This window comes from Lepisma saccharinum, chromosome 2 (assembly GCF_977018435.1).
Source record: "Lepisma saccharinum chromosome 2, izLepSacc3.1, whole genome shotgun sequence".
Lineage (NCBI taxonomy): Eukaryota > Metazoa > Arthropoda > Insecta > Zygentoma > Lepismatidae > Lepisma > Lepisma saccharinum.
In genome coordinates, this window is record NC_139230.1 from 94,376,890 (window position 1) to 94,665,247 (window position 288,358).

The following is a 288,358-nucleotide window of genomic DNA, read 5'->3' on the forward strand; positions in this document are numbered from 1 at the left end:
TTTTTTCCAGGAAGGGACAAGCAAGATATTTGTCCAAGGGAGGGGGGCAGAATGAGGCAGAATTTCCCCAAAATAGTATTACTCCCATTAAAAATATTCTACAGTTTGAAGTTATCATGTTCCTGCAACGCCCTTGCAAAAATTAACATATATTACTGTGACTGAAATGAAATTATATGCGTGAAATATGTACTTCTTGATTACCTTTAATTTCCGGGTGGCGTGGCCCCCTCCATTTCCGGACGTCCATGCGAATGGAGAAATCATTCCAACCAGTATCGTTTAATAGAATAATAAGGTGACTAGATTTGTTAAATCAATATAAAAGAACAAAAAAGAACGAAAAAAATCCGTAATTGTTAATTCTATGCATCATAAGCCAAGAGAATCATGGAAGATCTATACTGTAATAATGAATTGAAGGAAACCATGCAGAGTTTTTATTTATAGTCTACATATTCAAGTAGGAATGGAATGGTGCACAAAACGAATTAGAAATATGTATGTAAAAGAAAACCAAGTATTTCGATAAAGTTATTTCTATAATTGTAATCAACAATAACCAATTGTCCTTTCAACTAAGTATAAGTTTCAATTTGTTTTTTCCGGACTTTACCTTGCCTTTAATCGTACATTTCTCATGATCCGTAATTTTAAACAAATCCTAGATAAGATAAATCCTAAAAATCCTAAAAAAATAGGACCCCGAAACTATGGAAAAGAATTATACTGTGATAGAGAAACAAACACAAAGGAAACACCAATGACATTAACGCGGGTCAAACCAACACCATTTGTCGTTGAGACCTGAACTCAAATCCACGAACTCGCTGAAATATTCCCATGGAATTCATTATTCGTCTGATATTGAATACCCAATTATGCTTTCTGTTATGTAATAGACATTTATGAAGTGAATACATTATTAGAACTTTGCCAGATTTCAGAAAAAAAAAACACACACACACACATACGTAAAAGATATGCATAAGAGGTTGTTCATTTGGAAATGAATTTCCGAGTTGTATTTTTATGATTTTGTGAATAGATTTAAAGGAAAGTGACATCTCTTATTGTTAAAGAGAATTACAAATATATATTTGCTTAAGGATTAATTTATCACAATATACATTGCAATTATACATTCAACATACGTTGAAACAATGCCTTTTGTTATGGACTTTTGGTGGATTTAAGACTCAACAATACGCTATCGAGAATAGACCTACAGTTTAAATCCTACCTAAAGTGGGATTCGAGCCACTATGTCCCTCCACCGGGTATCGATCCCAGTGCCCCTTCATTACAAGGAGACGTTGTTACCACTATGTTATCGGGGTACAGGGCGCTACTTTCTTTTTCAGTACACATTTATCAATTCTCTCATTATCATCGTCGCGATTAGCAAAAATTCAAAGCTAAGTTACAAAAATCAAATCAAATGCCATCAGTGAGGAAGGCACGTATTGCTCGCAGCCCTGTTTTTCAAAATGAAACCATAAAATTCAGGACATGACCCTATCTAAGTAGATAATATTACATTTTGTGTTTATCACGGTTATTAAGGTTTATACATCTTGTTTCGACTTATCTGCTGACTACACATTGTTCATTACTAAAAACTTCCTTTCGGTTTGCTGTGTACAACGTACTTAATACAAAAAAAATATTAATCTTATACGTATACGTTTTCTGGCTTTCTAGACTCAGAAAGTTAAATATAGCAACATTCCATTCGTCGTTCTTCCAAAATTTTTGCAATTTTCTTATAACCACCATGCCTATTTCCAGGTTACTGCTTACAAACTTGAAATGTTAGATATGGCAACCAGACATTTTGTAATTTTTGCAGTAGTATACGTATGTAACCATTAAATACCTATTTCAACTTCCTGCCTTTAAATTTGGGAAAAATAATCGATATGACAACCCTGTATTTCATACTATTTAAATTCCCCTGTTCTGCTCTATACAAACAGCATTCCGATTTTCGACTTTATACCTTCATAAAAGTAAACCAAATGTGGCAACTTACATTTTTGGTTAAGCCGGTTTTCAACTTCCCAGTGTCAGAATTTTTAAAAAGTTAGATATGAAAACTCTGTATTTCAAATTAAAACGTTTCCTTATTGGCCGACGGTAACATTAATAAGCATGATTCCGATTTTCAACTTCATACATTCAAAAATCGAAAAGTTAAAATTAGCAAACTGAATTTCCAATTACTTTAAACTTTTCCTTTCGCTACATTCAAGGTATCATACATAACCAGGGTAAAAGAAAGTAAGATATGGCAATCATGCACCAGCGAGTGTTTTGCATGAACACCTGTCTGCCTTTATCTTCCTCCGTACAAGTTGCTTCGCCTTTCCTCTGGCCTTTTAGAAGATCGAATGGATTCTCTGCAGTAATTTCGCCAGCGTTACTCGAACCAATATTCCGGAATAACTCACTTCTCCCGCGGCGTGGACTGTAACGTCGGGCCGATATGCCGAAGTGCTTAGCCCGAACCAGAAGTTGAACCGAAATGAGTTTCAGTCGCGATCCCTGGTGGCAGGAAATGAGAGTGGTTTCATTCTCTCAACTTATAAAACCACAGGTGGCATACCTGCTATTGAAATATATTGTCCCCAGAAGTAGTAGTAGAGTAGTAAAAGTGATAATGAAAATGTAATAATAATAATAATAATATCGCTCTCTTCACGAAAACAGTCCAGTGAAGATCGAAGCTTCCCCTTGCCTCCTCCACACCCCTGGCCCTCCAGGTTTGCCACACTTCTTCTACGCTTCACAGTTGACACATTGCGCGTTGTACAGTCACGGACAGTACGTATGCGGTTGATTGTGCCTTCCTTGGTGTATTGTGTAAGGATTATTCCTTGCTTATTGGCAACACTGTAGGTGAGTGACGTAATCTTTTCTGGACTGTTTCCGTGGCGTTAGGTTTAGTAATAATCAGTTTTATAACAACAATAACGGGCGATTTTCAAATGCGGTACAAATTTCACAAACAAAATTACTAATGTACTCGGAACCTTTGATCGTTAGTTTTCTGTATACACTCGTATTATCCAACCCCGGAGCGCTCCGGAGTCGCTCCGGAGCGGAGTGGGCAAGTTCTTAGAATATCGCTCCTCGCTCCGGAGCGGAGCGTCACAAGGTATCGCTCCGCTCCGGAGCGGAGTGAACCGTTTCCTAAAATTTCGCTCCTCGCTCCGGAGCGGAGCGAGAAATTTTCCAACTTCCTCTGCTCCGATCCGGAGCGGAGCGTGTCATGGTAGCGCTCCGCTCCGGAGCGGAGTGAACCATTTTCTAAAATTTCGCTCCTCGCTCCGGAGCGGAGCGGAGCGAGAAATTTTCCGATTCCCGGTGCTCTGCTCCGGAGCGGAGCGGGATAAAACATCGCTCCGCTCCGGAGCGGAGCGAACCATTTCTTAGAATCTCGCTCCTCGCTCCGGAGCGTTGGCAACAGTCGGAGCGTTGATCCGCTCCGCTCCGAAACCCTGTCCAGAGAGAGTTGGGATAGGGTACAGAATATGTTTTATACTACCTGTCACTGGAACGATACGAGAAAAAGCATTCACCTTTGTAATTGACCTTCATGATTCCAGTCTCGTGCTCTTCTGAGTTACTGGTTCCAGTTCGCTGTGCACCCCAAGTTCCCGCGGTTTTGTAATCTTCGTTGAATCAGAGAGTTATGGCTCGTAAATTGTCAATCAGGTCGAAACATGACCACTAACATGCACTGATTTTGTCATTGTGTGTGACGCACATCACGCACACGAAGCTGTTTGGATCAGCTTTACGTGGGTGATTCTTCTACGCGTACTTATGTCAAATGTGATGCTAACCCGACGAAAGTGCATTTACTTGGTCTTGTGCCGAAGTATAACTTTACAAGGCGGAAACTTTAATAAGATAATAACATGCTCAACGTTAAAAACATGACGAAAAATGTCTCTCCTGCGCACGAATCTCGCCAATATTTTTTTGAGCCTCAGCAGAATGGTTCAAAATCTAGAGAAGTACTACAAAAAAATCAGTTCAATTTAAGAATTAGGTTAGGTTATTTGGGGCTTCATGAACTATAATATTAAGAAATTTTAAAAGTTATTATTTTACCCTAAGCATAATTTGGATTGCACGTCAAAAATATAAATTTGGATCAAAATACCGACAATATTAAGCAAGATACCATAAATAAAATAAACGGAACAAATTGTTTCAACAGTTCTTAGTAATATGCGAACAAAGTAAATAATTAATAAAAAGGACTTGTGCTAGACTAATGCAGGAACAAAATTACCAATGATTTTACTTCGTTTACTATGATTGTAAAAATTATCTTATAATAGAAAATTTAAACAAAAAATACTGTTTGAGATTCAACATTATGCACAGATACTCTAAACGACATTCGATAATTATCTAACCAGGTACCTCTTGATTAAAATACGATGACCCACTACGCCATCTGAGAAGCCTAACGAATATGTTGTATGAGATCAGTTTTTCTGATAATAAGGAATGCTTCAGGTAAAAGCATCTCACGTGTATAGATAGTACTCATACGGGAACGTGATAATGCTTGGCATATTTGTTACGGTAATAACAAAATTGTGAGATCAAATTGCAATGATTTTGCGACCATTAGAAAAAATGGAATTTTCTTTTCTATTTTTTTAGTAAAATATTTGCAATTTGAAGGAGTTGGAGCGAGATAGTGTCAAGTCACATATATTTTCGCCACGAATTTACAAAACATTTAAAATGAAATTACATTAAATTCAGATAATGACATTTCGATTGGTTAGACAAGAAAAGTAAGAAGTGACCGAAGAAATTTCGAGCGTAAACACAGATTTGTGGATATATTTACATGAACATCGAACATTAAACCACCAAAAATACAGCACTTAAACCACCAGGAAAAACGGAACATTTTGACGTTGAAGAAGTAGGACTGATCAACGTGTAAGAATAAATTCACAGAGAACAGCCGCAGGGCAGAAATTTAGAAATTTGGAAATTATGAAAGTTAAAAAGTTCTGTCGTCTGAGTGACCCATTCAAGATCTTAGCGCCCAAAGTTCCAGGTTCAAGTATTGGCCTGGGAATAGCCATCATCAATTTAATCTAATCGTCATTCATCCTCATAGTCGCGGTTAGTCAAAAGTGACAGAAAAGCAACGTGAAATGAGAGAAATACAGAAAATAGGATAAAAGCTCCAAAAATGGCTGAGTTGGGGGATACTTTATGCAGCACTGAATTTATATCGGGGTTCAAGAATGGACAATTCTTCTGCTGGCACCCTCTTGAGCTGCCCTATTTTACGTCATGAATCCAAAGAGGACAGCGAGAAGAAGACAGGGGGAAATGAAGATAGGAGAGAAAAGTGAAGAGTGAACCAGTGTGTGTGTGTGAGAGAGAGAGAGAGAGAGAGAGAGAGAGATGGATAGAGAGAGAAAGAGTACAATTCTGAAACAATAACAACAAACAACAACAAAAAAAATGCTAACTGGACCATGTACTAAGTTTCAACACCAGCTACAACATCACGGCAACACCAAATTAAAGGGCATGTTTAGGGATGTTAGAAACAAGAGAAGAGTATTATACGTGCCTGGAAAATCAAGAACTACAAGGACATCTTGAAGAAAGTTGCATCACGAACACAAGGTACTCACGCACTGCTGCGGAAAAGTGATGATTTTGAGGCACAGTCTTCATTACTTGCTCGTCTTGTATTGGTCATGTATTCCGTTGTGTCAAATGGAATATTTTATACAGAAGAGATATTACATATTTCAACACTTTCAAACATATCTGTTATCTCGTTTGATTTTAAGATGTCGCGAATGCATACGTGTAACCTGGGAAGTCGAGCGCGCACCAGCCCCTTAATTTTCAGGTTTATTAAAATTTACAAGTTATGGGTATTTTTGTTAATATTCTGGAATCTGAAGTTCATGTTCTGCTCTCCCGCCCTTCCTTGAATCCCGCAAAGTAAGGCCGCAAGTTACACTGCTGCCTAAATGGGTGCTTCTTCGGCAGATTTTGTTTGGCTTCTGCAGGAATACCGAGTGACGCTTTCCATGGTCTTTCTTTATTGCATGTAGAAAGCAAGCCATTGGTTTAGATTCGAATCCTGGGTAACACATGGATATTTCATTTTGTTTGTTCCTTCATCTATTTCATAAATCTCCATTCATTGTGAACATCGCAATTAACTTACAGTGGTAGAAAATCGAGTAAATTGTCCCAAATACAATATTGTTTATACGACAAGTGTAATAGTATAGTACCAATGACCTCATCTGATTCTGTTGTCTTATAACGCATCTGAAATATACACTTGCAACAATAATATATTTATTTATGTGTAGAGCTGAATACAGGATGAGTCAAAATATAGTACTGTAGTAGTAGAGCAGATTGTTTTAAAAATCCAAATAATTCAACTCATAAAAAGTTACCTTTAAGAGTAACACACATATACATTGTAAGTAAGTCATACCTAATAAAAAATAAATTTAATTAATTCATTGTTATCTGCCCGGGTTCTACGATCTTGCACTGTACGCTTCATATCAGCATAGGATCCACTTAATTCAATAAAATCTATTCGTGATTGCGATGTGGCATCTGGTGAGATTTTTTTGGAACTTGTGTACTGTGCTGTGTTGAAGCCGTTCAAAACATGTGGAAGATGCGTAAGAGTAACGTCTGCTGCTGTTCATTTTCTGGTTGTAAATCAGAACATGTGAAAGGTTTTCGTGCTTTTCGACACCGAGGAATCAACAAAGTGAAATTTGCAAATAAATCAGGGAGAGCAGAATCGATTGGCAGATGACAGCCAGTCATATAATGCTGAAATATGGCAAGAAAATTACGAAGAATGCACGAGTCTGTTCACTTCATTTTTAGAAAGAAGATTAGCTACAGATTACCTGGGAAGTAAAGTTTGAAATTATACTTTATTAGTAAAACTTTTTTATCGAAAACCCATGAAGTGTCTTGCCCAATGCATCCAGGTAAATAATGCATTATGTATGAAATTTGGAACAAATTCAAGTTGTTTAGCTGTGTAGATGAAAATAGTTTTAGAATGAATTAATCATTAATTAATAGTAAAAGGAAAAATAATTAGTAAAAAGTAAAAAATTACAGCGCCTAAAAGTTGCACGATGCGTACATGTACATACATTGTTAGCTTACAAGTCACACTAGTCACCAATTACTTAAATACAGAAGAACGGAAACGATATGTTTGCATTGTTCTCTTGTCCCAACTTTGCAAGTACAGGTGATTTGCTTTAATTTCGAATGATCTCTGAGAGCCCCAGTTACAACATGATATAGATGACACAGCACTGCCTTGGAGGACCAGTGCGTAAATATTAGTTTCGTTTGCGTTTGCATTTTCTGTGTTCTCTTTGCCATTCATAATTAAATTATTCGGTCTGAGCACAGCTTCACCTTCGTTATAGGTTCCGGAATTCACAATGCATTCCCAATATTTAAAAATATAGCGTAACTTCAACATTTCTTCCATAAGAGCCATGACACACGTTACTACCAGTGACGTGCACTGAGGATTAGCTAGTCTAGCAGAGATAGATCAATCAATCTCACATCTATATTTTTTTTTCAAATCACAATATTTATTGTCTTGTTAAAGCCACAGTTCATATGCAATACATTTTTTTCACGCGCTTCTCGTCCCTCGGTGCGATCCGCAGGCAAAGCTGGCCTAGCTCGCTCTTCCTCCGCCTCACCAGTTTCAGGCAAGGAGTTTCAGGTATAGAGCCGCCCGAAGGAAAATGGAAGATTTCTGCCTCTACCTCCCTTTCCCCTTCGCCCCCACTGCAATGGTTGAAAGCCCGTGCTTTCAGGTCCGCCAGTCTATCTCCTATAGGACAGATAGGGGATTGGTTTCCCTTCGATTTCTTTGTAAATCCTCTAAAGAACTCAGGGGAAAATTTTCTGCAGTACTTCTGTTCTCTATATTTGCACAACCTTTTACACGTTGTACAATATGTATGTAAAATATGAGATCTAGTTTTATTATTTATGAAATGGGAACGTGTTATGTGCAAACAATAATGTTATGCTTTGTTTCTTATCTTTCTTTCTTTTTTTTTCAAATATGGATTATATAATGATTAAATTACAAATAAGTGCTCAGGCTCTCTCTCACTCTCGTTTTAGTAGTGTTTTATTTAATATACTAATATCTTGGCCCCTAACAGTCACAAATATGGATGTATTTATTTAGCCAAGAGAACGCGCGTTCATATTGTTGGTTTGGTTTATTTTACTTCGCTTTTCTGCCACATTTGGTTATCGCGAAAATGAGGATGACTGATGATATGATGAAATTGACGAAGGGACCTCATATTAACAATCCAGGCCAGAATTCGAACCCGTGATGAGCGCGCATTCTTGTTTCTATGTGTTGTACTCTGCAGTGAATAATGAAATAATTTGGAATGAAAAATGTATCTCAGAACTCAAAAAGCCAAATGAATATTATTGAAGAAACTACAAAGAATTGTGTTTTGTTACCTGTTTTGGTTCTGTGCATAAAGTGGACTTAAAACACAAATTAGCCAACCGTGGGGGAGTGGTTATCACAGCGCGCTACGACACCAGGAGTTCCGTGTTCGAACCCCGACCTAGGCATTGGTATTCTTTGTGTTTGTCCCTTCATTAATTTTATCGTATCATCTTCGCAGTTAACCAAATGTGCCAAAAAGCGACGCTAAGTAACAAAATTGAAATCAAATCATTGATTGGTCGCTTTTCCGCCACTTTTGGCTAATCGCGAAGATGACACAATAAAATTGATGAAGGGACACACACAAAGAATACCCATGGCAAAGCCGAGATTCGAACCCAGGATTTCTCGCTTAGTAGTCAAATCAAATCTTTTTTTATTTTCGAGTGGGGTCGGGGTACTTTTCTTTTAGTACTTAATCATTATTTTGCAATCTTTTCCTGTTATTGACATTCTTTTTTTTAGGAATACTGTGCTCTAAAGGGGGAGGGGTATGACCCACACCAATCCCCCCCTTGAGCACGCCACTGATTGCTACCCCAAGTGTCGACGTCACCGCACGTCACTGGCTACTACTACCTACTACTAAGTGAACGTAAATAAATGACGTATTCTACATTCAGCGGCCATTTTGGGAGCGACACTAGCGCTCAGGTGGTAATTTTAATAGCCTGATATAGTCTTCCCCGGGTCTATTTCCCTCTAATCACTCCTTCCAGCGCATTTTTTAGCAGCCAGTGCTGCAATATGTTCTGAAGTTTCCAACTAGTTTGCAAACGAATTCATCTACTGATCCCTTTGATGTGAAGTTTGAATTCTTTCTTGTTTTCTGTAAGGGTACATTTATTAACACTCTTTTTAAATGACGACGTGCAGTCATATTTACCACACATAATTATTGTTTGCTAACATTAATCATTCTGGTCTACAGGGCTCGTTATGTTATGATATTCGTGAAACAAGTGTCTCGTTGTAGAATTGAATTTAAAATGTAAAAATGACATGAAAATAGTTTTTACTTTTTATATCTCTCCGACCAGGTTCGAAGGCAGGAAGCATATTCTAAAAGTGGAAGGACTGTAAATCAGAAATAGTTCCTCAAAGTTTATTTTAAGTCCACTTTATGCTAGATAGGCTGATCAGGACTGGACCTACAGATTAAAGTGAAATCCAAGCCGCTGTGCAATGTGCCTCCACCACGGATCAAACTCGGTTCCCCTTGATTTTAAGGCGACAGAATTACCTCCATGTAATCGGGAAGCCCCGTGTAAATCAAAGTAGTGGAAGCTGAGAAAATATCCGAGAGTGATAAAACAGAGCTCCCTGTGTATTTTCTGCTCTAGAAATAAAAATAACACTGGTTTACACATCAAGGATCACGATTGTTCTATCACAGATAAACTTATTATACGTTATAACAAGTTTATCTGTGGTTTTATTATCTCATTTGGCTTTTCATTCTACATTTCATCCCTCTTCTTGCGAATAGAGACACGCGACCTTAATAATCAGGCCATAGTTCATGAATATAGCTGAGTACTTTGAAAGTATGTCACTTGCATTTAAGAAGTTAAAGGAAAGGAATAGAGTCCATTAGGCAGCGCTTGTGTCCTTGAGGAGATGACAATTTACAGCGCCAGACGCAGAATATTTCATGCTTTATGTACTCGCGCATGATGTTACTGGATAGCCACTCCTACCCTATTTAGGCTCACAGGGTTTGCATCGAACTCACTTTCAGCAGAGGAAAGCGAATTTCCGAACTTCCTAATTTACTTTCGCTCACTTTCCATTTAGACCGAAAGCAGTTATACGTGGCGCAGGAACGGGGGTGGAGGGGGTACAGGGGTACGTTGTACCCCCTTAAATTTTTTGAGGGGGTACAGTACCCCCCTAAATTCGTAGATCAAGTTGTACCCCCTGTACCCCCCTAAAATAATTTGACAGGCGCAAGTTGCTGCTGACAAAATAACCTACGTTCTAATAGCTCAACACAAAAATAGTATATTGTTTACAATCATTATCTTCCTTTCCAATAAAATTCAAACCACTTTAAACTTATTATACTACATTGTGGTACTAGTACGCTTCATTTGTGCTCTTGGAAACCTCTTTAAAGGGATGGAAATTGTTTAAAAAAGAGTGTAAAACGATGGAATAAGATAAAGTTTAGTTTCACGCTGCAGGCAAACTCCCCGCTTGTGTAGGGCAGGGGGGGGGTACAGTTTTCTAAAGAGGTAGTTGATTGATTAATAAGATATAAACCTGTGTCGGAATAATGCAGGATGACCTTCTTTCCATTCGATTTTTCAAATACGGTTTTCCTAAAGTAAATATTTTCACAATTGTCAGAAACGAAATTGTGGGAATTTTTACGACCTATGAAATTACGTAAACTTTTCATATTCCATCACTGTAAACAGAATTTATAATTTTGCTAGTTTATGCATACATATATGCGTTGAAAATTCTACATAATTTTATCAATTGAATTATTTGTAAGGTACTTCTATTTCTATTTAGACTGTAGATCCAGTCCCGTACCCTATCTAAGCATAAAGTGAATGTAAAACAAGTTTTGACAAACTTCTGAATCGAGACCAAAACGAGAACAAGCACAAACAAGAACGAGAAGGACCTCTTCATACAGGAGACAAGCTGAGAATATGGAAACCTGTGTTTCTGGTGAACTATTGTCACACATCTATAATCTTATTGATATAGGAAACGCACTAAGTCTATCACTCCCTCTGACAAAATCATAAGTCACGCCCTGTTTTAATGCCTAGAAAATATAATTGTTCCATTTCAACTAAGAACGACATCGAGATGAGTCAAGTTAATTAATAAAATCAAACTATAAGAAAATTATATAAATCAAGTGAATACACAAGATGTTCCTGTAGGTTCGAAGCTTTGCCCGTAGCTTTGTCAAGGGCACTGTGGTGTTTAGATTTGATCCTAATGTTGCGATTTTTTTTCTGCATAAAAGCAATGCACTGGAGGTCCCTTAATTGAAAGGAAAAGCAAGTTTAAAAGTATTTCAAGTTCTAAATAATTTCTATGATCACTTAAGGATCGATTTATAGTACTGAATTCGCTTTCACATTGAGCTGTAGATATTGGTATAATTTCGATTGTATACATAAGGTCTTTGAGTGAGGTGGCAATGTGTTAGAGGTGTTTACCCCGCCACATGGCAAGTAACAGAAATCGAAGCAGAACGGGCTGCTTATACACTGAGTCCTCTGGATTTTATTTTATTAACATTCATCTTTCCATCGCCATTAGCCAATGTTGGCATTAAAGCGAAGAAAAATAATTCAATGAAATATACTTGCGGACGTGGAGCATAGAGTACAGGTCATTCCATTATAAATAACTACTATGTCAAATGTTTTATCAGTCTTTTAAACTTGGACCTCTCACGAGTCGATTGGGGAACAATCACGACTCAGTTTCTAAAGCGATACAACAAACACAACAGCTCTCAACAAGTGCTGAAAGAGCATTAAAGGAAAGCTGCCCAACAAGGCACAGTTTTTAGTTTTCGATAGATAACTACTTTGCAGAACACGCTTTAGAAGTCTGAAAAAATAATGAATATATCTAAAAGAGACTAGATATGATATGGGTCACATCCGCCACAAATTGCTTACGATATTTTTATGGGACTAAAATTAACTGAAATGAACTGGAACTCTATAAGTACCAGGTGGTTATAATTAAAGTGACGGTGTTCAGAGTGGTACAGCACGAGCTGTAATGAGAGTAGCAGTCTGAAACTTCGTAGATATGATAATGAAGCAATGCGCTCGCGAATTAAAAAAAAAAAAAAAAAAAAAAAAAAAAAAAAAAAAAAAAAAAAAAGTTCCAATTCTCGCCACCAGGGTAAAAAATGGCGCTGTAAGCAGTCAAAAAGTGGAATTTTCCGTAACTCTGACGTCAAAGTCGGTGACATTGCCTAACCATTGTATGAGCTCCCTGGTTGTTGTTGGTGACGCTTGTTGCTTTTTTTTCCTTTAGTGATGTGAATGTTCGCCGAACATTAAAAGTTTGATTTTTCCCGTGTAAAAAGCAATGGCTATTGCGAAGAAAGAGCGTGCACTGCTAGTTAAGTTGTTTTACCAGAATGGGAGCAATAGTAACGCTGCACTGCGGAAATATCGCCAACAGAAAGGGCTGAGAAGAGGGCCCATGTCAATTAATGGGCAGAAGAAGATGATGAAGAAATTCGAGGAAACAGGTGAATTTTGTGTTGCACCAGGGAGAGGAAGGCGGCCCATCCCCGTGGAAGTTGTGGACGAAGTTGCTGTAGCTGTAGCTGACCGTGCAGCACATGCCTCAACTTCTGCAACCAGTGCTAGAGCTGTGGCACGTGAATTGTCACTCCCCTGGTCAACAGTTCGCAAGGTATTGCGGTGCATTTTACACTGGTATCCCTACAAGATTCAAATTGTGCACCAATTGAAACCCCAAGATATTCCACAACGCCGTGAATTTGCCCATCGGTTTTTGGCACGCATGGAAGTGGATGACATGTGGCCGGGGAATATTCTGTGGACTGACGAGGCGCATTTTACTCTGGTCGGTACAGTGAATACTCAGAACTGTCGCATATGGGGTTCCACTCGTCGACATGTTGTGCAGGAACAACCATTGCACTCAGTTTACGTGACTGCATGGTGTGGGTTCACTAGCTCCTTCATTCTTGGTCCGTTTTTCTTTGAGGAGATGACACCTCGAGGGCCTGTTAGGTGTACAGTGACATCTCCACGTTATAGGGACCTCCTTGTGCAACACGTGATTCCAGCTTTGCAAGAACGGAACTGTGAACACACCACCATTTTCATGCAAGATGGGGCAACACCACATGTCGCTCGCCACGTGAAAGATTTGCTGCGAGAAACCTTCACTAATGACCGCATCATCTCTAGGCAGTTTCCAGATGATTGGCCTTCCAGATCCCCCGACCTTAATCCATGTGACTTCTGGCTGTGGGGATATTTAAAAGATCGTGTCTATCAGGGACATGTCCGGTGTCTGCCTGATCTGAAGGCTAGCATACAACGACATGTCGCTCAGATTTCACCAGACATGCTGCGAGCAACCGTCGACCATGCCGTGTTACGAATGCAGCATGTTGCTGAATTGGGAGGCCATACTGAACAGTTCTTGTAACCATAGTTCCTAATAAACATGCCAGAGCCATTGTTCTCATGTGTTTGATCTTTCCTGCCTTTTTCCTGTAACTATACCACGTTTTGACTGCTTACAGCGCCATTTTTTACCCTGGTGGCGAGAATTGGAACTATTTTTTTTTTTTTTTCATAATTCGCGAGCGCATTGCTTTATTAGCATATCTACGAAGTTTCAGACTGCTACTCTCATTACAGCCCGTGCTGTACCACTCTGAACACCGTCACTTTAATTATAACCACCTTGTATATTATATTTAATAATACCGTTTACATATCCAGTGAGTCCCTGGTTGGGATTTGTCGTGCATAAGCAGAGGTTGAGATTACTCAAGGCAGAGGATGGGGAAATTTCTCCCATCCCCCTACAAATCGCATTCTGCATTAAAATGAATAGATGTGTGCTTGTTCTCGAGTTTCATATCACAAACTTCTGATTTTCCGTTCCATTAAATTACAAATGAACCAAGAGCGAGGTCTAGAACTTTATATGTTCTGAAATTATTATTTGTTTTTCAAAGCTGTTTTTAAAAATAGCTGTAGATTCTAAAAAAATAAAGAAATAAAAAGTATTTATCAAAACTTTCTACTAAAAAACAAAAAAAAAAAAAACAGAAATTCGTGTGAGCTGTTCTAAAATTGAATTTTCCATGCTCCCTATATAAATATATAGGTGCATGAGAAATTCAATTTCAGAAATATGTATGTGTGGAGGTTGAATTTTGTATTCCCCTCAAATGAAAAACGTTCCTGCGCCACTGGCAGTTATGCCCGTTGAGAATTCGCATCAGACAATTTGGTGCCGAGAGTGAATATTTCGCTCACTGAACCTCCACTTCCAAGCAATGGAAATTAAAGATGATTTTGAATTGCCACGTTAGAATATTTGTTCATGTAGTATCATACATTATTTTTAATATTCCATTTGTGCTACGCATCTGTTCATTTGTTTCATTATGGATCGGTCCTGGTAATGGAATAATATATACTACTATAGCAAAAATATAAACTTTTTGAATAATGTGATACGTTTACATTAAAAGAGGATTTTGAGTTTTTTAGTTTGAGTTTTAAGTTCACTTAAACTAAGACACTGGACCTACAGTTTAAAGTGGGATCCGATCCACTATGTGCCTCCACCGAGCATCGAACCCAGGACCCCTTGATTACAAGGAGACGACGCTACCACTGTGTGAAGGCCCTTAAAAAAGGATAGGATTGCCAAATAACTGTAACGTAAAAGTATGACATGCTGTTCCATTATGTAGGTCTTTAAGTCAAAGTGTAGGACACAAAACATTCGCAGTAAATAATACACATTACTAGAACAAGTTAGCATATGAAATGTACAATTGACTCATTTTGTTTTTTTAAAAAATATATTTTTTAATGATTTCTTAAATACAAAATCCCCAAACTTGAAAGCAGTATTAAACAATACACTTCTTACTACACGTGTTTTCAGTTCTCAGAGAAGCCAACTTTTCTGAAAAAATTGAGGTTTAGTCAAAATACGGTGTGACACACACACACACACACACACACACACAGAAAAAAACGGGATTGATTGCATAAGTGAAAAACAAAAAGGAGTTGGCAACAACAGTTTTGGTGACGTCATGCGACACCCCTAGTCTATCTGTGCTGCAAGTTTGGACTCACCCGGTCTCGCCAGTTGGGAGTATTGCGTCATTGAGTGAACACCTGCAACCGTGTTCTGCCGAAAAATGTCTCGTGTGAAAAGTGAACAAAGAATCAACATCAAATTCCTTGTGAAACTTAGGAAATCGGCAACAGAAACATTCCAAATTGTTAAGTGAGGCTTATGGGGATGATACTTTGTCTAGGACACTCGTGTTTGAATGGCATAAACGGTTTTCGAAGGGAAGGGATAGTGTGGATGACAATGAACGTACGGGGCAGGGCGCCCACGAACTGCGATTACGGAACAAAACATTGCAAGAGTTCGTGAAGTGATACGAGGTGACCGAAGATTGAGTGTTCGTGCAGTGGCTGAGTTAGTTAACTTGGATAGGGAAGCTGTTCGACGCATTTTAAAAGAGGAAACTTCGTGAAAAAATTAGGAAAAAAGGCCCCAGTTGTGGAGTGATGAACATTACTGTGATGGAGCAACCTCCTTATTCCCCAGACTTAGCCCCATGTGACTTTTTTTATTTCCTAGTGTTAAATCTGGCATTAAGGGAACTCATTTTTCCTCAGTTGAAGACGTTAAGGCAAAAACGGAAAAGCTCCTGAAGGACCTTACTGAAACTGACTTTCAAAAATGGTACCAACAATGGCAGCATCGAATGCAGAAGTGTGTGAATGCCGAAGGGGACTACTTTGAAGGCGATAACATCGCGGAGAACTAATTCTGCTAGTAGACTGAATTATATGTACAATCCCGTTTTTTTGTGTCACACCTCGTATACTTATGAAACTCTGAACAGTCAAACTGTTTGAAATTATACTGAACCACTACCAAAGACTTAAACACTCTCTGAAAATTAATTTATCTCATCAGAAAACAAATATTCAGCAATTAACATAACTTAATAATATGACACATAATATCCTTAAAGTAACTTGAAATTATTCCAGAAGTACATCATTTGGAGTGTTTTTTTCCAGTAATTTTATTCTGCATTACAATCCAAATATTGGATAAGAATGGGAAACACCGTGTAGGATCCATTATCACCATATTTCCATACATCATTGCCCCCATCCCCCTTCTGATTTATAAATATCAATTTTTCGTCAGTCTACCAGATCCAGATTCAATAAAACTCATGCTTCACCAACTTTCTTTATTGACACTGAACTACAAATATAGGCCCACATAATGTATATGACAAAACTTTATGGGGTGGAAGGGACAGACATCTTCTCTTTTTCAAATGAGGTCCATTTACAAGTTACACAAGCCTTCTTAGCTTTTTTTCTTTTACATGAACTTTTCACTTTAATTGCACTGATGACTAGCTACCATTTCTTCTATTTCGATAACCTGTTGTAGGCGTAAGTGAGTACCCTTCCAGGAGTGAAAAAAGACCTCTAAGGCTCCTGACGTTCACTGGAACGGCGAAGTTTATCCTTCATCTTTCGCATTCAGCTTCCTCTCAGAAATCTACAAGTCATTTGTCGTGTGGAAGACATTGTCCCAAACATCGACTTTCCCTTCTGAAAATAAATAATTATCATTAGTTTCAGACGAGACTTGCATCATTATGTGGTTCATGTGCTGGATACAATAATTAGAATAAATAATATAAATAATTATATTTTCTTGTACTTATCAAATATAAATGTAGAGAAATAAAACAAGCAATACTAGAGCAGCTTTTCTATCTAGTGCACATACTAACATTTTCTATTTTTCAAGAAAAATTGAAACCTCTTCAACTCACACGAATTTAAAGTCTTGTGTGGATAGTATAGCTATAATATGTGGCAAGATATTTTTATCTCAGTTTCAAAGTTCTAATGACACCCACCGAAAACAAAAATAGCATTGCTGTTTTTGAACATTTCTATTACAATTCAACAAGTTAATTGTGTTGAATTTGTGAGTAGTTAAGTTTTCTTCGTTAAACAGTGTTAATTCTTAATTGCACGTTGTAATTAAGAAGTTGAAATATGAGATGCATCCATCAATACGATATTTCTGAACTTTGAAGTGTTTGTTGTTTCACAATACTTAGAAGACTATTAAATATTATAATGAAAAATTGCCTACAAAAAAGTATTTTGTATCGCTGAGCAAAATAACTTATTAAATAGTTATGTGTGTGCGTGCGTGTTTATGTGTGTACAAATAAATGAATTATTGTAAGATATATGTCGCAATTACAAGGGAAGAAATTGAGGGGGAATGAAAAGCAAGCAAGCATAAGAGCTGCATGCCACAACTGCGGATACTGCTTAAAAGTAGGCTTCGTATGTTGGCATATATATGTACATGTGTATATATATATATATATAGTATATATATATTTGTGTGTGTGTATGTGCTGTGCGGAACCATTTCTAATTCAAAATACATACGAGAATCAAAACGAAACAGGAGACGTGGAGGGTTTTCTTGTATAAAATATCGGACACACAGGATAATATAGAGGCATATCCCTTTTCGATATAATTCGAAATGAAGTATGTTACAAAAAATAGTGGATACTATGTTGTGTTTTGGGAACGTGAAAGAAATACGCATTCTTTGTTTTAACTGTTTTATTAAAAGGAATTATGAATATTCAGTGACGACATTGTCATCATGTCACAGCACAAGAAGAAGAGTATCTAATATTTCGTACATATTTCATTAAGGTTTGTTAAACCTACTAATTTTTAAAATACAATATTGACATTTTTGACTGCGTCATTATCAAAGTAACTCGTCTGTTAAAAATATCTATAATAGTATAATGAATATTCCTTTGAAAATTTTGAATCCTTCAACAAAATGAACAATTAATTTGTTAACAAAGATGAACTTAATATTCTCCTATAATCTTACCCCTTGCCATTCCCGCCGCTCTATGTAAAGAAAAGAAACAATTTTGTCCCATCAATGTGCCAACACAAACAAGATGGAAGACCTTTCTCTGGCAAGAAACAAAGTGAAAGATTTCGGGTAAACGAATATAATCAAATATGTTTCATTTACTTTCAATGCATGGATTTGCAATGCTATACGTGCAATAATAGTTCCATCGTTCGTCAAAGATATTTATCATCTGACGTTATTGTATTATTACTTCAAGGAAAAGTACCGGCTTCCGGGTGGTTAGCACAGCGTGGTACGACGCAAGGGGTGCTGGGTTCGAATCCCTGCCTGGGCGTAGGTGTTATTTGTGAGTGTCCCTTCATTAATTGAATCATATCATCATTCATCCTCCTCATCTTCGCGATTAGCCAAAAGTGGTAGAAAAGCGAAGTAAAATAAACCAAATCAATCAAGAAAAATGTGAATTCAGGTGAAATGTTTCTTAGATTCCAATTCTAAGTCTTTTTTCATAATGTTGATTCATGCAGTTCACTAGATCATTTACTCGATTCATGAATTTCAGGAATTTTACAGGAATATTTGGTGCATGAAAATGTATTGCGTTTATAATATCTACATGTAAATACTTGAAAGCAGGTTGTAAGGTTCGTCGGACCTAACAAGCAAAAATGTATATTAAATTTTGAAAATATTAAATGTTGCGACACTCCTTGAAGTATTGGTGCCCTATAAAATTAATAATATTATCAATTTGCAAGTTAACATATCTGTAACATTTTCTTGTTAATTTCGGTCACAGTGCTGCCGTTTCTGTGAAAGTCGCATCAAGATTATATTCTATAGTATAATATTTGTTTGTGATGATGAGATATACAAATTACAGAGTAATAAAGGGACGTTTTAAAATTCGGATGCTGTCAAAATCGTCACATCACGTTTGGCATTTTGCTGAAATGATTATGATTATATTCATGAAAAATGTTCCAAATATTGATTAATAACGTCAGTTATAAAATAATTCTTCATGTTCTATTATATTTAAAGCATGTGCATAATTTTTTTCACTGTTTCTCTAATATTGAAATATTATTGTACTGACGATTCTTTAATGTGCTGTATACAGTATAGTGCATAGAAACGCACTGCAAATTACTTAACATAATAGAGAAATAAATAATGCTATACGCATTTCGAACTTTTTGTAGCAGGACGATTGTCTTGGTAAGTAAACTTTGCTGCGGTTAAGATACAAAAAGAGCTTTGTTGAGATAATATTGTAATTTCTGCAGAAATGCCGAAAATATAAAATGTCCATAGGAGAATGTATTTGATTTGATATAGGTCAATATAAATTGATATAAAATCAATCATTTTTTTGTTTCAAATCTTAGATCGATGAAGTTGAATTTGATGTGTTCATGGTAAACATAGAGGCTTCCATAGCGAGACTATTTGGATTTCCAAAATTGTGCCATCCTCATAACTTGATATATTTAAAAATTGTTTTCTCAAGTGATAAACTTCCATTGAGACTACGTGCGTATGCAGCGGACCTCCCTTAGATAAATTTTCAAAGCTCTTACTTCTATTGTAGTTACAATTTAAAATTTGAAACCCTGTGATTCATGCTTAGTAGAAAGAAATTAAGACAGATTAATTTCAGAACCAAACAATTCCTTGACCTATTTTTGTGGCACATAATGTAATAATTTAAAAACTTGAGTTCAAAAATATCTTGTTTGAATTTAAGGTTTGTTGTTTTGAATCACACCAATTAATTATTGTATTAATTGGCTCTCTGCACCACTAACAACAGTGTCACTTTACATGTTTGGTTATTTTGTCTTTGTTTTGTTTTACCAGCTATCGCCTGGTTTTGTTTGCAGTTTACGTTTTAACTGTTTATGCATTTACCTTGTGTCATGAAAGGAGCAGTGTAGATTTTATGGTTTATAAAACAAATACATTAAAAGTTCATGATATATTTTCTGACAAGCCTGAGATAAAAACGAAGAAGTTTAATTATCATTATTATTAGTAGTATTTACTACAGTTCCGCCGCTCTTATATATCTGGCGCGGGAACCGCCTTTATGGCAGTGACTCTCTGTTGCCGCGTTTACCTGCGAGGGAACTCGCGGTCAAACAGCCAATTAAGCCCACCGCTTGGGAAATAAATGACAACGTTATAAATCCCCCTCCCAAAAGCAGCCATTAGGATAACAGGATTTTGTCAAAATACTAGTTCTGTGCTGTGATTGCACACCGGTTAGTACAGCGACTCCACTGTAACTACTAACAAACTCTCTAGCCTTCTCAAACCCGAAGGTTTATGGCTGCAGCAACACAGACGTCCATCTTTCCCTGTCCTGGGCAAGATCTATCCACTCTTTTCCATTCCTGCCGATTTCCTTTAGGTCCATCTCAAAGTTATCTCTCCATCTTCGTCTTGGTCTTTCTACTGGTCTCTTACCATCAGGTTTCCCAAGAAGGATCTTGTAAAATCTTCTTCCCTCTCCCATTTGTGCCACATGGCCTGCCTCCCTAAGTTTTCTTGATTTAATCATTCAAATAATATCTGGACATGAATACAAATTATGTAGTTCTCCACTCGCCTGTCTCCTCATCTCTTTCAGGTCCAAATATTTTTAATTTTCAAATACTCTTAATTTATGTTCCTCTTCCAATGTAGGAGTAGTATTATTATGTTAATTTGATATTCCTTTCTACCACTTTGGATAATCGTGAAGATGAGGATGAATGATGATATGATGAAATTGATGAAGGAACACCCAAGAAGAATACTCTTGCCAGGTCGGGATTCGAACCCGGAAACTTCAGTGGAGAGTCGACCACTTAATTGAATTCTGTACCTTGAAGCTTTTATCAATATCCTATCAACAGTCCAACTACAAAAATTCAAAATAACATTGCATTTGTATTCCCCGCCTAACAAAAATTCTGCATAGAGTAGACAGAAATTAACTGTCTTACTTCGACAAAACAATGAACTATTAAACAAATTACTGTACATTTTCAAAGGGTGGGAGAAGACGAGTTATGCTTTCCTTCCGCCCTAAGACGCATCCAGGAACCTTCTGTGCAAAAGAGGAATTTCAGGCGTCCTTCGTTCCGGACGACCTTCGGTAGAGGCAGAGGAAGAAGACAGCAGGCATTCCAGACAAGGCCACTCTTGCTCACTTGTAATGACTACAATGATGAGCTTCCGAGTAAATCTTCTATCAGCAGTACAGAACAATAGAGGAGACAGGTACTTTTAACACGTCACTTGTTTCCAGCAGTATATATATATATATATATATTATATACGTGCATATTGTACATATTGCAGGAGATGGAACAATGAACGGAAGGAATGGAATACAAAATTCATAATGGCAAGAAGAACATGCCGCTGTCTTGCTGCGATTACCGATACGTGCTGGAAAACCACGGTTCTATGTTTGGATATAGAACACTAAAAGAGAGTGTATTAAATTTAAATAATCTTGTGTGAGATGAACTCCTTATCCAGAAGAAGTAGATACCAGCAAGGACGGGGGGGGGCGGTGAGCAGTGCTCAAAGTGGGAGGAACCTGGGCATATTATTCCCCTAGCTAAAAAAATCTCATAAAGCATCGCCCCCCACTAGGATAATTTGCATAGGCATCCTCCGACACACTCCGTGCTGATCCATGCAAGCCCAAATTAGGTAAAGCATCCTCTCAGCTAGAAATTTCCACTTCGAGTATTGGGGGCAAAGTTAGATTTCATATCTTGCCCTTCTGTCATAATAATCTCATGTTTCACTCATTACTATTATTATTATATAAATCATAAATTGAAACTGTATTGAAAATCCCTTGGCATTGTCGTCAAGTACAGAATTGAGTCCACTATCTAAGTAGAAACGGGATTCAACTCGCTTCGTTTCAATAATCTACAACTTTGTTAATGAACAGTTATTTGACTTTTTGTACGTACCTTTTCACGGTGCACAGATATGAAACAGACACAACTTAAATTACTGTCTTTCATGTCTGAATCCAGGTACCAGAGCCTGGCTAGCTTGCAAGCGTGCGGTTTCTAAAATGTACGAATTGGCATTTCAAACTTTTGTGAAAACGGTTACCCCTCACACCCTGAATCTTAATTAATTTATGCATCTACTTCATCACTTCATCATCCATTTCCGTTGTTGCGATTAACCTAAATAGATTAAAATACTATATAAGTAATGAAAACATCATGAAATGTGAGCACACGTGGACATTGAAAATACATGTATGGCGTCGTATGGTTCCAAAAATACACATGGTGAGTCACTCATTCCCCACGACTCGGTACTATTAAATACATAGTGGTGAATTCTGTGAAAAATATGTGTGCTGTAACTTGAACAATGGTGTTATAAACCTATATTTGGGATGCAATTATAGCTGTTTGTTAATTTTTTAGTCAATATATATATATATATATATATATATATATATATATATACACACACACCACACACACACACATATATATATATACACACAGACAGTGCGTGTGTTTTATGTTAACGAAATGTAAAGTTACTCCATACAGACACACAGACACGCCCAGCACTTATCTTTTGTGTTAATTTCATTATGCAATGGCACTTTAAATATGTTATTATTCAACTTAGTTCTCCAAACTTTTAAGATATGTTTATTTAACAACATCCGCCAAACAAGGTGTAATTAGTTTGTCTTTGCATTATGTCGGGATCATTTATTGTTTGTGCTCCTAGAGAAATAATAAAACGTTAATTTCAGTCAAGTCTGAATGTGTGTAGGAAGTACTATTGATAACTGAGCAGAGTAAATATTTGCTTCTAGTTAAACGAGACGTTTCTGTCCTAAGCTATTGCACAACATGAACTGCTATGCTTTGTGTTAAACGGATAAGTATGTTAATAAACATCAGGAACACGGAATATCTTGAAAGTCAAGAACTCTATAGCATCAGACACCACTGCCTCCTCCATTCCAAAGAACCCAAATCTGCTTTCTAACTTCTGAGATGATACCAATATATCTAAAATGAGATCCCGCCTAACCGAATGGTTAGTGCTCTAGTCCTTGTGAGAACTCAGATCTAGAAAGCCAGATAACAGAACTGATGGGAATTGATACGTTATCGATCCTTATAGTCTAGTTTTTATTATCTTGGATGCAGTACATTGGGACAGAAACATCGTACCGTGTAGATTCTACTACATGTAAAAGATAATGTGTTAAAGTAAGTTCTCAAACACAACATTCGGCTAAATTTGAGATTCCGTTTCTCAGGAATAAATTTTGCCAGTTTCAAATTTTGAATACATTAAACAACGTGTGGCATTGGCGATCTCCAGTTTCCAAATTTACGAACGTCTTTTACGTTTTCCCGAATATCTTAACGCAGTGGTCTAATTCATCTCACCATGAAGTTTGTGGTTCGAACCATCAGCAGAATATTCATTCATTCTATTTAGAGATGTGAAGAGATGGGCCAAAAATACATGCTGAAGTTAAACAAATTTTCCATAAAACAACATGTTAAGGATGATAGTGGTCTATCCACAACAAAAAATAAGAGATAATGGTTAATATCGTGTGATTTTTCAAGGAAGGGAAGAACGATATGTGAGCAGAAATTGATGACAGTAACACTAAGATTTGCCAGGAACAAGATGGTGCTCTAAGAGAGCGGTTTAAGAATAGAAAACTGCAACAGGACAAGGCTGGAAAGGTACATGATAATCTAGCTTTATGTATGTGTGTGTGCGTGTATTTAAAATACAATAGTCGTAACAAAATTGCTATAAATGTTATTCAGAATATTTTTTTTTACTTCACATATCCTCCGTAAGTGGAGTGTTTTAAAAAGGCAATGGTGTACTTACGTTTATGCGTTTAGCCAGAAAATGCTACAATTCCTCATGGGACTGATATCATAATACTATGTAAACTTAATCATATGTTTAATCGATAGATTTTTTTACTGGATGTATTAAGAGGTGGAACACAAATATGTCAAACCATTTCAAGCCACACTTTTGACAAGAATTGATTTTCCTGTCAAAGAGATGCTTAAATGCAGTATCTAGCCCTTCCTTCACTTCCCTAGATTTCTGAGAGATTGGAGCACCATGCATTCATTCGTGCTGTTGCCAAAATTGATTTTATTTTTCGTGTGAATAACATGGCAATTCACTATCTAAGATGATGTCATGCAGCGATGAGTTCCCCTCCACAAGGACAAAAGTGTTTCATCATGATACCTCATTACGTAATTCTCCTGAATATTCCAGAAGTTGTAGTACATAGATGATACTGATAATATTGACAATCGACCATTGGTCGTCTACAAGCCAAGACAAGACAATGAATCATTTGTGGCTTGTTAGAATGAATGAATGCGAGAGAGGAGCAGTTGAGGAAAACTCATTAAAGCCACACAATTAAGTTCTAGACCATAATGGATCCAAATTCTACTAAACAAGGAAATAAATAATAATAATACAAAATAATAATAACAATAATAAATAAAAAAAAAACAAATTTCAGACATCATCCTCCGTTCCCTACCACCCATTATTACCGTTATCACTTTTTCCTTCACGGTCCTAAAAAAACTTGCTTAGAATATTAATTATTACAGAGTTTACTTTTACGTGTTGTATATTTTTATACTTACACATAGAAATAATATCCGATTGTATCTTTACCGTAATCACTTCTACCACTCCTAGAGAGAACTGCTCATTCATTTTTGTACAATACCCTTATGTCTATTTAATGTACGCACTTAAAACAATAGGGCATATTTTTTCCTTATTATACACCGCGAGGAATGACATCAAGCACACAATTAGTGACTTTTATAATTTACAGACAGATTTTCAATTTCTGGTTGGTGTCATTGCACATCACTTGGGATCTTGCTTTCCAATTCAAGTACGAGCCTCCGTTTCAAATAAGGGTGATATCTCTTGACAGCAGAGCTGACGGTTTTATCCCAGAAATTCGAATCTAAACATAGATGCATGAGGCTTACTTCTTACTTCTGTTGGAAAATTCAAAGAATGGTAATTAACACATCGAAGGTAAAAAAGGTAAAAAAGGTAAAGTGTTCCCCTGTGCATAGCACCACGCCATGAAGGCGTATAGGGGGTGTAGGGGTAACGCCCCACACTTTCTTGATCCGGTCGTGAGTGGGGGTGATGTGATCAGCATCACGCCCCTGACCGCCTTTACCCCCCAGGGTTTCCCCCAGGTACCCATGTTATTCGACGCTGGGTGGGCGCCGGGGCCGCTTCCACCGTTAGAAAAGTTCCCGGATTTGAACCGGCCGGGGATCGAACCCGGGACCTTGAGCATGGTAGTCAGACGCGTTACCGACTGAGCCACCGCGGCCACCAAAGAAATAAACTTTAAATGCCAATTTTATGCATTTGATGATAAAGAAACCTTTTACACACACATGTATCTATTGGTAGATTTAGTGGGAGGGACTCACGCGCACGTACCCCTCCCAAAAGGGGTGACTATCTATTATAAAATCTATAGATAACGTCATATTACAATGAACAAAAAATGTTGGAGCAATTCTTTTCCAGATGTTAAATGAATAAGCAGAGTTCAGCACAAATTCATAATCGGGACTAGATGTAGCTCATTTGTTTTTTGCTGTAATCATTGTTAATGTAAGTTAATGTAGAACTATTTCCATTTCACAAAAATAGACTAATGTTATCATCTTATGATCAAAGAGGGCTGGGTTAATTTCCTAGTGGAGTTACATTGCACGATGGTTCGGATTCTAGTTTGAAGGTACAGTCCCGATTAGTTCGTATGACTACAAACTGGACCTAAAACTAATCCTTGTTGTTTATATTACGAGTATATATATTTTTCATATCTAGAAAAATCTGAACATTGTATTTCCATATGCTTAAAACAAATTGTGTGCCCCTCCCAGGAAAAATTCTAGGTCCTATGCATACATCCATACAACCGTGGAAAAATAATGTCTCCAAAATGTCTCTCATATGCGAACATATGGGCAAGAATGTGTACAAGTAGTGTCAGGCTACAACTACAGAAAAGAGTTGAATAAGTAGTGACCAGCAGTAACAATGATAACAATGAGAAGGAGAAAGTCCAGTTTTAAATGTAATTACAGGAAGGACGAGTGGAAAGTGTTTAAAAAGTGTTCTGTGAGGAATGTAATATTTTACTGAGATTACTTGCTACTGCTTTGCTGTCCCTTAATTACGTCCATCCTTTTAACGTGTAATTTTGACTGTCAGTCAGTTAGAACGTTTTTTCGATCTTATGTGTAAATGAACATTTTCATAAGTGGAATTTGGCTTTAATATATTGCTTCTATTCACTCAGTATACAGGGGTGTATTTTCTCAGCATTCTCTTTCTTGTACTTGTGGCACAGAAAACTTATTGGGAAAAATGAATTCCTAATTACCCTTACTAGCAATTGGAATCGAAAAGAAGATGAAGGATCTGTAGAATATAAAGTGTCAGAATTAGGAATTATGAACATGTTTTGATTTTTACGTGCCTTAATTGTTTTACTTAATATATTATAACAAGGTTTAGAAGTTCTAATGTTAACTTCATATCCATTGGTATCTATTATTTCTTTGTTTGTATGCACTAACAAGATATAAATGCCCAGTATAACGAAATTGTGGTGTTGGTGATAGGCACTTACTTGACTGTTGTTCAAATGGCATACACGATTTTATTTTCACGATGAAGAAGAATTTTATTCAGTAATCAATTTCGATATATACTGGTATATTCCAAATTAGCTACCTAAAAGTAATATTTAATAACTCCGAAGATACGTAGAAGTCACGTAATCTTCTAATATACCATAAAACTCGCATGGAATCGTAAGTTTTAAATCTAGGCAGCCAGGTGTCACTCCACTCCTCTTAGTTCGACTGAATTAATAGAATCTGCACTTGATATGGAGAATGCCAGTGGTGCCAGTGGTACAGTGGTGGAAAAAAGTTCTTCCCCATAAGACTTTAATGGCAGTAAATAATGCCAGAAGGGTAGGCAACACACATTGCACCATTAGGTGATCGGGTGATTCTGTCTGTCTCAAGAGCAACTCGTCTTTCATGCAAAAGCCAACAGGCACAGGAAATGTAGGAAAGTCACGTGACTTGTTAGGTGGAATGTTGTTCTTCGTCAGAAAATCGCCTTTTCTCAACCCAGGTCGCAGAATCGACAAGAGCTACCCGTTATATCTCCGAAAATGATTCCCCTAAAAACGTTGAACGAAACGCTAAAACAATTCTTGCCTTAATTACTGTATGTGCCGCAGTAGCACAGTCGTTAGGGCGTTTTATTACCATGCGAGAGATCTGGGTTCGATCCTCGACGGGGGATAATCGGGATTTTGTCCACCTGTTCAATCTGCTTCGGTGCCCACCCAGCGTCGTATAAAGTCGGTACCTGGAGGAAACTCTGGGGAAGGGGGGGGGGGGTATGTCGGCCAGGGGCGTGGTGCTGATCACATCATTCCCACCTTCCGCCTGATGAAGAAAGCGTGGGGCCCTAACTCCACTAACTCCACACCCCCTATACGCCTTCATGGCTTGGTGCAAAGCACAAGGTAGGACTTTGCTTTTTAATTTACTATACATCCCAATTTTGTCGTAACAAAACTTCCCAATCTCTACGTGGGCTTTCTTCCAAGTTCCGTAGGGATGTGAATAGGCTCCAATATTTCTTGAGACAATTCATACATGTTATATTTCCTTGTAAGAACAACAGCCGATATATATTTTGTGTCTTTTTTTGGCGGGGAGGTATAATCCAAACATGTGAGGTGATCCTTTTCCCACTACTCACTCCATTCTCAGAAATAAATCGCAATTCCAAACACTGAAAATGCAGCACTTTCTACATCTTAGCATGCAAATATCTACATAGTAGCAAAGTAATGTGTGGAAAGAGAAAAATTAACGATTTGTAACGGCACTCTGGAAATCTTTTACAAGTAGTTTATTTTTTTCAATTTGAACTGACATTCATAACATTCATTAACGATTCCAATATTGACAAAAGAATAGCTTAGGCGTTCTGCTACTTTCAATTCTTCATTATCGTAGTCACAGTAACTCTCTCTCTCTCTCATCCTTCCCGATGGCACTGTAGTAGAGGAGTCGCATTGTAATCAAGGAGTCCCCTGTTCGATACCCGGTGGAGACACAGTGGTTAGGATCCCACTTTAAACTGTAGATGCAGTCTCGATTAGCCTTTGTGTGCATAAAGTGGACTTAAAATACCAAATGAAAATAAAAATCAAAATCACCGTAACTCTCTACAAAGCCAGAGGATCCATTTTTGAAACCTGTTGAGGCTTAGATGTAGCATTGCATTCGTATCATTACCCATCATCTTCGTCGTCGCGATTATCGCAAGAGGTGAAAATGCGACACAAAATAACCCAAACAGAAGCTTGGAATCAATCTGAATATTGGTTACGTTGGATACGTGGTAGAATTGTTTTAAATATCACTTCCTGTGATGTAATAGGGTTTTTGATTAAGGACCATTTGTATAATGCATATCGTTGATGCGAACAATAAGTAGTTTCACGTTCACCACACTCTTCGGTTGTTTAGAAATCGTAAGGAAGAAGGATCTCTAAATTTCCGCTTTCACATGTCAATGAAACTTTAAATAAGTTCAGTGTAGGTCACAAAAGAGATTTACATATTGTTATGATATCTTTTAAACACCACGAAATCTAATTCCAATAGAATACGATACTACTCCTTACGTTCCTGTAAATGTTCACCATTAGTCTAGCGAAGGAAAGTAACTAAGATTTCCGTGTTTCCTTGAGGAAAGATAAGGCGCCTGCTTGTAGTAAGCAAGCACCAATTGCTTCGATCAGTGACCTTCACTGCCAGAGTGACTCACAGCAGGCCTGCGCTCGTTCCAGTATGCGTATAAAACAGGTATTTTATTTCGTTCGTTCCAATCCACAGTTATATCAAGCTAACATTCTAATATTTTCGTAAAATATGTAGTAAACAAGTTGTATACATTATGGTCTCCCAGAGTGTTGTTGCCTGCTATTTACACGCGGGAGATGGGAGTGTTGTAAACATTTCTGAATCCAAAGGTCGAGCACGAAGGAAAAGTTGTGTAAGCATTGGAGGTAATAACAAGGTAATAGAAGTTTAAGGAAATGCTGGAATAAATTATATCAGAAATTGAGTAAAAACAGTTCTCATCACACATAGGGCTATCAGATCACTCGTCAGCGGAAAGTAGGACAAATTGTCTCAAAATGTTGAACACGATCGTATTTGCAGTAACTATAATAGGTTACTAGGATATCTTAGCATATAACGAGAATATGACACATCTTCAGCTGAAAAATTAATGTTGAAGTGAACGATTGAGTTCAAAATTCCTCAACTGCTAATTAATAGCACGGCTGTATGTGATTTCAACTTGTGTATGTAAGACAGAACGTTGTTCGTCGATGTGGGGCCAGGAAGAGAAAACAATCCATGAATTCGGGAAGGAAAAAATTCACAATTTCATAAACAAAGTCTGGAAGTTCTTGTTTATTAATATGTAAAAAAAACTACTATACACTGGGGAAAAACAGAATTGTGTGCCTTATTTCTCCAATAACGGGAAAAATTACTTGTTACTTCGAACAAATTACCGACACTTATATCGATAAAACTTCACAAAGTAAGCATTTTTATACATATATCCGGACTTTTTCGGATCTAGAAAATCGTGAAGTAATTTCTGAGCTGGGATTGTAATTGTTTTTCCGAACATCCAGTAGCAACCATGCACACTCTTTGATTTAAGCATACTTCTCCAAGGAACCACGTTATCTTAGACTTCCCTAAGTTTTTCTGTTTCTCCATCTAATTTGAAGTTACGTGATGCTCAAAATACGTATAAGACATTTGAGATTTCTTTCAAATTCCTTCCGGAGGCCAGACACAACCATAAAATGTAGGACACGTCCGGAAATAAGATTGATTCTTATAAGTCTTTTTATTTTCTTATTTAGCGTCGTTTTTCTTTCACCTCTTGCTAATCGCGACGACGAGGATGAGTGATATGATGAAATTGATGAAGGGGCACTCACAAAGAGCACCCATACGCACGACGGGATTCGAACCCAGGACATCAGACATCGTAGCGCACTGTGCTAACCACTCCGTCACGGACGGAATTCTTATAGCCCTAATCGTTCCTCAAGCATATTTCCTATCTTTAACTACACACGAAACATAATGAACAATGTAAATAAACACGTGACAGTTCACACTCTAACCGTAAAAAAACATGCATGTGAAAATGCAAAATAATATTTATTTTTAGGTAGTTGTGACTTATTATTGTATATTAAAGAAATATATTAGTGATAAAATGACGGAAGTAGAGGAACATCTCCAATGAAACACTCATGCCTTATGGATATTTTTATTTCTTGCCGAACAAGGTTCCGAGTTCGAGTTCCGACCAAAATGGATTCATTGTGTATGTTCATTCATGTCTTTAATGTAATCATAAATCGTCGTCATGAATAATTTAACTTCAGAGGAAGAAAACTGAGGTAATTACTAATAAAAACAATAACAAAACAAATTTGATCTTAAAGCCCTGGCTTTGCGCTACATATTCCATCACGGGGATCATAGGCGTGCGCCCATGGGGCCAGGGGGAGGGCAAATGCACCCCTAATCATGGACGTCTGCAGATTTTTTTCACGAAGAGACAAGCAAGGTATTTTTCCATGGGGCATATTACCCCGATAATAGTGTTGCATTATCGCATTCCTGCATCCTCATTACAATAATTAATGTAAATTATTATGACTGTACATGTGAAAACGTACTTTTTGGTTGACATTTGTTTTCTAAGGGGAAGATGTGGCAATCCTTGCCTCCCTTTCAGACATCTATGCCCCTATATTATTATATTTTCACCTAGAAATTTAGGATAGATTATTAAACTATATTATACTCTTATAGAAAAATAAGTATTTTCAAGCCGATGAAAGTTCAAGGCAACTAGTGTTGCCCACGAGACGAGACGAGACAGGCTTTTAAAAATTCCAGACGAGACGAGATTTATCATGTGTCCCGAGACAAACGAATATTTTCGAGACGAGACAGCATTTCACAGCATTTCCACGAGACGAGACAGGCCAAAGTCTCGTCTCGTGGGCAACACTAAAGGCAACTACGGGGGAAGGGGGTGCAGTGGCGAAACCACAGCCCCCCACAACCTTGAACGGAAATCAATTTTAGGGGGTAAACATAGAAGTAAAAGAAAGCAAGAGTAGCAGAAGAGTAACAGGACAAAAGGATACTCAAGATGGATTTTGTTTTCACGTCTTTCTTGCATTATTTCTTCCTGACTGCCAAGAGCACCTGCGGGGGGGGGGGGGACAGAACTGCAATTGCCCCCTTGATTTCAAATTTTATACAAATATAAATACCTTTTGTAAAATGTTCTTGTTCGCTTCGCTCTCAATGTCTGCTTTTCTTGCAGTCTAGTCAATTTCAGAGCCGTAGATAGGGGTCGACGGGAGTTAACCCTGGACGCCAAACGATCTACGTAAATGAAAAAAATTGCAAAAGAGAATAATATGGCGCTCCATGAATTGTTTTCCCATATTAAATCGACATTGTTTTCATTTTGCAAAAATTTGGATCTGAAAATTTATTGGTCGCTTTGCTCGCAATTTGTTTTCTGTAATGCATTTTATATTACCGAGGAGAGAAGTAAAAAAAAAGTAAAGTGCTCCCCGGTGCATAGCACCACGCCATGAAGGCGTATAGGGGGTGTGGGGGTAACGCCCCACACTTTCTTGATCCGGTCGTGAATGGGGGTGATGTGAAGTACTGCTGCTAAAAGGTTTTTTCTTAAGTGCATGAACAATTGTTTGGAGGAAAAGGAACGCGCAGATTTGAGAGACAATTTATATGATTTTTACTGTTGGTATATATATATATATATATATGTGTGTGTGTGTGTGTGTGTGTTGTATATATATATATATATGTATGTATGTATTTATATGTGTGTGTGGGGCGGGGGGAGGGGTGTATATATAAACACACCCATCCATGCAATAAAATTTAAACAAGTGAGATGAAATTACGTTATTCTTTTCCGGCCTGAAATATAATCAAGGCTATCCCTCTCTAATCAGAGGGTCTGCGCACGCCTATGACGGGGACTGACACTTTACGTAGGTGTAGACACGCTTCGTACAATTTGATGATATCGCGATTACGTAATGGATGTGCAGCCACTTAACTGAAACCCCCCAATTCACATTTTATTACTAAATTGTAAATTAGCATAATATCACATAGTTTACCTATTCATAATATGCGCCGCTTTGGTGCACTTTGTGGATTGTGCATTAATCAACATCAGGTTAATCGCGGCAGGCAAAGTGGAGGGAAAATGACAATGAAGCACAACGAGGGGGCCCTTGGTTCCCGATTAATGAAACTTTGTCTACAAGCAACTGAGTCGCTGCGTGAAATCGCTGAAAATGTCATTTATTAATTTCTTAATTTTGCTTATTTTATATTGTTTTTATAGCACTTGGCGTCAACAAAGGCGATGAGGATAATTAATGAAGTTATGAAATGGATGATAGGACATGATGATCCATGTCTTACACAAAATTCTAAGTTGGGACTAATTAATATCGATTAGTCTTATCATTTGTCAAGTAGTTGTTTTTAACTCCAATCTTTTTCAAGGACTTCTGGGTTGACAGCATATGTTGCGCGATGATGATTCGACGAAAACCACCATTTCAGTGAACTTTCTTGACAATGACTCTAATATCAGTAAAGAGAACATTTTCTTACGAATAGCTGTTGTTAAGAAACCAATTCCTGAAACTTTTTCTGGTGGTCTCACGGCACCCAGCTGTTGTTTGTTATGGCTGGGCCTGGGAGTATGACTCACGCTGCTGTCAATACTCAATCATTCCCGAGAATCCAGGTCCGCCAGGCAAACCCAAGCGACAATTTTGTTATTTGGGTTGCATAGACAACAGGCTTTAAGATGTTACGATATCGTAGGTCTCGTGGCCCAAGAACTATTTTCCATGACTGTACACAACCGACAACGGTCGTGCCAAATCGATTCAGAACAGCGTCAAAGTAAAACTGTTTCTCAATAAAAAAAATAAAAAGCAAAATTCCTAATAAAAGGTAAAGTTTAATTTGCAAGTAATTAATTGATTGAGTTAATTCTATTTAGATTTTCTGTCACTTTTGTCTAACCGCGAAGATGAGGATGAGTGATGATATGATGAAATTGATGAAAGGACACTCACAAGGAATACTCATGTTCAGGTCAGGATTCGTCAAGCTGTGCTAACCACTTCGCCACGGAGGTCGACTTGAATGTCATTGTTGTTGAGGAAAATACAGAGCATTTTCACTATGGCCCTTCTCTGAAACTACAAATCGCAAAACGGAAGTCGCTAAATTTACCAAGAGGCAAGAAAATGCAGCTCTAAAATTCAAAGGTGAAGACAATGTTGTTGTTTTTTGACAGCAAATGTATTATTCATCGTGTATTTGTTCCAGAGGGTGAAACTGTAATTGGCTATTACTATTTTAGTGTTCTGAATGATTATGAAACATAACTGACCATGTCCGACATTAGTAACCTGAACGGGGTAGTTGGTTCCTACTCCACGATAATGCTTCCTTCCAGGAAGAAACATCACAGATCCGATTAAATGCTAGTTAGGTTGCAAGCACAAAGGTGGAAAAACGACTTTTTTCAACGTTCGTCGAGCCTAAAGGGCACACCAACGACAAGAATGTTACTGAGATAGGTTGTTTGTTTTGATGTTCTCTATACGTTTATGTGGCCTGTGAGTGGGTTCAATGCCCGGTGGAGGCACATTTCACAGTTGTTTGGATCCCATTTTAAACTGTAGGCCCAGTCCCGATTAGCCTTTCTGTACATAAAATCGAATTAAAACAACAAATCTGCATCACAGTTATATTACCATTATTCAATAATTTTCAATTAGAAATTAGAAATTGCCAACCTCCGTGGCGGAGTGGTTAGTACAGCACGATTAGCTAAAAGTGGCAGAAATGCGAAGTAAAATCAATCAATCAATCAATCAATTAGAAAATCAATTTAAGATAAGAAAGTTATAATTCTCCTATTAGTATGTTAAATGTTTGTACAAAGGGTGGAACTCCTGAAATGTATAAGTTGTACAAAATTGTATTTTTTTATAAATTAAATTTGTTTAATTACACATTAAATACTATATTTTTTATTTTTATTTTAGAGCACACACAAAATGGTATAAGCATGTAGTGAACAGGTAAACCTATGTAGTGATTTTGCTTTTTTGCTACACATAAATACACAGCAGCTCTTATAACTTTTTTGTTACAACATCCTTACAAGATTAAACTGTTATTTATATATTTACTTTCCAATTAAAACAAATTAAAACATTTTTACGGGTTTAAGGCAAAACGGAAAATGGGAAAGGGGACTTCCGTTTTCACCTTAATATGACCACTATAGATCAATCAGTTTTTATGTACTGATACGCATAAGGTGGGCCTCCCCGATGGCGTAGTGGTAGCGTCGTCGCCTTGTAATCAAGTGGTCACGGGTTCGGTCCCGAGTTCGATACCCGGTGGAGGCACATAGTGGTTCGAATTGCACTTTAAACTGTAGGTCCAGTACCGATTAGCCTTACTGTGCATAAAGTGGACTTAAAACACCAACTAAATCAATCAATCAATGATACGCATAAGGCGAAACTGGAAGGCATGAAAGAAAGATCAATATAGTTTACACTTCTTTGAATAAAATATAGTATATCATTATATTACACTGCTATCCCTGAGCTATAGGTAACTAAATGAATGGGAATAGCAGACAATGAATACGTATTCTAGGTGGGAACAATATCAAGCATAGTTATCTTTATTTTATATTTGCGAGCTGATCTATACATATTAAAGGAATAATTTAAGTAATTTGCATGTACGTTTTCACTTTAATTTTAGGTTGCTATAATACACAGTGGGTGTGGTCGTCTAAGGCATCATGCTTTGAGCTCCGACTGCGGGACGCACGCAGGTTTGAGTCTCTTTTGGGAAAGCGTTAACAACTTTTCTGCTCAGATTTCGGCCTGTGTATGAGACCGGTGGCCACTCACCATCGTAAGGGAATTCAGGAGCTACGAATGAGTAGTGTAACCCGGTCATGGAAATATACAATGACTGGGAGTTCGTCGTGCTGAACTTACGTCACCCCGTAACTGGTTGGATAATTGCCCACATCTACTGAGGCAGGTGGGGGGCGGCAGTCGGTAAGTATGCCCTGATCCTCACGGCCTGTTGTGCCAATGTTATACACTGTACAACAAGGCGGTTATCGATCATTAGGGCCACAGTTTCGTGTGTTACGAAGGAAAATGCATAGAGAATAAATAAAGGGATATTCAAACTTCCCTGATTCTTGCAACATGCACTGCTGTGAAAAAATTTGCAAATTCAGACAAATGCCCGAAGTGTACTATTAGAAGCTGATTTACTCCAGGCGTATGTCGATAAGGTCTCCTGTCGAGGTAACATAAAAGGAATGTTGTAGGGGGTGGGGTGAAGCAGCCAATAGAACGATGACGACGAGCACTCGATATTGAGCGCCGTCACTAATCAATGAACGTGTAGGGGAGAAATGGTATCAGCACAATGTAAACACCCTCCGACGGCTACCTGAAAAATACACCTCACTGGATAATGTAGGATTTGACAATAATTTAAAACTCGCTATATAAACTGTGTGTTGAGTGTCCACAAGCGGCCAGCGGACGCTGTCACAATCTTCAACATTTATGAAAGTGCTGTAGATTTTCAACTTTAACGTAAGTGCCTGCAGTGGTTTCACTCACTCTCGTACAAAGTTTATTGATGTGGTGGCTGTCTGTAAGCCTCGAACTGTCAAATTCGGAGGGATAGATGGAGAAGCAGTGGGACAATCTGCATGAAAATATTCAACAGTAGCCATTATGCCACTGAATTCCGAATGAGGAACAAGCTGTTTCGAGCAGCTCTAACAGCTATCCAGATTTTACTAATCAAAACTAATTTATCTCATTCTAATTATGCAAAATAATTTTTCAGTAGACAGAGAATTTATGAGATGTCTTAGTTTCCGTTTGAAATATCATTAAAAGAATTACAAATTAGTTTGTTTTGTGTATATTATCCTAATTCTAGTTTACTTCACTAGTTTCCATTTTAAAGAAATGTCTTCTACAAAATTAATTTTAACTTGAGCAATATATTGAAGTTTTCCTGGAGCGATAGGATATTTCAGCGATCCTAACCATGGGGGAGACTTTACCTCTACAAACCTCGCGGGAGTCGTTTCAGAACTCACATTATCGGTATCCGGAGAATATATCTTGATCGTAGTAAAGGATTTAAAATAATAATAATAATAAAGTTCGTATTTTAACTGTAGCACCCTTCCTGAACATTCTACATATATTGGTCAAGCACATCAGTAATAAGTTATTGTGTTTTGTCGTCCAGTGATTCTTAAGCATAACTTAAAATAGCCATTTGGGTTGCCTCTATATTAAAGTTTTTTTCAAAACTGCTGGTTTAGTAATAAAACTTAGAAGTAATAAATAGGTAAAATTCTATAGAAAAATCTAAAGGTATAGCTAATCACCACTTTGAAAATTTCTAACCAAGCTCTAGGGAACCCTATAGATATTCCAGATAGATAGATATTATGTGTAAATTCATACGTTTTCAGAAACTCTATTTGCTACTACTCTTTTACAATCCTTTTTTTTCAACTACTAGTATTTTGAAAACATTTTCTTACACTACCGACTGGTTGTCTTGTTTCTATACCTCGCTTCTATGCGGCAGGAGAGACCAAAAAATGGAGTGACAAGATTCTCCTCTCTTGGCATAGAAACTTACTCTTGTGCAGCTCTGAACTCTCTTAGCTTGGATCTGGAGAAATGGAGGGAAGATGTCTTAAGATGCCACAAAATCGCATTGCGTCCCTTGTGAGCGAAAGATGAACGAAAGACCCGCTATAAGATAAAGATGGAAAGAAAAACAATGCACACATTATATATATTCATACCTTCTATCAAAAATTTACTCTAGAAAGCTCTATGTGTTGAGGTGAAGCACTACAAGAGGGGACTAAAGCGAAAACCTGAGTTGAAACACAAGTAGATGGTCGTTTATAACATATGGTAACATACATCTATGATAATTTTTTTCTTCTAATGTTTATTTAATCAGCACTTGCGACGGTATTGCGTGCAGTTTTCTGCATTTTTATTCTCGCCAATAATTTGTACGTGAATGTTGTTTTGGTGAAACTTTTTTTTCCCATATTACTACTCCTGTCTTTCTTAGCATAGGCCTAACTATATGATAGTACTTCTGTAACTACTTTATGTAGAAAGAATAATTTTTGCCAGAACTATGTACAATTTTTCTTTGCTTTTCAACTAATTATTTTTGATAGTCTGATAATTATATGATCTTTGTTACAGTCAAGTTTAAATACCATGAAATCAAGTACAGGTTCAGTTTAAACGACTTAGATTCCACTTCAAACGGTTAGTCCAGTCCCAGCTGGTCATCATCCGTACCACGTGTTTTAGCGATATGATGCTACCATCTCTGTTGGAAAACACACATTTTTGGAAATCAACATTCACATTTGATAAAGTAATAATCAAATTCAGTATAAATTTAGTATAAAAACTTATGTTACATACTAGCAATCTCAGACGGGCAGAGAGCGGTAAATGACGGTATAGCAGTTAGGCGAAGGAAGGTAAAAAAAAATAGGCGAATCTCTTCCTTCTCCTCAGCAATGTTGGATGAAGCTACATACGGATGTTGAATTAAGATTCTACAAACTCTCAACCTTGAACGTAGATGGGAGTCGTGCAATGAAATCAAGCTCCAGGCGTCTGTACTACAACAATTGCCCTACGTACACATTTACCATGGAAACAGTCTAGAGAAACATTCAGAGAATCGAAACTTGGTTACCCAGGTGGACGTTCGAAACATCATGCAGAAAATAACAAAATTAATGTCTAATGGCAACCCACCCGGAGACAGGAAGCACTGAAGAATGATTTTGGTTTGAGTAAAGTCCACTTTATGCACAGTAAGACTAATCGGGACTGGACCTACGGTTTAAAGTGGGATCCGAACCACTGTGCCATGTGCCTCCACCGGTATCGAACCCGGGACCCCTTGACTACAAGGCGACGACGCTACCGCTGCGCCATCGGGGAGGCCCCTGAAGAATGATGATGAATAGCAGTATATTCATTGAGGTAACGAAAATGGACTTAATAAGAACAATCACCACGTGTCTAGATGTTAAGATACCAAGTTGAAAATCCTGGAATCCTCGGTTGCACGCGTATTCGTTAGATTAATCACAACGATTAGACTAAATGATTATTTAATGAAATGAACAAACAAGAGAACAACCACGAAATGGCTTTTGAAAAGTATTAGACAATACATAGATGAGTATCTGTATTGTACGTAGTTTAGTATCGTATTCAATTGTAGATGAACTGATTTATTCATGAAAGTAAATATATTTTGAACCGGTCACACGAACAAAATTGTAACCAATGTTTTTGTCGAAAATGGTGTGAAGATGGAAAAAATGTATTAAGCATGATGAAAGCGGAAGCGATATTAGTTTTAACTTTGCTATACAAATGAGACCCACTGCCCCACTCAACGTCTGTTTGCAAGAAGAACGTTGTAACAGACCTCAATATGACTGACTGTAAAAAGCCTTCAGGGACAGTAGAAACCCCCATGTATCCAAGAGAAAGAAGCCAGTTTCTGGAAATTACCCTAAAAAGTGTTGAGTAGAACAACGTTGTATCTTGGTTACATCTCACATTGCCTTGAACATCTCACAGTACGGCAAAGAAGAGCTAGGATCTGGAAACATGTGCCGAACTTAATCAACGCATACAACGGGTCCATATCTCTCAAGAAAGTTAAGAAATGGCATCTGCATGTGTCGTTACATTCCAGGTCGATGTAGAGTAAATAAGTTTAGAATTGTTTTAATCAATTTCAGTAAGATGCTAAAGTGCGTCCATTTTATTTGTTTTTTTTTGTTTCTGTGCACGCAAAACTGAAAGTACAGATGAGCGACAAGCTAAAAATAGGATGCTAAAGCTTTCCCTGTGTTTATTCAGTACATTTTGCTTTCAACTTACTTTGTGTGTTTTCTGTAATCTTAAATACAAAAAAGATGTACCTTTACAAAATTTTCTTTATCCTTTTTGCTGTATCAAGAACAACGTTGTGACCAACACTCTGGCAGCTGGTTAAAACGTTGTTCTCTCTGTAAATAAAAACTTTTCACTATTTTTTTAAAAAATACCACCCCAATAACAAGAAAAATTGTTTTGGTCAGTCTACGACAGTGTCAATAACAGAGAATTAAAATATTTTATTCAAAATAATATTAAATACGTGTCCCGCACAGTGGTAGTGCGGCCTAAGGATATACCTAATCTGTGGTCTAAGGCTTTGGGTTTCGACTCCGGGACGTGCAGATTCGGGTCTCCTGCGGGTGAAGCATAACAACTTTCCTGCTGAGATTTTGGCCTGTGCATGGGACCGGTGGCCAAACACCATTGTGAGGAAATTGGGTAGCTACGAATAAGTAGCATAACCCGGTCACGGAAACCTACAGCAACGACTGGAGGTTCGTCGTGCTGACCACACGTAACCGCTTGGATGATCTCCCACCTCGGCAGGTGGGAGTGAGGCCGGCAGCCGGTAGGTAGGCCCTGGCCCTCACCGGCTGTTGCGCCACGGTTATTAGCATTAAATGCGTATTTGACAAATTATTTTTGTCTCCTGAAAAAATTTGTTTATGCTGGTTACAATGTTCTTCGTGTGAGCGATTCATTTATTGCCAATATTCTTGTAGGCAATCCAAATTAAAGAAATAAGAAAGGAGTATTAAAACTTTCTGAGCGATGGAAGCAAGGAGCAATCGAAATATGGTTCCAACATATATAAAAAGACACATTGAAATGAGAGATATAAAAAGTAGTATATCACTAATATATATATATATACACACCTATATATACGTACCTATATATGTATGTATGTATGTGTGTGTGTATTATATATATACACGTATGTGTAGGGCCTCCCCGATGGCGCAGTGGTAGCGTCGTCACCTTGTAATCAAGGGGTCCCGGGTTCGATACCCGGTGGAGGTACATAGTGGCTCGGATCCCACTTTAAGACTGTAGGACCAGTCCCGATTAGCTTTACTATGCATAAAGTGGACATAATACACCAACCCAAACAAACAAACAAACGTATATGTATGTGTGTAAATACAAAGAAGAAATTAGCAACAAATCTAAATGTCAGACTTACTTACTTCAAAGCGTTAAGAAACATTGATTTGCAAAAGTTTGGAAGGTATTTTTATCAACATTGTAAATGGAAATTATTAGGTGGGAGAATGTTTGCTCGTGCCTTCTGGTAGGTGGTGGGATGAGAGTATGAGTTAGCATAGGAACCTTGAATGAGGTTGGGGGAAGGGGTGCTTTATGGAGATTTTCCTAGCTTCAGGGATAGCACTCCTTCATCTAGAGCAATTTGCATGAAAGAATAGGAAACGCTCGTTCTTGGTATTACTGATTTGAGGATGCTGCACACAAGTACCATTTATAGGGCCTCCCCGATGGCGCAGTGGTAGCGTCGTCGCCTTGCAATGGAGGGGTCCCGGGTTCGATACCCGGTGGAGGCTCATAGTGGTTCGGATCCCACTTTAAACTGTAGGTCCAGTCCCGATTAGCCTTAATGTGCATAAAGTGGACTTAAAAACACCAACTCAATCAAGTACCATTTATAAAGGCTTGGAATGGTTCGTGTTAATGCCTATAGTCTCTTCCATAGGTTGATCATATGCTCGTAAATGTGGTTAATCTAATAATGTACATATGTACACATACAAAAGTTTAAGTTAAAGAAACAGCAGAAAAGTTTTATAAATTTTAGAGGAAAATTCATAGCGAAACATGAAAAATTATTTCTTACGAAAACGTATTTGCAACATTTAAATGAAGTCGAATATATTTTCCGGCCTTCCGGGTATCGAACCCGGGACCCCTGAGTATACACAGTGAAGTGACAGTTAAAATGTCCGTGGATCACAATATCATTTATTTTCTAATATACTATATTGTATTACCGCAGCCAGATATAATATGTTCATGTTTGTTATAAACCTAACATGCATCTGCCTAGATATTTCAATTACCGAGAGCAAAGTTTTTACCTTACAATACGACATGCTCCCTAATATATAATCACCCTCTCCCCTCAAAAATAAAATAAACATTAATATTTTCCTGCCTACATTTACTTTGGCATCTATACAGTAATTGTCAGAAAAATAAATGCCACAAATAATTAGACACCCTTCTTTATTGGTCTTGAAACTTTCACTTTTTAACAATCGCAAATAAGAGCAAAGTTCTTTTTTTATAGATTCTAATCGTTTCTGGCTAAGAGAAACGTAGAGCATTCTGCAGGGGGCGATCCCAGGACTCCTTCTTTACAAGCGATAGCCTTATCCACTCCACGGGGATGACCCAGATTTACACGCTATCGTCATAACCATGTCACGTGTGAATAAGAAAAAGGCAGGGTTGTCGTAAACAATTCAGGTTTTATGATATTAACAAGCGGATGCCTATTTGACAATGATATATGTAGATCATTATAACAAAAAAAGGTTATTCTGAATTATTGTTTATAGGTTCGGAACTAAAAATAGATTGTAACTGAGAGTTTCATCAGGAATGTGTAAATTCAGGGTAGATCCAAACCATCTTGTACTTGTATGTAAGATGAATCAACGGAAAATTTCTGATCATAAACTTTCCAATTATGCAATCAAAATAATCAAAGTGTTTATAAAATGCTCAAAATTAAATATATTTTATGTTGTTTTGTTTTCTGCTCTTCACTGCAAGACTACGGCAGGAGGAATTTGAATTTCCAAATTGTAATGAGGAGTGGAACTTGATATTTCTTAATATCAAAAGTGTGTGTGATTGAGGATAAGAAATCCTGATACGTTTGTTACTTGTGCGATAAGAAAAATGAAACCTGAAAAACATTTGGTTTGGTGAACGACATTTCAAGACGTTCCTTAGTTTAGGGATGCATAAACTTTTTGTTTGCAAAAAACACTTCAGCAATTTGTCGGGGGCTATATTATATTCTTCAAATTAAATTGTAAGTATTTTATCAATATTAAGCCCGGCCACAAGAGAAAACCTTGGCTGGTTGGATGTGATCCGCGGGCCGTGGTTTGGACGGTCCAGCCTTATATCCTTCTTTGAGATATCAGAGATTTAATGATTGTGTTCTGCTTTGTATTGAGGGGGAAGGGGAGGTTAAGAACAAACTATGCCAGGATGACTTCAATTCCTTTGCTCACCAGAATGTCAGCAAAAAGGCTCTAGCGTGAGTCTCAAATATGAGTACATTTGATTTTGATTTGATTTTGAATTTAAAATTTTGGGAGCGTCAGCACTTAGGCTATTTTGCTCCCGTCACATTATACGGGGGCCAGCCCCTTATCATTACAAATAACAACTCTAGCGTTGCATAACTAAAAATGTTAAAATGTTCTGACTTCTGTTAAAAGCTGAGGCCGTAAACGGGCACTCAGCACACACAAGAACAACAAACAGGACAACACACACAAAATTATACTGGCCATAGTGCCAGTCGCCAGAGCCTCGTTAGTCTTTAGTCCAGGGTGCACTACGTGGAAGTGAGGTTGACTTTTGGGCGCCTACGTGGAAGGTCACCCCTTACACCCCAAATATGAGTACATGCTACAACTAATAAGTGTTAAACGTTTTCGGGGGAGATTATCTAGTTATACCGGTATACAAAAAGAAATTGCAATACAATTCAGATTAGTTGTAACAAAATTGCTTTTATTTCACTTTATATTCTAACAGTAACGGAAATTGTAAAATTTTTATGCCTGTAAACTATACTTGAACTTCCAGTGTTTGTTGTTATGGCAGTGTTAATCTTTTCTCGAACGGATAATATAGCACATCCACAATCCTGACAAATCTTCACAAAAAACTGTGTGGAAGTTTGCACTGGCCTAGGGGCGGCAACACCTTTAATCCGGCTCTGGTGTATACATGTAACTAGTTTTTGACTCAGTGGTATTAGGAGCCACTCTTCGAGCAAACAATTGAGTAACCGGATTTACAAATTATTCATCCGTTGTTAATGTAAATCCTTACAAGTACTTCAATAAATAACAATATAGTAATAACAATAACGTAATAGAAATTATCATAACTTACTAAGTTTACAGGAGAGATTATTTTATTACATCCCGTACTATAATTTACACCTTTTTATGTAATTTATTTTTAATTACTTAAATGGATATGTAACATGAGTTATGGTGATAATAGAAACTTGAATATCAAAAATAATGTTAATATGTAGACTATTATAACAAAAAGACGTTGTTCTGAAGTATTGTTTATAGGTTCGGATTTAAAAATAGGTTGCAATAAAATATTGATGCATTAAAGTTTTTCAGATTTCTTCAAGCGGGCAGTGACGAAGCGTTCCATGAGCCTCGGAAACGGGCCCCACTCTAATAGATTTGTCTACTTACGGATTTTAACACTTGTAATTTCATTAAAGGACATTTATTTCAAGAAAACCGAAATTTTAGGAAATAAATTTTCAGGGGCAGGCGTACCTATAATATACAAGATGATCTAGTACTCACGGTGCTTCCTAGGGCAAATAGTCTTCCCACAACGTTCATTTCCAGACAGGGATGGCAACTCATTGCGAAATATCATAAAACGTTGTTAGTTTGGTCTTAACCATAGATTTTAAGATAATGATAAACGTTTTATGGCTAAAGATATTACTGCGCCATTGTATATTCTTGTTTCTTCAGTATGACTGACTTTTTGTAAATTTTTTCTCCCGTAACCAGGAATAGAAGTAGACTGGAGGAGATTTCACTGATGTGCATAGCTCATTCAGGTCTTGAGTTATCTCCACTGCAGTGACAATAAAACATACGATATCTGAATACGTTTTGACAGGGGGTTCATTTTAATGGGGGTTAAATGAAATGCAATGCCTCTTAAGATCACACTGTAAACTACTTTGCTTCCATCTTAAAAGGAAGGTATTCGAACTCAATGCTCATATATGTTGAGTCGACCGTTGCTGAATAAACTTGGACGGAGGAATTACGTTCAATTACTTGCTCTGTAGTTGGTGTAGGGGTGCGAACAGTGGCAGCTGGTGGTCTGGCTGTATGAGTGTGCACTTCAGTCTCGCGCCCAGAAGAAGTGTTTTATCACCCCTCTCAAATACTCTCATCCGGCATGGCAACCTAAGTTTTGATACCTTTCACTGATAAATGAGGCTCTGATAGTTATATTTCATGATTGTTTATAAAACTGATTTTTTACAAATTTCAAATATTTTTGGAAATTATCCAGCCAATCACGAGAAGAGCGATGTCATTGTGCAATATGTAATTTAGCATTCGATAATCTGACAAAATAACTCGATACATAGAAATACCGATCTACAATATCAATACTATTGTCGATTTGCAAAATATATTTCATAAAAATTTCCTCCTCCGCTCCGCTGATATTAATGAACGAGGAGAATAATAACATTGGCGTACACCAAAGAAGCCGATCCAACTACCACATAGAGGAAATCAATTGTACTCTATCTAGCTCTTGTTTATTTTTAATGACAGACTGATCGAACCAAGGAAATCAAGCGAAATCAACAGAATAATAAATCTTAAAAATAATAAATTACATTACTCATTCAGTTCACACTGCCCTGCTTCGTGCTTCAGAATTTTTCTTCCCTTCCGCCGTATCTATATATTGCTGGAGTTGCTACAGGCTTTGTAGCTAACTTCCCTCCAAAAATTCAACAACGTTAAATATTAAATCTCTGCTTTCTGTACAGTGTCCCTATTTATCATGAAGTCAAACAGTTTGCACTGAAACAGGAACGACATTTTGACAGTGCTAAACAATTTTGAAACGCAGTAACAGGCACACACAATGCAAAATAGCTGACTGATTGAAGTACGCTCCCTCCGCGTGGGTTGATAATTCGGCTACCGTTTAATTTGTCCAAGATGCAGTAAGCAAAGGCAATACCATGCATGTTTAAAACACCCTTTTCGCTTTCAGTTGCCCTCCTCCCCTTCCCCTTCCCCTTCTCTCTTGCCCCTGTCATGCTCGGGACAAAATAAAGGGACAATATACCATCGAAATTTCCCTTTTCTAAAACAAATCCCTCAATTAGCAATGATGTATGGGTTGCCTCGACTTTGTCAAACGATCTCCAAAGGAATGGGTTTGCAACACTAATTTGGTAACACACCGACCGCTGGGTTCATGTGTTTCCTAAATGATGCAAAATCCCCAGCCACGGCGCCCAAGCCATAAGACCCAATCAACGTCCTCTACGACAGCGCCAGAGGGAACGAAACTCGCATTGTGCGAGCGTACCTCAGTCGACGCGGGTTGATATCACTGATCGCACGCTTCTCCACCACCTCCCTTGGTGAAGCGGAGTGTGAACACTTGATTTTGATTTGATTTCATTTGCTTTATTTTACTTCGCCGTCTGTGCCACTTTTGGCAAATTTGCGAAGATGGGGATGAGTGATGATATGATGAAATTGATGAATGGACACTCACAAACATCCATGTCCAGGCCAGGATTCGAACCCGGGACCCCTGGCGTCGTAGCGCGATGTGCGAACCGGGAACACTTGATGTTTCGAAGGAGATAGACTTCAATAAAAAAAAGTATAATAATGATGATTTGCATTACAGATTTATTTTGATGTGCACTTGCGAATGTGAGAATAAGCAGAAACCGCTACTGGGTGCGAACAATGCTTGATATGGTTTTACTTTATATGCTCGCGATTGAAAGAAATATGAAGCTTTATTGTGTTTCCACAGTCAAAGTAATTTTTAGTGTCCAATGAGACACTTGTTAACAAGATAGATATTTCAGTCTGTACTACAACGAAGGCAGACGAAGGTAAGAAGTATTTTATTTATTGATACGTGAAACGTAATTGGCCGATTAGCACAAATGTAATATTTTGTGTGGATCTCATTTTGTGTTAGGCAATGAAGCAAGCCAGCGAGTTTTCTATGGGGTCGTTATCACCTTTGTCCGTGATAGAAACGCCCACGCCGCCGTCAGCTGTCGAACTTGACCGAGTAAGTTGTGAAGACGTGGGGAATGGGGGCACCTCATTTTTCCTGAGGAAACTGTTTTATTTGTCTAGCCTCCGTTTCAGAAAGAAAGAGCACCAAGTATATCAACTTATGCATTAGTAGCGCATGAAATGTGTTAAAAAAAAAGGACGGCTCTTGTTCATCAAATGAGTTGGTGTTTTAAGTCCACTTTGTGCACAGTAAGGTTAATCGGGTCTGGACCTACAGTTTAAAGTGGGATCCGAACCACTATGTGTCTCCACTGGGTATCGAACCCGGGGCCCCTTGATTATAAGACGACGACTCTACCACTGTGCCATCGGGGAGGCCCAAATGATCTCAAAGGCGTGCAAAAGTGGCTTTTTTGAAGGCAAATACATTTGTAATTATGCCCCAAGACATAGTTTTCACATGTAGATTATATTGGATGTGGAAACCATTTTCAGAATATCTTGTGAATTTTTACTTCAATTAATTTTATGTGTAAATATTTTTATGGGTATAAATAGGTAGAGTCGGGAAACTTTTGCACTTCTTTTAAATATTTGTTTACATATCTAATAAGTTTTATAACGAGTTGAAGCAACATAGTAGCAGTTTTTTTCTTTAAAACATTTTTCCATATTTTAGCGTAACATGCCTGTGCTTACCCTACCAATGACACCACACTTCGCAACTGCAAGCGGGTCTGTATTTAACATTTTTAGAACGAATGAATCAGCTGAGACATAAATATACTGTGTACAATTATATACACGTACATTTAAAAAAAATACACTAATTATGATCAAGACAAAAAAAAATCATGAAATGAACCTAATTTTTCATCAAGAATTTGACAGTGCTTGGGTAACCAAAATTATTTCATCCGGAAAATGTAAAATAATTCGAAATATTTACATGTTAAAATCCTTCTCTTCACATATTTATTAAGAAGTAATCAATATTCGAATAGAGTCATCGAAATCAAAATAATTTTTATTCCATTTCTTTATGATAAACTAAATATGCTGACCAAGGCAGTAATTTATTTTATTAAAAACATAAACTAAACGTAACGTTTCAACCTTCTATCAAGGTCTTCTTCAGACTCTGTATCAAGTACAAAAGTACTTTTGTACTTGATACAGAGTCTGAAGAAGACCTTGATAGAAGGTTGAAACGTTACGTTTAGTTTATGTTTTTAATAAAATAAATTACTGCCTTGGTCAGCATATTTGGTTTATCATAATCATGGAAACAAGGCTTAATGGTGTTATAATCCATTTCTTTATATGAAATACTGTTCAAAATCATCTCTCCTTTTCTCTTGTGCATATCAACAAGTGAACAATTGGAAATGGTGAAAAAAAATGTAAAACAGCTTGTAAGAATCAATAATTTAAAACATTATTGTTAATCTCGTTAATTAATTTCTTTGTTAATTTTGCATATCATTCCACATAACATAAAGATACGATATAAAAACACATATAGTTTCAACTTTAATACTATGAATTCTAAGCAACAAGAGTATAGACGCAACTCACAGCGGAAAGCCTATCAAAAAATCTAACTTGGCAGCACAACTATTTAATCACGCAAGGAAACATTATAAGCACCCACATGTTTTGTAAAAAAGACAGAATTATATAAAGATAGAAAATGTACACATAATGTAGATAACGAAGTCCCATTGTGTTATGAGCTCACATTCTTTTAAGGACTTTACATAGACTCGTTTCATATTCCAGTAAACTTTTATACTCACGTAAATCCACAAAGCACGTAGATAATCTCAAGCAAAGAACCACATTGACGCAATATATATACATGATTGATTGATTTGTTGTTTTAAGTCCACTTTATGCACAGTAAGGCTAATCGGGACTGGACCTACAGTTTAAAGTGGGATCCGAACCACTTGTGCCTCCACCGGGTATCGAATCCGGGACCCCTTGATTACAAGGCGACGACGCTACCACTGCGCCATCGGGGAGGCCCAATATATATACATATATATGCATATATATATAGGCGTATATATTTCTGTCTGTATCTAAATAATTAGTAGACAAAATAAAAAATAAATGTACAGGTTAACAACATGTTTATTTAGCATTTATTAATATTACAGAAATATCCAGAAAAATATTATTGTTTAAAGAAATCCCTCCATTTTGGTGCTTTTAAAATTATTTTAGAGTTTAACTGTAGCGCTGCATGATCAAAGGTGTTAATCTTTTCGTGTAATCAATAGTTAATAGTTTTTTACAATATTCAAACATAAAAAATTAAGTGCAAACTTTTGAAATGTAGTAATATATCGGACGAATATACCTAGTTCATACTTTACGTAATGCTACAATGAACCATTTTTACATGTTGTCTAACTATTATATTCTCAGATGAAATATTTTATATTTGATTAAATAAAATAAATTATTTAAACCAATAAGTTAGTAAAAGAGTACGGTAGAAATATCTCGTTTTTTCTAAAATTATAGCATGTTTAAAAACTATTCATTTGTCAAATGTTTGTTTATTGCTGAATATAGTATTCATTATAGCTGAAAATCTTTTATTGTTATGAACAACTGCATTCTTGACATGCTCTACTGTTAGCTAACAAACTGTCTGAATATGTGATTATGTTTACTATGGTGGTATATCCCCTTTATACCAGGTGAAATGGAGAAATCCAGGGCTTACAGAAATTATTGATTTTGCTACAATTAATCATATTAAGCTGAATCTCCATTGCGTCAGCTTTTTGCAATTTGTAAGCATCAAACTTCCATGCTTTACATTACGGTATGTAATTATTAGGGGCTCCTGCATTGTCAAATGGTTAGCGCCCCCACCATTGGTGCGAATGGACATTGGTTCGATTCCCGTTGAGAGCCAACACAATTTCGGCGTTGACCTAGCGTCTTTGGACAATCGGGGAGCTACTTGACAAGCTAAAGTAGAGGGCTCCGAAGTCGAAAGCCAGAAGACAGCGACAATGGAACTCGATGCGCTGACCACCTGTCACCCAATGAAAAAGCCCTTCTGGCAGGCCCTGGCCCTTAGAGAGCTGTTGCACAATGGCGTTTAGTTTAATTTTATATAATTATTAGCCACAACTTTACGTTCACATAACATGTACAGTCATGGACACTTCTGGCTTGTAACAACCTCATTGACTTTTAATGGTATCATTACGTTCTTACCTGAAACAGTCAGCTACAATTTTTGCTTAGAGGTGGTAACAGTAGTCGTGTGCAACGTAATGGTAACAATTAGACATAAAATATTTAATGTGATTATTGTATAATTGTAGTTATTAATGATAAATTCCATTCAAAATGTAGGTAATTAAGTAGTCGAAAGTAGCAATCATATTCTTACAAAAGGACAATTTTAAAGTGTGAAAGGAAATTAAAAGGTAATCATAGCCAGAGACTTTCATTTCTTTTGGTGATATACAGAAAAATGAAGAAATTCGATTAGAAAATTAGTAATTGCACACCAGACTCATCTGGAAAAAATCATTAAAGGACAATAAATTCGATTTAAGATTTCCAATAACATTTTGTTGGCCATTAGTTATCTGACGTGTACAGAGCAATATTTAACTTCCAGTGTTTAACAATTCATTCCTTTGTACTATGAACTTGTTACTTGTTAAAGCCCCTTTCTGAAGTTCACCTTCAATCCAATGCATTATCAAATTTGCGTATATTTCAGCAGACACTCTATGAGTACTCCAGCCTCTTTAACATCCAAAACCATCCATTTTTTTCTTGAACCAGAAAAAAAATCTCAAGTTATTTGACAAAAACGATTGCAATATAAGTAAATAATTTTAGCTTGTATTGGATAAGGTAGAAAGGAAAACGTTACGCTGAGTACGGCTGGTGTAGCACTAGCACTAGCACTAGACGTCCTCTAAAACATATTTTGTGGTTTCAACTCAAGTTGTCCGCGATAAGAAAGCAACATGGAAAATTCTAATATAGAATGAAAACTATGAGAAGAAATAGTCTCATAGAAGCATCGATGCATAATTTAATATGGAATTACTGCGTTTATTTATCTGAGAGATAGACATAAACAATGACTACGTTTATCATGACAAGGGCAGATGAAGAGGAAAATATATGCATATCAAATATAAATAATGTTATTTTATATATCATACTATGCAACTACATTTTTGTACAGAAATTAAGAACGATTGTTAACAACTTCGTAATTTCATGACAAAGTGCACACTTATTTCTGTCAAAGGATTGTTAAGAAATTGGGTGCAAATGGATGAAATTAAGCCTGTAAATACAGCAAACTGAAAACAGCATCAAATCCAAATTCGCAGCAACGAAAAGTATAGGTATATGCAGGGACGTCTCATCCCCCATAAATATATATATACCGCGTGAGGCACCTAAAAGTACCACCTGAAATAGCGAAGAAACCAGAAACAGTAGCGATGTGAGGTTTGCGGGAAACAATAATATCAAATGGGGCTCGTAAATCGGAGGTATGGTGTGGGTCGAAAAATATCGACAAATGGGGCATCTGGAGCAAAGTCATATTTTTTTTAATGGAACGATATACAATAACATGCATAATATAAAAGAGCACACGCAGAGAAACACAACGCCGTTGGTCTCATGCATCTCATGCATCTAGGCCCAGAGACCTCTATTACGGAATATTTTAAGCGCCATTCAACGGCGCTTAATACATGAAAGCTGAAATTTTAGGTCTTACGATAATTACCGCAAATTTCCACCCCTGCCTGGTACTCGATCTTTGCATACAGTGAAGCATGATGGTATTGAGCCATTCCTTTAATGATTAGGCCTAGTAACTGAAAACGCACTACTTTTAAAAGGGTGCGAAGTACACGTGCAAACATATTGAGAAATCCAATATTTCTGAAGTTTTTAGATCGATGTGTTAAAAGGAAAGTTGCCCGTGGCCGTGTTCTCATTTACCATTTCATTATTTTATAAATCTTAGTATAATTTTAACAAAAATGTCGCATACTAAAGAAGAATTACACGAATGAAAGAGTTAAAAGGAAATAATTCAATGATAGATTTAGTTTATTTTACTTCACTATTCTACGATTTTTGGCTGATTGCGAAGGTAGTCGATGAGATTGGGGCAATGTGGTATATTTTATTTGGTAAGCTCTATATTTTTCATATATCAACATATAAAAATATTCTGATTCTAAAATGGCGTAACAAAACGATTCTTTCACCTTTTACAGATATTTTCAAATCCCAGACTGCTATTCTGGGATTAAGATTAAGAAATGAAACTATCAGTAATTTTAGACTATTTCTAGGCTATAGTTTTGCAACGAAGGCTTTCAAATATAGTGCATGGTTGGAGAGGGCCGAGGTGTCAAATATGGGGCAAGTCGCCACGCTAGGCCAACAGCTTTCAAATTAGATATTTTAATATGTAATTATCATAGCAGCTTGGTACTTGGAATTGCGTTTGAATTAAATCATTTTGAGCTTTAAATGTCTTTTCAGATCAATGTCCCCTCTTAGATGTTTCAGATTTGAGAGAAGAACCTAAGACTGAAGGCGACCCCCCCCCCCACTAACCCCCAACCCCGGGAAGTTTAAAATATCGATCATGCCTCGACCTTGCCACCTCAAACTAACCTCCCAACGTAAAAATAAATCACCCTTGAACATAAGAATGAACGGTGTTATCTCTCTCTGAGGTCTAAAACTAATCCATCAGCCCTAAACATGACGTTTAAAATAAAACAGTAAACTTTTAATAAATCTATTGGGGGGAACTTACTTGCCAACCCAATAAATGGCCAAGAAATAAAAGTTCTCCCTTCCCACGAGAGGAGGTGGTTCATACACTCCAAAGTTTGCAGCGTTAAAGCCCGAAAGGGCAGAGAACTGATGGTGTATCGGAACGATACTTGTTTGTCTCTAGTCTCGTCTTTTTATGTCCTTTTACACACAAAATATAAATTAGTAAAGAAAACGTAAGGAGAGAAATAAAACTTACCAATCTCTTGATTCTATATCAGGCGACTAATTCCAGTGCACTGATGCGCGATCTTGCAGTCAGTCTACTTTCTGCAAATGATTTAAATGTATATAAACTATACATGCACAGTTATATCGCTTGGTGTGGAAGGAAATCCAAACTTATCACTACAATTTGCAGAGTAAATGCCGAAACACGCCTTCTGCAGTTATTCTACTCTGAACAATGACCGGGTCGTCTGACCAAGTCTAAATTTGGAAACGAAAGGGGAGATTAGCCTAGACTTGAATTTCCAAGAACTTACTAGGTGCACCTATTCTCATGGCCGATGACCTTATTGACAGCAAGGGGTCCCTAAATAAAGCTCGTGTTCGGAAAGTGCTCGGGAAGATTTAAAGTTAGCTGTGCTCTGTGTCCCTTCCTGGCATTGTTATATGCGAGCACACTTGTAGGCAGTGTTGCCAAGTTGGCCCTTTTGGGGCCAGAACTGGCCCTTTTGAGTACGTACTCAGCCCCAAAATTCAGCTAAAGCCCCAAGGGGCTTTTTAGCCCTACAGGGAGAAATCTTGCTACAAATCTAGCCCTTTCAGTAATGAAATTTTTTTTTTTGGTATTTCAGTAAACTTCAAAGAAAAAGAAGAATTCACTTAACCGACCCTCCTCTGCACCTGCAAGCTCGTCCTGCGACCCCTCCTGGGGAGCAGGTAGCAAGTGTACATTGTCTCTTTATCCCCTTCTTTCTGGTTTTGGTATGCTGTGTAGCCCGAGGCGGATTACGGATAACGTCGATTCCAGAAAATGCGAATCTTTGAACAGTTGCATTGCATCTGGTCCTTGAAAGTTCACAGAAGTGCGGTGCGGAATCGACGAACCGTTCGTAACAGTGAGGCTCACCCAGAGACTGATACGGTTCGTGCGTGCGGCCGTGTGTTTGTGTGTGAGTGTACGTGTGCATATATATGAAGGAGGAATATGCCGAAAATGTGTAATGCTTTTGTGTAATCTACTGCACCACAATTTAAGGGGAAAATAAATTATTTAAGTTAAGAAAATTGAATTTAATTGAGCGTATGCCCCTCATCTTGACAGTTGATTAGTTGTGGTTCTTGAGTTTCAGAAATTTTGCACCAAAACACCCAAGAATTAAGAACCAGATTTTTTTTCAGTGCGGAGCCGCACCTTTGTAAATCTAGCCCCTTGGATGTGAATTTTAGCTCCATTTTGGGTGCGATTTAGTCCGTTTTTCTCTCGTGCTGTTGGCAACACTGCTTGTAGGTACAAAACCTGACAGGCTTCAAAGCAAAACTGAAAACAGAAGCAGCGAATTCCTACGGAGATATTTGATTTGCAAAGACCTGACTGCGATGTATCGTGCTTCTTGTTGTGTTCTGTCACCCCTGCTCTTCACTCTATATATAAATGATATAGTGGAGTATATAGAGGGTGAACAAGCCGACATCCCTAAGGTCGCGACGACAAGGGTACCGGCGCTCCTGTTCGCAGATGACGTGGTTCTGATCTCAGAGACAAATGCCGGCCTACAAAGGGCTCTGAACGGGTTGGAAAGATACAGCAGAGAATCCAAACTGCAAGTAAATCTCACAAATACAAAAATTATGGTGTTCAAAAACGAATATGTATATGGAAAAGACGAGAGATGGACTTTCAGAGGGCAAGAATTAGAAAGGGTAAAAAGAATAAAATACTTGGGATTAGTTCTCACTATGGCAGGGACGTGGATAAGACATATGCAAACGGTACAAGGCAAGGCTGGGGCAATAACAAATGAAATAATGCGGACAGTATGGTTATTGGAGAAATACGATATACATTTTTTGGAAAAACTGTATCGTACATTATTAATATGGTCAATAGGGTACGGAAGGGAGATATGGGGAGCAAAGGGCGGCCATGCACTAAACAGAATCCAATGCACTTTTTTCAAGAGGGCTTTGCATATCAGCATGGGCACTGCAAACTGCGGAGTACTACGGGAACTGGGACTGGTAAGGGAGAATACGTGGGGTATGTTGAGAAGGGTTAAATACTGAGCGACATTAATATCGAGAAGGGAGAACTCGGTAAAAGGGCAAGCGCTGATGCAAAACAGTACAAGGGGAGGAAATGGGAACATGGGCGAAAGAGATCAGAGGTAAACTATACGAAATTGGACTGGGATGGATCTGGGAGAGGGAACACGTCGACCAGGGGACATTGCAATTAGTGAAACAAAGATTAGAGGATATAGATAGGCAGGAAATAATAGCGGAATGTGAAACTAAGAGATCGCTCGAACTCCAAAGAAGGGGACCGCTGGAATGGGGACAAGTAGCGTACATCAAGAAGGTGAGCATGGTGGCAAGAAAGGGGTTGGCCTGGATGAGGAAGGGAGATATAAATGCATATTATGCAATGGTGATGATGGGACAGAACATTTATTCTTATGTCAGGACACGCGCGTTCTGCAGGAGGAGAAGCTACGCAACATAAGCTTGGAAAGTGTGTTCAAATCAATCGTAGTGCAAAGGAACATGGAACTATTGGAAAAAGTGGGGGTATATTTACAAACAGTTAGGGGGAAAAAAAGTGTTGCACAGAGACGGGATAAGGAAGAGGAATAAGTGTTAGTTTAAGTGAGAACAGTTAAAACTACCAGAACTGCTATTTAACACCTATACGGAATGTAATGGAAAATGTAGTCTGTAAGGAAAATCATAGTTGTGTAATACGAGTAGATGTAGTGCGCACAGCCGATGGCTCGCACGAGATGAGCAATAAATACTTACTTACTTACTTACTTACTTATTTCTTGTTGTTGACGGAAACGTGAGTGCACGTTCACAAATCTAGTGCAAAAATATTTTTCCAAATATTCTTCACAACCAAGATAAATTGAAATATATGTAGTCTCATTTTTAGAGCGTGACTGGGGGAGGGGAAACAAAAAGACAATCTTGCTCCTCCTCTGTGGTTTCTTAACATCAGGCAATACTGAAAACACTTGTGGGTAGAGGCGGAACAATCAAGGGAGGAACTTTCATTTCTTGGCCATTTAGATTAATTAAAAGTTTACGGTTTGTTTTAAACGTCATGTTCAGGGCTGATGGCTTAGTTTTAGACCTCAGAGAGGTAACACCATTCATCCTTATGTTCACATGTGATTTTGTTTCTTAACCCGTGCCATGTAGGCACATTTAAGGGATGTGGCGGTAGGGTCCTCACATTTTCGATCTCGGACATTTTGGAGGTGATGTGATCAGCCCCATGCTCCGGCCGCATTTACCCTCCAGTGTTGCCCTCAGGTACCCATTCATTTTAGGCTGGGTGAGCCCGGGAGCAGCTTTTTGCTGGGATTTTTCCGACCTTAGATCACCCACCACGGAAATCGAACCCGAGTCTCCGCGTGGCAGTCAGACGCCCTACCCACTAGACCACCGCGTCGTCTCGCATTCGTCTCGAATTTCTCCCACCTTCACCTTTTTACCTAGAAGGCTCAAGCTACACCTTTTCCCCTGCTTCGGAGCCCTTGCATCCATGGAATGTAGTTGCAGACGGAAGAGAAGAGATTTAAAATTAGGCTGCTCTCTGCCCCCTTCCCATCGGGGTACGCGGGGTTCATTCTTTCACACCGACAGCATTTGTCCGTAAAATTGAAGCGGCGAATTTCTAAGGGGATAATTCCACCTACTTGATTTGCGGAGACGTGGCTGCGATTCTTATCTGCACATGGATCTGTCTGTCACGTACTTCTTGCTGGTATCGAAACTTGAGTCCACGTTCATTTAACTAGTGTAAAAATATTTTTCCAATTTTTTCAAAACGAAACACAAGTTGGAAAAAAATATAGTCTCATTTTTTGCACGCGACTGGGGGGGGGGCAAAAATACAATTTCCCCCCCTCGATAATGAGTGAGGGGGCAAGTCGCCACACCCTGCCCCCCGGTTCCGACGTCCCTGGGTATATCATATATTTTGCAATACTACGCTCATGGCTACCGTCTTTACAACATATAAAAACTTTTGTGCGATGGAAACACAGACATTACTGATGTAAACTTTTTTTTCGGGTAGCTTTCCAAACGCACTAATAACATAAAACTTTACACATTAAAAACCCATCTTGCAGGTTTTTTGCACAGGTTATAACATAGTAACAGTTCATTTTGCGCCTTCTTCTTTTAGAAGGCAGCACTACAAAAGCGTATCAAATAAAGCTTGTGTGCTGAATATGTCCGTCATGATTAAGTAAAATACGGCAAAGAATTGACTGCTACTTGTAGAATGTTTCTCCCACAAACTGAGTGCATGACTCTGTACCTTTCTTGTATTGAATAGCAATAAATGGATCTCAACATGTGATTTTAAAATATGCACAGTTCAAAGTAATTCAAGCTCTGGACACCCAGATCTGTGCGATTTGTCGCAGTCACACGACGGTTTAATGGAACAGTTAATTCTGTTGTCATACGAAGTTCCAATCATTAGTTACAATGATGTTTCTTTCTACTTCTCATTTCAATATAATACGAGAGGAGTCTTGCCAGTTATCGTACGTACACAACATTTGAATTATTAATCTTAGAAATTATAGTTAACATTTTATCTGATTATGCTTTGAATTAAATATTCCCCTTTCTTCTTTAAGAAGCTTGTTTTTCATGTACAGCACAGAAATATGAGTAACACGTGAACAAGACTGCATGAAATGAACAGGAGTTACAAAATATTGAAAGAATATGAAAATAACTTAAAGAATGGACTTCCCATGATTTATTTTCTTTGTGGGTATAAGAATAGACGTTGCTTAAGTTAAAGATAAACTTGTTGCATCTAAATCTATTCTTAGACACTGAATTTACATTGCATACAATGCATGTTTGATTAAAGTGTTATCGCATTAAATTATATTTGACAAAAATATTCATTGCAATAATTTAGTACAAATTAATATGTTAAGAACAGATCCACCGGATATGTACTATTGACGTGATATATGGTATTTCATAACTGCTACCACCCTTGTGTTGAAGTTTTTGTGGATCAGTCAAAAATTAATTTTATATTGTAACGAAGAGAGATAACCTAAAACTCTGCGGAGTTACGAGTTAATGTTTCTTTCTGTATGTTCCCTCGTCTAGTTCACGAACTCATCATTCTTTACAATTGTCATGATTACAAAAATGAGGTCACGATTACATTTTTCTATGCCTCTGTGGACAAGGTAGGCGTTAATAAATAAACGCGGTGAAATTACACAGCTTAGTTTGACTGTAGTAATCTGTAGGCCTCACTTGATTGTTTTCATTGCATTCCAATCTATCTTTAGAGTCTGTCTGACAACAAACCCCATTCTATCAACCTGCACTCGCCATACTTGTCAAACAGACTACATACTACACTTTCACTTATTGTTTCAGGACTGATTGCCCCCTTGCTGGTGATGTGTGAGGTTTCAATAATGATCCAGATAATTTCGCGACGCTTATATTCACGTATTGTAAATGCAAGAATAGTTTCACCGGCATTATTCCTTCGTACAAAATACATCTGTAAAGTAAGCTACTTGAAATCGAAGTTCGTCTTATGTTCACTTTATGCTCAGATAGCCAATCTTTTAAACCTATTTTTCGAGCAGGCCTCATTTCCAGGAAGGTATCAACTCGGGGCAAGCCCCGGCACCTACCGACCTGTTGGGTGAGAATGAGTCAAGACAAGGACTTTATAAACCTTTTCCTTCTCCCCCCAAAATATGCAATAATTGGACTGGAGAGTTCGATGAACCAACCCCATCTCTAACTTCGCACTGGTAATAGTTATGCTGGAGAGTTCATATGCACAACGATGATCTCTTCAGATAGGCTAATCGGGACAAGATTAGATTTGAAGTTTAAAGTTCCTACACCGGAGAGCAAACTCGGGACAACCTTAACTACAAGACGGGAGTGTTGCCATTACGACATGAATGAGTTTCCGCTCTTTGGATTCGTATAATGAAAATAATGCAAATACTGTGTGTGTTGAGTTTCTTTGTTTGGATAGCCCCGTTCTTTTCTTTTTCTTCAGAATAGGTTGAAGAGTCAACGCACCGTACAGCACCCAATATAACACAGCAAAATATGAGAAAACAAAATTAAAAAATCTAGTTTTGATGTTAATGATCACGATGATCATAAAAACAGTTTACAAGAGAAATAAATAACTAATAAGTAATAAATAACTACCCATTTTCGCTCTCTATTTATAATAAACAAAAATTGTATAAAACTAACCAACATATAATACTTAATACCGTCCTGGTTACCCAGAATAGTTGATTAATTGATTTGGTGTCTTAAGTCCACTTTATGCACAGTAAGGCTAATCGGGACTGGACCTACAGTTTAAAGTGGGATCCGAACCACTATGTGCCTCCATCGGGTATCGAGCCCGGGACCCCTTGATTACAAGGCGACGACGCTACCACTGCGCCATCAGGGAGGCCGCAGAATGGATTTTATAGTACAAACCAACAATACTTCAATAACATCATTGTACTGTATACTGTATTTTATTTTCTAATATATTATGTATATTGTAATTAATAAATGAAAAGAAAGAAGATAACTGACGTACTGGCTTATTTAAAGGCACCAGGACATTAAGCGCATACCCTCGAAAGTATGCTGGTGGAGGAGGGCTTACTTCTGCCGCCCTCCCCCCTATTCCCTGTTGAGCTTGTTTAAATTTTATTTATGCAGAGAAAGGTTAATCGGTACTGTACTTGCAGTTTAAAGTGGGATTCGAATCACTATGTGCTTCCATACGCACATAACACCCCCTTTGTCCCCACAAAACTTTTACAACGTGTAGAGGATATCAATTGGAAAAACTTTTCTGAAAAAAAAAATGTTCATTCAAAAACAGCAGTTGTATATTTTGTGTGCATGCAACCGTGCAGTACAGATTTATGGTTGAAATAGTACTGGAAATACTAGAAAATAGTACTTAAAATCTATTGTGCTTTAAGGATAGACTAAATATATTCTTACAGGCTGAAACCAAGTGTTAGGTAATAATCAAAATATAATTATTGATAACAACTCGTTTGAATCAGTTTCCAAATTCAAGTACTTAGGAGTAATACTAACAAATGAAAATGATATTAAAGAAGAAATAAAAAGCAGACTTAATTAAAGAAATGCATGTTACTTTTCTCTTCATAAACTTGTATCTTCTTGTATAATATCTAAGAAACTAAAAGTTAAAAATATACAAAACAATAATTTTGCCTGTAGTATTATATGGATGTGAAACTTGATCCTTTACATTAAAATGGCCTCCCCGATGACGCAGTGGTAGCGTCGTTGCCTTGTAATCTAGGGGTCCCGGGTTCGATTCCCGGTGGAGGCACATAGTGGTTCGGATCCCACTACAAACTGTAGGTCCAGTCCCGATTAGCCTTACTGTGCACAAAGTGGACTTAAAACACCAATTCAAACCTTTCCAATTAAAAGAGAAACATAAATTGAGAGTATTTGAAAATAGAATCCTTAGAAAAATATTTGGCCCTAAAAGAAATGAGGAGACAGGTGAGTGGGGAAGGCTACATAATTTTGAACTATATAATTTGTATTCATGTCCAGATATTATTAGAATAAGAAGACTTAGGTGGTCAATTCCTTGTGGCACAAATGGGAGAGGAAAGAAGAGTTTACAGGATTCTTGCTGGGAAGGAAGATGGAGGGCATTGAGATGGATGGGAATCGGTAAGGAGGGAAAATACTTGATTGATCGCGCCAAGGATAGTGACAGATGGAAGGCTTGTGTTTGCTGTAGCCATAAACCTTCGGATTTAAGAAGACTAGAGAGTTAGTTAGTTAGTTTAAGGATAGCATATATTTAAGACTAGAGTCACCCTCTGAAAGAAATTTATTTGTATCGATGGTAATGTATGTATAATTTGAGGGAAAAATATAAGTCTAGAGACTTGTCATTGACGACATTTCTGCTGGCATGATAACAGTATCAAATCCATGATCCATCGTGTACAGTGTAGCTTTCGATCGTCTCCGACAGAAAAGATACAAAGTTATAAAGAAAATATATTCTCCTTGAAATCCTCTAAGTGCTATAGAAGTTTGCTGGTGTTACACGGTGACACCCTGAATTAATAGTAAAAGGAAACATTTTCTCTAATATCTATTGTAATTTAGAGTTACGGTTTCGATTTCTGGTCGAGTCATAATTGAAGGATTCGGATTCCACTTTAAATTAGCATGCGAATTGAGTAAGCGAATTTCACAAAAAATTTGAAAATATTGTTGTTTCTTTAATTTATTTCCTTTGTGTTTTGAAATTTATTTTTGCACTTAATACCTACTTTGGCTTCAAAACATTTCCCAAAATTATGGAAAATGTTTTCAAAAATTTTAAGCAAACATGGGCATCGAAGAATTTGCAGCTTAACCAAACTTGAAACAAGCATTGGATTAATGAAGGGTTTGGTGGTACAATCCAAACCACTGAAGAGAGCAAGTCACTGCAAAACGACTCTGATTTGATTAGCCGGTGTCCATTGCAAAGATCATGCTACGCGACATGCACGAGCAACAGGATTATTTTCCTCTGGAAGGTTGATGACCACCTGTGCCCCTAATAGCCAGATTAATGATCCTCAACTCCAGAAAACAAATGCTATTGGCATTTTGTTTGCACACAAACTTTACGAGAATGACACGAACTTTGCCTGAATTTTCCTGTAGAGATAGAAGAAATCATATCGTCTTTGCATATTCTCTGTAATTAAATCTGTGTTTTAAATCTCTTGCTTAATTACTAATTAAAATGTATTAACTAATTGAAAAATTTATCTCATCTCTACCCTTTTTATTTTTATGAAATGCCTCCATTTATACAGGTCAAAACTAGTTTGAAACTTTTAAACAACAGTTATGGATCGTGCAAGGCAAAATTGATCATGATAGAAACACAGGGGCTACCATTTTTGTGTGTGACAATGGGCGACTGATATCATAAATTCGACTGCAAATTTTTAAATAGGAATAGAATCATGTGGCATGCAAGACTAGAATTTAACAAAGAATACAACGGTACACTTGGAATTTTGCACAATTTTGTCCTGTAAAATGTTATGAAGAAATTGATTTTTAAATATTTTTTTCCTAGGTGCAAGAAAACAACACTAGATTGCTTCTAGCGTCTGAGGAACGAATCCAGATTATTACATTGCAAATAATTTTAATCAAAGGTATTATCCCCACAGTGACTCTGTGTCACATGTGACAGTTGAACAGTGACTGCAAATGTTCCGAGAAACTGGATCAGCTGGCCGTAAGTCACAATTTGGACCTCCTAGAGGTGGCACTATGATGTATATTTGAAGGATATACCCCACGGATCTGTAACTTCAGAATATACCAATACACGTACTATTATTTTGAAGCTAATACACACACACACACACACACACACACACACACACACACACATTGAGTCTCACGTACCTGGGTTATTCATACTGTGATAATATATATACACAAATCGTCTGACTCAGTGAATATGGAACTGGTCATTCGAAAATTACTGTCCTGATCAAAACATTTATCTTTTTAAAAATATGTTTGAAATTTAGAAACCTATCAAAGTGGGTTTCGTTTTATACCTTTCCAATTTTAAATTTCCAAGGAACTTCCGTGGTCCCATTTCCATATCTCTATTAAAGAAGTGCACCTAGAATAGAATAATAATTGTGATGGACTACCAAACAGCAGCAGGAGAATCGGTCTCTGAAAACTAACATTTTCAGTTTTGTATTTCGGGGAGTACTTGTACGTACATGTTAATACAATAGATCATCCAAGAAACAACTTATTTTTAAATATAGCATTTACCATACGTCGCTCTAAAAATAAGCGCATCAGATACTCACGTCTGCCATCCCGATGCCGTCCTTCCCTGGAGAAGGTGTGGACTCTGGACACAGTGGCGGTTGCCCTGCTGTCGGGGCTCGTGCTTGTCAACGAGTGGATCGGCTCCAAGTCAACCAAAAGATGAGATCCCCCTGTTTCAATGGGCGTTGTGGCGAGACTATTTTGATTTGAGAAAGAGTACATGTTGGCGACGCCACTGGCTGTGGACGAACAATGCATGCGATACAGTGGACCTGCAAAAGTAATAATACAGGTACGTATAAGTCAATTGTGATTTTAATTACACGAAACTTGATAATTCAACCAAATATGAAAAATGAAATAATTTTATTTATTGACTGGTTTCTCGTTTCCATTGCATTGACAAGAGTAAACCTACCGTAAATTTATTGTAAAATTGTTTTCAATGTCATAGCAAAGGAATCAAATTCATAGATAAAGGTTGTTAAGTATAGAACAAATAACGATCAGATATTTTTATTTTAATTTCATGAAATCGAAATACATTTCTACATAAACAAATATATGCTAACTAGCTACTGAGAGAGAAGGATGGGAGACACAATGGAATTCAAATGTTCTCATAAAGGGTGGCGCAAAAGTCATCATCCTATTTGAACTGACCTTTATTTTGACATCTTGTTGCTTATATTAATAGTGTTTTGTCAGTTAAATAGAAGATACTCACGAAATTTATTGTGTGCGAAAATGAATAAGTATACCCCACAAGAACGTAGAAAAATTGTGACAATTTTGCGTGACACTTTTCCGGGCAGAGTAATATCACGTTTTGGTGATTTTCCATGGCCGGCCAGGTCCTCCGATTTGTCCGCTCCAGATTTTTTTCTTTGGAGATATTTGAAGTCATTGGCTTTTTGAATAAGCCAGAGAAGTTACAGCAACTAAAGGACAATATTCAGCATGAAATTGAAAACATTTCCCCGCAGATTTCCAACACCATGGAAAACGCAATAAAAAGAGCCCAAATTTGCATCAATTCGAATGGTGATCATTTATTGGATGTTATCTTTAAAAATTGAGGACATAAAACTTACAAGTATTAATAAAAGTTTAACACAAAAAAAACTACTTGTTATATTTAAAATCCAAGCAATAGGCTAAGAAAACCAGGTGGTGACTTTTGCGACACCTTGTATAAGTACAATACATTACAAATCACTAAACATATTTACAGTTGTTATAAAACAGTAAAAGTTACAAAGAATCATAATCACTGTCATTTAGGTAATAACTTGAAAGGAAAGAAAGGAGAAAACAGTGATTGTGTTTACATAGACTTACAGTGGAAAAAAAATCCTATTCGCGGGAAGAACATGTTATTGGTATTTCTCGCGCTAAGGATCGCTTCACATTTTCTGTGCCAATCGAAAAGGTAGAAAATATCTGCCGGCAGCGAAGGAAGAGTGGAAAACGTATCGCGTGATGTTGCCACTTTATAGTTTAATCCTCACATCCTTGTGTTTAAAGAAGTTCGTTTTGAACAATTATCGTGATAGCGTTTAGTGTGCTGTTGACACTGGCGTACGCAGGGGGATCTGATGTGGCTAGAGCCCCTCCCTCACATGAAAGCAGTAATGAACTCGGGGAAAGCCAAAATGGTGAATGCAAACTCTCATTAAAATGACCTCCTATTACCATTTTTAAAGTTAAAAATGGTAATTACGAAATATAATATTTTATATTGTATCCTGCCCCTACCTAGAACCCAGGTATTTGACATCCATTTTTTGTACACTAATTCCAGCCCCATCTGAAGAAATCCTGCGTACGCTAGTGGCTGTAGGTACGGACAGTCACGGACACTGCTGGGTTGTAACGATTCCATTGAAAGTCAATGCATTCATTACAATCCAGCCGGACCCTGTGGCCGAGTGGTGTCGACCTCCGTGGCGGAGTGGTTAGCAGAGCGCGCTACAACGCCAGGGTTTCCGGGAGTCCTGGGTAAGGCATGGGCATTTGTGTTTGTCTGTCCTGAGAAAAATCGAGAAAATAGTCCAATTGATATGACTTCCCAACATACCAATGGTCCTGGGTTCGCCTCTCGTCAAAGGCAGATTTTTTTACAGTGCAGTGCCAACTAGTGTATACCTAGGATGTAATGAATTAGACATATCGGCACGATTGTTATTTTTTAATAAAAATGTAATGGGTTTGAGAGTAGCTAGTTGATATTAAACGTCTTTAAAAATGTGGAAAGACATGTGAACGAGACATACAGTTTTTGCTTTGCATATCACGCAAGGTCAAGAAACAGAGGAACGTTAATGTGGAAATTCTTAGTAGCCACGTCAAAAATTCGAGCTTTTATTGAAAAAAAAATATTGGTTGAGTTATGAAAAGAATTTCAATTCTTAAAACGAAAAGTAACTAAGAACATATTAGGTTATATGAGTCGACAGATTTAGTCCAGATCTTAACATTATAATTGTGTTGTAAAATCTGTAGCTGTATTACAGTGCCTTGAATAATGTAGTGTGGAAAACGGACGGTTTTGGCCTCTCTGGCAAGTTCCACTCAGAAAGGATGCCGCTAGAGGCGCTGGTGTCGGTACAGGTGCATGGCATTCGTCTGCTTATAATGGAAGTAAATGGAGTTTTCGCTACAACGTCTGATTCTTTTACATGAAGCATTTCTATGAATGTGATAATTGCTATGATATTTGATACAGTGGTCGCGAAGATATTAACGAACATTCTAGACCACGTCCTGTTATCGTCATACTTTCGTTAATAATACGGGATAAAAATTCGCGTGGAATGCTCTTGGCAACTAAATTTTTGGGTATGAATTAGGTTCATTATTATTATCATCATCATCATTATCATCATTTCTTTTAAAGATATACACACTGAAGCATTTATATTTTTTATATTTACTGTCTCTTTTCTTCCGCTTTAAACTAATCGCGGCGATGATGACAATGATGATTGCATGAAACGACAAGGGGAACCCCACAAAACTTTCTTAGTGCCTTCGACATGAGTGTAAGGAAACTTTCAAACCAATGGGACAAGCGACAAGGGATGTTCACACTGTCACACTAGTGACACACACTTCCAGACTGTAAAATAGCATTCATTGCACATGGAGGTCAAAACAGCAAACGATACGTTCATATGGTGTATTCACGTGCTACTTGTTACTTCGGGCGGAAAGCTCCTTAAAGGAAGGGTGCTCAGACCGATGCGACGCGCTACAGGGGGAGTTCCCAACTAAGTGACAGGCAACATAGTGCCTTCAGTCTATTAGCAAGTGTTCGCTGCTAATTGTGCGAACATCAGATAGGCGACACGATAAACCGCACATTACAACAGCAGATCTAGGCGACACGATAAGTCACACGTGTCGCTTTGTCGCTTGTGCGTCGCTCAAACTGGGTCATTTCCTCAATAGCTTGCAACATGTTGCCGTGGTTTGTTGTTCGCGCATGCGCGATGCAATGAGTGTTTTGCTTTGGGGAGATTGCGCACCAAAGCGACAAGCGGCACGCGCCACTTATCGCTTGAGGATTTCACCAACCGAACGCTGGCCTGTGCTTCCCGTCATGGCGCTACGATGTGAAATGTTGCTCTTGATTGGCTCGTTTCCAAGCAACATGTGTCGCTTCGGTGTGAAAGTTGCCTTGGACCGAAGGACCCGTGTCGCTTTGGTGTGAAATCCTCGTATCGTTTGTCGCGTGTCGCTTTGGTGTAAAATCTCCTTGAGGAAACGGTGCAGTCAGAGCTTGTGCCCCTACGGTTGGAAAGGCTGCATTGATTACGGACTGCTCGCTTCCAAGCATCACTTGTGGTTTGTCGCCTCGGTATGAAATATCTCTCAGGATACTATTTATTTTCTAATAACATAGAAAAATAAAACTCTAGTACACAGTCCAACACCTGCCGTCCGGAATAATTTTGCGATGTTTCTTCTTGTGTTACGCATGATATTTATTTATTAATTTTATTTTACTTTTCTTTCCAAATTAATGCCATTTCGTGACTGCAAATCACTCCACAAATATAACTGTTTCAATCAATTCACGCACCGCATTTCAAGACAAACAAATCTACACAATATATTCCAAAAATTAACTAAGCCGCATTACCTTCATAAGAAAATTAGCACTGATCACGCTGCCATCTATGTTTCTCATCTGTCTGGGGAACCAGTTTCTTGGGTCGTTTTCCACACTACGTTATTCAAGGCGCTGTAGCTGTATATAAGAATCCAACTGAGGGACGGCATGGCTTCGAGTCCTGGGTTCTCGGCCTGTGTATAGGACCAATGGCAACCCACCATCGTGAGGAAATTGGGGAGCTACGAGTAAGTAGCGTAACCCGGTTTCGGAAAGCTCCTTAACGGCTGAGGGTACGACGTGCTGACCCCATGTCACCCCATTATCGGTTGAAGTTCTCCACACCTCTATGTAGGATTGTTGGATGGAGGCTGGCAGTCGGAAGATAGGCCAAGGACCTTCGAGGTCTGTCGGACTAAGGGTTATTTATTATTTATTTATTTAAGAAGGAAAACTCTAAGGTGCTTTTCGAAATTAGCAGGTGAAATCATGGATTAAAAATGCATGTGCTGTGGTTACAGACTTAAAAAAAAAAACACTTTCTAAATGCGGATTCGAACACACACATGTTGGGGCCTCATTGGCAACAAAAAAAATCTGTAACCGCGCTCGAACACGCATCCTTCAGAGCGTGAAGTCGTAACACTAACCACTTTTTTTTTTTTAAAAGGAAATACCCCCTACACGGAGCTATCCCCCACCATTCACACTTTTTCTCACTTTTACACTTTTCGATTGTTACAGTTTCTAAGTTTCTTATCATCTAGACAAACACAAATACCCATGCCTTACCCAGGACTCCCTGAACCCCTGCTAACCACTCCGCCACGGAGGTCGACGTCACTCACCTACACCTTCTACTGGTAGCTATTTATTTACTTATCATGTAAGTTCTCGAATTGTTTCACTACTGGCGACGTGAATTTCTTTCCCCTTATTTTCTTTCAGATGTAGTTGTTTTTCCAGACCGATACATTTTTTTACCTTTTGCCACCCATGGAGATCCTTATGGAATACATTATTAGGACGCAACACCCAGAAAAGAGAATATCTTAGTTTCAAAAACTTGGAGTGGGAATGGTGTGTTCAGCCACACATTTGGCCTTAAAATTTTTCATATTTGAAGTTTTGCTTGCAACGCCACCATCAACCGAGCATTTATTTTCTGGACATATAGTACATATGTGCATTCCTTTGTAGCTTAGTAGCTTATTGGCAGCCTTAACCCAACTGAAGGGCCGACAGTAGACGGCGACGACGACGCGCGTTTCTGCTAGAGAGGTCAACGTTCGGCGAGCTTATGCCAAACGCGGTTTAATCATGGAGCCTGTGAATCAATTCCCAGTGGTAGTACATTTCAGTGGTTTGGATCTCACTTCAAACTGTAGGTCACAGATAAGCATATACATACATAAGCGTAAGGTGAACTTCAACAAATTTTGTCCTTTGGCTACACAAAACTAGTACCGGTACCTTCGTATATGCCTTCATATCGATTTTGGTAGTCAATATCCATGCAACGTGAATATGTAGAGCCTGCGGCTGTTTGATAGTCTTAATTGAATGGTATTTTCTAGAACTGTTTCAAATAAGGTTTCTTGGACAAAAATCTTGAGAAGCGAGAATGTCGTAATGTTTGATGTCGCTTCAGTTCAAATTGTTCCTAAATCCAATAATTTAAGGTCTCTTGGATGATTTATGATCGGTGCTACATGATTCAGTCGAAATACTGAAGTGATCCTACCATTCAGTACCAAAACTCTTTTTATTATCATGTATCTTTCCACTTATCTCCAGTTGTGTTCATTGTACAGGGTGACCACAAAGTCCCGTTACCCCTATGTAAAGTATAATAAAAGTATATATTTGTTTCCGTTTTAGACCGTACTGTACCACTGACGAACTGAAAGATATTGTGAGGCGAGCTTTCACTCGTGTTTCGCCAGCATTGCTCCGCAAAATGTCGCACAGAACCTGGCTGCGTATTATGCTTTGCCATGAGAATGATGGTGCACAGACTGATCCCTTGGATAATTAATGGTTCATATCACAGAGGTGTTTAGTAAATTCATTGTCTGTTATCAATAAAAACTACTCAATAGAATAATCGTTCATTTTGTTTGCGTATTATAGGGGTAACGGGACTTTGTGGCCACCCTGTACGATTAAGCACCTTATTTTCTGTTTCCGATTCTTTCCAACACGAAACAATTACAAAGCAGAATTTCAGAAATGTTTCTACGTTCCGGAAGTCGAACTAGTGATTCTTTGATCAATACCAAGAACCATGTGACCCGGCGTCGAGCTGTCAAGAGAAGAAGAGCTGCTCCCTTGGCATTCCCCTAGGGAACGGATTTGCTTCCGTCACAGAGACGCGGGAACTGCCATTCTCATAAATCATTCATTCACTGCAAAAATAAATGCCTAGAAAAAGGCAACGGAATGTTTAAGGGAGAAGAAATATATGTACATAGATGCGTAACAGATGCATCTATTATGCACGGTAAAATGAATTGACGGTCATGTTCAGAGGGGAAAGGCGAGTTATGAGGATAACATTTAATAAGTGAAGTATAAAAAGAACATCACGTTCAAAATAATCAGAAAGATTTACCAGCGTTATCGAGAGAGGTTTTGTGTTGCATTTATGAAACGTTTGGTTATTTTATTTTTTAACGACACTTACAGTATTTGTACCGTTACTTTAACCGTGATGAAAAAGATGAACGGGGCAAGGAGTTAGACGCGTTCGTGACCTTCAGTATAAGTATCACGCCAGCATTCACTAGGAGTGCCTGACGAGCATCGGATAGAAAGCATACCGCGAATTTATTTTTAAAAAAATATTGTCCTTTTTCGTTTTCTTTGTGTTTGTACGTGTTAGGTAAATTAGAGACATAAGGATGGAGTATGAATTTGAAGATCAAAATGTGGCCAAAAATACATCAGATCAGGATGTGGAAAATACTGTTGTAATGAAGAAGAAACAAATTATGTGTCGGTGAGAAAAAGCCAAGTGCAAGTTTAATGGCAGAAGCTGGTGATATTGAACATCCGAAGGGAGATTGATTGGAGCAGTTGGAAGTTGGTCTTCCAGTTTATTTTCTAATTGTTTTCATTATTGTTTTGACCATTATCGACTGGCTGTTGTTGTTGCCCACTTACTCAATATCCTTTACTTGTTAAGGACAATGCGATAGTTGGGGACAAAGCAGTACAAGTTGTGTTAAATGTGCGGTTGGTGCAAAAAGTGTCGTAGTTCATTTCATTAAAGAGGTCTCCCCTCTCGCCTTCGCCACCCTTGCAGAGATACAGCTAAACTAGCGCAACAGATGTATAAAAGACTATTCAAAATGATTGTTGGGGTTTTACAAAGTTATTACTGATACTGTGTTAATAAAAAAAAACTAACGTTGCCGCTCCAATCTATTCAGAAACTGACCAAATACTTGTGTACTTATTCTTAACGTCCATCAGGAGGCAGTGTCATCAAACATCGACAATAATTTAGAAGCCCTGTGTGTGTGTGTGTGAGAGAGAGAGAGTTTGTATGTCTGTGTATGCTATTGTGAGTTATCTTATTCCACTACAGTCACTTTCTGCCCCGACTCTTCTACCTTCTCAGCACCCGTCTGAAGTGACAGTAAAACTCAGAAGTTTGAATCAGCGACCACCTGAATACGAGGTCGACATCGTCACCGCCCATTTATCTCTGTCGATTGAATAAAAGCAACACAATATTTCCTCATATTCTACAGTTATTCCATTCAAGATTTAATACATTCATTTAAATCTAGAATTCCGCACACAATTCTTGTACCGTAATTAATACATTAAAGCAAATGAAGACACAACATTTGTGGCTACGGATATTCGAAATACTTGCTGTTTCCCTATCTAGCACCTGATCCTTGCCAGAGATGGCTGTCAGTTACGAACACGAGCAAAATTGATGCAGGAAAGCAGCACTGGAGTTAATTGCTTTAATCACTTCCAAGCAGCGGAGATAAGTTCGGAAACAAGTTTCGAAAACTCTGTTAATTGCAGAGAAGCACCAGAAACGTCGGAAACAGCTCTCTTCCACCATGTTCGCCTCTACACTAATAAACAGTTTCAATGATATAATCGCAGGGATGACATGCAACTCTTACGGAAGCTTGGAAATTTTGAAGTTTTGGTGTATAAAAGGAATATCTAAATCCAGGTGGTCTTAAATACAAATTTAGATAAAAGGTAGTCACTGTTTTGTTCTACGTGCATCTTTTATAAACATAACATATATATTACAGTTACTGTTTATGTCACGAACGCTTCTCATACTACAATAATTTACTTACTAGAAATGGAAAGTAAATATGTTATTAATCTCTGTTTCTAAAGTAGAAGAACATGGCAAACTTTGGGATTCAAAAAGGTACTGTAAAATTTTGATAAATTATAGCTCAAATATCTGTAACTATTGCTGTGTCTGTAATAGGAGGGAAAGCATAGTCAATAGATGATTCCGTCTCTGTGCTGTAGACATTGGAATTTTCAGTATATGGAGAGTAAGATGAAACGAGGTTATATACTAGTGAAATGCAATTTATTGTTTCGAAAACAAGAAACACGGCAAAGAGTTACTTTCGTGAAAAGCAAATCGTAACTTCCGCGTAATAGAGATGTTCAATTGTTTAATTATTTCATTGTGTATGGAAGGTCAAGTTAATTTGCCTATGATGGCTCTCTTCAGTGAGCAATTGGGAATTACTGGATTTTCGTTCTTTTCTTGAAAAGTTTGTTTCAAGGTTAGCTGTCGTCGCTCCAAATTGCACTCTACTTGTCAATTATTCACAACCAATTTCTTTGGTATTTAGCTCCACCTACAAGTCGCCTGGTATAGGATGCGATTATTTGACTAAAAAATAAGAACTGAATATTACTTCCTTGGCCCTACGTAGCAGAAAGTTTTATCTTTAGATTTTTATTTGTTCATTCATTATTTTTTTTTAAAAAAATACGGTATGAACGCCGTGACCCCCCTCCGCAAAATAGGATATCTCAAGCAAATCAAAGTTTATCATCATCCCTGATAGGGATGCATTTCATCTTCCCCTTAACATCATAATATTTGTGTACAAAAAAATTATTGGGTTTTTCAAAATTTGAAATTGTGCATGAAACTTTTCGTGCTTCGAATATCATATTGCTTACCATTAAGTTGCCTAATATTACATCTGCATATTTGACTTAAAAAATGTGATATGCTGATAAATGCATACTGCAAATATTTCGTAGAATGAAAAATCAACTGCATTGCAAAGTGTCCTTCACAAATATAGAGTCCAGGAGAAAATCTTGATGAGTAATATTTTACTGTTTTCACAAGAGAACAAATTCAAAATTTCGAGACTCATTATTAGGGGGGGATTTATATGCATTAAAAAAGCCAAAATATGGATGCAAACATGCACTAAAAAAGGGCAAAATATGCACTTAAAATATGCACTAAAATTTTCAAATAATTCACTGAACGCAATTATAGAAATGGAAGTGTGATAAATTGGGCTTTTTAGGATCACCAAAAATACTAATTTAGAAATGTTTTTAGTTTCATGTAAAAAAAAATATTATATTACAAGCATTCCTTTGTCTGGAGGCTTGCTCTAAAAACTGCAATATTGCAATTATAATAACATAAATATCTTGTTGGAAACACTATGTTCTTTTCGTTGCATTAATCAATATCTTATTCTTTTACATTAGCATTTCAATACACTAGACGTTATTTATCGATGTTTTCAGGTAGCAGACTGTTGCGATTGTCAGAAAGTAAGTCTTTGTATTTTGAAAATGTTCTTTCCATTTCACAAGATGCCACTGGACAGTATTTGATCGTTTCATGAATTGCATTGAATTGTTGTTTTAAGTCCAGTTTGGGCACAGAAAGGCTAATCGGGACTGAACCTGCAATTTAAAGTGGGATCCGAACCACTGTGCCATGTGCTCCACCGGGTATCGAAACCGGGACCCCTTGATTTATTTGTTCGTTTCATTTCTTGTGTTGATATCCTGATGTAAAATTCAAATAAATTTCAGTTGTGGAATACCCAGGCAAATCCTGGACAGGTTTCCCCTTTAACACCGAATTCACCCGTCGCAGGAACTGCAAAGTTGGGTTTCTGAAAGCTATTGCTAGCTAACTGCTTCCCCAAATTCAGCTTTCTCAACTTATCGTGCTACTATTTTATTTTGAGCAATATCAAAAAGAGATTGAATGGAAAAAGGAAGAAAAAAAATTAATCTTTGTACGTTCAAAACTATCAACGAAATTTTAACATATTTTTAATACTTCATTTTGTATTCAGATTAAATACATTTTGATTCAAATTAACAACACAATCATAAATTGCACATGGTACAACCAGAGCGGAGAAGAGAAAGTGTGTGCACTTAGTTTTCTTCCCGTAAGCCAAGTGAATAGAGCGGTGCCCCACCGAAACACTGGCAGCACCTTCGCTTGCGAGAGTCTTCTGCTTGCAGTGCGGCCGCGCTTTACGTAGAGGGTTGTGTTTTGTTGTGCTAGAATAACATTGTGTACTTTTATTAATGACAACGTTGTTACGTTATTGAGTTTAGTGTCGTTAGATTTGTGATTGATCCGGTGTGACTAGTTTGTGTTGTGTTCAACGCATTATTATTGTGTTTGAGACAGCAGCGAGAAAAACCTACAAGATGCCTACGTGTTTCGTACCCGGCTGTAGATCTGGATATGACCGCTGTTCTTCAGGCAGTAGACATTTTCTTAGGCCACCTAAAGACAGTAATGGTCTCTCAAAATGGGAGAGTGCCATCCCTAGAAAAGATAAAAAACTAAGTCATAATTGCTATGTGTGTGATATTCATTTTTCCACTGACCTTTTAGAAAAGTGGATTCGTTCATAGTGGATGGCGATACAGTAGAAATTCCACGACAAAGGTGGAAATTAAAACCAGAAGCAATTCCTCATATATTTCCTAATCTGCCCCTAATACCTCTCTAAGACAGTTAAGAAGCGAAAATCTCTCATGAAAAGGCAATCCTTGCGGACAGGTGATAATAAAGTGAGTACTCGTCGCAATGTATCATTAAGCTTATCAGTAGATGATGACTTACTTCACACTGCGGATGCTAGCAATACAATAGCATTGCTAAAGAAAAAACTAAAGAATCAGAAACGCAATTTAATTAAACGCAGAATAAACTAAAGGTCGCATAGGCTAAAATAAATTTGCTTGAAAAAAGCGTTAAAGATGCTAAATTAAAGACAACGGTCACACAATCAAAACAGTTTGCGTATCTTAGCAAAAATCAAAAAATTGTAATTGATACAATCTTAAAGAAATGCCAACTGAAAAGTAAGACAGGAATGAGATACAGTTCTGGGTTTATACTGGATTCTCTTCTATTAAAAATAAAGTCCCCCAAGGGGTATAGACACTGTTTGCATCACGATTTGCTACCTTTGCCTTCTGAAGCTCACTTGAGAAAATTGATGAAGGGTCTTAAATGTCCTTACGGCGTAAATTCCCATGTCATCGACGCTATAACACATTTTTTAGTGAAAAGAATGAGAATGAGCGTAGCGGAATGCTGATTTTTGATGAAGTTAAACTTAGGGAAGCAATTCAGTTTAACTCGAATTCCTAAAAAATAGACGGCTTTGTTGATTTGGGAAATCTTACTCCAGACGAAATCAAGAATCAATTAACAAATTATTCTCTAGTTTTTATGTTTGTTCCTTTTCTGTATAATTGGATTCAACCCATAGCAGTATATACTAGCAGCAATGCCACCCCTGAAGACATTCTCACAAAAATACTTATCCAGGTTATCATACATTTGGAAAAAGCAGGGGTCAGAATTATTGGTTTTACATCTGACGGTAGCCAATGTAACAAAAAGTTATGGAAATGCTTTGGAATTTCCGGAAACAGAAACAATCTTAAGTGCTCTATATCCAATCCAGCTGACTCTAGTAGAAAGCTTTGGGCATTTTCAGACGAACCACATATACGAGGCGCATCCAGAAAGTAAGTTTCCCTATCTTTTTAAAAAAAAACCAACACAGTTTCAGGAAACCATTTATTGGCAACAGGTACAGCAAAGGTTCAGCTATTTTTCAACATAGCAACCACCAGAATTGAGACACTTGTCGTATCGTGGTATCAACTTTTGGAACCCACTGTCGTAGAACTCTGCCGCCTGTGAATGGAACCAGCGTGTGACAGACGTCTTCAGCTCTTCGTCGTTGCCAAAACGCTCACCGGAGGACAGGAATTTCTTGAGGTGCAAGAAAACGTGAAAATCGCTGGGAGCCAGATCAGGACTGTAAGGTGGATGATCAAACAACTCCCAGCCAAATTCCGTCAAAACAGCTGCTGTGCGCCGAGCCGTATGTGGACGAGCATTGTCATGGAGGAGCACAACACCTGCAGTAAGCATGCCACGCCTCTTGTTTTGAATGACACGTCGCAATTTCCTTGGTGTTTCACAGTAATGGTCAGCGTTCACCGTTTCACCTCTCGGGAGGAAGTCAATGAGCAAAATGCCCTTCCTGTCCCAAAACACGGTGCACATCACTTTCTGTACCGAGAGCGTCTGTTTGAATTTCTTCTTGACCGGAGATCCACTATGCCGCCAATGCATTGACTACTGCTTGGTTTCCGGGGTGAAGTGCGAAATCCACGTCTCATCGCCCGTGACGATCCTGTCGAGGAAATCATCGCCGTCATCATGGTACCGTTGCAGGAATGTCAGTGCTGCTCATGAACGTTTCATTTTGTGTTCGGGTGTCAGGTTTTTCGGCACAAACCTGGCACACAATTTTTTGAGCAGCAGGCGCTGCGTGACAATCTCATGCAACACGGATCGCGATATCTGCTTAAAAAGGCTACTCAACTCCGTAATCGTGAAGCGACGGTTCTCTACGATGCGCTGCCGCACCAGGTCAACCAGATCATCAGTGATGAGGGACGGACGCCCACTGCGCTCTTCATCATGGACACTTTGACGACCTTCCGAAAACTGCCGACACCAGCGACGCACCATCTGCTTAGTCATAATGTTCCGCCCATAGACCTCACAGACCTGACAATGAATGTCAATTGGCGCAATGCTTTGTGCATTCAGGAACTTTATCACCGACCGAACCTCGCATGCGGCGAGAGAAGGAATACGAGCTTCCACTTCGGACCACTGCTGCCTCGCTACTGGCGCCGGGCGGGATCTGTCCGCCTGGCATATGATTGATACGTCTGCTGCGCATGCGCAATTTACACGGCTCATTATGTTTACTTTCACGGGAAAAAATAGGGAAACTTACTTTCTGGATGCGCCTCATATTTAAATGCATAAGGAATAACTTCCATGATAAAGTGCAGGTGTACTATAATGGTGATATTGTTGATTATTCATTTTACAGAAAAGTGTATGAACGTGATTCATCTACTGAACTTGCCGGTATGAAAGCTTGCTACAAAGTGACCTCTGCTCATTTGGATCCTAATTCATTCCAACGAATGAATGTAACACTCGCAATGCAGCTGTTCAGCAGATCTGTGGCTAATGGAATAATATTTTATCGGAGTATTAATGCAGAGGGGTTAGAAGGCAGTGAAACAACGGAAAATTTCACAAGGGACCTAAACTGCCTATTTGACACATTAAATTCATTCACTCCTGCACAGGCACTATATAAAGGATCAGAAGCACATACAACTTTAATAAAATGGAATGCTGTCCTTAGAGATAATCGAAATTCCTTCGCTTCAGAAAAAACTCTAAGAATCCTTAAGAGTGACTTTTGAAAGTACTTCAGAAGTGTCCGAATATTTGTGGAAGAACAATTACAAGTAGGTTTTGACAGGAAAATTTAATCAAGATCCCCTAGAACGCCATTTTGGTATATTGCGGTCGTTCACTTGTGATGATAATCCCTCCACTGTAGATTTTCTGCACTTACATATGCTGCAATCAATGTACGTACCAGCAAAAACTTGCTTTATTTTCGGGCGGAAACTGTGAATACAGGACTGAATCTCCTCTGACGTCTTTTGTTAATCAAATGCAAACTCTGGGAAGAGCAACCGAAAATAAAAATCTTTCGGTGAAGAAGCAAGCTGAAAATAAAATAAGGGAAAACATTTCCATTGTTGAAGATGAAATTCAAATACCGGACTGGGAAAACAACATACCGAACTTAAGTTAACAAAGTGTTGGTAAAGAATACTTGGTGTATCATTTGGCAGGATACATAGTGCGGTATATTTCAAAAGTGACGGGTTGTAAACTGTGTACAACTTTTCTGCACGGGGAACCAACTAATGTACCTGCCTCACTTACGCTAATCCAAGACTATGGTTCGGGCGACGGCTGTAAATACTTTACCTATGCATCGAAAAGTGTTTATGATGTGCTGTTACGAGTGGAAGAAGTTGTTGCAGAAAAAATGTCATGTGCTAATAGTTTATGGGGTGATATATTTTTTGAGTGTTTGGACAATTTAAATATAATTGCTGTAAAAACTTCGCAATTAGGATGCTGTGAAGATCATGTGCTGCGTACGCTACCTAAACTCGTATTTCACAATGTGAAATGTCGATTTTTCTGCCGCACCAAGGAGATAAGAAAGGATTAAAGTGCCTCGAAGACAGCAAAATCATCTCGGAATTTCTCCAAACTATTCAGCTGCTGAGCTTTTCTTCAAACGTAAGTAACATACATTTTTGTATCTTATGTAGTTAGTTATGTAAGCAACGCGAGCATCTTCCGCGCCGTCTCAAACGTCACCACTGACATCTAGGCGGTGGACCACGGCAACTCAGGGAGTGCGCACACTATTTCTTCTATACGCTCTGGTACAACTACATACAAACCACAATGGTCTGGATGGCCTGGTGCAGAGATTCAACCTGCAAACACTCCGAATGTGAAACCATCATCTTAACAGTCAATTCAAAGGAAGCAATGCTGGATCATGCACTTCACTACGGCAGAATTGTTTCAGGCCTCGCAAATTATTTTATTTGTCAGTATAAGTTTTCATATATCATCATAAAATATAAAATATGTATATATATATATATATATATATATATATATATATATACACACACACACACACATAAAATATAGAAAAGATTAGAACATATTAGAGAATGGAGAACATAGCGGATCATTACCACACTATAACTAAATTAGAAAAATGAAATACAGCTGCTCGTAAGTGAATTAAGAAACACAATGGCGTCTATTATAATTGTAATTATGAGTACCGTTGAAATGAACGAATTTCAATGAATGCAGTATTTAAATGTGTTCCTTCCCAAATTTGTTGTTGTCATTATTATTATTGTTATTATTATTATTATTGTTAAGATAAGAGATACTGTGCCTTCATACCGAACTGTTGGGAGATACTTTACATTCGTATCGAACTGTTGGGAGAATAAACTCGCTGGCTCGCAAATTGTGTGTTCCCAAATTCACCCGTTTGATCTTCGGAAGATTTAATGACTCTTCCTCGTAGGCTCCGTTGTAGCTTGCTGGGAACAGCACCAGGGCTGGCTGGATGGTCGCGTGGCATATTTCGCACTTAGGTCTATACTCCATCCCCGGAATCTGCGGAGCAAGACCACGCATTAAGACAGAGTAGGAGAGAAAGCGAGTGAGCCTAGCGAAGCAGTACACGCTGCTGCAAATGGCTGTTTGCTGCAGTGACTTTTCCCCATCCACACATTTCCGTTCCCTCACACGCGTCCTCTGGAGTCACTACTTGCTTTAGTTCGCTCGCTCCAGAGATTCCCGGGACGGAGTATAAGTGCGAAACGGAAATATGCGGTCGTGTGTGACTTACTGCTCCCGTATCGGCCGCGACTGCAATAGACATTATCCAGATGACTGTCCATCGCTTGATGACTTCTGGGTTCTCCTCGACATCTTTAACAACAAAGGGCGAGGGAAGGTGCCTGCATACCGGAAACCTTGACACGAATCCTTGGATAGTCGACATTCTTGATATACCTATATTTTTATCACACCCTTGTCCTTTTGGGAACAATCATTTTCACATAAAGCAGGTGCTACTAGGTGGTGGAGAAATCTGAACGTACAGTAATAGCATTGTTCTGCCCACTACAGGATTCACAGAAAATCTCCAGGTATCGGATTGCTGGGTCCAGAAAGTTATGTACAAAATGATGCAGGAATGAGCAGACTTCATCAGCTCCCTTTCGCCCTCGTTCTGGGTGCACGTGAAAATAACTGTCTTAACTGTGGCAAGAATGTAAACATTGAATGTTTGAGTTGGGGTTTTAAGTCCACTTTATGCACATTAAGGCTAATCGGGACTGGACCTACGGTTTAAAGTGGGATCCGAACCACTGTGCCATGTGCCTCCAACGGGTATCGAACCCGGCACCCCTTGATTAAAGATGACGACGCCATCGGGGAGGCATGTAAACATTGAAGGCAAAAAAAGATAACTGTCTCTTATAACATACGTCGTTTGCCTTTATACAGTGCGATTCAAAAGTACCCGAATTCTCATTTTAAAAATTCATTGCCGTAAAACTAGAACATATTTCGGAGTATTGTTACTTGTGGTGATATGTGGGTGACCTTGGAAATGTGCACAGCGCGCGCGCGGTGGAGTTGGTAAGAATTAAAATCCCGTGCAGCATGAGTAGACCTCGGATTTTAGATTCTTAACCTATTTTTTTCCTTCACAGGTATGGCAGACATAATAAGTTATGTCAACGTTTCGTTTAAAAACGCAACAACTGATGAAGTTTTATAATGCCTAAAAAAAACTATTTTGATTGTTAGAACCTATTTTAGGTTTATGCGCCTAAATCAAGCCATTTTTTAGGTTTTTATATATTTTTTAAGGGTTTGAAGGATTTTTATGTCACACAGAGGCATTTGCTTTGTTTGGTCACGGAAAAAATCAATGAAGAATGTGTTTACTCTGTCGATTTCCCTTCCTCCAAGTCCATGGTGATTTTTCAAAGCTCAAAACAAAGCTAAATGTCTGATGCTACTGTTACCTGTACAATCCAAGGTGGTCTGATCTGTGTGATCTTGCACACTTTCACGTCATTTCGGTGTTTTTTGGCATTCACGCCTTGCAAACTAACATTTCAGCATTGAAGTTTGCACCACTGGCTATGTTTTGGTTGAAAGATTATTTTCAGCACATAAGATGATCCTCACAGACAAAATTGCGGAGTTTGACTGTGAATAACATGAAGAAAGATTGTTGCATAACTATACGGCGAAGAATGGATTTTAATAGCAAATTTCCAATGGTAAGTTCTACCATCGCCGTAGGGTTAGGCAACACACATAACGTTATGCAAGATAGTGCGTATTTCAGTATATAGGTATCCAATTTTCATTGCTGGTGACTATATCTAATCAGCATTTTTCAGGAATGTTGAACTATTTTAAGTTTCTTTGACCTGCTTCAAGATTTTTCGAGCCTAACTTAAGATTTTTAGGATTTTTAGAAGCTATTCTAGGGTTTTTCGAACCTATTTTAGGATTTTTAGAGACTATTTTAGTAACCTAAAAGCACTCTTTTTAGAACCTAAAAATCCGAGGTCTAACCATGAGTCTCGGGCAAGAACAGAGAGTTTCTATGTTGGAAGCTTATTTTGTGATGTTATAGATCCTGGTTTCATTTGGACGGGTATGTTAACAGTCAAACACTCGCCTCTGGGCTGAAGACCCACTTCAGTCTCAAAAAGTTGGAGTGTGGTGTACAATTTCCAGGTGGCAAATTGTGTGACCATTAAATAAAAATAAAAAAAACCTGTTAATTCAGCTGTGTACTCATGGAGATATTATCCATAGATTATGAAATTTTTATACTATTTTAAAGTGTTCACTTTATGTTGTTATTATTACTATTATTATTTCTATTATTGTTATTATTATTATTATTAATATAATCATTATTACTATTCCATAACATTATGTATCAACTTTCCCCCAAAATTATTTACTTTATAAAATTTATGTAATATATGGCATACCACCCAAAGGAAAAAGTTCAGTTTACACATATCCTACAAAGTTGGTGTAACTTAAATTGAAAGTCTGCATTATATGTAAGCACTGTACAAAATAACACAATATGACATGGCTATCAGAGCCAAAGTGGCTTTGCCATATTTAGTTTAAAAATTTAATGCTACATTATAACATGAATATACAAAATAACAGCAGGAAATATTAAAACGTTTGCAATAAGTGAGAACACTCAGATATACGAGGGCAAATCGAAAAGTCTTTGCCCCTATTATTTTTCAGCCAAAATATTGGTGTGATTGAGAAACCGAGATATACATTCAATGCAATATGTTTTTCTTGGAACGGCCCAGCGTTAACTCTTGGCTTCCACTATCAACCGGCCGAATTTTACAACAGTGGCATCTCCAAACTAGTGGTACGATGAGACAAATGTCTGAACCGCTGTGGTGACTATGTGGAAAAATAATGCAAGGTACATAGAAAAATTCCTATATTTTGATTTCCATGCATATTTATTATTTCGGCTGAAAAAAAAATTGGTACAATGACTACGATTTTTTCTCGTAATATAGCATAGAATTATTCCCAAATTTTTCTATTCAGTGGTACCACCACTACTGTCTCCGTGAAGGAGAGTGCTACGACATCGAGACTAGGTTTGAATTTAGATAAGACATGGATGCTCCATTGTATTTGTTCCTTTCTGTATTTCATATATTCGCCATTCATCCTCGTCGTTGTGATTAACCTGGAAATGTATGACGTAAAGTAACCAGGCTACTGGTTACAATACAATACTTAGATTTTCATACAGTGATTGTCGTTGTTCACATAACATTGTACATTGCCATTCCATTTACGCATAACTCTATCTTAAGGCTTACTTTTATGTAATGCTTCTGTGAAAAAAGTATTTTTCGCTTTCTCATTTGAATGTACTTTTGTAAAGAAAAGGTGTCCAAGTTTTCAAGTTCTGGCATTTGCTGACTCAAATGCTCGAAGACTCAGACAGAAATTACTAAATATTTCGATCAACTTCTTACATCATAAGAAACATTAATATTTATTGCAAGCTAACTCTAAATTATTTTCATATATAAATTGCACTTTTATTAACAATTACTCAAATAATTGTATTGAATAGAAATTCTGTGAGTCATTAATTCCAGAAAATTGTCATTCGTTCTCCAATAGGTCACATTACATATTTGAATACAGTGTGTAAGAAGTAAGCTGTCAAGAACCATTCACTCATACATGAATTTGAAAATTCATGACTATTTTTTTGACACCTTGTTAGTTGTCAAATTGTAGTAAACTAAAAAGAAAGAAAATTTGAATGGGACTTATGATTTAAAAATCTTAATTCTTCACAGATTTATTTAGAAGTAATAGGTATCCGATTCATTTTGCATACAGAATTGAATTACCTTTTTAAAAATAATTATAGGAAAACAAACAACCCTGCCTCTAGTAGAGGATATGGCGTCTTTGTAATCGTCTGTGGGAAATTGTGTGTGTGTGGGGAGGGGGGGGGGCGTGGTGCTATTCTATACTTTTGCTGTCATGTGCAGCTTCAGGTTTTATCATTGGCGTGAATATTTAAGTCTTCGGACAATTTTATTGCTCTTGACCCTGATAAAGTTTAAATGTAGACTCTGTCATTTAATTTGTGTACCAGGTCGTTTATTTCTTTGTTGATAAGAGAATTAGTTATGTGACGCAGAACCTTAATTTTCTGCAATCAATTAAAATAAAAAATACACACACGGTGTATTAAAAAAACAGTCTGAATATAACAGTTTGACAATCAATGAGTTGAAATCGAAGTAACGTGCTTAACGTGCTAATTTGCACTTTGCATTGCTTTATGTAAATAAGTATTAAGTGTTATCAAGTTGAGAGACATAGGCACGATAAATTGTTTGGATTCAACATTGTCGAACCGAGTTTAATTTTAGTGTAGCGATATGTCGGGGAATCTTATCAATATTGCATACTGCAAAGTCAGTTCTGAGTCACTCACTCATGCTATGCAGTAAGGTACCCAGTTTTTTCTTGTTTTTTTTTGTAGGGGAAACGGTTTGTTAGCATTTTGAAACAAAAGTATGCCGACATGTGTTTGTAAGTGCGCACGTACAATATATACAATACATACAGTATGTGTAGGGGCAGTCATGCTCTCCTGGTGGGCTGATATAGTCTATTACTACCAACTGTTTTCCACAACAATAAACATATTAGTGATTCACAACAAATAATTATTCTATTCATCAGAATATTATTCGCATGTAACGTACCCATTTTTTATCAGAAGTTTCTTTTATGCTAAATAATTTGGGAAAGGGTTTCAACTCCATCATCCTCTCCTGTGAGTGAGCCATTGATGACATGTATACGTGAGAACTAGAATTACTAAATGTCCTAGAGATGGTGTGAATAGCATTTGGATTTTTGTAATAATGAACTACAATTTGTTTCTTTAGGAAGACTGTTGTCAACATCATAATATATGCATTTATAACAGTTAGTTTATGTCTATACTATTAGCATGACTCAGTGTTTGTCATCGATATAACGATTGGGAAATTATGGAAGTGAAAGGCAATAAAGAGATGGCTCCACCAGGAGAACAGAATATTTGATCGTTGAATGGCTGCTCAATCGTGCATCACCAGCACTTTACGGCTTGGCTCTCAATTGAATACATATCACGTTTATTCGTACAAAATAGCAGAGCTAGAAGCAATTACAATATGCGCGCTATCGGTCATGGGTATCCAGACATTGCTGTGCTGATGATTTAGCAATAATCTTGTTTCAACTTAGCAACGGCCGCAGCTGTCGTGTTTTTCATGTTGATGCTGAAGAAGTCGTTCCGTGGCCAAACCTGGGTCCAGGGTTTTTTTGGGGGTTGGGGGTTCAATCCCCCGCAATAACTTTATTTGTCCAGTTCTCTTATGTTCGCAACATTTATATAAATCTCAAACTCTCATTTTATTACCCACAAGCGGAGTAGAATTGTTATGTAACTAACCAGGTCGTTGGCGTCTTGTAATCAAAGGGTCCCGGGTTCGATACCCGGTGGAGGAACATAGTAGTTCGGATCCCACTTTAAACTGTAGGTCCAGTCCCGATTAGCCTTACTGTGCATAAAACTCAAACTCAAACTAACCAGCAATGTAAAAATTTATTTTACTTCACTATTCTTTCACTTTTGACTAATCGCGAAGTTGGGGAGGAGATATCATGAAACTGATGAAGTGATACTCACCCGGGACCCCTGGCGTCAAAGCGCGCTATGCTAACCACTCTGCCACGGCCATAATGAATGTGTCAAACACTTCCCAATTTATTTCCTAGGCATTCATCTGAAAGACATTACTATTTGTGACCGTCGGAAACCAAAACTCCTGAGCCACCCCCTGGGCCTCCCCGATAGCGTAGTGGTAGCGTCGTCGCCTTGTCCTGGGTTTGATACCCGGTGGAGGCACATAGTTGTTCGGATCCTACTTTAAACTGTAGGTCAGTCCCGATTGACCTTATTGTGCATAAAGTGGACTTAAAACACCAAATCAAAGAAAAAGTCACATTTCACAATGTTTCGAATCTCACTTTAAGCTGTATGTTTAGTCCCGTTTAGCTTGAGCTTAAATTATACAAAAACTCTGCTAAACCGATTATCTTGTATTCGTGAAAGAATCGGCCTGCATCTGTTGGAGATGGAAAGAATAAAGTTGATTGGCTGAGATTAAAGGACGAGTCGTGAAAAGTCTCACCTCGTCTCGAAAGTCTCGAAAATACGGAGACCAAATATTTAATTACTTACAAATACTTATTCCCTGGAATATAGAATAAATACGGGATTGAAGCGATCTGTGTCACGTTTCGCTTGACATGTTGTGTGTCTGAAAGCTTGTTAAAGCGGGAGTGGCACGGGGGCACGGGCCCCTTTCAAAAGGGATGATTAAGTGTAGTGTTGATGGTATTATATCACAGCGAACAAAAACAAAGTTTAGCACAAATACACTAATCGGGACTACATTTACTTGACACTTAGATAAGTCGACACCGGAATTCGAATCCTGGCTGTTGGTCACCAGGCAATAATGTTAACTGAGGAATTCAATGCGTGAGCATTCCAGACCACATATCTTCCATGTTTGTGACAGTTTTACGTAACTCAATCTTATCTCTTTCTTTCTGTAATCAGTGTTAATAACGTAAAATTTCTATTTCACAAAAATCTACTACTTCTATCACCGAATAAACAAAGGTTCGAGTTTTTGTTCCCTGGTGTAGGTACACTGTAACCTTTGGATCCCACTTTAAAAATCCAGTCCAGATTAGTTTATGTAACTATAAATTGGACCTAAAGTGAACCCTTGTAATTATCCTGATGTGAGTAATATATATACAGGGTGTATCATAAGTGATGGTCATAAATGAAACCAGAGATACATCGCGTCAAACCCAGACGAAAGTTCCTCTTCCACTTTTCCGAGAAATGCTCAGTGTCGGAGCTAGACACCACCGAAAGTGTGGGAAAGTACAGTTCACACCTCTGTAGGACGAGTACTATGGCAGTTAGAAAGGCGGTTCCAAAGAAATCATAAAGGAATCTTATGCACTCTACCAGAAACGCACCATGGGAGATCTGTGGGACCTATGCGGAAGGGAATCCCCATAGGAAATGGGGTTCCCGTAGAAAGAATACGTGAAAGGGGTATCTGAGGAAGCAGGTGTATATATCAGCTATGTTTAATATCTAGAAAAAATCTGCACATTACATTTCCAGTGCTAGAACTCTCATATGCTTACAGCATATTCTGAACTCTTCTCAGGGAAAAAGTTCTAGTTCCGCCTATGTTTCAGACCGAAGTGGTAAGGGAGCTTTCAGACCGAAGAGAGATGCGACAAACGACAAGCGAGAAGCCACAATTCCTATTCAGTCTATATAAGCAGACATTAACCACACGTGCGTGAACAACAGGAACAGGCCAAGGCGGCACGGTGCACGCCGTTGAGATAACGGCCCAGTGCAAGCGATACGCACGAGACAAGCGACGACAAATGCAGCTTGTTTCGCTTTTCGCAAGGTTGTATTGATTACTGGGGATTCGTTTACAAGCTACCCGTTTCGCTTGCCGCTTCTTTCTGAAACATTAAACCTTAACGAAGCGACACCGCAAGCTGCACGTGTCGCTCGGACTGAGTCGTGTCAGAAAAAAAACACAAGGCAGATTCCATAAAGTACCTAGCTATATCGGCAATCTACAAACTGTATTTTAAATAATAGTAATGTTGGTTTGAATTGTTGTTTTAAGCTCACTTTATGCACAGTTAAGCTAATCGGGACTGGACCTAGAGTTTAAAGTGGGATCCGAAACATCGTACCTCCACCCGGGACCCCTTAATTACAAGGCAAGGACTACGCAATCAGGGAGGCCCCTTAAATATTAATGTCTCATGAGTCATGACTAACGAAACTTTCTTATTCTCATTATACAGTGAGCAAAATGTTTGAAAGTTTAAGCAACTTTCGGGAATAACATTTTGTAACGTCTCCCACTTTTAACTTTTGTTGGCATGATATCTTGCATTATTTTTACAAGCTGAGGCAGCATTTTTACGAGACAAGACGAGACAGACCAAAGTCTCGTCTCATGGACAACACTACTTCTCAGAAATGTAGCGCTCAAAAAAACTTGTTCCTTGATGCCTTATTTCGATCTCTCGTAAAACTCTTAGATTTAATTTAATTATATTGTGATTTCATACTGGGGAATCGTTACATGCGCGACTTAAAACGTATTTGCAAATGGTGTTGAATCTATTTGAGGTAGATCATCTCGAAACAGGCATCTCACTTGTTCACTTACTAAGGATAATGGGACTTGCCTATAGTACGTTATCTTCTTACGAGGCTTCACAAAACTTCTCGAACTTTCTGATTCTTCCGACAAATCATTGTTGGTTTAATCTCTTTCTTTCCTACCTGATTTTCGGATTTTGGTAACCTGAGTATCTGAAGGTGCTCAAAGCCGAAGACTGCTTCTTCGTTGTCTTATGAGGATTCAAATATAGCTATCCCGTTCCGGACAGCTTTTTGGCACGAAGCACGGTATTGATTACAACTCCCAATTCAGGATTCAGAATCTATTATTGGGTTGCAACGGGTACGAAATTGGATTAAGTTTCAATTAGCTTCGTGCATCCAATAAGCTAATATTAAACATATAAAATGACACATTTACGTCCTGTGATTGGCACTGTGCAATGCAATCAAGTATAAAATATGAGGGTAAGGTTTCATGCATCCGTAGCTAAGGTTATATATGGAATCTAGCAAATAGAAGGTTAGATAGACTTCAGCTCAGCTTTGATACAAGCAAATGTACGTATTAAAAATCCGGATCCTGAGGAGATCGAACGCACGTTTCCCATTCATACAACTGTGACATTGACCGTCTGGATTCAAGAATTTCAGTTATTTCTTTTATTTCTGCCGGGCCTCCCCGAAAGCGTAGTGGTAACGTTACCGCCTTGTAATCAAGGGGTCCTGGGTTTGATACTCAGTGGAGGCTGGAGACACATTGCACAGTGGTTCGGATCCCACTTTAAAATTGATGTTCAATCACCTCCCGATTAACCTTACTGTGCATAAAGTGGCCTTAAAACAACAATTCAATCGATCTTTTATTTCTGGCATATTGTGTGCCCACATATATGGGTGATTCCATGTCAGAGCACCATGGGGGAGGGAATGGGCAAATTTGCAACCACTCTCTCCGGTGTTGACCAAATTTGGAGCATTTCTTCTCTTAGGATCCGTGAACATGCATGTATTTTTCCGGACACAACCCTACCCGTAGACGCGTGCGTATTTGACCAGAGTAAAAAATCTGGAATTTCTTTTGGGTTACCTCAAATCCAAAGTATTCAAAGACAACCCTCCAAGAACCAGGGATGATTTGAAGGAGCGAATTCGGCAAGAGATCCACAACATTCTGTTGGAGATTTGATTTACAATTTTGAACTATTTTCTTTTAAGTTTACCATCATCGATTTTACTCCATTTGTACTTTCGGAGAGATAAATAAATGCAATTTTCATTGAAAGGGAAAAAATTATTCTAGAAAATACTTCTCCACAAACAATGACCGTACTGCTGTCGTACATTATGATGAGTTAATTTTGTTTCGAATATCACAAACATATAGCACTAAACCTTTCATTGTGTGATAATAATTCAGCATATAAAATTTGAGTACTCTGAAGAAATATGTCACTGGCTCATACATGGAGGGTAAGGAGGGGTTGTGATGAAAATCGAAATACCCAGCTAAGACGATGATGTAATAGGGTCATTTCATGTCAAATCATGGTCCATCTGCCAGCATCCACCGATTTTGAGTAAATTTACAGAATTTGCTCTCGTAGGTCTTCTGAACATGCATATAAATTTTGTGTTAGAAAAACGCATCCATTATCGAACTATGCATTTTGAAAATTTCAGGTTTTTTAAAAATGAGATACGCTATTCGTTGACTATATCTGTTTCTAAATGAGGTATAGATTTCGGAGAACACCGATTGATCCGCTCATATTATTCCGTTGTCAAACTTTAAAATTTCAAGATGTTCAATAATTTCTCCATTGCTGATTTTATTATTTTTTAAAAAAATATTTTGAAGCTAAATACATTCACAGAGTTTGTGAACGCTATTTACCTTTTAAGAGAGAATTTAGCCGACCCCGTTGCAGAGTGGTTAGCACATCGCGCTACGACTCCAGGGCCCCGGGTTCGAATCCCGGCTTGGGCATGGATGTTTGTGAGTGTCCATTCATCAATTTCATCACATCATCACTCATCTCCATCTTTGCAAATTAGCCAAAAGTGGCACTAAGGCGAAGTATAATAAGGCAAATCAATAAACAATAAATCAATAAGAGAGAACTTAATCATAAGAAATCTGCACAAAGAACGATTGTATTTTCTTCATTTTTACTTAATTTTTTTAAGAAAACTTATTCTTTTTATTACTCACTCATACGAGCTTTACATTATCATCACGTTATAGTCTGATCTATACTGAACGAAATTAGGTACTATTCGTGACTCTACTGTCATTAGTTTCCGAGAGAGAACTTTAATTGGAGTAGTGTATAATTTCAAATTTAAAGCTAACAACAACCTCAATATTTATGATAATACTGCGGAAAACAGAGGGTTAATCGCAGCGGTGAGGATGAATAGTGAATGGATCAATACACGAAGGAACAAATGCAAAAATTGATTCATTGATTCAATCAGGTTATTTACGTTGATTTTATTCCATTTTTGGCTAATTGCAAAGAAGTGGATGAGTGATGATATGATGAAATTGATGAAGGGAAACTCACAGATATCACCCATGCCAATGCCATGATTCGAACTCGGGTTCCCTGGCGTCGTAATGCGCTGGGATATCCATCCCGGAGGATGGCACACAAATTCAATGAAACGCGCATACTGTTATCCCACGAGGAGAAAAACTCTGTAGAGCTCTTCTCCAGTTTCAACCCTAAGCGAGCAAAGGGTGTGTGGGTGATGCATCAGCTGCTTGCCATGTAATCCATCCTGCCCTAGCGTTGTCAAAATGTACGATATTCCTCAACACATTGTCGACATCTTATTTAGTACCAATTATGTGTATCATTACAAGGGAGACAAGCGTACACGTTGAAAGCAGAGAACGGAGGACGTTGTAAATATGGTAACACGAGGGCACTAGGACACAAGCGGAGGGAAACATTTTTCACTGCGTGAGAAGTAAACAAATGACTCTCTACTGTAGTTCCAAAGTTGGCCGCGGTCTTTCTCTTCTTGGTACGACATAACCTTACCCAAAGTTTGATGTAGGATACCTTGCTTCATAGCCCGCTAACTGAATCACTGAGTTAGGTACGTAAATATACGTATAATTATGAGAGGGTAAGTGCATTGAAAGCTATCAATTTGAATCAGTGGCGGACCTCCCCGGTAAACAGGGGTTTGAATCAGTGGCTTACTTACAAATTCATTTTGGATTTCTGACGATTTTTCTAGCTGTATCCATTAAGAATTCATCGCTCTCTACGTGTACAATTTATAAGTATCGGGCAAGTGATATTTGTTCTTTGTTACAAAGATGCCCTATCAGCATTAGATTTTAAAACAGATGTTTTACAGTCGAAAATGAAGTAAATAGTCTATGTATTATTTGGACAATTTTTTATTTTTTATTTTTTTTATCGTGGGTTCGTCGAAGAAAGGTTGTGTGGAACCCTGATAGACTGATATGGAAATCCTTTTAGTGCTTTCGGAGCTAAGCTCTTCACCCTCAGCTATCGAGATGGAAAGTTTATTTCTTGCCAAATGCTCTGCGACCTATCTCCGCAACATTGGCATTACGCCCATGTTTGCATTCTTTCGGGGCATTTGCTTGGTGACTCCGCATTCTATCTTCCGTGTACTTCCCAAGAAAGAATCCCAAGTGTTAGATCAAGAAACGTGTTAGAGCTGCTTTTACGATGTTTCAAACATCTAAGCGGTCTAAGAAACTTTTATAAAAAATAAAAACGAATCAGTGGTACATCAAGTTGCACACGCATTCGCACGATAGACTCAATGGTAGAATCTATCTGCATTTGTTTAGGTAGCCTATTTGAGTTCTGCAGGTATGGATTCGTTATGTTATATAAATTGCAAACTCACACGTATTGACGCACTGACGAATTAGGTAATGTGTGTATTTAGCTGTGGGTGATAGCTTTAGGAGAATTTGTATTTTCATCCATGTATTACTTTCAAACATATATAAGTAGCTATAATACGCATGATGCTATGGTTTGGAATACTTTCTGAAATATACCTACATGCAACGTATTTAAGAGACGAAGTTTTATTAATTCTTAATAGAAAGTAACATTTTCGGTGCAAGTTTAACTGATTAAACGTAGAATCACAGCTTCTGAATAAAATTGGTAACCGCTGTGTAGCTTTCTTTTCAATACAAGTTACAAAATGAAAGAAAAACCTACTAATTATTTGATTAATACATAAATGCATGCACAGATTTTCTATTTATCTCTTAATATATGTAATAATATTTACTTACCACCATTAACTTGGGCTTGTTGCTTCTTGTAAAGAAGGCAGCAAGGACACAAGTAGCAGGAGATAACAGCCAGAATCAGTATCGCTGCTACTAAACCCAACACTATGCCTAATATCAGTGGAAGGCTGAAATACAAAGGAAAAGTATAAAGAGGACCTTATTCCAGTCTAATTATTCAATGAGAGAGACTAAAATAATAAATGAAGTTAGCATTACAGCGAGGGGAATGTTTCACATGTTAGATGGAATATAAGTACTTTTATTGTGGCTGAGGGAATTAGTTACCTGTGCGTTTTCAAGCATAAATTCTTCAATTCTAAAAGTATTGAAAGGTATGCAGGTACTTAGAATTTTTCAGAAATATAAACTATTTTATTTTTGGGTTAGTAATACGGACAGAGCGGATTTGTTATATTCATTCATTTCCCTGCAACTTTGGCGTGAGGCGCTCTGCTCAAATCTCGCCTATGAATACAGCGATTAGAAACTTTTTCCACGTAAAATCTATAAATGCGCGTGTTATCGTTCGTTTTCTTCACTTCCTTTGTTGACATTCGTTGCCAATTGAGTGAACCTTGCAGACAGGGCAACGTGAAAACAGAGCGTTCGTGGGTGCGGAATTTCAAAGAACACTGAACATCGTGCGTGACCGAACAGAAGCCACACACCAGCAGGTCCGACAAAGTGATCACAGGCCTGGAAGAAATTGTTCTGGAGGGCCGGCGATCGACGGTGGAAGATGTCGACTCCACTGTTAGATCTGTTCACGCTATCCTGCGTGAAAATCCGAAAACTCTGAAAGTTTCCTCCATGTGGGGCGGAGAATGTGGATAGTTCTTCTTCGAAGTTCGGCACCAACGAACGCACGTTTTCTCGTTCCTTCTCACCATGTTTCACTCAATTGCAAACGAATGTCGATAGGTGTAATACAAAGCAAGCGAAGAAAACGGACGATAAGACATTGTTCTTGGAAAGTGGATGTCATCATGCGTATTGTCTAAAAGGCTTCCAGCGCCAAGCGGCACCACGAGCCTTCTAAGAGTCGGATGATAATGCCGTTTGTTTCTCACAATCGTCGATAATGTTTTTCAAAACAAATATCATATTTGCACCAGCCCCCATTCCTGAAAAAAGGAGACCTTAAAACTTGAATGCACCACGTAATTAGTGAAACAAAACTTTAAGATTAGTTTCCCCCTTAAAGAACTTGAGAGGGGACCCTTCAGAAATGAAGCAGACAAATAAACACAGCGTCAAAATGTTGTTTGCAGAAACCTCGACAGACACATCATGGATAAAGCATGTGAAATTAAATTGTTTATATTTTACCCAACTAGTTTGTTTTAGAACTTCTTTTCGAATTATTGCATACATTTAACATACCCACATACATGTAAATTGTAACACTTGCCACGGGAATTTGTTGTAGGCACTATACCTTTCGCGAGCTATCAGCCTCTGTGACGAAGTGGTAAGGTGAGGCATAGATGTGTGGCATTGTGGTCATCAACTATTTAATCGTTTCACTTGGCATTCATCCTCGTCGTCGCGATTAACCGAGAAAAATGGTAAAGCGACGTAAAATAACAAGTATATAAATACCAACTTTAACTAGCTACGTCAACAAAAAATGTTCACTGTTAAAATGGCTGCTCTGGAAACATATCATTAGTATTCAGATCGAAAGAGGAAATAGAATAAGAAGTACGATTGGCGTTCTCAGTAACTCTGGTGCAGCATCTTGATAAACCTAATCATTACATTCACATCACCTTGTAACTCGGAATGCGATTGCAGCAGCATAGAGCAGTGTAAGCTTGTTGCTTAAGCTATTCAACGCTTGTATACAAATGTTATTGGCACTTCTTCTGCCGCGTGGCCGACGTTATGGTCTTGGCTCGGGTTCACTAAAGGGCCAAGGAGAATATGCCAGAGGGGAAACTTCCATCTTGCGAGAACTTGGTTGGTTGGTTGAAAATAACTGCGAATAGCCTGCTGAGAATAGAAAAAAAAACAAGTATCCCGAATGGCAAACACAATGAAAACTATGTATGATGATAACGAACGTGAAGAAAAAATGCTCCTTGCTCCACCGGAGTAGGTGGGTGTAAATTGAAGAAGCTGTTCCTCCACCTCTTGCCACTCCGCTTTGGAACTGGTCATTTGCACGCTCGGCGGGCCTTCCCATCGTGAAGGCATCTGTCGATCTAGATTAAGAATCGCAAGTGCTCGTAAGTTACTCGCTTCCCACGAAAGGGCATTGCTTCGGCGACCCGTTATATTTACTTTCTATATTTGAATACTTCGCAAAGACTTTACGCAGAGAATTGTAGCAGGCAAAGAACAAAAGAAAAGGGAGACGTCTTAACACCGAATAAAGCTTTCTTACCTTACCATAAAAAAGGAATGTTAACCCGTAAGGAGGCGTGCGTGTGTAAAAATTACCCATCCGATTTTGAAACTAAATATATTTTTGATCACTTCCGATAAGTGTCTGAGGCCACACTTCTCAGTACCTTTCCAGTGAATCCTTCCTAGTGTCGGGACCTTGAATCAGCTGTTAGTTCGTTAGTTCTGCTCGCAGGACTGTAGAAACACTGCCTGGGTAATTTCACCCAAACGTGCGGCCATAGGTTTCAGTTTGGTATTCCAACATGTTTTTATTTTCTTCCAATTTTTATCTATTGTATGATTCAATGCAAATGTTCAAAATTAATAAAATTAGTTTAATCAATAAAGGTATTTTTATTTACATGATTTAAAACTAGAGCTGAGCCGATACCACCATTTTGCCTATACCGATACCATGACCGATACCCACCGATACCGATGCTTGTATAATTCCAGTACAAAATAACAAAGGCTAGTAACCGAGTCATACTAACTCGTCACATCACTAGGCACGTATTTAGAAATATATAATTTGGGGAGCCAGTCCGAGCCAAGTGTCTCAGAAATATAATAATAAAATTATTTTTATTTAATACGTTAATATAATTATTTGTAATAATATGAAAATTAATTAATTAGTACTTAATTTCTCCGATGCGTATGGAGTATTGCTGTATGTAACCACAGACTAAGAAACGGAGGAAAGACAAGGTTAATACTTATTTTGTTCTTTCTATCTTGAGTAAAAAATATTGTTATTACATAAATAGTAAAAAGACGCTATAAAATCAGAGATAAAGCAGCAAATATTCATCATCTGGCTTACGTGTAAGACCGCTAAAATTTGTGTAAAAACAAGTCATGGCAAGGAAATTTATGTCAAAGAAGTAAAAGAAATTGAATATTTATTTAATAACAAAAAGAATGATGGTACGTCCATTTGATGAAAAGTAAAGTTCCTAATAAATATTTTATATACATTATTGTAAGTAGTGGTGTATATAAATCTTTAGAGGCGCTTCTCCGATGCTGTCGTTGTCGCCTTGTAATCAATAGATTGCGGGTTCGATGCTCAGTGAAGGCACATAGTGGTTCGGGTCCAACTTTAAAATGTAGGTCCAGTCCCGATTAGCTTATCTTTCTTAGTACTGTCATTCAAAGCCGTAAGTTCTGAATCTAATCTCGGCGGAAATTATTGATTGATTGATTGATTTGCTTTATTTACTTCGCTTTTTGTGCCACTTTTGGCTAATTTGCGAAGATAGGGATGAGTGATGATGTGATGAAATTGATGAATGGACACTCCCAAACATCCATGCCCATGCCGGGATTCGAACCCTGGCGTCGAAGCGCGACGTGCTAACCACTCCACCACGGGGGCCGGCTTTCGGCAGTCACAGGAAAGACAGAAGTGAAGAGGATAAGTATAAATTGCTGATTCCCCTTCGCGCTTGAACGTAGATAAAACAAAGCTAATTCCACAGTGACCTTCATCCCTCTTTTCCAAGAACTCCGTAACTACCTGACCCGGCATTAGTGCGGCGGGGGGTTAAAAACATCCACCTATCTTATGACCACGATTGGCAGTGAATGGTTTATTTCCCACAGCATTAACTAAGCAGTTACATGCCTTCATAGTCACGTTTGGGTTCAGATTTCACTTACACATGTCATTGACCTTCCCATATGCTTCCCAGGAGGGTGGGGTTTTATCCAGTGTTTGTAGAAAAATCTATGGAACTTCCTGTGCTGGTCTCCCAATCTATCACAAGGAAGGGTGAATGAACTTTTAAAAAGAACAAATGTTGAGACGAGCTGTTGCCTTTGTCCGCTCTTTTAGCCACTGAAAATCTTTGGTATCGGATGGTATCGGTAAAATAAAATGAACCGATACTCACCGATGCCGATACCGCCGGTATCGGTATCGGCTCAGCCCTATTTAAAACATAAATTCATACTTGGGAAGCAATTTTGCACGAGTCATTACGCCCTAGCGGAGAGTGTGCGTTCTGCCGGGTTAAAACATACACATATAAACAAATATCAACAGTCATAATTTAGGAATCTTCATACCGAAGCGACAGGCGATAAGCATCAAGCGAAAAGCGACAAACGACACGGAAGTTTCACAGCGAAGCGACAAGCGGCACGGGTCCCTCCAGTCTGCAAGCAAGCATTCACCTCACATGCACGAACAACAGACCGAGGGGATATTCAGGCAATCGAGAGATTTCAGACCGAAGCAACAAAAGACAGGCGACACATGTCGCTTGCGAAAGAGCCAATCAACAGAAATATTTCACACCTTATCGGCATGGCAGGCCGCACAAGACTGCTTTCGATTTGTGAAATTCTCAAGCGATACGTGTCGCGTGTCGCTTCGATGTGAAATCTTCCTCAGAATAGGGCCCAGTCCGAGCGACACGTGTGGCTTCTCGTTTGGCTTCGGTTCCAAAAATTCGATTTATTTCTGAAGGTTGGTTCCCAAAAGACGTGCTGCTTGTCACTCGCTTGTCTCTTCGGTTTGTAAGTTCACATACATAAAGTATAATAAAATAAACACGGACTCAAATCTTTATTATTGATAATAAAATGCTCCCCTGTGTTTAGCACCACGTCATGAAGGCGTATAGGGGGTGTGGGGATAACGCCCTACACTTTCTTGGTCCGGTCATGAGTGGGGGTGATGTGATCAGCATCACGCCCCTGACCGCCTTTACCCCAGTGTTGCCACATGAAGGGAAATTTCCCTTTTGCAGGGAAATTCGGACCAAAATTTTATCCAAAAGGGAAAAGGGAATTTCAATGAAAAATACCATAATTTCAGGGAAATTTTAAGACATATCTGACTACATTATTACAGTTTATGTTAAGTTCCAGTTACATATTCACATTTTCATTGTTTCTGTTCTTTTTTCTGCTCATCTATTTATATCTCTGTTAAGTACATCGCTTTTCTGCATCTTCGGATAATAGTGACGATGAGGATTAACGATTAAATGGATTCCTGACCAGGATCCAAATCTGGAAGCGATGAAAGTGACATGTATGTGAAAAATTTAACATTTTTTATTCACATGGACCAACGGAAATACTACTACTACTGCTTCCAGAACCACATCCACCACTAATAATAATAATAATTACAGCTACTGCTACTACCACTACTAATATTTATTATCATTGTATGATTTGCTTAGGTGAAGGGAAAAATTGGTCCTAAAGGGGAAATTTTGCTCCTTGGAAAGGTAAATTGTGCCCTCATATTGTGGCAACACTGCTTTACCCCCCAGGGTTTCCCCCAGGTACCCATGTCATTCGACGCTGGGTGGGCGCCGGGGCCGCTTTCAACGTTAGAAAAGTTACCGGGGATCGAACCGGGGACTTTGAGCATGGTAGTCAGACGTGTTTCAGACTTTTTTTTTAAAGTTTTATTTCACTATTCTGTTTACATCTATGGATTTTTTTTCCTACATGTATACATACAATTACATTACATCCAGATATTTACCAAAATATTGTGACAATCGGACATTTTGTTTTTTTGATTGTTTCCATCTAGATCTTTTAAGATACATTGTATATAGGGTGATATTTGGTTCAAACTTTTTGCTGTATATATAGTATATTGTATGTGCTATTAGCCACACAATGGCATTTTGTTTCTTCACAGGGAAATGTTTGAAGTCTGGTAATATAAATATTTTTGCTTGAAAGCATTGTGGCGATATACGACATATTTTGGCAAGGCACATGATGAGAAAGGCCCAAATTTCTGAAATTCCTTTACATGTAGTGAGGCGATGTTCATTTGTATCCACCTCTCCACATTGTCTACACTCATTTGTTGATAATCTTTTTATTTCATTTAGTCGAACATTTGTTGGCACTAGATCATGCACCAGGGTATACCACAAACTTCGTATGTCCGTGTCAAGGAAAAGCTTATGGAGATTTTGCCATACATTTGACCAAATAACATTAGGATTTTTTTTTCTCTATTCGACTCTGCTGCAAGGTAAGTTGTCGTTGAAAATGTTCATACAAATATTTTGACAGAGTATTCTCCTTCAAATCCATGGGAAACTCCACATAACTCCATTCTTGTACAAAGATTCGTACATACATAGGGTTCTTTTTTAGTCGAGACAAGTTGGGTGGATTTTGCGGTGGAAACGTATCGGTAAATATACGCAACCACATTGATGTAATCGACCGTTCAATTAAGTACAATTTATAATTTCGAGCTAAAAAATAGCGACTTACATTTATTTTCAATATTCCATAGTTCTAGACCACCTGTCATTTGTGTTTGGCACATGATCGGGAGAGGTACCCAAAAAAATTGTCCGTACCACATGAACCATCCCACGGCAGACTTTATTTGTCGAAGATATTGCTGTGTGATTGGCAACACTTGAGCGACATAATTTAATTTGCTAAAAATATAAGTGTGTAGAAACCAAACACGCTGAATTAAATTGAGTTGTCTTCCTCTCATTTGATGGCACTGTAACCTGATTTCGCTTACAATTTTCGTCCAGTTTAGATCCAGCATTCTGGATTCGTCAGTATGAAAAGTAATGCCCAATATTTTGAGTTCGTTTACATATTGTATCCCTATGTCCGGATTGTCTTGCTTCCAGTTGCCAACAGGTAAAGCTTTTGATTTTGTCATGTTTACTTCCGCTCCGCTGGCAGAACAATATAAACACATTGCATTTAGTATATTTTGGAGCTGGTTCGTTGTTGTTACACAAGCTGATGAATCGTCTGCAAATGTAAACACTTGTGTTTCAAGGAAAGTACTCACTGCCGGTGGGGCTCGGCACTGAATATATGGAAGTAGTGTGTCCAAGGTCAAAGCGAAGAGAAGCATACTCAAGGGGCACCCTTGGCGAATGGATCTCGTCAGTGTATTTGAGAAGTGACGAATCCATTGATAAGAAGACGGGAGGTTGCCTTTCTACATGGGCGTCCGGGAGGAGGGCAAGGGGGGCCGTGCGCACCCCCTGGAAAATGAAAGTCAACCAAAAAATATGTAATTCACATATATAATTTCATTTTAGCCACAATAATATGTGTTAATTATTGCATGAACACCATAAATTCAAATTTAAGCAATGTTTTTTTAGGGAAAAACACAATTTTGGGGGGAAATTTGCCTTCGTTTGCCCCCCTGGAAAAAATCCTGCGGATGTCCATGCCTTTCTATAGAAACTTTGCAAAACAGATATAAAGGCTTCACTGAAGCGATAGGCTCGAAGTACGTCAAACAAATATTGGTGAATTACAAGGTCAAAAGCTTTTGTAAAATCAAAGGATAGTACACAAGCTGATGTTTGTTGCATTTCATAATAAGACCTTATAGCACGTATATCCGCCACCGTTGAAAATATATTTTGGGTTTTACTGATACATGTTTGCTGTGTACTGAGTATGGAAGATAATATAGGTTTCAGTCTATTAGCCAAGACCTTGGCCATAATCTTATAGTCGCAGTTTAACAAAGTAATGGGCCTAAAGTCAGTCACTGCACTCGGACACGTTTTTTTGGGAATTAATACAATTATACCTTCATTTTGAAGCATACATCTGTTTCGAAATGCATTTTGTATTATATTGACCAATTCATGTTTGATGATATCAAAAAAACGTATATAAAATTTGTAGCCTGTGCCATCGTTCCCAGGAGTTCTCTTAACGTTACAAGTACGCAGTGCTTCATACACCTCATCTACAGTGACGTCACTATCTAAGAAAGTTCTGTCTTCGTCCGTTAAAGAGTTATTTACCGAGGTGAGCAATTGTTGTACAGCCAAGTGATCTACTTCGTTACCAGTATACAAATCCTTATAATACTTGTAAAATGCTTGTGATATACCTTGTTGAGTTCTATGTGTATCTCCCCCAGAATCGACAATATTGTTTATCAAAAGAGCTCTCTTTTGTTTTTGTGTTTGTACATAGTGAAATAGAGAGGTTCGTTCATCTTGCAAGGATGACTCATGAGTAGCTCTTATCTTTATACCCTCCAAGTGATGCCGTTGCAACGTAAGGATTTGTGCTTTGTATTTTTGTATCTGTGGATAATGTTCGGTGACATCGGGTCGCATACATAACTCATGTAAACATTTGTAATAGAAGTTCAACATTAAGTTCCGGTCACGTGCACTCTCTTTCCCTGGCCATTGAAAATAGGATTTTACTCTAGGTTTTACATATTTTTCCCACCACGTATTGTAGTCATTATAGTGTTTTTGTTGCCGGCACCAATACTTCCATTTGTCTTCAAACATATCATTAACATTAGGCTGTTGAAGTAGGGCAGAGTTCATTTTCCAATAGGACGGACCCCAAACTAATTTAGATTCTTGTAGATTAATACTCATTCTCATTGCTATATGATCTGAAAAAGGTACCGGCAAAGCATCTATTGTCGTCGCATATTTTATAGTATGACCAAGTGTATGGAATCTGTCGAGTCGAGAACCTGCTTTGTTATTGAAATATGTAAACACTATGTCCTTTCGTTTTTCGGTCCAGATGTCCTTCAACTGTAAATCGCTGATCAAGGTCGTTAATTCTAAACTATTTTCAAACTTTCCTATGTAATCACATGGTCGCAGAACTTGGTTAAAATCACCACCTAGGATTGTACACGAATCAGTATTTGGAAGTAAGTATACTATCTCTCTTCTTCTTCTTCTTCTTTTGCTCTACAGCCCTTGGTGGGCTCTGGCATCCCAAACAATCTTCCTCCACCTCGTTCTATCTTGAGCTACATTTTTCCAATTGCGTATATTCATCCTTCTCAAATCTTCCTCAACCGCATCGATCCATCTTCCCCTCGGTCTTCCTTTTGGCCTTGTTCCCCACAATTTCTGATTGAATACCAGGCGTGGTAGCCTATCCTTTTCCATTCTCATCAGATGTCCTGCCCATCTTAAGCGTTGAGATTTTATATATCTCACCACATGTTCATATTGAATCAATCCTTCTAACTCCATATTATTCCTAATTCTATAGGATCCATCTTCATTCCTAACGGGGCCAAAGATCTTACGTAATATCTTCCTTTCAAAACACATTACCTTGCTTTCTGCTTTAGATGTAAGTTTCCAAGATTCTGCACCATATGCTATAACTGGTCTAATAAGTGTCCTATACGGTCTTAATTTTGTGTTCCTAGAGAGGTTTTTTGACTTAAATAATTCTATATGTGCATAATACTGTCTATTTCCAGCCTGTATCCTTTGGTTAACAATCTCTTCTTCTTCTTCTATGTTGTTATGTAGAAGAGCTCCAAGGTAAGTAAAAGTGGGTACTCCCTCAAAGTGATATGTGCCTACATTCAAAGCCAGAGAGTTTCGTCTGGCTGGCGATCTGGACATTTTCATATATATCTTGTTTTAGTTTCATTAATTAATAGTCCTATTTCTCTGGATTTACTATCTATCTTTAAAAAAGTGCTCTTAAGATCTGCAAGTGTCCTTGATATTATCACAATATCGTCAGCATAAGCAAGTATCTGTGTTGTTTTGTAGAATATACTCCCCCTTTTTTGCAGTGGACTGATAATATCATGTAGTACAATAATGAAAATTAGGGTGGACAGAGCATCCCCTTGCCTCACTCCTGTTTCTATGTTAATGGTTGGTGAGACTTCTCCCTGCACCATGACTCCCGCTGTTGTATTTTCCAAGGTTACCTTTATCAATCTTATTAATTTATCTGGAAATCCTACTTTCTTGAATACTTTCATGATCCCAGCTCTGTGTAAGCTATCAAATGCTCGTTGATAGTCTATAAATAAAAAGTGTAGATCTATATTTTGCTCATAGAATTTTTCCATAATTTGAGATATGGTGAAGATGTGATCTATGGTAGATCTATTTGGACGGAATCCACATTGATATTCCCCTAGGATTTCTTCTGCCTGCTTAGATGCTCTCATATATAGGATATTGGAAAATATTTTGTATCCAATATTTAATAGTGTTATCCCCCTGTAGTTGCCACAATTCCTTTTATCACCCTTTTTATGGATGGGGAAGATAACTCCATATTTCCAACTACATGGTATTTTCTCTTGATCCCATATCATGCAAACTAGCTCATGAACTTTCTTCCAAAGTGTTTCTCCACCCTTTTTAAATATCTCCGCAGGGAGCAAATCTTCTCCAGGTGCTTTATTATTATTTAATTTTAATATTGCACACTTTACTTCTTCAAACGATGGTCTTTGTACCTCACATTCTGTAACTTGGGTTTGGTCTTCATCTGCATTATCTGTTATATTAAATTTAGATTCATAGAGCTCCTGAAAATATTCTGACCATAAGTATACTATCTCAGCCTGGTAAAATTATTCTCTTTTCCACCTATTTTGCTGTCCGGGGGGGGGGGGCGTAGATATTAACAAAAGTATAGCGTTGACTTTGAAAACTAATCCGACTGAGCCACCGCGGCTCAATGAATTGAAATATCAAAATCACGTAGTATTATTCACTAAAACTTTTATTATATTCTCCATATACTGTAACTTTAATTCTGTTATTTTTCGTCGCTTTTCTGGCACTTTTGACTAATCTCGAAGATGAGGATAAGCGATGATTAGAGGAAATTCATGAAGGGTCACTGAAAAACAACATCCATGTCCAGGCATTGATTTCAAACCAGGGAAGTTCAGTGACGAGATCGAAAGCCAGCAACTTAAAGTGCTCGGCCAAGAAGCCATGGAGGGACTGTAGAAATTGTACTCCACACATTGCAAATCTCCGCCCTTTCGTTGAGGTGATGGGATCAGTTTCACTCTCAGGCCGCATTTTACACCCAGGGTTTCTTACCGGGTCATGAGGCGACCATGAGGCCCTGTAGTGAGCTCGCCGGCTGGGAGCAGGGTTGTCATGTCAACGAAAGTGAAAAAAAAAATCATTTCAAGAGTCAAATTAATTACATAATTTTAGGGACCCAGATACAGTGAATGAAAATATCAAAACTGTTTCTCCATTCTCAGTGCTAAGGATTTTTTAAAAATTGTTCTGTCGACTACTTCTCGAGATAATCGTGAACAAATTTACTCCGTAAGTGGCAATGAAAAACCAGTGGGACTGACAGCTAATATATTTGAATTTGAATTTGAATATTTGTTTTAAGTCCACTTTATGCACAGATATAGTAATGTTTTCCTTGCTTGCTATTACTATAATCCATGCCGTCTTAGAAAGAGCGTTTCGCGGGCTTACAGCAGACGTCGCTCGCACACTATTGCCGATACCCTCGTGTCGTCTGCTCCTCAGCCGAACAAACAGGCCGAGGTAGCAAGAGGCAGAGGTCATTCACCCTTCCAGAAGGGCGCAGCGAGTTAGCTGTGGCAACCGGGCTCGCTCATTCGCGGACCTGATTGGTTCTCGCTGACACACCCCCATATTGTCGTCTGCTGCAAGCCCGCGAAACGATCTTTCTAAGACCGCATGGATTATAGGATGGGTGAATCTTCACCCATATCATTTCCTTTTTTAATTTATTTTAGTAAACTCTAAAGCTTATGTAAAAAAATCGGAGGCATGCGATAAACAGTTTTGAATCATACATCTTTTTCTCAGGGGGAAAAGAATTATATTTTATTGTCAAAATATATTTTTTTGTAAAATACATATATTACAGTTTTAAAAATTTAAAAATTTTGTTAAAAGTAGAAAGCAAAAATAATTTTGTTTCATTAACACTCTTGAAACACTTAATAATCAAAATATTTGAGATTTGCTTCTTAGATCTAACACAATGAAAGTGCTAATTGCCATAAATAGTTTTTCGTGTAGTTTTTGCATGGTCTTCTTCGATATGGTGTTCTTCAGAATCAATAAATTTTGGCATTTCTCCTCATCCACGTTTTCATCATCTAAATTCAACACATTCCAAAATCTTACACATTTCAAAATCAGACAGTTATTTATTTACAGGATGCAATTTTCATCCTCTAAAATTGTAAATATTGGAAAATGTTGTATCGAGAAAATACTGTATTACACCATTACTAGAATGGGTGAAAATTCACCCACCTGTACCCAGCACAGCGAAAACTAAAACACGAAACCTTTCTTCCATCCCAGAATCTTACTCTTCACCAAACCTCTTGAAAATACCCAGAAGTACAAGCCTGTGTAACTGTTATAAAATATCACTGGGTGAATTTCCACCAATCTTAGTGTTTAAGGGTTAAAGTGGGATCTGAACCACTGTGTCTCCACAGGGTGTCAAACCCAGGACTCTTAAACAGATAAGATATATTTGTCCAGTTTATACATGACTACATTAATCGACTGGACATGCAGATCACTGAAATGTTTCTACAAGGAATATAATTCGAGACCTCTGCTCAGGCACTTTTCACTGAAACCAAAACTTTTTGCTTGTTTGTTTGATTGTTTATTTTATTTTACTTCACTTTTCTGCCAGTTCTGGCTAATCGCGGATAGAAGCGTTTTTGCAAATTGTTTTATAACCACAATCTCAGGTTTTATTCATTAAATGAAACGAAATATTACCTCATCACAATGATTTTAATTTACGGAAGAAAACAAGGCGTAACATGGACAAAATCCCTTGTGTGAAGAACATGGAGTTGGTTCAGCAGATGTTCCAGATCAATTTGCTCGAATGGAACTGGAAGTGATAAGAAAAGCATCACAGTCTAATTTGCTTCTGATAATAAAATTAATTTGTCTGATTCATTCTTGCTATCTTCTAGATTTCCATCTCGATCTCGTTTCAACTTCCGCACAAGGAATCCAAAGTGTTAATCAACTCAGAAGATCATTTCTTTCACTCCAATAACACGTCAATGTACGTACGTATAGTGCAACAGAGATTGCGGCTGTTGCATTTAATTTAAAATTACCGCGTAAGTAAAAATGTAAGGTAATTCCACTTTACGAGAGTAAATCTATGTGCTGTGCATCATAGCCAATTGCACTGCGTTTGTACAAACAAATAGTTCCTTTCTTTCTGTGCTCCAGAACTGAGACTCTGAATGGAGTGAAAGTAGAACGTCGACACATCACGTTGGTGAAGCCGGTGAGAGGTTGGACGGCAGATGAATTTTTAATACAATTTTCTCGTGTTAGAAGATGAAGTGTCAGATGGGGAAAACAAATTTCTCCAAACAAAACAAAGAAATTGCGAGCTGTTTTTCAGGTTACACGAAACCAGTGTTAGGCACTTGTTAAGTTCAGCTAGGAAGGAATAAATAAAGAAGTCAATTCTTGCTTCGTTGATGAAGAATTCATTCAATGTTACGAAACACAGGCTTCTTTATTGTAGTTCCAACAGCATAACAAGAAATCTTCCAGCACTGCTTACGAAATTAACTTTCTACCACTAATGGAATGTAGCTACCCGTCGTGTTTTAACTTGTATCCAATAAAGAGAGTTGGGGGAGTTATAATTCTCCCCCTTTGGCACAGATCTTTTACCAAAAAAGAACGTGAAAATGTGGGGGGAAAGGCCCGCCATCCCGAAAATTATATTTCGTAATAATTTTCTATTAAATTTAAAGCACATGCATAATGTTTGCAAGAGCGTTTTATCACTCGTTCTATACGTCTCATAATAACCACACTCAACGACAATATACTCATATTGGACAGAACCCATTGTCAATTAGTTCAAAGGCCAGAGATCGCGCTACGACGCCAGGGGTTCCGGATTCGAATCCTGACCTGGGCATGGATGATTGTGAGTGTCCATTCATCAACTTAATCATATTTGTTTCCGTTAGCTACATGAGAACTACAAAAATATGAACATAAATGCGACTTGTGTGAACAGAAGGAATAACCTTAAAAAATAAAATAATTGTATTTTGTCCCAAAGGTTTATTTTATTTGGAAGAAACATCTCAAATATACTGTACTGATAACATATTGTTTAATACTAATGTATTGTTCTGTTCCTGCTCTCACTTTTCGGATGTCTATCTCTACCGTATAGCATTGTCCATCTAACCCAGAGTCATATGAGATAGATGGACCACTGGCATATTTCTCTTTATATTTTTATAAAATATTTCTGTTCTTATCACATTTATAACATTATATATTGTTAAAATATGTTGCCAAAATACTATGGATCAATTTTCTTATCAATGTTGCCATAAATGACAAAATTATAGCAATTTAGAAAGGCGCTCCATCTCTCCCGGACTTACCGTGTACGTCACGGACACTTCTGGGTTGTAATGAATCCATTGAATGTCAATGGGTTTGTTACAACCCAGAAGTGTCCGTGACTACACACATATACTTCCTTTAATCCAGTCCTATATTTTGTATCTTTTCCTGCAGTAGGCTTTTTTATTTTTTTTATTTTTTTATTATTTTTTATTTTATTTTAGGGGGAGTATAATCATACCAATAGCCACTGAACACGTCATCATGAATATTTAAATCAAGCAATGTAATTCAAGCCAAGGGAGGTGTTTCGCTGGTTGCATCACGAATAGCAGACTTTTGTCTCCTGTTCACGATAACAGGGCTGAATCTTTCTCTGCGCTTTCGAACATTTGTAATTTTTATTTTCCTATTTCGGGCGACTTTGAAAGTGTTGGAGGTATTTTTCCCTTTACCCACCTCAGAGGACAAAAGTTTTGCAAGATCTGGGCAAGACTATAGCAGATAACAATTTTGTTTGTTTCAATTTCTTATATATTTTTATACTTATATAGTTCCTCCTTCATCTATGAAATAACGTCCATTTTGGATAACAGTTCTCTCCTCCACTTTCAGAAATTTTCCATCTGGTAACGGTAAGATGGTATTTTTTAGTCTGAAGACTAATTCTTTTTTTATTTTACAGATGGTTAAGATTGATAGAACATCAAATATCCAGTTGGCCATTTTAATGTTTATAAAATAACAAGAACTGTAATAATATTTTCAACGCAGTATGTTAAAATCGCGCAATATATAATGTGGCATTTACAGATGGTAGAGGAACAGTTATATTGCTATCTCTGTTAAATCCTTTAAATAAGAGGAGATTGAATACATAGGAACCAGAAGAAAAAAATACTAAGAAACAGATAAAACTATTACAACCCTTGTGAACGGATGCCTAGAAGCGCCTGAGAGATTTTTTGAGTTCCAGAAAGATGATCTTTAGTTCAGAAATCCTGAAAATTATTTTGTGTAAATATTGCAATTGTCGAGTTACGTGAGAGCGTGGAGGCTCTGAAAATAAGCATACTTTTAGAAAGATAAACAAAGACTAACCAAAGAAAAATACTAAATTTTGGTACAGTTATCCTTGAGCAGCTTGGATTCGAAAGCAAAACGACGAAAAACGGAAGTGTGTTCTTAGGGGGAAACTACTTGGAAACTACTCCACTGGAGAAGCTAGAATTTAAGTTAATACTTCTGTTTCTATCGTAAGTTTTATTTGCATGTTAGCATATTGTAAAATAACATTTTCTGGGTGACATCGCAACAAAAAAGCAGAATTTGCAAATTTGCAGAGTTGAAAGTATTATAAAGTTATTTTAACATTACATAGCAGTGTAATGTGCCTTCTGGAAAGTAAATCAAGATAAGAAAAATAACTGAATGAGGAAATTGGAAATATTTTCTTTTACTTCAATGTAGAGGCGCAGCCAGGATTCTTTTTTGGAACAGGGGCAAAATATTAGTGCCTGATATTTTTTTTTTTAATATATCAAGCGAAAAATTCAAAATAGGTTACTTATATACATACACAGATTATTAAAAGGATAGTAAGCACTATTCTTGTGGACTTTGAGGTGGGCAGTGCTTCACCCCAAAAGCCATCCCCTTGGCTGCGTCAGCTCAAGATTCAACGAAAAGGTCGCTCACATTCACCTACTAATACTAATAGCAATAGCGACTAATTTATTCAAGCAAACGTCCATTTCAGTTTTAGGGGTTGATAGTCGGTTTTGGTCCAACATCACAACGTCAATTGAAATCGACTAGAGAGAAATAGTCGCGGACTCCAGCCTTGAGAGACACGTAATAGAGAGGCCATGGGAATCTATTCAATGAAAAAGCCGATCGGAAGGGTTTGATCCGCATTCGTGCTAAACAGACAAGCAGTTTAAATTTTAATATTAGCGGACCTCTATACTATTAATCATAGATGTTAAAGCTGCTATTTCTTTTTTTATATACCACTGAGAATACATCTCTTAGACTTTCTTTTATGAAACAAGGTCTGTTTTTTTAATGGATTATCAATGTCCGGAGTGTTGGAGGGAACGTTTCTCTTCCACCAGTTAAGAATTTTCGTAAAGCATTCCCCTAGCTAGGATAATTTGCATAAAACATCCCCCACATACTGCATTGTTCCCATGTTGTTCCATACAAGCAAATTCCGTCCTATCCCCAAACTCAACCAAACATACTCCCAGATAATAATTTCCACTTCGAGGGCTGTAGATCATAATAAAACCATAACAGACTGGAAAAGAAGAACTGGTACCCCAGAAAATTTCAATGCGGAAGTAACACGAACTTCATGGAGACATTTTACTCATGTACTCTACTCTATACGACAGAAGAGGGGATACTGGCACCGTGGACGCCACCTCCTACTGACTATTAGAGCTATGGCCCTTTTGAAGTTTTTAACAGTTAAAAGAAAAATACTGCCAACTTCAAGTAAGTTAATTCGGCATTTCAGAGGGGACCCACGTGTTCAGTTTTTTGGGCCCTCTATGGCTGAGCCAGATTATATCAGATATTCTACTGGAACCCATTCGATCACACCCCACAATTTAAAAAATTAATAATAATCAACACTGAGTCATGAAATTATTTGTAGTGTCCGTTGACTCGTACACTCGCCTTAAATAATTTCCAGTTTGAATTGTCTCATTGTTGAGCCACATCTGTTTCGTAAATATATTTTTTTATGTTTGTACTATCTGAGATTATTCAATATTTCAGGAGACCAGAGAGAACATTGAGGGCCCCCTGCACCTGCCCCCCCCCCGCGCCGCGGTATAATAATAATAATAATAATTCAAAGGAATAGAAAGAGTTATAGTGGCAAACACAAATAAATACTGGTACTACGGTTTCATTGCAAGTAACACGGATTCTGTTTCTTTTTGCAGCGTGTCGTCGCCTTTCCTCGGCGATCCCTCTCTTTCTACAGGCACCTCCCCAGTTTTTGTAGTTTCCATGCTGTCCTTTCCTGCTTCATCCCTCCCTGGTACGTTCTTCACCCACCCATCTCTTAGATCACGCGTAGCAGGACATACAGGGACAATGTGAACAACCTTTTCCCCTGCTTCATTTTTCATAAGGGTCCAAATTACCCTGCAATCGGGTATTCTATATAACATTTTCCTTTTCCATTTTTACCATAAATTCTACCTAAATTTCCCTGCTTCAAGGGAAATTTCACTTCATTTGCAAAATTGGTGGAAAGTGTGGAACTCGGCGAACGACATCTTTCCACCACGGTTTGGCATGGAGAATATTCACAATAGGACTCGGACTAGTGCCACACCATGAGGAAAGGCGTCTTCAAAATTCGATTGTCTGACTGATTTCGTTTATTTTGCTTCGCTTCTCTGCCACTTTTGGCCAATCACGAACATGAGTATGAGTGACGTGACGATATGATGTAACTGATGAAGGGACAGTCATAAAGAAATAACACTCATGCCCTGGCCGGGATTCCAACCAGGGATCCGTGGTGTCGTAGCGCGCTGTGCGAACAACTCCACCGCCGAGGCCGGGTCGTCGAAATTCGACTATTTGCTATTACTTCCATTACACTAAACGATTTTTTTATTTTTTAAATATTTGAAGAAACCCTGTCCTACACTGTGTGCCTTCATGGCACGGTACGATACGTCTTCGAAGTAAATATCTAGGTAGGGCATTGCCAAGCTCAACTTTCCTTTCATGCTGGAAAAATGCTAAATGACAACACAGTTCAAGAGTTGCCATCCTCAGGAACGGAATACAACACAGCATGTGAACAAAAATTCATTTAAGAAGACCTTCTGTCTTGAAAGGGGCGAGTCAGAATATACTTTCCAGGATGATGTATCCTCTCGACGTGGTTGTCAGATTACGAGTTGAAACGAAACAGTCCTGCCCTACCCATGAAATCCCGCTTATGTGGACCATTTGCCTGACCACTTGACAATTTGTCTTAGCCCCCCTACACCCCCCTCCCTCGTGAAAAAACTCCTCGTGGCATCATCCTCGGTGGTTGTTATTCACTGTTGCCACAAGGAAGAAGTACATATCCCCAGTCACAAGATAATTCAGTAGGATTATGTGCACATTTGTTTTTTCATCTCAGGTTACCAGAGCGAATAGTGAAGCATTAACTTCAATCAATCATTTCTTTGTGATTTCATACATTTGTGTTCACTTTCAATCAGCCAAATCCAACTTACGACCCCCTCACCAACTATGATCGTGACCCGCTTTGGTTCCTGACACATGTGTGTGTGTGTGTAAGAGAGAGAGAGAGAGAGAGAGAGAGAGAGAGAGAAACAGACAGACAGAGAGAGAGAGTAAGTGAGAGTGAGTAAGCGTCGGTGCATACACACTCATTCCAGGGCCTCTCTGGTAACAATGTTGAGGCGACCAAGGGTTCCCAGGCTCGATACCTGGTGGGGGCACATAGTGGTTCGGATTCCATTTTAAACTGTAGGCCCAGTCCCGATTAGCCTATCTGTGCATAAAGTGGACTTAAAAATCTAAAACAACTTTGGCATTAATATTTTTATTGTACTACATAGATTACAATAATGACTACACTGCAGTGGCGTCTCCTGATCCTGAACTTCAGGCGTTGGCAAAGAAGGAATGTTGTTATAAACCCTCCCCCTCTCATTTCTGTGAACCAATATTACAAATTTTCTCCGTGCCTTTTTTGGTGTAATTTTATAAATATTTAGAAAAACATTAAATTACATAAATTATTTTAAATGAAGTAAATACTTCATTTAATGTATTAATATATTTGAAGGGTAAGGAGAAAATTAATATGTTCAATACTTCGCCATACAATTAATTTTTAAAGCACTAGTTTGCAACCAGAGGGGTTGGTGGAACTCCTACCTATCACCCCTAAAAAAACACCGTGGACATAAGAATAACCCGTTCATTGAAAAATCGCTAAAATGCACATTCCCGGTTTTTCCCCTTACCCTTCATAAATTTTATCCTTCCAAATAGTAAATTTTGAAAAATCAACTGCTCATTACTTCTATTTACTTGAATTCCAGCTCTATTCTTCTTTCTTTAGAGAGAAATTCTCTGATCACCGCCTCATAAAATTTGGATTTATCCCCTTCTCGCAGCTTAGAAAGTAATTCTTTCTCGATAGAGATAAGACTTAAATTCGTCATCCGGTTCTGAGTTTGAGTAGATCGGCAGAATGTGTGGATCTTCTTCAATGATGAGAACGATCTCTCGACAGATGACGTCGTGGAAGGAATTATTGAGATCAACACTGCTAATTTATATATTTCCGTAAACCCACCCACTAGATTCGTGTCCAGTAGATAATTTACAATCTCAATTGGTGTTTTCTCTGATCCTTCAGTGGAAGCATACCAAACATTAAACGGACTGCCACAAATTTCCTGCAATTTATGTACGAGATGGTGAGGAAAGTTTTATCTTTTATTCAAGTGGGATTTAGTAAATCAAAATATTGCAATTTTTCAAATGATGCGAATCTAATTGTTATCTGGTTGCTGATATTATCAATGATTTCAAAGTAAAGCCTCCGGCCGTGGTCTTTCTGTGATTCGTTGTTCAATCGCCTCCTTTTAATTTCAACAATCTCTTCCTTTTCTACTGCACCAGTTATAGAATTCCATAGTGTTTCGAAATTCTCACTTTCGCTATTCAGCTGTCGTTGAAATTCAATTTTATTATTGCAATACAAAATATCAACATTTTTAGACTGCAATATACTGAATAATACGTCTGAAAAGGCAAGCAAGTTGGATAAAGCCTTTTTTAAAAATATATTTTCGAAATCCTTCAGGAAGCTAGAAAATCCTCTTGGAGTCATTGCAGTCAAATGATCGAAATCTCCACTTTCACTAACATGTTCAAAGAACATAAGCAGTGTTTCTCTGTTGTCATTGACTGTACACACTAGCCTAGAGGTAAAATTCCATCTGGTAGGAGCTAATGACGGGAGCTTTGTGGACATGAAAGCAGAAAGTTCGTGTAACCTCTTTGGAGAATGAAAGAAAAACTTAGACATTGATTTAAGACCACAAAATAACACCTTAATAGTCCAGTAAAAGTAGGCAAAATGTCATCAAAGAATGGAAAAAATTCCAACAGAGATAAAAATTGGTAGATATCACCAGCATGGTATTTCAAACAACATACTAAAAGTCCCCGACAATCCGAGTTGTGCTCTGTCCGCCATATTGGAAAATGGCGGATGAACGGTGACGTTTGATCATAATTGCTTTATTAACTAAAAATGGTGAAGGTTGAGCCGAAAATGTGTTCAGACATAAATTAAAGAAAATAAAATTTCCAATAACTGTAAGAAGATAAATTTTTGTGATTTAACCAACCTATCTAATAATGTTAAAAATAAATTTAACCAATATAATCCAATAATGTAAAAAATAAATTTAACTCTGTGGAAACTTTTCCCATTACTTTGTAATCAAATTTTCCTGGTGTTGATTGAAGTTTTACACTTTTATTTCCCGACTTGTAACGAATAATATATATTACTGACCAAGATTCTTCCAATCCGCTTCCCCTCATCATGTATCATATCGCTCCCATGTACGACATAAGCATGTGGAATCCACCTAGACGAAGGACAACTGACGACATATATCCGTTGTCTAGAGAAGCCGCAACAATTTCAGAGGCTTTCAGATATAGAGGTAGGTCGAAAGTAACAAACATGTTATTTGACCATGTTTCATGCATTCTTCAACTGCGAACATAAGGGATGAGTATATGGCATCTGGACTTGTCGGCAGCAGCTTTATAAATGGTAATATACTTATTTCAGAAATGTGATAATCCTTGCTACCTTCAGTGGCAAGCTCCATATAAATACTCCAACTTGGACTTGGTGACAAGGTAAGGTGATTTCCGCACATCCATACAAAATCAAGAAGTGATGCAACATGCACTGATGGTGCTACCTGTTTGGTGTATTCAATTTCTTTAATCTTGATTTTCTCCAGGCCACGGACAGCAGGCACAACGTATGTGCGTAATGGAACATTGGCAAGGTAACATTCTGGTGATTGCTTCTTCAACCGAACAATTTATTTTTTTGGGGTGAACAGATCTTGCAGGAGTAGTGCACATAATGCTCCCCGTATTGTGGAAAGTTCCTAGTCTGTCCAAGGTCCGAACATTGACGTCTGCATTATCAAATATAAACTGATTCAATAATTCCTTGTCAACAACAATTTCCTCATCACTTAACATTGCAGAACTAAGATACAATACGGTTTCATTGTAGGATGCACATAAACCCATGATAACATATCAATAATATTTCTTGAACCAAAATATCTATGTGGATGAACTGCAAGTCCAATCTGAATCATTGAATTGAATGACCGTGGTCTTACTGCTGATATAATAGCATGCTAAATACATGCACATTTTCTTTTGATGGAGTCTTCATTTCCTTTTATTCGTTTCATAATCACACCCTCTGTGAAGACCCTTAATGTCTCTGGAACCATATCATCAGCTGTCTTCAAGCATTAATGTGGATTTGGATACATATCTTTAGCATATGTTTCAGATCGTATATCTTCCCGAATTATTGCGGAAGCAGTTCTAACAATTCTGTCTTTCGTTCTTTGGATCTTCTTCTTTCTGTGTGTACCAACTTTTGGATAATATTTTATATCTTGTATCACGGAAACATACTGTAGAGGTTTGCCCTTTACGTGTTTTATTATCATGTCTTCTCCATAGTGATCACATAGGCGTTTCTTAAGAGTTGTTTCTGAGACATCAGTATCTTGTGGAAGATATTCCTTCATCTTCGTCATAAGTTGATTCATCGAGTACTGACACTCGTCGTTATCATTATCAATGTAGCAGCATAACTGCAGAAATGCTATAGAAATACACTCATCTTCAGGCCTACCACGTTTTCCCGATGTAGGTGAGGATGTGTAAAATTTAGTGAAACAAGGATGGTGATACCTAGCCTCAACTGCAACTAGATCAATAACGGTGTGCATTCGATCAAGCACTGTCCTTCCCCAATCATCGTTCCTCTTGATGGCAGCTTCAATGATTCGATCCTTGAATGTTAAGGATCGAACTTCAAATATTTTAACTCGTCTGTTCACATTTTTTTTTTTTTCATTTCTGCTTGAAAATCACAAACTTCACTGCAAGACAAGCAATCACATTTGAAGTGAAATATATGTACTGCTGATCGAAGGAGTATTGAATTTTGTGGTGAACAATTACTTGCAGCGGTAATACTACTCTCACGAGTATAGTCTTTACGGCACTTAATATGTAACCTCACATTCGTCTCATTTTCCAATTTCTCAAATATTCCATCTTTTCGACGTAAACTGCTGCTCTTTATAGCATTTAAGCCTTTTATCACAACCACAGCGTCACCTTCACTCAACGTTTGTTCACAAATAATACAATATTGGGTTATATCCATTGTTGCCTTGCCAAAAAGGTTATTCAGTTTGTTTTCTGATGATCAGATCCATTACATCGAAGTTCCACAACGGGCAGCACCCTTAAAGAAATTACATATATTATTAACAGTGAAATGGTAGGTTAAATCACAAAAATGTATCTTCTTACAGTTATTGGAAATTTTATTTTCTTTAATTTATGTTTGAACACATTTTCGGCTCAGCCTTCACCATTTTTAGTTAATAAAGCAATTATGATCAAATGACACCGTTCATCCGCCATTTTCCAATATGGCGTACAGAGCACAACTCGGATTGTCGGGGACTTTTAGTATGTTGTTTGAAATACCATACTGGTGATATCTACCAATTTTTATCTCTGTTTGAATTTTTTCCATTCTTTTTTCTAATTTGACTGGACTATTAAGATCTTTGTTACATTCTAACAATTGTTGCAGCACCAAGTTCATAACATGAACATAACAATGCGTAAAAAAAGCTTTCGGATAATTTTCCAAAACTTTACTTTGAAGGCTATTCAAATGACCACTCATTACATAATATCCATCGTATGTCTGGGCAATTAATTTATCCCCACACTTATATTTATCCATTATTTCAGTCACGTGACTAAAAAGAGCCCCTGCAGTTTTATCGGCGCTCATGTCATGAAATCCAAGAAATCTTTCAATGACTTTTTTCTGTGAGGCCGAAAAAAAAGTAACACTGTTGACACCTGAGATTTTTTGCTAATGTCTGATGTTTCATCGACCATCATAGCCACAAAGTCTGTGTTTTGAATTTCATTGTAGATTTTATCTCTCAGAACATCCGAAACTGAATTTATTAAATCATTTTGAATGCCTGGCGAAGTACCGCGAAAAACTGTAGAATTTAATAAATGTTCTTTTAATGAGGGATCAAACTCGGCACTTGCAATAAGGAATTCCATGTAATTGCCCTTATTTAGAGATGCTGCATTTTCCTCGTGGCCTCGGAATGGCAGATCTTGCTTTGCTAAATAGCAGACGGCGTTAATCAACCTCTTTAATATTTCCCTCTTCTTTTTTACTTTTTCATTGTATAGCTCTATTTCAGCTTTTCGTTGAGTATCCAAAAGAACGTCAATTCTAGTAGGGGTGGCAACAAAACTACTAAATTTAAAGAAACTATAAAGATGCAATTCAGACTCGCTGTGTTTTCTCACTGCAGTATTGAGATGATTCAAATCCGCATAACCTTGATAATTCCCAACACCTTTTTTAGTCTAAAATAATAAGCATGTCCAACAGTAAAATTTATTCACCACATCACACCCGCAAAGCCAGTCTGAAATTTCATCGAGTTCTTTTCGAAAATGTCTCTAAAAACCTTTTCCAGCACCACTTTTTCCTTTAAAACATCGTGAGATTCGGACATGGCCGACCATTGTCAATCACTTGCTTCTTCTCTGAATACGAAAGCGAAGAAAATTAATTATTTAAATACTTTTGCACAACACTTTCACTATTCTCCATCTTAAAATAACAGCATCACTTCACACCACACGTTTAAAAAAAATGCACAACAATCACGAGCAAAACAACGCGGAACGCGAGGCGAATGAAAGCCAAATCGTTGGGAGCAAATACAACGCCTTGAGAAGGTAACCATGCTGGTGGGTGGCAGGGTGTACATGCGCGGTCATCCTATGTTTTGGCAGTGGTAAGACGTTGTATTTCCTCTCCAACGTCCTGGCAGTGCGGGACCGATCTGCCTGCCTGACAACAACTGCGCGCTGCGCCGCGTTCGTAAACTACCGGGCGCTCGAAACTGACAATTAAAGAAAAATGCTCAAAATCGTAATTTATAAAAGTACAGATACTTTCTTCTTTATTTAATTTTCCTTTGGCCGTTGACACACGACTTACACACCCAGAGAAATCGCCACTGCTACACTGTAATAATAATAATAATACACACATAGCACCGTTTTGAATACGTTTCATGTCTTCTTATGCGCGCTATTCGCTAACGTAATGTACGTACCAAACGAAGCATTAAACACATTTCAAATATCTATTTCTCTAAGAAAGAATTCTCCATCATTTAATTTCTATTTTCTGTTTACTATAATGAATATATTCGAATTTTTACACTACAATTCTATATTTACTTATTGTAAATTTATATGGGGGATCAAATCTAATGTGACGGAAAATTTTCATTTGAAAACTATGTATGAATGTAATTGATGCATAATAATAATAATAATAATAATAGGCTACATATTAATGTTGGCTCAATTGTAAGATTGCTCTAAAATCAGTGTCACGGGCTGCTAATTTAATAACTAACTAATTAACTCAACTAACTCAACTGAACTGAGCTTAGCAACGCAACAACGAAGAATCTCTCGCCTCACCTGCTGGGCGAATTAAACATTACATGAAATATAATACGGTCAGGATAAGTGCCTAACAGTCGGAGTTACCGAGAATAAACCTAGGAGGATTTGATTTTAAATACCTGAAATGACGTTACATAATACTACGGTGTTTCTGAATATACACATATATTAAAGCACAGATAAATACACATTACATCTTGCCCTCTTTCACTCGATCTCACATTCATTCTCTCATTCTATGGCATATTGCGACAATATGACAAATACAAAGGTTAGATTAATTACTACTTTGACCGTACTCTTGCTATGTCTTGGCTACATTGCCTTTTACAATTTATCGTTTAGGATTTTAAGTATAAAGTGAATAATTGTTCCTTGTGCGAACCCCTTCTATCTTTTCTGAAGGTATAATTATATTTCAATGAACTATTCTTTGCTGTTAACATAAACTCTCATCTTTAACATTTGATTACTCCGCCGGAAAACAGATGTCTAGGGTTGCCATAGCACTGATTTAAGTTATGCAATGATTTGATTCACGCAGATTCGCGGTAGATAGTCGTCGTCTTTCTCACACACGCACATGGTTGGATCTTACCTTAGCTGCATTCCCTCTGACCTGGGTTGGGCGGAAGTGGTTCTACAGTTCTGGAAGACATCTGCACTCCAGTGTTGCACTTCACGATTATCCTGGTTGGCGAAAGTGGATCAGTCGGCAGCTCCATCTGGCATCCTCGGATCCTGGCTTCACTCGTTCACTTCGCAGGGACGTCCAGGACGGTACACGCCCACTGTCGACTCCATACGACAACTTGCGCAATAATAGGTCAGTTCTTCGCGGTCACTCGTAAGTACAGATACGTGACTTGGGCGATGAGACGAACATACGCGATGAGCCATTCGCGGTTTCACATGGATATCAATTGTTATTAACTTTCACTACTTTGGACGTTGTTTCGGACGATTGACACAGGTGGACGTGTCTGGCGTGATTCTCACATAACCACACGTATGTGCACGGATGCGTTGACGGTGAAGGGGGAAGGACCCCCTGGTTCTATATTCTGCTCTACTCCATGGCTCTGAAACACTCACTCGAGGAAAACAAATCCAGACCTCGAGTCTGCTTGCAACTCGCAGCTCGGTCGCACGTAGCTCACACTCCGGTGGCGATTGTAGGCAAAACTGTGTAAACTGTTCCAAATCATCCCTTTTATTCCAGATTTGAACGTAGTGACGCTGTACCCTCTATGATCAGGTGCTTGTTTATTGTTTCTGGTGCTTTGACCGTTGTCCTCCTATCCTGGCCAATGCTCACTCAGGTCCTTAACCTCTGGCAGCAGCTCCTCGCGCAGAGATTAGGCTAACTCTTCCTCTTTTGTATTCAGTCACGAAAACCAAAGACAACTCGGCAGGGTAGCTTCTCCCTTTCAATCCGGCGATGAATCTTTAATAATTCATAACTCCCGTAGTTCTGTTCTGATTAGGCTCAAATCTTGAAATCAGTACTTTCATGATGTGGTCTTCCGCTGGTGAAAATCTCATCCAATTCGGTCCATTGGTTTAGAAGTTGCATTTTTCTTGATATTCCCATAAGAATGCATGTAAATCCGAATTCGGGCGGAAAACTGTGGTTGAGCAAGCTAGTGCTGGCTAAGGCAGTTCGCTAGACACCTGTATTCGCGACGGATATTAATATTACCAATTGCAATTAATTCATACTAACGGGCAATTAGATTAATTACTTGTCACTCAATATTTGACCGTTATAACATTCCCCTCCTTTTAATTATGAATTTTTTTCAGAGCGAACTTGCGAGTGACAGGAAAAAATTCATACCACATATTAATGATATTTGTTAATGATCGCACACATAGGCGTCTGAATAGGGACTCGAACCCTGGACTGTATAACTTTTAACTCAACATTAGAATGAAGTTATACTTTCTGCAATTGTGATATAATCATGAGAATATAAACGAATATGATACATTATACAAGAATACAATATAAAGTACATTTTGACATCGAAATCTCAACGTATATTACCACATACCTACTAACTTTGGATACACCCTGTAGTTTTCTACATAATAAATGAATACTGAATAATAAGCTAAATAAGATATAAGTAAATATTTGATTTGCAATTTGTTCTCTCTCACACATATGTTTGCATACTTCTTGCATTAATTATAAGAAATGTCTACATTTTTTGCCTTTTAATATAAAAAAAATAATCTCTAATTTTCCTATTGTTTACTTTACAATCGGAGTGGCTCTAGTGCGATATTTTCTTCAGTGTCTCCTTTGACATGAGCCGGACTGGCAAAGGAGTCTTCTAGTCTCCCGTCGGGCCTTGAATATCGGTTATCTGCTCCAGAGATCGCTGTTCTTGCCTCAGTCTACTTCGTCCGGGTTCGTAATCCGGGGAGAGTGGGTCCAAGTAACGGCTAGTTGACGGTCTATTCCAGTCGGGTAAATTAGCACCAGTCTGTGGGGACACGACTGTTCTAACCGCATTCACAGCACGATTCCTCTCAACTTGACTCGGGTTGTTTTGACCCCGGCAGTGTTGCCATCTCGCGTTTTCTCCATCCCTATCGTCTCGGAAGTGTTGTTGTTGTGGGCGGTTATTGCTGTACTCGCCTCGCTGGGGATAAGCTTCTCTATTGTTCCTCCCAGAGTTCTGTCTCCGACTATTGTTCGTTGCCAAGTTTACTTTCGGGAATCCCCCTTGCCTTCCTTCATCAAAATCTCCAAACTTTCTTCTCTGATTCTTGTTTTCCCAGGATGCTCGTTTCTCTTGCGCCAGCGCGTCCAAATCGCAAAGAATCATCGACATCGTGTCCAGGTTGGAAAGTGCGTCTCCGGTTAGCTGACGTTGCACATAATGCGGAAACATTGCGCGTATTGCGGCTAACATCTCAACTGGCTCAATTCCGGGCTTCAGGGCGTGGAAATCACTCACTCGCTGCCAAAAGAATTGTTTATAGGTGATTTTCTGGCTCTCATCAAACCTGCGATTTCTAAGTAAAGTGATTTTTCGTTCTACTAGCTGGCGACCTTGAAACTGTTGTAGAAATGCTCGTTCAAACTCTTCAAAGCTATTAAATTGTGGATTACGCTGCTCGAGCCAGATCCTTGCACTCCCTTTGAGTAATTTTCGCATTAGCCTCAAGCAGTCTGGGCTATCGACACCGTACAACAAACAATCTTCCTTGAAGTCCCTTATGAACATTGACGGTAAAGCCTCGTCGTGATCGGGGTTGTACGTTTGAAAATGATCTAGGGCGACTTTTGAGAAGATTCCGCGAGTATTTGACTCCGTGTAGGAAACACTGCGTGTCTCCTGCTGGGCGAAAGCGTTCAAGCTCTGCGAACTCCCGCTCCGGCCGATGACGTCACGCGCTGCTTGGCGATCCAAGGAAGTTGGTGCTGATTGACAGGTCAGCTGGTTGGTCACGTCTGCTGCGACGAGCAAAGGAGTTGGGTTCGTATCCCTGGACGTTGTCTCCAATCGGCGAATCTCTTCGTCCTCGTTTCTTCTCCGTTGCGTGATTTGGAAATCCTTCATTTGGTCAATTTTGGATAGCAGCACTTGGAAACGGCGGTCCAATCTTTCTTCTCTTTCTCTCCTTTCGGCAGCCTCTATCTTCCGCCTTTCTTCTTCTTCTCTCTTAGTCTTCTGATCTCTTTCTTCATCTCTAGCTTGGATATAGCTGATTAGCTGAGAGAACATGGCCTGTACGTCCATATTTTCTGGAACTGGCAACCCTGTTACCGACTGATCTTTCCCTAGATCCTTATCAACGTTGCCGGCTGACGAAACGCCTGTATCTGTAGAATTCTCAACCCCTAGGCGGTCCATGGTATTGTTCGTTAATCTCTGGCGGAGCCGAGCAGTCCTTTGCTTGCCTCTCTCCCTTCTTCTTCTTCTTCTTCTCGCGGCTGGCTTGCTATCGCCGAAGGAAAAGATATCAAAATTCTTTTCCTGGTTTCTGGTTTCAGATCCCGGGGATCGCACCCCTCACCTGCTTCCGTGTGTCATAACGCGTGTCCTTTTGTCCTTTATCGTCCGAAGTTAATAACGCCCATTGTTAATAAAATAATAAAATCCTCTAATAATTCTGTTATGGAAAAATGCTATAGTCGCAACAAAGTATTTCACTATTACACCATAAAAAACACACAAAATGGTTCTAGCTACACATCGATTGCATATTCAGTTAATTAAAATCACCGTACAAATTACACATTAATACTTTAAATGAACACGTCTTTATAGATTCTTATCAGGATTTTCAGTTACAGGTTGCAATTATTTAATTTAACAAAAAATCTTAGTTCCCCCTTAGCGTTAAATTCTGGTACCCTGTCGTAGACATTCGTAGGCTGAAAACTCTCTTTAACAACAAGTATTAAATCCCCTTGGGTAATAGACATAACTGATTGTTAACCATTACAATCAAACTTAATAAAATTCACATTGAGTAGATAAGCAACTAATTAGAATACTCGTGACCTCCAGGTTCCTTACTAGCCTGCCTGTAACATCGTTCTACGAGCCTAATTCCTATTTGCTTCCTATTTGCCTACTCTTCTATTTGCCTATCCGTCGATTATTCGGGCCTACTTTTTACACCCCTACTTGTCTATTCACATACTCGTCGATTATTCGGCGTACTTTTTACTTGCCTACTTACTTTATTTGCCTACTCGTCGCTTGTTCGGGCAACTTTTATATGCCTACATATTTATTTGCCTACTCGTCGCTTGTTCGGGCGCCATATTTTGTCACGGGCTGCTAATTTAATAACTAACTAATTAACTCAACTAACTCAACTGAACTGAGCTTAGCAACGCAACAACGAAGAATCTCTCGCCTCACCTGCTGGGCGAATTAAACATTACATGAAATATAATACGGTCAGGATAAGTGCCTAACAGTCGGAGTTACCGAGAATAAACCTAGGAGGATTTGATTTTAAATACCTGAAATGACGTTACATAATACTACGGTGTTTCTGAATATACACATATATTAAAGCACAGATAAATACACATTACATCTTGCCCTCTTTCACTCGATCTCACATTCATTCTCTCATTCTATGGCATATTGCGACAATATGACAAATACAAAGGTTAGATTAATTACTACTTTGACCGTACTCTTGCTATGTCTTGGCTACATTGCCTTTTACAATTTATCGTTTAGGATTTTAAGTATAAAGTGAATAATTGTTCCTTGTGCGAACCCCTTCTATCTTTTCTGAAGGTATAATTATATTTCAATGAACTATTCTTTGCTGTTAACATAAACTCTCATCTTTAACATTTGATTACTCCGCCGGAAAACAGATGTCTAGGGTTGCCATAGCACTGATTTAAGTTATGCAATGATTTGATTCACGCAGATTCGCGGTAGATAGTCGTCGTCTTTCTCACACACGCACATGGTTGGATCTTACCTTAGCTGCATTCCCTCTGACCTGGGTTGGGCGGAAGTGGTTCTACAGTTCTGGAAGACATCTGCACTCCAGTGTTGCACTTCACGATTATCCTGGTTGGCGAAAGTGGATCAGTCGGCAGCTCCATCTGGCATCCTCGGATCCTGGCTTCACTCGTTCACTTCGCAGGGACGTCCAGGACGGTACACGCCCACTGTCGACTCCATACGACAACTTGCGCAATAATAGGTCAGTTCTTCGCGGTCACTCGTAAGTACAGATACGTGACTTGGGCGATGAGACGAACATACGCGATGAGCCATTCGCGGTTTCACATGGATATCAATTGTTATTAACTTTCACTACTTTGGACGTTGTTTCGGACGATTGACACAGGTGGACGTGTCTGGCGTGATTCTCACATAACCACACGTATGTGCACGGATGCGTTGACGGTGAAGGGGGAAGGACCCCCTGGTTCTATATTCTGCTCTACTCCATGGCTCTGAAACACTCACTCGAGGAAAACAAATCCAGACCTCGAGTCTGCTTGCAACTCGCAGCTCGGTCGCACGTAGCTCACACTCCGGTGGCGATTGTAGGCAAAACTGTGTAAACTGTTCCAAATCATCCCTTTTATTCCAGATTTGAACGTAGTGACGCTGTACCCTCTATGATCAGGTGCTTGTTTATTGTTTCTGGTGCTTTGACCGTTGTCCTCCTATCCTGGCCAATGCTCACTCAGGTCCTTAACCTCTGGCAGCAGCTCCTCGCGCAGAGATTAGGCTAACTCTTCCTCTTTTGTATTCAGTCACGAAAACCAAAGACAACTCGGCAGGGTAGCTTCTCCCTTTCAATCCGGCGATGAATCTTTAATAATTCATAACTCCCGTAGTTCTGTTCTGATTAGGCTCAAATCTTGAAATCAGTACTTTCATGATGTGGTCTTCCGCTGGTGAAAATCTCATCCAATTCGGTCCATTGGTTTAGAAGTTGCATTTTTCTTGATATTCCCATAAGAATGCATGTAAATCCGAATTCGGGCGGAAAACTGTGGTTGAGCAAGCTAGTGCTGGCTAAGGCAGTTCGCTAGACACCTGTATTCGCGACGGATATTAATATTACCAATTGCAATTAATTCATACTAACGGGCAATTAGATTAATTACTTGTCACTCAATATTTGACCGTTATATCAGAGTTTCACATAATGGTTCTCTGCAATCTTAGTCCATTTCAAATCACACATTTATAGATAATTATTTTATTATGTATTGTAGATTTCTTATGTTTTTGAGAAATGTAGTTTCTCTTTAAAAAATATACAGAAATTGGGGAAAATTTGCTAAATAATTATCTGCTCGATGTAGGGCAACACTGTTTCCTCGCTTGAAGCATTTGGCAGGAAAATTCCAAGGTCAGTCTTTGAGCTCAAAAAGACCAGGATGTGCAACCGTTCAGGTTTGATGCTTCTTTCTGTGCTTGTCATTCCTGAAAGGCCCTTTGTTGCATCAACTGATTAGTTTTCCCTAATCGCCTACAAAGACGTTTCATCTCAAAAGTATATATTTACGGAAAGCGGTCAGCAATGTAAGCAAACGAACTCAATAGGTTCTCAGTCTGTGTCTGTTACTAAGAAACCGGGACGTTTTTCAGTATACTGTGTGTGGCGGAAATGGTAAATAATCAATTATACAGTGTGTTTCAGCTGATTTGCCCTGATTTTAATCTTTATTCAAAAAAGTACTACAACAGATACAAACTTACACAAAGTACCGTTGGAAAGAGGAAGAATTTTTAAAAAAAATATTTAAAAATATCAAATTTCCCGATATTTAAAACTTTCGTCCGTCCCTGTTTAACCCTCATTTAGCGAAAAAAAACGTAAAATATTAGGACATATTTATCTCATATTTATCTATAACCTATAATAAAACAGCATTTATCTGCCTTAGTACTGGACTAGGGTACTTATCAGTACCTGTTATGATTTTTTTAGTACAGTGGGATCCATGAGTACTACCGTGCAAATTGTCCATCGCCATGTCCGTGCACTTCATTTGACCCAATAAGAGCTTCAAGAATTAAAAGAAAACTGAAAACAAGCTGTTGACAACTTCTGCATCAGCATACATAAAAATCCATCGCTTAAAAACACACAGGATGTAAGAGAAAAAATAATGAAAACAGTCATGGAAAATTTGCACAGTAATACTCATGGATCCCGCTGTACAAGGTGGCTCAAAAGAAAGGGGAATTTTGGGACGGATATTAATTAAAAGAGAACACATACCTTTGAAACATTTAGTGAAGCCAGTGAACAGTACAGAGTATGCCATTGTTGAATTTCATACCGTTAAGTTACACAGGTCGACGTAGGTTCTGGGGTTTGGAAAGTAAGGGGTTTTCTTTACTAATTTGGCACCCCTGAACACGAAAATGACATCAGTTTTTTTTCTCATCACCTACAGTTTTCTCTGCACAGCTACCCATCCTCCTAACCTACTGCAGGCTATTTACCAGAAGCAACCGGCTGCGAAATCTACGTTACAGTAGAGCGTATGATGTGCATTGGAGTAGGAGAAAGTGGCCTAAGAGGGAAAACCTGCTAGCGGGATCGACGAACATCGTGAATGAGCATTTGGTTGACCCACAATACATTTTATTGCCTCCATTTCACATAAATTGATTGATTGATGGATTTACTTTATTTTACTTCGCCTTTTGTGCCACTCTTTGGCTAATTTGCGAAGATGGAGATGAGATGATATGGTGAAATTGATGAATGAATGGACACTCACAAACATCCATGGCCAATCTAGGATTCGAACCCGGGACCCAGCAATTTCACATAAAATTAGGACTCATGAAGCAATATGTCAAAGCTTTGGACAAAACAGGAAACTGTTTCCAATACCTGTGTAGGCGATTCCCAAATCTTTCAGCTGCAAAGTTGAAAGAAGGGATATTTGTTGGACCGGATATACTTAAGTTGATATCTGATGAACACTTCGAAAGTACAATGACGGAACTAGAACAGCATGCTTGGAGAAGTTTCAGAAATGTTGTGCGTCATTTCGTTGGCCAGAAGAGGCGCCCTGAATACAAGGAAATAGTGGAAGATATGCTACAGACATTTAAACAGCTAGGATGCAAGGTGAGCCTGAAATTACATTATCTAATGTCACACCTAGACAATTTTCCGTATAATTTGGCTGACACATCTGAGGAACATGGTGAAATGTTCCATCAGGAGCTTAAAAGTCTCGAACATCGATATCCAGTTCGTTGGGGAATACATCACACGTGAAGGAGAAGTGACACACAAAACGAAAGGCATCAGGCGTTCACTTACTGGCAAACGTCAACGAACGTAAAACGTAATACCTCCGCCTGGTAAGTTCTTGTAATATTATATGTCTTTCATGTTGCCTTTTTAACGTTTTAACTGTAACATTCTGCCTCCGTCTTCATGTACTTGCGTTCCTATTTTATTTGGTACAGATTATGATGATGATTATGATGATTGTGCAAAACCCTGACGTGATGTAGAGAAACAGGCATTATTTTCGTGATCAGCACACTCGATTTATTCGGAAAATCATATTTTTATGCAGACCTCAGACAAAAAGTCTAAATTTGTCGACCTGTGTAATTTCTTGAAGATAACATCCGACAGATGACCACCTTCCCTGCGGAGACATTCCTGCAGTCTGTGAGAGACACTGTGCATGACGCGACGTAACATTGCAACAGGAACCCCGGCAATGTTATCTCGTATTCTTGCCTTAAGTTCTTCTGTCGTAGCAGATCGAGTACGGACCCATGTGTTAATTGTATGTGCTGATGGAACACGACCATGTCGTCCAATATTGAACGGACGCCGAAATGCTCTACGGGCGGCCTCCACGCTGCCATTCTTGTAATAAGCTTTGACTGCAAAGGCACGTTGTACACCACTCCACTGCTCCATGATTACTAATGGGGCTTTTCATTGCCAAACTTTTCCGGTGGCGGCGCCTCCCCTGTTGCGTCCCTAAATAATTTTGTTCGTCATTTGATTGCCCTAATCGTTTCATTGGGATGGCTATTCAAACGTTATTTTCAACGAAGATAAGAATTTCTCGTGTAAATCGATAATTAAAATGGGTTTAGTAAAGTTTTAAGATTATGTAGCAAGTCATACGTTTCCGAAAATTAGATTCTCCTGAAACTAAGGGTAAATACATGAAAGCGCAACGGCAAGGTAGCTCAAATGGGCCAAATATATCATGTTTATTCACAAAGGGCACTAAACTAAACGTCATTTGGGTCGTCCCTAGCTGCCACGGTTCGATAATACAAAAAAAATAACATGTTTACACTACGCAATATTTTTTTTTTTTGGTTGCGCGTATGTGGAATTCAACTGCGGGAGTTGGAATCGGAGAAAGCACGAGAAACTCCGAAAATTATAAAAAATATGTATATATTAAGTGTGTAAGTACATGATATTTATTATTATACACTATGACACTATGCCCTATCCAATAACTTAATACTAACGTATTTTTTCATTGTATTTATCAAGCAGACATTTTCTCCTTTTTTTGGAAACAATAATTTTACAATTACAATTCCGTAAATATGAAAGCTCTAGAGGTAGCAAGAAATGGAACAGAAGATAAAACATTTTTTGTAATAATTATTATTCTCGATAAATGTGAATATATAAAACAGAGGACCATATTTACTAGTCATGCGGAAAAGTATGATATGACGTAAAAAAGAATCTGTTATTATAAAAACTATAAAAATAAAAGTACAGTCGCGGAATTATTATGTATTATTCCTTACCGGATTCACATCAATAAAGCACTTAAATTGTGAATATTGCAAGTGACGTAAACAAGTGCTGTGCAAATTTTAAGGCTTTTTTGAGTTCCGATATCTTTTCTGTTGTTGACGATCGTCTTTTCAAAAATTTTATTTTTACAGCTATCATGTTCATGCTCATGTTCATTTCAACTATCATGTTCAGACACAATTTTTAAGGTTAAGATGAAATTAAACTTAAAATTTAATGTAATAGCAGCAACTTCAGCATCAAATTCCCCATGTATTTAAATGGGAGAACAATTGCCCATCAAAAGCGAGGGAACACAACAGGGCTGCTGCCACCTACAATAGTTTGTTTTGACCAGGCCCATTGGAAAGATGTTGTGAGCAGCGTTCTACCAACCTCCCAGGGTTGCCAGGAAATGATTCAAAATTTCTAGTTGTTTTGAGTCACCCTTTACTACGTAATGCAATTTTTTTGTGATAAAGTATTACAGAATTTCCACCACAACTTCACATGGTTGTAGGGCCCTAACAGAAATACATTTTAGATTTTTTTAAAAAAATATAGGTATCCACTTTTGTTTGTTGTACCACAAGAGCTCTCCAAATAGGAATTTTTGTGTAAAATTTAAATGTTCTTCAGAAACGAGAGACAAAACCCATCCCAACTGTCCAAGGTAAAAAATTTTCCTTCTGCGATATACACACATATATTTGTGCAGCACTGCACATTTGAAAAACGCGCACTTGAAAACATTCTGTCTCGAGATGCTTACATGCGGGAGATGCTACCCACCACTGAAGGTTATCAGGAAGTGGTATGGATCGTAGAGACGTGCACATGTGAGTCGACGTGACTTGTTTGCTCAGCTCAAGAGCAATGGTAACAATTCCGACATGATCACCCTGCAACTGGTATTCAATGACCGGTTTCGTTGGCTATATCGGGTGTTTTAGCTAATGCAAACCCCTCATCCAAATCATGAGCTTTCACTTCCTTGCTCGTGTCATATGAGCAACATTACACACTGAAACTAGAGCTGTAGGTCCTCTACACCGTACACCCAGGGCTGTAGTCGAGGGCAGTGGCGTGCCCAAGGGTGGTGGTTTATACCCCTCTTTTAGCCCAGTATTTCAAAAAGAAATAACGTCAAATGTAGGAAAATATGACAAAATCAGGGCTGACTTCCAAGAAAAAGTATACGTAAGCCCTTTCGAAAATCCTGGGCACGCCATTGGTCGAGAGTACACGGATGTATACGCCACATACCCTCTGGTTAGCCTTACTCATTAGTGTATACCTTCTGCTACAATGCGTATGCCTTCTACTTTCGTTTCCTTTATATTTATTCATGCAATTTGGCCATCACTCAAGTGGACTCATTGCACTGTCAAATACTTCTAGTTTCACGATCTGAAACATAATATCAAGAAGTTCCACCACTTGATCATTTTTAGCCTCAGAAATATTATATGAAGATATGGCTGCAACACCACATTGCTGCAAGTGATGCTAATTCAAGAATTTGTGCAAAACTTTCTTGTGGCAAATGTGGTGACGTATCAGCGAGTAGACAGGAGCCTCACTAGTCGTTGTCTTGTAATCAAGGGGTCTCGGATTCGATTCCCGATGGAGGCACATGGTGGTTCGGATCCAGTCCTGATTAGCCTATCTGTGCATAAGTTGGACTTAAAACAAAAACTCAAAGAACTCGAATATTCAGGTAGAAACAACTCCAGAAGAAGACTAGATTGATCAATGTAAGTAGTGTTATTGACAGTATTTAATTTTTAGCGTTATTGACAGTATTGTTAAAGCTATTAACAGTATACAAACTGACAATTCACAAAAACAAATAAAGAAAATTAAATACAATAACATACTCTACTGCATATTTTACGTTCAAATGAAATTATTAAAATACCTGTTTTCATATTTTCAAAATGCCTTCTTTATTATAATATGCCTCATTTATGCCAATTATAGGTATATCATCAATATTTTACTATTAATGGAATTCTTGCAGAAGTTCAATGATTTTATGCATATATTTAATGAAGATATAATGGAAACGTGGTCTCCTCTTAACGTTTCACGAAACTTAGCCTACGTATACACTCTGAAAATTCTGAGACCACTGCACTGCGTCCACCGATCACAAAACTTTGAACAAAACAAAGAACATACTTTGCACTATACCACAAAATTTGTTCATATTTTGGCTTGAATTTCGACAAATTACTACAAAATACAAGGACTGTCAGCTTTTCTATTCCCAGTGGTGTTATACACGTACGTAATTCTTTGCGATGAAAACTTGTGCCCTTTATTGTTAGTTTCTGCTTCCACTTGTTGCCTACACTAGATTGGCTACCCACTTTGCTATCATTATTTATAAGCAACTAAATCACTTTGAATATTTCCCAACTCCGCAGAAGAGCCCTTGAAATTCAGGAGCTTATTTCGGAGGGAGATCCCTGTTATTACGACTAATCCCTACGTCCCATCAGAACAACAGGTGTTGTTGACCTGTATTAGCAACCATTTAATGTGCATGGGGATGGCCTTTTATTTCATATGAAAGAAAGGCATTTTTTTCCATATTGAAAGCGCACCCAGCAGAAAGCCGATATGGATGTATGAATTATTCACCTTGGCATCCGTGAGTTTCAAACCACGTAATAAAGTAAATCGCATCTGAGGGTATGTGCATATTTAATAAGATGTTATGAGGGCCTTATGATTTGTAATTGTACAAAGTACTAAGATTATTCTCATACACTAATTCAGTGTTGCAAAGCGTATTTATTATTATTATTATTATTGGTTTCTAATTATTTCATTAAATTTAAAGAGGTGCTACTGTGTTCTAATTATAAGGATCTAGAATTAATTATTGATTCATTCAGCATTATTATTTGATGAACACACAAAATAAACTTTTAAAAAAGCTAAAACTTACTAGGTTCTATATTTTTTTAATTGGACATCTTCTATTTCAGTAAATAGTAAGAATGGTAGTAAATTAATAAAAACACTAATAGATAATAGATAATTTAAATGATAATATGTTAGGAATTGCAGAAATTGGACGTGATGGTAATCTGATTATTGATGTGCTCAGCATTATTTAATTACACTGTTCTACACACATTTTGTTACAGAAATGAAAGTACCCATTCTTTAATAATCTGAGGATATTGAATGAAGAAATGACATTAAAGAAGTTCGATTGGCTCTCGTTTTGGCGTAACAGAAGTGGGGTTGGGAAGAGGGGGCACATTCAAACGACCCAGCTCAACTCAAGTATATATGGCAACACTGCTGATGGCCTGGCAAATCGCATTCCAGTATATCAGGCCATTCTTTGCTGTTTCAGATCCCCTCAACATTGGCCAGTTTGCATTCAGTTGTGCAGTGTCTCCAGTCGCGTCTGACTGCTGGAACTACATCGAGTTTCACGTGACTTCTTAGTAGACCTCGGAATTTTAGGTTATAAAAAGGGTGCTTTTAGGTTCCTAAAATAGGCTCGAAAAATCCTAAAATAGGTTCGAAAAATCCTAAAAACGGTTCTAAAATTCCTAAAATAGGTCCTAAAAATCTTAAGTTAATCTCGAAAAATCCTGAAGTAGGTTCAAAAAACCATAAAATAGTTCAAAATTCTGAAAAATACTGATTAGCTATAGTCACTGGCAATGAAAATGGGACATCTATATCCTGAAATACGCACTATCTTGCATAACGTTATGTGTGTTGCCTAACCCTACGGCGATTGCAGAACTTATCATTGGAAATTTGCTATTAAAATCCACTCTTCGCTGTATAGTTAGGCAACAATCTTTTTTTTATGTTATACACAGTCAAACTCCGCAATTTTGTCTGTGAGGAGCATGTTATATGCTGAAAATAATATTTCAACCAAAACATAGTCAGTGGTGCAAACTTCAATGCTGAAATGTTAGTTTGCAAATCGTGAATACCACAATGCACCGAAGTGACGCGAAAACGAAACGCTGACATAACTTATTATTTCCTACATACCTGTAAAGGAAAAAAATGGTTACAAACCTAAAATCCGAGGTCTACTTCTTAGTACCCGAGTAAAGAGAAAAACCTGGCAGGCATCGAGGCCTGTGGGGGAAGCTCGTTTAAGCAACCGTCCAACACCTGGCTTGACGTGCGTGTTGCATATTATTGTAGGCTCGCCTCCTTTGTGGACGGGTTTCTTCTGGGGTCTCGTGCACGCCTCTGATTGCAGCAACACTGGCCTTCAATCTGTCCCTATCCTGGGCAAGATCAATCCATTCTTTTCCATCCTTACCGATTTCCTTTAGGTCTATCTCAGCGCTATCCCCTCATCTTCGTCTTGGCCTTCCTACAGGTCTCTTACCTTCAGGTTTTCGAACAAGAATCCTGTAAACCACAAGATAACACAGGCCGAATTAAATGACCTAATCAGGGACTTAGAAGTTCCCCAAAAAAAGTCGAATTGTTGGCCTTACGGCTGAAACAATGGAATCACCTGGCGGAAGATGTGAAAGTACTACTCGCTACAGACAAGGAATTTCTTCCATTTTTCGAAACAAAAGGGAACCTGACTCTGTGCCATGACAAAGGCTTCTTTGTGTCGATGAATACATCACATAAGACCAAGGACTGGACACATTTTATTGATTCCTCCAAGTTCTCTTTTAAAGCAGTTTTGTTGCTCAACGGCAATATTCTAGCTTAAATTCCTATTGTCCATGTAGTTGACAGTAAGAAAACTTATGAAAACATGCAAGAAATTCTTCGGTGATGGTGAGTGAACTGCATGGAATGCATTTCGACAAATGTGTTATAGTTTTCTTGGTTACAGGATAGCAAAGAACTATGAACAACTTGTGGAGAATCTTCTGACATCTTACGAGAAGACTGGGTGGAAATTCAACATTCACAGCATTACTAAATTACTTTTTTCTTTCTTAGTGCTTTGCTGTTAGTGGTTTTTACTGTTCAAGTGATCTATTTCAGTAAAGAAAGGGTACTTTCTCCTACACAACAGAAAAACTTTCTTGTCGATGATTCAGTAACCATTTATTTCAAGGCTGCCTGCAGGATTATTTTGGGGGGGAAGGGGAGAGCGGCAGAACTTGAAGTGGAGGAAACGTAGAGTTATGCTTTCCCCCAGTTAAGAGAATTATCATAAAGCATCACCAGCACTAAGTTAATTTGCATAGATGCTTAATCTGTCTTTCACGGCACCTTTCACCCATGTTTTCACGCTATAAGTTCAAAATTTGAATTGTATTAATTCTTCCCAGATATCTTCCCCTGGCCTACTTTCGTGGGCGCTCTTAATATATTTATCAAGTTATGTCCACATTGCTTATGATTAATTCTTATATAACACGAATTTTGCTTATCTTGAAAATAAGAGCCAATGCATTGCTTATGGGTATCATGAATTATGCCGTAACTTCAAATTAAGAGCCAATCTTAGAAAATGAAGTGGATATTCATGTTTAGGAAGTCAATTTCATTAAGAAACAGCTACTTCGCTTTCTGTAACAGAAAATAGGTGAAAATTTGTAGAACAGTGTTATTAGAGGTATAGTAGATATCTTGTGTAAAAGAAACTTGAAATTTAATGTTATTATCAATGTATTATTCTACATCGTACATATTTTATCCCTGTAATTTTGTAATTTTCTACTAGACTTGGTGCTGTATGTATTAGGTTGTTGTGTAGTGCTGAGCACAGAATAAACTATTATTATTATTATTATTATTATACCGTATAAACGCAAATAAATTTATTTTAAGTAGTATTGTTTTAAAACAAAACGCTGGTTTGTAATTAATTGATTAATAGTTTTGTTGTCTTCTTGTTTCTTTTCTGTTTTATTAACCAATTTATGTTTATATAGATAATCGGGAATGAACTTAGAGTTTAAAATTGGATCTAACCACTGCACTATTCTCCCACTGAGATTCGAAACCGCGAATCCTTAATGATTACACCAGAGTTTTAGCTACTATGCTCTCGGGGAGGTAAAATATCTAGTAGATACTACAATTAGGACTCTAATAATAAGTCAAACATCATTGGACCTAACTTCCAATGAACTGCTCCAATTTTGGTCTTATCAAATCTAATTTATGTATGTGAATAGTTTCTCAAGCTATTGAATATAGTATGCGAAGCATGCGATCCACTTCTTTTTCGTTCCTATCGACATCGTGTCGGTGTAAAAATCGAACGAGAAAGAAATTGTGAATAATAAACTACCATGTGCAGCTGCTTCCCATGCACCTGTGGAAATATTGAGGGCCCAAGAGGAAAGCTCAGCAAGATTTCACTGTACCATGTAGAATCACTAAGTAAGTGTGTTTCAATCGCTTGTTTCTGGCCTGAAATTTACAGAAATGAACATGAAAACAATACTTTTTCTCTTAAAGGAGTTGCGATTTGAGAAAAAATAACATATGGAAGTTTCGAGTTCCAATGAAGGAGGAATTGAACTTTGAGACACCTCAGCCTGATTCACTTCAACGCATCGGTGTCTACATCAAGCGCAGTTTGAAAATGTTACAAGTTCAAATTAATTATCGTAATAAACAAGATAACGCTAGAAGGGATCCGTATCGTAATCGGTTGACACCGTAGTACTGCCTTATTCATGAATGCATGAATGTTATAGATGAAAATAATTACAGACTTTACGATGTGTTTTAATCATGGAAAATGCTGGTGGCGATTATTAGATTTCGATGGATTCACAATTGTTGTAGCAGTAACGAATATAGAATAATAGCTTTTTCCTCTTTAATATTGAGTCACTTGTGCATTCATGTTTAATTTGATTTACACGAGTCTTTCTTTTTCCTTGCAACATTCAGTGTTAACATAAACTTCACATTTGGAACTCCGCTATCACATGTGCGGACACATCCCAATTGTATGGATTTCACTTTGAACTGTAGGTTCAGTCCCGGTTGCTTATTTACAAACTCTATGGTGCCACAGAACCTCCAGCAACCTATGGTATCTGCTTGGCTGTCATTCCAGAAGTTCATGTGTTTCATTATCCAGTGTTCCTTTAAGGTGTATTTCAGCCGTTTATGGAAAATTGATCTTTGTGCTATGGTGAACGAAATAAATAATTATTTAAACAAATTAAGAAAGATTTCTCTTTAGAATTAGACGAAGACAAGTCTTCAAATGACTGTTGCAATCTTAGAAAATGCGAAGAAGAGTTTGTGAAAACGTTTTCAAAATATTTCGACAAGTTGAATTCTGAGGTTTTGTCTGCACACATGCGACATGTGAAATACTAACGATGTAGGGTGCTCTAAAGATGTTATGAAAAAGTTTCAACAGTATGCAGCATTTTTGTAACATCTATTCTTTAATTTTCACTATTAGCCCTCCATTTGAATTTGTTCAGTATGCATTCGGCTATACTTCCTGCATTATAAAATCCCATAGTCCCAGTGCTTAGAATATAAAATTTCAGAATAAAATTATCTTCACCTAGAAAGAAAGAAACATTACATTCCTTCAAACGGCCGTCGTAAGTACGCTTACAATGTATATTTCTTCTATCGTGTTCATGGTTAAATATACAGAAATTACCATTTCAGTATACTAAGATGCTCGCTCTTTTATGTCTATTGCTCCTGTAACTCATTAATCACTTTATATAAATATGTTTCAAAAGCTTTCAGAAATTTTCAGTCTTATTATTTTTCGATAGTTCCGTATTATTTTTTTTGTCACTAGAAAACGATGGAATGGCAACATTTTTCTTACACTTTTCCCATACCAAAATATATTAATTAATTACGAGTCACCTCTTTCCATCATTTTTCTGTAAGAAACAAGCAAATAATTATGGCTATGAAACGTAAACACTTCCGGTGCGAACAACCAATAAGAAAGCGCTACATTCCTCGGGTTCTGCAACACCCTAGGGTTTGTAAATACTCCTATCTATGTCAGTGGCGGAATTAACATCATCTCTCGGTGGTTTTAGATCTGTTCTTTTAAAACTTTTGTCTTTCACTCAAGTTGTAATTTACCATTGCAGTTGTGGATAGTCAATTTTTTGGTGATTTACCTCACTCCTGTGCTCACATTATTTATTGTGAACGTTTTGAGATTGATATATTTAATAAAATATTCAGAAATTAATTTTGGTTAGCCTATTTGTTTTTCAGATAAACCTAAAAAATATATCTCCTCTAATCTTTCAGCTTGTTACAGTATGATGACCATCGTACTTCCCAGTTATTCAAGAATTCAGCGCTTGTTGAATAATTCCGCTTTGGTTGTTTAGTGTTGAAAAATACTAGGCAGAAAAAATTAGGTTACATGAACTTTAGTGAGTAGAATAACGTTTTTTTTTTGTTTTTTTTAAAATCTTAGTCAAGTTTCAGTATTGCGTTAGTCACACAATTCCATTGTCAATTAACTTACCAGTATAGATAAATGGTTTGATTGATTGATTGATTTAGTTTATTCTACTTCGCGTTTTGTGCCTCTTGGCTAATTTGCGAAGATGGGGATGAGTGATGAAATGATGAAATTGATGAATGGACATTCACAAACAACCAAGCCCGACCGGGATTCGAACCCGGGACCCTTGGCGTCGCAGCGCGATGTGCTAACAACTCGGCCACAGGGTCGGGCTATAGATAAATGGATACGTAGAATAATATACAGGGTATGCACAAAATAACTCGGTGATTTTAGAAGTAAATTTGTGCAAGTAAACAGAGGGTTTTCTGCAAGTATCAGCAGAACATGTGAAAACAGTCAGAGATGCCAATGTCATTATAAGAATCCCAGTTGTTCAGATAGCTATAAGAATTTGATGCGTGCCAAGAAGATTTTTGACCTTCGCCAGCTAAGAATAACTGCAAGCATAGACACATGATGGTGCGGAAGTGGAAAGAAGTACGTTATCTTTCTGATGTCGGTTAAACCGAGAACAGAGGGCGCACACATAACAAGCTATTAACCGTTTTAGAACACTTGGAGGTATGTGTTTTCATGACTTCTAGTCATTTCAATAATTTTTTCAAGTTATCATGTATTAGAATGAGTGTAGAATCCCTGAGTTCTTTTGAGTACACCATGTTCGTGGAACTATACTCTGTCCCGGGTATCTCTGGAGCAAAGCCGCGCATAGCGGCAGATAAGGAAGGGGGTGGAATCGAGTGGGCAGAGCAAAGCAGCTGCGAAGGCTGGCAACTACAGTCCCTCCCCCTCCTCCACGCAATCCCATTTCCTCTCACGTGTTCATTGGTGGAGCCGTCTTACGTCACTACTTGCGCAGAGACTCGTTTGCGTTCGCTTGCTCCAGAGATATTTGGGGCAGTATAAACACGAAATTGAGATTTTAGCACTAGTTTGGTCATAAATCGTTGTCTAAGGATTTTAATTGTCCTTGCACCACAAATATGAATATAAATATTTTGGATATGTACATGGGTTTACATAAGTTTGATGACAATTATTTATATCCCAAATGCTACAGATTCTTTTTTAAATATAAAACGATCATCAGATACCTAACAAAGGTGGAAAACTATAACAATGGCTTGCTAAGATAAAAAGAGAACCACATCTTTACGGTCATATCCCATCCTTCTTTGGCAAAATTTCTGGACCCGTTACTCCAAACAATCCAATCCAAATCAACCAACGGTTACACACAATGTTTTTTCATTGGGGGTGCATTTAAGTGACCTTTATATGTTCCATCTGATCAAATATTACATATTACACGGTATAATAAATTATACACGTTTCATCAAAATTTTGCAATTATATATTAAAAAATGAATCCTTTATATTTCAAACAATAAAAGGTTTTTGCCAAGCAAGAATGATATTGCTTACTTGAAGAAATTTTGAACATTAGAATCAGATATTCATTTTTAAAGCAAAAAAAAACGATGTAATGAAATAGTCCTGAAACCGTAATTTCCAATAATACACTCTTAATCATAATAATAATAATGAACATTAAAGATCTAAATAAGGCATATACTCAAAACGTAACGTTTCCTCCCTCTAACAGGGTCTTCTTCAGACGAAGGTTCACAACAAAACTTTATTTTTGAGTGTATATTTTTTATATACAATACATTTTACCTCGGTCAGCATTTTAATGTTTTATTAACATGGAAACAAGGCTTAATAGTGTTACCAAAAGATCTAAAGTGCTTTTATTTTAAAGATTTTATTTACTCAAGACTCAAAAATGGTGTTTCTTATGTGATTATTTTAATCTGTTGATTTTCTTTTAACAGAGAAATTTGTTTAAAAGAATGAATTAAACAGTCATTTAAACTTCCTTTGTTTGGCTCAAGTTTAAGACTCATACAAAAAAAATTAATACTCATACAAAGTGATTGAAGACTAAAATTGGTAAACGCTGTAAGTGCCACAATAATTCAAACACCGTTTTCCAAGTTAAACTGAAATTTGCCATGCTTTATAATGTGGTAAACGTGAAATGTGGCTGGTAGCGCTCTAAGTAGTTCAAAGGGCATGTGAAGAGGTCACTAGTGTGCACGTCGTTCTTACGGGCTGATGTGTGGAACGATGCGATTTCCCAACACTTTCCCTTTTGGCACTTACAACGTTTACCACTTTTAGTCCTCAATTGTTGAATGTCCAATTTTTCAATGAGTGCTATAAACAAGAAGGATCATTGTATCCTAAATTTCTTATTCTCACTCATGACAGCGTAATGGGTTTCAACGTGAAAATTACATTATTCGAGTGAGGCATGGTTATGATATTGCATTACTGGGGGACACCCTAAACTTTACGTGCAATGCTGCGTAGTAAAAAGTTTCATTATGCTTTTTAGAAGAGAAGCGATTCTCTTTTTAAGAAGACATTTCTTTGTAGTAGAAAATCTTGGACAAAATTCAACGTTTTTACTGCTTGAGAAGTGACCCCCCACACACATATATGTATATAAACATACATTTATACATACCTATATCCTTCTTGCTTGAAGAGCAGGAAAATAGAAAAGGACATGATACATCTTTCCACAATTACAGTTAACTTTTAGGGCACATATCCTTGCCATAAAGATCTCTTTGTAATGATATATCTTCATGCGTAGATTTATTGAGCCTACGCACAGAGCTTCTTCCCTAAGCTAGACAAAAGAATATCCCGAGAGCACAGTCTCATACTTTCAAAACCTTTCCAGAAAGAGGAGTAAAACGATGGAGATGCATGATGGTCATGGAATGCAAATATTGTCAACATCCTCGCTTGTTTCCGAGGCATGTGTATGATGCCCTGAGCCAATAAGCAGCGAAAGATGGGGGAAAAAATATCCGTACTCATCTCAAATAGCGCGCTGCGACGCCAAGGGTCCTGGGTTCGAATCCCGGTTGGGCTTGGTTGTTTGTGAATGTCCATTCATCAATTTCATCATTTCATCACTCATCCCCATCTTCGCAAATTAGCACAAAACGCGAAGTAAAATAAACTAAATCAAATCAAAAATCAAATCATCTCAAATAGCTAAATTCAGTCTCATGTAAAGAAACGACTTTATAAACGTAGCCCGAATATTTTTTTTAAAAAATGGTTATAATAGAGGATAGGGCGAATATTCAATTATATTGAAGGTTAGGCATTAGGAATATACCAGCAGAATCATCAAGCGACGATGAAGAATTCGCCATTTAATGTACGTGAAATTGTACGTAAAACATCCACGCATCCATAGCACTTAGTAGTATGCAGAACATTTTCTACGTGGATGAAATCAATTAACGTCATTCACAGTAGAATACTATGATGATGGTAATTCGCATAAAAAAACAGATTATGCAATAAAGAAGGCATTGTTAAAATTTAAAAAGATGAAACGAGCATTTTAACGATTGAATTTAAACATAAAGGCTGTAGTAGTATTTGATAGGCTACAGTACAGCTATACAGCATGTTCGTAGCGTTTAATATTCTTGTTGATATGGCTTCTGTGAATTATCAGTATGTTTACTCTTAACAATTTTAATACTACTGATAATTACTTAAAAAAACTTCGGAAAAATACTATGAAAAAAAACACGTTCTCTACGTGTTTAAAACTGAAATACAACAAACCTTAATTGATGAGTTTAAGGATAAGAGCCTTTGTAGTCGACCGCCAATTGTTGCGGGAGAAAAACTTACTCAATACCTCGAAATCTCAAGTCAAGTTAAACTTCTGCATTGGTTTTGATAAGATAGAAAGCATTTTATACAGGTAATGTATTGAAATTCACAGCTCGTTCAAGAAAAATGCTTAAAAAGTTTTGGAGTAATATTGTTCATAAATATTTTGGAATTTTGGAAACTATGGAACCATTTATTCTTTGGATTAAATGCTAGAATGTGAAAATATAACGTGGTTTCGCTATTTTACACTATTTTTTCTTGATATGATGCAATTTTTACTTTTTTTTACTTCGAGTGTTAAGTAAATTAATTTTCTTCCTGTTGTTAACAATAAAAATAAGCTTTCTTCTTTATTGTAACTTGAAATTAACGATGTCAATTTTCAGGGAGGGGGTGTCGACGGACCCGTCCGAACGCCCCCCCCTACTTCTCTCTCAACGCCTGCATAATCTCATTTCCCTTGCTTTTGCTAATGCAACGGTACAAATTAGTGACATAAATTAATAATGGATGCGCAGCTCTGTATGAGTCATATCAAGTGCGTGAAAGTAATTTTAAGCTTTCAGAAGTTGATAATTTCAGGTAAAACATTCTTGTACGAATAAAAAAAACACATAAAATATCTATGCGTTAGAGGGCATGAGGAAATCAAAAACTGCCCGAGACATCTAGATTAGTTGCGAACTTGTATTCAAGAGGTCGCGGGAAATTCTCGGTCGTTCATCCTGAATAAAGCTGCTTTGTGTTTTCATCAGTTCCACTAGGAGCCTGCTCGGATGGTAAATTGGACATACAGTTCCTTCTCCCTCCGTGACTCATAAATTTGCTCTTTTATCATTAATCCTAACATCGTTAAGGTTAATGCAACAGTTGAAGTACACGACATTTAATGACCAAGGAGTAAAAACCAACAATGCTACAAGGCTCAAGTGAACGTTCCTTTGGAAACTCTTTTTCCCAATTAACGAACTCCTCCGAGAGTCTGGTGATAAGAGAAATTACTTTAAAACCAAGGAGTCTCAGTTGCGTTTCAGCATGGACATTTCACATGTAACTAACTAACTAACTATCTAGCTTTCTTAAAACCGAAGGTTTATGGCTGCAGCAACACTAGACTTCCATCTGTCCCTATCCTGAGCAAGATCCATCCACTCTTTTCCATCCCTACCGATTTCCTTTCGGTTCATATCAACGTTATCTCTCCATCTTCGTCTTGGCTTTCCTACTGGTCTCTTACCATCAGGCCTCCCAACAAGAATTCTGTAAACTCTTCTTTCCTCTCCCATTCGTGCCACCCGGCCTGCCCACCTAAGTCTTATTGATTTAATCATTCTAATAATATCTGGACATGAATACAAATTATGTAGTTCTAAATTACGTAACCATCTTCACTCGCCTGTCTCCTCATCCCTTTTAGGTCCAAATATTTCTCTAAGGACTTTAGTTTCAAATACTCTTAATTTATGTTCCTCTTTCAATGTAAGGGACCAAGTTTCGTGAATTAAGCTTGCTTTTTATTTCCTCTTTAATATCATTTTCATTTGTTAGTATTACTCCTAAGTAATCGAATTTGGAAACTGGTTCAAACGAGTTGTTATCAATAATTATATTTTGATTATTACCTAACACTTGGTTTCAGCCTAATTCATGAAGACTATCTTTATCTCTTCTTTACCAATCTGTGCATTATAGTCACCTCACAGAATTTTCATATCATACTGGGAAAATTTATCAAAGACCTGTTCTAACTCTGCATAAAAATCATCTTTAGTATTATCATCTTTATCTTCCGTTGGTGCATGAATGTTTATTAAATTAATTTCGCAGAATCTACCTTGCAAAACTGTTTTAAGGGCCGAGATAATTCTATTACTTATGAAGAAGCCTGTTCCAAAATTATGGTTAGTAGGTAGAAAGGGGCGGAGCTGGATCTAGCTGTTCTTTTTTAACAACATAAAAATGGCGAGGTTGGCAACACTGCAACACTATGTTTTTTCCCACTTTCGAGAAGAGGCTAACTTAACCTATGGTATTTCCCTGTAAGGCACCAACTTTTGGGCCCTCAGCGTAATCTGCTACGACAAAAAAAATTCCCTCGCCCCAAGTATGAGTCCACCTCGCCCCAAGTATGAGGCCACCTCGCCCCAAGTATGAGCTCACCTCACTCTCGAGAAGGGCCTAACTTAACCTAATTTTTCTATGAATATGCTTAGAAAATGCTATAATATAGGTAAAAAATACATGAAATTGACTTATTTTGGACTCGCGCCCCAAATATAAGGCCACCTCGCCCCAAGTATGAGGCGAGAAAAAATTTCTTCACTCCCAAGTACGGGGTGCTTTTTTTTTGCTCTCCTCTTAAAAATACAAGTTACTCTCTTGAAGGACCTAACTTAACTTATACCTGTGGCCCTACAAGTACGAGGGCTCTTTGCCCTCCTGCCCCTACCCCATATTTACAAATTACTCTCGGGGAGAACCTAACTTAACCTATATTTCACCCCTCTCTCCCCTGTGCAGTATAGCCTAGTATAGCAATATTTGCTCATAATCTATTGCATTGGGAGGAGGCGTATATAGGCTCTTGCACCTCTGAAAAGATTCACGAGAACCAAAAAGTAATTTTATATATGCCTGGTATATAAAATAACCATGCCTATGAACTTTTTTGGCTAAACTCGACGGTTTGCTTATTATTCATCTCTAGCAATGGCACGGTGGTGAAGTGTTGATACCCCCCTCTCTCTCTTCTTGTAATTTTGCGAGTGCCTCTGTTTGTAGTAATAAACCAATCTTATACAGTTGCCAATGTTGCTATCAACATATTTATTTCTATGTAAATGTCGATATTCGAAAAATATATGTAAGAGTTATTAACTGTATATATGTGCATTGTAGTGTAGGGATTAGTTTTGGTACCAAAAAGCAAGTGTGCGACGTTTGTTACTGGGTGAAGAAGGAAAATTCTGAAAATTATGCATTCTTCATAATGTTGCAATATTGTTGGATATGTATCGACCCTGGGAAGTTCCAAAGTTCTCTATAGAAAGTAAAAAAAAAAAAAAATAGTTGGAAACTGGCATTGTGAGTTCCCAGCTAGTGTGACAAAGCTTTGAATGCTGTGACCCTGGAAAAATCTGGAGTTCTACCTCGATAGCGGCGCTACTATTGTTACACTACCATTCGCTTGTGTTGTGAGGGGAGACACAAATAAGCAGGATGCTCTTTGAATTTTCCAGCTTTTAACTTGTTGCGGGAAATTGCAAAGTGCCGTGTAGTTCGAACAAATGCATGACACCAGAATTTTTTCAGTACCTCCGGTTTTGGGAACAATAAGCTCGGAATTTCAAAGTGTTGTGTAATTCAGTATGTTCGAAAATTGTGGTGTTCGGTTTACTGCTCTCTAAACAGTTGCGTGTCAACTTTGCCAACTGTTGGGAGATAGTGACGTCATTTGACAGCATGGTAGGAATGATGTGATGTGCGTTCAAAATAAAATGGCTAAGAAGCGAGAGGGACTATTTTCTGTGGCGAATTGTTGTGAATTTCTATTGGTTCACGTATGTTTTAGCGACGCGATACTTTTTTATCCTAGCGCTGGGAATATAACTAATTGTCCTACGTGGTAGAGTTCAGTTTTGCATCAGTTTTTAAAGTGAAATAGTACTAGCAAGATTTTTTAGTGGGTGAGTAATACTGTTTCATATAGTCTGAATGATGTGGCTTTGATTTATGAATTTAGTGGAGCTTCTGTGAGAGAGGTACAAACTTCTTGAAATAAACCTAGCAGTTCTTGTATATTGTGGATATGTTTCGCATCTCTTTTTTTTTTTTTTGTTTTTATATTTGGAACATGCTGGAAACGTAAATGTTACTAGCTTGAACAATATGTTCCTTGCAAATTTACAAAATCTAGTTTTGTTATTGTTTTCCGTATGAGGGTTGCTGGACTATTTTTTTTTTCTTCTGAGGACCTCTTCATGGTGCAGTAGTAGTGTTATCACCTTGTAATTAAGGGGTCCCGGGGGTTCGATTCCCGGTGGAGGTATAAGTGGTTTGGATCTTATTTTAAAGTGTAGGTCCAGTCCCGATTAGTCTTACTGTGCATAAAGTGGACTTAAAACCCGAACTCAAACTTAACTTTTTTTTTTTTTCAGTGTGTTGTTGTTGCTAGGAAATATGTACGCGGTGCATATTAAAGTGCAGTTTTTTTTTTTATTATTTTATTTTAAACTGTATGTCCAAATCAATCATGGCTATGGTTATTACGATGATGTGGTTTTTTTATATATATTTATAATCCGAGTGCTACATAAACAAAATAGCCAACTTGCAACAATAAGTGTGCTAAATATAAGCGAGCTATATATAGATTTTGAAATGGTGAAAAAAGTTAAATGTAATTTATTGGTTATGTTGCCGAACTGAAATATACATATGAGTAAAGGTTACCCCTGTGCTTAACACCACGCCATGAAGGTGAAAGTGGCCCTCATCAACACACCATCTGCCAAAAATGCATTAAGCCTGTAGCAAAAACAGACCTAATTTTTCTGAGTATATGTTGGAAGAAATTTTTATTATTATTTTGGAGAACTCATACGATGTGTGAAGCTTTTTCTTTTGCAACAATCAAAATTGATGTATTTTTATCAAATTTTCCCCCTAATATTTTCTGTTTGATATTATTTTTTCCTGGTTTGAAATATAAAATACCCGATAGATGCTTCTTGCATCTTCTAGATTTACTATTTATATAAAACCCACCCTTATTATATAATTATACAGAAACATAAAATGGAAATTTTTGATTACTCCCCCTTTTTTTTTTTAGGATTGCTATGTGAAAAATTGTATATAAATAAACAAGGATACAATGGCCCCCAAAATTGCGTGCTCGACATGTGGAAAAATAATTTCAAAATCAAATATATCCTACCATCGGAAAAGATGCAACCCAAGTAAGGAGAAGCGGACCACTACAGAGGCTACAATGGAGTGCAAGAACTGTAATATGGCTATTACAAAATCGCATATGGCAAGGCATCATAAAATATGTGGGGGGGGATCAAGCCAGTGGCAACTGGGGAGAAAGCGTAAACTGGAAGCCCCCCAACCACATAGTCCGAACAAAAAGCCAAGGAGTGAGACACGAATCACTCTAGAGAGGGGTTTTGATATTTCGTACGATGCTGATGAAGGTTGTGATTTAAACACCTTCTTGAGAGAAATCAAAAAGGATGTCATCAATAAGGTGCGAGAATTTTTGTTGAGCTTCTCGATCAAACTGTCTTTAATATTCAGCGGTATTTACGAAACCTATAACAAAACCCATAACGAAATACATACTTTCCATCACTATTCTGGCCATCCGATCCCATTGCATGCTGCCGATGATGTAAACTTAAATACTGTCATCGAAAATTTGTATGAGGTGTTGCTGGCAAAACACGAAGCATTCGAAGGGAGGGGCTCAGGGTGGAAACTTTGTTTATTGCCCGAGTTCTCATCTTGTCACCTAGAAGTCAAGGTGGCCAAGTACAAGCCTCTTCGTGGAAATAGTTACGTCAAGCTACCCTTATGGATACAAAACAAAAAAGCAGTGATCAATATCAAAAATAATGATAATCAATGTTTTTTATGGTGTATTATTGCTGCTCACCATCTTCCAAACAATAACCGGAATAAATTATACAACTATAACAAACCGGAATACCTCAAAAAATTTGAACCAATGATGGCTGGCATTGAATACCCTGTTACTTTGGATAGCATCGATTGTTTTGAGAGGCAATGCAACTCGAAGATTGCTGTAAATGTTTTTACATATGATTCTCCAAATAACATATATACTCTTCGAGTTAGCAAAATAGTAGACAGGCAGAAGGTTATTCGCCTTTTATTAATTAAAAATAAAAATGTGTACCACTATTGCCTTATAAATGATTTACCAAAACTTGTTGCAAGGCAAATTACAAAGCATGAGGGCAAAATCCAAATATGCGATTGTTGTCTTGCAATATTTTATGGGAGACGACAGTCGCCTGATCTTGAGCTGCAAAAGCACATGGTGCGATGTGCCAAACATGCAGTTGCAACAATAAAAATGCCAAAGCATTTAGATGTAATGAAATTTTGGAAACTGAAAGCACTGTTGAAGCATCCTGTGGTGCTCTATGCAGATTTTGAAAGCCTGCTTAAATTACCAACATCTACTAAAGCAGGTCCCAAGTCTGTTCATATCAGCCACCACACTCCGTGTAGCTTTGCCCTGCTACCAGTTTATGCATACCCCCATAGTATGACCAACATGCCAAAGTTTAAGTTGTATTTTGGTGCGAGTGCCCCTAAAGTATTCATTGAAACTCTTATAGAGTTTACAAAACAACTTACCAAGCTTCTTGACCTTAAAGTACCAATGCCACCACCCACACCACAACAAGAGGAAGAACATAATCGTGCTACCATCTGCGAAATTTGTGAGTGTGCTTTCACTGAAAATAATTGGAAAGTTTACCATCATAATCATTGGAGTGGGGAGGTCGTCAGCGTCAGTGTTTGTAACAAATGCAACTTGCAGATCAAGGTTTTAAGTTTTGTACCAGTTTTGATACATAACTTAAAAGGTTACGATGCGCATTTGTTTGTAAAGGAACTTGGTTGTGATTCCGAACGCATTAATATCATCCCTCAAACAAAGGAAAAATACATTTCATTCAGCAAGTGGGTGAGAGTAGAGGGAAGAAAAAATCTGGTCGAGATTCGATTCCTGGACAGCTACCAGTTTTTACCATCGAGCTTAGCAGGATTAGCTGAACAGTTGACCGAGAATGAGCTCGTAGAAACCAAACGCTTGTTTGAAAATAAGCATCTCAACCTCCTGAAACAAAAATCCATATACCCATACGAGTATATGGATAATTTTGGAAAGTTTAACGAGCTACAACTTCCGCCACGGGAAGTTTTTTGTAGTCGCCTAACAAATAGCACCTGCTCAGTAGACGACTACCAGCATGCAAAAAAAGTTTTCGAGGCTTTTGGATGCCGGAATATGCGAGATTACCATGATGTATATTTAAAACTCGACACAACCTTGTTGGCTGATGTCTTCGAGTCCCACAGACGCAGATGCATAAGTACACATGGGTTGGATCCTGCATATAGTTACACTACCCCCGGTTGGTCCTGGGAAGCAATGCTAAAAAGTACAAAAGTGAAGATTGGCCTCATCAGTAATATAGACCATCACCTTTTTATCGAGGATGCCATTCGAGGAGGCATTGTCCAAGCACCACTCAGATACATCAAGGCCAATAACAAGTACATGCCCAACTACAACCCCAACACCCCTTCAACATTCATATCCTACATTGATATGAACAATTTATATGGATGGGCCATGTCTCAATTCTTGCCTATTGGAGATTACATGTGGATGGAGGAAGACGAACTTGCGAATCGTGAATTTCTGAAATGGCCTGCTGATCATTCGTGTGGGTGTTTTCTTGAAGTTGATCTCGAGTATCCTCACCAACTTCACGACAAGCATCATGGTTTTGCTATGGCACCACAGATGGAAGTTCCTCCTGGTGGTAAAAATGACAAGAAGCTCATGTTAACATTTCACAACAAACAGAACTATGTGCTACATTATCGATTATTGCAATTTTATTTGCAACAAGGATTGATTTTGAAGCGAGTCCACAAGGCTTTGAAGTTTACACAGAAGAAGTGGTTGGAGCCTTACATCAGTGACAATACACAAAGCCGGGCACGAGCCACGTCAGCTGCTGATAAAGACCACTACAAGTTGCTAAATAACAGCATTTTTGGCAAAACAATGGAGCAGGTTCGAAATCGAATTAACTGCGATCTGGTATCTAATCCTCGGAAATGCGAGAAGTTAATCGCCGATCCTTTCTATAAAAATTTTACAAGATTTACTGATGACCTAATGTTAATCGAGAGGGGGAAGAAGCAAGTAACACTCGATAAGCCAATAGCTGTTGGAGCCACGGTCCTAGAACTGTCCAAACTTGCCATGTATTGCTTCCATTACGAAGTTATGCAACCTCATTTTCAAGATCGCATTCAAGTAGCATACATGGACACAGATAGCTTCGTTTATTGTATTAGGACCGAGGATCTGTTTGAAGATTACAGAATATTAGCTGAGCACTTTGACTTCTCCAACTACTCAGAAGATTCCCTCGAGAAGTACAAGCTGTCTGGCATCCAGAACGAGATGACAGTGGGGAAAATGAAAGATGAGGCCAGAGGAAGAATCATTGCAGAGTTTGTGGCCCTCAGAGCAAAAATGTACTGTATTAGATTTGTGGACGAGTCCAAGGAGATAAAAAAGGCAAAAGGAGTAGGACGAAGTGTTGTTTCACAGTTCGACATAGAGCTATACAAGAAATGTTTGTTTGAGAAGAAGCAGATCACAAGAAAAGAACATCGCATAGTTAGCCACCTCCATGAGGTGCATACGGATGCTATCGATAAGGTGGCACTTGATGCTGCGGACAACAAACTTTGTGTGCTTCCATGTAACGAGCACACTATGGAATGGGGTCATCATCAGCTTAATACATCTTCTCCAGCATGTTATGCGAACCATACCAAATCTTAAAAAAGTACATCAAATTATTAGGTTTTTATTGATGATTTTAATAAAAAAATCAACACATGTAACAAAAAATTGCAAATTTTCAACGGAACTAATTCCTCGCCGTGTCCTACGGGGCGAAAAGAGGGCATACGCAGAGCCAAAGGGGAAGTTCCTTTGTGCGCTCAAGTATGATTATTTCTAAATGCAACGATGTTTAATTTTATTAATATTTTCAGATTATTGTGAGGATTGTGGAAGCTGTATTGTTAGAAGATCAATAGCCATTTCTCACACACCCTAGAGGTTAATAGGAATCTAATATTTGGACCTACGGTCAGTATAATTTTTTTCTTGCACCTAAAACTGTTCAGTCACTCTTTCATTCTTGACATCATACACAAATGTTTTCTCTGCAATAAGAATGGTGCTGCACAAAGTATCTGCAGGCAAGGCGTCGTGGAACTCGCATACGATCTTTATGTTGGTACGATCGTTGACAACCACCTGCTTTCTCTTAGATGTGTTGATGACGAACATGGGTCTGCGAGCTATGAACTCGTTGGGATTGTAGTACACGTCCACATTGCCGGAGGTCACTCTTTTGTAAGCTGTGTACGCCTCGTAAAGTTTCAGGTAATCGTTGTTTGTAATGTTTAGGTTGTAGTTCTCGCGTGGGAAAACTTCATTCCTACCATTTTTGAGGTAAATATTCTTAATTTTGCAATTGTCAAACTGGCTAGAATCTTTCTCTTGGTTGTTGTCCTTCCCTGTCTGGAAGAGCACAACTGCAAACTCTGGCATATCGTACCGGATGCTGTTGAACTGCGTAGTAACATCAAATTCAAAATGGTTGCCAGAAGCAGGTTTCTGCACACACTGGTAGCCGTAAAACTGGATGGGCACTTGGGGGTTCTTCAAGATGTCGGCTTTGTACTTGAGACCGTAATTAGATTCGTATTCTACCACAGGCATGCGCAGCTCCATGGACTGGATGACGCACTTGGCAGCGTCGGGTAGTGTGTTGGCAAGTGCTGTACCGTCTGCACCCAAGGTGCTGTAACGCATCAGCACATCGTTGTCGTTGGCGCTTCTGCGAAAAGTGACGCGTAAACCACCCTTCCACATAATCTCCGTATAGTCGGAGAAAAAGCCTGGAAGCAAGCGCATGGGAAACAGTACTGTGTGGCTTTGAGTTTTGATTTTTGTACCTGCTTCGAATCCCCCTGCCTGGTAGTATGCTGCATCGGTCTTGGAGAGCTTCAGTGTTGCCACAGCTGTAGAAGTAATCCCGGGGTAGTCAACCCTATCGATGACGGTGCCATGCTTTCTAACTTCCACTTGCGAGAACAGATGCGGTACAAAATTGTCCACAAGTTTTAAATTTGCATTGGCGTTAAATGCTTCCCCGTTGTCTCTCTTCACCACATCAAACTTGATATACAAATCAGCTCTGTGAGGGTGAATGAACCCATCCCCGACGTCCACATCGTATTCAATCTCCCTGTTCGGTTCGTTCAAATTGGCGAACGTGCGACGATTGGGTGGGAAGGACTGCAACTCGTAACTTTCGATTTGCTCCATGATTGTTATTTATTATACGTTAATCTCCACGACGGCGGTGGTAGTAGCTCCGGCAAAATTCACCACCTCATTTTTTTCGTTTGTCACTGCCAATTCTATGTTGTCTATGCGATTACGAGATATGGGGAAGTATATCGGTGGTGAGGGTGTGTATATAATCGGTTCCATGAATTCAGAGTTTGGTTTGAACGTAGCGATGATACCTGTCTGCTTGTGGCTGCCTGGGATGCCATCCGAGGATTTGGTGATCATGCCTTCTGCCACGTTGCAATGTATGTTCAGAGTCTCGATGGCTAGAAATTTAGGAATGTTGGCACCGATGTGCTTGATGCCAGGTTCGAGCTTTGTGTTGTCCTCGAATCCCAGAAGCTCTCCAACAGTGCCTAGGTCTACTGTTTCCGTAGCAGACACAATTTCAACTCTGTGAGTTACAGAATTTTGAGATAGCAGTATATTTCTTGGCAATTGGGCTTGCAAGGTAGACAGATTGTACTGTCCTGGCGTGATAACTATTTTTTCATTTCCAACAGTAATTTTGTTATTGTGCTCCGTGACATTGGGTATCAGGTACATGCTGTAGAATGCACGAAGAGCAATAGATTTAGGATAGATGATGTCGTCATGCAACGCGAGTTTCAAGACCGAAGTCTCGCTGGTGAGATGGAACACTCCCATGGTGTTTTAGGTACCACAATGCTTTCTGAAAATGCTCCACTGAGGGGTTATTTATTTTAGACATGTATGCGAGAACGGAAAGGCATAGGTGGCCGCAATTAACATCGGTGAAACCCTGGATGCGTTCGTCATTGTAGTAGAGGTTGGCAACACTGAGATACTTCACCAACCTGGCAGGCGGTGTGCCACCGAACGAATCGAAAACAAATGCATTGTTATCGTCAATTTTGAGGTAGCATATCCAATGTGTACCAGGATTTTTGTAACTGTCCAGGTTGACCACGCCATACTCCTTTTTCTTCACAGCAGAGGGTAGAGAATCGGACATGAAAACACCCCTGAAGTTCCTTATTCCCAACGGTTCGATCAGAGATTCAATATCGAAGTTGGACAGGGCTTTTTCTTTTTTTTATATTTCTTCAAAGCATCGAGGTTGCTTTTTTGCTTTTTGGTCACACCTTTCCCCTTCTTCTCCATAGCCAGGTTGTGACGTTTCTGTTCTTCCAGCTCGGCCTTGTTCTTCTTCGAGTCGATGACGGTTTTGGCGATAGCGGCACTGCCTCCTGCCAAGCTGCCCACTGCACCCAAAGCTGCCAGGATGGCCGGAATGCTGAATATGAAACCTCCAATCTTCTGCTGCTTCCGCGAATGCTGCAACTTTTTCAATTGTGGAGTGCTGAGCAGCAATTTTATTCCGTGTCCTTTAGACAAGCATGAACGTTTCTTCTCGCGTTGTTTCTTGGTGAGTAACCCATCGAGGGCACCCAGCGTTTTCAGATTCGAATAAGGTATCTGGTACACGACGCCCTTGGGCTTCATGATGTAATTTTTTTTTTTACGGTATGTTATTTTATATATGTTCAGAGATTTTTTGTTTTCCCTCCCGTGTAATTTTTTTTACGGTATGTTATTTATATATACTTTGCAGCTATTAAACAAATTCGATTATGTGCTTTGTTTTCTTACCAAGAAGTTCTTTTGTCCCCTTGTACACGATTCGAGTTTTACTCTCGATTAAAATAGATAGCTTCTCGTCGGATAACATGTTAGCGTATCGATCTGGTAAAAATAGGCTGTATTGTCCGTTGAGCAACAGACGTACTTTGGGACCATACTGGGTTGCAACAATTGAACCGGAAGTTATTGCGTAAGGTTTGTCCACTTCCAATTCCTGAATTTTTACATACTCGACTGACAAATTTAGCATTTGTTTTAATGCCTGGACGTCACTAATTTTTTCACTCATATCGAAGAAATATTTTTTTGGTCTCGTAGATTTTTTACAGTGTGTTATTTATAGAAAAAAGTTTCGGCATTGCCTAATGCGATGAGGTGATCGATGATCCTACTGGTTTCTGCATTTGAAGCGTACCAGTCGTCTGTATATCGTCTCCTCCCCTGTCTCCACTCGTGAAGTTCGTCCATCTTATCAGCCAATTTTTCATCAGCAGCCCGAAAAAGAGCATAGGGAGAAGAAGAAGATTTCACACCGCTTATTTTTCTCAGATGATCCAGAAGTAGCATTTCACAGGGCAAGCGAAATTGTGGTGTTATTTTAACTAAATCAATAAGCTTTTTAACATCCTCGTGACTATCGTCGAAAGTAAATATAAATATTTTGTATAACACTTCTGTTGGTAAGTCTGTTATATGCGTAGACATTTTTTTTACTGTATGTTATTTAATTACAGCCCCCACCCCAATTTTCGTTTTGTATTCATGGCAATGGTCGTGCCTAATGCTGCAACCCGTTCACCCAGCGAGGCGTCTCTGCTGACGAGTCTCCCGAACGCAGCATGCTCCAATTTTCTATCAGCATCGTGACGCGCATCTAAATTCGTATATGTGTTGTAAGCAATGTCGTGATCCTTGCATGCAGCATCCAGCAGATTTACCCCCTTGTCTCCTCTCTCCAGTCGCCGTTCCAGTTTAGTACCCGGCCCGCAGTATTGGTAACCTGGTAGGTGCATCTCGAAGGGTAGCTTGTTGATGATGTCGTTCACGAGACCTCGACCCTCGGCCACATTCCAGAATTTGGGAGGCAGGGTGTTGATGATTTTGATAAGGTAACCTATACCTTTGTTGTCGTTGACAATAAAGTTGCTAAGCTTGGTGCTAATCATGTCCATGATGCCCACCTTCTCGTTGTGGAAGTTGCGATTGCCTGCATTTTCTTCGCCTGCGATAACCAGCAATCGATCTACAAGCTTCCTTACGTCGTCTACCCAAACAAACTCTTTAGGTAGGGTATTGTAGAGTTTGACACCGCTGCCAGTCTTGAGCTGGTTCCATATTGGCTTGATGAGGTTCCTGTATTTTTCTCCACTGCTTGATTTTACGCGATTCTGTGTTGCATCGTTGTTTTGGTACAGGGCATCCGTCATGATTAAAATTTCTGTGTAACTTTGGTAATCCTCGTCTGTGTAATCTTTAGGTTGCTTTTTGGTGATAAGTTCCCACAGGCCCACAGTGCCAGGATACCTAGTCCAGCTGTTCTTCTCGCCCAAATTAATTTTCACGTCGTCACCTTCGAACGTAACTTTTGACTTTCCAATTTTCCAAACCACACCCTCGTTAAGTTCCACAGAGGGGTACAATCCAAACACCTCGTCCTTTTCAAATTTCCCAGTGCTCAGGTAATCTCTCGCCAACGGACCTAATTCAACTACCTTGTCCGAAGAGGTACTGCCTAGAACCTGACGTCTCAGAGGTGCAGCTCCAAGTTCGAACGGGGTAGTGTGAATACTGGATATCGGTGTAGGCACAGCATAATTTCGAGCAGCAAGTGGCACGAGCTCGTTGATTAAATCTTTATTTTGCTCGGTAACATCTTTGATGTCTTTACCTAGTCCACTTATAGCATCAATAATAGGTTGGTCCTGTCGCTTTTTCTCTTCGTAAATTCCGCGATTCTCTGATTTCCAACCCCTGAAGCGTTTGGCCAGGTAGTCGCGCAGCTTCAAGTTGTCGTCTGCGAGTTTGCGTTTCATCATTTGTTATTTATAATACGTCAAGACGTTTCTTGTAACGTCGCAACGTTTAGAAAGTTGTTTATTTTGTTTCTGTATTTTCCGTCATTGGGTTTCCTCGTCATGTCTATCGTGGCGAATCCGAAATCATCTTGATTCCAGCATGAAGAGCAAAATTTGGAAAACTGATTGTAGTTCATGTCCCCGCCTACATAATCATCGTAAGCATGTTTTAAATTGGTGTGGTCTTGACGAAACAAGCAAATAAAATTAGCGTTGTCTCGGAGAAGCTGCTTGGGAATTTTAGAAAAAGTCTGAGCAAGGTAGAAGCAGTCCATGCCTCTGTGCCGCCCCTGTGTAAAAAAATTGCGAATTTCGTTATGGTTCTCCAGGATGACATCGTCGAAGACCACCACCGAATTTTCATGGCAGCAGTCTAGTGGCATTACTTCGGAGGCAAAAGTAGCTATGCTCAGCCCTTCGTACAGTTTTGTCAGCTGTTGATATTTTGCTTGCTCCAAACTTTTGGAAAAAACATACAAGTGCCTGTTCTTCCAATCTAACCAGTCGGGAGCAAGAAGAAAATTATCAATAAGTAAAGTTGTTTTCCCACACCCTGAAGGTCCGACAATAAGGCAGCGAATGTTGTCCGGCAACAGTTCGCCGTTTTTCCTAGCCTGACGCTCCGGGGGAAAATCTGGTAGTCGCCTCACCACATCCCAAGCACCCGTTACACAATCACCTCGTTTGCGTCGATCCAACTTTTTTCCTCGAGTCCCAACCATTTCACCAACAGTTTGTCACCTTTTCTACGTAATACTTTTTCGATAAGATACGTATTGGGGTATTTTGTTTTAGAGAGTTCCTCCTCGTAGAATCGCCCTTTCAAAATTTCGTCGCGATTATCTTTTATTATATACGTGTGACGGTTACCGGGTAACAATCGAGCAACAGTGAAAAGTTCCGTACTCCAGTTTTTGGTAAAGCCTTTTTCAAACATGCGCTTAAATTTACTAATTCTTACTTGGTCTCCAATTTTGAATTTCGGTTTTTTGTTAGTGGGCCGGTACTTGGGGCAATAAACAGTAGAGATCAATTGTACCTCATCAGACTTGCTGACATCGGCAGGCTTCATGCGTATCGTGCTATGCAAACTGTGATTATAGCCGTTTACGAGTTCCGGAAGCACATTGACCCACTTGTGGTTACCTTGAAGCGTGAATCGTTTCCACATGCGTGTTTTGAGAGTACGGTTAAAACGTTCCACTACGCTGGCTTTGATGTGACTGAAAGTCGAGTAATGTTGAATATTTTGCTTCTGAACAAACTGTTGAAATATCGAGTTGTAAAATTCCTTTCCGTTATCCGTTTGAAGAAATCGAGGTCGCCTGCCACTTTCATTGAAAATAGTTTTGAATGCTTCCATTACGCACACACCTGTTTTAGCCTTGAGGGGCAAAGCCCACGCAAATTTTGAAAATGTATCTATAACAGTAAGAAGATACTTGTATCCTTTGTTGATTTTATGTAAATTTTTTAGGTTGCCGCTACTCATTTCCACAAGGTCAGCCTGCCAAAGGTCATCCACGCCTTTGGTCACCACCGCCAGTCGTTTGTAGTTTCGTCGTGCAGGTTTATGCAGCTCGTTCACGATACCCTGCCTAGACATGGCGCGAAAATAAGAATATAGCCTGGATGGGATTTCTGGCTGCAGACAATGCTGGGTTTTCTATATACAGCTTGTCACCTATTTCTATGTCGATAATTTGAGTGGCATCTTCGGCATAGGCAGTCTCGCGACTTTCGGGGTGTGTGAAATCGACCAGCTCAACTCCTCTTATTTTAGGCTCATCGCCAATGTTCGTCACGGTCATGATTGGGTAGTGGGTTGCGTGAGGCAAAGACCAGTAGGAAACCTTGACGAACTGAAGTGTGCCAGCGAGGAAAAATTGATGATAAGCTTTTGCAGGAGTCAACATGTAGAGTTTGTAACCTGGATTGAAAGGGGAGGAGAACTCTCTGTTTGGTATGCTGTACAGTTCGATGACAATCGTAGACTTGAGATTGTCGATGCTGGCATTTAGAGTGTTTACGTTGGTTCGAACCTCAGTCTCCACATCCTCCAATCTACCATTCACCGATTCCAGGTGTTCCTCGATAGCATGAACAACAGTGTCGTAGTTTGGTTTGATCTTTACATCGACAATAAGGCTCTTGAATTTTTCATTTAAGTCATGTAGTTGGGTGCTGAAATTAGCTATAGTCGATTCCTGACTTGCCTCGATACTCCCAATTTGCTCTTTCACGCTGGCAATAATCTGCTGCAGGCTTTCTACAAGCGTCAACTTGGAGCTCTGTATTACAAGGTCGTGGACCTGGGTTCTAATTTCCGCAAACAATTCATGCAGCTCGGTGATGTTCTGGTTGGTAGGTAAAGTCGCGACAGACCCCCGTATCGATTCAATTTCGGATTGGATGTTTTTGATGTCGTCGGATTTGAGTATTCGGTTGAGAGTTCTCTTCACGCTTTTCAATTCCTGAGAGGTAGGCAGGGTGGCCACCGTGTTTTGGAGCGATTCCAAAGCTTTTTTCACCGCGTCCAACTCGGAGGCATCGGCAGCAGCACGTATGCCTTCTTGCAGTTGTGTTATGTCATCCTGGGTGGGAGTAGATTGTTGCAGGGTTTCCAACTTAGTCTGTATGTCGTCGATCAAGTGATGGAAATGAGACAACTCGGATTCTGCATTCAGATTTTCCAGTTTGGCGATTTGCTGTTGAACGTTGGCCAGTGTATCCCTGATGCCCGGCAGTTTGGTTTCCAGCTCATCGTGAACGTTCGCCAGATCATTTCTAATAACGGCAAGAGCATCCTCAATATGGGTTATGGTGCCTTGCAACTTCCCGAAATCCTCGTAGGTCTCAAGTTGGAGTTTGATGTTGGCCACGCTACGGGCAATGGAGTTCAGTTCGCTAGACGACGGTAAATTGTCGATAAAATCTTCCAATGTTTGGAGTTTAGTTTTTACTTCGTTGATGGCCACATGCAAAGCATCTGTTTGTAGCTCAGCCTTGATGCTTTCCAACGTAGGGATTTTGAAAGATTGAAACTGTTCGCGCAATTTAGCAATACTAGCGTTCACGCGATCGTAGTCGTCTTGAGTTTTAATGCTCTGGATGATAGTTTGCAGTTCGGTCTGGATGTTGCTTGTTTGGTCCTGCAAGCGTTGTTTCAACTGTTCAACGTCGGAGGTCTGCGTTTGCTGCAACTTTAGGAGTTCGTTCTGCAGATTACCCACACTCAGTGCCAGCTTGTCGAGATTGTCTATCGATGCGAGGTCAGTGTATTTTTGCAGCAGCGATTTTAGCTCTGCATCAATCTTGAGTACAGGGTCCAGGCACTGAGACTGCAAGCTGGCTATCTCGGTCTGAAGGCTAGAGTTGAGCGTGGACTGCAGGGCCTGCAGGTCGCTTCGCAGCTTCTTGACCCTAACGTCGAGCATGAGAAGCTCATCACCATGGTCGTCGCGTTTCGTGTGGCCAAAAATATCGTTAGGCATTATTGTTATTTATTATAGGATAGCTAATTTTCATTTCTATGAAAAAAGGGATGAGTTTGTCGTAGTCGTCCAAGAGCTCTATGTACAGGCGATCGCCAGCAGATACATCGTACGTGGTAGTACTGTTCATCCTATCGTGCTTGATGCGATAGATGTTCTTGCCAGAGGAAATTTTGGCCTCTCCTTTATTCTCGGGATTCATGTCAAACTGCAGTTTGCCGGAGATGGGGAACTGGTAATAATTCAAGTTGTTGTTGAATATGTAGAAAGTCTTGCCCACATCCTCGTCGTACTGGGTCAGAATGCTATTCAAGTGTATAATCAACAAACCGTTGAGTTTAGATAATAGGGAGGGCAACAGGTCCAAGCTCGCAGGTGGCAACGGTGCACTTTGGGCGAATGCCTCCATAGCCTGCTTCCTAAAGCCAAACAGGTTCATAGGCATGGTTATTTTATATACCAGGCATATATAAAATTACTTTTTGGTTCTCGTGAATCTTTTCAGAGGTGCAAGAGCCTATATACGCCTCCTCCCAATGCAATAGATTATGAGCAAATATTGCTATACTAGGCTATACTGCACAGGGGAGAGAGGGGTGAAATATAGGTTAAGTTAGGTTCTCCCCGAGAGTAATTTGTAAATATGGGGTAGGGGCAGGAGGGCAAAGAGCCCTCGTACTTGTAGGGCCACAGGTATAAGTTAAGTTAGGTCCTTCAAGAGAGTAACTTGTATTTTTAAGAGGAGAGCAAAAAAAAAGCACCCCGTACTTGGGAGTGAAGAAATTTTTTCTCGCCTCATACTTGGGGCGAGGTGGCCTTATATTTGGGGCGCGAGTCCAAAATAAGCCAATTTCATGCATTTTTTACCTATATTATAGCATTTTCTAAGCATATTCATAGAAAAATTAGGTTAAGTTAGGCCCTTCTCGAGAGTGAGGTGAGCTCATACTTGGGGCGAGGTGGCCTCATACTTGGGGCGAGGTGGACTCATACTTGGGGCGAGGGAATTTTTTTTGTCGTAGCAGATTACGCTGAGGGCCCAAAAGTTGGTGCCTTACAGGGAAATACCATAGGTTAAGTTAGCCTCTTCTCGAAAGTGGGAAAAAACATAGTGTTGCAGTGTTGCCAACCTCGCCATTTTTATGTTGTTAAAAAAGAACAGCTAGATCCAGCTCCGCCCCTTTCTACCTACTATGGTTTTCAGTACTACCATAGAAAAAAGGAAATAATTTTTAGTTTTACAATTCCCTTCTCCTGGCCACCTAACTTCCTGGACAGCTACTACATCTAATTTATACTTAACTATCTCATTAACTGTGCACTGAAATATCCCCGGCCGGTAAAGGCTCAGAACATTCCAGGTGCCTATTTTAATATCGTTATTTCTAATGTAAAACCTATCTAAGGATCCAGGGACCTCCCAAAGCAGTCCCCGCCCGGAGATCCGAGTGGGAGACAATTTTACCTCCGGAATATATTCTATCTTGGGAACATCCATGGCCTTATATTGCTGATTCTTGACATATCTTTTTTACAGTGCAGAGTTTTCAGCTCTACGCCAAACCCCCAATATTAATGGAGGACCGCACGTGTTGTTGGTCAGCGGATCCCTCGGATCTAGCTCGGAGGACCACATATAGTAGTTCAAATATCATACCCCATCTCTGCCAAATGTGGGACATTCATAGAGTTATGACAGGGCATCTCTGTAAATCCAAACACAGCAAAATGTTGATAAATTCACTCTTTTGGTTGGCTAACTGCAATGAACAAGCCACTGGGCGATGGGGTCGTCACATCCCTACGCCAACATTTTTGTTATAATATATCCTTGAAAATATATATTACTCAGCTCAAATTATACAGTAGTAAAATGTATTACAAGCAGTTAACTTTCAAGTTGCTTAATAATGGAAAGTCCTGTGCGAAATTGTTCCACCTGTAACTATATATTATAATTCCACCAGTAGTGTACTTAAATGGGGAATGTGTGGATTGAGTTCCTCTTGAAATAACTTCGATGTCTTCTCAAGAAAGAACTAATATCATGATTGTCATCACTTCACTTACACATTCTTCCTTTTTATGTTGGTGCCATTGTCATTGAATTGTGAATACTTATTACACAAACTAGGATTTTTTTGTATTTTATTAATATTTGTCATCTTCCATATTAAAACTTTATGCCTCATAGATAACCTTCAATGACATTGTTCTGTCAACTATGGTAAACTTGATGTTTCCCATCCACAAGTTCTGTAATTTAATGTCATAATCACTGTTTTCCCTTTACATGTAAATTTCCTTTTTCCGTTTTCAATTACCAAACGTAACTTGTGTCGCAATTCTTCCTGTTCACACAATAGGAAATGGCTATCATTAGAGAATGCAAAGTAAATCGAATTGTACCAAAACTCGATGAAATTAACATACAATACGTGTTCTCGCGTGCTACTCTTGCAAGATGAAATAACATACGCGAGAATGAAATAAAAAGCGGTTGTCCGAACTGTTAAGCGTAAATACGTTCAGGGCCAGCGGCTTTGTGAATCTTCCAATGCCGTCATTTACTTTGTATTCAAAATAGGTGTTCAACAAAATGGAAAAGGTTTGAAGCAAAGTAGGTTTCTCTAATTTATCTGATTAATCTGTAATGTTCTTGTTACCTTACAAGAGTGATTAGTAAAACATTCTTGTTCTGTCAGATGAGACTGATCACTTTTTGATGGCTTGTCCGCATCACAATTCAAAGAAAACCAAGCACATCTGGAGTACCAGGCGCGTATATTCTAGGCTAGCTAGGCTATCTCTGAAGCCTAGAGTAAATACAGAAAATAATAATGGACTAGCAAATGTGACTGATGTTTCACTCTCAAATACGACCGCGGGAGAAAACGATAGTGCATGAGCTCCTTTTCTTTAAGCTATCACCAGGCTGCTTCTTTTAGATTCCCCCCGAGCAGCGCCTGGAGGCAGTGTTGCCACAATATGAGGGCACAATTTCCCTTTCCAAGGGGCAAAATTTCCCTTTTTGAACCAATTTTTCCCTTCACCTAAGCAAATTATATAATAATAATAATAATTAGTAGTAGCAGTGGCCGCGGTGGCTCAGTCGGTAACGCGTCTGACTACCATGCTAAAGGTCCCGGGTTCGATCCCCGGCCGGTTCAAATCCGGGAACTTTTCTAACGATGGAAGCGGCCCCGGCGCCCACCCAGCGTCGAATAACATGGGTACCTGGGGGGTAAAGGCGGTCAGGGGGATGGTGCTGATCACATCACCCCCACTTACGACCGGATCAATATACGCCTTCATGGCATGGTGCTAAGCACAGGGGAACACTTTACCTTTTTAGCAGTAGTAGCAGAATTATTAGTGATGGAATTATTCGTTAGAATAAAAAATATTTTTTGAAAATTTCACATTTCACTGTCATCACTTCCTGACCAGATGTCCCAGGTTTGAATCCTTGTCAGGGATATATTTAATCGTTAATCCTCATTGTTACTATTTATCCAAAGATGCATAAAAGCAACGTACAATAAACTTAAAGGGGCAGAAACAATTAGGAATAGAAAAATAAATAACATAAAAAATGTGGATATGAAATTTGAAATTAACATAAACTGTAGTAATGTAGTCAGATGACTTTAAAATTTCCCTGCAATTGTGGTATTTTTCATCGAAATTCCCTTTTCCCTTTTGGCTAAAATTTCGGTCCGAATTTCCCTGAAAAAGGGAAATTTCCCTTCATGTGGCAACACTGCCTGGAGGCGAGCGGTGACGTATTTGTAGTGGCTTCTAATCCCAAGCACTGGTCAAGGAAGTCTTCATTTTACAACGGAAGTAAAACCTTACAGCGATACCAATTTGCTAACCAGCATGGGATTTTTCCCAGGAAATGGAAATTTTTAAACAGAACTACAATTACAGGAATGAAAAAAGGGTGGCAAAGTGGCAGAGATTTTTTTTTCACCCTGGGCCAATACTCTCCCATTGAACACATGCTGACCTTCAACCAACCATGCTTTACAATGGTGACAAAGTTTTGAACCCCTCGGCTGCTTTATTTATTACTGGGGGATAGTGGCTGACAGGCCCGTAGCCAGGAAATCTTAGTAAGGGGGGGGGGGGCGAAATCAATCCTAGAGGGGGCAAATTTTTAATATATATTGTGTTGCATTGGCAGATATAGCAGGGTACAGAGGGGCACTTGCCTCCCTCCTAAAAAAGTGATAAGGAACAGAAAAGGGATGATATCTTGAAACTCCAACGAACAAAAAAAGTTCGAGCAACATCAAATAACAATATTTCGATAATGACCTTTCGGACTACCAAAGAATACAAAGATAAAGTTTAACATAAATAGGCTAATCGGGACTGTATCTACTTTATATTTACAGGTCAATAATGTTAATAGACGATTAATATGTACCAACAGCTTTGGGCTTCTCTGCAGAACTGATTAAGGAAGTCCTTTATAAATCGTGCTTCCAGTATGCAAGAGTTTTACGCACAAAGGAATCTAACGAGAATCCAACAGCACCATTGTGTTGTGTTATGCAAGAAAAATCGAATTAAATAAATAATAATGGTTACATATTATCTACAATTTTTTTGTAGGCCTACTTGCTAAAACATTAAAACATGGGTCCCTTACTCCACTACGGATCCTATTTACTTCAAATGGAAGACTCATGCATCACTACAATGTTTGCCTACTGGTTACGTTAACCATTTTGCAACATATTGTATTGTTGAAATACATGTATTTGACACCCGACAAACAAATAGGAATCCCTTGATTGATCAATGACTTCTTGGATTACAGTGTCATCATTAATATTTCATATCAAGTTTTATAGAGGAAAATGTTGTATCCTCTTTACATTATGAAAAATACCTTTCTTAATGACTATGGTACGAAATCGAACGATATAAGGGGCCTCCTTCGCCTTACCCCATTTCCGCGGCACGAGGTCTCTGGGCCGCTTATCGCCACCACTTTTTGAGCAGAAGCGTACAAACCCCAAATATCAGGTTTTTTATGCTGATAATGATTACTGCCAGTCACAGAATGGCTTTAGTTATATGAATAAAATTAGGAGAATCCACTCCATAGCAGAAGAGTTATCATATTTATTTGTCAAAAACTTAGATTGTGCCTGAGGTACTTTAACAGGCAACCTTCTACACACGCCCAATGTAATATTATAAATATAAGAAAATAAATAGAATATAATTTGAGAAATTTTCAATCGTATTTATTTCACTGCAGCTTTTTTCTACTTGTTATTTTCTTGAACCTATATTCATAGGGTGCCGCCTGATAACACCAACAATTTTCACAGTGTGTACAGGACATCAAGGCAAACAACCTCTCTCAGTCACTATTTGCTCGTCTAATTCTTCTTTCGATGTTACAAGCAATCGAAATATGGCATCTTCTGTCCTTAATGTATGCAATCCCATTCATAGCTTCGCAGTTGTAAATGTCATTTATTTTTATTGCCATTTAAAATTCTGAGAGCAATATATAACATGCTATGGAAACTATATCATGCAAACAGTCAGGGTTAAAACTTAACTTTTCCTTTATAAAATGGATATCATAACACACACCTATGTTGCTTTTCACATTTGATGCGTTTGCATAGAGAAATGATTCATAAGATTTGAAATTGATATTTACACTCCATAAGATGCTTAGTGTAACCCGTATCAAACTACACATTGTATCGCGTTCTATCCGAAATAATAAATGTGAAACACTATCACATTTTCATCGTGCTTGATAATAATTTGAGTCAGTAAGCTATCCTACACCTTTCACTAGCCGACCTCCATGGTGGGATTTTTACATAACACACTACGAAGCCAGGGGTTCCAGGTTCGAGCCTGGGCATGAGTGTTCTCTGTGAGCAGAGGCGAAACCACAATCTTTTATTTGGAGAGGGGGTCAAGTACCAGGACAAACGTGCCAATAATAATAATAGTAATATAGTGGTGGTAGTGGTAGAAATAATAGTAGCATTAAAAGACGTTATTATCATCTTAAATCATACAAAAGGGGGTAGAAATCAGTGCTAAAGTATTTGTGTTTGAACAAATGATTTGAAATATTTTTCCAACACGTTCAATTTCATAGCTAATAATGGAAAACAAGCACACAAACTGTATTTTTGAAAGACAGAATATGCATGACGAACGTTATTCTTTTTCTACATATGACACGTATAACTTCCATGTATAACATATATTTTACACATATGCAACATGGAATAAGAAAAAAATAAGAAAATACAAATGCAACATGTTAACGCTAAATTGTGTACGTATTCAAAGTTTCTTTAATATATATATATATATATATATATATATTATTTAAATACATTACATGATCAATTGATCCGCCAAATTGTCTCTCAATGTGCGTACTCCTTTTCCTTTTCCTATTGTTCATGCATTTAAGCAGCAACAATCTGAAGTATATATCTGGCCTTACTTCTTCTCTCTCGGGTAATTTAGAATGCATTACAGAAAATAATCATATTCGGATCGAAGCGAGCAGGAAAATCTTTAGATCCAAATATTTGCAATCTGAAAACAATATTTATTTAATAGGGCGCAAATAATTTCACGGGATGCCATGGCATTCTCTTTAACATTTTTTATTTTTCGTTTAGAACCTTTTGACTCCCAGGGCTGACTCCCGCCGCCCCTTGGCTGGCTCTGAACTTGGAATATAAGAATAGCAGAACCCGCATTTGCGAGCGAAGCGAGCAAGAAAATTTTACGAAATGTACTTTTATTTGTATAAAATTTGAAATTAAGGGGACAATTGCCCTCTGTGCCCCTTTGCAAGTGCCCTTAGCCGTCTGGAAGAAAAATGCAAGAAACACTTGAAAACTAATTCCATTTTGAGTATCCACTTGTCCTGCTATTCTTATATTATGCTAGTCATATATCTTTACTTCACTGTTTGCCCCCCTAGTTTGGACTTCCGTCCAAGATTGGGTGGGGGGTGTACAATGTCCCTGCCCCCTCTGTGGTTGCAGCACTGTTTGTGAGTGTCTTCATCAATTTCACGTGAGCTCTCATTGTCACGATTAGCCTGATGTGGCAGAAAAGCAACACTAAGTAACAAAAATCAAATATCCACTCCCTTTCTCTATCACATGAATCGCTATTACCTAAAGGTAGACTTGGGAAACAAAAAATTAAGCAGTTCAAACTTCATAGCAACATATCAAGAAATCGTATCAAGAAAAACATCCAAACACATTAGGCACCTTTAATACAAGACTACTCAAAATTTCGCAACTGTTCTAGATACTGAAAATTACGAAATCATTTCCCGAAGTCTGAATCTGGAAGGGAATTCCCCCCCCCCAATCCTGATACGTCATTTACGGAATTCCCCACACCTTAATAAATCACTAAATCAATAAGTGTCTTTGTTATGTTGCTAGAGTAATAGAGAATATAATTGTAAAGATTAGTGAGAATTCCAGGTAGGAATGTGTTCTGTATTTTTCACGGGGGGGGGGCAAGGCAGGCTCTCAGGGGCAGTTGCCCCATTGCCCCCCCTTCTAGCTACGGGCCTGGTGGCTGACCGGGTTGAAGGAAGTTTAAGAAAATTACGTACCTTACTGCGACGATTTTATTTAGTGTATTGAGTGAGTGACATATACGTTTTGAATGATCTGTGCTGCGTAGTGTAGTGAATGCACATGAGTGACATAATTAACGAACTATTGACGAAACAATTTACATGGCTCTTGTATGAGGATAAGCTTCAAATCGTGAAGATATGCAGGCCTCTGGCATTCCAAAGGAGAGCAGAATGTATTCGATTTAGTTTCTTTATTAAGCTTCGCGTTTCTGTCACTTTATCTAATAGCGACGACGAGGATGAGTGAGGTTAGGATGAAATTGAGGAAGGGACATTCACAAAGAATAACCATGCCCAGGCCTGGATTTGAACCCGGGACCCCTGACGTCGTAGTACGCTGTACTAATAACCATTTTACCACAGAGATCGGTAGGAGAAGAATGGAGTTCCTATTCAAATGAAATATTCAAGAAAAGAAGTTTATTATATATTTTATTCTCTCACGTAGGCCTACATAAATATTTCACAACATGGGTGTCTATATTTTATAAATAACCTTGAAATACTTGAAATCCTTTCCTTACTGTTTCTATATTAATAAAACAGTGACATTTTTACAATTATTTGTAAATTGTACGGTGCGTGTTTTTAATCACAATGTCACATCACTTCAAAATCCAAGAAATTGAAAGAGCCTCCCATTGGAACATTATGATATGAAAGGATAGCCCAGGTTTTGAACCCAGCATACGAATTTTGAATTTGAATTTGATTTTAAAATTTTGGGTGAGTCAGCACTTAGGCTATTTTGCACCCGTCACATTATACGGGTCCAACCCCTTACCGTTACAAAGAACAAATCTAACGTTGCATAAGTAAAATCTTAAAATTTTCTGACTTCTGTTAAAAGCTAAGGCTGTAAAGAGGCACTCAGCACACACAAGTACAAAAAACAGGACACACAAGAACAAATCACAGGACAACACAAAACAAAAAATTATACTGGCCATGGTGCCAGTCGCCAGAGTCTCGTTCGTCTGCAAAATGCAGTCCAGGGTGTACTACGTGGAAGTGAAGTTGACCTTTGGGTGTACTATGTGGAAGGATCACCCCTTACAACCCCCTAGCATACAAGTACGCTATTTTGCTTGCAAGGTGAAGCACCCGAAATTATAAATTTGTGTCTGATGTTTTAAAATGTCATTAAAACAATGGCAATGATGATAAAATAGCACGTTGATTATTTTCTGTAACAATATTAAAGATGGAAATATCCTAAATCTCCTTTTCCTAGGCCTATTTGAGATTGATTGATTGATATTAGGTTATTTTATGTAAAAAATGTCCTGCAAACCGGATCACGTGTCCTTGAAAGCGGATCATAGGATAGGAGCTGAAATATAACTGTAGTGACAAACATATTTGTCCAAACTTTCACTAACACCTTTCACTACACAAAAGTACACCACATCTGAAGTACTTGTTCCTGTTACAATTTTTGATTGTACATTATTTAAAGGACAATCTGTTTTGTCCACATTGTAGATACATTGCTGATTTGAAGTCAAGTTAAGCTGTTGCAACACATCACAAAAAGTCGTAAAACTCTCCCACTACCTTTTCTGAACAGTTTCAAAGTGTTACGTCTTTTCATAAAACCATAGTAGTACCAGTTCTTTCCTGCAACACCTTTTTCCTTGTTGAACGTATGTTTTAATTTATTAAGTTCCGCATGAAAACAATACCTTAGTGTGCTCAAAATTGTTAAACTGTTATGTTCAATATCTAACTATTATATTTGAATTCTATTAATGCTATTATTTCTATTCCCGACTTTACTAGTTATAGATCTATCTTTTATATGTTATTAACAGTGTGTGTGTGGGGGTGGGGTGTTATAGTACCTATATCCGTGTTTTCCTCTTTCTAACATCTAATCATACATTCTGTTTACATATTGTGCTAGTGTGGTGATCAAATTTGCACTACTTTTTATGATCCGATTTAAAGGACTAGTATACGAACTGGAAAGTACCGCATACACGAGTAACAGCAACAATGACCATGAAAAAGTCAATGACATCGTATTTGTATAGTATTCCTCCTATTTATAACACACAAACATGAACACCTATTACAACAATGCTTACCTTATGAGCTTAACCAAGTACTGAAGAAATATTTCACAGCAGTAAACACACACAATGGCTCACGTCATCGGTATGTTTCGAATCGCTTTGTCACAATGAATACAGAGTGAACACTGTACCCGTCCGCTACGGTCTGCAAGAAGCATGGGGTCACCCAGTGAGAATTGTAAAATGCATCACCACGTGATCTGTTCAGCGCTGGAGACAGTAAACCTTAGGGCGATCCGGTTTGCAGGCCGATCCGATTTTGAGGACTCCACTCTACTTAGTTTTTTTCTGCACTGCTGCTGTTTTGAGATAAGCCTAATCCTAAAGTTACAGATTTCGTAATTTTTGAGTGTTTAAAGCAATGGCGTAGCGGCTGTCCCCGCAAACCCCGCGATGCGTGGGGGGGGGGGGGATGGCGAGGTAAAGGGGCCCCGCAGAGTTACTGTAATTTACGAGTCAGAGGACACCACAAATAACACGACTGGTTTTTTTTCTATTTATTTATTTTCATGTGGAAGGTGGTCGAGTGGGTTCCCAGTAACATATTATAAGACAATGTCTGCGATCATAAGCAGGTAGCGTACTGGCTCAATCAAAGGGGCCATGGCAACTTAACCTTTGGGGCTTCAAAAATGCCGTATTAATTTACTTGCTCCCAGATCGCCTAAAATAGGAAAAAAAGTCCCTCATCTCACACCTTTATAGATATACTGTTTGTTGCAATATTTTAGAGTATAAATTGTCTTCAGTTATGAATCTAGTAAGAAAATTTTCATATTCAAATAAGAACTGAGACAAATTTCCCACATAGTCCACACCTGTTAAGTGTTAGAGATTATTTTCGAATTTTAGCTATAGTGTGACAAGGTAGTTCAAATTTCTTTTAATTGTTAAACACTTCAAAGGGGGGTAGCTAACTGTTGTACGTCCGTTACCCTCTGACGCCATCGCGATATTTTTTTTTTACTAAGGGACACCAATATTTTAGTTGCAGGCCACTGGTTTAAAGGGTTATATCTGCTAACAGCATCAATATCCAAGTAAAGTTCTATGTCAGTTAGCTTGTTCTAATAGTAAGCGTAAGTAAGTAAGTACCCAGTAAACAAATCTTTGGGAGTAGTGTTGCTTAACCAAGATATTAAGGGCCGAAAACAGGCAAGAACTGCATTTTGGACACTCTTTGTTGGTGCATAACAATGGAAGCAAAAATGCCCCAACCAAAAAGTGAATGTTTACAGCAAAGAGGGTCATGGACGTCCGGAAGGGGGAAAGGGGGGCCGTTCCCCCCCTGGAAAATGAAAGACAACCAAAAATTATGTATTTCACACATATAATTTCATTTTAGCCACAATAATATGTGTTAATTATTGCATGAATATCAAAAAATCATTTTTAAGCAATGTTTTTTTAGGGAACAACACTCTTTTGGGAAAAAATGTGACTTGTTTGCCCCTCCTGGAAAAAATACCTTCCTTGCCCCTCCTTGGAAAAAATCCTGCGGACGTCCATGAAGAGGGTTATACTAACAGTATACAGTTTGGGGTGGTGGTGCTTTCCAAAGAAAGCTTCGAACTTACTCGTATTTCACTTTTCATGAAAAATGGACGGAGGGTATGACCTTGACCTTTGACATTTTCTACAGAGAGGGATTTTTTTTTCTGTCTCAAAATTGCACAATATTCATTTCTCATGACCTACTTTCAACACATAAAAATTCACAGTGTTCAAAAAATACAACTATCCAAATATCTATACTTTCTTGTTTTAAAAGAAATGGCTCTCAAATCTTGTAGACAACCAAAATGTAATATATTTCGCAACTAGAGCTTGGATTTTAGGCAAAATGCCTATTCGTTTCCGACGCTGATAGACAAAAATTGAACACAAAAGTACACCGATCCGAAGGTTCTTAACATTCGGAACAATACTTTATTTTGCCTTTTTTTGCGTATTTCACCTTACGCTGCCTTTTTCAAACATTTTTGCCTTTTTTTGCCTCTTTTGTCAAACCGACAAGGCATTTTTTTAAAATTATATTTCTCTTCATCTACTTGATTTTGTTTTTCAATAACCCTTGTTATGCAAACGCCACCACGTATTTAATTTACACAGAAACAATTCATGCACAAGTTTTAAATTCAATACCAGGCAATTTGGCAACATTGCATTCATTATCGGTTTCGCAGAAACAACAACGCAACTGACTACCTTGCTGAAGCAAAACAAACGTACTTGATCTCGCGTCGCGATAAGCGATTATCGTCTCGAATTCGCCTTCTTGAACAGAAATTCGCTGCCAGTTCTCTTCTGTTCGTTAAGGCCCCCTCCAGAATCAAAAAAATTAAGGACACAGGACCAGGAATTTCTCTCCCTCCACAACCAATCCTGACAAGGTAGAGCACGTGGATTTCTGCATTTGTTTATTACGCAGACAATTTTGGAATATTGGTTGAAGTTTTTCGGTGTCTCTCCGAAGAAGAATCCTCTGCTGTACGAGATGTCAAAAAATTGCTACGTTCCGAAACTGTTCGAAGTGACTTGTCCTTTATTGCAGCCCATTATACAATACTGCCACAAACAATAACTAAACTAGAGAAATCAGGAGAAACCTTTGTGTCTGCTCTGGCTACTTTTCACGGATGTGTCAACGCGATCACTTCTGTTCCTGGCCCTAAAGGCAAGTTGGTTAGTGAGAAATGTGTGCGTGTTTGTAGTGAAAATTCTGATCTTGAGGAAATGGAGATAATCGGCAAAATCCTAGCGGGCGACAATACTGTCACGGTTGAAATCGATCCATTCGTGACAGCATGCTTCAAATACGCCCCTGTAACATCCGTTGACGTGGAAAGGTCCTTTTCGGCTATGAAGAATGTTTTGTCTGACAGAAGACAGTGTTTCACGACTGACAACTTGAATAAAATCCTAGTTGTTATGTGCAACGAGTAAATACGTACTGACATTACTAAAGTGTCCGAAATGCGTTCTCTTAAATTTTATTGTTGCAATATCTTTGAGATGTGTGTTTATTTGTGTTTATCGTTGCAAAATCTGCAAATTAAGAAAAAAAAACATTCCTGGAAGCATTAATATTTTACAAATGTCCCCCGTCCCGTTCGAAGGCAGTGGGTATGATAAAACTTTTACTGTGTGTTTTTGTATTTGTGTTCGTTTCTTTGTTTTGGACCAGGTAAGATTAAAAATACTACTAAGTGTATGTGGTGTTTGTTTTTGTTGTGCAGCAAGCAAATTTTTATTGACGTAGGCATCCGTCACGTGCGAATGAAAAGCAACTAAATTAGATTTTAAAAAGGATCCATTTTGCTGGGCATCGTAAATATTTAAAGTAAAATCCGAATTGTTTACCCTACGTAAGAACAGCTCAATAATTTTTACTAATTTTAGGTTAATATGTAAATACATTTTTAAAGATTTAAGAAGAATTTAAGTCCTTCGCTTCAATTTTTAATGAATCTTCTTCAATTTTCACTGCCTCTTTCTGAAACTTGACTGCCTTTTTTTGACCTACACTGCCTTTTTTCAATTTTTCGCTGCCTTTTTGCCTGCCATTTTTAATACTTTTCAGTACCTGAACATCCGGGCTCTTTTATGACAAATGATTGGAGCGGTTTCATAAGTTTGCTGTAGCTATAATATTTGACATATTGCCATGAAATTTTACAGTAATGTAGAAAAACTCAAAAAGTTTTCTTCTCTTGCAGGCGTGTTTCGGATTTCTGTCGGGAGAGCGCAGCACTGAGCTTGAGTAAAGATGTAAAGTAAAGATCTTTAGATCTTTTTTTTTTGTTTTGTATTTTTGTTTATTATTTGGCAAGGTTTAACTTTATTGACATTTTAAATGCTATCTTAGACAAATTCCACTATTTTTAAAATTCAATTTATTAACTTATGTAAACTTACTTTAATTTTACATTAACTAACATATTTTACTTTAACAACAACAAAGCAAACTAGTAAAAACAATACTAAGACAACTAACAAAAATATACTTTTATAACTTTTAATTTTAGAAAATTGTACTTTTAAAACTTTAACTTTGAAAAATTGAATTTTAACACTTTGACTTTAACAATGTACTTTAAATTTTTTTATGTAAAAAGAATATTAAAAAAAGTAAAAAATACAAAACAAACAACCTAACTCAGATAATTCAAGCAGCAAGAAGAATAAACAGAAACCAACATAGAATCCAGAAAGAGAAATCAATAGTCACATCCATAGCACAGTTAATGAACTACATAGCTGAAACCTTAGAGAAACATAAAACTGCAAACACAATCTATCTAGATCCTGGCATGCTTGCATATGGACAAACTGAACAACATAGGTATAAGATAGACAGCCAATCCTATTTTCAGACAAAATTCCAATTACTCAAGTAAGCTACATCATACGTAGTACATAAGAAGAGCAGATTAGCATCATCAGCAGTAAACCATCATGCAACTTCTACCTGCTGAAACGACTGAGTGAGTATAATTTATCAGAAAAATGCCTACATTACAGACTAATTTACCTCTACATTAAGAATACTAAGGCTTCAAAAGTGAACACTAAAAATAGTGTTCAGACTAAAGTATAGGGCATCTTGCAAAGGATTATTACTCCCTACATCTACAAGTCAATAACAATTATTCTAAATACTACGAACTTAGACCAAATATAGTCAAATACACAACACAAGAAGGAATTACAAGTTGAACAGCAGACACTCAATATCTCAAAACAATCAGGTAAAAATATTCTACAACAAACTGCTTGAAAAGAGAATGCTCTCTACATTCTCACAGAGTTGATAAAAAATAACAGCACAAGTTAGAAGCATGCACTGTCAATAGTGCTCAATTTGCATACAGTTCACATGCTCTCATGAAAAGGCTCAAAACAGTCTTCCAGCTCAGTTCTCATCTGTACTTGGACAACAAAAACCTGCAACAAATTCTCAGAAATCCTACCTTCCCTACCCTTGCTTGAATAGCAAAAAATGCAATCTTCATACTAAAATATTGAAAAAAGGCATATCTATGTACGTAAAAGTGTGTACGCATGTGTTTGACTGTGTGTACTCTTAGATAATTTGATAAAAATAACAATATAGTTATAAATCAAAGACTATACATAATAATATTAATTTGAAAATAAGCTGATACGAAAACATATAGTAGGTACAGTATAAGCTTTTTAACATGTCATAGTAATTAGATTCGTTTGTCAATTACAAGAAATAGAAGTTAAATACAGTAAATAAACTTGGTCACTTATATTGAAAGAGGAACATAAATTGAGAGTATTTGAAAATAAAATCCTCAGGAAAATATTTGGGCCCGAAAAGGATGAGGAGACAGATGAGTGGAGAAGGTTACATAATTTAGAAGTACATAATTTGTATTCATGTCCAGATATTATTAGAATGATTAAATCAAGAAGACTTAGGTGGGCAGGCCATGTGGTACGAATGGGAGAGGAAAGAAGAGTTTACAGGATTCTTGTTGGAAAACCTGATGGTAAGAGACCAGAAGGAAGATAATAATAATAATAATAATAAAGAAGAAGAAGATGGAGGGATAATGTTGAGATGGACCGAAAGGAAATTGGTAGGGATGGAAAACAGTATATAAATCTTGATCAGGACAGGTACAGATGAAAGACGTGTGTTGATGCAGCCATGAAGCTTCGGGTTTAAAAAGGCTTGAGAGTTAGTTAGTTAGTTATACATTAAATAAGCATAATTTTTGGTTTGTAAGTAGTGAATATAACGAATGTGCATTGCATTATGCGAAAACTGTGTCAACTTTGCATATAAGCAGAAAATTAAACTAATTTGCCTTCGAAATACATTTTAAGAATAACACAAAATAGCATGCATAATAGAAAATTAAGAAACTTTCTAATGCATTAAAGTACTAACTAGGGCTAAGTAATTCAAGTACTCGGATTCAAGTAATTTAACTGTAAATACTATATTTTGTGTGTAAAATATAATAGTTAGTTGCACTGATAGGTACAAATATTAACTTTATACACCTTCATACACGCTAAATAACAAAACTTTGATATATAAATTAGTAACAATTTGTTAAAAATTAAATTAAACTAAAAATAATTAGCTTTGTTTTCTGAAATAAATATAAAGTAGTAAAAATACTAAACAAATAATTCCTTCTTTTCTTATTTAAAGGATGCCAAACAGTGTAAACCAGTTGTTACATTACACATTTAATTCATCATTTATCAAGTATAGAGCATAAAACCCTGGTAAATAACATAAAAAACATAAAATTTGAAGGCATTAACAATAATTTTTTTAAAAAATACTGTTTTTTTACCTAACTTTGTGAATTAAATACTAGTACATTTTGTCAAATTATAAATCTATTTCTTTGGTATTTGTACTATAGTCAAGGAAAATGTTACTAAAACTTGGCTAGTAGTTCGTGCGCTCACAGTCAATCTGAGAGTTTTTGCTTTATTTGTCCGTAACTGGATATAAATATAACTCGTTAAGCTCACCAAATACAATGTTTACCTCAATTTTGAGAGCTAGCTGAACTCTAGCCTTTCGAATTACATATACTAAGGCCTCTATAGTGGTAAAATACACCCAGTCTGTAAAAATTTGGAAATGTTGTCTCCTTCTCTGTCGATCCAGACCAAGAGTGTTCTCAAGTGTTTCAATATATTTCTTAACATAACTAACTTTTTAAGAAAATAATACCTTGTGCCCAGATAGCTTAGTTGGTATAGCGTTAGGCTTTTAAACTATCTGTCCAAGGTTCGAGTTCTGTCTGGGCGGTTAAAATTTTTAAATTTTGTCATCGGATCTTGTGCAGACTTCAAATTTCATAAGTTATAAGCAATCTAGGTTAATTTTGGGAGTGGGCCAAATTGGTTCCTCATATAAGAAGCAGTGACCAATTTGGTCCTAGCGCCTATGACCCTACTTGGGTTCATCCGCCAAGCCATCTGCTTCCAGTCCTCGATGCCCTGGTGGAGCCCGTTCAGGTTCTACCGCCCACAAGTGCGTTCCATCGCCAATCCAGCGAAGGTGAGAATAATAGAGATCGACCCTGTATCGTACATTCAGCTAACTGTTGGTCACTCCTTGATCTAGTTATTTTCATGCAATCGCCTATAGTATAGAACTACATTTAGTGAATTTTGCCGTCTTTCTGTTTGATCCGTTAAACAAAGCAATCAATAAAAAATATACTTACATAGAAAAATCTGCTTTTGAGATACTTACACGCGAAAATCTGCTTTTGCGTAATTTCTCAGAAATATAGACAATCATAGTTCTTGCTACATTTAGCACCTGATATAGTATAAATCAAAATCTAGTTAGTGTAGGCCTGTGTGCATCTGGTATATATAGTTACTTAAAAAAGCAAATATTGGGTGTGTAAAGGATAGCCTTCTTGTGAAACAGTAAAAAATCAACCTTATTTCCTCGTAACATTAGCTGTAAATGCTTCTTGCAGACTAATAAGGCTCTGGCGTGTGGTCCTACGTCACCTACAATCCTCTGTAATGTTCGTGTTGTCCTAAAAATTGTCGATTACATGCTGAGTGCCTAGTTACAGTCTAAGCTTTTAGCTGCAATCATAGGATTTTAGTCCTCAGATAGTGATTTTTGTACCCTCGTATAATAAACCAAATGGAAATAACCCAAGTGTTGATGCACCCAAGAAAACCAGTAATACTTGAAAAGTACCTTGAAAGGCTAAATTATTCTTCTAGCATAGAAAGAAAAGTTTAGCAAGTCGTAACGCAGCTTACATTACGTAACGCAATGTTACTTCTGCGTTTGGGATCGAACCAAGAACCTTTAGTTTGTAACTGGTGGTGTAGTTATTCATAATTCATCTTTCAGATGGTTATCACTCGCTTAGCCTGAAGTATAATGTATGCGAAAGTTATGGCACATTCCTTTCTCTGCTATGTTAAAACTTGACACTTCTTACCCAATACCTTGGGTACGATACGCTTCTCTGCCCCCTTAAGAAAATCTCTTGATTTTCTCATTAAAGATGAAAAATATTAAAGTTGAAACTTTTAATCCATATCGATTCCTTCGATGGAGATATTTTTTTATTATAAAATATAGAGTACTAAAAATATTGTAATAACATACCATTACCCAAAATATGGAATAATATATGTCCTGAAAAATATAGCTAGCACTAGTCCTGATGGAAAAAGAGAAGAAAAAATACATGTCCGCGTAAAGCATATAAAAGGTAAACACTGGCACATGAGTTTGTTAGGCTCACTCAGCAATCTGCTCGTGCGCGTAATCATTCAGAGGCTTACGCCACACACCGAAGTTCCAATAGGAAGTCCGTGCATAGGCATGCAACACTCTGACACCACGTGAGAAAATTATACAAGCATTGTATGGATCTTGTCAAAATTTATGTCTCAATGACACACTAGCGAAGTAGTATGAACGTAATTGATCCTGCAAGCACTGACTAATGTATGTATTTGGAAGTTAATATTTACAAAATCAGCTATATTTCTAGCACTCATCCGAGTTACACGTGCACATATCTATCATATTGCCGATGTAAATTGCACCGTCTCTTACTTTAGTGTATCATGTAAAATACCATTGTCGCTTTTATTGATAATATATGTTAACTTATCACAGGAAATATTTAAATAGAAAACTTTGAAGTTACTCAAAATATATACACTATATCAGTAATTGTCCTTGAGCAATATATGTACATGAATTTATGTATTTGAAAATAAGAATATATGAATATCACTAGCATTTGTCCATAAAATGATCCTTGAGTGATCCTGATTCTCACAAAGAGTTCAAGTAAAATTACATAATTTCACTCTCGTTAACAGCACTCGATAGTTTCTTCCTCTATAAATGAATTTCACTCGTTTTGAAGTAGACAACGTATATATATATATATATATATATATATATATATATATATATATATATGTATGTATATGTATTAGTTCCTTTTTGCGTGAAACATTTTTTTCACACTTAATGCATTAATTTTGTAGCTTTAAATATCGTCATTGATGAAAAACGTACGCTAGAGAACTGCATATCTTCGAATTATGGATGGGAAGTATCTAGTTATATATATAAATGTTTCTTCAAATCGGTGTATGTATGTATGTATCAGGTCTCGCTACCACTTGACTTTAGTAGGAGTTAATTAGAATATAATGATAGAGATCCGTGTTGGACGATTTGGTGCTTATAAACTGACTTCGCTGTATTGCGTAATTAATATTGATGAAAGTTCTAATCGCAATTGATGTTTCCAAGGGTCGAAAAAGTAAAAAAAAATCTTAGAAATTCTTAAAAGAGTTCGTAGTTCAACTAATTTCTCTGCGTCCTTCATGTGTAACCTTCGTTTGTTAGTTATTTCTCCAAGGTTTAGCTGGTGATTATCTTTGGATGTTGACGTCTGTGAAAAAGCTGAACTGAGGACTTTTAAAATGGTTTCATAATATTTTTAAAATGTTCATTTCAGCGTTAAAATTTCAACTATCTGTGAGACGGTTCAGGTAGGTTTTGGAAAGGAAATTTGCTTCATATACCGAACAGGCATTTCCTCCTGATCGTTAGTGTAATGTTGTGTGTGAGAGAACTTTATATGTTTCGGTATGTGTAAAGGTTTTGTTGAGACAAGGGCGCCCTTAATTCACCCTTATTCGTAGATAAGTAGTACTTGTAAATATTACAAGTATGAAAAATCTTGTAGTTGAGAGTTGTTATATTTTAGGAAAAGGAATTTGAAAAGGAGTACCGATTCAGTCATAACATTTACTCGGGGTGTAAGGGGTGACCTTCCACGTAGGCGCCCAAAAGTCAACCTCACTTCCACGTAGTGCACCCTGGACTAAAGACTAACGAGGCTCTGGCGACTGGCACTATGGCCAGTATAATGTTGTGTGTGTTGTCCTGTTTGTTGTCCTTGTGTGTGCTGAGTGCCCGTTTACGGCCTCAGCTTTTAAGATAAGTCAGAACATTTTAACATTTTTAGTTATGAAACGCTAGAGTTGTTATTTGTAATGATAAGGGGCTGGCCCCCGTATAATGTGACGGGAGCAAAATAGCCTAAGTGCTGACGCTCCCAAAATTTTAAATTCAAATCAAATCAAATAACATTTACTCTTAATATAAATTAACCAAAATTGTAATTTATTCCATTCTTTACACACCAAATATAATTATAATCTTGAGAAGAAAAAATAAATATAACTATTAATAATTACTAAAAGCAAATTGAACATTACATATGAATGGAATGTAATGCTGTAATTACTCTTGAAGATTTTATGAGTGTATACTATATACTACTAAAAAAAGGTAAAAAAGAAGGTAAAGTGATCCCCTGTGCATAGCACCACGCCATGAAGGCGTATAGGAGGTGTGGGGGTAACGCCCCACACTTTCTTGATCCGGTCGTGAGTTGGGGTGATGTGATCAGCAAGTAAAGCTTCTTTCAACCTCTCAAACGCAATTTGCTGTTCTTTCCTCCAGAAAAAAATCTTCTTTTTTCCTATCAATTTTTGCAAAGGAGGTGCCATCTCGGAATATGATTTTAAAAACTTCCTGACATAAGATGTTAATCCGAGAAATATGCGAACTTGTTTCACAGTTGTCGGTGTCTTATATTTCTTGATAGAATCAATGATTTTGTAGTTGATCCGATAGCCAAATTTCGAAATTTTATGTCCTAAAGCAATAATCTCAGTGAAGCCGAAGTGACATTTTTCTATTGAAAGTTTCAAACCCGCGGCCTGTAAACATTGTAACATTTTCTCCAGAGTTATGAGCATTTCTTCAAAGGTGTTTCCAAAGCAAAGTAAATCATCCACATAATGGGCAAAGTGATTGGGATCCATGTTTGAGCACGCTAAGTGAACGCAGCGAGTCATTGCACTTGGTAAACTGACGTGGCCCTCTGGCACGACGTTCATTTGATACTGTGATATTCCTGGTTTTGTAAATGCTGTATATTTCTTACTGTCATCGGTAAGAGGGATATTAAAGAATCCGCTCTTCAAATCTGCAGTACAGTAATATTTCTTGCCACCCATATTGTATAATATTTCATTGATATTATTCACACCTAAAGCGTCAAATACAAACGATACATTCAATCTGCGATGGTCCTGGCATAATCTATAACCCCCTTTCCCTTTTTTACAAGGATAACTGGAGAGTTAAAAGGTGATCGTGTAGGAGAAATTACCCCTTGCTTTAGTAAAGTCTCAATCTAATCTTTAATTTCATTACGAAGGTGGACTGGAATCGGGTAGGATCTACCTAAATCATCCTCTGACCACGCAAAAACATGTGGATATATCATTAAAACAGCCAAAAGTTGCTCCTTATGTTGGGGTTCCAAATTCGGATTCACATAAGACTGACTAGGGCCCGCCCGTGCGTCATTGACGTTCCCTGACTCATCCGTAGCGAAGACATGTGCCTGTTCACCAATTTCATCCTTATTCACATGATTATTGTTACTCATGATTGTCCTATCCCATGTTTCAGCTTTCCCGATAATAGTGCCTTTCTTAATTGTAATATTATAATTTAAAGGATTTGTGATCCAAATCAGATTCGAATCCGGAGGCTGCCATGGGTACCGTATCTGGTACTCATATGTTTTGTCCTTATTGCCATGAGTACCAAAAGTGGTACTCATGCACTTGCTTTTTTAAACGTTCGAGGCTCATAATTGGTACTCAGTTGCATGTTTCTTTTGCTTCAAATTTGAAGAGAAAAAAACAAGTTTTAAAATGGTAGTTTTAGCATTGATATATCTTAATTTGTGCTTGAGATATGATTAATTGAAAAAAGTGTATGTTTCATATTTAAAAATAGGAAATATTCATAATACACAGCTAAAATTTTGTCAATTACTGAATCTTTGTGAAAAAAAAATGTGGCAATTACCTGGTACTACTGTGAACCATTACATTCCCGCCATTTGTGGTATCCTGTTTGACGAAGTAAGACGTGCTGAATTTTGCTCCGTTGTTTGTGTTTGCATTTTCAAAATGGAGGATGCCGAAGCAGAAAGAATTAGGAAGATGATGGAAGAAGCAAGTGGGAGTAATCCATCTGCTTGTGAAGAAACACAGAGTGATGATGTTGAGGAATACTAGGACGACTCAGACGTTGATCCTACGTACGTGCAGACAAATTAAGATACGGACAGTAGTGTTTCTGGTAATCAGAATCCCAGTCCTGCAGGTAATGAAGCTACCATCTGCTACCCTCCAGAAAAAATTGCTGTGGGCAATAACGGAAATGACGAGGATGTAGATATTGACACTAATGACTTAACTTGGCATAGTGTGGTTGAAATAGATACTTTGTCTATTCCTTACAATCGAAATCAGGATCAAGTAGGTGTAAACCCTGATTTGTTTGAGACAATTCGTGATGGTACTTCGTTGCAATTTTATGAACTCTTTTTGGACACTGATGTATTAGATCTGTTAGTTTCTGAAACTAATCGATACGGGAGTCAGAAACTTGCTAAGCAAATGGAGGTAAGCAGATTTTCGCGTCTGAAGAAATGGGTGGATACTGACCGACAAGAAATGAGAAACTTTCTAGGGATTGTTATGTGGATGGGTGTCGTGCAGTTACCAACAATCGCATCGTATTGGAACAAATTATTTAGTTTTGAAAAGAATATCCCTAAAGTTATGCCGAGGAACCGCTTCGAGCTTCTGCTGTTCATGATTCACTGTGCAGATAACGAAACAACCCCACCTGGTGACAGACTGCATAAAATACAGTGTCTTGTTGATGAATTTGTGTGCAGGATTCGCCAGTTTCTCATTCCGGAGCAAGATATATGTATTGATGAGTCAGTGTGCCATTTTTAGGACGTCTAGTCTTTCGTCAATATATAAAAAAACAAGGAACATAGGTACGGCATTAAAATCTTCAAACTGTGCACAAAGGACAGTTACACTGTGGCGTACAAGATTTATGCTGGGAAGGAAGCAAAACCAGGAGTGTCTGCATCTTGCAAAGTTGTCTTGGAGTTGATGGAACCATATCTAAATTTTGGAAGAACTCTTTATGCAGACAACTGGTACACAAGTCTTCCTACACTTAAGACTACTGAAAAGCTCAAGAAAGGAGAGGTTATTGCTCTTAGAAGTAGTAGTAAGGTAACGGTTCTAAAGTGGAAAGATAGGCGAGATGTGCTAATGATATCCACAAAACTTGGTACAGAGATGCATGAAGTAAGACAGAGAAGAAGTACTGTGTTGAAGCCAGATGCAGTTATTGATTACAACAAGGGAAAATCATACATTGATTTAGCAGATGAAATGAATTCTTATTCAAATGCTTTACGTAGAAGTATCAAATGGTACAGAAAGGTAGCATTTGACTTGCTTATGGGAACAAGTACCATAAATGCATTGTCCTTGTTCAAAGTGTAACTGGAAAAAGAATTCAAATAACTGATTTCGAGATGCAAGTCATAATGGAGCTCATCAAGAAGGAAAGTATTATACCTTCTAGACAAAGAGAGCAGAATATGCAACATCAATTAGTGTCTTCTGCGCCTCATCGCAGTAAATGTTCCAGTTGTTACAAGAAGCTTGCTGCATCAAATGGGAGACAGATTGCCCAAAAGAAATGCAAGAAAGTGAGCACAAAGTGCAATGTATGCAATAATTACATGTGCTCATCATGTTTCTTTGAAAAACACAGGGTTAAACATTATTAAACATGAGTTGCAAACTGTATTTGTACTGATGTCTTGCTTTAAAAGTTTATGCATGGTGCATAGTTGATAAGTATTCTGTTTTTAAGTTTTAAAGTGTCTTAAAATTCATATATTTGTAAATGGTGAAATCAGTAGCATGTTTGATGTTTTCATATAATCTTGTTGTATCATCTTGTAATAAGTACTATGCTTAGAAAAAATAAAATATGTAATTTTCCACACATTTTTAACATTTATAAATAGTAATTAAACAATTTTGAGTCTTATAGAAGTGATATATTTGTGTGATTTGAAATTTTAATGGAGTACCAAATATGGTACTCGTGAAAAAAATTATCTTCCTATTGCCATGAATGCCACTTTTGGTACTCACTCCTTATTGGTCCGTTGAAACTTCAAAAGGCATCAAATGATGTTCCTGAAGCATCAGCTAAGCTACAGCAACCTTTCCCAATCCCTGTATCAACGTGGCATGTGGCAGTGCACATACATTTTACCCATGGCAGCCAACCTGTTAATAATTGCTCTGCCAACCATCAATCCCGTTCTCTCTTGAAACTGTAGGTCCGGTTCCAAGAGCGTCCTATCTTTGTCATATGAATTAGCCAATTTCAGTGGAATGCATAAATATGTACTGGATTCCACTTTTATCTTTTTAGCAGATACAAATTCGGGTTGCAAAACATGCTGTAACAAATGGAAAAGTTTGATTGACACGTAAAAAGCTTTCTTATTCTCATTTTTAATTTGGTTTCTAGGAGGTGTGCCGAATCTATGCAATGTAAGTGTATTTGACTCAAAATCTAACTTAGCCTTCTATCCCTTCAAGAAATAATTTCCTAATATAGTACTTTGATAAAAATCCTTAACGATTCTAAATGGGTGAACAAATGTTTGGTTATGTATAGAAAATGGTAGTAACACATTAATAAATCGCTTGGCATTGACTGGTAATTTCTTATCTCCCGTTACCGAAATTTGACTTCCACTATCCAGGATGAACCGTCGAATTTCCCCATCAGATCTTCAGAAGGAAAAGTAGAGACCGTTAAAGTTTACCCTGATAGCCCTATACCTAGGTCCCCGTCATATGCAGGTCTTACTCGTTTAAAATTGCTTCTGTTCTTACGAAAAGTAGACTCATTTGCATTAACAACCTGATTATTGTGGTTATTTAAATCTTCGCGCCCCTGTTGTTGCTCCAAAAATGTTCACTGCGATGAAGATGAGAAGTGCGAACGTTGAGATCCAATGTTACCGCCATTGTGCCATCGCCCCCTATGCGAGCGTTGCGACTGTGTGTTAAAGTTATTATTGTTGTTGTTATGCCAAGTATTTCTATCCTGCCACGGGATGTGGGCTCTATTATTATAATAGGTTCTCCTATTGTTTCTATTTCTAGGATCATTTTCTGTAAGTGTATTTGAGAATGATGATTCAGTGAATGAATGTTTTTCCCGATGTTCTGCAAGTGCATTTACTTTAGCCTCAAGATTCTGAAATTACGAAACTAAATCTGAGTCATCAGACTGGAGTCCCGTGTTCGACTGTAATTGATCTTGTTGCAGTGCATTTAATCTTTCCTCGATCTCCCGATTAGCAAGAGAATATGTTATGTGAATATGACCATTGACCGTGCGCTGCAACGTGATAACTTGCTGAGTCGGCATGTATGCTCGACTCGATTCAGAAAATGACAGAGCTTTCATTGTCTCACATTCAGTTTCTAGAATTTTACGTTTTTGCACAAGATATTTGAATTGTTCAACATTTTTCAGATCTCGTAACATTTAATGCACTGAATCATATTCCCTGTTATAAACTTCTTTCATAAAGTTAGGTTGTAAACTCCCGCGTATTTGCTTAATTTGCTCACTAATGTCCATGGCAGGATCTAATTTTAATAACAATAACTGTTTTTCTCTCACATATTTTGAAACAGGTTCGTTTTCCTGATGGAAACGTAATCTGATTTTTTCTTCTAATTGAAAAGTGTCCCCCGGTTCCGTAAATTCTTCCACAATTTTAGTTTTTAAAGTTACAAAATCTGTATATCCTGTGCTTCCTGGATTCGACTCCAAGTATTGAACCATTCCAATGCTGAATCATCCAAAAATGCCGGTAACATTTGCCTTCTCTTTGAGTCATTCCTCTCATTAAGAATAGCTAAACTTTCAAATTGATCAATGAATTTTAATACATCCTCGTGAATGTTACCTTGAAACTGGATTGTATCGAGAATGTCGGGGTGGATAAATCTAGATTGCGCCATGATTCTATGATTAGCCTATGCGCAGGAAAAATGCTTGATTAGCTTAAAATAAGCACGAAGTTGCTTATTTACATATCTCATCCCCCGTGGCTTTGACAGAACATTATTAGCAATTCAATTGTTTACTCTCCCGGAAATTTGATAAGTTAGGTTCAACAATCGCGTAACAGAGTGACGACAGTACCGAACACATCTTTAAAATATTTAACCAACCTTTATGCAACATCCTAATGCTAATTCTCATTTTTCTGCAAACCAATCACCGAATAACCTAGTTGAAACTCTACTATTATTTATTTGCGCTTTACTGCGTAGCGTATTGCTAGGCCTATCTTTTGCTTTCTTTCCTTGATATTTGGTAACAATTGATAATTAACACAACGTGGAAATTCCGGCGCCATATCGCACGTACGTAATCAATGCGTAGCGACATATTTTTCCACCGCATTTCGGTAGAAATGGATGAAAGCCCAACGCAATGCCATTTGCTGTTTAAGGAAACAAGCCATGACGCTTTTCATTTCCAAAAAAAAAGAAAGAAAAATATGAAAAGACCCGCATCAATCCACCACGTAATGCCATGTTACTTCTGCGTTTGGGATCGAACCAAGAACCTTTAGAATGTATTGAGTGGTGTAGTTATTCATAATTCATCTTTCAGATGGTTATCACTCGCTTAGCCTAAAGTATACAAAATGTTACATCCAAAGTTATGGCACAAGAATTTACACGTACAGTAATTGAGCTTCTGTACTCTCCATGACTGAACCGATATGGATATTGATAAGAAGAGGATAATACTTGCCTCACAAATAGATGAAGTTTATTCCATAGATTGTTCTCTCAATAATGGTAATTAACACACAGCTGACCTTCCAATCAGAGTTTACTCTCCTCATGCACCACTGTCCAATAATCCTCCCTCCAACTTCCTTGCTCTATCCCGTCCACTCGCCAACTGTCCATTCTCTCTCCCTTCCAACTCCCATGCCACATACGCCTTCCAAGTCAATCACCCGACCTTTGCCTGATTACTTATTCAGCATTCCTTTCTCTGCTATGTTAAGACTTGACACTTCTTACCCAATACCTTGGGCACGATACGAAGTAGACCTATGGTCCATATAGGCAGTCGTCTGTGAACTTCGTCTTGTCCTGTGAATTGTCCATATATTGATAAATGGTTATATTTAAAGGAGAAAAGAAACAATGTTGGTAAGCGTCCAGTTATGGATCCCTCGGTAAAGGGATTTCAGTCCTCATAGACACATAATTATTTTAGTTACAGTAAATGTTTGGCCTTATATAATATCTCAAGTGCAAATAGTTGAAATGTTAAACATTTCGTGTACTTTATCCAGTAAGCCTTAGCTAAAAATACAATAACAGCGTTACAGACATAAAAAAATTAAGCAAGCTTTGATATTCTAGTGGCACATAATAAGTATAAAATATCCTTTAAAATACTCTGACAGATAGTTGTGAGTTATCTGAGATCGAAATTTTCAAGCCCTCTCTCCTGCATAAATAGGCTCTAGAATTCAATAAGCCTCAAAATAATATTGGGTACATGAGGTGAAAAGCAGATGGAGAGTGGTGTTGATCGCATCATCTCCAAAACAGAAAGAAAAAAAGTATATAGAGCCATACCTTATATACCGTGCGTCCATTTCGATCTGCAGCCGAGAGATCGGGAGAAGCGTGGCGGGCGGCACTGACGGAGATGCCGACATTTGCGGCCTGAAATGCCCGCTTATTTTTATGGACATATGCAGACATTTATATAAATATTGCAAAACGAGCACTAACCTGTGTTATAAGAGTATGGTTTTAATTTTAGTAGCTTAGTGACTGTATGTGCCGATGATTTTGACACGCCCACCTCTTGTGAAACACGGCGTAGAGGTTGGTTTGGAGAACATTCTAACGCTGCACCAATATCATCGAGTTTTGCTTCGGTTAGAATCCGTCGTTTTTGCTTAGGTGTTTTAAAATTTAACGATACAGTTTCTCGTAATTTAAGGACAAGATGTCTAACCGTATCTCTGTGTGGAGTTGAAACGCATGGGAATTTCTGTACAAATTACCTACACACGTCTCGACACGAGTTTGTTTTCACGTAGGTACGTGTCATACATAAAAAAATCTTTGTTCTAACGTGAATCTTGCGGCTGGCATTCCAATCGTCTCACTGACACGTCACACATACACACTACAATAACACAAACAAGTAACTGCAAGTAACCAAGAATAACACTCTTGCGCACAGTACGAAATTAACACGCTCTTGGTTTACATTGCTCGCCACTATATTTACAACTCTGTCTTCATCTAGTCGCGAAGGAACAAAAAACTCGAGCTCGGAGATTTCGGATTGCAAGGAAGCTCACGAACACTATTGACTTTTTACGGCTTCTTCTACAGCGTAATCTTGATATAGTGTTGCACATTCAAAACCTCCAAACGATCCCCATCGGCACAAAACTCTTTCAAGGATATAAACTTAAGCAGGACGTTACTGGTCAAAACTATGATTAAAATGTTTTATTATCTGTGGCCCTTAACATCGTTTCTAAAGCGTATTTTTTTGTGTATATAAGAGCAGAACATGGATGAATTACAGAAGAACTTTTTCGTGTTATAACACAGGTTAGTGATCGTTTTGCAATATTTATATAAATGTCTGCATATGTCTATAAAAATAAGCGGGCATTACAGGCCGCAAATGTCGGCATCTCCGTCAGCGCCGCCCGCCACGCTTCTCCCGATCTCTCGGCTGCAGATCGAAACGAACGCACGGTATTTAGGAAACTTTACCTAGTATAACAGTAACAAAATACTCAGCAAACTCAAAAATAAACAAACTTTCCTACGTAGCAGGCGTAACCTGACTTAAATTAATATAGAAATGCAAAACCAAAAATAGCATAGTGGAAATCAGTAAACTCTAATAATAATAATAATATATTCTGTGGCTTAAATTTTAGCTAAAAGTACTTTTTCTTTAGTGTTTTTGAAAATATTTAAATAAATACTAAACTCTAAGTAAAAAATTAGTCAATGTCGGATACAAAACAATATAAATAAAACATTAATACAAACCCTGCAAATGAATCAGTAAAAAGTTGAAAACATCTCTTTGAGCGTCCAAAATATAATAAACGATCCTTCCCCAATGGATTAAATTGTATTATTTGAGTAATAATAAGCCTAAACTTGTAAAATAAACAGACAAAACTCGACAAAACATACTTTGTGCGTCCAAAATGTAATAAAAATCACGTTCAAATCGTGTTATTTGAGTAAAAATAAATATAACTTGTAAAATAAAAGGGTACAACTTGACGAAACACACTTTTGTGGTCAAAATGTAATAGAAATCTTGCTGAATTGTTAAAATCGTGTTGAGTAAAAATACATAAAAACTTGTAAAACAATTGACATAAAGTCAAAGTTTGGTAAATATAAACTCAATATTATGTTAAAAACACGCTGTAACATGGATTTACTAGCTAAATCAATAATCAATGGGTCCGAGGTTCGACACCCCATGATAAAGGAAAATAGTGAAAACTTTAGGTCCAGTCCCAGATAGCTTTCCATTCTTCCTAGTTCGGATAAAACCCTTACGCTTCGTTCTCCTTGTTCAGGGTAAAATCCTCGCTCCAATCTAATTGGGTATCCCAAAATCCTTTTCTCTTGTGTTCTCGGTAACCTTGGACTACTTTGACGGAAACATGTCCTGACATGCAAGCGTTCTACCCTAATCCCCATGCTTCAGCATTCAGTGCCCTGGAGGCAACCCTGAGCGGAATATTAATTCGCTAAAACCGATTCTACAAGCGACACATAGCTTCAGAGATTTGACCTTGACCGCGTATTCCCAGACATCCTTTGTTGTCTGGTTCAACCCCTCCCTTGTCCTGTGCCACAGTGTTGCATACCTTTCCCCTGTTCTTGCGTTCTAGTTAACCTTGAAAAAAACGGTTCTTAAAATCTACCGACTCGTTTTCTAATTCGAAAATCGGGTTCTTTCTTTGTTCTGGCGTTCTGACGTCATTTGACCTTGACCGCACATCCCCCAAATTCCTTTGTCTACTTGCGCGGAGTTCACCGTCTTCTGTCTAACGTGTCGGACCACCGTCTTTCATACCATAATAACATCATTACATAGTACACTATAATTAATATCACTACATATCGTGAGTTCGAGTACCGGGACCGTCCCAAATCGTAATCGGACCTTTACCATTACCCATTACCAACATTCGTAGCGTTTCATAAACCATAAAATCTTATTTTCAATATTATAAACATTAACTATACATTACATACTTTACAGTAATTAACATAAAACCATATGCATAGCGTTTAGTACCGCTAATTACCTTCTATTTACATATTTTTTATAATAAATGAAAAATTCATAAAAGTTATAAATATGCAAATACATAAATGTAAATTATTCTAATGATATGCAAATTTATTCAAATTATGCAAATGAGTTCTTAATTATATACAAATTAATTAACATTCCTCCACTAATTGTCCTTGGCAGGAATATAAGCTACTCACGCTGCTGCAAAGGCTGGTAACTGCAGTCGTTTCCCCCCTCCCCTCCCCCCACCTCCACGCAATCCCGTTCCCACGCACTTGTTCATTGGTCGAGCCCTCTCGAGTCACTACTTGGGCAGAGAATTGTTTTCGTTCGCTCGCTCCAGAGATTCCCTGGACAGAGAATAGAGATTTTGTTATTCATCAAGTTTAATGTCGCAAATCTCAAATCACAAATACAAGTATTACAAGTTGCACCCCACAAGTAGTAATTGAAATGAACATAGTGAATTGCAGAGGAGTTTGTATCTAGTTTCCAAGAATAATATGTGTGTATTTTGTATGAACGGTAGATAAATATATTTTTGATTAATTCATTAATTGAAAGAATTATATTCGGAGTAAAAGTAAAGAAAAGTAAAGTAAAGTGCCCCCCTGTGCTCTACACCACGCCACACTTTCTTGATCACGGCCGAAACTGGGGCTAGTAGTAGGTACATTAGATAACGTCAATCGCTATTTAATATTCGCAATTAATTTCTATGTACTTATAACTAATGTGCACGGGTTTTAATTAATTCGCAAGTACTTAGAATTTATTTGCATGTACTTAGAATACTTTACATTTATGTATTTGCATGTTTATAACTTTTTATGAATATATATTTATTTATTTTATGAAAAATATGTATATAGAAGGTAATTAGAGGTACTAAACGCTATGCATATGGTTTTATATTTATTACTGCAAAGTATGTAATGTATAAAATGTTAATATTAATGTTTATAGTATTGAAAATAAGAGTTTATGGTTTATGAACCGCTATGAAAGGTTGTAATGGCTGTAGGTACAGTCCAATTACGATTGGGGACGGTCCCGGTACTCGAACCCGCGATATGCAATATTATTAATTAGTACTATGTAATAATTGCATTATATTATGAAACACGATGGTGCAACACGCTAGACAGAATACGGTTTCAGAATCTCGATTCCGCTCTGATGCCAGACAGAGAGAAAGAATTAATATTCCGCCCAGGTAGACGAGAAAGGAATTTGGGGAGTGTGCGTTCAAGGTCAAATGACGTCACATCGTCAGAACAAAGACGAACCCAATTGACCAATCAGAGAACGCGTCGGTAGGTTTTCAGAACCGGTTTTTTTCTAAGGTTAACCAGTACGCAAGAACAGGGGAAAGCTATGCAATAGTGTAGGGCAGGGGAGGGATTGATCCAGACAACAAAGGATGTCTGGAAATGCACAGCAAGGGTTAAATTTTTTGAAACCGTGCCTTGTTTGCATGCTAGAACATGTTTCTGTATAAGTAGGCCAAGGTTTTCTAGAACACTAGAACAAAGGATGATGGGAAGGAGTTCAAGGTGAACTAGACCGCAAGAACAAGGAGAACGAAGCGTAGGGGTTTTAATCTGTACTATGAAGAAGGGAGAGCTATCAGGGACGGGGCCTACAGTTTTCACCATTTGCTTTTATCACGGGGTAACGAACCTAGGACCCTTTGATTATTGATTTAGGTAGTAAATTTATGTTACTATGTGCTATTTAACATATTATTGAGCTTATTTTTACCAAACTTTGACTTTATGTCAAATATTTTCCCAGCTTATCTTTATTTTTACCAAAATAACACTATTTATACTATTCAGGAAAGACTTTAAGTTACATTTTCGACACACAAAGTGTGTGTTCTCAACTTCTATCTGTTTATTTTACAACTTTATGTTAATTGTTTACCAAAATAACACTATTTGTACTATTCAGGCAACATTTTTTATTAAATTTTGGACTCACAAAGACATTTTTTTCAACTTTTAACTTATTATTTTACAACTTTATGTTAATTTTTTACCAAAATAACACTATTTGTACTATTCAGGCAACATTTTGTTATTAAATTTTGGACTCACAAAGACATTTTTTCAACTTTTAACTTATTATTTTACAACTTTATGTTAATTTTTTACCAAAATAACACTATTTGTACTATTCAGGCAACATTTTGTTATTAAATTTTGGACTCACAAAGACATTTTTTTCAACTTTTAACTTATTATTTTACAACTTTATGTTAATTTTTTACCAAAATAACACTATTTGTACTATTCAGGCAACATTTTGTTATTAAATTTTGGACTCACAGACATTTTTTTCAACTTTTAACTTATTATTTTACAACTTTATGTTAATTTTTTACCAAAATAACACTATTTGTACTATTCAGGCAACATTTTTTATTAAATTTTGGAATCACAAAAACATTTTTTCAACTTTTAACTTATTATTTTAGAACTTTATGTTAATTTTTTACCAAAATAACACTATTTATACTGTTCAGGCAACATTTTGTTATTAAATTTTGGACTCACAAAGACATTTTTTTTCAACTTTTAACTTATTATTTTACAACTTTATGTTAATTTTTTACCAAAATAACACTATTTGTACTATTCAGGCAACATTTTGTTATTAAATTTTGGACTCACAAAGACATTTTTTTCAACTTTTAACTTATTATTTTACAACTTTATGTTGTTTTTTTTAACCAAAATAACACTATTTATACTATTCAGGAAATACTTTTAGTTACATTTTCGACACACAAACTGTGTGTTCTCAACTTCTACCTGTTTATTTCACAAGTTTAGCCAAATATTTACTCAAGTAACACGATTTGAACGTGTTTGGACACACACACACACACACACACACACACACACATATCCACATACACACATACACACACACACACACACACACAGAGAGAGAGAGAGAGAGAGAGAGAGAGAGAGAGAAAGAGAGAGGTGTTTTGAATTAAATTTTGTACACATGAAGTGTGTTTCGTCAAGGTTTACCCTTTTATTTTACAAGTTTAGGCTTAGTATTACTCAAATAACACAATTTAATCCAATCAGGAAGGTATTATATTTTGGATGCACAAAGAGATGTTTTCAACTTTTTTATTGATTTTTTGCAGGGTATGTATTAATTTTTATTTATTTTGTTTTGTATCATATATACATTTACAAATTTTTAACTTAGAGTTTAGTATTTATTTAATTTTTTTCAAAAACACTAAAAAAAGTACTTTTAGCTAAAATGTAAGCCACAGAATATATTATTATTATTATTAGGGTTTACTGATTTCCACTATGCTATTTTTGGTTCTGTATTTCTATATGTATTTATTTAGGGCAGGTTACGCCTGCCACGTAGGAAAGTTTGTTTATTTTAGAGTTTGCTGAGTATTTTGTTACTGATGTACTAGGTAAACGTTTTCTAAATATATCAGGTAGGGCTCCATCCATATACTTTTGTTTTTGCTATTTTGGAGATGATGCGATCAGCACCACTCTCCATCTGCTTTTTATCTTATGTACCCAATATCATTTTGAGGCTTAGTGAATTCTAGAGGCTATTTATGCAGGAGAGAGGGCTTGAAAATTTTGATCTCAGATAACCCACAACTATTTGTCAGAGTATTTTAAAGGATATTTTATATTTATTATGTGCCACTATAATATCAAAGCTTGCTTAATTTTTACGTCTGTAACGCTGTTATTGTATTTCTAGCTAAGGCTTACTGGATAAAGTACACGAAATGTTCATCATTTCGACTATTTACCTTTATACGAGGCCAAATTTTTAGTGTAACGAAAATTATTGTGTGTCTATAAAGACTGAAATTCCTTTACCGATGGGTCCATAACTGGACGCTTACCAACATTGTTCCTTTTTTTTTTAAAAAAAATATAACCATTTATCAATATATTGACAATTCACAGGACAAGACGAAGTTCACAGACGACTGACTATATGGACCATAGGTCCACCGGCCAAACCTTTTTTTCTATGCTAGAAGAATAATTTAGCCCTATAGCCTTTTTCTAGGTATTTTTGAAGTATTACTGGTTTTTTGGGTGCATCAACACTTGGGTTATTTCCATTTGGTTTATTATACGAGGCTACAATCACTATTTGAACACTGAAATCCTCTGATTGAAACTAAAAGCTTAGGCTGTAACTAGGGATTTAGTATGTATATCGACAATTTATAGGACAACACGAACTTTACAAAGGATTGTAGGTGATGTAGGCCCACACGCCAGAGCTTTGTTAACCTGCACGAAGCATTTACAGCTAATGCTACGAGGAAATGAGGTTGATTTTTTACTGTTTCACAAGAATGCTACTTTTTTATACACCCAATATTTGCTTTTTCAAGTAACTACATGTACCAGAAGTACTTACAGGCCAACTCTAACTAGACTTCGACTTATTCTATATCAGGTGCTAAATTTATAAAGAACTATGATTGTGTATATTTCTGAGGAAGTACGCAAAAGCAGATTACCTGATTAAAGTATCTGAAAAACAGATTTTTCTATGCAAGTGTGTTTTTATTGACTGGATTATTTAACAGATCAAACAGGAAGACTGCAAAAATTCATTATAGTATAGTATAGTATAGTATAGGTGGTTTCAGTGATATAAAAAGAACAAATATAAGATTTCGCTTTTTTTGCTTCTGAGGCTAATCGCGACGCTAAAGGTAAATGGCGAGGAAATGTAACGGAGGAGAAACAGTCCCAAAAGTTATGGGCTGCATGTAAGTTAATACCACAGAGATATTACAGTAGGTGTAGGTTCTACCACCAGAACTTTTCTATTATAATAATACTGGTTATGCTGTACTGTTAGCTAAAGATGCTGATATTTGAGAAACTTAAAAGCTTATTTGCAAAATTTTAAGATAAATAATAATCTGTTAGACTGTAAACATATTTTATATCCATTCTGCAAAAGACCCGATGACAAAATTTAAAAATTGTTATCGCCCAGACAGGGACTCGAACCCTGGACAGATAGGTTAAAAGCCTAACGCTATACCAACTAAGCTATCTGGGCACAAGGTATTCTTTTCTTGAAAAGTTAGTTATGTTAAGAAATATATTGAAACACTTGAGAACACTCTTGGTCTGGTTCGACAGAGAAGGAGACAACATTTCCAAATTTTTACAGACTGGGTGTATTTTTCCACTATAGAGGCCTTCACTATATGTAATTCGAAACGCTAAAGTTCAGCTAGCTTCCAAAATTGAGGTAAAGATTGTGTTTGGCGAGATTAACAACTTACAATTATATCCAGTTACGGACAAATAAAGCTAAAACTCTCAGATTTACTGTACTAGCCAAGTTTTAGTAACATTTTCCTTCACTTTAGTACAAATACCAAAGAAATAGGTATATTTTATTTATAATTTGACAAAATGTACTAGTATTTAATTCACAAAGTTAGGTAAAAAACAGTATTTTTTAAAAATATTGTTACTGCCTTCAAATTTTATGTTATTTAGCCACTAACAACTGGTTTACACTGTTTGGCATCCTTTAAATAGGAAAAGAAGGAATTATTTGTTTAGTATTTTTACTAGTTTATATTTATTTAAGAAAACAATTCTACAGTTTAACTTAATTTTAACAAATTGTTACTAATTTATATATCAAAGTTATGTTATTTAGAGTGTATGAAGGCGTATAAAGTTAATATTTGTACTTATCAGTTCAACTAATAATTATATTTTACACACAAAAGATAATGTTTACAGTTAAATTACTTGAATCAGAGAATAATATTTTACAGTAATTGATTCATTCAGCACTAGTCAGTACTTTTATGCATCAGAAAGTTTTCTTAATTTTCTATTACTCATGCTATTTTGGGCTATTCTTAAAATGTATTTCTAGGGCAAACTGGTTTAATTTTCTGCTTATAATGCAAAGTTGACAGTTTTCGCACAATGCATTGTACATTTGTTATATTCTCTACTTACAATCCAAATATTATGCTTATTTAATGTATAACTAACTAACTCTCTAGCCTTTTTAAACCCGAATGTTCATGGCTGCAGCAACACATGCCTTTCATCTGTCCCTGTCCTGAGCAAGATCTATATACTCCTTTCCTTCCCTACCAATTTCCTTTAGGTCCATCTCTACATTATCCCTCCATCTTTGTTTTGGTCTTCCTATTGGTCTTTTACCATCAGGTTTCCCAACAAGAATCCTGTATACTCTTCTTTCCTCTCCCATTCGTACCACATGATCTACACACCTAAGTCTTCTTGATTTAATCATTCTAATAATATCTGGACGTGAATACAAATTATGTACTTATAAATTATGTAACCTTCTCCACTCATCTGTCTCCTCATCTGTTTTAGGCCCAAATATTTTCCTAAGGATTTTATTTTCAAATACTCTCAATTTATGTTCCTAGCTTATACTGTAATTATTATATCTTTTTCTATCAGCTTATTTTGAAATTAGTATTATTAGGTATAGTCTTTGATTTATAACTATATTGCTTTTTTTATCAATTTATCTAAGAGTACACGCAGTGTACACACTTTTATGTAAATAGATATGCCTTTTTCCAATATTTTAGTATGAAGATTGCACTTTAGCTATTTAAGCAAGGGTAGGAAAGGTAGGATTTCTGAGAATTTGTTGCAGGAATTTGTTGTCCAAGTATAGATGAGAACTGAGCTGGGAGACTGTTTTGAACCTTTTCATGAGAGTTTGCATGTGAACTGTATGCAAATTGAGCACTATTGACTGTGCATGCTTCTAAGTTTTGGTGTTATTTCACATCAAGTCTGTGAGACTGTAGAAAGTTTTCCCATTTCAAGTAGTTTTTATTGATTGTATTTGTATATGTTTTGGGGACTTAGCAGTTTTATGTTATGAGGCAGTTTGTTGTAGAATATTTTTACCGGATTGTTTTGAGATATTGAGTGTCTGCTGTTTTACTTGTAATTATTTTCCTTCTTGCGTTGTGTATTTGACTATATTTTGTCCAAGTTCGTAGTATTTAGAATAATTGTTATTGACTTGTAGATGTAGGGAGTAATAATCCTTTGCAAGATGCCCTATACTTTAGTCTGAACATTATTCTTAGTGTTCACTTTTGAAGCCTTAGTATTCTGGTAGTATTATTAATGTAGAAGTAAATTAGGCTGAAATGTAGGCATTTTTCTGATAAATTATACTCACTTAGTTGTTTCAGCAGGTAGAAGTTGCATGATGGTTTACTGCTGATGATGTTAATTTGCTCCTCTTATGTACTACGTATGATGTAGCTTACTTGAGTAATTGGAATTTTCTACTGAAAAAAGGATTGCTTGTCTATTTTATTCCTATGTTGAGTTTATCCATAAGCAAGCCATGTTTTTACTCTATCCTATGCCTTGGAAGAATCTAGATATATTGTGTTTGCAGTTTTATGTTTCTCTAAGGTTTCAGCTATGTAGTTTTTTAAACTGTGCTATGGGTGTGGCTATTGATTTCTCTTTCTGGATGCCATGTTGGTTTCTGTGTATTCCTCTTGTTGCTTGAATTTGACTTAGGTTGTTTGCTTCTTTCTTAGATCTTTTATTTTTTAATATTCTTTTACATAAAAAACTTCAAAGTACATTGTTAAAGTCAAAGTGTGTTAAAATTCAATTTTTCAAAGTTAAAGTTTTAAATATACAATTTTCTAAAATTAAATGTTATAATAGTATATTTTTGTTAGTAGAAGTTTTTATACTAGGACAAATTATTTTGTTGTTAATGTAAAATTTGTTAGTTAATGTAAAATTAAAGTAATTAAAAATCAATTTTTCAAAGTTAAAGTTTTAAAAATACAATTTTCTAAAATTAGAAGTTATAATAGTACATTTTTGTTAGTAGAAGTTTTTATACTAGAGTAAATTCTTTTGTTGTTAAAGTAAAATATGTTAGTTAATGTAAAATTAAAGTAATTAAAATTCAAAAAAATAAAAAATACTGAACAAATAAACAAATAAAGATCTAAGAAAGAAGCAAACAACCTAAGTCAAATTCAAGCAACAAGAGGAATACACAGAAACCAACATGGCATCCAGAAAGAGAAATCAATAGCCACACCCATAGCACAGTTTAAAAAACTACATAGCTGAAACCTTAGAGAAACATAAAACTGCAAACACAATATATCTAGATTCTTCCAAGGCATAGGATAGAGTAAAAACATGGCTTGCTTATGGATAAACTCAACATAGGAATAAAATAGACAAGCAATCCATTTTTCAGTAGAAAATTCCAATTACTCAAGTAAGCTACATCATACGTAGTACATAAGAGGAGCAAATTAACATCATCAGCAGTAAACCATCATGCAACTTCTACCTGCTGAAACAACTAAGTGAGTATAATTTATCAGAAAAATGCCTACATTTCAGCCTAATTTACCTCTACATTAATAATACTACCAGAATACTAAGGCTTCAAAAGTGAACACTAAGAATAATGTTCAGACTAAAGTATAGGGCATCTTGCAAAGGATTATTACTCCCTACATCTACAAGTCAATAACAATTATTCTAAATACTACGAACTTGGACAAAATATAGTCAAATACACAACGCAAGAAGGAAAATAATTACAAGTAAAACAGCAGACACTCAATATCTCAAAACAATCCGGTAAAAATATTCTACAACAAACTGCCTCATAACATAAAACTGCTAAGTCCCCAAAACATATACAAATACAATCAATAAAAACTACTTGAAATGGGAAAACTTTCTACAGTCTCACAGACTTGATGTGAAATAACACCAAAACTTAGAAGCATGCACAGTCAATAGTGCTCAATTTGCATACAGTTCACATGCAAACTCTCATGAAAAGGTTCAAAACAGTCTCCCAGCTCAGTTCTCATCTATACTTGGACAACAAATTCCTGCAACAAATTCTCAGAAATCCTACCTTTCCTACCCTTGCTTAAATAGCTAAAGTGCAATCTTCATACTAAAATATTGGAAAAAGGCATATCTATTTACATAAAAGTGTGTACACTGCGTGTACTCTTAGATAAATTGATAAAAAAAGCAATATAGTTATAAATCAAAGACTATACCTAATAATACTAATTTCAAAATAAGCTGATAGAAAAAGATATAATAATTACAGTATAAGCTAGGAACATAAATTGAGAGTATTTGAAAATAAAATCCTTAGGAAAATATTTGGGCCTAAAACAGATGAGGAGACAGATGAGTGGAGAAGGTTACATAATTTATAAGTACATAATTTGTATTCACGTCCAGATATTATTAGAATGATTAAATCAAGAAGACTTAGGTGTGTAGATCATGTGGTACGAATGGGAGAGGAAAGAAGAGTATACAGGATTCTTGTTGGGAAACCTGATGGTAAAAGACCAATAGGAAGACCAAAACAAAGATGGAGGGGTAATGTAGAGATGGACCTAAAGGAAATTGGTAGGGAAGGAAAGGAGTATATAGATCTTGCTCAGGACAGGGACAGATGAAAGGCATGTGTTGCTGCAGCCATGAACATTCGGGTTTAAAAAGGCTAGAGAGTTAGTTAGTTATACATTAAATAAGCATAATATTTGGATTGTAAGTAGAGAATATAACAAATGTACAATGCATTGTGCGAAAACTGTCAACTTTGCATTATAAGCAGAAAATTAAACCAGTTTGCCCTAGAAATACATTTTAAGAATAGCCCAAAATAGCATGAGTAATAGAAAATTAAGAAAACTTTCTGATGCATAAAAGTACTGACTAGTGCTGAATGAATCAATTACTGTAAAATATTATTCTCTGATTCAAGTAATTTAACTGTAAACATTATCTTTTGTGTGTAAAATATAATTATTAGTTGAACTGATAAGTACAAATATTAACTTTATACGCCTTCATACACTCTAAATAACATAACTTTGATATATAAATTAGTAACAATTTGTTAAAATTAAGTTAAACTGTAGAATTGTTTTCTTAAATAAATATAAACTAGTAAAAATACTAAACAAATAATTCCTTCTTTTCCTATTTAAAGGATGCCAAACAGTGTAAACCAGTTGTTAGTGGCTAAATAACATAAAATTTGAAGGCAGTAACAATATTTTTAAAAAATACTGTTTTTTACCTAACTTTGTGAATTAAATACTAGTACATTTTGTCAAATTATAAATAAAATATACCTATTTCTTTGGTATTTGTACTAAAGTGAAGGAAAATGTTACTAAAACTTGGCTAGTACAGTAAATCTGAGAGTTTTAGCTTTATTTGTCCGTAACTGGATATAATTGTAAGTTGTTAATCTCGCCAAACACAATCTTTACCTCAATTTTGGAAGCTAGCTGAACTTTAGCGTTTCGAATTACATATAGTGAAGGCCTCTATAGTGGAAAAATACACCCAGTCTGTAAAAATTTGGAAATGTTGTCTCCTTCTCTGTCGAACCAGACCAAGAGTGTTCTCAAGTGTTTCAATATATTTCTTAACATAACTAACTTTTCAAGAAAAGAATACCTTGTGCCCAGATAGCTTAGTTGGTATAGCGTTAGGCTTTTAACCTATCTGTCCAGGGTTCGAGTCCCTGTCTGGGCGATAACAATTTTTAAATTTTGTCATCGGGTCTTTTGCAGAATGGATATAAAATATGTTTACAGTCTAACAGATTATTATTTATCTTAAAATTTTGCAAATAAGCTTTTAAGTTTCTCAAATATCAGCATCTTTAGCTAACAGTACAGCATAACCAGTATTATTATAATAGAAAAGTTCTGGTGGTAGAACCTACACCTACTGTAATATCTCTGTGGTATTAACTTACATGCAGCCCATAACTTTTGGGACTGTTTCTCCTCCGTTACATTTCCTCGCCATTTACCTTTAGCGTCGCGATTAGCCTCAGAAGCAAAAAAAGCGAAATCTTATATTTGTTCTTTTTATATCACTGAAACCACCTATACTATACTATACTATACTATAATGAATTTTTGCAGTCTTCCTGTTTGATCTGTTAAATAATCCAGTCAATAAAAACACACTTGCATAGAAAAATCTGTTTTTCAGATACTTTAATCAGGTAATCTGCTTTTGCGTACTTCCTCAGAAATATACACAATCATAGTTCTTTATAAATTTAGCACCTGATATAGAATAAGTCGAAGTCTAGTTAGAGTTGGCCTGTAAGTACTTCTGGTACATGTAGTTACTTGAAAAAGCAAATATTGGGTGTATAAAAAAGTAGCATTCTTGTGAAACAGTAAAAAATCAACCTCATTTCCTCGTAGCATTAGCTGTAAATGCTTCGTGCAGGTTAACAAAGCTCTGGCGTGTGGGCCTACATCACCTACAATCCTTTGTAAAGTTCGTGTTGTCCTATAAATTGTCGATATACATACTAAATCCCTAGTTACAGCCTAAGCTTTTAGTTTCAATCAGAGGATTTCAGTGTTCAAATAGTGATTGTAGCCTCGTATAATAAACCAAATGGAAATAACCCAAGTGTTGATGCACCCAAAAAACCAGTAATACTTCAAAAATACCTAGAAAAAGGCTATAGGGCTAAATTATTCTTCTAGCATAGAAAAAAAGGTTTGGCCGGTGGACCTATGGTCCATATAGTCAGTCGTCTGTGAACTTCGTCTTGTCCTGTGAATTGTCAATATATTGATAAATGGTTATATTTTTTTTAAAAAAAAAAGGAACAATGTTGGTAAGCGTCCAGTTATGGACCCATCGGTAAAGGAATTTCAGTCTTTATAGACACACAATAATTTTCGTTACACTAAAAATTTGGCCTCGTATAAAGGTAAATAGTCGAAATGATGAACATTTCGTGTACTTTATCCAGTAAGCCTTAGCTAGAAATACAATAACAGCGTTACAGACGTAAAAATTAAGCAAGCTTTGATATTATAGTGGCACATAATAAATATAAAATATCCTTTAAAATACTCTGACAAATAGTTGTGGGTTATCTGAGATCAAAATTTTCAAGCCCTCTCTCCTGCATAAATAGCCTCTAGAATTCACTAAGCCTCAAAATGATATTGGGTACATAAGATAAAAAGCAGATGGAGAGTGGTGCTGATCGCATCATCTCCAAAATAGCAAAAACAAAAGTATATGGATGGAGCCCTACCTGATATATTTAGAAAACGTTTACCTAGTACATCAGTAACAAAATACTCAGCAAACTCTAAAATAAACAAACTTTCCTACGTGGCAGGCGTAACCTGCCCTAAATAAATACATATAGAAATACAGAACCAAAAATAGCATAGTGGAAATCAGTAAACCCTAATAATAATAATAATATATTCTGTGGCTTACATTTTAGCTAAAAGTACTTTTTTTAGTGTTTTTGAAAAAAATTAAATAAATACTAAACTCTAAGTTAAAAATTTGTAAATGTATATATGATACAAAACAAAATAAATAAAAATTAATACATACCCTGCAAAAAATCAATAAAAAAGTTGAAAACATCTCTTTGTGCATCCAAAATATAATACCTTCCTGATTGGATGAAATTGTGTTATTTGAGTAATACTAAGCCTAAACTTGTAAAATAAAAGGGTAAACCTTGACGAAACACACTTCATGTGTACAAAATTTAATTCAAAACACCTCTCTCTTTCTCTCTCTCTCTCTCTCTCTCTCTCTCTCTGTGTGTGTGTGTGTGTGTGTGTATGTGTGTATGTGGATATGTGTGTGTGTGGATGTGTGTGTGTGGATATGTGTGTGTGTGTGTGTGTGTGTGTGTGTGTGTGTGTGTGTGTCCAAACACGTTCAAATCGTGTTACTTGAGTAAATATTTGGCTAAACTTGTGAAATAAACAGGTAGAAGTTGAGAACACACAGTTTGTGTGTCGAAAATGTAACTAAAAGTATTTCCTGAATAGTATAAATAGTGTTATTTTGGTAAAAAATTAACATAAAGTTGTAAAATAATAAGTTAAAAGTTGAAAAAAAATGTCTTTGTGAGTCCAAAATTTAATAACAAAATGTTGCCTGAACAGTATAAATAGTGTTATTTTGGTAAAAAATTAACATAAAGTTCTAAAATAATAAGTTAAAAGTTGAAAAAATGTTTTTGTGATTCCAAAATTTAATAAAAAATGTTGCCTGAATAGTACAAATAGTGTTATTTTGGTAAAAAATTAACATAAAGTTGTAAAATAATAAGTTAAAAGTTGAAAAAAATGTCTGTGAGTCCAAAATTTAATAACAAAATGTTGCCTGAATAGTACAAATAGTGTTATTTTGGTAAAAAATTAACATAAAGTTGTAAAATAATAAGTTAAAAGTTGAAAAAAATGTCTTTGTGAGTCCAAAATTTAATAACAAAATGTTGCCTGAATAGTACAAATAGTGTTATTTTGGTAAAAAATTAACATAAAGTTGTAAAATAATAAGTTAAAAGTTGAAAAAATGTCTTTGTGAGTCCAAAATTTAATAACAAAATGTTGCCTGAATAGTACAAATAGTGTTATTTTGGTAAAAAATTAACATAAAGTTGTAAAATAATAAGTTAAAAGTTGAAAAAAATGTCTTTGTGAGTCCAAAATTTAATAAAAAATGTTGCCTGAATAGTACAAATAGTGTTATTTTGGTAAACAATTAACATAAAGTTGTAAAATAAACAGATAGAAGTTGAGAACACACACTTTGTGTGTCGAAAATGTAACTTAAAGTCTTTCCTGAATAGTATAAATAGTGTTATTTTGGTAAAAATAAAGATAAGCTGGGAAAATATTTGACATAAAGTCAAAGTTTGGTAAAAATAAGCTCAATAATATGTTAAATAGCACATAGTAACATAAATTTACTACCTAAATCAATAATCAAAGGGTCCTAGGTTCGTTACCCCGTGATAAAAGCAAATGGTGAAAACTGTAGGCCCCGTCCCTGATAGCTCTCCCTTCTTCATAGTACAGATTAAAACCCCTACGCTTCGTTCTCCTTGTTCTTGCGGTCTAGTTCACCTTGAACTCCTTCCCATCATCCTTTGTTCTAGTGTTCTAGAAAACCTTGGCCTACTTATACAGAAACATGTTCTAGCATGCAAACAAGGCACGGTTTCAAAAAATTTAACCCTTGCTGTGCATTTCCAGACATCCTTTGTTGTCTGGATCAATCCCTCCCCTGCCCTACACTATTGCATAGCTTTCCCCTGTTCTTGCGTACTGGTTAACCTTAGAAAAAAACCGGTTCTGAAAACCTACCGACGCGTTCTCTGATTGGTCAATTGGGTTCGTCTTTGTTCTGACGATGTGACGTCATTTGACCTTGAACGCACACTCCCCAAATTCCTTTCTCGTCTACCTGGGCGGAATATTAATTCTTTCTCTCTGTCTGGCATCAGAGCGGAATCGAGATTCTGAAACCGTATTCTGTCTAGCGTGTTGCACCATCGTGTTTCATAATATAATGCAATTATTACATAGTACTAATTAATAATATTGCATATCGCGGGTTCGAGTACCGGGACCGTCCCCAATCGTAATTGGACCTGTACCTACAGCCATTACAACCTTTCATAGCGGTTCATAAACCATAAACTCTTATTTTCAATACTATAAACATTAATATTAACATTTTATACATTACATACTTTGCAGTAATAAATATAAAACCATATGCATAGCGTTTAGTACCTCTAATTACCTTCTATATACATATTTTTCATAAAATAAATAAATATATATTCATAAAAAGTTATAAACATGCAAATACATAAATGTAAAGTATTCTAAGTACATGCAAATAAATTCTAAGTACTTGCGAATTAATTAAAACCCGTGCACATTAGTTATAAGTACATAGAAATTAATTGCGAATATTAAATAGCGATTGACGTTATCTAATGTACCTACTACTGGGGCTGATGTGATCAGCACCACGCCCCTGGCCGCCTTTACCCCCCAGAGTTTCCTTCAGGTATCCACTTTTTTGCGACGCTGGGTGGGCGCCGCAACCGCCTGAACAGCTGGAAAATATCCCGGTTCTCCCCCGTCGGTTAGGAGAGTTACGGTTATTCGGAGTTACATATTGAATCAAGTTATTGGAATATTGATCTAATTCAACATTTGACTAAAAATTCCATCCATCCATATCTCAGGAACGAATAACAATAATAGTAAAGTACCATCCCACCTCCCCTCAAATGAAATTCCTAACAGAGTATTTTGATGTGATTATTTTAAATCCAGGTTCCAACGTATTTATATGTTTCATGCAGTCGTTTATATTTACTGCTTTATGTAATTTTGCTCACCTTTTTGGCAAAAGTTAATCTCTGTGTGGGAATCTGTATGATGAACCATTTCCTTTTAAATATCTTTACAATGTTAATTTCCTCCAGCATGGGTTCATATTCAATTTATGGTTGCATAAAAGTACAGGACGCTTTCGTTATCATCATCCTTTTGTGAGTATAGAATACAAAAATGATGTTATGGCTTATGTAGTTTTAATAGGCTATCTCACGTACCTTTCTTTCCACTCTGGTAAACATGGATAGGAAGTTCTAAATAACAAAAACGTACGTTCACGAGAGTTTGGGATATAGGCATGATTGCTACACTTTATATGCTTTGTTCTACAGTGACCTTCCGACATTTATACAAGATCCCTCACCATTACTTTTCCAGAAAGATGCACAGGAGGCTTCATTTACTGGTATTATATTTCAGTTGCAGCCATCATCCCACACACCCAGTTGGGGACCTAGAATGGCACTGGACATATTTCGTGTTACTCAAAGCAGAACCACAATTACACGTTCGAGAAACGGGGAATAAAGCCGCAAAGGGTCAATGACACTGCAATAGGCAAGAAATAACCGACGCCATCAATTGAACAGCCATTCCCGAGTGCCGGGAGTGACAGGAAACCAGCACACAACGTTCATAAACAGATTGTACCAGCCGCCATGCATTAAGCATTTTTCTCACGTGGGCTCGCCGCTTTATTTAGAACTCGAGTGATCGGTTAGGCAGATGAGATTAAAATAGCTGTTCTTTTGTTCGCTCTCGATCTCGGCGACAGCGAATCCAAGGGGGTTGCCTCTCGAGTTCACCAGGAGCGTTTGTTTATCGATGGTAGCCCTTTTCGGCAATCGTAAAGAATCCGTGGGGGAAGGGCCACAGCCTTTCCTTATCGTCGGTGAATAAAACATAAAGAGAAATTTTTCGCCGAGGTGAAGGACTGTTCCTGCTTACGTGCTCGGCTTTCCCAGCACGGAAAGAGGAAGTGCTTCGGCAACTCCCGTCCTTTGTGAACTTTCAGGTTCGATCACCTTGTTAGTTCCCCACAGAATCTTTCCCTTCAGCGTGCTGTGAAGTCGATCGTCGACTCAGTAAGATTATCTCTTTCACTACTGATATTTTTATTCCCACCTGTGCCTGTTTTCTATAATTCTTGATATTACGCAAGTCTTTCCGCAAGTTCCTGCAGCATTACACGTTGCGACATGTTACCCAAATTTACTCGAGTTGTAACACAAATTATGGAAACCGTACGTAATAGCGACCCTCGTACGTGACAATCACCGTTAGCGAGCGTTGAAACACACTAACTGGATAGCAAGGAGCTAGCAACAAGGCGAAAAATCCATTGCATACTCTATAAAATATTTATAATTTTCCTTCGACAAGATTTGAATATCAGACAATGTTGTGAAATTAAATTTTAATATCTCGTCACCGCAATTTCTATCGTCACTCTTTTATCTTTTTCGCAATCACATTACATAAACCCTTGTGGAAAATGTTAATTTATTTTTATTTTAATAATCATTACAAAATGGAATTTCCAATAGCATTAATCGTAAAATAAGTAAAAACCTAACTACAGGAGTTGTTGTATTCGCTGTCTCTGTGTGTTTGTGTGTGTGCGTCATTCTCTTTCCAAATATATAAAAGCTCTCTATTTATTCCACGTACCATACAATTTATTTTTAAAATCGTGCACGCACACAAAAGAGAGAGAGAGACAGACACACTTTTCCAACAATTTTTAAAGTCACAGTTTCAACATGCAATAAAATTATATTTAGCTTCGTTTATACATTACGAATTCGTGAATTGTATTTTGAAATAAAATATTAATAATAAATATTAATTTAATTCAACAAAATGGAAGGAACGTCGGAAGAGAGACAATTACAAGTGTTAGTCAATATGCTGATTTGGGCGATTAATACGTCTAAGAATTTCTCCATTATCACTCCTGCTACTTCATATCGTTGTATAAAGTTTGTTTAATGATAATGAAACATTAGAATATAGTTTCCATTCCGGCTGTCAAAATATTATGTCAGTGTGTTTGGTTTTCAGATGGGAAAAAAATGGATTTAAAGGTTTGAGTTGTAACAGAAAAATCAAATCGACACATTCGTTAATTATATTAATTTTGAACGTGACATTCTTTCATTTGAAAGATTTGGCTTAAAAACTATCATTACGGTATTTCCCCAATACATATCCAAATATTTAATTGCGACAAATTAAAAAAATAAACTATAATATTCCTAAGATGCATGTAGTTCAGTTCCCCAAATAATATGAGTTCCAGAATAATTCATAAATCTCTAATATGATAAAAATAAAATGGAACTGGCCCATTAATATCCATATTGATAATAATATAAATAATTAAATAAAATCAATAACAAATACGAAATTCACACACACAGAAGAGCCCCCAGGATTTCGGTTTTGCCCCTTCATCGTGAGGACAATTGGGGAGCGACTTCGCCAGTCGCGAAGCATCTGCGATGAGACTCGATGCTCTGACCACATGGCATCTACTGCAAAGCTGCTTCGCCTCAAGAAAATACTCATGTGGTGATTAGTAACCTGAGTCTAATTTAGTTTCATCTTCACGATTATCGGTTATTTTTTGAATACAATTATACATTTAAACTAAAGATGAAGATTAAATTAAATTAGGAATAACAGTACAGTACAAAGTGACTAAGGAGAAACACACCAGTCGTTCCATTCTTAATCAGATTATTGAGTTGGAATATATTGCAAGTCCTTTTTCTCATAGCTATATTCAGTCCTAAATAAATGAAATATTGCTAATGATTGCACATATCCTGTGATATAATAAAGATAACGGAACAATTGAAAATATCTATTTAATGCAAGTTCATGTATTTTCTAAATAGTGAGGAATACTGCATTAAAAAGTGGAATTGCATTACTTACCTAGTAAGCTCGTCTTCTGTCACTTGCTCATTTGAGGTACAGCAGTATTTGTACGATTCTGTTCCACAACAGTATTGTGCTTGTGTTGCTTCACTTGGTGGACAATAAAAACCGTTATTCCACCGGCCGGAACTGTCTGTATAACCTGAACAAAATTCATTGGCCACAACTGAAAAACATGAAAGCCCCAATTATAAATACAAATCAAATATGAATGAAAAAAAAATTCTGCATTTTCTTCCTCAAAGAAAGAAAATTCAGAATTAATCTGGCGTATTTTGTTAGAAACAACAGCTCACAATTTCATATTCGTGCATACAAAATTTGATTCAGAATCTATAAAACAAAAGCTTTGTCTGTTTAATAAGAATAGTAACATTAAAGGCTATAATTTCTACATAGAGAGTTTCATTTGAGTTGCAAATAAATAATGTGATTAAAAATCTAGTTATAGTTATTAAATAATAGACACAGTTCTCTACGGAAAATTATAGAAGATATATCAATATCAGAAACTTGTGCTTGTGTGTGTGTGTGTGTCCTCAAAACAAGTTGCTTAAAGAATTTAGCATAAAAAGGGGGAGTTTACTTTTCCGGGGGGAATGGGTTGTTGGCACCCAAGTTGTTACACACTGATTTTTTTCAGAAATTAGTTTCTTGTCTAGTATTGTTACAGAGTTAAATTAACTAATAACAGTTACATTATGAGGGTACTGTACATGCTTACGTGTAATAAATTTATCATTTATGATGCAAATCAACGCGCAAAACAAGCAATGGGAAAAATACCAACATCTATTTAAGCTATAAGTCATGTTTAATCCTCTATTTTCCGTGAATAATAGTAACATTACAATAACGAGATTGCCTGTTGATTAATCACTAACGTCGACAGCTTGAAGAGCAATACAATCAGAAGATGCGTCCAAGCATTCTGCTCTAAAGGAAATATAAACTGTAGGAAGTCACATCGCTTGTCTAAAAACTTTGGAATTGTCATAAAATAAACATTCAATGCCGTTCCATCTTCAAATCCTTTCTCCTGCAATGTTTCAATGATTACTTTCACTATAAATATTTACATTCTATTAATTGCGTCTATAGATGTTATGACGATGTATCGAAATCCATTATCAGAAGGCAGCATCCATACTATCTGAAAATGTCTCATATGTCACTAAATAATGTTATTTTTCTTATTGCCGGCCCTCGTAGCGGAGTGATTAGAACATCCCGCTACGACGCCAGAGGTCCCGGGTTCGAATCCCGGCCTGGGCATGGATGTTTGTGAATATGCATCAATTTTATCATATCATCACTCATCCCCATCTTCGCAATTAGCCAAAAGTGGCACAAAAGCGAAGTAAAATAAAGCAAGTCAATCAATCAATCAACTGTTTTTCTTATTATGTGCCCATTCGAATATTACAATATGCCATTCAATTCATTAATTTGCCACCCTACAATTATACGAAAAATATTATATTAGTATTCATTCCCTAAATTAAAAACAAAAATAAATCATATTAGGAGTAATAAGACGAATGTTCACTTTTATCTGTCCTGATGGTAGTACAAATAAGGTTGACAGAATTTGTTTTAGACCCCACAATATGGACAGAGACTTTAAGAGACTAGATTCAAAGTTCTGCATGAATTTTAACTGTTTGAGTATGCCTCCACATGATCATGTATACAAAATTTAATAAACTAATTTATTAAATTTTATATATATTGGTCCACTGACGTTCAAACGCAGTTAATTCTCCACGAATACTATCAAATGCTTTATGAACTAAGCGAAACAAATTTTCTCTGTGCTATGTCAAAAAGCTTATGTAGAAGAAATTATGTTTTCATAATTTTTTTAAAAGATAGTTCATAAGAGCAAATCTTTATTAAAATACTAGTTTCTGAGCAACACGAAGAAAGTCTTTTCCGTAAACTATTCTTGTTAATTCTCTAAGTGACCAGAGAGTTGATAAATTCATTGTTTTAGAGTCCTGGTCGGAAATTGCGATTTCCTAAAAAGAAAAAAAAGAAAAAAAGAAAAAAGAAAAACACATTTCTGCCTGAGATACAATTAGTTAAATTCGTATGTAGTTTACATGAGTCAAAAACTTTTTCAACAACTACCATAACTCAAAACTAGATATTTTCTATTCTCCAAGTTTTAATTTTATTTAACGGTTTCTACTCGACTAATTTGATCACATTCTGCTTGTTGGCTTCACATAATACTTTTCTATACATATGTAATACGTTAGTACCAATTAGAATATCTGAGTTTATTAGAAAGATTATGATGGAATTAACATTTCATTACGGAAGGTTTTGAATAATTATGTCATTTTTTCAAGTAAGTAGGGATATGAACGGTATCAATAGGAAGTTACAAAATGCGATATTGTAAGTTTAATTGATTGATTGATTGATTTAGTTTATTTTACTTCGCGTTTTGTGCCTCTTGGCTAATTTGCGAAGATGGGGATGAGTGATGAAATGATGAAATTGATGAATGGACATTCACAAACAACCAAGCCCGACCGGGATTCGAACCCGGGACCCTTGGCATCGCAGATTGTAAGTTTAAGCCTTTTAGTGTATGTATTATGTAAAATATACAAAATGAAAGTGGACCCAACAATTGCTGGTCGTCCTAGAATCTCAAGCATAAGCATGCAGGGCACAGGGGGTGCCAGGGGTGCCTTGGCACTCCGTAAAGTGTCTTATAAAATATATATAGTATAATGCAGAAACTATACCATTAAAAACAAGGATAGAAAAATGCATGGCGCCCGGTCGCCATGGCGATGAAAATGTTTACATGGTGCCTGAATTCTTAAGTTCAGTTCTATACTTTTTTTATTTTTTTAATATTTTGAGTTCGTTTACGGAAAATTCCATTACTTTCATTAAATAACGAGTACGGTTTTATTTTCTTAATGCTTGTTTGTTTTCTGTACCTGTATCACGTGTATCATTAAATCAGAATAATAAACATACCATTTTGAATTTTTGCACTGTTGCTAGCCGAAGTTTAAAATCTGCAGCGATATGGTTGAGTCGGCCATGTAGTATAATGTATTGCATAGTTATTCATGATCTTACCAGTTGAGCCTCCTTTAGGAAGGCCACTCCGACGCAAGAATTCATTACTTTTAATCCAATATTTTATTAATTAATACATTAAATGTTTTAAGATCACATTTCATAGCTTATCTTAGTTGGATTCATGGGTTTCTTAGCCCGCATTTACAAATAAATAAATAAAATTAATGCAGGCTCCAGAGAAAAAAGGGGATGGCGCGTCATTTCTTTTTAGTTATGCCTGCCTACCCCTGATTAAAATAATGAAAATAATACCCGCGTTTTAAAAAGTAAGCCATTTTGTTTTATTTGATATACCCAGCTTTCTCTCACTCCAAATCAATGTGATATTATTTGAATCAGTAATCACGTAGTAAAGAAGATATTCTTAAGCATTATAATTCACACAGAGTATTAACTATCAAGTGACCAGGTACAATATTATATTTTATGAAGTAATGTGCATTAGAAATCAAGGAAAAACTGAACTTACATATTTATTTAATGAGAGGGATTCAGCTAATATACCGTATATTACCTGCAGAGATATAGTCTTGTATTGTATTACATTTGTTAGAGTTTGTTATTTATTCTGTACCAATATTGATTTTGATTTGTTTCCTTTCATTATTATAATAAAATAAATATCGTCACAATGATACTTGTGCTAAAGTGATAACAAATACTCAGAGACTATTATCTTAAAATTTGAGCAGCTAATAGTTCCTTTGAAAAAGGAACATGAAGTTACGACAATTAGGCTAACATTGTACAGATAGGCAATTAAGACAGCCATAAGACACCCTCAAATAAATTAGCTTGTTCACGCCTAGCATAAAAGCATTATATGTTTAAAACTATTGTTACTTTTCTAAAGTGCCATACAATTCCAATAAAATCGTCAAAGGTACGGTGTGATTAATGGAAATGTACCTACTATAAAGAGTCAGTTCATGAATTCTGAATATGCAAAGTTTTTCCTCAAAACTACTTACCTTCGTGGTCTTCATTCAAGGGAACTTCTATACTTGACATGTTTGCAGTTGCCCTTTATTTTCTCTCTCAGAGTGCCCTGATTATCAATTACCAGACATCCATGTACAGGTAGGGTTCAGGTAGTTTACATTTATCCATTGGCATCTTCATGAGATTGGTACACACTTTAACAGTCTCTCTTTTGTCTCCTAAGACTTACATCAAACTTGATTGCCTTGAACTTTGCCAACATTCACTAACTGCAAGAAAAAAATATTTAGATTTGTAAACAAATCTCAAATTGCAATATGTGGCTATGTGTTGTGTTCCTGTGAGATCTTAATTTGTTACTTTTAGATTCATAGTAAAACTCCAGACACACCGTCGCTAATCTTCAATGTTAAAATTATTCATTTACTCAATAATCGGTATTTGCATTCGGTTCGACCCATACATTATCTCCCCAAAATATATTATTTTATCTCGTCTATATATTTGACACTCTTTTGCAACTCTGTAAGTAACTGAAGAATTATTACAATTATTTTCATTTCTGTGATGTCGAGCAAATATTAAGAATGCTAATTATCGTGAAAAAACATAATAAGTACAACTGTTCATTCATTTGTCATTTTACTGCTTTTGTTTTAGCTTAGATTTCAGAAACTTATGGCATTCTAAGTGGGGAAAAAAAATATATAAGAACTTTGTTCTTTCGATGAAATACATTTTGCACCTCTTGTAACAAGCACAGCATCCCTTCCCTTCCGCACTCTTAGATTCTAAATTCTAGAGCCGCCTATGCTGTTGGATCGCTCTGTGATGGTTCTTTCCTTCTTCCTATCTTACTCCTTAGCAGAAAAGCACCAAATAAATTTTATGGGTAATACAATAATTTCTTTGTAACAAAGCAAGCACTTACTTTAGCTATTCTTTTAAGGTGATGGAGTGAGTTTTCTTCTCGAAATGTTGGAAACCAAGATTTTTTTTTTAAAGAAAAAGTTCATTATGTGAAATATACGTAGTGACCATTGATATATATATATATATATATATATATATATATATATATATATATATAATAAAATAATAATCCTTAGCGCGACAGCCCATGAAGGGCCTTGGCTTACCTACCGACTGCCGGTGTCCCTCCCACACTTTCCTTCGTCACCTCTAAGCGTGGAGATCTTCAACCAGTATTGGAATAGTCGGGGGGTCGGCCCGACGTACCCCCAGCCGTTATAGTAGGTCGTCTCGACCGGATTACGCTCACTCTCTCGGAGCTCCCCAATTTCCTCAATATATTTAAATATTTATATATTTTTCCTCAGGACTTCAAGTCAACATAAACATTACCTATTAAGTTGGAAATGGTGCTTCAGCATTGGAGGAGCACAAAAAACACAGTGAATTGAAACAATGTAACTGAGGAAGATGAAGCGTTGAAAAAGTTGTATCCTTACAAGTACTTTTTTATATTTATATTTTGTGTTTCTTTCTGAATCATCGTACATGCATTGTAATTTAATTACTGAAAAATAAGCTATTCCATTAAGTTGAATGCAAGTACGTACGTATACTTTTACGTAAGTCGAAAATCCTGGGCACGCAACTGTTTAAATTGAAACGCGCATGAGTTCGAACTGGACATAACTATATACTTTTTCTGTAATATTTACGACTCGCAAGGAGTGTTGAAGAGTAGGCACTAAATTTGTCGTTTGAAAGAAACCGGTTGTCCCATTATCCTAAGTGAATTTCATGTCTTCCCGTTTTGCCGAATGGCCCCGAGGTGCATTATATCAGATTTACCACCTAAGTAAAATTTTCGGCGAAAGAGAAATTCCTGTTTCGTCGAATCCCCTTTCGCCGATTATTTTGAAGGGAGGTAATTTTCCCTCCGCTGGGATATTTCATATGTAAACAAACAGAAAACTTCTTAAAAGTTATATGGTGAAAGATACCTAAATAGAAGAAGGACGTATTTATGGTTTTTGTGGATCTGGAGAAAGTATTCGATAGAGTGAATTGGATGAAGCTTACAGAGGGTGCATTCCGAAAGTCTTAACGTAACGAACGAATTCAACGATAACTGGGGCCGTGAATCTAGTGAAACCAGTTATTTTGCAGACTTATGGGACGCTCTAGACGAAAGCGCAGGCGCAGCGTTTTGTTTAGATAAAGTTTCCGTATGGCGTCCAGCGGAAGGCATGTCTGGCAGAAATAAACTCTACTGCGGACATTGTTACACATTTTAATCACATTGTAAGAACAGTTAAGGCACACTCATCTTGAGCATGTTGCTTCATATCGCTCTCTGTTAAAATTGCAATCCATTTTTCCGAACTAGTGCAGTTTGAAGCAAGCAGCAGACGATTCTCACCTAACAAACCAGCCTCCTAGCCATTGCGTTGGGTGAATATCGAAACGCACGGAATGCGACTTTTGGGACAGCATAATGAACCTCACGAAACGCACGGAAGCACTTATGGGACGGCCAGTTACCATAACTCGTTTGTTTAACGCGTTAAACTCGTGCGACTTTCGGAACGGGCCCAGAGATAATGAAAGGATTGGTGTAGATTGGAAAGAGGGGATGCTCATCAATCTGTACATGAAACAATGAGTTAAACTGAGAGTAGAAGATGAAATAGCAGAAGGAAGTGAAATTGGGTGACAAGGGACACCTTCAATATTCAACATCTACTTAGTTAGAATAATTGGTAAAGAACTTTCTCCAGAATACAGAGGAAGGGGTAATAATAGGAAGAAGAAGTTTTACATGTCTGCGGACAACATGGTTTTACTGGCATAACACAAAAGGACAGTGAATACATGAATGCTCACTGTAAGAATTCTGGGTGAAAATAAATTTAAACAAGAGAGAGAGAGAGAGAGAGGGGGTATGGTTATAGGGAAGAAACCAAGGAAAATTAACGTGAGAATTCGAGGCCAAAATAAAGGAAAGGTTGACCCGGGATGTATCATAAGTATTGGCATGAGCTGCAGTAAGGAAGTGAAGTTGAGAATAGCAGTGGCAAAAGAAGCCTTTAAAAGAAGAAGTGTGTTTGTGAAGCTGGTCAAATAACTAAGAAAGCGAGTAATGAAGTATTTTGTGTGGAGTGCAGGCCCGTACACAAGGAGGGGGAGGGGGGCATGGGAACCATGGGCATCCCCTCGAGCTATGAAAAATGTTAATTTGAACCTATAAAAACCTAAGAAAATAAAGTTGATAATTTTTCAAATTTTGCAAGAATTTCGATTTTGTTCTTTCACAAATGAATGGGTTGTTTCTGAAGAGAGACAGGCTCCAGAAGTCTGCAGTCTGTAATATTTGGTAATTTTAGTTTTATAACCATTGAAGCAAGGCTACCAGACGTCCCGATTTATTTATTTATTTATTTGAAAAGTCCTGAATACAGAAAAATCCATTTTACATCAGGATATCAACCGGAAAAGAAATAAACAAAATAATAAGATGGACACATACATACACATATACATTTATAACAAGAATAACAACTAGAGCAAAAATAATATTATTTACTCTTCAGCTGCTTTATGCACGCCGTTCTGTGAGTCTGTTTTGATAAATGGAAGCCCGGATCGTCTTTTAATGAGTTGTAAAGGGTTTGTAGCCTGTAGAGAAGTGATCTTTGTTCTAAAGATAGCCTTGAAGATTTAATATAAAAGAAATTGTTGCATTTACTGTTGGGACGTGGGATTCTTATATTAAGAAGTGGCAAGAGTTCGCTGGTGAAAAGTTGTCAATTAATGATTCTGAAGAGTAGTGTTAAATCTGAGAGTTGACGGCGAAGAGAAAGGTCATGAATTTGTAGAGTGGATACAATTTCTTGTTTGGAGAAGTTTGCAAGGGTTGGGCATCTGTGTTTGACTATTCTGACGAAGAAACTTACTACTTTATTTGTTTTCTTTAAATTGCTTTCACATGCCATTGACCAAATACAGGAGCCATATTCAAGAATAGGAAAAACACACAGTCCATTTATTTTAATTCATGTCCCGACTTTTTTCGTCTCGGCTCGGTACTTGCTAGAAAGGAAGACTCTTGCACCACTATAGACCTTGTACTGGTTATGTAAGACATTCTGTAGAATACTGTGTACATTATTAAAATTGTTTTGAATATTTTTATGATTCAAAGACAGTTGCTTGACACTCGATACCCCTTGATTCTTGAATAGTTTCTTAGATTACAGTGTCACTAATGTTTCAAACTAATTTTCACACAGGGAAATTTCGTATACTCTTTTGCATTATGAAACAAAGGTTCCTCAATGATTGCAATACAAAACTAACCATATATTTAGCTCTCCACCCTCACCGAAAGGTCTGTGGTCCCTTTTCGCCATCGCTGAGCAGAAAGATAAAACAAAAAACTGTTGTTTTTTTCTCTCCAACATCAGGGCCTCCCAGATGGCGCAGTGGTAGCGTTGTCGCCTTGTAATCAAAGTGTCCCGGGTTCGATACCCCTTGGAGGCACATAGTGGTTCGGATCCCACTTTAAACTGTTAGTCCAGTCCCGATTAACCTTTGTCTGCATAAAGTGGACTTAAAACACCAATTCGATCAATCAATTCCCCAACATCATGGTTTTTCTGAAACTGATGTCGATTCTACCAGTCATAGAATTTCTTAGGATTAATGCATATAATGTAAATACGAGAATCCTCTTCACAGCAGAAGCGTTGCTAGATTCATTGTCAAAAATTTGACTGAAGTACTTTTAACAGGTACGGTTATTTTTCCAAAACACTGAAGAAAATAAGTACTGTACAATATTGTTTACGAGATTCTGTCAATAGGAATTTATTTTACTGCAACTTTTCTTCTTTTGTACTTGTAATTGTCTTGAACATAAATACGCACATAAATGGACGTTCACAAATGAACACCAATGCCCAGGTCAGAATTCGAACTCTGAACCTTCCGTGTCAATGTCGTGATCCGATCACTCAACTTACTCGGCTACCGATGCGGCGGCTTTCAGGAATAAACTCAGGTGTTTGTTATAGTCTGTTGAACAGCTCTTGTTATACTTTAATTATACTACTTATTCTTCGCCTCTGCTTTCTTCTAGGATAATCGTGACACTGAGGGTGAATGATGAATTGACGAAATGGATGAGAGAAAAATCCCAATCCATTTTTTTTACCAGTTTTTAAACTTTCGAAGCACTTGAAATAAGCTACTATTCTTAAATCAATAAAGAAAATAACGCCATTGCTTTTACATTTTCCTTGCAACATCTAATATGCTATTTCAGTAAATGGTTACAGTATGTGAACTTAATCTGTTGAAGAGAGTTCGTGCTTATTTCAAATAACTCTGGAAGTTACACAATTGCTGCACGTGCCTTACTGTATTGATTGTCATTTCTCACGTCATGCAACATGTAAACACAATATATGCGGCGAGTTACACAACATGTGACATTCTATAAGCTCTTGTTCAATTGGTGAGCGGATGAAGCTGTTACGAAAACTTTAATCTAAAGAATTCATTCAGAATATGACGTGATTTTTCAAATAGGATTGAGCACAACGTCGTCAAGAGAAAGTGATAATGTGACATTTTGTCAGCACACAGGACATCCTAATGAGCAATTCTCCATGGAAGGCACACTTAATTAAATATGAATCTGAAAGTTGCTCATATTGAAAATTTCCCTTTTAATATCAAATTGCCTGCACGGGTACGGTATTTTGTTGGACTGTAATTTATTTTCTTGGCATCATGTCAATATGTAAACTATACATGACCTATGAAGTGCTAGCAATGGGAATATTTAAGAAACAAATAATGTAGAAATAACTCTAAAAAATAATGAGTAAATGATGAATGAATTCCACTCTGAAGTTTCTTTCAGGAAAAACAGTGAAGGAAAATATTTCGTTTTGAAAGAATATGTAGTAGATTGTACCGCTTCTGATACAATCGAACTTTCAAAACTCATATTTTGTATTATTCTTTTATTTATAGATGCTCAGTAATTAGGGTTGTTATTTTACAGCAATAAATTTTATCCATTGCTTTGTGCCAAATGGGCACGCTTTTCACTGCAACCTCCAGGTTTTCCGATTTTACACATTACATACACTATAGGATCCACTTCTTTTAATAATCCATCTGCTGATATCTCTTTCGCTGTTATCCGTTAACAATTCCTTCCAGCATCTTACAGCAGGCAGCTCCTTCTTAGCCAGTTTCCCATCCAAATTATTTTCCCATAATTGCTCTCTCATTCACCAATTCTATCCAACGCTGCTTCTTTCTTTCTCCGTTCATTTCGAACGCTCCATTGTTCGCCATATCCACATTTCTAAAACTTCTATCGGCTTTTCTTCATCTCTTCGAAAGATCTAGGTTTCTTCGCCATACAACGCTACAATCAACACAAAATATTTCATTTGTCTCTTCCTTAAATCTTTGTTCAAAGATCCACAGAAAGCACGTCTTCTTCTCTTAATGGCTTCCCTCAGTTTTGCTATCCTCATTTAGACACCTGATCAGGGGGTGCTAACGCGTAAAAGGTAAAGGACTATGGCGCGGACCGTGCCATCGAAATTTTGGGGGGAGATTTTTTCCTTAAAATAATATAAAATTCAACATTTATATAATTTTCTAAAACATATGTAAACGTTTACACCTTAGGTGCACCATTTGATGAGAAAAGAAAGTATTTAGAGCAGGGCTGCCCGCATGCGGGTTTGTGGGAAGGGGGGAATTTTTGTGATGGAAATTTGACTGAGTGAACAGTACAGCATTGGATACAAGTTGAATTACGTTATTAATTAACCATTGCTGCTATATAAGTAGAAATAGACTGCCAAGGGAATTGTAACGGGTAATATGTATTATCAGGGGTTAGCATTATCCAACTCTTATGTATTAGGCCTGAAATTGATGCGTGAATTCTGGTGGGGGATTGAAAATTAAACGTTGGAGGGACAATACCCAACTCTCGAATTAAGTCTTAGATTATGGCGGGAAGTTTAGGAGGGGAATTTAGCATTAAATTTGGAGCTGATACCCAATTATTGTGTATTACTTTTACGTCTGAGACTGTTGCCGAAATTCCGGTGTGGGGACTGAGAATTAATTTTTTTAGGGGGCAATATCCACTCTAAAATATCAACAGTAAATCTAAAATTGGCATGGCCATTTTGGTGGAAGGCTTGAGAATTAAATTTAAGATGGTGGGAGGGGGAAATTAAGCTCCTGATAAAGTGATAAATCTTTGATTGTCAAAGGATTTCTATAGCGGGAGAAGGGTTCCAACATTATATTTTGCGGACTATATTTAACGATACACCTATTTTCGGGGCCGAACGTACGAAAGAGAAGCTGGAAAGACTAAATTGAAAGCCTGAAAAGAAATGAATTCCATGTTTCTTTTGCTCACTTTCTTCGCAATGATACGTGTTTGGCATTTTAATGAAGTTATTGTGAAGAATTATACCATAGCTGCATTACAAAGACATAAATGTTATTCTCGATTGTTCATTAATAATATAATTTCTTAAAATATAGTGCTTAGTGTTGGTATACTTCTCAGGTGCATTATTTTGATGATGTTGTTCTATTAGCAATATCATTGTATTATTAATTCCCTGTATGCTGTAATAGGTGTATTATTTATTTATTTATTTACGACTTTGTTTACATGGCGAAGTTAAGGCATTAATGCCTTCTCTTCCACTTAACCATTAATTACAGGGATCATTTTTTTCAGTAAATTGTATACAATTAAAAAATTAAAAAGATAAATGAAAAATAAAATAATAAAAGAAAAATAAAGTAATGAAAGTAAAATGAAAATAAAAATGAAAGCAATACAGTTTGAATACGAGAAGTCAAGCCCTGGATTAACCATTAATTACGTACATTGCTCATTATTTTTACTAACACAATGAAAAAATGTAGTTTAGAAGAAATTAAAAATAAAAGCAATACAGTTTCTTCATGCACACACACACACAGTGGCGGATTACCAAATAGGCCCACTAGGCACGTGCCTAGGGGCGGCAACTGTTGGGGGCGGCAAATCTTTTTTCCAGAATATCAAGAATAATAAAAAGTGTCTTACGTACACAGTGACAATTTAGACCTATGAAACCAATGTTTCAAATCAACGGTTTGCAAAACTGTCGCTTCATACGAAAGAAACCTTGATGTATCGGATTTATGTGTTATCAAAAAATGTTTCGTCTGCTCTGCCTCCTTCAGGCGCCAATCAATTTGTTTTTAACCCGTGCTGTGGCTTTTATCGCTTACAATGACAATGCAAGCCGCCCTGCCTTTGTTGGTTTGTTTTTGTAAATACATTCCACTAAGCGTTTGTTAATGGCCAGGCAGGAAAGAAGACTGATTGTTTGAAACTCGCATCTGTAACAATGCCAGTCTTAAAAAAAAAATAAACACACAAACACTGCTGATAAGTGAGTGAGTGCAGCTTTCGCGTGGACCGCAACTAGTTTTTGTCTTACTGTATTCTCTGGCTGGTGCATTCAGTTTGTTGCTACTGCGTTTGCGATTTGATGTTTTTTTTTGTTTTTTTTTAATGCAGCAGGCAGCATGAAGTGAACAAAGTTAAGTGGGGCGGTTTATCGTAAACTTGCAAACGAAAAGCGTGAAAGAAGAGAAGCAACCTTACAGGAAAAGCTTGGTACAGTGGACACGTTTTTTAAGCGAAAGGAACAAGTGATTTCCGAAAGCAGTTCAAAAATTGAAGTGGAAGCGGCTACATCGAGTGAACTCTCTGAAATGCAAAATGTCGAAAATATTGTGGGTTTAGTGGAGGAAGAAAGTGCACCTGAGGTAGTGTCCCCTCAGTTCGTAGGAGTTCCTGATTGTGACAGTGAGTGCAAATTTCGTTACTGACGATCCTGCCAAGTGGTGTCTGAATGAGTCTACAATTGGCATTCTTCTAAGATGTGGAATTTATCAGAATGCTGAAAACGATTTTTCTAAATCGCAAAGACTCATAGCAGGCAAGACAAGATTTTTAAATAATAGTGTTTTTTTTTCGTAAACTTGTAAATGTCGAATCAATTTTGCGGAATTATTTGGTATATTCGTGAAGCATTGGTGCCGTTTATTGTGCATCATGCAGGTTGTTCAAGGGCAAAACAAACATCGCAACTCACTGCATTTCAGACTGGAAAAGCATTTCAAATATTCTAGCATCACACGAAAATTCTGAAGAACACAAAAACTGCGAGTTGGCACTCTTAACAAGGCAGAAATCTGTTGGGACCTTGGAGAACCATTTTCAATCACATATTCAGACGGAACTTACGTACTAGGCCAGTGTCTTAAGAAGATTTTTTCTGTCGTAAAGAAGTTGACAAGTCGCGGGCTTCCCTTACGTGGTCAAAGGTAAAAAAAAAAAAGGTAAAGTGCTCTCCTGTGCTTAGCACCACGCCATGAAGGCGTATAGTCGGTGGGGGTAACGCCCCACACTTTCTTGATCCGGTCATGAGTTGAGATGATGTGATCAGCATCACGCCCCTGACCGCCTTTACCCCCCAGGGTTCGCCCCAGGTACCCATGTCATTCGACGCTGGGTGGGCGCCGGGGCCGCTTCCAACGTTAGAAAAGATCCCGGATTTAAACCGGCCGGGGATCGAACCCGGGACCTTGAGTATGGTAGTCAGACGTTACCGACTGAGTCACCGCGGCCACACGAAGAAAAAATCCATTCTCTGCACAACGGAGAGCTTATTGCCGAGTTTGATCCATTTCTTGCAGAACACATTGAACGGTACGGAAATCCGGGGAAAGGTCATACAAGCTACTTGTTTTCTACAATTTGTGATGAAGTTATTGAACTGCTTGCTGATAGAGTAAGAAAATAAATTATTAATGAAATATATTATATTAGCCTGTAAAAATACTGCAAATAAGTTACTACTTTTCTTTTGAGAAGGGCGCACATTAAGTTTGTGCCTAGGGGCGGAGAGGAAGCTTAATCCGCCACTGCACACACACACACACACACATTCACACACAAGTACCTACATAGAAAGCATATTTCGAGGGCTAAATGTATAACGTATTTCTTTCTGGGAATTTAATCTAGGTCCATTTGTTTAGCATGTATAATTTTAATTGTCTTTTGAATGTTACAACTGAGGAGGACGCTTGGATTTCAGGGGGTAGTCTGTTCCAGTGTCCTGCAGAGGTAACGGTAAACGAATTGGCGTAGAAGTTACATCTGTGGATAGGGATGGATAACAGAGATTTTTCACGTGATCTGGTGTTGCGGGAGTGAAAGATATCGAAACCACCCGGAATGGTATTTTGGATCTTTTATTTCTAGGGCTTTGTACAGTAGGACAAGGTTGTGGTAAATCCATTTATCACTTAATTTCAGCCACTCGACCTTCGCATAATACGGTGTCAAATGTTCGGAATATTTTATGTCGAAAACGAAGCGGACACATGCGTTCTGGATTCGCTGAAGGCGTTTAGCTTGCTCGCAATTAACGTCCGAGTAAACAGTGTCACAGTAATCAATAATAGGAAAAACAAGAGATTGGACAAGTTTGGTGTTTATACGTTCGGGGAGGAAGTTTTTAAGCCGGTAAAGAGAGTGTAGTGCACCGAAAGCTCTTTTACACACGGAGTTTACGTGTTCTCTCCAGGTAAGATTATTGTTTAGCGTAATTCCCAGATTTTTAACCGTGGTAGAGTGTTTATCGTTGACCGTAAGATTAGGGAGATTTAATTCGTCAATTCTGTTCAGAATCTTTGGGAAGCCTACGAACATACACTGGGTTTTGGTCGGGTTGACGTGCAAACCGTGGACTACAGACCACTTGTTGATTTTTTTTCAGGTCGTTGTTTACACGTTCGGTTGCATTCAATATTTCTTGAGGAGGGAAAGAAAAGTATAATTGAAAGTCATCGGCATAGATGTGATACCTACAGTGATTAAGCACCGACGGGAGGTCGTTAATATACAGTGTAAACAGGAGGGGGGCCAGTACGGTGCCTTGAGGGACGCCGCAGGGGATGCTTTTCCAGGATGATCTTCGATGTGGGTCGACGACATATTGTTGACGTCCAGACAGGTAGGAACGGAACCAGTTAACCGTAGAGTTCGAGAAGCTGAATAGGGATGATAGTTTTGTGAGTAAAATTTCGTGATCAATGGTTTGGAAAGCTTTGGTAAAATAGAGAAGAACAAGGATTGTAAGTTGTCGATTGTCCATAGCTAACCTAATGTCGTCGGTTACGTTGACGAGAGCCGTGCATGTGCTGTGGTTGCTACGGAACCCAGATTGAAGCTAGTTTATTAGGTTATTTCGTGCTAGAAAGTCACGGGTTTGACCACTAATAAGATGTTCTAGAGCCTTAGACAGAGCTGGGAGGATGCTAATTGGTCTAAAATTGTTTAAATTGATTTCGTTGCTTGTCTTAGGTATAGGGCGTACCTGGGCGAGTTTCCAAAGCGACGGGAATGTGTCAGAAAGCAAGGAGAAATTGAATATGTCCGTGATGGGAATAAGGACATGGTGGAGAATTTTTTTGATCATGAGAATGGAAACTTCATCTACTCCTACGGCCGACGATTTTATCTTAAGTAAAGATTTTCTAACGTGTTCCGGTGAAATCCAGGAAAAGCAAAATTTTGAAGCATTTGTGGAGTGCGTTGCGATGTTCTGAATAGTTTCACGTTTAACATTATTTTCAATAGTCGGGAGGTCACAAAAATGATTATTCAGTACATCTGGTGCAAACTTAGGAATGTAGTCGTCCTTTTTCTGTTTCCCAACACCTAGAATTTTTAACTTTTTCCATAGAACGTCCGGTTTATTTTGGTGGTTGGTGTACATTACTCAACAAAACAGAAAAATAAATAATGTCAAATTCGCATATCTAACTTATTGTCGCAGAATAATTTTACATAGCAAGGGAAATTTGCAGTTAAGATAAAATCCATGTAATTACTAAAATAATTAAATTTACCCCGAGCTGAGGGGGCAAGCAAGCTCTCTGAAGGAGGCACTTTATTACATTCTAGCCCTAGCCTTAGGAATGTCTAGCTAGGGTTCTGTATATGTCTCGTGAAACAATAATTGAATCGGTCCAAACTATTTTTACGGATTATGGTCAACGACTTTCAGGAATAATGCATCTACGGCCTTTGGTGAGACTGTACCCCTGTTTAGGGGAAGGGGCAGATCAAGAATAGCGTTAAGTAAAGCTAAAGGAAAGTTATTTTCAGTAGACACGCTGTCGTAATTAATATGAGGATTATGACATGATTTGGGGGGACGCGCCATTGGCCTTAGGGGGTTGGGCGAATGTAGCTGAATGTAGCTCAATGATGCATCCCATGTATCTGAAGCTATCAATCCCGTTTTCCCTAATAACTATTCACATTTATTGTCGTCCAGAACTGTTCAAATAATTTGTATTCATGTCCAGATATTATTAGAATGATTAAATCAAGAAAACTTAGGTGGGCAGGCCATGTGGCACGAATGGGAGAGGAAAGAGGAATTTACAGGATTTTTGTTGGGAAATCTGATGGTAAGAGACCTGTAGGAAGACCAAGACGAAAATGGAGGGACAACGTTGAGTTGAGTTTGAGTTGGTGTTTTAAGTCCACTTTATGCACAGTAAGGCTAATCGGGACTGGACCTACAGTTTAAAGTGGGATCCGAACCACTTGTGCCTCCACCGGGAATCGAACCCGGGACCCCTTGATTACAAGGCAACGGGACAACGTTGAGATGGACCTAAAGGAAATCGGTAGGGATGGAAAAGAGTATATAGATCTTGCTCAAGATAGGGACAGATGGAAGGCCTGTGTTGCTGCAGCCATGAACCTTCGGGTTTAAGAAGGCTAGAGAGTTAGTTAGTTAGTTAGTTCAGAACTGTTCACAGTGGGTATTTATTATTCAACCTTCTACTTAGAAGAATTAGTAAAGACCTGTTTTGAGGATAAGTGAGAGGTAATAGTAGGACGAAGATGAATTAAATGAAAAGATTTTTAGGACGACATGACCTTGTAAGTAGAAAACGTATGGACGGTAAATGCACGCACAAGTAACTGCTTCCCATTTTCTACCTCATATTCTACTTTAGTATTTCTTTGTGTCTTCTTCTTTATTCCACTCTCTCTTTCTCATTTTTATTCCGTCTTGCGTCAATTCTTTATTTATCTTCTTTTATTTTCTCTCTCTCTCACTCTCTCTCCTCCTCCTCCTCCTCTCTCTTTCTCCCTCGCTCCAAATTGCTTTGCTCTTCCTTTTTCTTTCGCTTCATTATATATCTTCTGTTTTTTTCTTCTGTTCTTGTATCTGATTTATCACTCACTGCCTTCTTCAAAACTCTCCTCCCTCCCTTAAAACATTTTCCTTCTCATCACACTTTAACATTACTTCACTATATCCCGCTTAGGAACACAATTTTCCGATTTTGCATAACTTTCTGCGGGTTCCCATGGAAGGCAGGCTGAGGGTATATTTTGAACACAGTTAATTTAGTCGTTTTGGGTGAGAAATGGGGAGGGGGTGGGGTAACTAACCATTTAGCATCCACATAGACTTCTGGGATCATGAATGCTTAGATAGATGATAGTTTTCTCGTCGATTTTTCAGTAAGGCCGTCGCATGTTTTACCTGTGGAGTAGCACAGAAGACACAGATACACGGCCACTGAATGCCAATTATTCACGATTGTTTGTTGATCCTTGCCTAGCCCTTAAAAGACCGGCCTCAAGACTATTACGTGAAAGGCTACCTAGGATCAAATTTAACCCCATTGTGAAAATTACGAAAGTGAATGCTGATTTTGAATAATTTAATGGTCAGTTTCAAACATATTTGTTTCTCTCAACTATATATGTATGGGTTTCTGTTAAATGTCACTTTTGTATGCAATATTGCTAATGATACAATGATTTGAAAACATTTTAATTTTGATTTAAAAATGAGAACAATACAATGGGATGCACAATGAGATAATTGTCATTTAGCCTATCCAGCATTTCCGATTTTAAAAGTTCAATATTTACTTTTGTATGGAAAGGAGCATACAAGTGATACCATGGTTTGAATGCATGCTAACTGAAAGAAACCCGTGGAACAAATCAGGAATAGCTGTAATGTAAAATGCAACGCAGTTCATTAGATTCACCCTTATTCTTGCATATGCTACAAGGAATTATCATGCTCATATGTTCCTTGCGGACGTACTGTACAGATTCCATGTACACATACGGCGTTTTCATATCTGGACTCTGTACAGACATGACCGCGCTGTCTCTTCCTTGTATTGATGCTGCTTCATACTTCTCATTTCTATTTGTGCTGCAAATAGTGTCATCAGTTCATGTGCAAAACTAAAAAAATCATTCTTTTTACTATCTCTCTGAGTGATCCTTGTAGATCTTGTGTACTATATAACCAATGCATTTACAAGAGCGCTGGGACATGGCAACTATATTTTTCTCAAAGTTAAACTGTGGTATTAAAATATGATGGTATGTTTCGGAGAACGTGCCATCTGACGTATGTTAATACGTCCCCAACCCTCGTAGCATATAACAATATAACAAGTATAACAAGTATCAGCAACACCATACACAAAGTTGGCATCATATGTATCATCTTCCTCTACAATATCTTCTTCATCTTCTGAACCACTGTTTCTAACAGCATCATCATCCTTGTAGTCATCATTGTCTTGAATATAATTATCAATATTATATCCATTTATATATCTGCGGGAGGTCATTTTTATTCAAAATACATTGCAAAATGTACAGGAACAGTACTTTATAGGTTACTGTAACAACGAAACTCACAACACCAACCATGAAAATTACTAAAATGTAACAAGACGGTAATTGGCAAAAGCACAAAACTATTATGCTGACCTAAGGGACAGTTGTCGTGACAAAGTCACGAATTTTGGTGTCACGGTGAAGTAAAATTTTTAAAAAAATACCAACAAAATACGATAGCTGGGGTCGAATTTTACCCCACGTGGTTTTTCTAGGACTAAAGGGAGAGGGAGGCACGTCCGGTGAAGGAAAACGTCACGCAAAGTGCTAAGTGATAGTTAATGTGCACTTACGTTGTGTGACAAACCAAATTAACAGCTTCATGGCGTAGGAATTTACCATTGTAAACTTTCCAACTGTGTATATAAGATTTGATGTGGCTTTGTGGCAGACTGGTTTGCTTGTTTTTTCTTCAACACTAATAAATAGGGCTTCGCTTATTTAAATCAATTGCGACAAAAATAAAATAACAATAACTGTAGACTGTTTATTTTTGTGATAATAAATTAACATTTGAATCCAATCTCACTACACAAAATATTATCCTCGTAGCTTTCGTAGTTTCAAATTGAGATAATTTTCACAATCTTATCGGTATTTTACCCATAAAGTATATTTCTATTTCTCTTGATTGTCAATTTTCTGACTCCCATTAGCGTACGGACAGACAGATTGACTAAGATATTAAATATCGCATTATACTAATGTCTCTTTCGGTTCACAGACTTCTTCTTTGTCCGTACCTGTAGTAGTTACCGAGTAATCAACATATATTATGGGATGGATCGATTGTTGACATGAACACAAGTGGATAAATGAAGAACATATTGTAGAATTAAATCTATAGTCTATAGTTTATATATTTTTCGGTACACCAAATTACACGGTTATGTAAATCTGAGATATTAAAGATTAGACATCTCTCCATTGGTAGTTTTCCATTATTTGACTGCATAGACACAGTACTCAGATCGAGATCTTTTGTGTGACGTTAGATTAATATTAGCAGCTTTTGAGAAATTCATAAGTGTCCATTAGTTTTCATTGTTGACTAAAATATTATTCGGGTACTCTTATAAGGCCTATCAAGAATGTAAATATAGAGCTAGTAATTTACTGGCCTTTCAGCCTACGAAATTTGCTGGCTTTCAATAGTTTGACCCCCACAGGTAAAGGGACCAAATCAATTTATTTCGCGTTAAACTAGTATCTGCTAAGTCTTCCAACTTTTTAAAAATTTAAATCTTCACATTTGCTATTTTCCGAGATATTTTCATTTAGTTGGTTTGTGTGGGGTTGAGTTCATATTTGGTCTACCTAGCCATAGAATTTGTCTTTGTGGCTCTGGTCTGGTAGTTTTTAAGATAGCGATAGTTGGCGCTGATGGCAGAACACGATCGTCGCACAAGATTACTATTTTTAGCTTTTGCTGATTAATCCCCTGAAAGAGTTTGAGTTTTTGTTTTAAGTCCACTTTATGCGCAGGAAAGCTAATCGGAAGTGAAACTACAGTTTAAACTGATATATGAAGCTTGAAGGGCTGATCACAGAATTAGGAGCCAATAATAATAATAATAATAACGAACACTAGGAAGTCCGAGATATACAAAATATGAGGAGAAGGTCTCATATGGATGAAGCAATGACAGGTTTACATTACGAGATGCAAGGAATAAAATGTATGCAAAAAAGAAAACTGGTCTATACTCTATCCAGGGAATCTCTGGAGAAAGGTTACTCATAATAGTAGAGAAAGGGATAAAGTAAGTGGGTGGAGCGATGCAGTACACGCTCCTGCAAACGGCTGGTAGCTGCAGTCGCTCTCCCCCCCTTCCCCCCCGTTCTCTCTCACGCGTTCGCTTGCCGAGTCCTGCCGAGTCACTACGTGCGCAGACTTGTTCTCGTTTGCTCGCTCCAGATATTCCCGGGACAAAGTATAGGCAGTTTTGAGGATCGTTTGAACTCTTTGCCCTTCCCCGTAGATCCGTGCCTGAAAGTACCGCACCCAATTTACTGAAAATGATTTGCACTATGTACACACTGAATAAATACCTAATAAAATTGTTCTTTTTCATTAAATGATGATCGCGTAATAAAACTATAAATTAACATTACATAATATAAATGAATAACAGATCTTTAATTAGGTGATATAATAAATTATATTTTCGGTCACGTGAAATTTCCATACAATGCACTTCCATTATTTGTGATATCCATGTATGTTAAAGAAGCAACGTCTTTTCGACTCTACCATGATTTTTTCCTTAATAGCTAACATAAGGAAGATGCATCGCTTTCAAATGTAAAGCAGATGAGTTCTTAAATAATATTCGACAGCATTTTAAGATGTACAAATACAAATGTGGGGTTTTATGAACAATTGCCAGTCTTTTTATTTAACATGGTCTGTGAGAATTGCTCAGTCGAAACTAGTCAACAGATAACCACTACAAGCGAATATATCCAATTTTATCGCATCCGGCAAGATACGTACTTTCTTTTACAAATTCGTAAAAATATTTACCGAATCATTATAATAGAGACGTTATGTTTCCAGACTCAAGGTCAATGACAAGGCATACTCTATTATCCTAAAATTTTGAAACGCACATGCTTGTCTACTCTTCTTTAAGTTTTATTTTAAAGCCTTTGAGGGATAAACGTTTGCTGTGGATCAAGTCAAACTTTTACTAATATTGCAGGCAGTATTCTGACATATTAACTCATAATAATAATAAAGTCCAACAGATAGAGAGAAAGAAAGAAAGTAGTCTACAAAATATGCCTTAAGTGACGGTGAAATAGTAATATTTATATAGTTGACATTACAATACATACAACATGTCTATGTCAACTTCAATTGATTCGTTTATTTCAGAAACCTCCTATCGACCACTTCTTGCGAAAACGATATTTGTACAGTTTCATATAGCCCTTCCCAAGACGCATCTTGTGATGCAAAAATCGATCATGTAACCGCGTACCTAAGGTTTTCGCCAGAAGTGGTCGATAGCTGGTTTCTGAAATAAAGGATTCAATTTACCGTAACGTTTATTTTTCAAAATATAGGGAGGGGTTAATTTGTAGTTTGCAATTTAAGGCAACATAAAGTTTCTCAGAGATTGTAATGCCGTGGATGTTTCTCCCGCCCTCTCATCAGAAAAGTTTATCCCCGACAGAAGATAGGGATGGTTTTATCCCCCTCAAAGAAAATGAAATGCAAAATACATAGAACGCCATTTCTTAACTTTGTTGCAAATACAATTGAAAAATCACTTGTTTACAATAATGGTCCAGTCATCAAACATTTCCTTGCCGAAAAGTTTGCAGCCTTGTGGATTAAGGAAGAATATAATTCTTCAACAGATCAACCTCACCTAGCTGAGGCTGTTTTCCACTTACGTTTTCATGGCACAATGCTGATATTTTACATATATTAAAGTGTTCAGAAGAAACGTGTAGATAGGTTAGATGGACGTTAAGTTTGAACTTGGCAATAGAATTCCGGTCAAGTTTTCGGTGGCCTTGTTTGATAGCTCTTATTGGTATCAATTTGGGTTTTCTTAGAATGTAATTATAGTAAGTGTTTCTAGATTACGTGTAAATTTCATTATAAGATTTAATGACCAAGGTTAGAACCAATGTTCTAGAACCGCAAGGGAATAGTTTAGTTTACTTACTATTAACATATGTATACAAATTTGCATACCCAAGAAACCTACCTCCCAAAATAAAATCACAAGTACCCCACTGAGTGGCCATTTCCCAAAAGCAAATAGTTTAATTCTTACAGTGCCTATAGGCCTATAAAGTTTCAACGTAAGGGACCTTTTCTTTTATCTTTTACAAACTGGGAGGAAATACAATGTCCACGAACCCTCTGTGAAAGTTTAGATATTTGAGGAACTTTGGTTCTATTCCTGCGAATGCTCAATGCTACGTTATTCATCTGTGGTCTTCTAGAGGGTTATTCCGCTACGTGATTTGTAGAGAGATTTGTATTAACAAACATGTGTGCACAAACATATTCTGTGTTTCAAGAAACATATTTGTTTGGGTTCATACGAAGTCTGAAACATTTCGTATCTGGCAATTGTTCAGAAATATGAAATTTTTATGAGGCACAAAAAGGGCCTGCGAATGTGCAGACTTGTTTACACATAGCAACATGTGTGTTCATACAAATCTCGTGGCGGAAATTGCCCTTAAGCTCTAGCGTTATGGAATGTCTGTCTGTGTCGTTAGGGTCACGCGCTGTGAAGCCAGGTGTATATAATAAGTTGGAATTCTTAGTAAGAAGTGGATTTTCTTTTTGTGAGTGTTTCCTGATCTATTTCGTCAGTTTATCATGAATTGTCTCTAACAATGTACTGAATTGGAAAGGCAATATTAAGTAATAAGATTTAATTTATCTCCTCTCACTTAATTGAATTATGAACTTGGCACAATATTATGGTATTTATTGAAGCTTTCAGTTGATTTTACTTTCAAACTGAACACAACTATCTACTATAAATTTTCTTTCAATTCAAATTTTCTTCAGACCCTACGAAGCATCAAAATTATATTTCAAGAGGAGGTTTTGATGTGCGATACACTGCCTTTCACTTTTCTTACGTCAATATACTTTTTATTATGTAGACCTTTCAAGATATTTGAGAAGCAAACTCTCTGCCATTTTATTTGCACCACTCCGAAGAAAAATGCTTTCTTATTAACATTTACTCATGAAATTTACGGACATTGACCTTTTATTGAACTTTCAGAAGTCATAATGGTTGTCTTTCCGCATATTTTTCTTGAGGTACATGAGAAACATCGATAAATGCAATAATTGGATGATCTCTTAGAAATTCCATTTTTACGAAATGTAAAGCTGGAACTTTCTTCACTTCCGTTAATAATTGTTACTCGTATTATCAGATGCACGTTTATGTTGCGTTAACACAGTAAACAGCGTAGAAGTTGTGGAATATTAAATCCTGAATGTATACATTTATGCTTTACGCTATATTATAATTTAAATTTTAACGAATGGCAGTCATAAACATCGTTTTTCAACAACACTTATTGCTATTATTTACAAATGACAAGCCCATTCAAATATTAAAATGATAAATGTCTAATTTTTACGGTAAAACAGTCATTAAGATTTCTAAGTTGTAAACAATTAGACGTAATATGAAATGATATCTTAGAAACGTAATTAACTGACTTCCAGAACACATTTTTTTCTTTAAAATAGTATAAATTCCTTCAGTTATTTCCAAATATTGGACGTAAGGAATGATGTTGTTTACTGTACGTACATTTACAGATATTTGAATGTAAAGGTGGAAAAGTCAACAACGTTTTTCACTGTTTATATCTACAAGATGAACTCGCACTATTTACTTCCGCAGGGTATTTATAGACTTACTAACGAGATAATGGTATTTTCACAAACAATTCAAGGAATCTCTTACCTGCAGATAGAAACCATCACTTCTGGTTACGGCCAAGCCACTAAGAGGAAAGACAAACGAAGGAACTAGCGGCAGAAACAAATACGGCGATCCGAACCAAGTCGACCCAGAGCTTTGTTCAACTAGTCGACGGTACAGCTTAGGAAAACACGCACAGGCTCCAGTGCTACTCCCCGTACCCTTTTTGTTTCCAAATCTCTGTTGCTCCAGCGTGACGTCATGACATGCGCTGGAAACTGAAAATGGAGGCACGCGGGTTTGCTATTTACTGTTACCTGATCGCGTTAAAATCCGTACGGCTCGGTTTGGGATTGTTTTACCCTGCTTCTCAACCGGCGTGCCGAGGTATCGGGATAATTTCTTCGCGTGCGTTCGCAGGGTCGAAAGCATCAACGGCGGGGTCACGTGACTCATCTCCCCGATGGAAACGCAACTATTGATCAGAAGAATTCAACGTACCTACGGTGTTGGCTCGCTACGAGGGAGTTACCAGCTGGGGAACGTTTTGCGACAACACGGAACTCCCTTGTTCCTGCTCGCCCAAGGAGCAAAATCTGTGTTTTTAATATTATTTCCTTCTTCCTTGGTTACAACTTTCAAAGTTCTTTTTCACATTCCCGTACCTTTCCTTATTTTTTTAAAAAATATTTCCCTTTTTTAACATTGTTCATTTTCCGTTCGTTACTTACACGTCGATGACGCCGAACAAGCAGATACCTCAAATTCCTGCGCGGGGGCCATTAACACTATCAGTTGCTGAGCATTCAGCAAGGAAGTTCGTGGACCTCTCTTGCTGCTCAGTGATTGATAATAATGTTTATCACGTCATTATTTATCTAACTGCAAAGTATATAACTATATATACATGTGATTATTAAAATTATTTCATTAAATGTTCAATCAATTAATTGAGGACTAAAAGTGGTAAACAATGTAAGTGCCAAAAGCGAAAGTGTTGGGAAATCGCATCGTTCCGCACATCAGCCCGTAAGAACGTGCACACTAGTGACCTCTTTACACGCCCTTTGAACTACTTAGAGGGCAACCAGCCACATTTCACGTTTACCACATTATAAAGTATGGCACATTTCACAGTTTAACGTGGAAAACGGTGTTTGAATTATTGTGACACTTACAGCGTTTAAAAATTTTAGTCTTCAATTATTTAACATTCGATATACCAGAAATCGCTGAATCTAAAATTGTAGTTTCTCCTTCTATTATTCCTTAAATAAATAATTTATTTCCTCCTCTACATTTGATTGATTGATTGAATTGGAATTTAAGTCCACTTTATGCACAGTAAGGCTAATTAGAACTGCACCTACAGTTTAAAGTGGGATCCGAACCACCAGGTATCGAACCCGGGACCTCTGATTACAGGGCGACTTCGGTACCACTGCGCCATCGGAGAGGCCCCGTTCCTCCTCTACATCTCTTAACATTTTATTATTATGGTTTTTGTAATTTTAATTTTCTACGTTTTTATAGAAAATTAAACTACTCTAAGTAAGTTAATAATAGTATTAATTTAAGTGTAATGTAAATGCAGTTAATATTATTATTAACTTATTGACATCAATCCCTATTGGGTCAACAATGTCTGATTATGCTAATAACTTATTTACACCACTTTATTTTAGTCCTTCCTTACTTTTAAAATCAGAAAAGGAGATAGGTTGGAAAGTTAATACAGATAAATGAATTACAAGCATCATATTCTACAGAGTGCCCATGTACAGTCACGGACAGTTCTGGGTTGTAGTGAATGCATTGACTTTCAATGGAATCAATACAACCCAGCAGTGTCCGTGACTGTACATACACAAGGATGAGTCGAAAAATTGAACATTTTTTTTCGAAATTCAAGAACGTATACGCCTAAAAATTTAAATTTTCGTCCTATAATCCTGCACACAAAATATTATTGATTGAATAACATTTCTAGTTGAAGTGCGCTGACGAATATTCGTGTGTTTTTATAAATTTTATACTCTCACCTTGAAAGTAGAACCAAACATTTTTTTACTGGATTTAATATATATATATATATATATATATATATATATATATATATATATATATATATATATATATATATATGCACAAAAAGGTTCGTTATATGATCCTGTCCCCATAATAAAATATAATTGTCTTAAAATGAAGTTTAGCCAAAACATATTGACTTTTAATACCTATGAATTTTAGTCAGTTTTAACTAAATTTTCCGCTGTTACAGAGCCCATCTCTTGTTACAATGTATGACAGATTAGGTTAGCTACTTACAAGTTTTCACCAGCCATATATAAATACGGTAAATTTTAGTTTAGAAAAGTATGAAATGTATAAATATTCAGCCTACATCACCCAGAGCTCACTGGGGAGAAATATTCGCCATAGAGTTCCATTGCACCCTATCTTAAAGACACTGTTTCGTTCACATTATATGCGGGTTTATCTTCTTGCTTTTTTGGAGCATTTCAAGGAAGTTCCTGTATTTCTCTTCCAATATTGTGTTTTGCGAATATTATTATCTTGATACACAGTGATCTGAATAGGTTCACTCAATTCATACCACTCTTCACCGCATATTAATATTACACACACACACACACACACACACACACACATATATATATATATATATATATATATATATATATATATATATATATATATATATATATACAGGGTGACTGGTAATTAGATTTAGATGTATTCCCTGAAAGGGGTTAAAGTAGAGACAATTTGCAATAAATTTGACCATAAGATACCCTGTCCGAAAATTAGTAGTTTTCGAGATAATCGAATTTCAATTGTTTTTTTTAAAAAATGACAATTTTCCACATAAAAAGATGAATTGAGAAAAAACTGCTTATTGTATGGAACATATTTCAGCGTTTTCTGATAGCTAATAAATAAGTGGGTCATTTAAAAAAAAGTTTTTCCCAAATATCAAACACATGTAAGTAACGGGTGGGTCTAAACTTACAAGTGATGATAAAAAAATGCACTCTTAGTTTACTTGGCAACGTATTTATAACAAAAATGGTATGACATGAAGCGTACAAATTACTTAAATCACTTCCTTGTGACATCTGCTATCCAGCAAGGTACAAATGTTGCTAACATTCATATTTGTGTACAAGAAATAATACTTCATTCATCTTCATGTGAATGGAATCAATGAACAATACAATTAAAGAACATTACACGTCTTGATCAAAGTGGGCACCTCCGTTACGAATGCAGGCACGCAGGGTTTTACGAACATTTGGTCTCTTAACTCGTGATGTGATGGTGTCCTTGATGTGTTGACCAGCTGCTGAAATCCTCTCCCTGAGCTTTTCTTGCGAGTTTACCGGTGTCTTGTCATGTGGCTCCAAATGTAAAAGTCACAAGCCATCAAATCGATCGGGGGATCGAGCTGGGCAGTCATCATGCTGATAAATCATGTCACGTCTTGTAGCTAGAGGCACATCCTCCAACAACATTGCCATCCCTTTCCTCAAAAAATGTTCATAAGTGATACCATTTAAGATTTGCGGCAGGAAAAATGGCTCGATCAAATGATTGTTGATTACGCCCATCCATACTTCTGCCTGGGCGTGCGACAGTGGCTGGATGAATATTACCCAAAGAAATGGATTGACCGAGGCAGCCCGATTTCCTGGCCAGCTCGATTCCCCGATTTGTGCCCTTGTGACTTTTACATTTGGAGCCACATGACAAGACACCGGTAAACTCGCAAGAAAAGCTCAGGGAGAGGATTTCAGCAGCTGGTCAACACATCAAGGACACCATCACATCACGAGTTAAGAGACCAAATGTTCGTAAAACCCTGCGTGCCTGCATTCGTAACGGAAGTGCCCACTTTGAACAAGACGTGTAATATTCTTTAATTGTATTGTTCATTGATTCCATTCACATGAAGATGAATGAAGTATTATTTCTTGTACACAAATATGAATGTTAGCAACATTTGTACCTTGCTGGATAGCAGATGTCACAAGGAAGTGATTTAAGTAATTTGTACGCTTCATGTCATACCATTTTTGTTATAAATACGTTGCCAAGTAAACTAAGAGTGCATTTTTTTATCATCACTTGTAAGTTTAGACCCACCCGTTACTTACATGTGATTGTTATTTGGGAAAAACTTTTTTTTAAATGAACCACTTATTTATTAGCTATCATAAAACGCTGAAGTAAGTTCCATACAATAAGCAGTTTTTTCTCAATTCATCTTTTTATGTGGAAAATTGTCATTTTTTAAAAAAACAATTGAAATTCGATTATCTCGAAAACTACTAATTTTCGGACAGGGTATCATATGGTCAAATTTATTGCAAATTGTCTCTACTTTAACTCCTTTCAGGGAATACATCTAATTACCAGTCACCCTGTATATATGAATGTATGTATGTATACCCATTTGTGTGTGTGCAATATTGTTTATATCAATCTCGCCCATAATAATGTATTCCAAGACAGTGCACCTTACGAAATGTATATATATGCGCCACTTTGCTTCATAAAGTAATTGATACATTATATCCAAATACTTGCTTATAAGACCAGGAGTCAATGCTATGCCATCTCTTCCACACAAACAAACAAAAAAAAACCTAGGTCACAGTTAATTTATTTCTGCGACGTGCAAGCGACGGCGTATTGTCTTTCTCTATATGACCGTCCAGTTATGAGGTGTGGGTTGCTGTGGGATGTTTCATTCTATTATGTATAATCGACGAGAAAGGTAATGCAATCCATCCTTCTGTACTTTCGTTCGTACAAAACTCGAGCATAAGTAGCACACGAGCTTGGAATATCATTAAATATATACGTATATATATATATATATATATATATATATATATATATATATCAAACATCTTCACGCGTGTTATCAGTTATCTGTTTGGAATTTTGAGGGGTTTTGATTAATTTTGACAGAAGTTGTGCTCGTGTGGGGAATGTATACACGTGGTGGTATATATATAAACTCGCGTGTACCGGTGGAAAAGGTGGCTGCAGTTTCGTGTCAAATGACGAGCTTATCAAGTGATGCAAAGGCCATCGACTTCTAATCACGTCATACCACTTTTCAACATTCATTCGCCACACATTTTGTTCCCTAAAGCAATGCATTGTTTTGCCTTACGATGGAATTCGGTGACGAAATTTTCTTTGTGGTTCGGAAAGAAGGGGGTGGGGGAGGCAGAGAAAAAAAGGGAAAAGCAAGACTGGAATGTTCTTTGAGAAGATTTTCTACCATGACACACTCCAAGATGCAACGTAACTGGTGAACAATATAATCTAGCTACAGCCCTCTTTTACATGTTTGCTCTATCCTCAACAAAATGATATTTTATTGTTTTTGTTTCCTGTTACTGTCCAATTAACAATTATAGATACTCAAGTTTGGACTCCAATTAAAAATTAACCAGTAGACCTACATAAAAAGGAGTTACATCAAAATTTAGCTTATTTAATTCTGCGTTAATCAGTGCAAACCAATTTTTTTCCGAGTATGCCTTCTATTATTTTATCGTCGTGAGAACAAAAAGTGCCTTTTTATAGTTTAGCAAACGATTGTTCTCTTCGAAATTCTATAAATAAAAAATGGGTGGTCCCATCGTGATAAAATTTTAGTATGGTGCAGGCAGAAAGGTTTTATTTTTTAGATTTTTAAAAATTTGTCAAAAAAACGTTCTTATCAATTTTGCGAAACATTTTTTTCTTAGTATTGTTTAGTCCTACAAATACAGTGGGTTCGTGTTTGCTCTGGGCCGAGATAGCGCGTGAGATGGCGTAGATGCCGGCATTTTCGTCCTGTAACGTCTCGCTTATATCTTTAGCATGTAGACAATTATATTTATATTGTATAACGAGCACTAACCTGTGTTATAAGAGTTGCTCAAAGTTGTTCACGCGCTATTTTGGCCCAGAGCCAAAACGAACTCACTGTACAATATTGGTCTTGTTTTTAAGCTCTTTGCATCTGATTTTAAAATCCATTATCATTGTCAATTCACATTTCGATACCGATTTTCTACAGATTTTCATTCAACGGATTAAAGATGTACGTGGAACGTGTCAACACCGCATACAGCGATGTCCGTTGAACCGTGGAAAATGCGGGCTGCCAGTGCGACCGGTGTAATGAACAACACAAACAATTTTTCTTAGTAACGTTTTGCTCGTTATCGCCTCGTTTTCACGCTACGAGCCTTCGAGAAACGAAATTTTCTATCCTGTATGTATGCAATCATTCAGCACAAATTAGCTATTTTTTCTGATGGAAAACATGCCAAAAGCGATTATATGCTACGGAAATGTGGTTGAATGTAATTTATTGTTTTCTTTGTATGGGTAGCCCAACCCAACATTAGGGGATGGGCAGTACCTCCTCCCTTCCGTCGATTTCGGTGTCCATGCTTGTCAGTTTCCTCTATCTTACTAACAGCATATTCATCTAAGGCGAAATTTAAAAAGTAATGGAAATAAATTGTAAATGTATGGATTTTACTTTCTGTTTCATAAAGACCCTACTCTTACCATTATATCAAGCTTTTCAAGTATTCTAAACTAATTAAACTGATAAAAAATATAACTAGACTAATTGTAACCTCATCATGGAGATTTTTAAAGGTCAGTGCACAACTGTTCGATAGCTGATCTGTTACGATTAAAGCCACACTCATAATTACTAATAATTTCATTAGGATGCAATTTTTGCCTAGGCAGACGAGCGCTCAGCTAAAGATCTGTTATCTGTGGTTGTAATTTCTAGTCCTAGCTTGAAAATGGGTTTTCCTTTATGTTTATCCTTCATCAGCTTCATCTAATAAATCATTCATTCTCATCGTCATGGTTAACTTAATGTGATAGAAAAGCAGCTTAAGATTAAAAAAAATAACAAATTGTGTTGTAAGGTTAAAAATTCAGAAGAATTAAGAATTGCCTTGTATTCAAGATTATCGATAGTAAATCAATAGCAAATGCAGTCTGGATTAACTTCAACGCAGAAATTGAATTGTATTTGTATTTTTTTCTTATTTCATGTCGCTTTCTGCCACTGTTATCTGATGGTGAAAAGGAAGACAAATGGTTATTAGATGGAACTCATGAGGGATGGCTCACACCTATGTACAGGCCAGGAATCGTCCTTGGGATCTTCAGTGGAAAAGTTGAGTAAAATTTTATGTTAGTGGAAATACAGCAACTCAAATTAATTCATTATATCCTTTAATAGATCATTCCTCATACACATTAGTGCTTTGCATTGAGATAAATTTTAATGTTTGAAGACACTTTTTGTTGAAATCCGTTTTGAAAATCTACTTAATGCCTTTAATCAAACTCGTTTCTCATTATGCTTGTAAATTTGTCTTGACTCTAGCTCGACACTTCCATGTTTTAGCATTAGTTTCTTAAGTTGATTTAATCTGAATGAAAGTATTATTTTACTGCCTTAAGGTGTTGAGTGATCAACATTGTTATAAGCAGAAGGTCATTCATTCATTACTGAGTTGCCTCATTTCGTCTTACACATACATAAATCTTAAGTGATAATGAGAGACTTCTTATCAGTGTTGCAAATTTATCACTTTGGTAATTTGTTGTCTTGACTGTTCACTTTCACTGCATGTAAACTTCCCTTGTGTTTTTTTTATATTTAACTATTTTATCATGGAACTCCTACAGTTTCATCTACATTGGCTGAAGCAGCGTAGCTATCCCTCAAGCACTGAATGAAACTCCAACATTCGAACGAGTTTTGTTAGAAAATACATTCTCGTTGGATATGTAGATTCGTACGTAATGTAAGCATTTAAATATATACATTAAGGGACTAAAATAAATTAAATGTGAACTAAAAGAGTACAGCACGCTTTACAAATATGCTATAAAGAGTGAAATATTCAAAATACCTTAAACAAGAACTAAATAAGCCATTAGAAAGCTCGCGCAGAGGTAGCGTTGTTGCCTTGTAATCAAGGGGTCCCGGGTTCTATACCCTGTGGAGGCACATTGCACAGTGGTTCAGATCCCACTTAAAACTGTAGGTCCAGTCCGGATTAGCCTTTCTGTGCATAAAGTGGACTTAAAACAACAATTCAATTCAATTCAATCCATTAGAAAGCTGAGAGTAAGGTACAGTTACATTTTAATATATTTTATTCTTAAAAGGGATAAAAAGTCGACATCAATTTGATATGTACAGTTAATAAAAAAATAGATGAGTTCAATAATAAATAAATAAATTGCGTTCGTCACTTGAATCATCATACATCCAAATTACTATGCATTTAGACTACATTGCAAATCATGAATGGATAAAATTCATGTGTATGTGTGTGTGTGCGTGTGTATCAGTGAAGTGCCGTACTCTGAGTTCAACTTGGGCTATCTCACAAATCTCTTGCGTTGGAATTGAAAAATGTGTTTTGGAAGGGGAGCTCTTCCTCGCTCATGTTTTGAGAATTTTGAAGTAAAGTAGCATTGTGTCCAATTATCCTCTTCAATTTAAAAATTGAAATCGGCAATCAGAAAATAAAAAAGTATTATTATTATTATTATTTACGTTGAACCATGTTCATAGAGATCGAAATATCAATCAAACGCAGGAATAAAATATAAGAGGCCAAGATCAATATGAAATTGTCTACCTGGCAAAAACAGTACTGAAATAGACATTTTGCATGATAATATTGAAAACTAGATTTTATCTAGCTGTGTTATTGTAGTAATTTTAATCAAAACAAATTGTTATTTACAATTATCGTTCGTTTTACTAGTAGTGAAAGAAAAAAGAACAGTACTTACATTTACAAAGTTAATATTTGAAAGTAATAAGACGATGGAAATGTAAATGCTTTGTTTTGTACTGAATTCAAATTCAAATTCAAATTCAAATTCAAATTCAAATTTTATTTATTAATTGTCAACCTTAACAAGGTTGGATGGGGGAGAGGGGAGTGTGAGGTTCTTGAAATCTCCAGTCTTTACGATCTTCTTGATTCATGACTGCGAAGGGCCACCAGATGTCGACTGGCCGAAGGGTAGAGTATGTTAGGAGTGTAAAACAACAAGTGTGACAGTCACGTGTCCAGGTCTTGCCCGCTCCCTTATTTTGCAGCCTGAAAGTCGAGTTCCATTCATTCCGCCAAGCTATCTCCCGGACCCCATTCACAGCGCAGAACGGTTATTTTGACAAAATCCTGTTTCTCTGTTGGCTACTTCCGGAAGGAGGGATTCTGAGGTTGCCGCTTGTTGCCCAAGCAGGGGGACAGCCTTAGGCCTAATTGGCCTTTTTGACAGCAAGTTTCTTCGTAGGTAAAGGCGGCAACAGTGGGGCACTGTCATAAAGACGGTCCCCGCATAGGATTTAGCTTCGGCGGACTCTAGTAGAAGGCACCGATGAAGGAAGCCTGCTCTCTCCGGAAAACTGTTCCTGAACGTCTTAAACAGTTCATCAAAATTTGTTTATCTTATGCTTATCTTAGAGTGTGATGCCGATAAAACCAGTGTTGGAGATACGTCTGTCATTACCCCAGTTAAGAAAATGTAAGTAAACCATTCTCTCTGCTTGTATAATTTGCATAATCATCCCTCAACTTGCTTCATTTTCTCCAGGTTGAACCATGCGAGCACCGTCCCACCTATCCCCAAACTCGACCAAGTATGTTTAACACCGTACTCCATTCAACAATCAAGATTATGAGAATTTACAATCTCCGCTTACGAGATTGTATCCGTCTGTAAGCATTTACTCAACTGTTGAAGGAGCCGTCTCTTTCCAATGAATTTGACAAGTTGCTGTTCTCTTGAGCAGGGGTGCCCATTCCCAAGGCCAATGGCGCATTCCCCCCAAAATCATGTCATGCGTCCCCCACAAATCATATCATTCGCACCCTCAAACCATATCGTAATCCCAACAAAGTATTTTATTACGACAATGTGTCTATCGAAAGTAAAGTAAAATTTTTCTTAGCTATACTGAACACTATACTTGATCTGCCCCTCCTCCCTAAGACCGCCCCTGAAATCGTTCATCATAATCCCCCCAAAATAGTTTGGATGAATACATAATAATTGATGTCTACATGTTAAACTGTCCATTTTTTTCATTGTTCGATTTCCAAAAAAACTTAAAGCTATCACATTGATTGGCTAAATGTAGTAAATTAAATTATGCAAATATGCATATAAGTAGTGTTTGTGAGTGGGTTTATAAAACTCACAATTTGAGTATTTAACACAAATTGTTACACAACTTAAGATAAAGATAGAAAATTTAACTTTGGCAAACCAAATAACATGCTCCAGCCGTATGACTGATTCCATTATTGTTTCACGAGACATCACAGAACCCTACCTAGAAATTGTTAAGGTCAGTGGCGATAAATGCCACTTGTTAAAGAAGATAACCATCATCCTGCATTGACTGTACACCTAACTATAAGGGAATCTACTGATGTAATAACAAATGAAGCTTATTACTCTTACAATTTTAAAATAGCCAATTTCATGCAGATGTATCATTTGCTTGGAGTGGTAGATTGGTCTGTATTAGATAATATGACTGATGTAAATCAGGCGATTAATTTTTTTGTATTAGATTTCATGAAGTATTTCTTGCCACAGTCCCAAAAAGAAGATGAAATACAACAAATAAATACCCATGTTGGTTTAATAATGATATTATTAAATTGATAAAGTTAAAAGAGTATTACAGAAAAATATAAAATTTAGAATAGAATATAAGACATTGTTTCGGCAAACTAGAAAGCAAGTAAAAACAATGATAAGTAGTGCCCATTACAACTACATAAAGGAATTGGAAAGCAATTTGAAATCAAATACTAAAGAGTTTTGGAGTTTTATTAGAAACAAGAAAAGTAATAATGTTGCTTGTAACAGCACAATGAATTTTGAAGAAAATTCTGTCAAATCTGCAAAATATATTTCTGATGGTTTTGCTAAATATTTTAGGTCTGTATATGCTGAAACATCTGAACCATGCATAATAGACGAACGCACTGAGTCCATTATATCTTACACATTAGCAATTTCGCCAGTTAGTCAGAAAGAATATGAAAGTTCTACAAAACAGTTAAAACGCAAACGATCTAGCGGCCCAAATGAAATACCACCTTACATTTTGAAAGGATGCTCTGAGGTATTGATGTATCCTCTACTTAAAATTTATAACTTAATAATGAAAACACAAACGTTCCCTGATATCTGGAAGGAAACGCGTGTATGCCCCATCTTAAAATCTGGTGAAACTTAAAAAATAGAAAATTACAGGCCCATATCAATTCTCTGTGCACCGGCGAAAATATTCGAGTCCATCCTATACAATCGCATATTTAATCATGTAAAATGTTTCTTAAGTGACAATCAACATGGTTTCTTGCCAAGTAGATCAGCACAAACAAATCTGATAAATTTTGTCCAGGATATACATGATGCGTTCCATGAGATACTTAGTGTACATGCAATATATATAGATTTCGCAAAAGTTTTTGACAGAATTAATCATAATATTCTTCTAAGAAAACTTGCAAGTTTTGGGTTCTCAACACAATATGTAAATCTTTTCAAATCATATATTATTAATCGAAAACAATATGTAACTTATAAACAAGCGAAGTCTTTTGTTTATGATGTTAAATCTGGGGTTCCACAAGGTTCAAATCTGGGTCCTCTATTCTTTGCAATTTACATTAATGATTCACCAGGTACAATCAAATTTTCAAAGTGTTTAGTGTACGCAGATGATGTTAAAATGTATAGAGTAATTAGGGATATTACGGATACTAGGAAATTACAGACTGATATAAACATGGTTCATAGGTGGAGTGTAGATAATGATATCAGGTTTAATATTAAGAAATGTTCATACATGATATTTACCAGAGCACGAAATAATGTGCGAAATGATAAGTATGTTATTAACGGTGAATTTGTAAAAAGAGCTAATTCCATTAAAGACCTAGGAGTAATTATTACCCATAATATGACTTTTACTGAGCATATTTCTTGCATTACCCAGAATGCCTACAGGAATCTTGGATTTCTAATAAGAAACGCTAAAAGTTTAAATGATATATGCTCTCTGTGCATGCTCTACAAATGTTTAGTTAGAAGCAAATTAGAATATGCTTGTTCCGTATGGGCGAAAACCTGTGACTCCCAGGAAAATATGATTGAACGTATACAGAAGAAATTTCTCAGATTTTTATATTATAAGAAGTATCGAATATCGCCAATAATCCTTAAAATACCATACAATGATTTGTTAAATGAATTTGATTTTGTAAGCCTGTCAAATAGACGTGAAATTTCTCAACAAATGTTTCTGTATAAAATAATAAATTGACATATTGATAGTAGTTCTATACTAGAGAGAATATGGTTTAATGTGAGACAGGGTCATTTACGTAATAGACGTTTGGATTTGTAATATTGAAGTTTGTTGTAATGATATATTGTACCAGTGTTTGTGATTTTTTTTGTGTAATTCAGATGAAATGTGTAAATATCTGAAAATTTCTGTTGTCACAGTTAAGCAGTAAACCTGTTCTGTCACCAAGATGTATGTATATATATATTATGTATTATCTGTCTATATTTATGAATATGTGTGTGTGTAAAGGAGGTAGGAGGGAGAATGTGTATAAGCGTACATACAAGTTGTAAATGAAAATGTAATATTTTGATATTACCTTCTGTAATTGGAGACTTGTCTCTGTTGAAGGGAGATAAATAAATAAATCAATCAATAAATAAATAATATAATACGGTTCCTCTTTCAGAAAACTCGCCCCCGTTTTCTTGGGGTAAATATAATTATTTTAGGAACCCATAACAAAAATTACGTGGATTTTATCTTCAGTGCAAATTTAACATGTTAAAGCAAAATTTTCCTGTGACAAGAAGTTAGAAATGCGAATTTGATATATTTTTGTTTCAAATGATGCACCTACTTCAAATTGAGCAGTATACCAACACTAAGCATTATATTTTGAGAAGTGATGTTATTAATGAATATCGAGAATATCGCCTATGTCTTGTAACGCAACTACAGTATGAAACTTCACATTCACCTCAGTAAAGCGCGAAACACGCATGCTAACAACATAATACTGCGAGCGAAGCGAGGCTTTCAAGAATATTAATTTAATGGGGTGTCAATACTTTTTTAGGATTCCGAGATATTTACTCTTTTCCAGCTTCTCTCTTGGCACGTTCGGGGTGGAAAACGTGTGGATACCATATCGCTAAATACAGTCTCCAAAATTTAATGTTCGAACTCTCTCTCCATCACAGAAATCCCTTGACAATCTAAGATTTAACACTTTACAGAGAGCTTCCTATCTCCCCCTTTACATTTAATACTCATTCCTACCACCAAAATTTCCATGCCAATTTAGTTGATATTGAAGAGTGGATATTGCCTCCTCCAAAGAATTAATTCTCAGTCTCCACACCAGAATGTCCGCAACATTCTAAGACAATAGTAATAAACAAGAATTGACTACCTCCCCCTCAATTTAATGCTCAATCCTCCTCTAACTAAAATACCCGCCATAATCTAAGACCTAGAAGTTCGATACTGTCCGCTCCCAACGTTTAATTCAGAATCCCTCCCTCAGAAACCACGTGCCAATTAAGGCCTAATATGTAAGAGTTGGATATTCCCCCCCCCCTTTCGATAATACCCTTAAACACTTTCTTTTGTTCATCTAATGGATTGATTAAATATGGTACATTTAAGGTGTAAAATTTTTACATATATTTTGGAAAAATATATAAATGTTGAATTTTATATTATTTGAAGGGAAAAAATCCCCGCCGAAAATCTCGATGGCGCGACCTGCGCCATAATCCACCCCTAAAGGCACCCCTGCTCTTGAACTTCCAGGCTGCCGGTGTAGTGGTCACGTTTGAAACGCATGCTTATTATTATTATTATTATTATTATTTTTACAAGTGTTATAATTGAATATTGTATGAATGGAACAGTTATGTTTCGCATTTAACTACCATTCTTGTTAATGTGAATGTATATTGTTACTTTCACAATAAAATGTGATATTTTCGAAAACAGAATAGTTACAACGGCGATAGAATGGGGCCAAGTGTTTACTTGAAAACTAGAAACAACAGTCATTCCTTGGATAATTAACAGATTCCTTATCAACCATTATTCTTAGGACACTGACTCTTGACACTGTTTTAAACTTTTATTTGTTTAAAATATGTTTTTTTGTTCTTGATTAAAACACTAATTAAAACATTTAAAATATGTTTAAAACAAGAAAAACTGTTGTATTTGTTTCTTTAAAAAGATACCAACCATGTTTAAGGCACAGTTTCTTGGCTCTTGTTTGTGATAGTTCTTGATTTATATGTATCAACTGTTCGTAAACCAAGTCAATAAACCTTTTACTCCATGCAGGATAGGGTAGATCGGCGCCAGTGTCACAGCTCATGTTTATTTACATTGTGTTGTTCGTTCTTTCGTGTATACCAGTGTAAAAGTTAGTCCCAAACTCGATCCAACGTGACGATACCCATACACGACCAGAAAAAGTGGAGGACTTGTGTTCGCAAATTCCCGAACAAACCAGAGCAGGCTGCCAACTACTAAGAAATCAAGTTGCCAACCTCTTAAACGTCTCATCAAATTGTCCAATGTTATGCACTTTTTATAATAGATGTATCTTCTGTATTTTAGTTTCTTGGCTTCGGACTTCGCAGGTAGCCTAGCTACCCTTGAATTTTTCAGAATTCCGACAAATTCTTTATGTTCACTTCAAATATCATTCTCAAAGTTTTGGTAAAGCCTTGATATGGGCCCAGGCAGATAGAAAACCTACTCATGGTCTTCTAAAACTCCTTGGAAATTATCAACATTCTCTCGAGATATTGAGTTTTAAGTCCCTCTTTGTGAATATTCTTTCAAAAAATATAATGAAATTGCTACCAAATACAATTGCTATATATATCTTACATTTCCAAGTGGTTATCACAGCATGCTACGACGCTAGTTGTCCCGGGTTCGAATCCCGATCTAGACATGGGTGTTCTTTGTGAGTGCTCCTTCATGAATTTCATTAAATCATCACTCATCCTCATATTTGCGAAGTGGCAGAAAAGCAAAGCAAAATAATCCAAATCAATCAATCAATCAACATACATTTTTACAAAATTTCAGGAATAAGTAACCTACATCTGAATACATCACAACAGGTATTTATCTCATCCCCAGAATAAATAACGACAGTGGCAATTAAATACTTGTGTTAAGCGTTTTAACAATCTAGAAGTCCGCGTTGTTAGTTGAGTATTTGTTTAAAACGTTTCCGTCATTATTTTATTACACTCATTTGATTGTTTTGATTTATTTGTACATTTTTACGACATAATGAAGCTTTCAGCTTGAACAGCCTCAGAACGTTCCATCTAAAGGCAATATGGATTGCATACTCTCGGTAATGAAACCAGTTCATATGCGCTCAGTAGTAGATATTACCACTAGAAGGCTTCATTAGTGATTATCTGTACAATACATGAACACACGGAATTGTTCATATCAAGACTATAATAAAGTTGAATACCTTGACTGAAAGAAACAATCAATTACTAAAATATGGACAATTAATGCTATTGAAAAACAACAACAACAACAACAACAACATAGGAACTATTGTGAAGGAACAGTTATGTTTGTTAATAATTTATATTCATTGCAGGGACGGCGCTATAAGGGAGCTAGGTTTTTTTTCCCCAAACTGATCTCAGCCCCTCCCTTTGTCGTCCTCCAGATTTTTATATTACGGTAGGCGCATGTCGACCGAAAATAACCAAAACTACAAACTTAATATTTTCAATTATAAAACTTTCATTTGGCCAATCATATGAGTCTCCAAACTTGCTACTAAATTCGACATAATACTCTGCTGCCCGCCTCATAGGTGGATGTCTTCAGAGACTTCAGCGACAGCGGAGGTTCACACGGTTACTAAGAATATGTGCATATACAGCTAATTGTGCATAATTATTAGCCCCTATTCATAGAATCACTATTTTTAGGAATGGGTCTAACAGGTGTGGAAAATGAATTTTTATAAGTAGAAGGACGTTCAACATCTAAAGACCCATCAAGTTCCATTTCTGATTGTTAGTTCCTCATTCGAGTACCGGCAATATGAGTGTTAGCAATGATATCTCATTCGCGTCATAATTACATGTATCGTTATCGTTGAAAATATTCGATACTGAAAAATACGACATTAAGAATTCAAGGAGTAGACAAACTACCTATCTCTTAAATGCTAAGAATTAGCTAACTAACTAACTCTCTAGCCTTCATAAACCCGAAGGTTTATGGCTGCAGCAACTTCCATCTGTCCCTATTGTGGGCAAGATCAATCCAATCTTTTCTATCCTTACCGATTTCCTTTAGGTCCATCTCATCATTATCCCTCCGTCTTCGTCTTGGTCTTTCTACAGGTCTCTTACCATCAGGTATCCCAACAAGAATCCTGTAAACTCTTCGTTCCTCTCCCATTCTTGCCACATGGCCTGCCCACCTAAGTCTTAAGTGGGCTAAGAATTAGAAATATTAAAATTGAGCTCCCCACCCTGTAGTCAAGCTGTAGGTCTGTTGCCTTGTAACCAAGTGGTCCCAGGGATCGATTCCTGGTGGAGGCACATTTCATTAAGTGGATTGGATTTCACTATAACCTGTAGGTCTCGTCCCGATTAGCCTCTGTTCATGTAGCGGACGTTAATACAAAATCCAACCAACTAAATACTGCACTACGGTGCAAGAGTCAGAACGCTTGGACATTTTGAATGTTCGTAGACCTAGTCATAGATATTAATTAATTATCGTTTGTGTGGTTAGAAAGTAATTTCTGCAATAGTAGCCCATTTGGATTCCAGCATGTGAGTGACATGTGAAGAGGATATTAAAGTTAGGATCTATTTTCCAGTTCTTGATCACCTTCCCTTCTAAATTGAAGGGAAGCTTTACTAAAGATGTGTTGATTAGAGTTAAACGTTTCAATTCAGAACGTGCCGATTATCTGAAATACGAAAAGCTACAATCTCTCACGGTCTACTACTGTTGTTATATGGACATTTTAGAGTCAGAATTAAAGCTGATATCTAAAGTTATGGCAAATCAAGTGTTACCTTCGTAATTGGATTGGCAACTAGAGGTTGGGTGCTCTATCTATTCTCTCAAATGTAACAGTTATTTAGCAAAATATTCCTGGACACTATTTGTATGGGTTGGAACACTTTTCGATTCTGCCCCCAAGTTAGGTCCCAAGTTACGCCCATGTCAGCCCCCGAGAATTTGAAACGGAAATCTGTAGCCCCCCCCCCCCCCCGCCCACTTATATCAGGCTGGCGCCGTCACTTATTCATTGGTAAACTCTTAGGAGATAACGTACTTGCTATACTGTACTTCGAGTCAACTTACGCCAATTAAGTAAAGTAAGTTCAAATCCTACTCACCACTGCCACTGATATAAAGTGATCATTATAAATACATAATTGCTAGTTAAATTAAGAGTGTGTTGGCCTCTGCTAACAAGTAAGGTGTACATACTCAACTTTGTGCACAAAGTGGATGAAGGCTTGGCAGGTCCTTAGTTTCCCCAGTTTCCAGGCTGATCTGCAATCGTAAATTCTAGAGAAATAGGGATAGAATAAGCGAGAAAACATTAGCATGCATATATCATCATTGAATACTATCCTCGCGCGGACACCACTGAGCTATATTTCTCTATGAGTTAACATCTAATTCAATTTACAATGCCGTGTGTTGCAATTCCGTTCTTCTTGACCTTCCGCTGTCCGAAATACATTTGAAGTTGAGAAACAAAGTAGTCTCGGAACCTGAAAAGTATGTAATTTTAAACGGACGGGAACAACAGAAAAGCCTGAAACACGTACATATTTCCATATGTAATGAAAATGTTACGGATACATACCTACCAGTGGCAACAGAGACTTTTGAAAAGTTGTGTGCCGTTAAATGTTCATTATCAGTGTGGTTTAAATGTGTTTATATTTTTCTAGTATAAATTTAACTTCACTAATCTTGCAAAGCACGGAGTTTCAATTCAATTGGATGGCGTGTAGAGCCCCTGCCCTCTGCTAACACTGAGTAATTATAAATGAGTATTTACATTCAATTCACATGCTTCTCAACTGACTTTGCATTCAGAATTGCCACTTCCAAAACAATTGCAAGCATATATAAAATTAATCAGCTCTATCACGCCGATATTTGAAGTACTACCTGTGGATTTTTTTATTTATATTTTTGTTTATTATATTTTATAGCTTTTCTTAGCGGATTGTATCAACTGCAGGTTGGTGAACTTTAGTACCAAATTTGTTTTAGTGTGACCTCTTTCAAACTGCAGCACATATTGTGTAATTCAGCAGTTCCATGCGACTATCTTGCTTCCCTAACATAACAATTGTACTCTACTTAATTTCAGCAGCTTCGATCCTGCGTTGGTAGTAGTGGATTGATCTCTCTTCCACTTCACCAGTTCACCAGTCGTTCCGACAGGGCCTCCTACACGCCTCCCCGTTTGCCCTCTCATTAGAGCAAATTTGTCTTGAAGAACAAGAAAGTACTGGGACAGTACTGGACAGCAGAACATTTTTGTAGGGAGGAGAGGGCGGATTGGTAGGTTGGAGGTACATACAAATTGTATAATTTATCATGCGTGGCTTGTGCATTGTTTTCCAAGTCATATGACACCAGAGGCGTATATTCGGGGCTATGAATAAAATACACAAAAAAATAACTATCAGAAAATGTGCATGAAATTGTCCATTTCAATAAGAAGATGAACCTGATTTCTTAGAGGAGTTGGAAACATTGCCCGCTTTCTTTGAATTCGCGAGACGTCTGGCCCAGAGCCGGCGGGCAACTCCACGGGCGTAACCGTGGTCAAGCTTGATAGGACCCCGATCAATGTTGCAAACCAATTTTATCCAAAATGCAATTTCCCCAGGATCGGGGAATTGTGGAGCCAAACTGTTACAGGAGAGAGAACAGGGTTTCATATGGTGGGGGGAAAACCCTCTGAACTTCCTCAACAGTCTGGGTCAATGTTGCAAAAAAAATTTTCCCAGCATGAAATTTTCCCAGGAATGGGGAATTTTGAAGCCAAATTATCGCAACAAGGGGAAAGTGTGTCACGTGCAGGGACAAGAACATCATTGAACGCTTGCAGAGGAGTTGAAAAAGAGGTCGTTGACCTTCAAACAACTAGAGATACAGTTTGGGGTAGAAAATTGTTGGCTGAGCGGGAATGGTTTATGAGTGCATCTAAAAATTACCGAAATGAAGGACCAGTTCTAGTCTAGATCGCGTCGAGTGGTCTTGGTGCGTGGAATTTATTTAGAGGCAGCGTGTGAATACAGTAGTGAGTGGATTGTATTTTTGTGAATGATATGTGCTGTGTTGTGTAGTGAACTGAAATGAAGGACATAATTAACAAGCTGTCTATTCAGCTTACGAATGACGATAAGCTCCAAATCGTTGTGGATTTTCCTTGTATGTCCACTTTATGAGCAGATAAGCTAATGGGAATTGGACCTACAGTTAAAGTTGTATCTAAAACACCATGTATCGAACCCGGGACCCCTTAGTTTCAAGACAACGACGTTACCACTATGCCAACAAGGAGTACCCGAACATAAAATCGTGAAAATAGGTAGGTTGAAATTTTATTTTTATTCTCGTATATAGGCTTACATAATATTTCACAATATGGGTCTCTTATTTATGCAAATAAGAATGAAATCCTTTCCTTGCTGACAGTGTACATTGCCGTGCTTTATTTATGAGGTATATATTTTTAATCACAGAGTCACATCACTTCAACCCGCCACCCCAAATGAGTTAAAAAAAAACAAAAACACCCCCACCAGCAATTTTTTGTCCATTCGAACACTATGATATTGTGCGATAGCCCAGGTTCTTAACCCAGTATACGCCACTGTATAACACATAATCAATTCCCGCTAATAGACATTCTCCGCCAAACAAATGTGTGTGTGTGTTTTCTAGCTGAAAAGTTTACCCAGAATTTTTTCAATCTGTTTCTCTGATCCAAGATTCCCCTACACACACACACACATATATATATATGTCTATATATATATATATATATATATATATATATATATATATATATATATTTATATATATTGATATATATAGATATATAGATAGATAAATAGATACATACATACATACATAAATTCGCGCGAACGTTCATGCGCATAGAGTCTTCATTTACTGGCCGTTACCGCAAGCTAATCTAAGTTGGAGTCTTCTATATCAAAGGAGGGGGTGGGGGTGGTATAATTCCTGGCAGGCATGAAAATTTTCCTCTCATGCCAAAGATGCTTAGGTCTGGTGGGAGGGAAATCCTTGGCATTCCGCCCCCTTAATTCGCTCCCTGCTTGACAGAATGAGGCTAGAAAAGTAACATTTGCATGGAATACTAGATGGTGGAATGTCACGGCTACGGAAATGAACTTAATTATGCCAAGGTTAGTTTGCAGCCTGGCTTCCAACAATCTCAGAAACTGCTGGATACACACTAACTGAATGTTCCTGTCCCTTCCTTGTTTCATTTCATATCAATCGGGTAATTGCAGTAACCTAAGACCAACTTCACATCATATTGTAGGATTTCTGCATCACGCCCGCGATGTTAGCAAAATGTTATTATTTCGATACATATTCGCTCGCATGCATGGAAGGAACACAGATAATGCTTAAGTAGCTAATCTATTTCCGTATACAAAGCAGCATCAGTGAAGACTAAAATTGGTAAACGCTGTAAGTGCCACAATAATTCAAACACCGTTTTCCACGTTAAACTGTTAAATGTGCCATGCTTTATAATGTGGTAAACGTGAAATGTGGCTGGTAGCCCTCTAAGTAGTTCAAAGGACGTGTAAAGAGGTCACTAGTGGGAACGTTCTTACTGGCTGATGTGCTGAACGATGCGATTTCCCAACACTTTCGCTTTTGGCACTTACAACGTTTACCACTTTTAGTCCTCAGTTCCTAATTTACGATAAAAAACATCCCAAGCGGCCCACCCTTAGTGGACTTATTATGCGACTATACACTTTGCTGCGAGTATTGAATTTAGAAACTAAATCAACATAGTTAGCATATAAAAATAACTTACTATTAGAAGAAAGAAACACATTAGAAGAAAATCAATCTTCATTAGAATATTGACGAAAAATCGAAATACGCTCTCCAACCTTTGAAACTTCATCGTATAATTTCAAAGGTTCGTTGCAAATTTTTCCCAGAAATTCAAAGATATATGTGTACAGTAATATATTTTTTTAAAGGATGCAATTAGATATTGTTAGTAACTTTATTTTTATTGTAAATTTGAAGGTACAGAGGTGACAGTTGATTTCAGTCCTTCTTAACGTATGTATATATATATATAGTATATATATATATATATATATAATATATATATATATATATATACATACGAATACACACACACACACGTATTTTTTTATGTATGTATGTATATATGTATAAATCCGAACCTGGTAATATCCCAAAGCTGTAATTTAAAAAAAGAAACCTTTATGTTAGATTTTTATTAGGTGGAGCCTCTTTTCTTTTAGTATTTTAATTCACGAAATTAGAGACATGCATGTGAATATGATGGATGGTTTTTTACTTTATATTATTTTTTTTATTATATAAGTAGTCATTTGTAATAATAAGTTCGACAATTTGGAAATAGAAAATTATGACATGCAGGTGTGCCCACCGGGGGATTTCATGACGCGCCTGCGTAATGGAAATTTTTTTGGGGGGTTGCACAAAATTTTATACCAATTCTATATATCTTCACTCAAAAATGGGGGGGGGGTCGTTTCGTTTGATTGACTTGTTACTGATTCTTAGTTATAGTTGTTATGTACAGATTTTCTACCTACCTATGGGTGATGTCTATGATGTGTCATCAGACAGTCAGGTTGGACTGATTATTTTCAGCAATGCAAATAATAAGGGTATTTATATCCCTTGGCGCAGCCTTTCGGCATAAAATCCTAAGATTATTCAACACTATGTGATCAAAGTGCTGAACAGCAATGAATGTTTTTTTGTGGATAACACTATGAAATGTATGGCGCCTATTGTTGAACCCAAGAGCGGTAGAGGAAAGAAAAAATATCCTCTTTACAGAAAGTACGCCCCTTTACTAACAATAAAGAATGCAAACCAGAGACAACGCGCTATTACTATTATTAGTAATGATGACAATTTTTGCTTGCCTCGTGCTATTGCATACGCTCAAGCCAAAGTCGACAAGAACATAAAGAAAATCGACTCGTTTCGAAGATATGATACGACTGAAAGAAGCAGCTATGCGGTTATGCCAGGATCCATCCAATGGGTGCACTGTAGAGGACATTTTTAAATTTCAGAATCAATTGGGACCAGAGTACCAAATTGTTGTGTTTTCAATGAAAGAGGGGGGAAAGAGAGTTTGAAGTAATCCGGTCAACACAGTTCGCCCCTAAGCAAATTAATTTACTTTATCATGATCAACATTTTGATATAGTGAATTCTGTTCCCACACTTATTGTGAAAAATTACTACTGTCCCAAATGTCAAGTTGGATTTAATAAAAAACCTGAACATACTGAATGCACTAGATATGTTCATTGTGTGAAAACACACACGGCAGTGTAAACACTGACACTATCACTAGAAAATGCACTGCATGTAATAGGAAATTTTTGTCCCCAAAATGCTATGAAAATCATTTGCGCACAGAAGGGCGGAAATCTAGTGTTTGCCAAACCATTTACTAATGTAATGTATGCTACAAAGTAGTGAACAAGAGATTGCGCAAAACACCAGACAAATGCGATGAATTCTTTTGTAAAAGCTGTAATGCTTTAGTTGAACCTGTACACAAATGCTATATTCTGCCAATCAAGCCCGAACCAACTGCAAAGTTTCTCTACATTTTTTATGATTTCGAGTGTATGCTGGTAGAGGGCGAGGAAAGTCAGAAACAAGAAGTCAATATAGCTGTTGCTAAGCAAGTATGTTATATGTGCATAGACACTGATGCTGATTTCTTCGACACGTGCGGTCCCTGTGTCCATATTTTTCGCAATATTCAAGAAGTTATGCATTATATACAAACACCAATAATAGCACATAATGCAGGGCGATATGATTCATATTTTGTATTAAATTATCTGATTACCAAGGAGAATATTACTCCATCCGTAATTATGCAGTGTAGGAAAATAATAGAGATGTCACTTACAGAGAAAATAGTGTTCAGGGACTCGTTGAATTTCATGCTCATGAAATTGAAAGATATGCCAGCAAGTCTGGGACTAGCGGAAGATTTGCAGAAAGGCGATTTTCCACCCCAGCAAATCAGAACTATGTAGGTCCATTTACAGATGTTCAGTATTATGATATTGATTCCAAGTCCCCTAAAGAAAGAGAAGAGATGCTAAATTGGCATGAGGAAACAGTGGAAGCAGGGAAAATTTTTGATTTTCAAAAAGAGTTACGGGAATATTGTATTAAAGATGTGGAAATTCTTGCTGCTGCATGTATTAAAGTCTCTAATCTGATCGAAGATCTGAGTGGGATACAGTGCTTTGTTCGCTGCTCGACTCTTGCATCACTGGCCTCCTTGATATTTAGAAGTAAATATCTGAAAGAAAACACTCTTATTAAAGTTCCACCATTTGGATTTCGTGAACAAGACCAACAGTCTCTAATCGAATTAAAATGGTTAAAGTGGGTTGAAAGTACTAATAAAATCAATCTGAGACATGCAGGAAATCTTGGGGGGCTAAAATAGGACGTTAAAAGTTGGACGGGCTCCATGAAGAAAGCAAAACATTATATAGTTTCCATGGGTGTTAATTTCATGCGTGTAAGAAATGCCTTCCTGAAAACAGGGATAAACCTCTTAACGAGACTGGCGAGACCCTAGAGCATAGGTATGAACGTACCGTTACTCGTAAAGAAATATTAGAGCAAATGGGGTACACGGTTGTAGAAAAATGGGAATGTGAATTTAATGAGGAAATTAAAAAAGATCCAGAAATACGCAAATTTATTGCTGAGAATTGTTATTCTCTGAATAACCAACTTATCCCAAAACAAGCTTTTATTGGGGAACGCACTGAACCTTTCAGGGCAGTATACGAACAAGAGGAGAATGAAAATACGTGCATGAATCGGCTAGATGTTGTTTCCCTGTACCCTGCAATTATGAAGCAAAGAAAGATGCCTACAGGGAAACCAGTGATTTACACGTCTGAGTTTCCTACCTTGGATAATGTGTTTGGGGGTTGTAAAATGTGATATCCGCCCCCCTAAATATTTATATTTACCAGTACTGGGCATGTCATGCAATAACAAATTAATGTTTGCTTTATGCAGGACTTGTGCACAAAGTGAGAATCAAGAACAATGTACACACACAGACAAACAACGATACTTACATGCCACCTGGGTATCGGAAGAACTGAAACTGACTGAAAGGGTACAAAATTATATGAAATATATGAAATTTGGGATTTTCCTTCGGCTGACCAGAACGATAATGTGTTTAAAGACTATGTAGGCACATTTCTTAGACTAAAACAACAGTCCTCAGGATATCCTTCCGGCTGCAGTTCAGAACATGACAAAGACAAGTATATTCAAGATTATTTGGATCATGAGGGAATTCAGCTTGTAAAAGATGAAATTGCACCCAACCGTGTGCTTCGTTTCATTTCCAAAATTCTGCTGAATTCTTTGTACTGGAAATTTTCTGAAAATACTTTAAAAACTAAGTCGATTTTTGTAAATACAGAACAGAAATTCCATGACATAGTGTTTAATCCACAGTATGAAATCAGTAATGCTGTCCCTATTTCTGAATCTTGTGAATTATATTGATCTGGAAAGCAAAACAGAACCGCTAGTACTATGAAATGTACTTGTCTCTGCGTTTATGGAAGGATGCATTTATATTCTTTTATGGACAAAGTCAAGGAAAGTATTCAGTACGTGGATACGGACTCTGTGTTTTATGTAGAAAATGAACATGAAAATCTTATTCCTACAGGCTCATTTCTTGGTGAAATGACGGGCGAGATTAAAGAGCCCTACCAAATTACATGCTTGTTGGGTGGTGGTCCCAAAAACTATGCATATAAGACGGTGAACAAACGTGATACTTAGGATGAGAAACATGTTATTAAAGTAAAAGGCATTACCATGAATTACAGAACACGACTCCAGATTAATTTTGATTATTTTAAGCAACTGGTCAAAGGGGAAATTGAAAAGCGAATTGTTGAGAACCCTCGTAAAATCAAACGAAAAGCCAATTTTGAAATTGTTTCTGCATCTGAACAACATAAAAAAAACACCAAGCAGTCCACACAAAACGTAGAAAAATTGAAAATTTTGAGACGGTTCCATACGGGATACAAATACAAAACAAGCATTCTTTGGAATGGTCTAGTGGGGAAATTTATTATTCTAAATGTTCTTCCTGTCTTTTCCAGTACACCGAAAGAGCCTCAGTTATTTATTCCTTTGGATCTGACAAATGCAAGTTTCTGATTACAGTACTTCACCGCACTGTGGTTAACCTCGACGAGCTAGGATGCCCATAAGCGTCGCTGTTAGCCGTCCCTGCACAAAATAGCTGTCGCAATTATCACAGATTAAGGACCATAAAATTTGCACTAAGAGACGGACATTTATACGCCTCTTCACCGTAACTTCATGCTCCAACAGCATATTATTCGCGATTAAAATTACCACCAGAGCCACCAGAGCGCTAGTGTCGCTTTCAATATGGCCGCTCTAAGTAGGAGAAATCTTTGTTTACATTCAGTAGCAGTACAAAATAGCAGCGTGTTTTCATGACTGGTATGGTAGAAAACGTTTAAATTACGCATTATTTTTAAATATTGCGAATGCGATGTGAATTCCAGGTACTCTAACAAACGTGAAGCTGTACTGAGAACGAAGCATTTGAAATTATTTGAAAATAAAGGAATTGAAATTGACCTGTACTTGAAAAGCTGGGACTGGAGAAAATTGCGAACATATCGTTGCAGTTCTTTCTCGAAAGAGAAAGGCTGGTTTAATAATAATATAATATTCATTATTTCATGACCAGGCTATACTCACTGAAAAAGGACATCGTACTGAATGAAACAGTAACATTAGCATGTCCACCTTTTGTTGGTTACATTTGACATTAATTCATTCTCAAAAACTATTTTTATCTTCTCTCTTAATCGACTTGCACCTGTCGAAAATTTCACACATACGTAATACCGGTAATACATGGACGCATTGGGCAAGACGCTTCATGATTTTTCGAAAGGAAAAAAAGCCTTATTTATAAAATACAATTTAAAACTTTACTTTCATGGTAATATACGAGGTTTGGCTAGAAAAAAACCGGATTGATGTTCCTATTGGCAAACAACGAATGCGCGAAAGTTGAGCAATGCATGATTCTATACTACCATACCCTGCCTACAGAATGACTAATTGCTCTGGGTGCAGGCCTCTCAGTTTCGCTGTGGCACTTGGACAAAGCGGAACGTGCGTCTGTGCTCAGTCGGAAAAATGCTGAGTATTAAAATGGATCAGCGTGTCAATATGAAGTTAATTTACAAACTGATGAAATCCGCAACAGAAGCGTACGACATGTTAAAATCTGTGTACGGGGATGAGTGTTTATCACGCACACAAGTGTTTGAGTGGTTTAAATGGTTTAAAGAAGGACAGGAAATGATCCAAGACAACCCACGTTCAGGACGACCATGCACGTCGAAAACGGAAACAAACATTCAAAAAGTGAGTGATGTGATTCGAAAAGATCGTCGATTGACCATTAGAGCAGTTGCTGAAATCACAGGAATAGACAAAGAAAGTGTTCGACAAATTTTACACGAGAATTTGAACTTGAGTAAAGTGTGTTCAAAACTCGTTCCAAGGAACCTGACGTTGGAACAGAAGGAAGCTCGAGTGAACATTTGTACGGACACTTTGAAGAACATTGAAACAGACCCTACATTCTTAGAGAGAGTGATAACCTGTGATGAATCGTGGTTTTTCACGTACGACCCTGCCACAAAGCGCCAATCAATGCATTGGAAGACCCCGAGTTCGCCACGTCACAAGAAAGCTCGCACGAGCAAGTCCAAATTCAAAGCCATGATGATTGTCTTTTTCGTCATTCGAGGCATTGTGTACGTTCATTGGGTACCCGAGGGTCAAACTGTAAACCAACATCATTACATTAATGTGCTGAAAACCCTTCGTGAGCGAGTAAGAAGACGACGACCTGATTTGTGGCAACGGAAGTCATGGATTCTGCACCAAGACAATGCTCCTGTCCATACGGCTCTGTCAGTGAAGACATTTTTGGCTAAATATGGCATCCCAGTGTTAGAACATCCGCCGTATTCGCCGGACCTTGCTCCCTGTGACTTCTTTTTATTCCCCAGAGTGAAGTCCGCCCTAAAAGGAACCAGATTTGAGACAGTAGAAGCTGTGCAAAGAAGAGCGACGGATGTAATGAACATGATCTCCGAAAATGACTGGCAACACTGCTTCCAGCAATGGAATATTCGTATGGAGCGGTGTACAGATCGTGCAGATGAGTACTTTGAAGGAGATAAAGTTCCTGTTGTACAAAATGCCGAATAAAAGATTTCATAGCATCAGTCCGGTTTCTTTCTAGCCAAACGTCGTATATTTATCTCTCGAAAAACAAAGTACAGACTCGTGCATTCTTCGTAATTTCCTTGCCGAATTACAGTGTTATGGTTATATCATATGGTTATATCACCCATACCAATCTTCTGTCAATTACGTTTTCCCTGCTTTATTAACAAATTTCATTTTGTTGATTCCACGGGGTGGAAACACATGAAAACTTTTAATTTGTTCTGACCCATAAAACGATTTAGAGCAAAAAAAAACCTGAACAGTAGACCTTACTCTCTCGTATATTCCTCATGCTTTAAACGACTTCAACACAACGTATCCTACTTAGAGTACTTCCTGAAAATCCCACCAGATGGCACATCGGTTAATTTTAATCGCGAATAGGAGAAGCCGCAAGGATTTCACCTAACCAAGTTACAAAAATATTGGACAGTGGATATACATCATTGGCATTGTTTTACATCGACGCAGCAAGTGTGAATTACTTATCGGATCAAGGCTCCTGTTCCAAGGATATTAGATTTTCGGACAGTGACAATGAATAATATTGTAATCGAAAAAAGCTGTTCAATTGGACAGATGCCTTTCTTTGATTTTCCGAGGTGTTTTCACAAATGATGCATTGCCGAATAATGTGCAATTGCCTGCTGCATTGATTATTAACACGAACAGTGAATCTGGTCCAGCCATACACTGGAGAACTTTGTTTATCATCAATAATACTGAGGCCACGTACTTTGATAGTTTTGGTCAGCCTCCTAGTGCAAATGTACTGAAATTTATAAAAAAGAATTATATTTCATGGTGCATCAGTGAAACAGTGGTTCAAAATCCGAACTCATCAAACTTAAAAAGGAAATTACAGAATTGTATGGACAAAATTTCAAGTGCATTTCCATAATTTGCAGTGAATAGCGCCAGTGAATGTGTGGAGCAGGCAATACTGGAAAAGTCTCCTGATTCTACATTTTCAGAATATAAAATTGGTGTGAGAAAAATGAAAAACTTCTGGCGAGTCAAGCTGGACAGTCCAGAGAAAGAACTTTGTATAAAACTAACACTGTCATTTGAATATGGTTTCCTAGTGCCGGGGCCGCTTCCAACGTTAGAAAAGTTCCCGGATGTGAACCGGCCGGGGATCGAACCCGGGACCTTTAGCATGGTAGTCACAAGTCAGACGCTTTACCGACTGTATGTATTTAATGTTTTTCTTACATAGAGAATGTATAGCGTCAACACAACGCTTTACAGTTTCACAACCAAGATTGTACATATATAGCCCGACCCTGTGGCCGAGTGGTTAGCACATCGCGCTGCGACGCCAAGGGTCCCGGGTTCGAATCCCGGTCGGGCTTGGTTGTTTGTGAATGTCCATTCATCAATTTCATCATTTCATCACTCATCCCCATCTTCGCAAATTAGCAAAGAGGCATAAAACGCGAAGTAAAATAAACTAAATCAATCAATCAATCAATCAATGTACATATATAATGTGTTTTACATTGAGAGTACACAGCTTTAACACTACGGTGTTATATTTAGATTCTTGCACATATCGTAATATGAATTAACCAGTTCTAGTGGGGTAATATACATTCCAGAGTTAAAATTGCGTATTATCTCGTCGGAAGTACTCACCGCAGTGTGGTTAGCCTCGTTGGTAGAGCTTGTAGACGCCATGTTTCACTAAAAATACCTTCCACTCACACGTACACAGATAGAATCAACTGTAAAAAATAGAAACATAGTTGTAGTAATTGTTCACATTACGCCTATTTATATTTGTTTGCATTTACTTTTTCTTCCTTTATTTTTTTGAATTTACATATTATTTAAACACACTCTACATAATAAAAATCACTTACCTTAAATATAGCTTCTCTTGAGTTCTTTGTCTGAAACTCTCAGACATTGATAACAACTTGTTGTCTTCTCTGACACAAGATTTCAGAAACACTTCTCAAACTAACATCGCGGCGTTCTCACACGCTTTTTATACTTCGTAAGCAAAACCGCCTGGCATGGGGACCCTGACCTCTACCAGGCGCGTCCCTCGGGTGGCGGATGAGGGATCCCACCAGATATGGTGGGGTGGTCCGAATATAGAATAAGGACCCGTGGACCAACAGGGAGCCCAGTGCCTGGGGGCTTAATACTGGTTCACCCTCTCTCTAGGGGTTAAAATATAGAGAGCCGGCTCGGAGGGCGAAGACCAACGGTTCCAGAGGCGGAAGAAGATCATAGAGAAAATCCCAATGGCAATGGAAGCGGAAGAGTTACGACCTTAGTGGCCATTATGAGCCACTAAGAAGCGGATTGGATATCTCCGTCAAATATCCAAAATCAACTGCTACCTTGCTGGGGTGTGGGAGCACCAAAGGATATGGGAGAAAACCCTGAAAATAAAAATCAACCTGGTCGTTGGGCTAATCCCCCACACCAGACTAAAACTAGCGGATTCAGAGAAATAAAGGTAGCCTCGGAAAGGATGGATTTAGTAGAAGACGACAAGCAAGGAAATGGAATATCCGAATTGGAACTTGGAATATTAAAACAATTAATGGAAAAGAAGTGGAGATTGTAGGAGAAATGGAAAAGTATAAACTAGCAGTACTAGGACTAAGTGAAGTAAGGAAGAAAGGTAGTGGTATAATGGGCCTTGAAAGAGGATATGTGCTGAGATATGCTGGAGTAGATAGAGGAAGAAGAGCTAAGGAGGGAGTTGGAATAATAGTTAATGAGCAAATGGAAGAAAGGGTGGAATCATGGGAACCAGTGAATTCAAGGATAATAGTAGTTAGACTGAAAATGGAAAAAAGAATAACAATAATACAAGTTTATGCCCCGACAAATGATCAGGACATATTGGAGAAAGACGTTTTCTATACTCAATTACAAAGAGTAGTGAATAAAGAGAATGAAGAGAATAGGAAGGTAATATTGATGGGAGATCTTAATGGTAGAACTGGAAACAATAGGATAAGGTCACATGGTTGTATGGGACCATATGGAGGGGAAAGTGTGATAAATGAAAATGGACAAAGATTAATAGAATTCTGTGTAGAGAACCAATTGCTACAAGGAAACTCCCTTTTCCAGCATAAGAAAATTCATAAAATCACTTATGAAGCTGAGGGAAGGGAGGCAAAGAGTATAATAGACTACATAATTTACGCAAGAGCACTTCGATATGCCTTTATGGATGTAAAGGTAATTCGAGGTGCTGAATTGAGTACTGACCACAGACTGCTAATAGCTATAACAAGATTTAAGAGGAATAATAGAGAAAGAGATAGGAAGTTTGAAAAGATACAAGTAAAGCAGCTGGCTAAGGAAGAGAAGAGAAAACAGCATAAGGAACTAGTAGAAGAAAAATTGAATGAATTGGAAATAAGAGGAATGGAAATTGACAGTATGTGGGAAAAATTTAAGGAAGTGATACTGTATGCAGCAATTGAAGTATGTGGCAAAGTTAGGGTGAATACAAAAAGGAAAAGAACTAATTGGTGGACGGATGAAGTAAAAAGGAAAGTGAAAGAGAAAAAGAAAGCATGGAAGAATTACCTAGAATTAAGATCAGAGGAACATAGGTTAATATATGTGCAAGAAAGAAATGAGAGTAAATTGGCTGTAGAGGAGGCAAAGCGAAAATCATGGGAGAAGTTAGGAAATAATATTGAACAAAGTTTTGTAGAACATAGAAAGCAGTTCTGGAATATGGTCAAAAGCCTGAAAGGAAAGTGGGGAAAAGCAGCAAGAGCTATAAGAAATAAGGAAAATGTACTAGTCATAGGAAGGGAGAATGTGATGGAGGAATGGAGAAAATACTATGAAGAAAAGTTCAAGGATAGGACAAATGAGCAAGAACAAGCTGAGGAGCAGGAACAGGAACAGGAGGAGGATGAGAGAATAAGAAACAGAGAAGAGGAGGAGCATGTAGAAGACGATATGATGATAACAGAGAATGAAGTGAGAGAAGCAATTAAACGGATACGAATTGGGAAAGCAGCAGGATGGGATGGAATAGCACAGAACTAATAAAATATGGAGGACCAAGAATGGCTGAAATACTACTGAATATATTAAGGGAAGTATGGAGAACTAGGACTATACCAAAAGAGTGGAAAAGGAACATAATTGTGCCAGTACACAAGAAAGGGCGTAATAAGGAATGTGATAATTATAGAGCAATATGTCTACCATCAGTGGTATATAAGATGTATACGAATATATTGGAAAGGAGGCTGAGAAAAATCATAGAGGGAAAACTTGAAGAGGAACAAGCTGGATTTAGACCTGGGAGACAGACTCAAGATCACATTTTTATATTAAGAACAATGATGGGGAAAATGCTGGACAAAAATAAAAGAATATACTTAGCATTTCTAGACTTGAAAGCGGCATTTGACTCGGTACCTAGAAAATATCTATGGGAGGCATTAGAAAGTAAGGAAGTACCTAAGGAACTTATTAAAGCAATAAGAAGTGTATATAAGGATGTAAAAGGAATAGTAAGAATAGAAGGAAACGAGTCTAAGGAATTTCAAATAGAAAAAGGAATTAAACAGGGAGATAGTCTCAGTCCTTTACTTTTCATTAATGTAATGGATGAAATAACTAAAAGTTGCAAAAGAAGAATCCCAAGAGTACAAATAGGATATTGGAATATGAGAGTAGTACAACTGCAAGTACTGCTATATGCTGATGATATAGTCTTAATTGCTAGCAATGAAGAGAATTTACAGAGGAGCGTAATAGAATGGGGAGAAGAACTTGCGAGAAAAGGGATGAAGATTAATATTAAGAAAAGTAAAGTTGTGCAGGTGGCAAAAGGAGAAAAAGATCATGAAATAGCAGTTAGATATGGAAACGAGAACTTGGAAGAAGTAGATGAATATGAATATTTAGGAACCATCATAACAAGTGATGGTAGGTATGATGAAGAAATCCTAAATAGGAAGAGAAAAGCAAATAGAGTATATTATCAGTTCAGTAAAACAATAATGGGAAAGAAAGAAGTGGCAGTAAAGACAAAAATGCAGTTATACAAATCAGTATTGGTCCCTACATTAACATATGGAATGGAAAGTTTACCACTTCAAGATAAACATCTGAGTAAAATTCAGGCTAATAAAATGAAATACCTGAGAAGACCTGTTAATAAGACTAGGAGAGATAAAGTGAGGAATGAAAGAATAAGAAGAGAAGTGGAACAGGAGTCGCTAGAGAAAACAATTGAAAAGAGACAGCTAAAGTGGTGGGGACATGTATTTAGAATGAATGAAGACAAAAAGGTAAAGCAAATTCTAGAAGTAAAGGTGCAAGGTAGGAGAGGTAAAGGAAGACCAAGGATAATGTTTGAAGACAGAATGGAAAAGATTGGAAGAGAAAGGAATAAGACAATAAATATGATGAAGAGAATGATGAGAAACAGACAGGAATGGAGGAGATGGATCGAGGCAAACAACCCTACGCTATGATGGCAGAAGGGGACTAGAGGAAGTAAGTAAGTAAGTAAGTAAGTAAGTAAGCAAAACCGACTCTTTCTCTGATTGATTGAAATAAAACCGACGCCTTTTCTGATTAGTTGAAATAAAACCGACGCGTTTCCTGATTGGTTAATTTATCAACCGACGCTTTCTTTGTTCTTGCAGTCTCAGTAACCTTAAGCTACTGTGACGGAAACATGTTCTGACATGCAAGCTCTCTACCCTAATCTCCACAGCATCCCGTGCCCTTTGGGCAAACCTGAGCGGAATATTAATTGGCAGCGGAAACCGGTTCTGGAAAGCGACGCATAGCTTCAGAATTTGGCCTTGACCGCGCATTTCAAGACATCCTTTGTTGTCTGGTCCACTCTCTTCCTTGTGGTACGGTGTTGCATACCTTTCCCATGTTCTTGAGTTCTAGTTGACATTGGAAAAACAGTTCTCAAAATCAACCACCGTGTTCTCTGATTGGTCAATCCGGTTCTCGCGTTCTTTCTTTGTTCTGGCGTTCTGACGTCATTTGACCTTGACCGCACATCCCCCAAATTCCTCTGTCGCTTCTTCATCGGGGAGATCACCATCTTCTGTCTAAAGTCTCGGATCAACTTTTTTTTAGCAATATATGACATTATTCCTTAGTACACTATAATTATTGCCGTTACATATCGTGAGTTCGAGTACCGGGACCGACCTAACTCGTAATCGGACCTTTACCATCACCCATTACCACCATTTATAGCGGTTCATAAACCATAAAATCCTATTTTCAGTATTGTAAACATAAATTATTATCGTTCCATACATTACATACCTTGCAGTAATGAATATAAAATCATATGCATAACATTTAGTAACACTAATTACCTTCTATATACATATTTTTCATAAAATTAAAAATTCATAAAAGTTATAAATATGCAAATACATAAATGTAAATTTTTCTAATGATATGTAAATTTATTCTAAATACATGCAAATAAATTCTAAGTGCATGCAAATAAATTATGAATATTAAACACCGACAGCCACTATCGTAGATATAAGCTACTGCTGACAACTCTGCACTGTAAAAAGACATGTCAAGAATCAGAAATATGAGGCCATGAATGTTCCCAAGGTAAAATATTCCGGAGATGAAATAGTCTCCCATTCGGATCACCGGAAGGGGACTACTTTGGGAGATCCCTGGACTAAGAATAAGATACACATTAGGAATAAGGATATTAAATTAGGCACTTGGAATGTTCTGAGCCTTTACCCTCCTGGGGCATTTCAGTGTACAGTTTATGAGATAGTTAAGTATAAATTATATACAGTAGCTGTCCAGGAAGTTAGGTGGCCAGGAGAAGGGAATTTTAAAATTAAAAATTATACTTTTTTCTAGGGTGGAACTGAAAATCATAATTTTGGAACAGGCTTCTCCATAAATAATAGAATTATCTAGGCCCTTAAAACAGTGGAATTTCTTAATGATAGGATATCATATGCAGTTTAACAATGTAGGTGGAGCAAAACTATTTTAATAAACATCCATGCACCAACGGAAGATAAAGATGATAATACTAAACATGATTTTTATGCAGAGTTAAAACAGGTTTTTGATAAATTTTCCCAGTATGATATGGAAATGCTATTAGGTGACTGTAATGCACAAATTGGCAAAGAAGAAGCATTTAAACCTACTATTGGTAAAGAAAGTCTTCATGAATTAAGTAATGATAATGGTATAAGATTAATTACTTTCCCAACCTCAAAGAATTTAATTGTGAAAAGTACCACTTTTAAACATAAAGATATCCATAAATATACCTGGTCTTCTCCAGATGGTAAAACTTATAATCAGATAGATCATATTCTCATTGATAAAAGAGGGCATACTATTATAATTGACGTTCGTTCACATAGAGGTGTTGACTGTGCAAGTGACCATTATTTAGTAATTGCTAAATTAAGAGAAAGACTCGCGGTGATAAATCATAAGCAACAAAATCTAAATGCTCTAAAATTTAATACAGGAAAATTTGCTGATGATAGAATTAAGAAAGATTACCGAATTAAACTGTCAAATAGATTCGATATTTTGCAGGACTTAAATGATGATGAAAATATAAATGAAATATACATAAATAAGAAGTGGGACCACATTCGTAATGCAATAGAATCAGCAGCAAAAGAAAGTATATGATACCATAAAACAAGAAAAAGTAAGCCATGGTTTGATAATGAATTTCATAACCTAATAGAAATAAGAAATCAGGCTAGACTTAGGTGGTTAAATAACTCTGATGATACAAATCTAAGCAATTATAATGGAATAAAGCGAGAAGTTAACCGCAAGTTTAGAAGTAACAAAAGAGATTACTTGAAAAGTAAAATTAACGAAATTGAAACAAACAGCAAAAATAAGAATATCAGAGATTTATATAAAGGTGTAAATGAATTTAGAAAGGGGTGGCAACCTAAAGTAAACTTAATAAATGATAAAAATGGCAATTTTCTAGCTGACCCAAGCGATATTCTAAATAGATGGAAGAACTACTTTAATAACCTTTTAAATGTTAATGTAGGAGATAAATCAGAAGTAAATGAATTACACACAGCAGAACCTTTAGTTCCAGAAGCTAACTTGACTCAAGTTAAAGATGCTATTAAAAGGCTAAAGAATAACAAAGCACCTGGCATTGATTTAATACCAGCTGGTGGGAATTCGTTAACATGTCAAATTCATCAATTAATTTGTTTGATATGGAATAAGGAAGAAATCACTCAACAGTAGAAAGAGTCCGTAATTGTTCCTGTGTTTAAAAAAGGTGATAAAATGAACTGCAATAATTTCCGTGGAATTCCTCTACTCTCAACAACATATAAAATATTATCTAATATTCTTTTAGCAAGACTAACCCCATCCATATGCTAATAAAATTATAGGTGATTATCAATGTGGATTTAAACGTAACAGATGAACCGCTGATCAAATTTTACACATCAGACAGACACTTGAGAAAAAGTTGGAATATAGTCAAAATGTCCATCAGCTATTCATTGATTTTAAAAAAGCATATGATTCAGTCAAAAGAGATAAATTATATAATATATTAGTCGAGTTTGGAATACCTAAGAAGCTTGTTAATATGATAAAAGTATGCACCAGTGAAACATAAAGTAATATTCGTGTGGATATTAATATGTCTGACAAATTTACAATTCATGATAGCCTAAAACAAGGAGATGCATTATCACCATTGCTCTTTAATTTTGCCTTAGAATACGCTGTTAGGAAGGCAAAATAAACTAACAAAGGACTAAAATTGAACTGTGCGACTCAGATGTTAGCATATGCAGATGATGTAGACTTACTGGGGGATGATGTAAATACAATGAAGAATAATGCTAAGATATTTTTCAAAGCAGCTAAAGAGGTAGGTTTGGAAGATTACAAAGAGAAAACTAAATATATGATTACAGACCGAAACCAAGTGTTAGGTAATAATCAAAATATTTTTTGATAACAACTCGTTTGAACCAGTTTCCAAATTCAAGTACTTAGGAGTAATACTAATGAATGAAAATGATATTAAAGAGGAAATAAAAAGCAGGCTTAATTAAGGAAATGCATGTTACTTTTCTCTTTACAAACTTTTGTCGTCTCGTTTAATATCTAAGGAACTAAAAGTAATACACAGAACAGTAATTCTGCCTGTAATATTATATGGATGTGAAACTTGGTCCCTTACGTTGAAAGAAGAACATAAATTGAGAATATTGGAAAATATGATCCTTAGGAAAATATTTGAGCCTAAAAGAAATGAAGAGACAGGTGAGTGGAGAAGGTTACATAATTTAGAAGTACATAATTTGTATTCATGTCCAGATATTATTAGAATAATTAAATCAAGAATACTTAGGTGGGCAGGCCATGTGGCACGGAATGGGAGAGTAAAGAAGAGTTTACAGGATTCTTGTTAGGAAACCTGATGGTAAGAGACCAGTAGGTAGACCAAGACGAAGATGGAAGGATAATGTTGAGATGGACCTAAGGGAATTTGGGAGGGATGGAAAAGGGTATATACGTACATTTTGCTCAGGATAGGGACAGATGGAAGGCCTGTGTTGCTGCAGCCATGAACCTTCGGGTTTAAGAAGGCTAGAGAGTTAGTTAGTTAGAAGTTTTTCAAACACTATTTGACAAATTTATAAAGAATATTCAGTGAGATCTCGAAATGCGAAGAAATAAGCGATTGTTATTAAATGTAGCACTTAGTGATATACAGTACAGACATTCCAAGAGGGGAAGGCACACGGACACTCTCGATCAGCTTTTCCATTTTATTGATTATGCCATCTTCAATACACCTATTTCTGCATGAAGAAAATATATATTGAATTCTGCTTGTTATAAGATAACAGGAATAGGTTTCACATGGTTTAGATATTAGTGAAACTCACACATTAGTGGCGTTTTTTTACCAACTCAAATAGGTATATTAAAACGGATGTAGTTTTAGAGATGTGAGAATACATAAATAAATTGTCTATTTGAACTTATATACGTATATAAATTATTCTATTTGAAATACTAGTGTAGCAATGATTCTCTGTATTCTGTAAAAAATATAATGGCATATAATGTGCAATGGCAAATGTGTATTTCCAACAATTACAGATAATAAACGAAATATTTTTGATGTAGAAAACCCTTGAGACAAATTTTATATAACTTACGATACCGTACGAGGTCAGGGTTTTGTTGCCTGCAAGCGAATGTTAAAAGCGAGTGTTAATCGCCCGAAGCAGGAAGAAGAGGGGCGCTTAATTCGTTGCAGTGGCGTCAAAATCTATTCTCGCCCAGGCAGAAATCTTTTGAAAATTAGTTTTAAGTTCACTTAATGCACAGATAGGCTAATCGGGACTGGAACTACAGTTTAAGATAGGATACCAACCACGATGTGCCTGCACCGGGTATCGAACATGGGACCCTTGATTGCAAGACGACGACGTTACCTCTGCGTCATGGAGGAGACCTAGGTAGAAATCTGCAGCTACTGTTCTCACGAGTAGATGTGCCAGACAGAATAGAAGCACATATATCCGAATATTCGACACATAAATTTTTTCACAGTAATCAATAACGACAAGAAAACTAGCCAACATGTCAGGATGCAAGGAATATACGGTATACAGTTTAAAATTATTTTGCATATATTACTACAAATAAATCTAGACACTGTTGGACGAAAAAACTATCAGCTAAAAGCCCTGAATATGAACCGATAATATTCTGTTGATGGTTTAGAATACCGTGGTGTTACGTACACGCATTGTGTTTTTAGTTCATCGAGGACAATATTTTGACTTTCTGTTTTAACGATAAGTGTGTCATTATTCAGATGAAAATAGCCGTAAGACATGTGATAAAACTTGTGTCCTGTAGATGACATTATTAAGCTAAGGCTAGTTAGTGATTATTGCTCGCATCTCAGATGTGCTGACATTGATAACAACAGCATGACGTTTAACGTTCATCATAATTATTACAATGAATAAACGACAATTTTAGAGCCAAAACCCCCACCAGGAAACAAAAATATCCAGAAAAATTTTGATTTCTCTCTCTCTCTCTCTCTCTCTCTCACACACACACACACACATACACGCACACCAACACATTAATTCATTTTTTTTACTGAAGACACCATTTTTGCTACTTATGAAAATTACTGTCTTAGGAACTTACATTTTCCCAGTAAACAAGCATCTGAGTTACTCTTTTCGTTATAGGTTAGGAAAGCAACCAACCTCTGACCTAAAGGCGTCCCAAGCTGCTATTTCCAGAGCACCGACTTCTATATGAAAAAAGTTAAAATTTTGCAAGATTCCTCATTTAGAGGTAAACGCATGTCCTCTCTCTCTCTCTCTCTCTCTCTCTCTCTCTCTCTCTCCCGCATTGATCCATGCATTACTATCGATGAGACATTGCGATTGTTTTTAAATATTTCGTTTTCTTTGAAAATTCACACACCTTTGTGAGACATACTGATAGCTCTCTGTATAATTAGTAGGTTTACACAATAACATCGATACCGCAAATGGTCTATTTTGCATATTTGTTACAAAAATCGCAAAGACACGCACCCTAAAGAGGGAGGTTATAATTTAATATAAGGTTAACAGCATTTTTTGACATTTTGAGAAGTATACTTTAGTATACTCTAAAGTAAATAAATAGTACGCAAGCGTGTATATATATAGCTATATCCCTGTTTATGAATATTGCAGCAAGGTTACACTGTCTGTCTTGATCATCTACTTGACATCCAAAATAATAGCAACAACATACTGTGGTCGATAAAGATAAACACTAGGCAGGCATTAGTTAAATGAGAAACCGATTGGAAACACTGATGCACATGCGGAACAAGGAAGGCTGTCACAAGTTGATCGGTTCCGAAACGATTCATGTGGAACTGATCGTCCCTTCCAAGATCCTTGAGGCAATTAAAAAAATTCAAGGACATTTCCTACAGTTAACTTTCAATTATTCCTGTACGGAATTTAGTCACACATAACGCTTTCTAAGCATTGCCTCACCTTCCTCAATTGAAATATATATGGTCACAAACTGAAAGTTATTTTTGCGCGTAAAGTACATCTCTGAGAAGGTGCATTTATACATAGTTTATGTAAATCACAGACAGTTTTTACGCTTTTCCTACATCGTGCTTGTTTTTTTCTTTTTGTTTCTTGTAAGTTCATTCTATGCACAGATAGGTTAACCGGGACTGGAGCTACAGTTTAAAGGGGGATCCCAACCACTATGTGCCTTCACCGGGTATCGAACCTGGGAACCCTTGATTAAAAGGGGACGACGCTACCAATACGCCATCGGGGAGGCGGCTTCTAAGTTAACTACGATCATGAGGCCGAATCGTGAAACAGATGAGAGGAAAATCAACATACTCACAGACACCCACCATACACACACATGCAGTGGTAGTGAGCAACATATACTTTATCCCCCCTTTCCAAACAAGAAAACCACACACGCTTTCTGTTTAAAAAAAATCGCTTAGTATTAGGGAAGCAATACACTTCGGAATGGTACGGAAATAAGTTTGACGAACCTCCTTCCTTTATAATACATATAATAACATAGAAATTACATAAAGAATTTAAACCATTCCTGGTTAGCGTTTTGATTTAAAGATTTTATTTGAGTATCAGCTTGTAAAAAGGTCGTAACAACTAGTACTCATGGATCATATTTGTGGTTAGTTCCTCATTGAAATTTTTTTCATTGTATTTCCGTGTAAAGTTTGGAAATTTCTCATGATTTTTTTTATTCCATTGATGAATTTGTGGCAATAATCGCTTGTCGGTACTAATTTAAGTTAATGTACATTATTATTTACATTGTAATTAATATTATTAACATTGTTATTAATGTTAACATACTGTTAACTTAATGCTTTCACGACCATATACGTAGGTTTGAAACATATTACATCAATTTCATTCCAGCATTTCCAATACATAATTTCGAAAACGTTCTGCATGCATGTTGCTATTGGTAACATTAATGTTACCAAAAGCCACGCTAGGCCTTGAGATCGTGACGCGTCCACTCAGCTAACTGGTCACCGAGGTGAAATCAGTTTCTTCTGTTCATATTGATTCACTGAATTTAAAAATTTTGGTTCATCAGCACTTAGGCTATTTTACACCCACCACACACCTTACCACAACTAAAATATAACTACTAAATTGTAATGTCGGAGGAATAAAATAGTCTTAGATGTAGCCCAGTCAATAAAGGTTTCATGTCGGGAATAATTCCGTAAAAGCTGAATTTTGGTCAGTGTTAGAACAGTACTAGTAGTGCAAAATCCCAAAATCCCCGCCCCTCCAGCTTCCCCCCCACCAGCGCTCCCCCCAAATATCAATTTCGCAGACTCTCAGAATTTTACCTATATCTCCGTAACCAATAGGCATAGACAGAAAATCCTTTTTTAGTCTTAATCCTCATTAGATGGGCTACAAAAAAAACTGTTTAATTTTTCGATAATGTTGGTGGTTTTGCCGTAATTTAAAAAATAATCTTTAAAAAGTAATGTTTTTCTAGTACTTTCTACAGTTTTTGCCTTGTACCTTTTAAACAAATTAAACGACAAGAAATCGTTTCCAATAAAAGTTGAATTTTTAGTCAGTTTGAGTTTATTATTACTCCTGTAAAGAGTGGAAATCAGTGTACTAGTCCCGTTATAATAGCAAATACCGCTCCTATGGATAGTACATAATGGAAGTGGGCTACAACATAGTATGTATCATGTAATACAATATCTAATGATGAATTTGCTAATACTACTCCTGTTAGTCCTCCTATTGTAAATAGGAGGCTCATAATAATGACGGAGAGTAGTTAATTTGTGTTCCGTTTAGTGTGTCAATCATCTAAATACTTTAATTCCTGTTGGTACAGCAATAATTATTGAAGCTGCAGTAAAGTATGCTCGTGTATCTACATCTATTCCTACAGTCAATATGTGATGTACTCATACAATAAATTCTAAGAAACCGATTACTATTATTGCATAAATTATTCCTAATACTCCGAAGGTTTCTTTTTTACCTCTTTCTTGCGTTACGATGTGTGAAATTATACCAAATCCCGGTAAAATTAGGATGTAGACTTCTGGGTGTTCGAAAAGTCAGAATAAATGTTCATATAAAATCGGGTCTCCACCTCCAGATGGGTCGAAAAATGAGGTATTTAGGTTTCGATCTGTTAATAATATAGTGATTTCTCCTGCTAGAACTGGCAGTGATAGTAATAGTAGAACTGCAGTAATAATTACTGATCATACGAATAAGGGTACTCGTTCCATAGATATTCCTATGGTTCGTATATTAATTACTGTTGTAATAAAGTTTACTGCCCATAAAATAGAGGAAATTCCTGCTAAATATAATTAAAAAATCGAAAGATCTGCAGAGGCTCCAGCATGTGCAATTCCTACGGATAGAGGTGGATATATTGTTCAGCCCGTTCCTGCACCACTTTCTACAATTCTTCCTGATAATAGAAGAGTTAATGACAGGGATAGTAGTCAAAATCTTATATTATTTTGTCGTGGGAAGGCCATGTCTGGGGCTCCAAGTATTAGGGGCACTAATCAATTTCCAAACCCTCCAATTATAATAGGTATAACCATAAATAAGATTATAATAAATGCATGTGCGGTTACAATTACATTATAAATTTGATCATCTCCAATTAGACTTCCTGGATGACCTAATTCTATGCGAATTAGAATGCTTAATGATGTTCCAACCATTCCTGATCATACTCCGAAAATTAAATATATTGTATGTACCAATATATTTGTGGTTAGTAGAAAATAATTATCGTTGCAAGAATGGGGTGACTGAATTATATATCCATATTACTATTAATAGAAAGTGGATTATTAGATCCGGTTTGATGTAAGATAAGTAGATGAATTATTGATATTGCTCTTAAAATAAATGGTAGTAAGAAGTGAAAGGGGAAGAATCGGGTTAAGGTGGCGTTATGTAATGCAAACCTCCCTCAAATGCATTGAACTAATGTAGTTCCTAAATATGGGACGGCTGAAAGTAAACAAGTAATTACTGTTGCCCCCCCCAAATGATATTTGACCTCATGGTAGTACATATCCAACAAATTCTGTTGCTATCGTTGTTATTATAATTATAACTCCAATTGACCATGTATGAATATATAGGTAAGACCCATAATACATTCCTCGTCCAACATGTATGTATATACAAATAAAGAATAAGCAGGTCCCATTAGCATGAATAGTTCGTAGTATTCATCCATAATTTACATCTCGACAAATGTGTATTACTCTAGTAAAGGCTAAATCTGTTCTTGAAGTATAGTGTATTGCTAGGAAAATACCTGTTAAAATTTGAATTGAGAGACATATACCCAAGTGACCCAAAATTTCATAAATAGGAAATATTTAATGGAGCTGGTAAGTCTACTAATGCATTGTTTGCTAATTTAAGTACGGGGTGATAAACTCGTGTTAGCTTTGTCATTTGTAATTATTTTATTATTTTTAGAGGTCCCTGTGAAAGTTTAGTAATTTTTACAATTGCAATTAATGTAATAAATAAGTAAAAAAAGAAAGTAAAATGCTCCCCTGTGTTTAGCACCACGCCATGAAGGCGTATAGGTAGTGTGGGGGTAACGCCCCACACTATCTTGATCCGATCGTGAGTGATGTGATCAGCATCACGCCCCTGACCGCCTTTACCCCCAGGGTTTCCCCCAGGTACCCATGTTATTCGACGCTCGGTGGGCGCCGGGGCCGCTTCCAACGTTAGAAAAGTTCCCGGATTTCAACCGGCCGGAGATCGAACTCGGAACCTTTAGCATGCTAGTCAGACGCATTACCGACTGAGCCACCGCGGCTCAGTAGACTACTATTATAATAGTTATTAATATGATGGATTCATTGTATAATTTTATTCCTAGTAGAGAGGTTGAATTACTTCATGTTGTATGTGTATCTATATTTTGTAGTGTGGGGGGTATTATTAATGGGTCTATTAATATTAATAGTAATAGACATAATATTGGGATTATATTTACTATTAACATTTTTATTCTTAATTTGAATATTTCGTTTGGTGCGAGTATCTTTGTATAAATGAAGAGAACTATTATTCCTCCTAGAAATACTAGAAATAATACATAAGAAAGTCATGCGGATTTCATAAATGCTGATATTGTTAGACAGGCAGTGACAGTTTGTATAATTAATATAATTCCTATAGATAGGGGATGCTTTATTTGTAATATTATTAGTGCTATCAATAATATATTAGTAATTAATATTAATTGAATTTTAATATCAAGGGGTTGTTTAATGAGAATGTTAACTTTGGGAGTTATTGGTTATATCCTCCTTGATGTTTTTAGAATTATTAATTCATTGGTGATTTACAAGACCACTGTTTTTATTAAACTATAAAAAGTTATGCTAAGAGTATTACTTATATTAATTATTTTATTTATTAGATTTTTATGCCTTATTTCTCAGCGGAGGCATTTATTAGTAACTTTATTAAGACTTGAGTTTATTGTCTTGCCTTTATATTTATATATAATTTATTGCTTTATTAGTAATCAAGAAGAATCTTATTTTTGTTTACTATTTTTTCATTTTGTGTATGTGAGGGAGCTCTTGGTTTATCTATCATAGTATCAATTACACGTACTTATGGTAATGATTATTTTAATTCTTTCCTGCTATTAAAGTGTTAAAGTATATTTTTATTTTATATTTGTAATCATTTTAACATTTAATAGTTCTATATGGATAGTGGTTCAAGTTTCTATTATTTTTGGTTGTTTTTTGTTTTTATTAATGGTGTGAATTGGTATTGGGTATCCCAAAATCCATTTCTCTTGTGTTCTAGGTAATCTTGGGCTGCTTTGACAGAAAAATGTTCTAACATGCAAGCATTCTAAACCTAAACTCCGTGCTACAGCATCCAGTGCCATGGGGGCAACCCTGAGCGGAATATTAATTCGCTAAAACCGGTTCTACAAGCGACACATAGCTTCAGGGATTTGACCTTGACCACGCATTCCGGGACATCCTTTGTTGTCTTGTTGAATCCCTTCCTTGTCCTTCGCCGTTGCATACCTTTACCATGTTCTTGCGTTCTAGTTAACCTTGGAAAAACCGGTTCTAAAATCTACCGACTCGTTTTCTCATTGGTCAATCGGGTTCTTTCTTTGTTCTGGCGTTCTGACGTCATTTGACCTTGACCGCACATTTCCCACATTCCTTTGTCGTCTACCTGCGCGGAGTTCACCGTCTCCTGTCTAGCGTCTCAGACCACCGTCTTTCACTCCATATAACTTTATTACATAGTACACTATAATTATTACCAGTACTTATCGTGGTTCGCGTAGGCGCGACGGTCTTAAATCGTAATTGGACCTTTACCATTACCCATTACTACCATTAATAAATAGTAAAATCTTATTTTCAATATTATAAACATTAATTATTAAAGTTTTATATATTACATACCTTGCAGAAATTAACATAAAACCATATACATAACATTTAGTACCGCTAATTACCTTCTATTTACAAATGTTTCATTAAATAAATAATTAAAAATTCATAAGAGTTATAAATATGCAAATACATAAATGTAACTTTTTGTAATTATATGCAAATGTATTCTAATTAAATGCAAATTAATTCTAAAGAAATGCAAATTAATTCTAGATACATGCAAATAAGTTCTGAATACTAAATACCGACAGACGTTATCGTATTCACCTTCTAGGGTCCCTGGTTGGATTCCTGGTCTGGACATGGGTGTTCTTTGTGAGAATCCCTTCACCAATTTCATCATATCACCACTCACCCTCAACCTTCACAATTAGCCGAAAGTGGCAGAAAATCGAGGTACAATGACTTAATCCAACCAATCAAACAAAATCGAAATTCGGTGTGGATGACCACTAATGTCCGAAAACATTTGATTTGCTTTTGAGTAAGGGGGAGGTTAAATTCCGCCGAAACATATTTTTCTGAATGCATCGAAGTGAACTTAACTTTCATGTTTGTGATAATAAATTTTATCCGAAAAAGTTTGTTATTAGGTATATCGAAATGACATATAGGCACTAGATAATGATCCGTTACAGTGATACAGACTCTGAAATAGATTTATATCCTTCAAGGATATAAATCTATTACTTCATGAAGTTAATGGAATATTCAGTTATGCAATTGCGGTTATGCAATTCTCTATAAACCTATCTTCCCTATAAGTTAGAAATTCCTACATTCTAACGTACTGCTCTTATTGTTTTAATGTCAGCATTCCCAGTGTATTGTGGAATGTACAGATGACAAAAAAAACTCTAATCGGCCAGCTAAAAAAATCCTTATCCTAGCCCGAAATAAATCATAAATACGTTATCATCATGATTGTTGACATGCACAAGCCACAAGTGAAATAAAATTAGCAACGTAACATGATTTGCAGAAACCAGAAATTTCAAACTTCATACATTTATTGCGTTTAAGATCAAGATTAGCGAAAATTCCAATTAGTTAAGTTAAAAAGTGACAGGGAGAAGGAAATGGGAGAAAGAGAATTTTAAGCATAACACTGTTTTCAAAATGTAACTTTGTTTGCTTCAGAATCGAAAATAGTAATTTCTTACTGAATTCGACGTGCTGAGTTCTAAAATGGCACTAAAAATATTGGATCTGCTCAGATAAAGAAAAATTTAACAATTCCCTGAATGTTAGTGACAATTCATTAGCATGCAATGTCAATTGAACATTATCCATTATCTAGTGCTTATTCTTTGATTTTCGTCAGTTTTCAATTTGGTTCTTTGCGTGGTATTGTTCAGGTCGGACCTCATTATATTCGCTATTGTTGCATTCTACGTTACATTCTATGTACTTCAGTAGATGTCTTTGCATTAATTCATTGACACATGAGCATCTGTACATGTATGGAATTATACAGTAAATGGCAATATTCAATTTCTGTATTCCTTCATTGAATTGGATAGTGGATTTTGGTACACCCTGTGTTGTTTTACATGTTACATTTCACTGTAAGTGTAATTCAATTAATACATGTATATCCGTTTAATGCAATAACAGTTTACTATACATAAGCAGAAATTTTATCTTCCAATATTAAACAATATTAAAACACCCTTCCCAGCTATGCCCACTGCCCCTATTTAGGGGTGTCATTAAATATCATTATATATTTTAAACAATAATAAGATTTTTATTTAAAATCTTATTGAGTGGGAAAAACGAACAACTAAATTACGCAAATGAAGATAATGTTCTAACATATGTCAAAAAAAACAAAAAAAAAACACTCCTAAACACTCGTCTTTTCTACTCAGCCATTATCACTTACGTTAACCCAAAATACGCGGTCAGCTCCACAGACGAACAATTTTGTTGTTTGTTTCTTGAAGCGGTATCACAATTTTCCCAAGTTAAAGCAAACAGGCACACTTTGTTGCAACGAAAGCTGGTGAAATATTACATTACTGCACGCAAAATCTTTTGACGAACTGTATCTTTCTTAACTGTGAAGGATAAAGGCAAAGGAACTACAGAATTTTGCAGTTTCAAGTAACAATACGAAGGATGTATTGAATTGTTGCTTGTATTAGAGATCATTTTTATTACGACATGTACTGTACGAAAATGCTTTCATGTTACGTAAAAATTGTTTCATGTTCAATTTTGTATGTTTTCGTTGCATTTCTTCCAGTATCCAAGTAAGAGTTGCCAGCGTAATGGCTACGTGCCAGAAATCCAAGATTCGAACCCTGAATATGGCATGGATGTAAATTGTGTCTGTCCTATCATACATATCATGCTTTCATTATTCATCTTCATCTTCGCAATTAACCCAAGAGGTAGAAAAGCGATATAAAATAACCGAAACAGAAATAATAAATACAGGCTCGCATTCCTACCTCTTCAGATTAATCATAATGAAGAAGAAGAATGATGTTTCTAAGGAACGATCTCAAAGAAACACTCATCGCGCCATGAAACCAGGGGTCCCGGGTTCGAATCCCGGCCTGGGCATGGATGTTTGTGAGTATCCATTCATCAAATTCATCATGTCATCACTCATTCCCATCGTCGCAAATTAGCCAAATATGGCACAAAAGGCGAAGTAAAATAAGGCAAATCAATCAGTCAAAGAAACACTCATGTCCAGGTCAAGAATCGAAACCTTAACTACAGGTGCCAAGATCGTGCGTGAAAAATCAAATCGCTCGACTCCCTAGGCAGCTCTGCATTCCTTCATTATTATAATTATTATATTGGCACGAAGATAGGAAGGTGCGTAGTTTAAAACAACTCTCTTGAGTTCACTTACAATATTGTTGTTACTGGTTCAACAATTCATTAGTCCAAATCGACAAGTTAACGTAACACTTATTATAATAATTGCTTACAATAATGAAATTTACATAATATAATGTAAATATATATTATCTTATGTACGTATATAATAATACAATTTCGAATTATAGTTATATTTTTTCAATATTTTTAAGTTTTTCTCCTTTCATTTAGGTTAATAACGTTAGGATATTCTCTATGAAGATGCTAATGATCAGTGTTCGAAGTGTGAAAGCGGTGGGATGCTATTTCCCCAGTTAAGAAAATTTTCGTGAAGCAATCCCCAGGTGGGATAATTTGCATAGGCATTTCCCACCTACTACATTGTGTCCTAGTTGATCCATACTAACACCCCCCACAATCTCCAAAATCGACCTAACATTCCCCCCTAGGAATTTCCACTTCGAGCACTCGCTATGACGAGATGAAAACATGAACAATGAGGTCAGTAAACTTCCATTACTTATATATATACTATATATATTGTCCGAATAAGTTATTTCACAGCTCATGACTGACGGAAAGAATATAAGAGAAGGGAATGCGGTGTCGTTGTACGTAATACCCATATCTGGACTGACCTTTTCTCTCACCTGTGTATTATGACAATAACACAGAGCCATAGCTGGGCGTTTGTTTTTTATGAAACGTCTTTCCAATCCATGTACTATTCTGTAAATCACAGGAATAAGTACTTGGGTTCTGTAATGCCCACTGGCGAGAGTGGGAGTTTCTCAATCTAGACACTTTCAGTTATAATAATATATTGTTGCGAATAAGGTGACAAAGACTTTCACCGCACTTCTGAAGAACGTTTAATTTCATTATTTTTTTTAATCAATTAAGGCTTTATTCAACGTCCATATTTTCTCAAATTTAGCTGAAGATATCATGGTAGAAAAATGATTACACGTAGTTTCGATTATTCTACAAGAATGTTTTATATGAGAGTCTTTCATGTGATGGATAACATGGACGTCCGGAAAGGGCTGAGGGGCAACGGGGGCAAGGCTCTGCCTGGAAAATGAATGTCAGCCTAAAATTTTGTATTTCACATATAAAATTTCATTTCGGTCACAGTAATTTATGTTAATTATTATAAAGGCATTGCAGGAACATGTTAACTTCAAACTGAAAGAGTGTTTTTTTGACGGACATCACCATTAGGGGTTAAAATATGTCCCTCTTGTCCCCCCCCCCCCATGGCCCGTCTTAGTCCATATATAATTTGTAATTTTATTTTGGGTCAGTAACCTTCGCGTAAATATGATGTTATACGGCCAACGACCAATTTATCAAAAAGTTTCGATGCCATTGCCTTACAGATTGTCATGTTTTAGTTTTGCACAAAACACTCAACGAAAGTAACTTCAAATAAGCAAGGGCTCTTTCAATCAACTACATTATCACAAAACATGAGGTCAAATAATTCGTGTTCACTTGCAACTCGCACAAGAACACTACCACAGTTCGTTAGTAGGGAGCCTGCGGTTCCCCTCTTCATTGTTGAGTCAATTGTTTCTGAACTCACAGATAATACGCATTTGTCAGCTTACTCCTTAAAGAATCACGACTTCTCTACTTACTTCTAGTAAATGCAGTTCCTCATTAATAGACCTAGAATTATATGCAGATGTATGTTTTTATTAAAAAGGCATATTTCAAAGATAATTGTTTCCTTATGGATTTTGACAAGAAATGAAAGTAAATGAAATGGAATTTATGTTGCATATTTGGGTATTTTGGCAATTTTGGCCTCAATTGGATATTTAGTTTTATTTTACATATTTTTGAGAGCACTTCTTTGAGCCAGGTATAAGTTGATATTTTTTTAAATTGGAAACTTGTTTGTATAATTATTCAAATACACATCTTCTCGATTAAGGTGTAGCAACCAACCACCATTTGAATGAATGAAATGAAGGCCACTGAGTCGGTGTCGGGAAAAATGCGCCCGGGAAAAGTGCGCTCTCGCAATAAAAGTGGGAAAAATGCGCCCAGCACACAAGACCTTCACCAATATGATATATTGATTAAAACAACCTTTACGCAGCTTCCCCTCACACTTAGCACAGGCTTGGGACTGTCAGGAAAGAGATTTTTTTAATGTACAGTAAAAATATTCTCTTTTCTGGCGTGTTTAGAAGCTGGAGATGATGTCCTTTGTCATATTTTTTTATTTTGATTTTACTTTTGTAATTTTTATTTAATATGTTGTAATTTTTATTTTCTTTGATTAAAGTTTTTATTTACATTTGTATTTCCATTTCTCCTCCGTTGACGATCTTTTACTCCATTTTTTGGATGTACGCCAGACTTCTCAGGCACTTGGTAAGGTCCTTGGGTGTTTTGTAAGTATGTAAAATTTTGCTAATCTGTTAATCCAGTTTTATGTACGTTCGTTTCCTCTTCGTTCCTTCCAAACCGATGCTAGCCCTGTCATATTTGTATCCGCTGTATTCCGCTTCCTGCTTCAGCGTCTTCAGAAGGGTGTAGAAGTTGGGATGAAGTCGAACTTTCTCCTGCAGCTTATTGTTCCACCCTTCGACAGCATTGTTCGTGCGGTGCTTTGCATCTCCACAGTGCCACACATCAACTGGTAGATTTGGATTTTGCAGCCATTGTTGTACAAAGTAGTCAAGAAACGCTGTCAGTTTCTCTCCTGCTGGCGCCGTATTATGGATTTGGAGCCACCCATCTTCAACGTCCTCGCGGGGGATCATTTGGAGCCACCCATCTTCAACGTCCTCGCGGGGGATCATTGCCAGAGCGCTACACATGCGGACATGAAGCCTTACTTCTTCGTCATTCTTGTAGTCCGGTACTAATCCAACGTCTTGAACTTTGCGCCACAGACACTGGTTAAAGTGGAAGTAGCATCCCTTGATGGTACAAGTCGGGAAGTTTGAAATGAGGGAAGAAATGCACGCATCTTCGAAGTCAACCATGATTCTTTCTGGATTCCAACCCGGTAACCATTCCTTCATTTTCCCAAAAAGTAGGTCGTAAGTTTCTCTTTTTTTGTTGGGCAGGAAGGCGAATACTACTGGAGCGATGTTCGTCTCGTTATCTGTACTGCCAAGGTCTGCGTGGATTGTATAGAGCTGGGTGAACTGCTTGCTACACGATTTGAAAGTCCCGTCCATGAAGAACTGATTGTGATTCTCATCCGTCTTCTTCTTAACTCGATATTGAAATCCATTGAACAGAGCACACGGCTTGCCTCTGTTCGTCTCGGTGATTGTCAAATCAGCCATCACAAATAGAAACAAAAACACACACACCTGACCTGTGCCAGAGATGGGTTGGTAATGACTACTGAGTCATTGGAAAGCTTACCAGGTGTGCGATAGAAGCAAACAAACAGAGTTAGATAACCGGGAATTCCAACCCTTCAATGGATTAGTTGGTGAAGGTCATGTGTGCTGGGCGCATTTTTCCCACTTTCTAATGTGGTTACTCCTGGGAGGGCGCATTTTTCCCACTTTCATTGCGAGAGCGCATTTTTCCCGGGCGCATTTTCCCTGATTCACTGAGTCACCTTACTCTACCTTTGAAGTCGGGGAGAGGAAAGTATCTGGCTGGATGACAAACAAGACACTGCTTGAACCTTGCTCTTTTAGGATAACCTTTTTTTATCGTTTCTGTTATTTAGTTGCGTGGTCTCTCTTGCGTTCCAACGCCAACGCTTTATTGACAGGTCCTTTGTAAGTATCGGGACCATTGAGCCGTTCTTTGCTATAATCCGGGTCCTCTGTCGGCTGGGATATGGACAATAGTTCGTTTGTATTATTTCAATAGTTCAAAATTATTTAGTCTCTTGTTATCATTTAACATTGACGGAGGCGGAAGATAGTCACTAATGTTTTTAAGACATACAATATTTCTGTGCACTGATGAAATTTTCTAATCACAATCTGCAGTAATTTGCGTCACTTTAAAGACACATTATACCGTACATAAAATAACCACAAAGAATAATAATAATAATAATAATATAATATGTGTAATAATAATATGCACATTAACAACAAAATCACAACCTGTGCTTACATAGCTGCACTAATTATACATTGATGCATAATTAATTCACACTAATCTGCCGTATTCTATACAGTACTGTGGATTTACTCATGAGTGGGGACTAAAGTAGCACATACCATAGCAATACAGTAACATTTTCTTGAATTTAGTTTTGTTAAAAATTTCGGGGCATGGATTGGGGCAACCAGGCCTGTGGTCGAGTCGCAATGACCCGAACCGCTGGATTGGAAAGGTAATGTGTCTGGGCACAGAAGTTGTAACACAAGGTCCTCATGTATTTATGTGATGCTATGTCCAGTGATAAGTCGGGCGACGCGACATTATTCTGTATAATCTGCAATTTCCGTATGACTGAAAGTCGGAGATGACCTCATGCTGGTGCCACATACAGGAGTGTTGAATGTACCATCATCAAGCGAGTCTTCAGTCCCAAAGTAGGTTTTCAGAAAACTGTGTATATATGTCCACCCCGAGCTTGTGCTCTTGGTGTCACAGTTACTATGTGTTGATTGATGAAAGTTTGTGGATGTCTGTGTTGAAAACAAAACCGCCGCACTCTTAAGAGAATTGTACTTCATGAGCCAGCGAGTAGACCAATCTTCCAATGATAATAGTAGTTGTCTCATTCTGCTGTAGCATAGATATTGTAAAGAGTGTAATGTCATCTCCATATGTGACTATAATTACGACTTACGCTTTTAGAAGGAACATGAGTTCAGCCAATACGCAGCCAGTGCTGTCGCGCTGCTGCCAAACCAACTGCTAGCGGAAGGGAAACACAGATAATTCGCTGTGTCCAATATTCAGCTTTTTATGGGTATAATGCATGCATGTGATATTTGAGTAGAATGAAATATATAGTAAAGAATTCTACACAGGATTATATCATATCACTGCAGCATATAAGAGAAACTCGTACCTCAAAGAAGTTTGAAGGTACGTATTTATTGTAGGGGAACTGCAAGGTCGTCATCATCGCTCTCGTTTCTGTTTTCTGGCATATTTCCCAGGAGATTTGAATAGGGGATCACCGATTTCTGTGGTAAGATACTTTACCCTGTTCTATAATGCGTAACACAGTATGCACACAGACACCACACGCTTTAGCCGTAAGTTCTCGACTCTGAGAAAACACTGTTTCAGCATGCACGTCTTGCGAACGCCAATTTCTTAAAGCTTTAAAACTAAGATTTCTGTCTTGTGAACGTAATACGAGTATTTACCATTGGTGGCTGTACTACTGGTACGTACTAGGTTTCGAGAGCGACATTATTAATTTGATTTGATTTGCTTTATATTACTTTGCTTTTCTGCCACTTTTGGCTAATCGCGAAGATGGGAATGAGACAAATTCCATTTTCTGCATGGTTACCGGCAGCTATAGCTGCACCAACCCCAGTTTCTGCATTGGTTCATTCTTCTACTTTGGTTACTGCTGGAGTTTACTTATTAATTCGTTTTGGGGATATATTAATATATACTGTTCTTGGTATGATATAATGAAATTGATGAAGGGACGTTCATAAACATGAATGTCCAGGCCAGGATTCGAACCCGGGACTCCTGGCGTCGTAGAGCGATATGCTAACCACTCCACAATGGCGCTGGCGCGACATTATTAAATAACACTCACGCAACACACACACTATTGCACAACAATCGAGCATAAGGGCTGTGTTGCACATCGCGCTACGACGCCAGGGGTTCGAATCCAGACCTGGGCATGGATGTTTGTGAGTGTCCATTCATCAATTTCATATCATCACTCATCCCCATCTTCGTATATTAGCCAAAAGTGGCAGAAAAAGTAAAGTAAAATAAATCAATCAATAAGGGCTGTATTGAATCCTCTCACAACTCTTCTTCATGCCGTAGCCGTAAAATTATTTTACACAGCCCTTGTTATGAAAACGCTGAACTCAAAACTGACCCAGACTCGCAATGTTTGTGAACACACAAGACAATGAAAGGTCATTGTGCATATTCAGCCGAATTTGACACCCATAGCTTAACCAAGACACAACAACTCATCGGGGACAAGGTGGCAACGAAAAAACAACAGACGGAACACGGAAGGAAAACGAAAGGATCTTTGTGTGTGAGTGTAGAGACGTGTTGTTTCCCGTGTTTCTTCGAGAAACGATAACTCCGGCTGTTGGCGACGGAAATTCATGGGACTTGGACAGTCAGGTTCAAATTGTCGTGCCCCATCTTATGATGAACCTTAAAGTGGCGAGTTTTATGAAAACTTCTTGCGCGCAAGAAAAATACAGAACACGGCGTTTAACTCGCGCGCCGCAGTCTCCTAACTGTACAACGTTGCACTCCTGCCATTGGCTGGTCGCCACGCACACCCTCTGCCTGGCTCTGCCCGATATCGCTTCTAAAACCGCGCGTCGTATGATACGCATTTATGAGTGACTGGTATATAAAGCAAATAGAAGTAGAGATAGTTCGGTTCCCTGAGGAACACCAGCTCGTATGATCTTAACATTAAATCGAGGAGTTAAGAATTGCACCTGAAATTGTCGATTTTGTAGATACTGATCCAATAATTGCAACAAGTGAATGGAAACACCCAATTCAGCTAGTTTCACAAATAATGCAGAGTGTCAAATTCGATCAAAGGCTTTGTCGGTGTCAAGAAATAGTCCTAGTGTATGTAGACGAAGATTAAAGTTGATTGTAATCAGAAGCGTGCAGTAAGGAAAGGCGGGGCAAGCGCCTAACGCGTTCTTTTTTAAAACACTTTTGATACCTTAAGTTCGTGTTTTGCAATGCCTTTATACACATTAGAATGGAATTTATTTACTATAAGATATTTACATTGCAGAATTTTCATTTCCCCTATTTTCTGTTCTTTTGGCTTGAAACATAAACCGGCTACACCCTTGACACCCTTAAAACATCTCACTACAACAATATTATGTGGTTATGTGGCAGCAATGATCTTAATAAATTATTTTGCTGGCCATGTGTTTTGTTCAATGCAAATTTAGGAACATGGAACTATACAGGCTACAGTGACTTGAGCAATTTTTATAATGCAGTGCAAATACATGAACGTTCCCAGAATCACATCTGCGCTTGCATCCAACTGAACACAAGTCATGATTCATAATTCTAGCCAAGTAAGAAACCGAAACCCGTCCGTTTATTTAAGATCGAAACTTTATGGTAATAGGATATTTATTATTTTCAGGGTTAAAATAGAACGTAATTTAATTTACAGTTGCCCTCAAATATCAAGTAAATCATTATTTTCTTCATGGTTGAAATTTACAAGTTTATATCGAGAGGCTGTTTTTCTTATTTAAAAACCGTGCAGCGAAGATTTGATTTTACGGTATGTATGCACTTCACACACTCAAGCCCGATCCTTCACCATTATGCACATTATTGTAAGTAGGGATGTGTGTAGACCTATATTATATTTGAAATTGTTATAATTAACCGAAACGGAAAATTAACCCATCGCTTGTCTATCACGAAAGGTCACGGCACCCCCCTGCCTGTAATGTTCTCCACTACTCGGACCAGTTGCGTAGTAGTAGCTACTATGCGTTCCAAGATAACCAAAGAAAAGTGCTCTTTGTATTGAGACATTGAAAGGGGACTGACTTCAGGTAATGACTCAAGAAAATCTAATGTGCAACAGATAAGTTTTCGTGAGGAGTATATCTTATGAGAGGTAATCCCATTTAATTTACACTTAATTTTAAGTGTAACATTTGAGATAAACATTAATTTACAATTTTTTGAGGGGGGACGGGCTTTCTGAATGGAGGAATGCACGCCCAATCTTCCTGTTCTTTCTGACCGCTCACTGTTGATTATTACAGAGAGAAGTGGTATGCTATCGATGGGAAAGTTGTCTTTTGTGACGTTTGTTAGAATGTTAAGATGTTAAGAATATTTATTTACTTCATATTCCAGAAGAAATAAAGGAATCATATCTTACGTCTTCCCAACATAAAATTCTCTACTGTTACATCATGCAATGTTATCTTTCTCAACCTACAGACTGGGCCTCCCCAATGTCGCAGTGTTAGCGTCATCGCCTTGTAATCAAGGGGTACCGGGTTCGATACTCGGTAGAGGCACATATTGGTTCGGATCCCACTTTAAACTGTAGGTCCAGTCCCGATTAACCTTCGGGTCGTGAGCATCTTTTGCCGCGAGCCTAATTTTATCTTTCTCATATTTTGAAAAATAATTTGCACAGATGGAATGAAAAACCAACTTCTCGGAGCCGCTGTGCTCTAGTCTGACTGCACGCAGGAGATCCGAGTTCGATTCCTAGGGTGGGAATTTTTCCGGCCTTGTTTCTGCATAAAGCGGCTCAGGGCTCGCCCAACTTCAAATCAACGGGTACCTAGTGCAATCCTGCGGGGGGGGGGGGAGCCGACCGGAACGTGATACCACAATTTGCCGATACCGATACCGATCCAACCGATTCCAACCCATAACGATACTTGCATAATTCCAGTAAAATAACAAAGGCGAGTTACTGAGTCACAAAACTCATCACACCACATTAGTATTATTGATATCAAATACTCCTAAATTATTATCATATAACATTATATCACTTCAAATGTCCTGTGACATTTTATGTGAACTTCTTTTTACACCCAGAGGATGTAAAAAAGGAAGGAGAAGAAGTTTTTGAAATGTTGCAAGCATTGTTAAAGTGTTACAGATACACCGAAATAATTAGTGGATTATTATAAGTGTCCCTGCCAGAGAAAATTATAGTGTGTATAATAAAATGTATGTAGTGCGTAATAGCGTACAACTTGCACAAGGAATGCAAAGTAAATACAAATGTAAACAACATTCTTATCGTTTGGATTAAACTGGGGAGGGAGGAAAAAGACGTAAAAATATACCTGTCCATTATTCTCTGTCATTTGCAATGAAAACAAGTCATTGGAGTGTCGGCATCGGGCAACAGTCACAAGGAAGGGTAAGACCACAAGAAGAAAATCCACAACCCTCCCTCCCACAGCGACATTCAACCCTTTCCCAGGAACTCCGGAATGAGCCTAGCATTATAATAATGCTGGTTTTGAAAACTTGCGAACAAGAATTGGCAATGAATGGTTTCTTTTATTTCCACATAGCGTTGACCACCAGGCAGTTACATGTTTTCAATGTCACTTTTGGGCGCAGCGCTTTCGCTTTAGCCCTGCCTTTGATCTTGTCATTTGCTTCCCAGGAGGGTGCATCATCATTTTCGGAAATGTACAAGGAATTCTTGTGCGCGACCCCAACCTGTCACAAGGAAGGGCGAATGAACTTTTGAAAAGGACAAATCTTGAACAATGAGTTGTTTCTCTTGGCCTCTCTAGCCACTCAAAATCTTTGGTATCATCGCCCCCGTGGCGGAGTGGTTAATACATCGCGCTACGTACCAGGGGTCCCGAGTTTGAATCCCGGCTTGGGCATGGATGATTGTGAGTGTACATTCATCAATTTCATCATATCATCACTCATTTCCATCTTCGCAAATTAGCCAAACGTGGCACAAAAAGCGAAGTAAAATGAAGCAAATCAATCAATCAACCTTTGGTATCGGCGAGAGAAATTGAACCGATACTTACCGATACCGATACATCGGTATAGGTTGTAATGGTCGGATTGACCATTACTGGTTTTGGTATATTGTATTAATTAATTGCTGGCCAGCTACAAGGTGTAGAGTTAAGTAATATGTTTCCATGAGTGTACTTTTATGTTATTATTGCATGTAAGTGTATGTGCTTAATGAATTGTGATTTTGCTGGATATTAGATTCCCCTGTTTTTTATCTCCCCGGTTGAGGGAGATAAGACCGTTACAGTGGAATTTTCCAACGCTACGGGGTCCACGTCCACGGACGTTTACCCCGACTATAAAAAAGACCAGTGGGCTTTAGCAGAAAACAGTGTTTCTCCATTGATCGACGAAGAGGAACGTCTTCTCAAGTTTAGTCCACTTTTGGTGGCTAGACTGATATATGAATGTAGCATTTGGTGTAAGCCAACCCCTGTTGCTGTTCCAAGTCCCCCTTTAGAAAAAGCTTTGAATATGTGGATATTTCCGTATTGATTAATTGATGCTCAAAAGAAAGAGTGAAGGCGTAAGGAAACGCATTTGTAATGAACGGAATATCATTTATGCTGAGGGTAGGCCCGCAGAGATAGTTACGCTAACTCTGCGGTAGAGGAAGTGCCGATGGTGTAAGCCATAGGTGCGCAATTATGTTGAATTAAGGAAATTGGTTGATTATGTAAATGCACACATGGAAGCAGTATATAAATATGTATATATATAACTACGTATAATAAACCAATATATCCTACTAGAAATGTTATGATTCCAAGAAATACGGTACTGTCCATTTTAAACCAGTTGTATATTCACTTGCTGTACATGTGTAACGAACCAGGGACTAAAAAATATAAATTGTTATGTGAAACCCCCCTTTTGTAATTCCGGAGCAAATATAATCTGCTCGCTTGGCACCCAGGGTGAGGTGAAAGGAGAGATTGAGGCATTAAAGTAGGAAGTAATCCAGAGGGCCGGAATAAAACAAGGGACTGGGGGTGCCGACGTTTGCAAACGGTATCGGCTCGGCCCTAGTTATAACCTTTTTAAAACACATACAAGGATTCATTAAAAATATCCTCAATGCATCGATCGCAATTTCCAGATAACTTTCAAAATTTTCGGAGTACCGTTGGTCCGGGGAACCCTGGCTTGACTACGACTGTGGCCCCGGGTGCTGAAAGATAAGTAATTTCGAGAGAAGTTATTGCCAAAATTGCTGCAAGAGCAGATTGGGGCAGGCTGTGGGGCGTCAACTTTCACCTGAGGATTTTGTGTATGTGTGTGTTTGCGTGGATCTCATTCACAGGGGGCGGCTAATTCAAATTTATCTTGATATTGATAAATAATTTGCTCATATAGATTGAATAATAGCAAATACTGTGACATAT

The 288,358-nt window shown here is 37.3% G+C and overlaps 1 protein-coding gene across 1 annotated transcript; it reads right to left on the minus strand.

Moving 5' to 3' along the window:
- Positions 1 to 16,565: 16,565 nt before the first annotated feature.
- LOC145984470 (uncharacterized) lies at positions 16,566 to 229,329 on the minus strand. Its single transcript, XM_083118129.1, has 6 exons — positions 229,018 to 229,329; positions 208,746 to 208,985; positions 204,661 to 204,829; positions 90,927 to 91,051; positions 62,650 to 62,883; positions 16,566 to 16,941 (listed from the first exon to the last, which is right to left on the minus strand). The coding sequence occupies exons 2-6, from the start codon at positions 208,783 to 208,785 to the stop codon at positions 16,889 to 16,891; spliced, it is 621 nt and encodes a 206-aa protein (XP_082974255.1). The 5' UTR covers positions 208,786 to 208,985; positions 229,018 to 229,329; the 3' UTR covers positions 16,566 to 16,888.
- Positions 229,330 to 288,358: the final 59,029 nt, after the last annotated feature.

Excerpts from the sequence above, each read along its gene's own strand:
- LOC145984470 (XM_083118129.1), bottom strand. The coding sequence starts at position 208,785 with ATGTCAAGTATAGAAGTTCCCTTGAATGAAGACCACGAAG. Across the intron at positions 62,884-90,926 it reads ACAAGCCCAAGTTAATGGTG|GTCCACTGTATCGCATGCAT; the intron begins GTAAGTAAATAT and ends TTACTTTTGCAG. Across the intron at positions 16,942-62,649 it reads ACGGCATCGGGATGGCAGAC|AAGGGAAAGTCGATGTTTGG; the intron begins GTGAGTATCTGA and ends ATTTATTTTCAG.